Source organism: Apteryx mantelli, chromosome 4 (genome assembly GCF_036417845.1).
Source record: "Apteryx mantelli isolate bAptMan1 chromosome 4, bAptMan1.hap1, whole genome shotgun sequence".
Lineage (NCBI taxonomy): Eukaryota > Metazoa > Chordata > Aves > Apterygiformes > Apterygidae > Apteryx > Apteryx mantelli.
The window spans coordinates 43,939,856-44,228,213 of NC_089981.1; the positions used below are offsets into that span (position 1 = coordinate 43,939,856).

Consider the following 288,358-nt stretch of genomic DNA (forward strand, 5'->3'; position numbering starts at 1 on the left):
CTTTGAGGAAGTTGCTTTGATACAAAAGGGGCTTGAATTCCTGTGATCTTTGTGCATGAGGATTTCTTTCTTGGAACCAGTTCCTCAGGCCCATGTGGCAGACTGCCCTGTCATCACAGTGCACTAGCACTCCTTTCCAAAATGCTCCAAGGGGAGTTGTTTTGGTTTAAGGGAAAAAGGAGGAGGGAGTTTCCCTTGTGCTTGCCAAGGTAAGAGGCAATCCTTTTCTGAAGCTACTGCCAACCTCCATTACCCTCGATTGCTTCTCGTCGTCACCTGCTATTACCAGAGACTTTATGAACTTCCTTAATGGCTCATTTCAAACTAAAGTATCTGTGTTCACTCCAGAGCTTGCTCCTCACCAGCGCCATTACAAATACAAAAGCATGGGAGAGATTCCCAGAGCTTCAAACTTTAACCTAGTCATAAGCCTTCAGCATACTACATCAAATGCTGTCCACCAGCTTCAATCAAAGAATGCAGGGTGACTCTCAGCAAGAGGAGATGAGAAGCCAGTTTGGTTTGGACATCCAAAAATGTGGAATTAATAAGGCCATCCCATTTATCTCAGCCAGGGATGGGAGGAATCGTTGCAAATAGCCAATGGAAGGTTTTATGAGAACAGTTAAATATCTGCTGCCACCTCTTGTGCTTTCCCACGCAGGTTGGATCTCTTCAGATTACCTTCAACTGATGCCAGGCCTTTTTTCAATTTACAAGTACTGTTTCCATTGTCCCCTTCAGCAGCCTTGTGCCACATACTGTGCTACTATGCTGTTTCCCCATGGGGAGTGTGCTTTTCCTGCATGTGATCCATAGTGGACAGCAGCTAGTGGGTGCTTGGGTTAGATACCTCATCTAAAGGTGAGGTGATCCCCAAAGGCTTCTCTCTCTGGAAAAAGTCAAAGGCTTTACCACCTTCCAAAGAGATAGATGGCATACTTTCTTTTGTCATTTCTTCTATTTTTGTCAATATTATGCAATCACTTTTTCATTTAAAAGAAACAATATTTTTGACTGTAAAAAGATTTTGTGAAAATTAATAAAATCTGGAAAGAAAGGAATGAAGGGGACATACACTTCAGATTTTTTTCTATTTTTCAATAGTTGAAAAGCTTTGGAAGAAGTCTATCACCCACTTGTCCTTTGTCTCTAAAAATGATTTTTTGCCTAGCTAGTGTGTATGTAAAACACCTTACCCTTTCCCTCTCTAATGTTAAGATTTATAGGTTTCCTTCCTGACTGCTAGCCTTTCCTCCACTGAAGAAAAATAAAAACAGTAATAAATAGATTCACAGTACTAAGCCTATAAATCTATAAATTCAGTTGCCAAAACAAATTCATAATTTGAACATGGGCGCAAACTGAGATAAGATGTGGATGTGCAGAATTCAGCTCATTCCACAATTTTTTTGTTTAGTTACTTCACTAACACCACTGGAGAAAAAAATATAGTTAAGCCAAAAATTGGAGGGTCAGTTCCCAACTAACATTCCCATAGGGATATCAGAGGTGTTACCTACTAGTCCCGTGTGTGATAAGGCACTGAGGCTGTTTAGGAGAGCTGTTCTGTTTGTTTTTGTTCAAGTCTCAAAACTGGTGATATAAATTTGAAGGGATGTTTCTCCTATGTTTCTGCACCCTCTTCATTTATAATTCCATAAAAATTGCCAGCCTATATCCCAGGTGTGGTAAATATTTAGCTTTCTTTTAAATCTATTATGTAAACATTTGTGATAAATAAAACAGCATATTTATGTGAACTATCTCATTCTCTTAATGGATGCTCCCTAATTCAAATTGTATTACCCGAATAATGTCTCAGTAGGTATATTCTTACCATTTTTAATTTGTATTCCTTATTTTCTGTAATATTATTTCAGCAACTTTTAGGAAATGATAAACCTTCAGGTTTATCAAACTTATGAAGTTATTTTTTCAAAATCTGTCCATTAAGCATATTCATATAACTTCCATTTTCATAAGAACTGTATGAAAAACAGAATGAATACTGTGTGGACCACAGTCAGCTGCCTGCTGTATTTAATTTCTTTGTTGCTAATCAGCATTTAGCTTCCTTACTTCTGGCCTGATCTGGTGTGGTATTCACTCCTCAGCAACCATTCACCCTGGCATGCTTTCAGTTTAGTTGAATGAAGAGACACTTTCTTTTATGTTCAGGGAGTTTCTGTGAAACTCAAGTAACTAAAAAGGTTCCCTTAGAGCTGGCTTGACTTCAGCTGTAGTGGGGAGAGAGGAGGAGATAGTGGCAGAAAAAGGAGCAATGAAATTCAAAGAACCGTTTAAGAACCTTCTTTCAGAAGTTTGAGAGTTCTCCATAGGTTAGCGTCATCTTTCTAGCTTTGGGAACATAACTGAGGTGCCTAAATTGATAGCCTAGTCCAAGTTGAAAGCCTAAGCTAAACTGGGAGCTGAGTCCTTCAGTAGCTGATTGAGAGAGATCCAGACTATAGATGGGAGGCACTACTACAGGGCAGTCCTTGTCTCCGTGTCCATTGCCTGTGGGCTCTGGACATAGGCAGTTTTGTTACACTTAGTACACACAGTTACCGTGCTCTTTGGTTAATCTCAAATTTAGCTGATTCTTTCAAGTTTCAACCATTGTGTAAGATCTGGAATTTCCCTTGTGTTACACTCATTGCAAACATATGTTGGGGTATAGACTACATCTGTGCTGGTAATGGGACAGAAAAAATGGTATGTGGAAACCTCTCTCTGCTCCGTCCTCTTTGTCACCAATCCATCTCTATGGTTTAACGTTTGTGATTTGAAGACTCGCTATTCCCCAGGCCCCACTTCTGGCTCACTCTGCAAGTTATTCCATTTAACAGGCCTTGCCAAAAGCGGCTGATGCTAACATGAGGGAAAAGTATAACAGCTTTCAGCTACAATGTTCACAATAACTCTCTGCTATAGAGCTGCTATTAAGTGAAACTGCTGCTGAAATGGCATTTTCCTTCTCTTCTCAGTCAGTGGAACCTGCTCTTACTGAGGTGTCACCTTCTTTCCATAGTGGCAACACATGCCATGAAACTGTGCAAGATCTGCAGTTCTTCCCTATTCACAGGATTATATGGGAATTATTTTTGCTTTGCTGATTATACTAGGGATGTATTTGTTCCACTTCATTGGATTTAGCAGATCCCAGACTATTAGATTTTGGTTTCATTTTACTCTGTAGTAGGCTTGGATCTAGAGACTTCAGATAAAATACCAGTCACGTTGTCTGTGATGCTTGGCACCAAGCAGAAGGAAAGGCTATTTGAAGCACTATCAAGTAATGATGGTGAGGAGACTCCAGAATTCCTTGCTGAAAGAAGACTGTTAGCCATGCTGGTTAAAACTGAAGAAAGCTTTTAGAAAGCTGTGAGAATTAGTTGCTGAGAAGCAGAAGGACAGGGGTAAGGGCAAGGACATGGAAGCACTGCTAATGTCTCTGTTCCCCAATTGGTAAATTCTTAGACGTTCAAAGTGAAAGTCCCAGGGCAGTTTCTGTGATAAAAACATGAGGAGAGAGTGGCAGGCTGCTGTGCCATGTCGCTGTTCTCCTGTCACTGCCTGAGATGAGCACAGAATCAGGATGTGCCAGTGCAGTGAAAGGGGGGTGGTTGTTACAACCTCTCAAGGTCCTATAAATTTAACTAGTTATTGAACACTTCAAAAACACTGGTTATTTCCTACATAAATGAACAACTGTTCACATTTTTTCAGCTCCTTCACCACCCTACATCCCAGTAGCTTTCAAACCCTCTGATTTCTAGAAACAGACCTCTTCTCCTGGCGTCTTTGTGACCAAGGAGAGCATTCCCTCTGCTCTGGCAGGGTCTAGATCTGCTCTCTCCTAGCTGCTGATCCATGAAAAGGCAGAAAAGCTGTGCTTTCCCTCTGAGCTCCTTAGCAGATCTACACCACCAATTAGTTGTGGCTGGACAAGAATGCCAGGCTTCATTAGAAATTTCATCCTTTCAAAATTCCCTAGAAGCCTGGCAAGGGTAAAAAGAGTATCTACCAAACAGGGACAATAATCAACATGTAGGCTGCTGGCAACAGCATGCAGAATGAGGTACATCCTGGTGCTGCTCCCTCATATTCTCCATTAAGAGCCCACAGGCATCCTGGGGAAGGAAACACAGTAGACCAAAGGCCAGGGAACAGACAAAACAGGAAAGGGACACACGCTCAAGACCCCTTACAAATAAATCTGATTTATTGAAATGCATCCCACCTTCAGTCAGAAGTTCTATCAAGTGCCCTCCTGACCCTCTGCCTCTGCTTTGAGTCTGTGTACCCTCTATACTGCCTAGCTGTGAGTACCAGGTGTCCTCAAGCATTCATACCTATGCCATCTTATCAAAATAGCTTGTTCCTTGACCAAATATTTTTCTCACACCCCTTCAGTCCACTGAATTCCCTCTCTGCTTTTTCTTGGTCCCTTGTAACTATTCCTTTTCTCTGTTCTCAATAACTTAGGGAATAAAGGAGTTTGCCTTCTTTCTGTCATCTCTCTAACTCTTTCCAAGCAGCTGGAATTTATTTTAATAAAGTTCATTTCAATAGAGCCTGGAGCCTTAGTACATGAGGCTGTGATCTCAAAAGAGCTCATAAATTAAGTAGGGTCAGCTCTGGTCAATACATGCATAGGAGACCTCCAAGGACACCCACCCTGTGTGGTGATGAGCTGTGCCAAGGATACAGGAACTACCAGACTGTCTGCCCAGTAGGCTATCCTTTTTAGTATGCTATCTCTAGCCGCTGCCAAATGCTTCAGAGGAAGATATGTGATCCCTATTGTGGGCAAGTAATTCGTAATTGATCATAAGACCCTTCTAGACCTTTTGGGCCTGAAGCTGCTGGTCTGCTTTCTCGAATGGGCAAGGGTAGTTGGGAAGTGCAGGGCCCTGGTTTCTTGCACAGTCTGGACCACTCTCTGACATTAGTACCAGAGGTGCTCTTTTGTGCTGCTCTGGGCTCAGCCCCATTTTAGACCTCACATCTGTGCTGACACATCACAGAAGTATCTTGACTTCATGAGGGAAACATCCAGCTTGCACATACCCTTTGCAAGCCCAATAATTTTTCTTCTGAAGCTAATTTCTAAGTATGTTTTTAAAAGATATACAGACTTGTCATAAAGACTCCAAGAGATGGTGACCTCTCCAGCTAAGCTGTTGTAGTTCCAGCTGCCAGGAAATTACATCTTATTTAAATAAAACAGAATTTTTGTTCAACTTACAACTATTGGATCACATTATGCCTTTGTCAGAAAGCCTGAAAAGCCTGCCTGCTTGCCTTCTCCTCCCATTAAATGCTTTCCTATGTGTAAATCCCTATATTAAGCAATTATGTCACCTCTAAACATTCTCTTCTGTAAGCTGAATAAATTGAATAAAACAAGCCTCACATTCTAACTCCTGTTTTCCAGCTCCTGTGGTCCCTACTACAGATAGCCCCACTCAGTGATATAACCTGTGTGCTTTGAAATCCATTAGCATGTTTTTAATTCAGATTAGAATTAGATCTACAGATTAATGGTAAAATATTCCTTAAGGCTATGTTTGCCGTAAATTTTCCTTCATCAGTGAACCTACTAATTTAACCTTTTTCCTTTCCAAGTAAGGAAGCTTCTGGAAGTACTAAGCATTTTTTCTAGGCAAACATTAAATACTTTGACCTTGGCTTGTTGGTTGAAATCAACTGTGAAGCATGGTCTTTGTTTTCTGGAGTAATACAATGCAGTAAGAGTAGCCCTCAAAGTGCAGGAAGGCCTCTGGGTCAGTAACTCTCAAAAGCTGTCCTGTGACCTTCCCACTGCAGAGGGATGAACCAAGCTCAGGAGAACCCTCTTCCCCTCTTTTATAGTCCGTGGCAGTGTTGAGTGAGATAGTACTATTTGTTTTCCTCCTCTTGTTATTCTAGGCCTTTTTCCTCTCACCATCATGTGTTACTTCACCAGCCCTGGAATCAGAGTTTGCACAGAGATATTTTTCAGTAAAAGATTAAATTCTCAGCACTAATCTGCTTCCCAGTTCTCCCTCTTGCTCCTGCATAGTTTCAGGATTATCTCAACACTTCTAAAAGTAAGCAGCCAGCTAGAGCCAGTCATTGTTAGAGCAGGCATTAGGTGAGCTCCTTCCACCAACAAATCTGCTAATATTTCTCATTTCTGACCAGGAGTTGTTCTTGCTGCTCCTGTATGTTTTGTCAGTCTAGGACCAAACACTCGCCATCCTGCTGGACTACAAAGTGTTTCAGTTTGTATTATTTTGAATATGAAACACATATGAGCAACAGTGTCTAGATAGCAGATAGGCAGACACTAGTCTCCAAGCCTCACTTGATTTTGAGCTTGTTAGATATCTGAATCCAACCCTCTAAAGGGTCTGTGACAAAACACAGTCAGTGTTAATTGGTGTTATCAGTTAACATCATCATCTTCTGAGTGTCAGGCTGTCTGTCCCATCGCCTGATTCATGATGCTTGCATGGTGTAATAGGAGTAGTAGATATTCTGAGTCTGGGTACCAATGCTGATGTATGCTCCAGAAGTTTGGGTTGAACAAAAACAAGGATTCAGGCAGATGCCTTTGCCTGTAGCTGACTAGCTCCATAAGAGATGCATTTTATTTTCTTTCTGCAGCAAAGATGATGCTCTTCAGTGTACAGCCTGTATTTCAGTTATAACTTTTCCTATTTTCTCTTTCTAGGCCCTACTGAGCTCCCCTGTATATCTGCTGTGCCTTGTGTTTTGTGACATCTGTATGAGGAGCCTCTGCCTCAGGATTCCAAGGCAGCATTATCCCACTTCAGGTTTGTTACAGGAGCCTTCTCGGTAGCTATGATAAAATTAGGTGCCGTGGATGAATGCGTTGAAGTGACAGAGACAAATACAAATTTAGATGGTTGATGTAGGAGGAAGGTATACTTAGTATACTTAGGTATAAATATACTAAGTATACTTAGTCCAGTTAAATCGGATGGAGAGTAGGAGGAAACTGGATCAGAAGTGCTAAACATACAGTGAGAAGGAGACTTCAAAATGTTTTTTCTTTCTTTTTTGCAGAAAAAAATATAATTCTGTAATAACCTCTGACTTGTTTTCTGAATGGGTGTGAATGTGGATGTTTCTGTGTTTCAGAGTGTTTGCCTCCATAATGCACTGAAGATTTTTTGTTTGTTTGTTTGCTCTTGACATTTCATTCAGCTTTTCTATCCAGCCAGTGAATAGAGATCTGTATATCAGTTTGCAGATCATGATAAAATAGCTCATCCTAGATCACTGGGCATGGCTTTATGGAGGTGGAGCATTCATTGATTTGAGATTTAGAGCCTCTTGAGATTAGGAATATCTGGAAAAGGAAGAAAGAATGTGGTGTTAGTACTGAAACATACATAAAGGTTTGGGGTGAGTCATTGGCCTGAACTGGGTCTAAGTGCCTCCCTTATGGCAGGGCATGAGTGCACCAACAGGCTCTGCAGCCTCTTTTCCCCTTACTAGGGGTTTGGCTGCCTGTGCCCATGGCCAACTCTGATAAGCGCAGCTATGAGCTGGGATCAGGCTGCTGTGGAAAGAGCTGTGTGAGAGAGAGCTGTGAGGAGCCTCATCAGGCCTTCCCCTAACCTTTGCCACTTTAAGCTCAAGCCCTTGCCCTTGGTCCTTGACTGAGCTTTGTTGCAGCTATGCCTGTGCCTGATTGTGTATATTCCATTGAATTGGGCCCTAACTCCAACTGACTTGACTTCATGTCTTGACCTTGAACCTGCCTTGTCCTTGTGGACTTCTCTGGCAGCCACTGGACTGAGCCTGACCCTGGTTAGAGTCACTGGACTTGCTCTTCTTACTGCACTCTTATTGGTGAGCACACTGCCCTGCCTGCCCTGCTGTCACCCTCTGCTCCCAACTTGCCTTCCCTTGCAGGGCAGCTTTCTCTTGCTGCTCCCTGGCATCTTACAACTGGCCAAACTGTGAGAGAGGTATGCAGGTTATCCCTAGCTTGTACTAATAAAACCTTTACAATATCACATACCACAATGTATTCTTGAAATGTATTGGAGAAGTTAAATGATTTATTTGAAATATTAATCATCCTTTTTTCCCTATAAAGCCAAGATCTCTTGGTACTATCAATTTAGCTGTTCAGGGTTCAAGGGTAAGGAAAAGCCTGCATAATAGATTCAGGAAGTCTTTAAAAAAAAACAGGGTAGGCTTTTCATAGATAATACCACAATTTCAAAGTCCACTAACTAAGAATAGTAGCACATGAATTATTCTAAAATAGTTCCATGTGCTAATGTATTTTGAGAGATGATCTGTGCCTTTGTGCATTCTAAATATATTAGGATTATGAAAACTTAGTTAATAGCAGTTCCAGCATCAACAGATTCATGAATTTTAGAGTGCATTTGTAGAGATCCAAGCCATCCAATGGGTGTAGTGTCTCACATGGCTCTAGACATGTATCACAGGGTTCTGCACCACATAGATTGTTTTCAAACAGGAGGTCTTAGAATTTTTATTTTCAGTCTAATAGATGGCACTTACTGTGCTTGAGAGGTCTTGCAGTTCATCTGAGAGAACCCTTTACCGCACTTCCAGCAGACAATAGGGATTACTCTGGTCATTTCCCATGTGTGCTGGGCTGAGCTTATTTTACCACAGTCTTTAGGAAAGTGTTTTCCAGCTGCTCCTTTATTATCTGACCAGAGAGACTGAGAACAGAGCCTGGAATAAAGAGCCCTTACAGGCCACTGGAGGGAGATATGAGGAGGCTGTGTGAGGAGGGAGTTTTCAGCTGTGATTCCCTTTCGAGCTTCCAAACCCCTTGCCACATTCTGCATTCTCCTTAATCCCCCAGATTCATATGCTGGCACCATTGAGGCAATCTGTGGGTCCTCTTCTAGTCAGCAAATGGAGCAGGCTGCTGGCTGGGGATGACTGACTCCTCATTGTCCAGAGATTCTCTGACTATGGAGAGTTCCCAGCATGCTGACAGAATGCGCTTTGCTTACAGTATCAAATCCTAACTTCTGAGATGAAGCCAGTAAGTCAGGAACAGTACACCATTCAAACTGTCCCTAGACTTCCCAACAACATACAAGCATCCTAAATTGTGGGAAAAACTCATCCATGCTTCTTCAAGTTTCCACAATCCCTTCTTTGTGTCCTCTTGCAAGGCAGAGCAGACAGGAACTAAATGAGACAGCAATCAGCCTGTATACTTAATTAGTGTAATTTCCTTGAGTGGCCTGTGCTTTTAGGCACAGATGTAATCTACTGTGTGTGACATGCATATCATAGGCACTAGAAATAAAAGAAAAAAAACCCCTCCTGTTACTGTACACTATCTCATCCATGCCTCTTTGGTATGTGAGGGATTGTCCTCAACAGTCAAAACAGGACTAGGAAAAAATACTGATGGGGTCTCAAAGGCACAGACTAAGAAATCTTGCTTAGATCAACTTCTTGTCATAAGAACTGGGGATCTTCTTTGTAGCCTCTTCACGCAGTAGAAGCCAGGCAAGTCGTTTCTTCAGTGCAATTAGAAGGTCCACACTTGTCTCTGCAAGGAGGGTCTAAGTACTTACAATGTGAGCTTTGGAAAAAGTCTTCAACTCCATACAAAAGCTGTAGGACTAGCAACTCAAAAAGAAGTTGGAAGCGCATCAAAGAAAATATGTTATGTAGTGAATATTGCATTTGTGTAATACTGCAAGCAGAACCATAGTAAGGGGGTATCTGAGATACCTCCCAGTTCTCCAAACCCACTTGCCTTTCTTACTGTATCACCACTGCTGCAGACCCTCAGCAAATTCCCCTGGGCAGCAGGAGCAGTCAGCAGAGCATAAGTGTTTATGTTCCCTATTTGGTGCGTCCTTGCCCTGGCCTTGCTATAGGCCTGTGTGTCAAAGGCCCTTGGGATTGCTTTGCTTTTCCACTGTCCCTCTTGAAAAGATTGCACAGGATGAATTTTGCCCAATGTCTGCAATAGCTCTGTCTTAGGTGTACAGCTATGTTCTAACTTGTTGATTTCCTGATAACCTCCCTCTTAACCATTGAGACCACCTAAGAGTGGGGGCATCTATCTATGATCGACATTTCCACTCATCTTAAGAGGTAACTTGTATCATTAAAAGAACTTTATCATGCCATGTTCTGGTCCCCATCCACAGGACAATCACACCTTATTCAAGTTTATTGACTTGGGATCAAAGCAGCTCAGATTCTTCCTGCTCATATAAATTAGACATGAGGTAGCACTCGGCCAATTCTCAACAAAGACTAATTCAGTCAGTTAAAGTGCATTTAGACGTGGGGAGTAGCACAGTAGCTCTGACTCAGAGGTAACTGTACTTCAGTATGATCTATCTATCCTATTGCTATCAGCAATGCCTAATCTAATTATAGGGTATATGAATTGCTCCACTACTTTTTATATCTATCTTTGTTCCCAGTCACATTTCAAGAAGATGATTTCTTAAACTCTGATCCCACTCCTCAATTACTGCTGTTTCTGTTTCAGGGGGTAACCTGCCTTGTCTTAAAGAGCCACTCAAGCGGAAGCTCAATCAAACTTTCATTTAGGAGCCAGTAAAGTATGAGTCACAGAGTTTTGTTTCCCCTGGGGATGAGGAAGAGTTAACACTTTCAAGACAGAAGAACACATTGATTCTAAACACTGGGCTGCAGTCCTTTTAGATTGCACTTTCTTACTTGATTGGTGTTTGGGTTGGAGGACTTAAAGAGGTTTCTAAGTAGCAATAGGTTAAGTATTTACTAGTGGTTAATACTTTATTACAGTGCTAGAGGGCACTGTACTGTTGAAGGCACTGTTTATGGATCAAATATAATAGCTAAAAGCTAGACTGGATACAGCTTGAGATTCCTCTGCACTTTTTGTTAGTGAGACATGTTAATCCTGACAGCATTATAACTCATAATAATTGCACTCTTCCTGTCTCAGACGTACTGTGTTTAATTCTTTGTTGTCCTGACCCTTGTGGACTCCTTTCTTCTGAGGAAGTGCAAGAAAAATGTAAACTGCTGCCATTCTGGATTGAAAAAACATCTTGCACTCAGTTTGCACTAGTGAAAATGCCTACATGTTGTTCAGGCAACATAAGGTCAGCAGTGTCTGAAAGGCCCCATAGTGTTAGCTTATGTAAGTACCACTATGGGCAGCAGCGCTCCATAAAAATGATCCTCTGATCCAGTTAGATCAGCATTACAGCTGATAGATAAGGATGAAATGCTCTTGTAACTGCTGTCAGTTCAGATAAACAGAACTTAAAACCCTTTTTACAGAATGCCACCAGTTGTCTTGTAACGCTATCATAAAGCTGGTGTCCGTCTCTGTGACTTTAAACAATTCTCACCTTGTGCACTTCGAAGTGTTACATGTTTCTCTGAGAAAAATTGCTTTCTCCATGTTTCATCTCCTCTACTGGATTGTTAAATTAAAAATAAGAAAAAATATGTGTTGCTATCTGCAAAATTCATACCTTATCTACAAAAAGTTCTTACTTTTTGCATCCTTTGTTCATGCTGTTTTTTTCATAAAAATATTTTCAAAAACAAAACATTCATACTTTTTCTTAAAATATCATGTTATTTTTATTTTTGTTTCAGAATTCAATTTCACAGTTAAATGTAAATTTTCACGTTTGAAAATTTGTTTTTATTTTTTCTCATTTCTAATTTTTTCTTAAGAGAAAAAAGGGAATAATTAAAGGGGGAAAGGAAGCTGGGAATTTAGAAAATTTAATTTTTTTTTTAAATTATTAGATCTCCCACAAGTATTACTTTTCTTCTTAAAGTTTTGAAAACTATGTTTTCACTGATAAAATGTCTCTTAAAGTAAATTGACTAGCTCTCTTTTTGAACTTCAGTCAGTGTTTATAATGTAAATTTGTTCCTGTATATACAAAACAGGAGAAAAACTAACTTACTGCTATTGCTGACTGACTCCATTACCAGAAATACCAACCCCAGTCTGTGATATCATGACAGCAGCAAGCCTTGCATGAACAGTCTCTTTCTGTGTCTTTACATGGCCCTTACTTAGAAATCCACAGGGTTAACAGATCCGTGGAATCCAGTGTCCAGAAGGTCCTTCCGCACTCTTTTATCTGCAATGGGGAACAGCGCCCTGGGAAAGTGCTTTCTGGCAGCAAGTAGGTCTGTGGGCTTGGACTTGGGTCACTACCCAAGAACAGTGAAGGGACAGCATGCAACTAATGGTCAGGGAGACTCACAGCTGTGAGGTTAGGCTCCAAGACAGTAGTCACTGCTGTAAAAATAACAGTAAATTTTATTGCAATATTCTTTTTTCTTCTCCAAATTGTGGGAATTAACTCTAAAGGAAGCAGATCTCTCTGGAGACCTGAGGTCTCTTCAGTGGCCTTTCCTACCCTACAGAACATGGATTCTCTGTCCATCTTACAGAGCTGTCTGTGCCTGCAAATCCCATCTTACACATTCCCAGGCGCCTGTTTCCAGTGCAATTTCTGCTTGGCAGCCAACTGCTATTTTTCCTGCTTCCCTTCCCATCCCTCAGCTCATGTTCTGAGCAGCTGTGAGGCAGGCTGATCCTTCTCAGAAAAAAGCTAGCTGTTGTCCTGTCCTAGGAAGAAAATTAGCTGTCCATACTGCTCTACAGCCTTTGCTTCTTTCTTCTTCCTTCTCCTCTCAGCTTTCCTGTTTACTCCCATGCTGCTGCCTTATAAACTACAGTTCTCTCTCATTTTAATATCTCTTCCCCACCACCAGCTTAGTGGGATGAAGATGTCAGAATCATGTAGTCAATTATTCCAAGTCTCAAGAATTCTTTCTAGAGGTGACTGGGAAATTTTGGCATATTGGGGTTTTCTGGGGAGATATTTTATGAGTGTGCTGGGTTTGATTAAAGTCTAAAATTTCAGCTCATGTCAGGAAAGTGAGAGAGACTCCAGCACTGCCTGACACTCACTTGGAAGGTAGACAAGGAACTTGAAACTGGATTTCCAACATTTCAGGAAGTCTCTTCCGGGTTGTGTGTATCTTCCCCTCCAAACTATGAGGAATTTCAAGGTGTCCACTGACTAGACAATCTTTTCCTTACTAGCTGTTGCATATACGTGATCAGTTTATGAAGGTTTAATTTTGAGCTTAGACCCTTATCCTATAGCTTGCTGAGGTATCTGGATTTTTTTTGTTATACAGCCAGTGGCTAGAATCTGTATGCATCCCATCTTTCTTGCAGACGATGTCATCTTTCTGTATTGCAGTGGATGGCATAGACTCGGTTACTACAAGATCTTGTAAAGTTGCAAAACTACTGGACTAAAAAACCAAGACTGAATCAATGAAGTTTGCTGCTCAGAAGAAAGTCTCAGGCAATAGCTGCTGCAAACACTGCTCATTATAGGTATGTGCTCCTGCTTGTTGTTGGATATGTGCCCCTGCTTTCGTGGCTTATTCATTCCCCTCACAGAACAGTTGCATGCTCTTGGGTGCCATTTCTGATCTAGGCTTTACCCTTTATTCAAAATGTGATTAGGCATGGGATGGTGGCCAGCACACAGGGAGGCAATGTAATGGCTGAGAGTGGGAAATAGCCAATTAGAAGATCAAAGTCAGGGAAATTAAGCTTTGAGAGAAAAAGACACAAATAGGGTGGGGCTGGGAAGAGCAGGATAACAGCAACCCTCAGGGGAAACAACAGACTGGGAAATGGTACTGGAATCAAAGACGCAGAGGCCAAAATGCAACTGCTATCTCTTGCAAGGTTTGCCTAAGAAGAGAGAGAAGCAGCACAGAAAGAGAAGCTGGAATACCTGTATATATGCACACTGATTTTTAAAGTTACTTAGGTACGGCACTCGCAGTGGAGCCTTCCTGTAAGCAGAACTGTGTGAGCAGAGGTTCCCATGCAGTTCAGTAGCTGAATTAGCTGCTAGCAATGGCTCCCACTTGGCTTCTCAGCACCCTCCTGGCACCACTGTGGCTGCTGGTGTCCTTTCTTGCTGCCAGTGCTTGGGTTACTCCTTTCCCTAATTCCTAAAAAGCTCCTATCTTCTGACCTCTACTTTTGAAATAGTACTTACTGATTTCCCACTACACTTCTGCTTTTGATAAGCTGAATCCTGGTTCTAAGGCCTTGATTGTGTGTAGCTTGAGATGCTCTTTAATTAAACCACATATTATTGGTGTGGTATAGCATGGCAGTGGAAATATTCATGCTTTGGAGTAGGGGGAGCCTACACCTATCCTGCTTAAGTCAGCACAAGGTGACTAGAACACCACTGACACAGGACGCTGAAAGAAAAAATAACAGTCTCCCTATTGACTGGGATTTACTGTTTTTTTTTTGTTTTTTTTTTAGGAATGAACTCGTATTGTGTGTAGACTAGAGCTGCCCAAGAGACACTTCTGTTGTAAAAGCTTTTTCATGGAAAATTAGATGTTTACAAAACAGGGAAAATATTGTTTGTTTGGGTTGATTTTTCCCATGAATCATTTTAAATTGCAATATGCAAAGCAAAATAATTTTTCTTGTATGTCACACTGTTTCATTAAGGCACTAACAGAAGACACTTGATCTAGAAATTAAGATAAGTTGCTTCAATCAGTACTAAGTAGCAGGTGCCCTTAGTGATTAAATGTAATAGAGTATTTCCATTATTCTATTAAGCTTTATGTCAGCAGTTGTCACAGTTCCTCTCATATCCTGAAATACTGTGAAAACATGTTCAGAACAACATTTCAGGTCCTGGGATGAATGCTTTCTGAGAGTGAAAAATGTAAGAATTTTCAGTTCATAGAAAATGTATAAAATTTGGTTTTGGTCTATATCAGCATAAAACCAGGCACTGAATTTATTTTTTGATGATACGATTTATTATTGATACAGAGTCTACACATTATTCTGCTTCTTTGTTTATAACACTATTGGCTTTAAGAGCAGACAAACTTACTGTGTTAGAAGCTTCAATTCAGACCCCATGTAATCCATCTGAAGAATGCAAAAGCACCTTTCTGCTGTGTAGTGTGTTCTTTTCCTGCCCTTTGGTGCTTCTATTGTGTATCGTGTGTGTGTGTGTGTGTGTGTGTGTGTGTGTGTAAAGAAAACTCTAAACACATTACACAGCAGGCTATAATTTATTATAGCAACAGATAGAGAAAGAGAAAAGCAAAAGAAATACTTGAATGAGGATTAGCTCAGTACCCTGGGTTTTTAGCTGCCATTTAAATTTAAACATGCACTGCAATAGGAAGTAAATAGGCCAAATGAATCTACAGCCACCCTTCCTAACATGCAGTCTGAGGCACTCACAGCTACATACCTTACAAAAGACTATGGCCTAGGTTGTTGTCTTCTGCCATGTTGTCTTCTCCACTACGGAGAGTGACTAGCCTGTATCACACACTCCCACATCAGGAGTTTGTGAAACAAAATAGAACTGTAAAAGCTGATAACACTGTAAACATAACCTGGAGATGGGTTATTGGGGCAGGGGCAAAGGGGTTCATACTTGGTGCAGTAAGCTCTCTCAGTCTTCTCATTCACACCATGTCTGTATTTAGGTTTGACAATATTTTCTGTGGGTGTATACTACATTATAGAACTTGACAACAGTAGAATTCCAAGTGTGACAATCATTGTAAGTTAATAATGGACTTTATTCTCAAAGTAACCAGGAGAGAGGCACAGACAATTACTTATCTACTTAACTGAAATCTAAGAAGTTGAAATCTGTTTTCATTTCTGTCTGCACAGTTCCAGGGAAGTCAATCATATGGAACCAAATGTGCAATTTAATCCTAAACTGTTTGCTGTATTCAAGAAGCCTGTTTCTGCACTGGGTGGGATCCTACCAATACAAACTCATAATTTAATTTCTTTCTCAGTCAGACTTTCACTATTTTTTTTTAATTATTATTATTTTATTGATATTTTTCCCCTCTTTACTGGCAACTGGCACAAGATGGGTGAGGTAGTGACTGTGTAAGAAACAATAGTGGGGCATTTGCCCTCTTCCACAGCTTAGCCTTTTGCATGGTGGGAGAGAAGTGGGGAAAGCTTGCAATAAGACATGGAACTTCCTTCTAGTTTTGCTCCACCAAAATAGCAATGTAATTCCTTTAACTTAAATATATAAGGACCTGGCTCTACTTTGGCTAACATCAGCTGCTCGTTATGCTAACACGTAATATAAATTTTGTCAGTTCTGGGATAACAGCTCTATTTCAGTGTCCATTTTGCCTGCATTACTGCCCCAGGAGATGTGCTATTTGCCCAGAAATGTTAGTGAAAGAAACACACAGGCTGTGGTCAGGACAAATGGCATTTTTTGAAATAGTTCCTCAGATCTCTAGGTAGGCCCCTGCTAACTGAGATCAAATAAATATGCTGGTGGGATCCTGGCTGCTGTTCCACTTATTCAGAACTAAGAGGAAAATTCAGCAGTCATTTGATAGCAGGAATGAGCCCAGCTCCTCCCACATTGCATGGCTCAGTCTGGGGGTGCTAGCCAACAAGCTGTCAGGCAAGGCCCAACTTACTTGCAGTACCGAGGGGTCCTTAGGATGCATTATCAGAGACAAACCTGTAAAGCCTGGTCTTTCTGAGTCTGCCTCATGAGTGTGTGAGCCCCTCAGGCCACAAGACAAGGAAAGAAACTCAAGCCAGGTTTCCCGTGTTCTCAGGAAGTGGTCTTCCTGGTGGACTGTTAGGAGGAAGACGGTATACAGAAAGTCTAATCTCAAAACACAGGTATGCTTCCTGTTGAAAACATTCAGGTGAATCTAGCCTGAATGTGGGATGATGAAAAATGTAGTTTTTTTGGCAAGAGTCATAGACCGATTGAGGACTGAAGGGACCTCTGGAGGTCATCTGATCCACCTCCTCACTCAGAGCTGGGCTAATTTTGATCAGGTTACTCAGGATTCAAGTTTTGAATATGTCTGAGAATGGAATTTCCCCTCTCTCTCAGGGCACCTATTCCAGTGTTTGACTCCTAAATTGTGATTTTTTTCCCCCTAATATTTAACTGGAATTTCTCTAGTTGCAGCTTATGTCCATTGCCTCTCAGACTGTCACTGTTTACCTCTGAGGGAAGTCTGGCTCTATCTTCTCTATACCTTTCCATTTTGTAATTGAAGACAGCAGTATTATCCCCACTTAACTTTCTTCTCTTACGGCGAAGAAACCCAGTTCTCTCAGCCTCTCCTTGGACATCAGGTGCTCTGGGCCCCCTATTAGTCATCATGGTGGGCCTCTGCTGGACTTGCTCCAATATGTCAATGTCTCTCTTGTGCTGGGGTGCCCAAAACTGACACAGTACTCCAGGTGTAGTCTCAAAAGTGTCAAATAGAGTGGAATAATCATCCCTGAGCAGCTGGCTCCACTCTCGCTAATACAGCCCAGTATGTGGTTGGCTGCCTTCTCTGCAAAGGTACATTGCTGACTCATGTTCAACTGTTGTCCAGAAGAATCCCCAGGCCCTTTTCTGCAAAGCTGCTTTCTATGCAGCCGGTGCCCAGTGAAAGAAATTCTCAGGCTGTGGTCAGGACAAATGGCAATGCTTGAAGAAAAGATCCTCAGACCTTTGCATGAGATTATTCTGTCCCATTTGCAGGACTTTGAATTTGTCTTTGTTGAAACTCCATCAGGTTCCTGTCAACACATTTTTCCAACCTGTCAAGTTCCCTTTGAAAACAGCCCTACCCTCTGGCATACTGACCACTTTTCCCAATTTTGGTATCGAAATTTGCTGAGGTGCTTTCTGTCCCAAAGTCCAGGTCATTAACATGGACATTAAAAAATATTGGCCCCAGTACTGATCCCTAAGGACCAGTAATCATCAGGTGCCAGCTAGACTTGGTAGCACTGATCACAACCCTTTCAGCCTGGAGTTCCGTCCCATTCTCCTCCCACCTTATAGTCCACCTATTCAAATCAATCTTACCCGTTTGGCTATAAGGATACTATGGAAGACTATTGCAAAGACTTTTCTATAGTCAAGGTAAACAACATCCGCTGCTCTCCTGTCATCTACAAGGCAAATTTATAATTTGCCAAAAAATGGTTACAAAGTGACCAAATTAGGCATCAGGGAAAGGCATGTTCTCAGCGTTCCCTGGCTCCTGCCTTCCCTCCTAGAGGTCTTCAATGTAAATGATCAGTTCCAGCACATAACTTCATTTTTCCAGGCTCCCAAGCTATACGCTAGTTTCCCATGCAGAGCTCAACTTCCACATGCTTTCCTTCTCACGTCAATAAGAAAGGAAAGATGCCAAGTACTTGGGAAAGTGTCTCCCAAACCACAGTCACACGTAGGAAGTCTCATTCCATCAGGATTGCTTTTGGCCTCACTTGATAGTACTCTTCCCCCATCTAGGCCTTGCATGTGATCTGAAGATGATAATGCTCTTCAGTGGGGGAAGCACAAATGCTCTGTGTCAACCCAACAATCCTAGCTAATCTTGCACACACTGTGAGAGCTGTTTATTCCTCTGTGTACACCCCAGTGTCCTCATAAGTCTCTCTCCCATATGTGTCTCTCCCATTTGTCTCCAATGTACTAATCATTGTGATATTTAGAAAACCCATTCAGTTGTTATTATTACCAAGGTGTCTGGAGATGCTGGTGAGGTTCATGATCCTGCTATGCTAGGCGATGTCCAAACGTGCTACACTCCAGAATTTTTTAGACAAATAAGACAAAAGAAAGGCAAGAGGGAGAGAGGTGAAATGACTTGCACAAGGTTGTTCAAATCAGAGGCAGAACCAGAACTGGGATCCAGGGATTTAAAATCTATTTGGTCTAGACCAAATGGCTGTAGACCACAGTGTCTTTGAAAATGCTATGGTTTGTCATCCACATGTCTGAATTGCTATTCCAGGCTGCAGAATGCCTTTTACTTTCCTTTAATCTTTTGTTCTTTGTCAGTGCTCAAAGTTACCCAGCTCTTTCTAACAGCTACCAAACCTGAGGTCAGATAACTCATCACTTCAGAGGAACACAGGAGCTGTGTAAATCTTATTCCCTGCTTTTGCAGGCAACCGTTTCTATAACCCAGGTCCTCTGAATACCAAGCTCCATCTCTGAGTCCTGTTGTTTACGTCCCTAGACCTCTGGATTAGGGCTCAATGCTGTGCTTGTCCATGCTCTACCTACCATAATTATCTGCTAGTCTCAGGAAAAGCTGATTCTGAAAATGTGAATAGTCTCTGGCCTTTGGCAGGCCAAATCTTCTTCCATTACCTACAGAAAAATGACTTCTGCTGGTCCTAATAGTATATTTTTTCTTCCCTTCCAAGGATTAAAAGACTATGTTCTGCCAATCTTTTCCTCAAGAAAAGACAATAATGATCCTGGCACATTATCATTAATCCCAGGAGCTTTTGCTAAGGTGTGCCGTCCCGATATCTTCCAGTCTTTCTCTGCAAAAATAACCCAGATATTGGTATAAACTTGGCTTGCATTCAACCTCTGGGTTAGTGCCTATGAAACCCTGGGTAAGGAGAGCAGTAATGCCAATGCTGTATACAGATACTAAATTCCGGGTTTGGATTGTACAGGATGTGGGGTGGGAACCCAGACTGGAGAAGACACTACCCAAGAACATGCTGCTGCTGCCACCACAGCCTTAAGGGGCACGAAAACAAAAGCAAGCAGAAGCTCAGACTGGCCTTGAAATGCTGAGTGGGACTTTTGGAAGGAAAGGAGAGGATGAGGTGATTGGATTGTTTAAACAGTTGCAATGAATCAGCAGCTCTCTTCCCCTGCCCTCTCCCTGCTGCACAGCAGCCCCCTCTGTGCCAAGTAAAACACAGTAATCCCCAAAAGTGCAACCAACCACAGTGCAACCATATCACACTGCAGGACAGAACCAGCCCACAAAGCTAGAGAGAAAGTAAAGAGATGTTTTCAGATGAGATATAAAGCTGATGTGACAGGGAGATTTCTTGACAGGAACTACAGAGAAGATCCTTGTCCCAGCAGCAAAGAAATGGAGAAAAAATAGAGAGGGAAACACAAAAAGGGGAAGGGCCAAACTCAGCTTGGCTGCAAGTGGGGCCAGCTGAGCTGACCACAGTAAAAGTTCCTTTAGTTACAGCAGGATGAGATGTGCTATTGCTGCCATCTGTAACTTGCAGTTCCTAGTTTAGCTGGCTAGTCTGACTTAGGCTAACAAACTGCTGCTAGCTAATGTGGCAGTTTCTTTGTCTTGAGTGAGTAAAGGTCTCTGGGAGCTTACAGTTTCTGGGACAAAACTTAAACCATAGCTGGGAAGTTTGGAAGCTTTTAAGAATCACATGGGTAGGTTAAAGAGGAAACTTGGGGGCTGGCATCTGTTGTTCTGTAGATCAAAGTAAATTGAGGAGAAACCCAAATATGAGGAACTATAGGAAATCAGCACAAAAGACAGGTGAGTGAACACTGCTGATGTTCAATATACAATAGCACAAAACATCAGCATATAGCTACAAGCCCTCCCTGTTTCATCCTGCCCCCTTTCCCTTCCCAGCTCTTCAACTCAGCTTTTCCTCTGGCTGCTGCATGATCTGTTAGGCCAGTGCCCACTTAAGGATAGTTATTGCAGGGAGTGCTGTTAGAGTCTTTGTAATTGCTCAGCTGACGATGTAATGGTCTCTCTGAGGATTCAGCCCAGCAACAGTAATGATACAGCTGGCCTGTCTTGCCTGATGGGATCATTTCCACTTTATTATAACTGGGATTTTCAGCTCAATAATTCCAGAGTATTTTTAGACCCTTTCAGAAGAAAAATGTGCTGAATTCACTGTGTTGGCTTTTTGTTTTGTTTGTGTTCCCTTTTAACTGGTGACCAGAAGAAAAATAAATTTCCAAGCAAAACCAGGCAGGGATCCCCCAGTTTAGCTTTCTTCCTGCACTCTTCCCAGAAGAGAAGGGAACTCTCAGCAAGCTGCTGAAAGAGGTCAGCAAAAGAGGTTAGTATGTTTCTGGGGAAGAACTGAGAGACCAGACATAAAACAAAGTGAAGAGGACTTTCAACTGAGACCACTTTTGCCCTGTCATCTTATGGAAAAATCTCCCACAGAGAGGTTAGGAGTGAACTTCACTTGTTCATTTAAAACAACACCAGAAAAATCTCTGACAGGAAAACTGTAGGCAACAACAATATCCTAACCATCACCAACAGCAGTTATCCTTTTCAACCTCCAATTGCTAGAATCAGCTTGATGCCTTTGTCCTTCCTCCAGGTTATTTGTCTCTCATCATCCCCAAAAAGAAAGAGCAAATGGCTGTCCCTCTGCAGCTCCCAAGGGACACTTCCTCCTTCTTCTGCACATGACTGAGCGCAACAGCTCTGAGTTGTCCTTTCTCTGGTACCTGTCTGATGGGAGATAAAACATGCCATGCCCTGCTACAGCAAGAGGAGGAGGATACAGCTGTAAAAGCTACTCTACTTCCCCTTTGCCACGTGTAGATTGACTAGGAAGGCCCTGTCAATTGTCATTTCTAGGTATGTCTGGTTCATGTTCTGGTATTAAAACCCAGGGCCTCAGGCGTCTATTGGATTTCGTTTAAATGCTTATTGAATTTTATGAACCTCATATACACCAGACAGACCATGGGAGACATGTCCTGGTGATATCCACAATAACCAGTTAAAATCCCAGCCATGTTTTAACTCCATTTTCAATGAGCTATGGAGACACAGCCCTCATCTCTATAGGGTGAACAGAGATCTCATTAACTACATTTAATTGAGTGAGGCAGCTAGTGGATTTTATACGTTAGGGAGCACTTCTATAGACATCACATCTTTCAAATGTGTACACTGAAAAATTATAATGAATCCCATGATCGATACAGAATTGTCTTTCTTGTTTCCAGTGTTGCTTCAGTTCCAAGGTTACTTGAATGGATGAGATTCAGTTAATAAAATCCACATTTTATTCACCCTACAATATTTTTTTACAAGCTGATCCTTATTTTATTTTTTCTCTTTATTTTTGGCATCATCTTTATCAACTGAGCCTTCAAAATAACCAAAAAAAGCTCATGTTTTTATCCCCGCTTTCTTCTGAGGATTTCAAAGCTCTCAGGAGCAGCAGGCAATACTCCTTTTAAGCATATGGTATTATTTCCATTTTAGAGAAGGAAATGAAGGCAAAGGGAGGTTAGGTGTTTCTCTCACCATGTGAGAAAAAGAAGGCAGTGGCTAAGCTGTGAACAGAGCTCTGAAGTCCCAGAACTCAGAGCAGAGCACTAATTCTAAAACACCTTTCCTCCATAATTTACTAGAGCTTCCAGGGAAGGTGGGTGAGCTCCCTGACGTTATCAAGTGAGAGAGCCCACCAAGAATGCCACCTGAGGTCAATAACACACTGAATGCAATGAAAAGATAGTGGGAAGAGCAGCCATGTTGCATGCATACTTATATGCATACACATGCACACATCCATGTACACACAAAGATATGCTTCACCAAATCTTCCTGTGATTGAGACACAGTAATACCTCATGCCACCTTTTCTTGAAAACTCTGTGAATGGAAAAGTATATGAGAAGGCAATATATTACAGAGACCATTTAAGATGGTGATAGCTTTTCTTCAATGAACTGTACTAACCCTGTTCATTTTAAGAGAGTCAATCATTGGTTTGATCATTTGGTAAATTGTCCTATAGTCTTTAGAGAATCATATTCAGCATTGTAGGTCAGCCTTACTCTGTGGATCATCTCTTTTTAAGGATGCTAATTCTCTTTCAAGAATGATAGCTTTGTAAATGTAGTTATATAGTTCCTTCAGGACTTTCATTTTAAGCCTCATTTTGCTGTATTCAGAGCTTTGGAAAACATCTGCTTTATGACTGAAACGCTTCAGGCTTGGTCTCTGTTTGAAGTTTAATTGTTTTTGGAAAGTCTGAATCCTTTCTTCTATTGGTGTTCTTGAGTCAGGAGAAAATGAATGGCTGCTTGAGGGTGTAGCAATAATAATAACAGCATCCCACTAGGGATGTGCAGGTAGCAGATTCCCCCCTAGCAGTGGAAGGACAGGAAGCAGGAAGGCCAGAGTTGCCCTCCTCTGCCCCTCTTTCTCAGCCAGCAAGGGCTCAGTGGGGCTGGCCTCTTGCAAGAGGGCAGAGATGGCAAGAAAATTAGGCCAATGCACAGGCAGCTATGGGATGGATGCCTTCCTCCTTGGAGCAGCAAAAATGAGTTTCACCCATGCTGCTGTCAGTTTTGCCTTGAGCTGCCAAGCAGAAATTTCAGTTCAGTTTTTATAGTCTGTTCAGGCCTCAGCCTCTCTGCTGCATTTGTTGATACCTGGGCCCCTGTGTCCTCTTATCTTACCGCCTCGCAGCAGTGACAGGAGGTACAGCTTGTGTTTACAAAGAGCTGGAAGCAGGGTTGCTTCCTGGCAGGAGAGAGGTGTGAGGCAGCTGCAAGGGTCTCATGCCACTGGCAGCTAATTGTTTGCATAGCTTTGCCTTTCCCAGTGGTCTTCCCCTATGTCCTGTATTCCTCATGTGGTTTCCATTAAGGTCGGGGGGGGGGGGGAAGGGAAGCATGTTAATTATTGTTGTATTTCCTCTCACTTATCATGCCAAAGCTTGTAGTGCTCTGAGGTACAGCAGCTGCAAGGAGTTGCAGGCAGTACAGAACGACAGAGTGGGAGTGTTGTTAACTGCACTAATAGAAAGGCAGAATTGTCCTTCTCCCATCCCCTCACAAGACCATGGCAAGATTAGAAAGGGTGCTGGGTGTAGGTCAGAGACCCAGAGCAGCTTAATATTGATGGATGTTGTCAAGAGTGGAAAAGCTTGAAAGGGAGGTGCTTACTGCCTGACAGCTCACAGCGGGGTAGCCCTGGACAAACTCCTCATCCTCATAATGCTTGGTCTTTCCTCTGATGGATGAAAGGGCAGCATTACATGCCATGAGTAATTTTCTTTCTGTTACATGGAGGGGTTTCTGTTGGGGATGGAAGGACTTGCATGAAAGAAAAAGCTGCCCAAAGTAAAGATGGTAACAAGAATAAAAAAACAGGTAAAATGAAAGCTCTCCCCTTTGACAGACACACCTGAAGAAGTGGTCGTAAACAGTGTTTATGTACATTACAATCCTCTGTAACACAGGGATTGTTCCTAAAGAGAAGGCTTTGTGTCTCCCTCCAGCTTTCCCAGGAGATGTTTTACTGGTGGGCAGAACATAAATCAGTCAGTCTCCTGCACAGGTCAAGAAGAGCAGAGAAGGAGGATCAAGCAGTTAAAGGCAGAGAAATTCAACTCCTAGCATCTGCACTGACTAGAAATGAATTATGAAACAGGCATAGCTCCAGCACTAGCCTACACATTGTCAATTTTGTACCATGATTTACACTTTGTGATGGCAAGAATGTCCTGACATTTCCTTTGAAGGCTAGACTGTTAGACAAGTCTTCACACTCTAAGGTTAGAGCAGTGTAGTGCTTTTTATACAGAGATGAACCTTGAAGCTAGTCACAAAAATGGCAGCAAGCCTGGACCGTTTTGGTTCTATGGGACTGAAGTGCAGCTGGGACTGGGCACATCAGTGCTTGTGAGCATAAAACTGTGTGTACCAGGGTATAAGCACAGGTGGAGTTACAAGCACCTGCATCAGTGGGGCTAAGTTGTGCCTGTAGGTGTCAAAGGCAGTTGGAAGCTGAAACTATGTATCAGCATTTTCAAATGGTTTCATTGCTTTCCTTTCCAAATGGACTGATTTAATATTCTCCACTTCCTCTGCAGACCTATCATCCTCACTACAATAGCACCCGCAGGCCCTGTTATACTCAGTGAAAAACAGTACTTGTGTGAAAAAGGACCTGCTGTAAACAGCTTTAGCTCCAAAATAATGAGAAAGTAGAACTCCAGCAGGCCAAAAAAATAGTGCAAAGAGACAGTGTGGAGTACTGGAGGGCAGAAGTCAGGATGCCTGGGGACCAGTTCTGACTTTGTGAAATTCCTTGTTCGTTTGTTTGTTTGTTTAAACAGAGATGGTTACATGTTGCCCTAATAACCTAAGAGGATCACTTATACAGCATCAAAAAATAGCTAAAAATATCTAATTCTGTGAAAATCTGTTTTAGTTAACATTACATTTATGGAAAACAATCTAATGAAACAAACTAATAGTCCCTCGGACTAGTGAAGCATGGCTTTTTATAATTTTCTCAAGATTGACAGGATTCTCTGATGTGTGATAAGATGTGACTAGCTTTTAAAGATTTTCCTACAGTGGGAACATTTATAATATTCCCCCTTTTAGAGTCTCTGGTCCCAGGATGAGTACACTAACAGGGTTTCTCTCCTCTATCCAGCCACTGATTTTTTTCCAAACTTGTAAAACCTGCATCGTTTGAGGCCAAAATTCCCACTTCACTTTGGTTTGGCCAGCAAAATCAGAAGTTTTGCTGGGATGGCAGAGGAACACAAGGAAAACTGGGTTTCTTGTGGCTTGTTTCCTTAGTAACCCAGGCTAAAACCAACTTTGAATGAAAAATTCCAACCAGCTCCAGTCACTAGTTGGCTAACCATCAAAAACTTGCTTTCTGGCCATAGAGCAATAAGGCTTCATGACTGTGTGAAGCTTAGTAAAGAACTAACTGTAGCATATACCTTTATATAGACAACTTATATTGCTTCAGATTTTGATTTGCCACAGCCATCAAGAATAGGACAAAAAAGTAGTAGCAGGTAACAGGAATTTCTAGAAATACATCTGAGTCTGTATTAGTGTGCTGGGGTGAAAACTGTAGGGGAAAAGGGGGGCAATTTTATGATTTAACCTTACTGGATACATAGAAAAATATCTCAAATTTTTCAGAAAGTCAGTAAAGGTAGACTGGCAGTTCTGACATTTTCAGGTTAGTTAAGAAAGAAATCCTAGCTAGATGCAGTTTGTGGGGGGGACGTGGTGACTGTTATGGCCTGTGCCTGTGTGTCTGAGCATGAGATTCTGCAGCAACCCCAAATTCCAGCAGCAAGACCTTGCATCTGTCTTACAGATGAGGCATTTTCCTCCCACAGCTCATGATCCAGATTTGTCTAGTAAAGAAGATTCCCAGAGACAAGACGTTTGCTTGCAGGTCCCAACTTTTGTAGGAAAGAACACTCTGCACATCATTAGCTTGCGGTGAGCTGAGTGAGGTAACTCTAATGATATACCCGTCCTATTCCAGTAACCACTGGATACATAGATGGGATCATCTTGCCATTCACCAAAGTTTTATGTACCTCTGGTTGTTGCAAGTGGAACCAAACTCAGTGGCTTTAGGGGACGCTAGCATTATCCTAGCATGAGGCTCACTGACTAAATAGTGACCCTACCAGGAGGGACCTTGGTGCAGGGGCCACTGTTCTGGAGAGCATGTCACAGCCTGTGCCTAGCACTATCATATTCCACCAGACAGGCAGGCTGCAGGCTGTTGAGGATCTGCAGTAGGGATGGAAGTTCACTGACTTGTGGAGAATCAGCTTACACGCAGACATACCTACTGTTTCTAGGTGCTAGAGGTGCTTGAAGAGATTCTATAACCTACCCCTACTTAAGAAAAAAGGAAAAGTTTTATACTTAGGAGAAAAGTTTCTGATTCAGTGATAGACCATTGATTTCTGAGGGAAACACTCCATTTGTTCCTCAACAATTCTTTTGTCTTTCATGGATGCTGGAACCGTTCAATGAATTTAGTGATAATCATTTTAACACACCGATCCTTAAAGCAGATTTTGCTCAAGCAGAAGTAAGGCAAGTTTCTCACATCCCATCCTTCATCACTTCCTGTTACACAGGAGTTTGTCACTAGCGGTGACTAGCTAGATACTGAAAGTTGGATTAGCTTCTCTAGATCATTTGTGAGACGGTTAATATGTCAATAAGTTTTAATGGTAGTTTTTTGAGCTGTTCTTCCTTCTGTTTTCTGGGATTAAGGAATCTATCCACACTTTTTTCTGTCCTTTTAGCCAGTAGGACTCAGACTCCACTCTCTGCAAGAAAGGGTCACTGTTCTATTCCTTCCTTTTGGAGTAACACACTCTCTCCGGAATTGAGTCTATTTGCAATTCCTCTGAATAGTAATTTGGAATTTTTCTTGTGCAAGATTCCTCTGCTATAAACTTGCTTCCAAAAGAAACATGTTGTGGGTTAAGGGAAAAATGACATAAGCATCTAGACACAGTGAGAATTACAAGAGTTTGGATGGAGCAAAATATTATTTTTTTGTGAATCCGTAAAGCTTTCCTGAAAGCGTTTGGATCCATTCAAATGCCACTTTAATCTGTCAGAAATACAATAGTCTGATGCAACAAGCTGCCTCATAAATTGTTCAAAGCAAGGGAAACTGGATCTTTCCTTACTTCAGAGACTTTCGTGTCCGCTTTCTCCCCTCTTCTTGTTTCAGACGCATATGGGCTGAAGCACAGTCTGCATTCACCAGCCATCAGAAACAGAAGGTACAAGCCTCCTGTTGCCAAACCCAAAACGTCTTGAAACATTCAGCAGGCAGGGAGGCAGTGGATGTGTGAAATAGCATTTCACCTCTGGAGCTCTGGGATTAGGTTTTGACGAGGTCATGTCAACAGAGTTTATCTGATCCTCTCAAACTGTCCTTGCTGGTGCAGACTCCTCCACAGACTTGTTCACACAATTTTGCTACAGTCAGTAGCTTTTACTCCACTGAGGTTTTGAACTAGAACAGAAACAAGAGAGTTCAGGACTGAATCTCAGACAAGCCAAGACAGGAATACCGGGAGGGTCAGTCCTGGAACAGGGTTAGTCTGAGTGCATCAGCAGAGCTGAGGCACTGGTCACAGGCAGGTGTAGAACTCTGAACTGGGATAGTAAAAGCTATAGAGACCTGAAATATCTTAGCCGAGCTGCAGTGCAGAACCAGGCATGATCAATCTCTGATTTGCCTGGGCACCACTTTGAAACCATCTTTCCCTTTCATTCTTGGGTTGTACAGCACCAAGCACAATGTCTCTGAGAACAACTGCAATATGAAGAAATAATGGAAAGTTTTAAATGAGAGCCCAGGGAGCCCTAGTTCCTAGGAGGCTTGTGGTAGATACTGGCTCAACTCTGCATGCAACTTATAGTCTTCTGGACCAACAAATGAAGCCCTTTAATTTTTGAATGCTAATGTGATGTCTTGGCCATCATGGGCAGCCTCCTGCAAAGCTCACAGCGTTCCATCTGTGAGCACAGCCTGTGTCGCTGCTGCCATCTTCCCTTGGTTCAGATCCCTGCAACATCCTCTGAGCCTTCCCATCATCTCTCCTAGTGTGGAGCACAACAGGCAGTCTCATCCCTCCCAACCTGTTTTGCTTCCCAACAAACATTCTTTTAAAGATGCTTCCTTCAGACGACCCTTCTCCTTCTCAGTTGCCCTCAGAACCTGCAAAGTCTCCCCTCCACATGCACTCACAGGACTTTCTTTTCATTCTTTTTCTTTATTTGGGGGAACAGCTGGACAATTCCAGCTGTTTCCCTCCACGAGCAGTTTTGGAAATGAGGTGATAACCTCAGCCCTTCTTGAGCCTTGAGGTTAGCTGGGGGAGGGTTGCAGATTAAATTAACAGTCTGAAAACTATTTGAGGTTAAGTACAGAGAGGCTGAGAACCAGTGGAATTTTCCATCTTGCCTGGGCTATATCCCTTTCATTTACCCTGTGCTGCTTGTCAAGCCTCAAGGGTGCACAGCTTGCCTGCTTTTTCCAATTATTTTAGTCCTTTGGTAGTGTTAAAATGGGAAGCCTTCTAATTAAATTTAGAGCCTTGCATATGAATTATCCTTTAAGGGCCAGCAGATTGCACTGTCAGAAGTACAGCACATTCTGTATGTGAGGTTACTAAGAGATGATTTTACTCTAGTGCACCCCCTTTGGACTCCTCTTGGAGCACTGGTGCTGACAGCAGGATCTGTGGGACTACCTACAGTGCAGAATACACAGATTAAAAGAGGCACCTCCCCCTGTGTACATCCAAAGAGGAAATACCAGCACAGCTGTGGAAATGGCCAGTGTACATCTGATCTATGTGTAGAAAAGGCACAAAGCAGTCAACAGTCCATATTAAAGTGTGGGGCCTTTGGCTGTGACTCTTCTTTTGTGGGCTAAGAGGCAGTGATTAGCTAAATTCAAAGAAAACCATGATAAGGATGAAATATGTAGTTTTGGAAGACAGCTTATGTATATCTAAGATGTCACCAACAATAGAGGAAGAAGGTGGTTTACTATGTGTTTTGTGGTTTCTGAGTGCTGTCACAAACATATCTCATCTTCCAGAGGTGTGAGAGATGGCACCATCTGTCATTTGATATCCTGCAGCTCTTCAATATACGTGTAGTTTCTGGAGCAGTGTGAGGTCTGGAAGTTCTATCATTCTGCCCTCTCAAGAGGGCATGAACACTACAGTTGCTCAACATGATGGTCAAGAGTCAGATACTGATGTAGCATTTGATTATCCTTGACACCTTGAGCAGTAGCTACCCCGTCTCTCTGGGCTGTTCTGCTTTTGGGAGCCAGGCTCCAGATGACTAGCGGTGACAAGAATCTGGATGGAGCAACTTCAGGCAGGCTGGAAGTAGTTTGCTCCTTTGCCATGACTGTGGAGGAGATAAGCAAAAGAGATCTACTCAGGTTACTTACTTGTTAAAAAAGGGAGTAACAGTGGCAGCAGCACTGTCCATCAGGAGGGCAGTATCTAGACAGTGGTTTTCTTGTCCCTTTTCTTGTCCCTGCATCCTTGCATTATTACTTTTAAGTGACTGATGAAAGGTAACTAAGAAAGCAAGCCACTTGACTTAAATTTGCTATGTAGGGAAAATAGGCAGGGGGCTGCCAATTAAAATATCCCTTTCCTTGACTTTCTGGAATGTTCTTCAATAAACATACAGTGGGAAACAGGACTGTCTGCCATATTATCCCTCTTATCTGAGTTTTTGAGAATCTGGGATAAATGCCATGCTGGCCAGGATGCTCTTTTGTTTTCAGAGTCTATGCTTATTTTTTCAGCAGTATAAAGGGATGGTAGTGAGAAATTTGGGGGCTTTGTTTCTGTCTAGTCAGCTTGTCATTTTTGATCTGTGAATTATGGAGGTGATGTGAGGTGTCGGGACTGCCTGTTAGTTTCAATTGACAGTATTTTACCAGGTCAGTAGTTCCAAGTCTGTGAAGGATGCACAGGCTCTGAGACCTGAATGATTACAGTAAATCTCATCCCACTGCTTTATGTGGAAGGAATTTAGTGACTTAGTACTTCTGGTGGGTCTTGGCTGTTCTTTTTCCTCAGACTTCTTTCTCTGGCTGCTGGTAAGGAGTCTGAACCTTGTAGTAGCTACAGAGTGCGTTGGTGAGATAAGAACTTGAACAAAGCAGGCAAAAAGGAAACTAAGAGGGCAAAATCCATCTTATTTTGGGACATCCCATATGTGCAGGCTGGCATCATTGCCACAAGCTACAGGTGTATTCAGCAGTGCTAGAAAATCACACCACCATTTTGTTTTGTTTGTGCTCATACAGCAGAAAAGTGCAGGGTTTGAGAGTGGTGCCAACCATGATCATGTGGAACTGCTCACATGTTTGTCCATATGTGCTCAACTCCCCAGGAAAGGATCTGAGCTAGTTTGTAGAGAATATGAACTGTTAGTGGCCCTAGGACTAGGATCCTGACTTTGAGCTCAATTTCTAAATTGTTTATTTGTGACTGGAAGTTCCCAACGCAGTGACTGCCATAGACATGCAGGAGAAGAAAGAACCAGGCTCATGGATCCAGGCCCATAAAGAAAGAGTGCAGAGGGGTTTCTTGCTATATCATCAAGAAAATGCATGCATGCTTTGATGGCAGTGCTTCTTGCAGGCCAGTATTATCATTATATGAGTTCAGTCTGATTTGTATCTTCACCAGTAATATTGTAAGAATTTATTAATGAAGGTGATCAGCAGGAGGCAGGACAGCAGAGGAGATTGGGAGCCTTTTATCTGTAACTTGCCATTTCAAATCCAGTTCAGCTCAGCAGTGATGGGTAGTTATTAGTGTCTGATATTTCTTAGTAGGGCCTGCATGAAATAAATTATCAGATCTTTCATTCAGTTCCCCCCTCAGAAAAACATCAACCGCAACCGACATTAATTAGATGCCTCATTGGCAGTCTCGCAGAGAGCACAAAAACTGATAGAGGCTGTGCACTTGTCTTTCCCCTGAGTTATCAACACCTTCAGAGAGGGGGTCCTTGCAGGTCAGGCTGGGTGTATAATGGCATCCTGTGCAGTAGACTGAAAAAGCTTATCCTGATGTAGATTTAAATGAGATTTTAATACCCTGTGCAGCAGGGAGACTCGCATTGCCTCAGAAACTCCAAAGGTTTTATTTGACTAGAGAGCGGGCACGGTAGCCCCCTTCAGCCACCCACTAATGGTACCAGATCTCTGAGAGATGAGACTGCTGTTCCAAGAGTAACTATGTAGATGGTGAGCATCTCTTTCTTCTGCAGGAACTCAGCTGGTTCATAGCCTCAGCCAGGCCAAGGGACCACTGAATATTTGTACCATGGATGAAAGTCAGACAGATTCTGAAGGAGAAAAGGATTGCCTATCCAGGGACTGTAAGTCACTGATAGGAAATCAGCCCTGGAGGCTGATAAGAACTACTTTTTCCATATCAGTAAAGTTCTTGAAGTGAATCTTGGATGAAGCATGGGAGGGTTCTTCACATCATGGGTAGAAAACGTGGAAGTTTGGAATTAGCTATGAGCAAATGAAGACCACTTTTTTCATTACTGACACATTCCTCCTTCCAGTCTAGCAAGGTAGTTTGCTTATTTCTTTGGCAGCTTTTTGCTGCAATTGAAGGACCCCTTGGAAAGTTTCCCACTTATACACCTTCTCCTCAGGATATGCCTCCCTGGGGGAGGCTTCCTGTACACTGTTTGCTTAGGTACCTGTGTGCTATAATGTATGTCTAATTGAAATTGCATTAATGGTATGATTCCATTACAGCTGAGCAAGATGCTCGCTGCAAGAACACTCCCAGCGGGCCCTGAATCAGCTGCAATAGATAATTTATAAAGTGTTGTGGATCTGCTCAGAGCTCCAGTGTTAAGTACAGGAGACACAGGGCTATTCATTATTAACAAGACATTATGCTTTTTGCTCAGCAAAAAGTGTGGATCTGGCATGAGCTAAGGTCTGTTACTGGTGTAGATTTGAGACTGACAGCTTCACTGTACTATTCCTCAGATACTGCCTCTAAGTTTGTGCTGGCTTTTGAACTTTCTTTCACAGATAAAGTTCACCTCTGTTTTCTGACCTGCTGTTCCAAGTGTTTTCTAAGTTCTCTTTGGCTTTGCTTGCTTTGCATTTTAAGTTTTATGAGAAGACTGAGTGTGAAAAGAACTAACAGCCATTTTGAGGTAGGCCTATTGTAAAGGAGCAAGTCAAGCTTCTCTGAGCCTTTTCTTCTGTTGTTCCAAACTTGGATTCCTCTCCCCACTTCCCCACTTTTGCATATATTTCCTAGTCTGAGTCTTCAGCAACCTTTTGCTACTCCAGGCTATGACTGTTCTGACACAGCAGGAAGGGTGTGGAGAGAGGAATGGTTTTCTGGTGTGATGGTAGGGTAGTGAAAGGGGTATTCCTCTTAGGAGTGGATGTCCATCCTTAACTATGGTTCTGCACAGTAGAAGTACTCAAGTGGGAGGAGGGGGGAAAGAAGATGGGAAAGAGGGTGCTATCTGCTTCTGAATGTTCAGATCCCTGTTCCTCTTGCCCAGAGCTCTCGTTCTCCCATCCCAGAGCCTGCTGCCCAGCCCTTTTTACCATACCTGCAATGCTGCTCTCCTTGGCCAGTTTTCCTCTCTGAAGCAAAGTGTCAGCTTCTGCCTTTTGGGGAAGTTCAAAAACACAGATGTGAGCATCACTTACTGAAAAATCCATGTCAGCAGAAGGCAAAAAAGGAAGACATATGAAGGGAAAAACTAGATGCAGATTTCCCCTCTCAAAATCATGCCTCCTCTTTCTCTAGAGCTCTGCCAGGGCATCTCAGTCTTGTTTCACTGCATTTTCTGTTATTACATGAGCTAGTCATCCTGTCCTCCTGCAACAAAGCTCCAGCGGGGTGACTGTCCTTTCACTCTCAGCTCTACCTCATATGGGTGTGTTTTACTGAAGTGTATAAAAGTCTGTTAGCAACCAGAACTGCTTCAATTTGGAAATAAAAGCAAAAATCAGTGAAAGCTGGAGATTTCTCAGGAAAGCTCTGCATGGTTCTGTGAGAACACTCCACGTTATTTACCCTCTGTTTTTCAATAGACTGTAGAAAACGTTAAATATTTTAATCTTCTAAAAAGAGAATATTTTTTGCAAAATTCTCACCCTCCTGGCCTCTTTGTAATTAGTTCTACTAGCAAGTCATTAGCAATAGTTATTGCAACAGGATTTGAAATCAGAGGTGGAAAATTATTATGACATTCTTATTTTTCACTCTTCTCTGTCCCCTCCACTACATGTGTGGTCACAGCTACCACCAATGTTATTAGTAATACTTTATTTTTAACTGCATTTTGAGAGGGGAAGAAAGGGAGGTTTTCTTGGCACTGAAGCTTCCAAGTCTACGCAGAGCTTTGGGTCTCTTGGCAGGAAGATGTGCATTTTTAAGGGGTCACACATTGAAATTGTCAGTAGAAAGTCTGCCCTCTAGAAGAAGAAATGTAGAAAGAGGATTTTTTCAAATTCTTTTTTCTCTAAAAATAGAAGGAAAGCCCAGGCTCCAGAGCTTGAGAACCAAGATCAGATACACACCAGGAAATGTGGCCTTTTCAGTTATTTATTGGGCTGCATTTTTCATTTGTAGAGCTAGATGGTTGATCTTTATGGATACCTTCCTGCACAGCTTCCTCTCCTCCCACTGTCCTCTCTTCATTTGTCCTTTACACAGCTCGAATGCTTGTGGGAGCACCTGGATTAACAACCCTGGGGACTTGCAGCCTTTCTTTAACAGTGGGACTGGGTTGCTGCCCTGCCTCCCTTTTCCTCTGTCTTTCTCCTCTCCCCCATCACTGCCTGCCTTGAAGGAGATGATTTTTAAACAATAGGATTGCTCAGGCTTTGTAGTCCATGCAGATCTCGACTTATCTGCAGTGGAGTTGGTAGTGAAGTGGTTGGTGACACTGACAGTATCCTGTGATACACCTGCCAGAAAGTTTCCTGGGTGGAAAATGGATGTGTGATGGTTCTGCTCTATAAAGATGATCTAAATGACCTCCCTGGATCACATCTGGCAAAAATGGGCACATGCGTTTGAAGGGTTTAGCAGTTGATACTCTGATGCAGACTCTATCAAGAGACATGGAGGGGGAAAAAGAATCAAAGTGGGAACATAGGACTGTAACTCTGTGTGATGCCTATCAGATTTATCCAGCAGCCTCGGGGACATACATCTGCACCCACAGAAACCCATTTGCTGGCCTCCTTTCTCCCTAGGGAGATCACTAGGGAGCATGGCGCTGTTATATTGGCTGTCTAGCACAGACCTATTGATGTTGCATGCTGCTTAGCTTGCTAGTTTGCTGCTTATCACTTTGGTATTTCTTTAAACTAATTGGTGGCCTTTGACCCTCTGCTTTGGTCCTTCACATAATCTATCAGTGCTGGTGGACTGAGAGATCAAAAAACCTGTGATAGGGTCAACAGGGTCCTCCCTTACCATCTGTCCTCAAAACAAGCCCAGATGGGCTGCTATCAGCACAGCCATCTTCAAAGGTGCTTTCTCTTCTCATGCTGAACTGTGCTTGTTTCGTCCCTCACCTCCACATGAGATCATGAACTGACAGGTAAATCAAGACAGGAGATTTGTCAGTAGTTCTGCTTGCAACCCAGAACCCCCACTCTGGGGAAAACTGTAACATTGAAACTTCGTCTTCCATGAGACTGAAAGCTGTAAATTCTAGTGTTTCAATTTGGAAAATAAAATCAAAATGCCTTTCTTTGATTTTTTTTTTTTTTAAATGAAGCAAACTTGCCTAAATGGCTTAAAGTTGCAGTCACTTTCCTTTTAGGCTTGCTGGCACACAGCTGGGAGCTTAGCAGTCCTGGTAGCCCTGGCTCAAACAGGGCTCCTTGGCTTCCAGGCTTCCTGCCAGTAAAATCTTTAGCAACCCAGCTGAAGCTAGGTTTGCCAGGCTCTCAATTCTGCACACCAATCAGGTACACAGGAGAACTTGTGAGAAAATGGGCAGATTTCTGCCAGAAAATTCAATTAAGCAAGTACATTCCCATGAAATAGTTTGATTCTGTTAAACTGGCATTTTTCAAATGGAAAATTGTTCTGCTGGAAAGCTTACATCCACCTCTGCTCATTAGTGCATCCATCCATGAACAGAAGGTAGGGTGTGCTGGAGACTATGCTCCAGACCTATAATTGAAATGCCCAAATCCCCTCCATCAAGAGCAGAGCACCGAGTAACACTTTGGTGTCTGACTCCATTTTAGCACTTCAGTGGTTTCTGCGGATACTAAGTCTTACAAGACCCCTGTTAGCTAGTGATTATTGTCCCAATTAACAGATAGATATGGGGCTGAGACATAGGGCTGGGAATAACTTGGTCTTGTAGTGAATTATTGGGAAACTCTACAAGAGAGCTTCCAGTCCTGATGGAGGCTTCTGCCTTCGCTATGCCAGGTAATAGCTCTTGTAAAAGCCATGTGGTCTCAGCGTTGTACAGGGCTCATGTTACAGAATACAGATCAGGTTCAATTATAACACTGTTAAAACAAATTCACATCTAATTTTTAGCTCAAAGTAGCAGCAGAACATCACAGGGTAGCAGACAGTGTATGCAATGGTGCATGATGAAGCCGTTTACTTTGCTGCTACAGTATTATAAGTATCACTGCAGCATCACTTTTAAAGGGGCCGTATTCAGAATGAGTTCAGGAGCTAATTTTTGTAAAGGTGATCCCACTGAGGTCCAAATTCAGCAGAGGCTGGGACCCGCAGCCTTTCATGGGAACCAGAACCTTATGAGTTGCAGTCACTCCTGAGTCCTGCTGCTCACTCAACTCAGCAGGAACTGGACGAAAGGCTGACTCCCTTTAGAAAGGCAAGATCCTTACTGTGGCAGATGTGAGAAGCTCCTAAGGCCTTGGAGAGTTTATATGCCACAACTGCACCTTGAAGAGAGGAAATGGCAGTTGAAATTCTGTTGTATGTCACTGCTGAGCAGTGGTGTCAAGTCGGTCTGCAAAGGGAAGATTGAATTGAATTTAAACGCCAGCCCAACAAAACGGTATGGACACCATCAGCTTGGGTCATATGACATTTCAAACTGCAGTTCAGCTAGCAGAATCTATTTGGAAGTAGCCTGCAAGGATGTTGGTGTCATATGTGTTGGATGGAGGCACCTATAATGCTGTGCTGAATGGACACTGCATGACACACGCTAACTCTTTAACCACTGCTTTACACTTTCTGCCTGCTTTCCTGTGGAAACAAAGTTTATGTAATCACTTGCTCTGATAATATTTGAACCAATTTCAGCAAAATTTGTCAGAAGCAGAGGTCTCAGAGATTGTTAAGCCATTACATGCTTTTTGGAAATAGGTAGGAGTAAGAGACTTTAAAGTGCCCTTTCAAGGAAAATAGCAATATTAGGTCCCCTGTTAATAGACATCAGACTACGATATGATGTGAGCATTTGAGGGAGAGTGGCAGAGGAATAAAAGCCCTTAATAAAAGCTCTAACCTTGAGACTAACTTCAGCTGCATCTTACACCTTAGACATGAAAACCAGTCAACCTCAATCACTATAGGTAGCCAAGCTTCTTCAGTTCTGGTACCTGTGGGCAGTCCTTCACTAAGGTGAAAGTCTTGGCATGAAATAGTGGATGTGAATCTTCCGGAATTCACAGGAACTTTTATTAATGACAGACATCTCTGAAGCAATAGTCCCTTTTCTTCAAAGGTCCTTCAGGAAGACTTCTCATGGCACTAACTGGGATGTTGTTTTACCAGTGGTATTCAGAAACAGTGTTGTCTCATCCCCTTTACTGAAGGCTGAAATCACTTGTTTCACACTTTCCTTCCCAATTACCTTTAGGTATTGACTCTCCTGCCTAATTTTCTCACCTGCTTCCATCACTGTTTGCTGCCTTTAGACCCTCCAAAGGAACTGGATCACGCACTCTCTCATGATGGATCTGGGGTGAGAATTTGAATTGAAAGCATGAAAGACTGAGCACATAACCCCTGCTGACACGCCGCTCAGCCCTTCCTCTATCACTGCTTGATTTAAGTGCCTCTTGCTGGTAACTATGACCTTCCAGATTACAACTTTGTCTGAGATTTTTCTTAACCCATTCTCCCATTTCATCCTGATTGCTAGAGCCTTGCAGCTGAAGTGGATGCAAGCCATGGGAGGAGGGATTTATAAAAAGGTCCTCAAACTAAATTGTATGTATGTAATGAAACTGCTTTTACTCTTCTACTCAGATTTTATGCTGCATCAGTTAACACTGGTATATGAATGCCTCACTGGTGCATAGAACTGAGAGACTTTTAGTGCTAAAAACATCAACACCCAACAAACTCAAGTCAAACATATAATTTAATAGGCTATAAGATAAAAGGCAAATTCTTAGCTGGGATTGTGAGCAGAGACAATGAGTGGGCAAATTCCATTATTTAATACCTTGTGATTTTTACATAAGTGCAAAGTGCTACCATTCTTATTCAGTAGAATCTTACAGTCATTTTGCAACTGATGTAGATCACTGATGAAGGTGCTGGCAACTAATAATTAGACCAGTCATCCAAGTATGAGGTTAGGGAGATTGTGTGGCCAAGCAACAAAAGATTCCTTTGGTTTCCTGCTGTCTGGAGGAGACGAGAATAAGGACAGAGAGCCTCGAGCTGAGAAAAACATCAGTCCCACTGTATGTTAGGTATCTGTTGCTATTTGTGGACAAAAAGTGGAAATGGGTTCTGGCCCTTGGAGACCTAGGTTAAAGATTGACAATTTCTAGCTAAGATTCACTGTCTGGTTACTGATCCTCTGCTAGAAAACAAGAAAATAGTTTGGTACAATTGCATTTTAATTGAGCCTTATTGTATTACTAAGTAGGTTTTAAGTGGTATATAAGCCTTGAGTTAGGCTAAATTTCCTAAATAGGATACGTCAGTGCAATGCTTTTTTAGCAAAAAAACAAAGTTTCTGTTCAGGGAACGGAGTCCTGCCACATATACATAAAGCTTTGTTATCCCTTCTATAGAGAAAGTTTAACAATCCATCTTCTTCCCCACTTCCTGGTGTTCTTGTCCCAAAAGCTGGACAGAAATGTTTTCCCATTTTCTTCTGCTTTTCTCTCGTCTTACTTTCTAGGGAACTTGATCTATAAACAATAATACAACAACAAAAAAAAATACAAGGCTGTGAGGCCTTCTTCACACAGAGAAGAGAAGGGCCCAGTGCAGACAGTCTCCTCCGTATGGCGGCACATGTTTCTGTGCATTTCCTGATAGAGCAGCGATCTCCCTGTGGCATTTGGGCATGGTATAATTAGCTGTGTACAGAAGTAGAGTCTTGATAACATTTTGCTGGAAGGGTGCCATCAGCAAGACTGTTCTTGCTGTTGGTTGCCATACGAACATTGTCTTTAGAGAACAGTCATTGGAAATTTGTGGGTTGCTCTGCTCACCCTGAGCTCCTTTGTGATTTTATCATTAGTGGTGCCTGGGGAGGAGTCCTCTGATTTGGGAATGTTTAACATCAGGGAGGTTCTGGTGTGTTTGTTTAGCTATGTATCATCTTGATTGCACTTTGACAGGATTAAACTCAACTGCAGATTGGCATCCCTACTAGATACACAGATTACCCCCTGTTCTGACCTACTTGCCCCCTTTTTTCCCCCAGCTTCTGTTGTCAGCACAGAACATGACAAAAAAAAAAAAAAAGGAAAAAAAAATTCCAAGGTTATTTCTCTTTAAAAAAATCTCAGGCCCTTGCAGGGTATCCTCCCTGCCCTCCCTACATTCAAATCTTCCTGTCATTTTGCCATGCCATGCAGACAGAGTCCAGTGGTTACAGAGGATCATACTAACCAGAGATATATGAAAATATGACTGTCTCAGAGAATACTCAATAACAGAAATTCAGACAAGAGTGCAGGAAATATAGGGTCACCACTGATGAGTAGAAGGGGACAGGTTCTATTTTCTGATAGGCAATTAGAGGTTGGTTTATGGGATTATCTCTCCTTTATCCATTTTACACTGTTTACAGTAACCTTGCATGTCCCAATATCCATTGCAACCATCCTGTTAATCATCTGAGTATTTTTAATCTGTTGACTTCTGTGATAACTGTAGAAGTGAGTCCCAACGGTTAATTATATGAGGGTCAAAAATATATTTTTTTTCACAAATATATTGCTGTTGGCTTCCTCTTCTCCACTTGTAAAATCTCCTTCTGTGCTTGCACAATGCTCAGTTTTCAGCTAAGCTGCTGAGGCATGTCTATAATATCAGTGGAGAGAGGGGAAGAGCTAGTCCTGAGTCCTGAACCCATAAACCTATGCAATGTAGCACAGTTCTGTGATAACTTCCCTGTTTATTTGTTCTCCAATAGCAGTGAGTGAATGTGGCTATGCTCCTCCTGAATCCAAGTTAATTCACAGCTTTGGTGCTGCAGCATGGTGCACTCTAGTGCTTCCAGCTCTAAGATGTCAGCTTGGGGTCACTGTGCCCATGGTGCATGTATATCCTCCCTGGGGCTACTCTGTGGTCATGACTGATGGTCACAATAGAGCACCAGCTCCTCTAGCTGTTAGATACACTTTAGCAGCAGAAGTAGTATCAGTTTACTTTGCAGCTAGTAGGGCTGCATGATCTCACACGCAGTCAGAGCAGGCACCTTGTTCAACATTCCTGTATACTAAGCTGTCATTGAATAATGCAAGTGGATTTTGAAAGGAGCAAAGGCAGACAAGAATTTAGATTGGAAAAGGAGTTCTCCATATTTGCTTGCCTTTTCTTGAGATATGTCAGGGTGCCCAGAAGAAATCTCAAGCCTCAAAGTAGCTATTTAGACTCAGAAGGACTGACTGAGGTTGGAGAAAGGAAGGCTAAGTCCTTGAGATATGATGAAGTGATACAACCAAGGAGATTTTACAACACAGACTGCTGAGGTACTACAGGCAAAGAAGACAGCAGCACTTGCTTCTATACATGTACTGGGAGAGGCTTTTTATGCTCAGGAGGCATTCCTACACCACTTTAAACAACTTATGTATCACACCAGAGTTTGAAGACCCAGACCCTCTAGACTGTGAACAGAAAGGGGGAGTGGCAGGAAGCATATACCTATTTTTCTGTAGTTTTCTCTTTTACCTGATTTGTGTCAGAAGTCTAGTCTTCAGGGGAGCATTTGGTTTGATATCTTGTTAAGTTTTGGAATTGGAGAAGCTGTCAGGTCAAAGTAGTGGGTGAATTTGCTAAGTTTGCTCTTCCCATGCTGTATTGCTAAATTCCTTCTGACTGGGTCCCCACTCTGGAAGAGCAAACCATACCAAATATTTTGTTCAAAGGCAGCTGCAGGTAGAGGCACAGATACTTGTCCTGACCTTTTGTATCTCTGTAATGTTAGTAATGGTTTCTTCTTTGCTGTGTGTGCAAGTCTGTATTTGGCTGTCTATGTTCTGTGTGGTAGGTACATTTGCTGATGGTATGTGATAATCCTAGAGTGTGTGTAAATTTTTCACTTTATTCCCCAGCCTTCCTGTAATTCTAGAAGCTGAGCAAATGAACTTTTGGAAAAGAGAATGATGGCTGCAATCTCAATAACAACAGAGCAGAAAAAAGCAGAAAAGTATAAAATACTTCATTTTCCCAGAGGTTGTCAGTTCCTCCAAAATACCCAGGGGCAGACAAAATTCTGTCTTTTCCTAGAAAAATCCCTAATGAGATGCCTGGGATTTGCAAAGCCAGAATAGAAAGAAAATAATGTTTTGGGTTGTCTGATGGGATATCACTGGAAAGCTCAGGAAGAGCAAGGTCAGATCCTCCATAGGTTCTGTGACTGTGAAGCAGGAATGTTGGCTTGTTTAAAGTAATTGGAAAAGCAGAATCCCAGCTCCCACCTTCACCTGTATTAGTCCGGACTACTAGTGAAAAATAGTCATGCAAGTGTAGTCACACATAAAATATGTTCTCTTTCCCATATGATCCCACACTGAAGTGCAGGGACTGTTGGGCTCTATCTGAGGTATATTTCTTGGTCAGAATTTGGCAGTCACAAAGGTACAAAGAAATTTCCGGCTTCTCTGACCTTGCTATCTTGACAGGAAATACAGGGGAGGGAAAGATAAAAACAAAAAGGGAGCAAATGAGGCTTTCTCAAGCCAGGACTGCTCTGCCTTAAATTGGTACAGATAGAAGAATGGGAGGAAGAAGCGTTTGAGGGCTGCTTGAGAGGCACGCTTCTATTAATAACCTTGTTTATATGATCCCAAGGCATTGTTAGGAGCAATTTCTGAAGCTTGCAAGATTCTTCTCTTGTTGCTTGGGATTTACCCACCTCAACTTTTTATTTTGCTCTAAGCAGAAAATTTTTAGACATCTCCTTCTTTGGGGAAACTTCCTTTTTGCTCCCTTTTCCCCCAGTTTTTGGTCCCCCCAGGATAGGCATGAAAATCCTCACCTGGCCTCACATACACACTTACGACAGCCTCTCTTTTTAGCCACAGTCCCATTTGAGGAGAAGATTCCCTCCTTTCCGCTGCAGAGCAAAGAATGTTGGCTTGTAATTGCAAAAGCCTTTCCGTGCCAGTTCTCCTCTCACCTGCTCTATTCTCGACTAGTATTTCCTTTAAGGTCTCCCTATTTGTTTCCACCATAGCAAACATTCAGAAAGGAATCATGGTTGTTTGTTCCACATCCTCATGAACTGCCATTGTTTGAACCAGCAGTGGACAAAGGCTTGGAGAGTTAAAAAAAGAATACAACATTCAACGGTATTCTTTGGCAGTATGATATCGTTGAAAGTATGCTTTTAGTCATGATGCATACTATGTATTAGGACGTATGATAAAGTAACATGTTAGGGCCCTCTTTAGCCCTTTCAAAACACAGTGTCTGAGATAAATTGTCCTGCTTCCCCTTTATTCTCACTTTTTTTGTACTTTCCCATGCCCTGGGCAGTGTTAGTTTCAGACAAGCACACAATACAAAGTATGTCTGCATGGTCTGCTGACTGGATTTGTTGTCGATGGTTTGGTGTATATGAAAGGTGAAGTCCATGTTCCGATGTGAACTGAAGGGAGAACTAAAACCATATTCAAAATCATCTGCTAAAGTGGATTTTTTACCTCCAGCCACAGCCAAGACAAAAGATATTTAAAGGAGGAGAAGCCACATATGCCTACACGCTGCCCTTGATTCAGTGTGGCAGGTGGGTGGTAGGTAGCTCGGGAATTCTGCCATGGTGATTATTTAAGATAATTTTAGAGTGCACCTGTAAAGGTCTGGGATAGAAGAAGTCTGAGGTGTGTCCTTGCCAGGAAACCCCCACATCCTAGAGGAACTGGCTGGCTGAAAGATTTATAAAAGACCCTGTTCTGTAATGCCTCTGCTGTTCTCAGCCAGAGCAACTGTGCTGCTGATATTCTCTGTGCCTTGGCCCACTGGGAATCTACAGGAAAATCCTACCTTCCCCCAGCTAGTAATGAGTAAGTGCTGGAGGCACTTTCCTGTGTGTATCGAAGCTATGTCTTTTGAAGCTGAAGCTCCCACAGTGTATAAAGGCTGTATCCCTCCCTTTGATGCCAAATGAAGGCCAGGGTCACTGTATTTGACCTTAGTAACTCAAGGTTTGAAATAGAACAAAAAAGCATCAGTAGCCACTAGAAGTAGCTCATGAGGTCTGGTCTTCTATATTACAGTACTCCATGACAAGAGCTTCCAGTGTTTCCAGAGCAAGAAGAGTACATCACAGAGCGAGAGTAATCTCAACTCTTCACAGCAGAGGACTGGGACACACATACTGTAGAGCAGCTCAGGCATAATGATCTCCACTCACCACATTTCTAAATCCCTCTAGTGTGATGAAATTGCAGCTACTGCTCTAGTAATAGAAAGTCTAGAGCCATCTAGCAAAATTAAGATTAGTGGGATTGCAACTTTTCACAAAGGGAATGTCCATCAGCCAAACTCCAGGGCATTTCTAAATTATTTTACATGTGAGAGACCTGTAAAGGCCTTCCTTCTCCATCTTCTAGTATAGTAACCTAGCAGTACTGACTTTCACTTCTTCAATCAAATCATTCTTATCTGGGTGATGATGCTTCCCTGGGCTGTGGCATTATGCCATCCCATTTTCCATAAGCCAGCCTGCAGACACAAAGTGTCTGGATTACTGGCCAAGTGTTGAACAGGGAGAAAATCAGCAGGTCTAATGTTGAAATTATTGATAGTGTTTTAAGGTGGTCTAGTAAATACAGTGGAATCAACCCTGTCATCTTAGTCAGAACAATCAAAACAGTCATTAGGGCTTAATAAAGTTGAGTGATTCATCTTTTGCTGTAATATTTTCAGATAATTATTCTTTTTGCAATTTCAGCTCCTTGAGCGTGTAAAATCTAGGCAGAAGTGAGAAGTGTTGAGTTTGAATCCAGTGCTGCCTCCCAACTCCACTGTCTCCTAGACTTTACAGCTATGTGCCTTTTATTCCTGCTCAGACTGTCTTGCAGTCCTGAAGGTTTCAAGCTCATTCTTGACAAATACAGTAGATGCTCAGGCAGTTGCAAAATCCAGATGGACACTTGGCCTAGATAGTCCAGCATCTCAACTCCTACCAACCTCTATCAAACCATGTATCCTTGTACTCTGCCAATGGCAGCTGTCCAATACCCAGTGCTTCTGGGGAATGTGAGAGTCCCATAATGCATGCAGTGATGCAAGGTGCAAAGCTGCACAGAGGCACGTGGATGTGGAAGCTAGCCAAGTACCACCTAGAGTGTAGACTAATGCAGATCTTCTCGTTTATTCTGTCTGGCAGGTGTTCACTTCCAAGTGTCGATAAAACTTGGAACAGCTTCCTGCCCAGAAGAGTATAGAGCTGTGCACCTTGATTCTTGGGTATGGCAGATGGTAACAGTGACTGTTGTGATGTATTCAATGGTTAGATGTTTCCAGAGGCTCAGGTTGCTGCTTTGCTTGGCTGATTCCCTCTTCATGAATACTCACATTTAAAAGAGATTTATTTAGAGGAGGGAAAATATGGCACAGATATCCATGGCCATGAGAAGAAAGGAGCTTAAAGGCAGGTCCTTATTTCTATACTCAAGGGCACCAATGAAAAGACTCATCAGGTTAGCCATTATATCTGTATACTAAATAAAAGGCATTTACTGTGAGCTGAGAGCACGCAGAGTTACTTCAGTTCATCTGATATACATTAACTCATTAAACTGTAGTAACTAATTTGCTTGCATTTGTTTCTAGAAGCCCTAAATTAGAGCCTTTCAAACTGTGTTAATGCCATCCCTTCTTTTCTCTTGCACAGAAGGAAGGGCTAAGACACTGATTTATCAGAGACAGGAAAAACATTCTTGGTTAAAAGCTGAACAGTTAAAAAGTACATATTAGATCCCTGCTAGGCATTTCAACTTTTTTTCAGCCCAAAGAGGAACTGAGTTAGTGAGAAATTTTGGTCATGGGGACAAAATACACCTTTCAAGTGCTTCTAGCTGTGTTTCATATTATTCTTGGTGATGGATCATTGGACACTGTCCCTATGTCTGTTCTGCTCTCATGGAGATTTACACCAGAAGAAATGTCATGTGTTTTCTTTGTGCCCAGGCTGAAACTGTATTTCATGTAAGGACTCTGTCAGTTAGGTAAGCTTTTTAACAATGAAAGGCTGCACTGTGTTTACCAGGTCATGAATATGAGGCATGTTGATAAAAAACAGCCAACTTATTACTCCCCAGCACCCCAGAGTAAGCAAGAGTCAGGCATAGGTCTGGACCTTGGGGTAAGAATCAGTATTAAAATAATGAATCCAGCTTCTTTGATAATAGTTGTAACATGCTGAGGCTAAGAAGTGACTGAAGAGCAGGTGAAGTGGCCCATTCAGACCCCTCTCAGACATTCTGCTGCGTGCTGTCACAGAGGCATCAGCCTGACTGGGTATTATTAACCACTTAAAGCTCTTTTCTGGCACTGATGGGAAGTGATTCAGAACTAAGTTGCTCTCTTCTGAGTGAAGTGGAGAAAGCATATCTAGGCACAGCCTACTGTCAGCTCTTATTGTTTTATTTTCTGATGGCTCCACAGAAATTGAGCTGCCTCTGAAGAATGCTTTACTAAGAATGAGAGAGGACTTGGCTTTAAATCGTCTTGTAAAGATGTTCTAAATCCCTAAATTGGACAGTTAGATGTATCTTTTTTACCCAGGTCAATCAGAGACTCAAATATGAGGTATCTTTCTTTGGGAGCTGTGTATTCATTCTGCTATTCCAAGATTGTTTCATGTTCGTGGTATTGCACTGGTAATGCAGAAATACACTATTCTTTCACAGGGAGTGTGTGCTCCTTGACCCTTAGCCAGTGTACCTTACTGTCCAGAAGGAAGGGGGCATCTTTACAGGTGGGATGGAAAATCCCTTTTGGGGGGAAATTGGTGCTTTAAATTTCAGACCTTTATGTTGATACAGAACTAAAATCCATCCATTTAGTTCATACAGGGAATTAAGCGGCACTTAAATGATTCATAGTATTCATAGTTATCTAGCTTTCAGACTACTGATGAGTTAGGTTCATTTGCAGAAAGCATTGGGTTCAGACTGAAAGTCTCTTCAGCCAGTCTCTGAATGCATGCAGTTCTGCAGTTTCAATATCTAAATATGTGCCATTTCCCACTCATGGATGCTGATGTGACATTAACTTTGTGCAAACATTTAGTGAAATGGCAGTTTGGGGACATCCCTTTGCTGGCTTGTTCTCACTTATAGAACTGAGCATCCCTGTGCTCTGATGCTTGAATCAGCGTAACAAAGTTTTAGGTGCATTGTCCCTGCGCAATTTTTTTTTTCACTTTGAACTGTGTGTGACTCTGCTAACTAGCTGAAGAGTAAAATCTGCTCCCAAGCAGAATATTAGGTGTTGCTCTTCATTTTCAAATTCTCTCGGAACTGCACCCTGTGAGATCTCCTGTCTTTTCAAGAAGCAGAGACAGCTCTGTGTGATGCCAGAGAATTTACCCAAGCATTTCTGTAAGAACAGAGACAATTGGACTAGGAATTGCATGCCTAAGATTTATATTCTAGGAAGAGATGAGAAGAGAGCAAGCTTAGGAGTGCTCCCAGTCCCTGCCTCTTCCTGTATCCTGAGCCTCCATATAGTAGTGTCTATTTGACACAGTCCAGAATATGTAAACAGTTAGTTTAAAATTAGATAGAAAACCTCTAGGGGAATGGCGAAATAGAAACATCGTAGACCTTTGGGCTTTATGATATATGTTCACTTAGCAAAGGAGGCACTAAGATGAATGAGATGGCTTGTTTTTCACTAAACATATGTGAATAACATGATGAAGTGATATGAGCATAATGTGCCACTTGCCAGCATTTTGCAGAGACTACATGCTCCAGTATGGCATGCAGCTGATTATTTTCATCTAAGAGGCATGTTGCACACTGACTCATATGGTCTACTAAAGCCACATTTTTGTATGATGGATGTTTTAGATCTCTAGCTGCTAGAAATACTTTGATGGTTGTAAAAGCCCCTGGAAAGGTGAGCTGCTTTTGCCCTGACCCTTTCCTGTTTGCTGGGGAAAAAATCTTTCCTATCTCTAGGTCCTGTTGCAAGGTAGTGCTTGTGAAGCAAGGACTCTGAAGCTGAGAAGCTGGCCCTGAAACTGAGGTGAAGTCTTGGTCACACAGCTTTTCTTCCATACATTAGTATTACCAGGGCCATCCTCACTGGTTGCTAGGTGATATTTTCATTAGGTGAAGTCATAATTTTCTGTGAGAAGTGGCCTGAGCAGTGAACCTTTGAGAGAAAAAGCAAGAGTCAAGGAAACTGTGCTCAAGAAATGATGAAGCCAGTGGAGTGAAGCAGGCTGGAGACAAGAGGAATATGCCAGTATCATGAAAGGGATGATGGCTGGCAAACTTTTTCAAGTTGCCTGGTATCAGATGTGGCAGCGTGACCACAGGTATTTGGATCTCTCAGAAGAGATGCCTGAAAATTGACTGAAGTTTGAAACTTGGACTTCTGGTGGTTACATTCTTCCTCATAACCTTCCACTTCAAACCTACTTCCTTCTAGCCAATTTTGTTTCCATCCCTCAGAAGTCATCACACCCATCTAAGCACCATGGCAGGGTGATTTCTCTGTCACTCTGTATCGTGCTCATCTCTTGGCTGGTGCTTCAACTGTAAGATCTTTGGGCTAGGGGGCAAATGTTCTGATCAGTGTTATACAGAAAAGGGGATCCCCATCCTCAGCTTTAAGACCTCTAATGGATACAGCAGTATAAGGAACAGACTAATCCAAACTCCCTGTCACTCTGCATCTCCTTATCTAACCACTGGGATCTACCACATTGACCCCAAAGACCTTGTCACCTTTAACTGGGAATTCATAAGAAGAGCAACCCAAGTGTAATTCCTAAACTGAATGCACATGGAAGAGCAACACTGGCAAGATCGAACAGCCTGTCAGGCTGTGGCCATGCAGATAATGAGAAGGGAAGCAAACCTGGCCCCTTTGAAATTCCCTTATGATCTTCTCCCTGCTCCAAGCCCCACAAAGGCAATGGCATGTTAGGCAAGGAAACAGTAAATCACTGATTTGCTACTTCCATTCCACCCTCAGCTACAGGCTGCAGCAATCAGACCCCTGGGAATTCAGGCTTCTTCTTCAGCTCAGCTGGAAGGATTAATGCAGCAGGCTTGAGGGGGTTCCGCTTCAAATCCCAGCTCCCTTGCCTCCCTAATTACTTCCATGTGTATTTGTGCAAGGCTGCATGTTGTCTGGGGTCTGCAGGTGGCATGGTGACCTTTGGGCTATAGGTGGGATTTCCATGCTTTACCATATGTTATAAGAATGAGCTAAGCAGTTATAAGGCAATTGTAAGTATCCACAGCTAAGCAACCTCTTTCTCTGTACAGTAAGTGATGGATTCTGTTTCTCTACCCTCACTTCTCCCTTTATGCTTTCTCCAGCTGTGACAGAAGAAGTAATTTCTGGCCTTAGTTTATAATGTTTAATTAAAAAGAAAAACCTTCATGCAAAGATAGCTTGTTTCCACAGCTTTGATGCTGGTGCCTGTAGGAAATAGATGAGTTGGAAGTGCATTCTGGGTAACAAAACGTAAATGAGCAACTTTAAGCATTCTTCTGAGTTTCTCAAATCTCAAAATCGGTAGAGCTAGATCAATAAATTTTCCCAATGAATTCCATTGCATTTGGTGCACTTGCACTGCTGATTGTACTGCTTTTTCCAGATCCCTCAGAAAGCCTTTCCAGAAGTCTTCTCAGATACACTTTAGTCTCTTTTCAGTAAGGCAGTTGCATTGCTGTGCGAATACTCTGCAGGGAGTGTTTGCAGGGAAAAAGAAGCAGCAGTGGGTGCAAAGATCTGCCCATCAGTGTTCCTAGGGAGCACCCTGCCACTGAGGTGGAGTCTAGCTTTGCAACTTGCAAGTTGACAGTGGTTCTTTGCTTTGAATGTAATCCCCCTTTGGTTCTTGTCCTTTACTTCCATATTCTTTTGACTGAAAAGAAAATGAAATAATGTCTGGTATGTTAGAGTATACGGAAAACTTGTCCAGGGCTTCTGGGGCAAAGGAAGTGGCTGAAAAGAATGGCTAGTTTCAGAAGTTTGGACTGCTTGGTACTGGTTCCAGTGGGATGGCTCACATCCACTGGTCAGGGGTATGTACATCCTGCCTTATATTTCAGGCTGCCTGGAACAGAAAACATGGAAATCTCTCATCTATCTTTTTCAGCAGTTTCTTCAAATATGTTCTGCTCAGATCTCTGGTCTAGCTTTGGAGAGTTTCTTTTTTCACAGTTTTACTAAACCCACCTAAAAAGTATGAGTTATGCACTGAAAACAGCTGTATAAAGGCTATACAAAGACAAGAGATTCACTGGCTTTGAATCTTCTTGGAATGAATTCTTGCCCCTGGCTCATGTTTGCTTCCTGCTGTAAGTATCCACCAAGAAGGACAGAACTGACCGAGAAGCCATTGCCCACTGTGGCAGGAGAGACTAGCCTCAGTGGGTATTGCTACAGGAGGGGCTTGGCTCTAATGCCCTGCTGTCTGAAGGATCACGGGGGGAAGCCTTTTGGGACGGGCTGTGCAAGGGAAGATTAATTTTGTTTTTTTGCTGTCTGTTCAGCCCTGACTCTTGTAGCCAGTTGTGGCCCTGGCTTGAAACCCCTATATGTGTCACTGCTGATGGCCCTTTAATATGTCTGTGTAACATGTCCTCACTGTGCTACACAAGGGCTGTCTTCAGGTAAGGCACTATCCCTCCAGGCCTTGTGGCAGTATTGCTCAAGTGCTTCTCACACTTGCCCTGTCTCTAATTCCATTATGCCAGGCTTTTCTTGTCAACCACCAGAAACTACCTAAGGGGTGCTGTCTGACTTACGCTATTCTCCATCTGTGCCCCAAAGTAAAAGGGAACCTGGATCTCTGAATCACTGGCCTTTTCCACTGCTCTCTCAGCATATCTCTGCTGCTGCCTGTTGGGTAGGACCAGTCTTGTTTGTTTTTTTTCTGTCTCTGTGCCAATGTTCTGGCATGGGTCATCCCATGTCTCTGCTGGCTGACAGAAGATGGAGCGTGGGAACCACACCTGAATAGCTATCAGGAGTGTCCAGCAGCTTCTGGCAACCTAGACTTGCTGCTTGGCCAGCAGTGCCGAAGAAGGGCTCCCAAACAAGGGTCTGTGCTGTCTATGAGGACAAGCATGGGTGCAGCAACTGTGGCCATGCTGATCTGCCACCTGGATGGCTTTCTTCTCCTCATCGTAGCTGCATTCTTCCTTTGGGCAAGTCAGGTGGGAAATCCCCCTGCACTGTGGGATTTCTTCTTGCTGGCAGGTATCCAATGACTGATGTGGCTGATCAGTGGGCCCCATAAATGGGAGTGTTGACCACCTTATCTCATGCAGGAAGGAAAATTGTTTCCTGCATCTTCATGTATGGAGTGGCTGAAGTGATTCAGAGCCCTCCAGGCAAGGTGATGTGGTCTTTGCCATACTGGCCTACAGTAGTGCTTTAACTAGTGCAGGTTGTCCAGACTGCATGTGATGGTACTGTGTGCGTCTTGTGTGGGGAGAAATGGTACAGGTCAAGGTCACATAAACTTTCTTCCCTAGGAATCCAACTGAGGCACTCTCCCAATTTCCCTGAGGGTTAAGCAGTGGGGACAGTCAGAAAAAGTGGCCCAGAGAGCACTGTCAGGGGCACTGTTACAGGCCATTCGATACAGTTGAGATCACTAGTACTCTGTTCTGCAGAGAGTCAGACTCTTCTCTTGTAGGCCAGATGGGATCCTGATGATTCCCTGATTGTATTTGTGGGTAGGCTGAGTTGGAGGGAACATAGGCAGAGGACAGTGTCTGAGTGAATTAGGGCCGTTTCAATCCATTTGTTTTCAAATACACCATATTTAGTTTGGGCCATGTGGGGTTTGTTTGATAAAGGAAGAACCATTCTAATTGAATTCGCTGGGTCAACTGCAGTTCACCCAGGGGGAAGGGCAAGGACTTTGCCAGAGGGATCTGCTATCAGGCAGGAAACTGTAAGAGCTTGGCCTTTTATCCTGGCAAAACTCATGAGGCCTGATCCCACAGTCAGCCTCACATGACAGTGGGAAGCCCACTACCTAAAAAACTCTCTGCATCCTAAAGGCTTCTGCCTGATGCAGGAAGGAAAAAATGAACTCAGGCTGTCTCTCTGAGCTGTTAGTTCAGTTCACTGCTGGTGAGCAAAGGACTTAAGCTGGCTGAAGAAAAGCACTTAACTATTTCAGAGCCAGTCTCTCCTAACTGCAAACTTTATCAAAAGAGGTCTGGTGAGCACCAGCAGCTCCACATCCAGACTCCATTAGCACAAAAGCTCTGTATCCCTGGTCTAGCTGTGGAGATTGTGAGCCACTGAATGTAAAAATTTAGGCAAACAGGGACGGGAGAAGGCGATTGTGTCTTTACCACACAGTAAAGATGGGATCTTTAGTACTAGTACTAGAGGCAAGAGGTGATACAAATTATTACCAAAAAATAAAAAATAAAAAAAAAATCAATGAGAAGAGAAGCTTTCATTTTCTATTGGAAATTGCCATGGGCTACATTCAAGGGCAAAATCTATAGCTGTGTGTGCGCGTTCTAGTGGGGAATATTCCATCTGTCCCAGTAACCTCTTTCAGTAATCTCCACTGGCTTCAGAGGAGGCTGGTAATGTGGACTGAGCATGGCTCTAATCTGATGTGATTGCCCTACAAAGGGGAGGCAAACGGAGGAGCAACAGGGAGTCCCTAATTACTTCCCCAGAATATAAATCTGTGATTGCTTTGACAGCTCCTGGAGCTGAGAGCAGTATCCCACTGCCTGACGCACCTCATGTCAAAGAACAGCTGGCTATAATCCCACCTACATCAACAACACCAGCAGTGCTCAGGGAGGAAGAGGAGAAGCAGGAACACATGATCAGTGCGACACTTAATGGAGAGGTTGCTTCTTAGAACCAGAGGCTCTGAGACTACCTGGATTTCAGCAAATAGGTGTGCCTTTCCTCCCTGGCCTGTGATTTGTGCTCTGTAGCTAAGGCCTGATGTGTGTAGAGAAGATGTCTTGTTCTTGTAATGTCACACTAGGATGTGAGGATGTTGGTCACCCATTGATTAAATGGTGACTCAGCCTCATTAAAGTGGTGGATTCATCTTCAGGACAAATCCTGGAAGGTGGCAAATCTTAAGTCCATACTCCTTTTCCTCCTCTGTAATTGCCCTTTATAGTGATCCTGCTAAAGGAAGTATGCTTTAATGAACATGCCTGATGAGGAGGAAACCCACTGTGAACAGAAAAACAATTGCTTCTGCCACTTTGGGAGCTGTTCTGTCTACTTCATGTACACTGTTATATTCAAGTGCAAATTTACAGGTAGGGATAAATTGCTTTATCTTGGGTTCAAGCAATATGTTATGACAAAGCATTTATATTGCCTGACCCTGTCTGCAAGGCATTGTTGAGGCAGAACTGCTATATGTGCAGCAAAATGCTGGTATAGATATAGCCCAGTAGCGATCATGACGAGAGAAAGTAGAAACTGGCTGGTACCTGCTGTTTGGGGAGCACTTCAGCACATTCTTAAGAGCAGCAGCTGTTCCCAGGTGATAGGATTAATGGTTGCTGGATTCTGAGATGATGATGCTATAGGAAAAGGGTCTTACTACTGTTCTGAAGAAACAATTTTAGAAATGGTTGCTCTTTGGATATAAACAGGAATGTTCATATTAGCGACTCATACATGTATTTAGCTGGTTGGTTGGTGTTTCCCACAGTGGAAGAATATTGCTAAATTCACTGACCAAAAGTAAACTAAACCTCTGAATTCTTGCAGCCTCTTGAATTTGTATCTGAATCTCATTCTGAACTTCACAGTCTGGATGCATCTCTAATATACTGGAGTTACTTCAGTCTTTACTGAAATACAGTTTTCTCTGAGTGAATCACAGTAGGCCGGCAAAGCCATGTTAAATGACACTCTGGCAGGAAGTAAAGAGGATAATATTTCACCAAAGGAAAATTGCAGGAAGTCAGTAGAATGTCTGTTATCTTAGCTGTAGCTGGCATTTGGCCTGGCTACTAAAGATAACACCCTTTTTTTCCTCCAAGACTTGTTACTAGCTGCTTTATGACCATGTATCTTGATTTACATCTCAATCAGAACACCTCCAGCTGCAGAGCATCACCAGTGTCCAGGGCTGACTCAGGGCTCCTCAACAGTATAGACAAAGTTGAACTTTTCAGCCCCAAAGATGAGGGACTGGGGCCACACTGCTTTTTCCACGGACAGAGAAAGAGTAAGGGGAAGGAGTGGAACTGTAATTGCAGGCTGAAGGGGAGAGTCCTGAGGAACTGGACTTGCTGCAACTACTGCTGCCACACAACAGAGAGATCAGGTAAGGGACTGCGGCATCTCTTCCAAATAACCCTGACTTCTGTAGCAGCAGCAGCCACCAGCCTGCCTATCCAGAGCTCTGGCAGAGACTAAGTAGGCAGCAGGCTCTCCCTGAGCAGGCTGCTGAGCCAGGCAACTCTCTGTTTTGCTTATGTCTATGACAGGCATCACACTGAAGTTGTGAATTCTCATCTGGCTTAAAAGAAGAAAAACACCTCCGAGTGCAATTGTTTAGCTCTATATTTACCCTCCAAGTCCTACTCAGTGCAAGAAGCTGCTTAGTTTCTAGGACCTAATGGGACTGCTGCCCCAAAGAGATATGTGCACAATGTGCACAATGATCTTATTTTTATCAGGAATAGGAAAATGTTGATTTTAGAAATTGCTGATTATGAAGATATATTTTATGAGTTGTGCTTTGACTGTCAGGCTGGGTACTAAGGAAATACCACTCCTGCTTTAGAAATGGCTGATGGGATTACCAGGGAAAGTTACTTGTCAGGGACATGTGTTTACTCTACAGCTTGAAAGGCAAAAAGGTTACATCTCCAGCTGATATTCTTGTAAATCAATTTATGACCGAGTCCCTGCTGACTTTGACATGCTGTGGCATAAGCTTACAACTTCTCTTGGCGACTGAGGGGAGCAGCCTCATTTCTACCACAAAGATCCAAAGATTTTTGGATAGATCTTGATAGCAGCCCATCTTGGACTACCGATTTCAAAGAATTCAGAAATAGATGCTTTGCTGCTTTGGCATTTTCTTTCACCATCCTCTTCTGAACTCCTTCCCTAGTTTCCTTGTACTTTTCTCTCTTTGTTGCCAAAACATCATGTGTGAATCTGGGAGGCATTCCAAGTTCCAGCTGCAGAAATGGGTCACTCCTCATGCAGACACATTTGCAGGCTTTTCAAATGCCCAGGCTCTTAGCATAGTACTGGGAGAGCCTAAGAGGTGCAGTCCTAGCCTGTTGCATTCAAAGATTCACAGTATAGCCAGCCTGCATTAACTCTCATATTTGTTCTCTCTGACTGTCTGTCTGTCTACAAAAAGAGATCTTGTAATGATCGCCAGCTGAAGATGAATTATTAATTTGCGATGCTGAAGGAGACTTGTGTCAGAGCCCAGCTTTGGATGGGTGACTTGCACAGAGCTTAAAAGCATCTCTAGCTCATCTCCCTGCCTCATTCTGCATTCCTTGCCATTTCTCTCACTGCCTGAGGGCAGAATGTTTCAGAAAGTTGGAGTGGGAATATTTTTATTCATCCTGTTACATGAAGTTAATCTCATGTAGCAAAGCAGCTGTGTAATGTTTTGTATTAAATCTCACGTCTTCCCTTGGGTGTGATTAAAATTCAGGTGAAGGGTTTCTTTAATTTTATTTTAGTTCCCCACCCCCGTGCTCTCAAGGGGCCATTAGGCTTCATTCTTAATAGCTTGCCTTCCCCTTGCCTCTTCAGGTCCTGCTGCACACGCAACTGCACTTCTCTGACTGATGAAGGATGAAGGCTCTTTAGTGACTTGTGCACAAGCTGCACATTAGTGAAGCCATTTCTGGCTCAGGTGAAGGGACGGCTGCTCCCTGGCCCATTGAATAAAGACTTGGTTGGCAAATTCCGTATTTGCATGATTATAGCCTTGGAACACAGCGAATCCCAGTTGGAAGGAGACCAGCTGCTCTATCAATACCCTGGGCTTCCCAAAACTATTGCTTCATTTCAGTGGCTGTTTCCAACAATGCCAGAGTTTCCCTTCTCATCCTTTCTAATGTGCCATTGCTTCTGCTTGCAACAGAGGTATTTGCCCCCATTCTGTCAGGTTAAAGAGAAAAGCCTCTTCTGTCAGCCTCTGACCCTCCTTGCCCTACTTACTCTCTACTTAGTGTCCATATCTGTGGAAGTGAAACTAGATCACCTGGAAGACCACATACAGGGACCTGACAGAGAATGAGTGAGAGGGTATCACAGAGGTACAAGGAGGAAAAGAAAGGATTTGAGTGAAAGTCCTACAGAGAGCACAACAGGGCTGGAGACAGTGAGAGAAAGAGAGACAGAGAAAGGAAGAGGAGATGAAAGCAAGAGAGAGACAATGAGAAAAATACTGGGAAGGAGAAAGGCGGAAACGTACAGACTGGATTACAGACTGCACAGAAGGAGCTAACCTGAGGGCTTGCAGCACTCCTTCCCCTCTGCACCTCTTCTACAGCAGTTGAAACTGTCCTAAAAGTGCAGAAGTGTTTTGGACAACCTCCTATTCCCCTCTAAATCCCTTAGTTTTGACTCAGCTATACTTTCCATGATTTCAGAAAAGTCCGGTTACCATTTTCTTCTCTGTTTTTAACTTTCACAGCGATTTTTGCAATTTGTTATCACAGCCGGGATCAGAAGTGCCAAAATATGGTATGAAAGGCTGCTCAAAGGGGCTGATTCCAACATGAGGAGGAGCAGGAGGCCCTGGAGCCTTTGCCAGGTTTTCCATGCTCCCCATATTTCAAGGGCTTGCTGGATTCAACCTTCTGGTAGTCTGAAAAAGCATCTTGGGGATCTTTGAGAACAGAATCTGAATTCTGGATCCTTCTCTGTGAGGGTAGCTCAGAATAACAGGAAGCAAGGAGTCGCTTCTTTTCTCTTGCTTTGTAAGCTTTTGTGATAGATGTACAATAATTTAATCTCAGTAAGTATCTAAGGGCTATTTAGCTGAGAGAATGTGCCCTTGGAATTATTTCACTGAAATCGGTTTAGTTAAAACAGGGGTGAAGTTGGCTCCAGCCTTCAATAAATCCACAGTTATCTCTTCCTGATAGGAAACAGCAGCTAGTAACTCACAATGTTGTTTAAAACATTCACAGAAGGAATCAATCAGATAAGGGGCTCACACAGTTCCAACCTGTGTGCCACACTGGCCTACAAGAATCCATATTTTTTTAATTGCAAAATAACAATATTTGTCTAACAGTCTTTCCAACTCATGAGTGTCCAGCCAGCAAAAGGGGGGTCATTTTCAGGTAAAGAAACCTCAGGTCTGAAGTAGCTGAGTGAAGGGTGATCCTGTAGTTCGATCACAGGTTAGGAACCCTAAATTCTAATGGCTTCTACCCTTGGGGAAATCACTGCATATCCCTGAGGTTCATTTGCCCTCACTTGGAAGAACGGGAGGCTGATTAATTAATGTCTGGTGAAGGATTCATAAGGACTGCTCATTTTATTCTTACACTTTTAAAAATAACTGAGCTGAACCTAGCATAAAATCTGCCTTAGTCCCACTGCACAGCGTTCAGCAATCTCACAGCTTCCATACCCAGCATAGGCGCCCTATTCACTTACAAGTTCCTTTTTGTTGGCAGAAGAGCAGGGCTGCCTTATTCACATATACACAGAGGGACTCTTGAGACTGAAGAAAAAGAAGTGAAACTTGTGCGGTTTTGTTTCTGCCCTGGCTGTATGTATGCTTGGAAGGGGCATGAATGACATGTGAAGAAAGGAAAGTCTGCAGAGAGAGGGAATAGATTTTACTAGAGAAAGTAGTACAATTGAGAAAAAACAGAGAAGCTTTGGGGAAAAAAAAGTCCATTTTTCTACAGCTATCACAGTTAAGTTATGGCAGCATCACAACAAGGGCACTGAATTGGATCATGAAGAATTCTGGAATAATGCTTGATGTCCAGCGACCATTTGCACTGTGCATATTCACTGTGCCAGTCATAATGCTCTAAGTCACTGACACTGTGGTTGCATTTTACAGACTTCTTGTGATCATTTTTACACAGCCATCAGTGATTGCCCCAGGGTTCAGACAGTGGACAGTCAGCACTCTCTGGATTTAATAAAATTGTATTTTATGTGACACCAGGAAAGACTTTAGGTCCTTCCCTAAAAGCCAAAAGTCACATGTTCAGCAATCTCTCAGTTAACCTGGTAGTGCCCACGTAAACTGGGGAATAGTTTTGTTGGATGACAGCTTGCTACCTCCTTTCACTTAAGAGCCCAGCAGGATGACTGATTTGGAATTCTAATGACTTGCTGTTTTGTGTATCTCCTTAACCATGTTACATGTGCTTCAGAAGAATATGCCTTTTTCCAAGTAGGGATACCAGGATAGGACCTTTTCCCAGGTTCAGGGGGAGCTATCACCACTTTTCTGGTTAGGGATCCCTCTGTTCATAAAGACATCAGGATCCCTTGCTTCAGTTGGCTCTTCGGAGGGAGTCGGGGAGAAGGGAAGCTGTGAAATAGTTTGATGAATGGTATCAATTTACATCCCCCAGGAGGATTCCATATGTTTTTAGCAGATGTTTAACAAGTTATGGCAACACAACTGGCTGTGTTGAAACAAACTGCAGTGTGACCATCTAACTGTTGTTGTCAGAAGTCAAGTTTTCAACACTTTCAGCTGCCCCTTGGCAGTTCCTGCTTTTCTCTGTAGGTAACTGTGAACTATGTACCTTTTCTTTGTCAGAAAAAGCATGAAGAAATCTTAACTGTCCAGTAAAGTGTTACTTAATTGGAACATCTCAAGGAGCAATAAACCCTGAAGTTATGTTTATTAGCTTTCTTTTTTTTCAGGGGGGAAAGGTGTTTCATAAAATCATATGAGAATAAAAATAGCTTCAGGATTTTAGTGTCAGCTTGAGTTTTAAAAGTGCATTTGAGCCTCCTCCCTTAGTGTTAGAAGAGAAATGCAAATGCCAAGAAGCATCAAAACATTTGAGGATAGATGTTGAGATGAGTAAGGCACTTGTCTGGGATCCAGGATCTCCTAGCTCATGTCCTGGATCTGCCACAGACCTCTAGCATTTCTTCATCCTTCATTCTTTGTGCCTCAATTTCCTGTTTGCAAATGGGGATAACTCTCCATATTTGTCTCTCCTGTCATATCTATATTTGTAGGGAAATGGGACTATCTATTTTTCAACTTTGCGGAGAGTCTGGTACAATGGGGCCCTCCATTTGGCTTGTCCTTAATGCATGAAAATGATTAAAGAGGGTGTGGGGGAACAGACTAAGCTTGTTTCTCTGCAAAGTTTGTGAAGTACAGAAAGACCTCAGTTGCAAATTTCAGAGGAAATATGAATGTAGAGAAGAATTTTGTGAAAAGAGGCATAGTTGGAAATTGTGGGGTTTGGCATAAGTTCCATTTTAGGAAAATAAATAAAAGATGAGCAACAAAGAGTGAAAAGGATATTTTCCTTTTTTTTTTTCCAGTTAAATGACATACAGCTTTAGGTTTTGTTAATGACAGAGACATGCTTATCATTCTAAATATGTTCATTTTGCTTTAAAAGTATCCCTTCAATGCTGAATATTAAAATTATTATAAGGAAGTCTCTTAACTGAGGCTTTTCTGGCTAGAGTCCAAGGGTACATTCAATCATTGCTTCTGGAGTTTTGGTTTTAGGCACCACTGCCAGTTCTTTTGTTTAATCTTGCAATTTCAAAGCAACAAGGGGGATGGAGGGGCGGAGGCAGAAAAGCATTTAGCAAAATTATGTCTACCTATTTGAGTATCTTACTGAGCTTGAAGTATTGTTCATGGACTGGTTAATCCTAAGAAGAACGTGCCTTTATCCCTAGAAGACTGCTTTCCACTCTGTGGTCTGTGAGCCAATGGTTTGAGAGACATAAGAAGGTCATATGGGAAGTGACTACTAAACATGTTTTTTTGCCCAAGAAAAACATACATGTATGTTAACGTGTGAGCAAGTAAGTATGAAAACAAAATGGAGAAAAATAAATCTGTAAATGGATACTCAAAATGCATCTTAATTCTTGATCAAAAAAAATTAACATGACAAAGCTGCACAGGAGGGTCTGCGATATGTTTTTCTCCAAAGGGTTAGTTGTTGCTTGGATAAAAGGATTAGGAAATACTGATATTGAGAAAGAAATCAAGCCATAAACATTCTAGCTTCAGTTTTCCCAGCTGAGCCTGGGAAAGCAAAACTGGGTTGAAAAACACACTGGCAAGGTTTTAATTATGATTTTAATGATGAAGCTTGAACAAACCTCTCACTACCAGTACATCAACTGCCCTCTCATGTTGTTTTCCCAGGCCTGATGGAGGGGCCCTGGGAAAGCAGTGTGATAGCAGATGACACAGCATACTAATCAGTGTGACTTCAGTCAGCACTGCAGGTGCCTGACACCTCGGAAAAACAAGATCACTTACTTCGGTGCCTCTGTCTGGGAGGAGGTGATCAGGTTCAGACAATCAGTTTGTGTCTTAAGCTCTTTGTGACTGAGATCTTGTTTGTTTTGCTTTCTCAATAGTGCCATTCAGTCTCATGGCACAGTTAATGAGAGTGTGTGATTTCCACTGAGCACAGATTGCTGCTGGAATGTGCCATGCTTATCTGGAAAAAGACTAATATTCAGGTTCCAGTGTGCAGATGCCAGAGAGTTTCCTTCTGCCCATCTGCCTAGGCAATGAGCTAGGCTGTGGGTCAGTCCAGCTCTAGGAACCACAGCCAACCTGGATTGTGGTTGGATTACTTCTTTGTATGCCCTTACTGTAAACTGGGAAAGACGTTAGTAGAAGTCCAGATAGAAAATAGCAGGAAAAGAGAGGGAGAAGTTTGAAGGCAAAGGAAATGGGAGGAAAGGTGGGGAGGACAGGGAAGGAAGCAGAAGGGAAACTGTGAAGTTGAGAACTAAGACATGAAGTACAGACAGGAAAGGGTTTATGAGTACTGGGTTAGCTGTAGGGAGATGAATTCAGGCCTGATGTAATTCTCTTGAAATCCATACAGTTACACAAGTGAGGAACCTTTCCCATTTTATTTATATATTTCAAACATTGCAGTTTCTGCTTTGAAAACTCCAACATATCAGAAGTGTAATGGGAGAGGCTATTCATATAATGTAGTACTCAAGGGACAGGCCCTTCAGACAACAGGGAGAGCTGCAGCTCTAAGCACTTCTGGAATAGCCAGGAGAAAGTAGCTTTAGTGTTTTGGGCTGGGATGAAACTATTTCCTTGTTCCGGTTTCATTTCAGCAATTTATCATTTCTATCAAAAAACAGATAAAACACTCCCCTTGCAAGCTTATCTATAGTAAAATTGTTTTTTTATCTAAGGTTGATGTTATGTTTTAAGTTCACAGAGGATATACTGTATCTTTTATGTATACCGAAGAGGGTAAATCCCTGCTTTAAATGCAAAACTCAACTCAGTGCTAGTAGGGACGCACAAAGCAGTTCCTTCATGATAGTGGAAGCACTATAAGCGCGGGAAGCTCATTTTCAACGGTGGCCCTTAAAAACTGCACAGCTGAGCATGTAAGAGGACCATTGTATCTATGTGAGCATGTGGAAGATTTGAAAGCTGGGGTCACATATAGTTGACTTTTGTTCATTTACAAAACACAGTTTTATAGAATCAGGATGGAAAACAGAAAAACACATATAAGTCTTTGGGTGCATTGCCCTGTGCATTTTTCCAAAATAGTTTCAGAATAATGATGTTACTGAAGGGGGGAGGGGGAGGGTATTTGCTGGAAAAATGTCAAGGATGTTCCTGATGAAGAACGGATCTTATCTACATAATCTGGAGATGTTTAAAACTGTGATGTTTTAGTTAAGGCTAAGCCCACTCAGGTTCCTAGAAACCCCCTGCATAAGATTTACACATTAGGCCACAATGCAGGGACTGGAGTCTGGTATCTGTACAGATAACACACATTTGCATGGCTTATTCACCAGGTGTCCAGCAAAATTGCCTGGCATGTGGGGTCCTGGAATGGGCCGAGTGCCCGTGATAGTGCAGGGGAAAAGTGTGAGGTGCAGACATTGCTATGGGGCAGTGCAGAGCGAGGGCTAAGAGAGCACATTTTGACAGGTCCGCAGAGCACAAATGTAATCTCCGTCTAAGAGAGCCATGATCTGCTGTTCGAGGGGTATGACAAGCCAGCCTCCTGGAAAATAGCACTCTGAGTCCTTTGCAAAGGAATCAAATGGGGAACAAGGCTATCACCTTGTGTCAAACTGTGTCTAATAAAGAAATGGAAATCCTGTACTCTGTGCCACAAAGACCAAGGAGAGGCAGGATCATGCTGTGACAAAAGTAAATGAACAGTGAAACAGAAATGGAAAAACACAGGCCCAAATGTCACAAGAAAATATCAGATCCTTAAAATGATCACCTTTCTTAAGCACTAGACAATAAGGAAACATACAGTCTGGCTTTGTAGTCTAGTTTTTCTATTACACAGAAATGGATTTGGGACCATAAATGTTAAATTCTATGTATATCTCCCTATTTCTATACCTCATTAGGAAAAGAAGAAAGCCAGTGCCAATAAATACCTGCACCTGGGGAGCCTTGTAACTGTTCATTACCAGATATATGAGGCGTTAGTAGAGATCTTGCTACTGGCACATCTTTCTCTCTGTTGCATTGTGCTGTTAGACATTCCTGTTGTCTCTTGTTCTTCTAATGAACTTTGAGTGTCTGGATTCCCCCCCCCCCCCCACACACACACACCCTTTTATAGGATTATTCATAAACAGGACTTCGTATCAGTACAAGAACGTGTCTGTATGGAACACCTTGCAGGATCTGGCCATTGCAGGACTGCATATCCTTTAGCGCTAGCTTTGTTATTATTTGGGAGTGCAATGTCCAGCTTACTAACTCCCTTGCTCCTGAGGCATTAATGGTTACTGGAATACAGAATATTTCCAAGTCATTTTTCCTCCCTAAATTTCTTTCCCTCCTCCCCAACAAGTACTTTTGTGAGCAGCAGAACCAGTGAAGTGTGATTTCCTGGGAGATATATGACTTGAGTTGAACTCCCATGTAGATTCCCTGATGCCTAATAAAGGTTGAACTCATGATACGGTTTTTCTATATGCAAGAGCAGCAAAAGAGACTTCTTCTCCACAGTCTTCTCTTTTCCTGAAATTTGTAGTTCTACCTATGTCAAACTTAGTTGAAATTGTTTAACAGGCTCCCAAGTTACTGGCACACGCACAGAGCACAATTGCACAAGCCTTATTTCCTTAGGAAACCAGGCATAGAAGGGTTGGCTTTCCCCGTGTCACAAACACGGGCTCTTCCATGTGGTTCGATCTGTATTTCTGAAAGGCTTACCAATCCCACAGCATCATTCTTTGGCTGACATTTCTTTAACAGATCTTTGCACACGCTTAGAGGTCCCTCACTGCGATACCCATCAACAAGTGACCTTCCTGGATTCCCCCCCCCCCCATCCCAGAGATCACCCCCCGGTGCACCGGCGGACGAGCAGGTATTACTGAGCACGTCCCAGCACAGGCAGTGGCCAGCGCGGCTTCCCCCGGGCGCAGCTCCCGCACCGCCGAGGGCCGCCCGCCCCGGCGGCGCCCCGTGCGCGGCCCAAGGCTGGCCCCCAAAGCTGCCCTTCGCGGCGGGGGCGGCGGCTCGCGCAGGCCCGGGGAGGCGATGCGGCCCCGCTCGCCCTCCCCGGCCCGCTGCAGCGGGGCCGCTGCCCGCCCGGGGCGAGGGCGCCGGGAGGCTTCCTGCGGCGGCCGGGGGGAAGCCGGCGGCGGGCAGCGGCGCGCCGGGCCGCGCCGGGCCGGGCCGGGCCGGGCCGGGCGGGCGGGGCCGGGCCGGGGGCGGAGGAGGGGGCACGGCCGGGAGGTGGAGCCGGCTGCGCTGGCGGCTCCGGCGCTGCGCGGCTGCCGGGCACGGGGCGCGCACGCCAGTGGGAGCCCAGCGGCGCCGGGAGCCGCCCGAGCCCGAGCCCGGCCAGCCCAGCCGCCGCCGCCGAGGACGCCTTGCCGCCGGGAGGTAGGGACCGGGACCGGGACCGGCGCTCGCCCCTCGGCGTTGCTTGCCCGCCGCGGCCAGGCGCCCCGGCCGTGCGCGCCCAGGCGCGCCGCGCCGCCGAGGGTCCTGCCCGCCGCTGCCCCGCTGCCCGGGGGCGCCGGGGACCCGCGGGCTGCGCTCGCCCCTGCCCCTCCGCTCTGCTCGGCGCTGCGCGGGGCGGCGGAGCGGCAAGTTTTCCGGCCGCAGCGCCGGCCGTGCCCGCCCGCCTGCCTCTCTCCCCCCTGCCTCTCTCCCCGGCGCCGCCGCGCCGCTGCGAGCGCCTCTGCCCGGAGCCTCTCGCCGCGGGAGCCCCGGCCCTGCGCGCTTCTGTTCGTGCTATTGCCCCCTCCCGTTACTGTTAAGACACCAGGAGGAACCGCTGAACGCCCGGGGGGTTGCCCGGCGCCGTCTGTTTGTAGTGCTTTGGGCTGCCACCCCTCGAGTTTGGATGAGGCAGGTGCGAGAGTTATCTGTGTTTCTGACTCGAGCCCGGTGCAGTGGGAATTCTCTTATTCGCACTTTGCTAATCTGCGAACTGTAACCCCCCTCTTGCCCCGTGTCGGTCCCTCCTTTCCAATAGAGACTAATAGCCGAAATAACATATTAGTGAGGTACCATCCCACTGATTTTTTTTTTTTAATAAACTTTGCAGCTGGGCACTTAAAGCTTTATTATAACTTTTAAATTTAAATGCTGTAATCAAATGCATTGTCCTTGGGTTTTTTTAATGAAGTCTCTTTGGTAATCTTTTTTTTCCCCTCTAGTGCTTCTCTCAGCAATTAGCAAGTTCTGGCTGACTGCTGCCTGTATTTCTAGAATAACAGAAAACTTGAACACAATGAATAGACTCTAGGCACATATTTCACTGGATAGCCAGTGGCTATCACAGCTTGTTGGCTGGGAGTGTGTGACTGGCTGGGTAATTGCTCAAATTCTGAGCTCAGACTCATCCTGTATTTTTACTAGTGAGTAAAAAGTGGGTGGAATTACTATAGAGGTCTCCTAATTCAACAGAATATATTGAAGTGCTTCTGCCAATAAAGTGATTATTTTGATATTTAGTGTTTTCTTGAGCAGCATTTGTTTTAACTCAGAGTGTACAATCTGAGAGCAAATAATAGGAATATTATTGGAACAAATAGGCATGTTCTGTTTTTTCATAATTTTTTTGATTCTTTCAAAGCCTAACTGACTGTGCAGCATAATGTCCAGACGTACTTCCTTATCATCCGCTTTCTCTGGAATATTTGTGTACATACTTGATAAAATGATTCAAATGTTTGGCCTTCCCTGTAAGCCAGTTAATATTTTTGTATTTACTGTGGCTGAGGTACTGCTTTTGTTGGCTTTAGCTAAAATACTGTACAATACAGTTACCATGAATTCAGTTGTAAGGGGGTGAGAAGAGGGAAGGAAGAAAGAACTTCATCTTCTCTAAGAAATTCCAGACTACCAGCAAAATCAAGTTAAAATTTCTGTTGACTGTTTCACACTTTCTGCAAAGCAGACCTTCACCAGCAAATTGCCTAGCTCCAGAAGTTGTGCATTAAGCCGTTAAGAGATGCAGGTGAATTGGTAGTTGACTGTTCCCTGAGAAAGGGATAGGTAGAGATCAATCATCAGTTTGCAAATCACATCTGTAATGGGGGCCAGGTGGAAGCAGGAGGGAGCCCTGAGTGGCCGGCGTGAGCAGAGCTGGAAGCACAGGGGGTGCTCCGAAGCGCTGCCCGTTCACCTCGCTGGGCTCCGGCTGTGGACTAAAACATCATTCCAGAGCGAGAGCGGCTGTGTGGCCTGTGCCCCTGCCTCATCAAGGCTGCAGTTTCTACAGCTTCTCATCCTGGGAGTGGGGTATGTTTTTCCTGAAAGCTGCTTAGCTCTTCCAGCCGGAGGACTTGGGTGGGTGATGCTGGCAGTTTCCACGAGAGGGCTTTCTTGGTGTGCTGTCGGTCTGGCTGTTGCAGCGCAGCCTTTGTAGTGTAGGCTGTCCCTCTGCTTTCCTTGTAGGTACGGGCAAGCAAAGCGAACCGGGAGGAGGCTTTTGTTCATATGGCAAGTATTTGCTATTTCCTTTGTAAATTGTGGGGAAATCCCTTTATTCTCTCTAGGGTGTAAAGATAAGACATCCTGGGAAAAACACTAGTCTCTCACTTCTAGTTTTGCTTAAAAACTTAGGACATTAAGTTGCTGAGATTTGTTATACAGTGGAAACCAAGAGCAGACAGAGTGCTTTTTCACAAAAGAGGAGTGGGATCTGAGTGCTTGCATCCTCTCCTCTGCTGATGGCAACGAATGGCTTTATCCTGGTGTGATCTCACTTTTGGCTGCTTAATGTGTATTATACTCCTCAGGGTGGGGCTGGGCAAAAGGGAAACAAGAATCACTGTGCAATTATGAAAAAGCTGAGCTATCCTCAATTCCTTTGCCAAGTTGTCTGTGTGCTGTTTAATTCAAATCATTTCATACACACAGCATTGCAGGTCTGCTTAAAAGGCAGAAATAGTATCTGTAACCAGGAATAACACTGCAGTTCATAAAACATGAGTAACATCTGTAACTGTGACTTCAATTTGTTTCTCTGTTCTTGGAATAACCAAGTTGACAGCTCAGTCAGGTTTATCGTCCTGTGTTAAACTTGCGGACCCACATCCCATGGTTAATTGTGACTCAGAGAATCAATAAACGCAGCTCCTGCGCCGCTGCAGCAGCTCAACGGGGGAGCGGGAAGGGCTTCAAGCTGCCTCCTTCGGTGGAGCTCGTCCCCATAGCAGGCGATGGTGGCTGAGTTTGTTTCTATAACCCAGTTCTACTGTTTGCGCTTGCCAACTTGCCACTGTCAGTGCGGCGGGACGGGCTGGATCTTGGCATTCGTTCAGCATTAGGGCTGAGCAAGCTACAGGGTCTGCACTGCTGTAGGGGTAGTATTTTCCCTCCTAGCACCTTTTATTTTCCCTTAATCTATCCCAGGTTGAATACTCAGTGCAATTGAAGCAGAGCCATCTCATACTTTGATGTGTGTTTATTGGCTGTAGCTTCTCATTCTCTTGCCTTTTTTAAGTTACCTTCCTTCCCTCCCCGCTCCAACAACAACAACAAAAAAAAAGAGCTAGAGCAGAGGAGGCAAAAAGTGAATCAAATGACTGTATATTTTTGTGAATGGGTTTGCTTTCCTTTCCCTTGTCTTCCTCTCCTTACAGTCTTCTGTAAGAGCCCTCCATAATTAAAATATTATGACTTTCCTTATGGTAGCCCTTCACTTGTGGCAAGGATCCTAATTTGACGTCAGTGCAAAAATACTAGTTTCTGGCATAAGGGCAGATGACATTTCATCAGTTAGTGCATGCCCATTTTTTTCCTTTTTTTTTCTTTCTTTTTTTTTTTTTAATACCACAGTACTAAGACCATATGGGCAGATAATGAGTTTAAGCTGATAAACAGCTTACAGATTTGCCCAAATAAAGAACTTTCTTCCTAGAAGACACGTTTTCCTTTAAAATAAATAATGCAGTTCCTGTGTTTTTATTTAATTATCTCTAGTCCTGTCTGCTCTCAGCAGGCTGCAGGAAAACAGGCACAACTGCTCTGGGAACATGAGCTACTGGATTTATGGGGCCATGGGTCTTAGCTGAAGAAGGAATTGAAACTAGAAGTTTGGATGCTACAAAATCGAGGCTTGAAATATCTAAATAAGCAGATGGTGGCCCAAGTTGTGTTTAGGGAGTTTTGTGAGGTAGTGCATAGTTCTTGACATCTTGAGGATGAGTTGTTGCATGGGGTGCTACTGGGTCCAAGGTCTGTTTGGGAGCTATAATTAAAAAAGGCTGAATCTTCGTTTCAGATAGTATCTATATTACTTGCTAATTCTGGGGATTGCTGAAGCAGCCCTTACTTGGGGGCTTTATTGTAAGCTAAACCTTACCTTAGCCAGAAAAAGCTGTTGAAAAAGCAAATGTCCCCCCCCCCAGCTGTGTGTGTGTGTTTTTAATTTCTCTGGTCTCTTCTTTCTTCAAGTATTTACTCAGATGTTGGTTCAGATGTGGAAGGGGCAAGGGTTGAATTACTGATAAAATGTGATGGAAAGATTTTTGGATCCATTTTCCTTGTTGTTTTCCCAGAAAATTCACAAGTAAGGCAGCAACATAAGGTAGTACAATGAGAGTCTGGAAGCTGGGGTCTTTAGCTGTCGGTTTAAAAGAGTAAATCCAAACCATTGGCATGTATTTGTATGAGAAAGCACAGCCTGTGTACTTGCACCCCAAGATGCAAAGGAATGAACTGTTTTGGCTTGGAAATTGCTGATACCCTTTTAAGCTATTTTTACCGCCCCTTTCTTAGGAGTTCTTTATTTTGTCCTTTTTTTTTTTTTTTAACTTTTTCTTGGAAATGATTACTAATCTTAATTCTAAACAGCAAATGAAGGAATAAAAAGGTTTTGCAGAATAGTCAGTCCATACTACTACATTCTTTCTCATGATACTTATTTCTTATAAAACTTCTTTGAGTATTTTGTCGTCTGTTCCTTCCCCTCCCACTGCCTCTCAGCACTGAGAAAATTGCTGGACTTTAATTGCACTTCATGTAAGGATATGTTGTGGATGTCTAGACCTTTGCTTTCTGATGGTTGCTGCTATCTCATTTGTAACTGATATGACAGCAGCAAATATGTTCAGTCCTACCACTGCTGGTGACTGCACAGTTCAGAATTCGTTTTCATTCTTCCCCACACGCCAATGTGTCTTATTTTCTTTTCACCGCACTTGTGAAGTTTTGAGTTTCCAATAATGTGATCAGCGGCACAGAGTCTAGTTGGAGGCCTGTAGCTAGCGGTGTCCCCCAGGGGTCAGTACTGGGTCCAGTCTTGTTCAACTTCTTCATCAATGACCTGGATGAAGGCACAGAGTGCACCCTCAGCAAGTCTGCTGATGATACAAAACTGGGAGGAGTGGCTGATACCCCAGAGGGCTGTGCTGCCATTCAGAGAGACCTGGAGAGGCTGGAGAGGTGGGCAGAGAGGAACCTCGTGAAGTTCAACAAAGGCAAGTGCAGAGTCCTGCACCTGGGGAGGAATAACCCCATGCACCAGTACAGGTTGGGGGTTGACCTGCTGGAAAGCAGCTCTGCGGAGAAGGACCTGGGAGTGCTGGTGGACGCCAAGTTAAGCATGAGGCAGCAATGTGCCCTTGTGGCCAAGAAGGCCAATGGTATCCTGGGGTGCATGAAGAAGAGTGTTGCCAGCAGGTCGAGGGAGGTGATTCTACCCCTCTCCTCAGCCCTGGTGAGGCCCCATCTGGAGTACTGCGTCCAGTTCTGGGCTCCCCAGTACAAGAGGGATGTGGCACTACTGGAGCAAGTCCAGCGAAGGGCTACAAAGATGATTAGGGGACTGGAGCATCTCTCTTATGAGGAAAGGCTGAGAGAGCTGGGCCTGTTTAGCCTGGAGAAGAGAAGGCTGAGAGGAGATCTTATCAACGTGCACAAGTATCTGAAGGGAGGGTGTCGAGAGGATGGAGCCAGACTCTTTTCAGTGGTGCCGAGCGACAGGACGCGAGGCAACGGGCACAAACTGAAACACAGATGCTTCCATCTGAACATGAGGAAAAACTTTTTCACTGTGAGGGTGACAGAGCACTGGCACAGGTTGCCCAGAGAGGTGGTGGAGTCTCCTTCTCTGGAGATATTCAAAATCATCCTGGATGCAATCCTGTGCAATGTGCTCTAGGTGACCCTGCTTGAGCAGGGGGGTTGGACTAGATGATCTCCAGAGGTCCCTTCCAACCTCAGCGATTCTGTGTGATTCTGTGTGACTTATCCTATCCCTTAGTTTCAGAGGTTTTAAATAAATTCGATGCCCACCAAATAGTTGATGGGACTAAGTTTGTGGTGGTGGTTTTTTTTTTTTCCCCAACCCCTTGCCTTGGAGCATTTAGCTTCCGCTTACCTGTGCGTCATTATTGCGTAGGTAAAGAGCTGTCATGGGCTAATTTAGTATAAATTGTGTGAGACTAAAAGAAGTGGCTGTAAAAAGTAGTTGCATTGATCTTATTTTGTTAACCACTGCAGCTGCTAAACCAGTTTGTCAGCATGCTTTTTTCTTTGCACAGATAAGATCTAAAGAAACAAATGATTAAAGATGATTTACCCTCACAAATTGACCCTAACTGGGATTTGCTTCTGCACCTCTGCCACCTTCTGTTCTCCAAGAATGTGCTTGAAGGATTTGCATTTTCCTATAGTTTGGAAGAAGCAGCATGTGTTCTTCCAGGGCAGTGGATTGGTAGGAGCTGTCCTTCATTAGTTTTCCTCAGAGCTAGAGGCAAAGAGGGTGAGAGTCCTGCTAAGTCATGTACCTGTGAGAAGAGCTTCTTGTTCAATTTCTCAAGCATATTCATGAGACAAGCTTGGCAATGTATGCAAAAGTACCTTACTGCCACAGCAGGGAGTACTTAGGATCTGAATTGCCTCTGCAGGTGTCTTAATACAGTGCACACTGGATGACCACACACTTAACATAGATGCTTAATGTTTGGTGGACTGAGACTGGATTTAGAATATACAGTAGATAATGATGTGAGTATTCCTGTGGTGTAATCTTGCCCTCACCAAATTCAGTTTAAAAAAAAAAGGGGGGGGGAGGGAGGGAGGGAAGGGGGGTAACAATATATTGTTATTGTCTTCAGAGGTGGTGGAAGTGGGTTTTTAACTGTCATTACAGCATAGCTTTTTGGTAAGGGATGTGTTTATGTATAGGTTCCCTGGTTCTGTATAGTCCCTCCAACAAGTGTTCTCAGGATTGGTAAGTCTCTGGGGGGTTTGCACCCTCTGTTTTGGCTATCAGGATGTTCCCTTGCTAGATATTTACTAGATTCACCTGGTCTAAGATGCAAGTTTCTGGCTACTTGATAGGTAAATTGAAAGGTCACTGTGGAAGAATTCATTATTAAACCCAGATGAAATTCATTTTTCTTAGAACAATATCTCCCTTCAGGGACAGACAGAGGCTGCTTTTAATGACATGTTGGGTGCTGAAAGTGCATCCTCTGCATGGTATCACTTGGTTCTGTGATTATTAAAGAGGCTGCATGTGAATTAGGGCTCAGGCCTGAGTTCTCCCAGCTCAGCCATTGACTGACCTACTGGGTTTAGTTAGTTCATCTCTCTATTTCTGCCCTTCCTTCTCTCTTGCTTAGTTGGAGTACAGCCATGTTACAGTGGGGTTTTCTTAGGGTGTATGTGTGGTGCCTAATGTGATCTGGAGTGTTTTTTAGTTAGTCTTCAGGAAGCAGCATAATGGGCATCCTATTTACCATCAATTTCTGTAACTTTAGTGTCAGGACAAAATCTTACAGTGGTTCCCCTTCCCTGGGGAACTGGAACTGGACCAACCTGTTAAAGTGAAAAGCTGTGTAGTATGGCAGGGATAATAATAGCTCTTATATTCTGTCAGCTTCTCACTCAAGTCATAAATGGCTTTAAATAAACCTCATGCTGTTCCAGATATCCAGAAGGCCAACAGGACAGGTGGATGGCATGCGATATGGGGCCGTAAGGTGACTTCTTGGCTGTGGTTCACTGGCATAGGCTCAGGAGCTATTTTGCTCAGAGCCCCTGACTGAAGATAGGGTTGTATATATTGCATATTGTTACAACACTGACTTTCTCCAGCTCTGTGCTTCTCGTAAGGCTCAGAACAGAAATTGTAATGCTAGAGCTTTTTTTTTTTTTTTTTTTTTAATGGCGCAATGCCCAGTTTGAAGAAGGGTGATTTTGGTCATGTTGTTAGACATACGTATTTATGGCCCTGTTTCATCTCTTGAATTTAATCTGTTGGGGTATTTTTAACATTATTATGGAAACAGTTACTATATTTACTTCTTGTGAAAAGCTCAACGTCTGATAGTATGTGAGGAAGGAGTTTTAAAATAATAGTTTGTGTAGACACCATAATTTAGTGTAATCTCTTCTTCAAGAAAAATGGGCTAATGAGCAGATTGGCAGTTTGCCTGCTCTTGAGACATGGACCTCACAGGGCACCTACACTGAACTGGAACACATGTATTCTGGGAAAGCAGCAAGGTAGGATTTGTTCTTTGCTCACTTGGTGGCACATTTCAATTTCTTGAGAAGCAAAGAGACCTAGATCTTTTTGTACAGTGAGAGCTTATGCCTATACTGGGCTGGTTTCTCAGACTTGCTGAGAACCTGCATTTCTTATGGACATCTCTGGGAGCTGTGGTTGCCTTTCAGGTGAACTTCTCAAAACCTGCTGCCAGGGTAAATGAGATAGCAATGTGGAAACTCAGTAGATTTTGGAATGGGAATCACTCGTTTTGTTACTGATATATTTATTTCTGTAATCATTTGAAAACTGAATGCTGTTTTGATATCAGTCTTGGCTGATAATAATTGGTGGATCTGTAGGATCCCCAGTGGAGCTGAATGAGGAGTAATTGAGGCGTTCAAGCCTGCATTCTCAAAATGTTTTAAGAGGGTTGGACTTTGGATCTGAAATATTTTTGGACTGCTGACTGCTCTTTGTTCCTGTTATGGTCAGAGAGGGTTCTCAAAGCTGCTTAAAATGACACTTATTTTGTGTTGCTCAGCAAAGTTTTTGCTTCCTGTGGCTGAAGCACCAACATGTAATGGGGGTCTTCTAGAGTTACACCAAGCTGTTTCTCAAAACAAGATGCAGGAAAAGCTGGGGGCTAGTTCTGGAAATGCTCAAGGCAGAGAGCTGGAAGCACTGATAGATCTCATTGACCAATATCTTGCTTCAGCAGCCTTGAACATTGGTAATGTAATACCTCTCTGATGCAGTGCATCACTCTGGGTCCACAATCAGGAGAAAAGACCTTCCACACTGATAAGGGTTTGAGCTCACAGTGATGCTTTGCCAATTAAAAATGATTCTCATCCTTTTAAGTTTTTGAAGGGATGTGTCAGTCATACAGTCATGAGCAACAGTGTCTGGTGAGATTAAGAAGTAATAGGGCTTTCCAGAGTCTGGAAGGATTAAGAGGTCTCCCCGCCCTCAGTGCTGAAAGGAGCAGAAGGTTTTGTGTTTTGCATTCTGTGCATTTGTATTTTGATACTGCAGTGAAAAAGCTGGGCAGGAAAATAAGAGTTTAGTTTAAAAAATAATAATTTTCTTTGTTAATGCTGCTGTAGATATTGTTAGTTTTCAGTCTGTAGGAAATTTGTCATAGCATCTCTGTAATGTGATGTTCTTTGGGAGCAGCTCTGAAACATTGCACTAGCTCTGGGGAGCAGAGGGCATTGGGAAGGGGTGAGACTCTCAGTCCTGAGTCCTATCAATGCTTTTGACACTCAGAACTGAGAAGCAGAAATAGTGACATCACTAGTGTAGGGCTGCTGTAGATCCCCTTTGGCTCTGGGCAAGTTGCATTGCTTTTCCAGGCATCTATTTCACCAGCTGTGAAAACTGAAGACAGTACCCTCAGCAGGTGGGTATTGTGACCATTCTTTTAGCTAATCTTGGTAAAGTGGATTGGAACTGAAAAGCGTCATGGGTTGCTGTTTGAAAGTGCAAAGTTTATACCGTGTAAGCCACAAGCTTGCATCGCTATTCAGGAAGAGAAGTGCCAGCCGGGAGCCCTTCTGGGGCATCAGGGGCAAAGGGTTTCTGGGGAAAAAAGAAGCATTTGCCTGGTATGGAGGACTTGAGTGAGAAGTATGCCTTAGTCTAACCTTTTACATAAGGTCTAAATGGATATACCTGGAGCTTTGTAAAGCATCTGTCCAGGGCTGGATTTCACCCTTATAGCACAGGGTGATGCAGTTGTATTTGCTTTTGCTGTTTTTCCAATTCTGCCCCCCCCACCCCCACTTTCTTTTTATGATCCAAGCTCTATTCTTTAAAGGTATGCCAATTCCTTGTAATAATGCTCAGAAAATCCCCTATGGGGATCAGTTCTGATTAGACACTGATGCATTCTTTAATTCTCTTCATACTTCTTGCTGTTGGAAACCTCTTGTTGATAAAAAGTATGGCTTTTTTTTTCCTTGCTGTTACTATCTCTTCTTCAGCTCTCCAAACAGTCTGCTCATTCTTTGTGCTCCCCATTGTCTTGTCTATTTAAATGTGGTTCCATGGTTTCTGCATTCAGTTCATTCTTTATCTTCTATAGCACTCAATGAATGCTTAAAAATAATAAATATTAATAATAGGGTTCTTTGAACCAGCAGGTTCTTTGTTGCTTAAACTCATCTTTTCCTGCTGCTTATCCCCTATTAAAAATTGCTATAATCTGCAGATTGCAACTGTAATAACTTCAGCAGCAGTGGCCGGGTTTCTGACAAGTGTAGGATTATAGCTCCAGGTGGAGAAGTGGCAGTGGAAGCAGACTTCCTCAAAGGCACAGAGATGTTGTTTCAATTGAAATATTCTTAGTAATAAAGGAAGACAAGCCAAAAAATGTAGTGTAGGAATAGAGCTGTTCATCTAAATAACCCTTCTTACACAGGTTTCCATGGAGTGTCAGTGACCTATATAGGATAATCCTGTATTGAATGTGAAATCCTATGTTTAGAAATGGGAAAAGCATTCTTTCTGGGGAACATAGTTGTTTAAGAAGGCTGTACTTCTGGAGATGCTTTTAAGCCAACTCGTGAGAAGTGTGTCTCAAAGCAGTAAGACACAATGAGATACCTCTATGACATTCCTGTGTGTTTTCTTTTAGTTCACTCTGCAGAGAGGTTTAGATCTTCTCAGTGAAACAGAAGGGAAAGTTTCCACTGTATAAAATTGTCCACAAAGCGTATGGGCCAGGCTCTAAACCTTTCACCACACACGCACTCTCTCTCCTGGACATCAGCAACACTTTTCCTATTTCAGATCACCCAGACTAAGGAACAGGTAATGTAAACAGGAATGGAGTGTGTGAGATTGTCTTACCACACATCCTTTTCTCTGTTTAACAAGATAAATTTCATGGTTTAGGAGAAGAAGAGAGAATCCAATATGTTCTCTGAGGTGTCTCTGTGAATTTCAGGAAACCTTACTTGTTTCTTCTACACGGTGCTGGTTTGCCCTTACTTTGGGAGGTGAGCTGTTCCTAACTGGAACTTCTGCTGGGTAGGTTGCTTTCAGGGCTATGCTTTCAGCAGAAACCACACTAGTTACTGCTTGAGGCTAGGTCTGGCTGGGAGTTTTTCAAGGAAACAATTTGCCTGCAGCACATGCTGATTTATTGAAACCAGTGCTGCTTTGTGGGAAAGGATTGGTCTCCACTCAGTTCTCCTTGGGTGAATTTCTTGGACTTGAAATAGAATTTCTTAGTCAAAACAGAGATGCTGTCTAGGAGCCAAGTGTTTTGGGCTTTTCACCTATGCTGTCACAGATCCAGAACAGAGTCCTGAAAGCAGATTTCCTACATGCCAGATACGCATCCTAACCACAAGGCTGGAGTCTGTTCTAGAGGATGTTCCCCCCCACACCCCTGTGTGAAGGATTCCAAAGGGTATATCTTCATCCCTATGTGAAATGAAAAACTATCTGATGTCTCCAAAAATGTGGTGGGGTGAGAAAATCAGTTTCTGTCCAGGTGTCGTTGTGTTTCTCTCAATGGCCATGCTGTCTTTCCTCATTGGTTCTGCAGGTTTGTGGCTCCTCTAGATGTGCTCTTTGCAGGGTATAGGGGTAAATCTCTGGAGACCTTAGCAAAATAATCGTCATGTCAATCACAGAAGGAAGAGAGCAAATGTCCCTGAAGCTCTTGTGGTGTGTTTTGGCAGGGTCAGAGCTATACAAGTGAGGGACTGGTTGTAGGATCCAAAGGCTCCTAAACCCCCACTCTCTCTAAGGAATTTTGTTAGAAAAGCAACTTAAGCAGCCAAGGAAAATATAGCTGAACACTGCCGATATGTTTGTGCCTGGGCCATTATTGTTGAGCAGGGTATGAAAAATAATGCTTAGGTCAGGAGAGGAGTTTGAAACAGGATAAAACACTCCTGCTGATTTGATTGCCAGGAGCTCAGCAAAGACTGGAGGTAACACATGGTTTCAGTAATTGGACTCTTTCTTCCAATTTCTTCCCTCCCCCCATTTTGTGGAGAGGAGAGGAAAGTGGTCCTTTCTTCATAGGCTTTTAACTCTCTTTAGAGAGCAAGGAGATAAAACAAGAAGAAGGTCAGGAGGGGGTCTCGGGGAAGCTAGGCGTGTGTTGGCCAGGGCATTTGTTCTCTGTGGGTGCTCTCTACATCACTGAAGATTCGGGATCTGGTTATTCCAGGGCAGTTCAGCCACCTGAATCCCATTGTGCTCTGTGCTGCTTGGCTTCAGAAAGGAGCTTTCAGGGGCTTCCTCTGTGATAAAAGGGGGAATTGCAAAACTGGGATGCACTCTCCTGTTCTGATTTTATGAGAATCCCATTCTGCCTTTTTCTTTGTATTTAGTTCCTTATCATTATTATTTATTATTAAAAAAAAAAAGGGAGGGGGGAGGGGAGCCGGGGAAGACTGGTGGTTTAAGCTTCATCATTACATAGACAAAGACAAAATACTTTTTTTAAAGGAAATAACACTCCAGGCTGTTGCTATGTAATTGAGATTTAAATAATAGGATGTTCCTGTGTCCAAGAAGCTAAGTGCATCCTCAGATGGTCTCTGCTAACCTGTTTTAAGATGACTATTTTGTTTGTCTTGTGGTAGATGAGGAGTCTGAGCTTGTCTTTGTCCCCCTCCTTCCCCTTATCCATCAAGTTCAAGTAGGAGGCATAAGGCACGTCTATACCACAAAGAGAAACATGAGGCAGGAAGGCCTGAGCTAGGGGAAACCTGAACCAGGCTGCCTGTACAGCTCAGCTGGGGACAGCGTGTGGGTCTGGAACCCACAAAACCCTCTGGGCTCTGGAACCCATGTAATGCCAAAGTGCTCCTGGGTTCAAGATGAGCGCCAGCGTCTATGTGCCCAGGTAAAGATGCAGACCTCAGATGTGGTGTGTTTAAAAGAACAAACAAAACCACCTTAAGCCTTGCTTTTATGTTATTTGGTGATAAATAGACAATACTTTTTTCAAATACTAGATGAGAATCGTTTCTTAATGCCTTTTCAAATAAGTTGATATAGGAAAAGAAAATAATTCTCTTAAATTAATCAAGTTTGAGTCTTTTATCTTTGAAGAGATACCAGATTTCTGCCTCTTGCTCCTTCTGGTTACACTGTTGTTGAAGGAACCTCCAAAGGTCAAAGACTGATTGCCAAGGTTCCCTAGCTTCCCAGGAGGATGAAGGTATGCTGCTGCTTTTCTTCAGAGGCATAGACTGTGCTATTAACTGTGGCTGATAATTGGGGATTCTACAAGACCTGTTGAGGACTAGAGTGTTTTTTCCATAAAAGGCAGTTTGCATCTTCTAATCAATGAATGACCAGGCTTTCCATCCTTTGCATGTTGGCTATTCTGCACATTTATTTAATATATTTAAATTATTGAGAAGAGCAAGCTATTGATTTAAGTCTTGACATTTTTTTTCTTCTTAGTTGGGGATGGAGAACTGAAAACCTTCAGGTTAATGAGAAAATAGTTCCAGTGAGTAGAGAAATTAGATTCATGTTTCAAAGGAATAGACCTAAGTTGCAAATTTGTCCAGCTGAAATATGGACAGACTGTATCAGGACAGCATTGTGGAGGATTTGGCAGAACCCGCATCAGTGCTGCATGCCCCAGCTGTTTGCTGAGATCGACCTGCAAAATCCTTTCTGTGGTTGGAGCTGTACTTCTGTGGGCTTCATTATTGCAGTCTGGTCGTTTGAAGCAGAAGTGGCCCAAGCGAAACCATGTAGTGGATCTGTTTCTCTTTGCATCCTACAAGATCACACCTGTAGGCTATGTCTTTTAACATGAAGTTGCAATCATCAGCTGTGATCTTTAATAGCCATTCTTTATGAAGTGCCACAGTATGGAGTGGGACTAAACATCGATATTAAAGGGAATGTTATTAAATGAGAGTGCCTGAATGTATCCATCTTGCAGCTTCCTAAATGCCTTTGCATGGACAAGACTTGACACTTCCTCCCTCCTCCACTATTCTGCCATCTCTGGCCTTTTATTCTGTGACGAATGCTGCCTTGTAAAGCATGGATCTGTCCAGACACTCTGTTACCCAGCAAGGAGGAGGTGAAAGGGATGCAATCATTCTAAATTGATGATAAAGTAATTTTCTCACCCCTCCAATAACTCTAAATGCATTCTAAAGAGGTTTTACTTTATTAGTAGCATTTGTTACTGTGTATAAACTCCTGGGCATAAATCAGAGATTGAATGGTAGATAATAAAATAGTATAGCATGCCTGAGTGAACAGATTAGGTGGGCATCTGAACTATCCATGTACTAGCCCACCAGAATGAGACTGTTGCTCAGAATTTTTCTGGAAGATGTACCCTCTCCATTTTGTGTTACAGTGACTATTTGCTGCTTATTTATCATGAGTTTCTGTATGGCCCGCATTGTCTGAACATTTCAGTTATAAATGGATTGTATGCTTGTAGCACCTTTTTCAGGCAGAGAATCTTATCTACCAGTTCCCATTTTACTGATGAAAGTCAAATCTAAATGACTGGCCAAGGGTGCCTCAGGAAACTTGTGGCAGACTAGAAAATAAGAAATCTTATTTTTAAAAAGGAGCCAGTCACTCTTTCTTCCTTAGCAGCACCTGTCCAAATTTTGCTCCTAGAAAAGATATATTTTCTCCCCACATTTTAAACCTGAAATATCTCCTGTCGTGTAGGAAGGTTCTTCCAGGGAAATGAATAGCTTGCTTCAACTTCTCTCTTAAAGCCAAATGTCATTTACTCAGTAATATGTATTAACTCAGTATTATTTTAACTCAGTAATATGTTGTTGAGGCCTGTGCATCTTTTGGCTCAGTGTTAACTGTGCAGTCACTAGAGTTGTCTTTTTCTCCCTCCCTTTCTCCCTCCTAGAGTTGGTTAGAACACTCATTTCTCTGTAAATAAATTTCCCCCCACCCCTCCCAATAAAGAAGCAAAGGACTTAAAATTTTGGGAGAACTGAGGAGATTCCTACCTCAGCCAAAGTAGCCAGCATCTCATAGTTCAGGATATGTATTACGATGTGGGAGACTATAGGTCATGGCCCTGAGATATGAACCTCATTTTTCCATATCCCACTGCAGTGCACTTGCTGCCACTCTTGCTTTCTTTAGACTGCAAATTCCTATCTTGGACCTAGGAAATGTTTCCTTGTTAAACTTCCTTAGAAATGTGTCCAGGTTTGTAGTAAGCTTTTTCCTTTGAAGAAATTGGCATTTTCAGACAATTTACCCCCAAAAAGTGTCTGCAGGGAGGATCTCCTAATCAGGCCTAGTAGTTCTTAATGAGTTAGTGACTTCTTGAGTCCTACCATTTAGTGATATCTGAAGAGTGGAGAGATGCAGTGGTCCTGACTCATTTATCCGTTTTCACTGCAGAAATCCCAGTCAAAGCCATGATGCAAGATGGTATCCTTCTGCTTTCTTCAACCTGAGGCAATCCTGGGTGCTTCCTTGAGAAAGTTATGTGCTTTGGAGTTGTTAAAAAGGCACATGTTGTAGAACCTTCCCAGGCGCAGGCATGGAGCTGCTGAGTGTTAATACCAATTGTGCAGTTCAAAAATACAGCTTTTTTCTTGAAATTATAATCGTGTTTAAAAAATTCAGCCTTGATCCTGATGAGGAGCTGAAGTCCCCAGCTCGTATTGAATCAAGGTCAATGTTTTTAATTTGTTCATTCTTCGGAGATGCTCTGAGTACCCTCTGTGGCAATTGAAATTAATGGGGGCTGTGTGTGCTCAGCACTTTGAAAGGAAAGCAATGTGAGCGTGTTATGAGCTGTGATGTACAGAAGCCAGAATCTCTGGGGGATCTGCAATATTTAAGATGATGCCCCTGTAGTTGTTTCTTAATTAAACCCAAGATACTGTACATCGCTTCTCTTGAACTTCAGGACTCTGCTTTTCCTTGAGCATATTTGAGACTTCCAGCCTGACAACTCCTTGGAGCTTTTTATCAAGGTATTAAGGGGCGAAAAACTTGTTGGTTGCCTCAAGCTGAGGAGGAAATGCTATACTTGAAGGATTATCTCAGCGCAATGTATAGCAAAAAGTCTTTTAAAATTCATGTGTGGAAAGCTATCAAAATGCTAATGGTTCTGCTGTCTTACCTTCAGAAGGCTTCTTTTAACCCTTTGAGCATATGGAGTAGTTTCTAAAGGAAGAGAGGAGGTAACTTTATTCCTCTGCAAAGGGGCATTCCAGCCAGAAATGACATTTTAAGGAACTTCTAATCTGTTAGCCATGTAACTTCTCCCAGTGATAAGGAAGAATGATGCATCCATCATTTGGATGGACCAATTCTGTATACTCAGTTGAGCCAATCCACAGGTGTGCTGCAGGTCAGGTACTCCCTGCATCCAGCATCCTACAGGAGAGTGTGGCCCAGGGCCTAGGATAGGAGCTCCCAAGCAAAGGGGAAGCTGAGACCGGGTTGCTGTGGCTGGGATGATTTCTGCAGCCCCTTTCCAGGGTGATTTGGGGAACAGACTGGAGGCTTGGTGGATTGGTAATGCCAATAGACTGTGCTTTCCCACCCACTTTTGGGAATGTGCCTCCTATCCCCATGACATCGTGGATGTGTCTGGTGTGCCAGAGATGCGCGTGGCTCCCAGGGCAAGGGGACCTCTGCTGCAGTCAGAACAGTTAATCCAGTCAGGGATGCACTGAAGGGGCCCTGGCACTGGACAAGTTATCCTACCTGGCTTGTAGGTTGTAGTGAGGGAAGATTCAGGATCTAGCTTTACAACTTGGAGAGTTGTGTATGTTTGCTACCTGACAGTTGCAACCTTAGCAGCAAGGCTTGTCCGAGATGCCGAGTAGATACTGTATTTGCACCATCTTTGTGCTACTGTGGCTGCACTGCGGTTTATGCCAAAAGCAGCTGGGTGAGGCAGGGTTGGCATGTCTATCTTGCAATATTATCTGTATCTGTTAAGAACTTCTATTTATTTAGGGTTTTGGCTGAGTTTCTGATGTGTCAGGAATATCTCATTCAGCTCTACAGAGATTCTGTTAATGTTATGTTTTGGAGCCAGGTAAATACTTGGATAACCGGAAATATGAATAACTGAGACTGAGTATTATTAAACCCATGAGATTCTGTCTTTAAATATCTTAGAGCAATGGGTCTGTCCATGCTTATCTCTAATCATACCAGTTTCAGGCCCCAGGAAAGTCTGAATCACTGAAATTTGGGTTTATCTTTTCCATTAGGATTATAGCTTTTAGATTTCACTGAACTTTCACTGAGTTTTTTTTCTTTATGGCAAACTCACTGTTAAATATTAGCTGTCTGTCAGTTTATTTCAGATCTTAAAAGCAGTGATGTTTTCCATCTTGTTGCTGTTATCCAGAAGACTATGATTGCCACCTCATACTACCTGGGGGCAGGAGCGAGAGTAGGCAGGATTACTGCAAGGGGGCAAGGAAGGATTACTGCAGGGATCTGTCTTGAGGTTGCTACAAGGGAGGACACCAGACAAAGCAAGGCAAAGACAAATGGACTGGAGAGCAGTGAAAGATTGTGGAATAGGCATTTCCTTTCCCATTCAGCATAAATGTGGTGAGGTATCGCTTTGCTTGGGGCATCCTAAACTAGACTGAATAGGACACTGGGGAAATCAGCTCCAGGGAAAACTGCTTTGGCTTGGGTTGTTCTAAATGATATAAAGATGTGGCCGCTCTACAGTGAACTAAGAACAGGGCACTCATGACATCTAGTCCTTCTGTTGACAATGATTTCCTGTGTGGCTTTGAGCAAATCGATTATTTTGAGTGTGTTTGTGTGTGTGTGTGTGTGTGTGTCTATATATATATCTATAGACAGGCACACACGCGTTTTGGGAGAGGAAATAGATTTTCTAATGCTTTGTATTTTTCCCAGCATGGTTAGTTATGTTGTGCTTGTCAATCTCATATATGCTTCGAGGCCATGCTCAGTGGACCCTTCTTTCTTTTATTTCTCAGTGGGTGCTTTAGGTATTGCAAGAGAGAACTTTTAACAAGAAATAATTCCCTCTGCAATGTTTGTGATCACTGGTAAAATCTCATCTTCTTTTTAAGTCCAACATTTTTTTAACATAAAATGTTTGACTGATGTTGAAAATGCAAGATTGCATGCATGTGGTTAGATGTTTTTATTGTGTCCATAGCTGTCTTTAGACAAAAATCTTAAACTGTGCAACTTCTTGCTTTTCTACTGCTGAATTCCTACAAGTACCTTCCAGTTTTCATTTGGCTCTGTGTGTGTGTAAAGGAAAGGATCCTGAGCAGCATGAGAGCAGGGGTTGTGGTGGAGGAATGCACCAAAAAAAAAAAAAAGCTATGAGCAGTGGGGTAAGCAGGATTTACAGAGGAATGTAGGTACATGACATATCAGCCTTGCTTCTGTGATTAACTACACAGTTAATCTCTGCAGATTTGCTAAACACCAATGCAAAACAAAAATCCTCTACCATTTCTGAAGAAACTTGCCTTTAGCACTGGGCTCTCAGGTGAGCATGAAAGGCAGAAGTTCCTGGGCTGGTCAAAGAAGGGGGATATGCAGACATGCTCTGTGAAGTGAATGGGTCACTCTCTTTGACAGAAAGCAGTACGGGTGTGTGTTTATTTGGGAGAGTAGTCCTTGTGCAGAACAGAATGGTAAAGTGTCTGGCTGCCTTTTTTTTTTTTTTTAATTGCCTGCATAATTTAAAGTCCCAGTTCTCCTTTCTTTTGAATGGATGGGGGAAGAAGGGGTGCTGCACTGCTGCTTGTCAGTAACCACAATCCAAATCCTGCAAGTTAGCTGTGCCATCTTGCATCTATAGGCCTTGTGTTTGCATGTACTAGTCTGCTTCTGAGGTGGGAAGGTTGGCAGGAGATTCAGCCTAGGACAGGGAGTAGGGAAAACTTCTCCTTTTGCTCATACTGGGTAGGTCTGTGCTCTTCCCTTACAGAAATAGGAGTTTGGTATATTAGAGCTATTCTGCTCTGAGAGATTTCAATATTTATTATAGTAGGAGTTGGAGCCTGATTTTTTTCTTTCCACCAAGAAGCTTCATATTTCTAGGCTTTAAGACCGAAGATATCTAGCCCCAGAATACACCCCAGCATGATGGATAGGATACCTTCTGGGAAAGGAAAAGTCCTTCATTCAAATCTTGGCTGGGAGTTGAGCAAAAAGAGGATCTGAACCAGTTTGCAGTATTGCAGAAGTCAGGCACTCAGTCAAATTACCGGCTGTTGGATGAGCTGTGGTTGTTGTCCATGTGTGTGGTCTTAGCCTGTGGCAAATGCAAGGTAATGCAATTTAGCTGAACTCTTTCAAATTGCCTCACATCTGCTGCAGGGGAAGAGCATGCATACAGAGAGTGACCACAGGTTGGCTGGTGTGCAACCAACTGTCATTCCAGTGTACCACAACTTTGTCTGGGCCTCCAGCTGAGTGTCCTGGTGACTGAGCTGGTAGGTAGTAGCTGATTGGAAGGAAAAGGAAGTGCAAATTGTGCCTGCAATTAGTGAATATTGTCCCTAAATCTCATTTTATTTTGGGGAGTTCAGTTTGCTAAGATTGGGGTTGATGGAAATAGCAGTTTTCAGCAAATACTTTACCTGCGTAAAAAATGCTTACCTGCCCTGCTAGAGATTGAATCCATTGCCAGTAGGGAGGGCCTGTTGCCTGTAACATGTACTGTTGCCAAGAGCATCTTTGATCTCCTGGGAATGTGTTTTCCTGAAGGTTCCTTTCATCTGCAGTGAATTCTTGTGCTTTAAACAAAGGAAACATTACTTTGTTGCTGGGTTCCTCCCTCACACCCCCCCCCCCCCCCCCAATATCTGTGTGAGCTTATTTTTTAACTGGGTCAAATTTTTCCCATTTGACTGCAGACCAAGCAGCAGTCTGTCCTCGAGTTCTTTCGAGTCTTTTTCTGGACTGTGACTTTTCCTAAGCGTGCCAGAAGGTATTGGGTGACCTGATCTCACCTGTAGACAATTCAAGAAGTCTTGGCAGCCTGGAGCCATGTAAAATTTTGCTATTATGGGTTTATGAAAGGAAATTGGTGTAAAAATGTTGTTGGAAGGGGCATGGGATGGCACTCTGACTCTCCTGCGTTACAATAGGAAGAGCTAGCTGGCTGCTGAAAGTGTCTGTAGAAAGCCTGTGGCTGCAGGAGGTGCCTTTCCTCCTCTGGGCAGCACCTCACCTGAGTCCAAGATGACCCCAGGACTTGGAGCCAGTAGGAGGAGTGAGGAAACAAGGGCTCACTCAGAGGAAATGTTGAATCCTTTGCCCTCCAAAGCTCATCTTGGCAGTGTGAAAATAACAGTAGTGATGGGCAGTGCTTCCTGCAGTCCTGATGGTTAAGACCTGAGCTGTTCGGTATTGATGATTTGATGCTGACAGGATCACTGCAGCCTTATGGGGCTGGAGTCACAGATGCTTGTACGTCCTTGTTGTTTGGCCTATGCATGCTGCTTTCTTCCAGGCCAGAGCTGAAATCTCCGGTTGTTGGCTGCTAAAATCTTTTAAATTGGAACTTGTCACATTCCCATCATCTCCCCCAAATCCAGCTTGGCCTATTATTTTCCCTACCTCCAATTTTTCTCCTTTACTGGGGCTTTCAGGAAACTTGGTCAGGATATATTTTTCACACACGTGTGTGTCTGGTGTTTGTGACGCAGATCATTGCACATGGCAGAATGCATGTGCAGACAAATTCATGCGCAGCCAGCTTTCCCTGCACAATGAAGACTTGGTTAAATGGGAATTAAGATTAATACTGGATTTAAATTTCTCATAGTTGGCTGGTAATAACCTAATCCCTTCAAAGGCTGCAGGCTGACTGGCAGCATTCAGCTCAAGGCTGTTGTTTGTAAAACCTGAAAGAAACTGAATTTTGATACTGAGAACGCTTTAACCAGAGCCTTTCAAAATAGTATATGCTCTTCCCATTGCTATCTCAAATGCAGCATTATAATTTCTTTAATGTATGATGTTCACCTAGGCCTCTAGGTCTGATGGGTGTTTGACGGTAATATTTTTCATTTCCTTTTGTAAGAGTTTAGAGCTTCTGATCGGTTTTACAAATGTGTAAATTACGTTCTGAAAACTGATAAACCAAAATCCGTGCAGGCAGAGAGAGAGAGATGAGCAGCAAATGCTCCTCAGTTTTAAGTGTTCAGTGTGTTAAATGTCCTTCAGGTAAGGAGGCTCAAGAGGCTACAGAAGTGTGGAGCACTTCAGTGTGATGTGATCAGTTCAGTCCAGTCTGATTTGATTGTTGGCGTGCTAGATATGACCCATGAGAAGTGAGTTGGTGAGTGTTCGTGCAGGTTGTAAAATGAATCTGCCTTTGACAGTAAGGCCTACATTTTGAAAATGCCATGTTTTAAGGTGAATTGTTTTTGCACCTCCCGATTAATTTGGCTGCAAGCTAATTTTTTGTGGACCTGGTCTGGACTGAAAGTCAGACATTTAGCCATCTAAATAATTTATACCTACAATTAAATGTTGAGTAAGGTGGAGTTCTGGCAGGCTTAGCCCTGCCTTTGCAAACAGGAAGGAGGTGTAAAGTTTACTTTTACATTTGCTTGTGATCCCCTGCTTCCAGCCTCCTCTTGGATAGCAGTTTTGACTGGTCCTACCTGAACTTTGAGAGCTGCCCTTTACCAAACGTTCTTCCATCTCCATCACTGTTAATGGTAGCCTGCTGAAGTGATGTGCTTGCTTTCTCTGCTTTTCCTTTGTTTTAAATCAACAGCCCAGCCTGTGAATGGATCTGCTTTGCAGAGGACATCAAAGGTCTCTATAGTATGACGATGAATGCCCCTGTCAGTCGAGGACTCTATCTGAGCTGTTGAGGCTGGAAGGGGCAGAGGCATATTGACTGGATTTTATGTGTGGAAAGCTTGTCCTGACTTTGCTGAAGGAAGTCAGCATCCGTGTTGTCAATATGCAGAAGACTTGTCTGCAGAGGTGATGATGAGACACCTTTATCCAGATGTAAATCCACTTTATCAATTTGTTCTTAAACCTACTCATTCAACCTCCATCTTTATGAATTTCTCTTTGATTGTTTTTCTGCTGCTGTTTTTTGTGTGGTCCTCTTTGTTAAGGTTGCTTTTCCTCTCTTGGCAACCTTACACAGAACCTGTTATCAAATAATCACAGTAATCCTCTTACGACAGATATTCGTCAAAGCATTTACAGTGACTGTCTGCTAGGCCCTTATTACCATAAAGCAGGAGGTGAGGTGTGAACTTTCTTTGCATAGCTTAAGTTTGCTACATCAACTTGCTCTCAGGATATGAAGTAGAAAAACAGACAAGTTTTGCCTTCCCCAAGGCTCAGAGCCCATGTGATGATTTGATTAGGATTTGAAAGACAGTGCTTTATTTCATTTATTACTGCTAATATCTCTGTCCCCTTTGTTCCTAGTGAATGGGAAAGTGTCAAAAGCATTCAGTGATTTGAAATTCAGATCTCTGTATGTCCCCTAGAGTACTAGTTTGCTGAAGGCTAATGGGAAAGTTCCTGTTTTAGTTTGTGTAATGTTTTTAGAGACCTTAAAACAGCCTAATCTTTTGTCTTTCCGCTCTATTTCTTTTTCTTCACTTCCACAGAGATTAATAGTAAGGAAAAGTGGATAGAGTGGGAACCCATCAGAGTCCGGCACCCAGCAGTGAAGGTTAGTAGAGAGCTGTGTGAACTGTACCAGCACAAGGAGGTTTGTTTTGGCTAATTAAGAGCATCCAGCTTTCACTGTCTCTAAGAGACCTTAGCCCTCTGCAGGAGCCAAACAACTTGGTTTAAGGCATGCAACGTTTCATTGAAGAGCCTTGTGAGCATCTTAATGATGTTGCTCTGTTCAGTATTGTGATTGGTTGGAGGGTTTGGTCTGTGGCTTTCCTGGTGTGTGATGGGAGGCGGTAAAGACTGCTTGGAACAACACTGTGTAATGAGACAGTGTCACTCGGGGAAGGGCCTGTGGTGAGTGAAGCTCAGTGATTTCTACACCTGTAAAAATCCAGGGGAGCATGCCTTAATGATGCTGTTCCCTGTTCTAGCCACTGACAAGCAGCTAGGGAGCTATTAAACCCCTCTGACCAGAATTGGGGTAAGGGGAATGTTTGTGAACTTTCAATTTGCATCAGTTTAACAAATAACTTGGAGAAAAATAATGATGGTGATGCTGTAAAAAATCCTGTGTGTCACATCAGCAGGATGTTTCTGCCCCAAATGTGAGACTTCAGCCAGCATCAGACCTTGAGTTTTCTTGTCCTGAATCATGAAACCATTAGGGGAAGAAGTGTCAAGTTGACATGGGCATTAGCTGATGGGTGCATCCTGCCACTTAAGCCAAGCATTCCTTGAAGTCAAGGAATATATGATGGCTGGTTTGGCTGAAGCTCTTGGTATTACAAAAAAGAAATTGTGCTGTGTCTGTTTTGTCATAGCTAGTAGAAATGTATGGGTGTGAGTAAGCTGCTATCTTGCTGATAGTACCTTTGAGAGCCCAGAGTGATGGGCAGTATGTCTTATGAACACTCAGAGGCCATTTCTTACTTTTGTCCCAAATGAGTCAGCTCTCTGCTCAGCAGTAAGACTGAAAGGTCTGATGGAGACACTTCACCCACCACTTGAAGCTGCACTTTGGAGCTGCCTCTGCTCAAAGCAGGTCCAGCTGATGGTGTGTGTTTTTAAAGTGTTGGCGATCCTGTATGCATTAGGCCAGCCAGTGTCACCACAGCTAACGCAGCTCCACCAATGGTTTTTCCTTCAAGATTTCCCAACTGCTGCCAGGACTGTGCATCCCTCCGCTCTGATGTGCCCCGGCCAGCTCTGTCTTCTGATACAGATGAATGTGGTGGGATGATCAGAACACACAGTGAATGTATGCAAGTTGTTTGCACAGCATTACCCGTTTATTTCCCCACATACACCCCCTGCAAGCTCAACTGCTGCTTTATCACTCCTGATAAGCGTGTGTGTGATCTGAAGCAGAGCCATCAGCCAGAACTGAAGGCAGGCAGGAGTCCCACGTGCATAGTTTGGGGGCAGCTTGGTTTCTTTCTTGATAAGTCTGTGCCTCTTGTGGCAGTATAGCGCACGCTCCTCTTAAACTGTAATCATAATCCTCTTTGCAGCAGGCACTGCTATCCCCACAGGAAGTATTAGCAATATCACAAAGTGCGGAGACTTCATTGTTTTCCCCTAATCTGCAAAGGGAGCTGAGAAAAGACAGAAGAAACTTTAACCTGTTCCATGCCTCAGTGGTAAATGATTAGTTTTTCACTGGCTGGGAAAGTGGGGGAAACCTCTTGGTTGAGATAAAGTAAGCACGAGGCTCGCAGGCTTATCTTGCTCTGTGGAATTCAGGAAAGGACATGTCCTTGAATTAGTCCGTCTGGCATGCCCTGTTTTTGTGCTTGGAGAAATGAGCCTCTTACCCTGCAATCATTTAGGGCAGCTTTATAAGGCACCTCTTGCCAGGAAATGCAGCAGCTATGATTTTGTTTAAGGACCTTGAACAAAAGGCTTTGGATGCTTAATAATGTGCAAATTTGGATGGGTGGGATATGGAGAAGGTTAACAGGGCAGCCTAACTGAGGAGGAGCTGAGCTTGGGAGAGGAGGAGAGGAACGTTGAGGAAGTGGCAGCAGACAGAGGGAGGTCAAACAGGAAAAGCAGACCCTCCTTTTTATCATGTTAAAGTTAACTTAGTCATCACCAACAATTTCAGGATAAGCATAAGGTGGGTCTGCTGAAATATAACAGTATTTCCAACCATGGCAGAGGCCACAATGTGACTCCAAACTGGCTGTTGAAACAAAGGCTGTTGGTGCATAAGTCTGTTTGCCATTTAGGTGCTGTTTAGGACTAAAGCCTGTCCCAAGGGGGACTTGTGGTAGCAGTGCTTGTGGATGGAATTCACTTTGGATTGCATTATGTTTCCAAAACTTCTTTTTGCAAGCTGTCTTCCGTAAAATCTTTGCCACACTTGGTTCTGCAGTTGTGGTTGAGCTGTGATTTCCCTGGACACCTCCATGACTGAATCGTGCACGTCTGCCATGGGAAGATTGCCCCTGCCTAGTGCTGAGGGTCAGAAATCTGGCAGGGTGAATGATCTGCTTGCATGCGTGCACTCTCTGTGAAGGTTCTTTAATCCAAAAGATGACAAGAGCAAAGAAACAAAACAAAAGCCTCAAAAATAGCATGAGATAAGGATCTGGAGAATTTGCTTTTTATTTTTCTCAAGAGTCACTGGAGACTTTTTAAGGTAAAAAATGTAGCTTTCAAGGGTTTTTTTGTTTTTTGTTTATTTCCCCCAAGGCTTTTTTTTTTTCTTTTTCTACAGACTTCAAAGGCAATCAGCTGAGAGCTTCTTAGGAATGTTACATCTGCTCAGAGTAAATGCGGTTTGGGAGGAGGCACTTTTTCCTCTTCCAAAGTGTTCAAAATTTCTCCATGAGTTTCCTTGAGAGTGCAGTAGACAAGACACACAAAACTCAATGGGGATGGACAGCACACAGTAGCAGAGGGTGGAAAGGCAGAGTGGGAATGGTTTCCTGCAGAGGCATTCAGTTGAGACACAAGTCTTATTTTCCTGGTACATTGATAGCAAACTTTGTAATGTCTGTGTTTTTAAATTGATTCAGAAGTTGAAACTGAACAAATGAACTGAAATATAAACTCTCAGTGCCTTCCTGTTCTTCCCTGAATTCTTAGCTTGTGCTGATTTTGTAACTGCTGGTACACAAGCAGTCTCTTCTTATTATTAAACTGCTTATTTTGCTTTTACTCTTAATCTACATGTATCTAACAGTGAAATCAAACAGTTGAGCTTCCTGTCTATAATGCTTAACTACTGTTCCTTTAGAGTCTGATCCAAAGCTTATTGGCAGTGAAGGGGCTTTGGATCAGGCACTTGGCATGCTGTAGAAAAGCAGCACTGTAAGCTTGGAGGATATACCAGGTGGGATCAGGAATTGGAACCAGTCTCACAATGCTCTGCCTGTAATGGGTGGGAATTTATTGTTGATTTTGATGGAAACAGAGCTGTAGACAATCTAGTCTCAAACAGGCTTGTGCATAACTGCCTCTTTACATCTTAAAAGTATTACTGAACTGCAAATGGTTTTCACACCAATTATTTCCATCTTGCTTTTGAATAGAAACTGGAGGGGGGTGAGGGGAGAGAGATTTTGTTTATACCATTTCCTGGTGCAGCTGAAACTCAGAGCAGCAAGCTTGCATGAAAGCTGTTTCCCACAATAAGGAGTGTGAGATTTGTGATTCAGTGTGTGGCTTTCACATGTGTACCTGGGCTGAAGATGACAGAAGTCTTGCTGCTGTCTCACTTCAGTTTGGGTAAGTATGTTTGGTTTGTTGTTGTGTGTGTTTTTTTCTTTTAAGCTAGGTTTCTTAAATGATGAAGAGCAATATTAAAGCTTCTGCATAAATAAGCAGAGCACCCTGGCTTCATCTTGGCTAATCTGTTTAACCTTCCTCAGCACAAACATTTACCCTAGGCTTTGAATATCCAGGCAGTGTAATTCTGATGCTAAAATTCATGCGCTGAGAATGCTGTAGATTGATTAATCCTGCAGAAATCCGCTGTCTGCATAAATAAACTTCCTATATGAAGGATTATAACTAAACAAATGCTGTGAGTTGAGATGAGCAAAGCAGAAGTATGGCAGTTGGCCCTCTTGTTGTGCCTGCTTACTTATGTGTTTTTATAAGGATATTCTTCTTAGTCTAAATAGATGTGTAAAGAAAACTGCAAATATTGAAGAACAGTGCTGTCACATTACTGCATGGAGAAAGTTTAACACTGCCTTTTTGCTAGCAACTCTTCTTTTATCAGTTTTTAAACTGCCATCAGTTTGGTTTACTTTATTCTTTTTGGATGTGGCATTTCTGGTGATTTTTGTGTTCTGTAGGTCTTTGTTCCCTTCCTGTAGCTGGGCAATGTAAAGGGTTTATGAAACTGCTGGTTTCCAGTAGTAGCTCTGTAGCTCAGTTGCTGAAGCCCCTTCTCCCCCTGCCCCCTGTTGTTGCAGAGCCTACAACATCCAGAATTATCAGCAATAAAGCTGGCATTTCTGGAAGCCTGGTCTATTGTGTTTATCACAAGAATATTTATAAGCCTCAAGTGTAAACTTGTTGGTATAGGTATGGTATACGCAAACTCCTGAGCAGTTTGGCTTCTCTCCTACTACTATATTAATTATCCTTTCTTTTGGGGATTTGTTTTAAGTACAGACTTATCTGGGATCCTTATCTCAGATGTTCTGTTAATATCCCTTGATGTTGCCCTATCTGTTACTTGAGATCATTCCAGAGATATGAAGGCTGTAAACACCCAGAGGAGAGGAATTAGTTTGGGTGTTGTAAAGGGAGTAATTAAGAAGAATGGGATAAAGTTATAGAAATAAAATCAAAACTGTTTCAGGGGAACTTCCTGGCAGTATTGTTCATTAGGTGCGTGGAAAGCTAACGCATGCTCTGTCATTTGGGAATTTTGAGAGTAGACTACAAAAATAAAACAAACAGTAGAAGTCATAGCTGGAGGGGGTTGTTCTCCATTGGCAGGGAAGGTACCAGCCAATCTTATTCACTGCTTTCGACTTCTGAGATTCTATATAAAAGTAGAAAACTAGGAAGAACAAATTTCCCCACTGAATTTTCAGGGAGGCATCTAGTCAGGAGCCAGTGTTGTTTGTGGCCACTTCATCCAAACAGATAATGGTCCCTTGCAAGCAGGAAGAATTAGGAGAAGAATTTCACCTTACTTTACTTGCCAACATGCTCTGTGGGGAAATTCCTTCTCTATTCCATGCTGCGTTAGTCCTTTTAACACTGTATATCTGAGGGAGAATCACTGCACATAGGCAGCTAATCTCATTTCTTTCCTCAGATAAGATTGTTATTAGAGTAACTATTTATCTGTTCCCTCTCCTGAGTCTAATCAGAGTGGATTGCCCCAGTATGTCCTGGGGCAGAGGAACCCAGACGTTGATTACCCTCAGAAGAAAGAAGAGAAAATCCTCAGTGTATATTTAATGTAAACTTCAGTTTTGTTAGATGTTCCCAGGCAAATCATCTGGAAATAACTTGCTCAGACATGTCTTATGCGTTTCACAGTAATATAGTTTTTTCTGGTCTAAAATCTAAGTTCAGGCAGGCAGGTTCATGTAATACAGGCCTTAGTGAGACTTTCAAAAGACAGTGCTGTGCTACTGTGGAACTGGTACTTTCCCAAACCTGGGGATAGAGCAAGTTCATGTCTGCAGAGAATAAATACTCTTAGATGTGGATGGTCCAGGCAGCATCAGGTTATTCTGAACAATTAGTGCTTTTTGCCTGATTTCAAAGCAAATTACAGGTGTGGGTGGATTTTGCTCATGGGGATAAAGGAAGCTCAAAGATATTAACTTTTCTTATATCTTTCAAGTTAGGACTAGAGCTTGTGTCCCTTGATGTCTCTACCCAAGGAAGCGTACTATTTGGTCTCTTTCTAGTGGTGTGAAACCGCAGGTAATACAGCCCTTCAGTGAGGTACAGAAATGCTTTGTGTTCACCCTGTTATGTGGATGAGAAAGCTGAGACACAGAGGCACCATGGGCTGCTATGGGAGTTGCCAAGGCACAGAGTTGCATGCAGCTGGATAAGGAAGTCTGTGCCAGAGCCAGCAATACGAGTGGCAGCTCCTGAATTCCTAGTCTGGGTTGCCCTCTCCCAGCTCCAACAGCCTGTTCAGTAGGAAAGGCAAAACACGATCATGCTCTTAGTGGTGCTGCAGTTCTAGAGATGATGTCTGGCTCAGTCAACCCTGTATTCCTGGATAGCTTTCTGAAGCTCTGTGACTTTTGAGTGTGATGTCTAAAGCAAGCTGAAAGGGCATGAATATCTCCCTGAAGGGAGCTCTCGTAGTTTCTGAACTTGCATGCCTAGTATGTGAGAGCTGCTGAGGCAGTCTGATTCAATCAAACTCAAGAGGTGTTAAATGAAGGGGCTGTTGCATCAGGTTCCTTCAGACACATGTAAAAGTCATCTTGAGGACCTTGAAATTGGTATGGCTGTAGCTGCTTCTAGCCTAATGTGCACTTGGCATGCTTGGTGTGGGTATTCTGTAAAACTTCTGTTGCACAGTTTGCAGCTTCCTGCTCCAGTAGACTTGAAATCACTAACTATGGTGGTAGCTTCATGGCTGTAGTGCCCCTTTTAGAAGGAACCATAACCACTTTACATTTGCTGGGTGACCTGACTCATGTTGCCCCTCATTTTACAAGGAGGGAAACAGAAGTACAGAGAAGGTAAGAGAAATATAAAGAGATGTAAAAGCTAGTTTTACCCCTGTTTATACCACACTGAGGTGATGCCAGAGATGGTGTTTAGCAAGCTGCTTCTGGAACTGGAAGCAGTATAGCTGCATCAATATGACTGAGTAAACAAAGCCTTAAATAGGTAGGATGCAGCATTCACATTGCTGCTGGGGCCTCAGCTTGTGTCTCCGCACAGCACTACCGTGTCATATAAGCATATTGTCTCGTTCAGTTAGTTGTGGTGAGTTTGATTTGGTACTGCTGCACGTTCCACAGATGTGTCCAGCAGTAGAGCCTGGGGTCCTGAAGGCCCCTTGTATGGTTTGTGGCCTCTTGTGCAGAATGGTGTTTGGTGGTTGTTGTTGTTTTTCCCTCCACTGTGTGTGGCTTCATGTAGCTTTTTGTTGCCATTGTGTTTTGTTTTGTTTTTCACTTGAAGGATATTTTTGGCAGCCTTTGGCCCTTTAATGGGCTCTCATGCTATCAGACACTACAGCAATATGTATGTTAAATGTGCTTTGTTATCTCGATTAAAGTATGGTGCTTGCTCTTTCTGTGTGAGCATTTCATGTATCAAAATCTTGTCTCCAGCTGTTGTTTTTCTGTAATGGCGCTAAGGACAATCTTGTAATTTACTTTGCTACTCCCGCTGGTGTAGCACTTCGGAGCCCTCCCTGACTGGACGCATTGCTCCCCGTGTTGCAGCATTGATGGTGAGGTTGCACATTAAGGAGCTGCTGGCTGATTTATGAAAAGCGTGTTATTGGGGGTTGGGAGCCGATTTACTGGAGGGGATAACAAGCTGCTGTCCCTGCCTGCTCTCCCTCCCCCATGTTAGCCCAGCACGGTGCAGTGCCTGCGGCACACGATACAGCCGTGCGTCTGTTCCCTTCCTTGTTTAGCTCATGGCTGCATCTGTCCCTGTCTAATGTTACCTTCAGGCTGTCACCCATGGAACTGCTTATCTTAAAGGCTAGTTAGTGCACAATAACTTTTCAGAAGCTATACCCTAAAAATTCTTACCATGGACTGACCCACCAGTTTGCGGAGTGGGCTAAGTCACAGTTACTCCTTAGCAAAACTACTGAGTAGGTCTTTTGAGGTCCTTAAAGGTAGCTGTCCTGGCCTAATCTCCCTTCTGTGCTTTCCTCTAACTGAATAGATGCAGGGCTTTGCAGGGGATCTCTGTGGGAAAGGAGCTCGTACTTCAGAAGAGTGGGATGAGAGCAAGATCCTGTAGCTTGAGCGTTCCCTGGTGGAGGGGCCTACTTTGAAAATTTATGAAGTAAGCCATTAATCCAAACTCTAGCAAAGTGAGTGTAGCATGAGCATATCTCAAGTTACTGTTATTGCTTCTGCCAGCTACCATAAAAAGCTTTTTCTAGACTCGATTAGCGAGTGAACAGAAAGGATGTCACAGAGCTGTCAGGCCCAAACTGTCAGCCTGGTCTCACTACGCTCAGGAGTATATGACATGACTGAGGCATTTCTGTATCAGAGTTGATCTGAGAATAAGTGTCTTGCTTGCCTCCTGACTGCAGTGCCTTCTTTCAGTAACAGCTGGGGGTGTTGGGATAATCAGGTATTTTCTGTAAACTAGTTCCACTCGGCAATAAGAGTGGCCATGTACACTGGGAACAGAGGTATCCAGTGTTGCTAAGTAATAGTTTTAAAAGAGACTATGTAGAGATGTTTATAGTTGAGGCTAACACTTAAGCCATGTGGAAGCACACTGGTAAAAAGCAGAAAATAAAAACAGGAAGGTATATTTTAGTTTTAACCTCTTAGGCACATGGCAGGAAGATTTGCCTCTCTATGGGCCTTCAGTTATCGGTGACAATGATCTTTGTTGAATTAACCCACAGAGGCTCTGTGCAAACTATGGATAAACTTATATACATGCATATACCATTTTAATTAAAATTGCTCCAGCTTGGAACTTGGTAGAGGAAATCCAGTTGATTTCAGTGAGAGCTCAGCAAGGCGTTAGCCTACTTGTGAAAGAAAACCTCCTAAATAGAAACAAATCTGTGTAGCTGGAAGTGTCATGCAGGACTCAAATGCCAATCACAAAGGATGCCCCTTACCTACAAGGTGTAAGAAAGGAAAACTTCTTAACTGACTTCAGGGAGGCATTAGCAGTACATGAGAGAGGGCAGTAGATAGGGAACTGCTCAAGAGATCTGGGGAGCCAGGACCTCTTTGAAGTGAAGCCAAATGGGATCACTGTGAACTTTCTAGTTACAATGACTATGATCTGTCACAGGCTTTCTAGGGTAGAGGGCTTGTTTCTAGGTTTGTTTTCTGTTAAGCATATCACAGTGTGTATTTTTAATGCTGGATTGCATCTTTGGATGTTTCTCAGGTGAGAGATCACAAAGAACCCTTCTTGCCTGTGTTGAAAGGGAAGGGCCCAGTTTCTCTTGTTTTCCCAGGTTTTTCTTTTCTCTTGCTTCCAGTGGTTCAGGTCTGGCACTAGTATCACGCTCATAGTGAAGCACAGTGATGCCAATAGCACCATAGTAAATGCATACGTACATGCTCACAGTGAAAATCTTATCTGCTTCTGCTCTATACCAAGAGATTTGTAGCAGAGAAAGTCTAGACTCAGGCCTGTCCTCCTACCTGTCTCCTTTTGCAAATGAAAGCATGATGGCTACTGTTACAATTAGTACTGGGGGCCTCCATGGAGTAAAACACAAATTTAAGTATCTCAGGCTAAGCTCTGGCTAGGGCTGGGACAGTCCCCACAGGCAATCCCAAATTGCAGCAAGGGCTCCCACATCGCTGAGGATGTTACAGGGGAACAGGAGTATCCCTGTCTCATGGGTTAGGGAGTCCTGCTTGTCCTGCGGCTGAGTACCTCCCTGGAGATTGTAGTGCCAAATGAATGTGGCTGCAGCTCCCAGGACGGTTCAGCCTTGCCTCGGGCACAGCATGGAGAGCCCTTTGGTAGGCTGGAGAGGAGAAGCCTGATGCTTGTCCAGCCCTGTGAATTAGGCACTCTGTCTGGACTAAAAGTTTCCCGAGAGCTTTCAGTAAGGACCCTAGTCAATAGATCATTCCTCCAGTTTTGTTGCGGTCTGTCTTCAGATCTCATTGCCTTTGAGGTTTGTACCCAAACAGGGACTTTGCTCACCCCTTCCAAAAATAGAATTTGAAAGCCTGATGGCTTTTTGCTTCATATTTGCTGCTGCTTCCCATCGTTAACAGCAGTAAAGTGGCATGGGGTGAAAATCAGCACTCAATTGGGAGCTTGACTGCCTGTGTAATATGCTTCTCTGTTACTCTTTGGCAGGAACAGCAGCTAATACAAATTTTTTGCTGTCGCTTCTGGATGGGCCTTGTGTCAGCATCAAAGTTAATCCCTCAAAATTATGTTCCATTATAAATCTCACTTCACAGATGAAGTGGGTGCAATTAGACAGAGAGGTCCATAACTGATCCAAAAAAAGCTCTGAAAGGACAAAAGCAGTCTGCCTGTGCATCACAAAGTAGCATAGCTTCCTGCCAGTTGCATCCAAACAGCAGAATCTTCTTAAGCACAATGTTCTTGGGACTTGTTTGGCAGTAACAATATGTTCTCAATTGGCTGAGATGAAGTTCCACCTTTTTGTAAGTACACTGTAGGATCTTAGGAATTATTTGAAGTTACTTCTGTCAGTCCTCCCTCATTTCTCTTCTTCTGAGTACACATGGAATATTTAATGCTGTTATTTCTGCCTGAGCCCTGGGAAACCAGAAAGAAATCAGCAATAGCCTAGTAATAGGCTGACAAAATCCCCAGCATATTTAATTAGGGATTATTTGTTTGATGTTTTAGTTGATTTTGATGCTTGTTTGCATCAGGTTACTCTTGGGTAACCTTCTGTATACTGAACAACTTCCCTGCTTTCATGAATGTGAAGGACCCTCAAGGTTTAAATGTACTGATGTTGTTAAATTACTTTCATTTTTTTTAAGTTGTCTTTAGTATTTTCTTTTCTATTATGGAAAATAGAAATACTACCTCTGTTGCAACATTGTGACTACTCTAGGCAGGGCCATAGGATGACTGACCTACACAGCAACTTTCTAGCCCAGCTTAAAACTGGCAGTCTGCTGAAAGTATTTTCAAGCCCTACCTGGGAAGAAATGACAGCAAATGACTTAGTTTCTGTTTTATTCTGGAAAGAACCTTAAAAATATATGAAACTAAGGTGCATTTCTATTCTTATTGAAGATAAGCTTTCTCTTCCTCCCTGCACACCGCCTTTCTTTGAGCTGCAGAACAAATGTCAAGTCTGTGTTGAGAATGGCAAAGGCTATGCAGAGAGGTAAAAAGTTTGCTCCAGCCTAATGAAGGATAGGAGAATTCTATTAAGTCCCATTAAATATGATGTGTGCAGCTGCATGTATTTAATCCACCTGCTTCTGAGAACAAAGCTTTTAATTTATTGGAAATACATTCTAAAGTTCTTGCTATTCAGTATTTCAGTCTGAATTTGGTAGAATTCAAAGACCTGTGCAAAAATTTCACATTTAAATGTCTGTTGTTTCTTTTTGCTTACATGGCATTCAGAGGGTCAAACCTGAGCTACCATCACAGGGACAGGGGTGGGTTGAACATGGCAAACTATATCCAGTTTTTGATCATAAAAAAGCTTAGCATAGCAATATGGTTTGCCATAAAAGGTTACTTTGTTTAGATTTGGCCATTTGAGCAGAAAGGGAAGATATTTCTAAAGGAAAGAATAGTGCCAGCACACAAAGTAGTACTATCTTGCACATGAATCATTTGTTGCCCTGTTAAATTCAACTGTCCTAGAGGTGAATGGCCACCTGGCATGCTATCTGCTCTGTTCTATTCTCTTGCTTATCAAGAGGATAAGTACATTCTCCTCTCCAAATTTAATGACCTTCAGTGGGCTTGGTCCTCCTTTAGACTGTCGTGCTCTCTGAACTGCGCAAGCAATCATCACTTACTGCTGGGAGACCGAACATACCTGATTCCTTAAGAAGTACCAGTGGGAGCTTACAGCAGTTGAATACAGAATGCACGTGTTGTACTTCTCTGCTCATCCTATGTGCTTGCTCAAAGTGTGTTCTTCAGGCATGCTAAAATGCGTGAGGAAGGAGTCAAAGTGCTTTATGCATTAGTGTAAAACCAAACTAAGGTCACCACCCAGTTCTTACTGTTGTCAGTAATGAGTTGTTGCAGCATTTGTCAGCTACGCATGAGAAAAGTGCAGGGAAATAAACTGAGTTTTTTGTAGGTTATAGAATCTCCAACTGTGGTACTGAGGCACAGCTAGAGTAAATGCAGAGTAGTAACACAGTGACCTCAGGTTATCTTGATGTTACTGAGGAGAGTTTTGGTGTCTGAATACAAGTACTGGTATAAATCACTAATCAGGTTTTAACAGACATGGTGATTTTTGACCTGGATTCTGATCTTGGTGATAGACAAAGCATGCTATCACAGCATCTTGTTTTCAAATATATGACCAACCAGCAACAGGGTCCTATATGTGTTGGAGTCTACAGAGCTAGAAGTCTTGTCAAAGCTCTAGCACAGTGAGTCCAAGTCAGTAGCTGATGATAGAATACGGGCAGTGTTAACCAGAGGAGTGGTTTCTTCTGGTGTGCCAGAACAACTCCAGGCTGCTCTTTGGGGTGGTAGAGAGAATTCAACTGTTTTGCACACCGAATGACTTGAGCATTGAGTAGCTGTCGTACACAGAATTCATCGTCTCTCATGGGGGATGTGACTGTGAAGTAGCTGACTTCTGAAAACAAGCTTTCTGCAGATACTTTTTCCCACCCAACAACAAAGGTCTTGTTTGGGAATGCTTTTTGGCTGCAGTCCTTGTGACCCCCCTGGGAAATGTGCTGTGCATTTGACTTACACTCACCAAAGGAAAAAGTGAAAGTAACATAGCTGTAGTGATTTACTACAAAGTTTTGAGGCTGATTGCCTCATATGTTTAATTAATAACTGACACATTCTGTCCCTCAGAGAGCTTGGAGAACTTCCATCTGGACCCCTAGTGATTACAGCCTGGAAGCCATCCCTGTAATTAAGGAGCAGTCTGTAGGAGGCCTGTTCCTATTATGGGTAATTATTGTGCTTGCTACTTCTGCCTCTGCTTTCTTGCAAAAGGACTGAGAAAATAGGACTCAAAGACTAAACTGACATAAAACCCTGAGTAAAGAGGTGCTTTGTGCTTAACCCATGTTAGAGTGATAAGGTTATGTCTTGGTGCCAGCATTCTTTCTTTCAACAGGCGGTTCAGAGGCAGGTTCTCCAAAAAGCAAAATGCATCTTACACCAAATCAAAGTATTTGTTGATCAATATTCACCACCAATGTAAGAAGCAGACTTTTGCAAATAACCAGGCAGCTGAATCTTTCTGCTATTTTTTCTGTTTCCCCCAATTTCAAACTTTCACCAGGTTTGACAGCTGCTCATCTGCGAAGACTCTGGCTGATTCAGAAGCCCTCAGAGCAGAGGATGCTGTGTCTTTAAGCCCCCTATACAGTGCTGAAATGTTATGACAGAGCATCTCACAGGGGGATGCGGTTTCCACGGCAACTCCACACTGTAAGATAAGCAAACTGGATTTTTTTTTTTCCTGAAAGGTTCAAGAGCAAGGAAGGAATGAGGTGATCTGTCAGCAGGCGAGACTTGAAAAGAGGAAGCCGTGTCCATTAATCCTGCAGCCCTAGCTGCTTTGTGTTTTAATTAGCGAACATTATTATGGCAGAGAGCATGGGTGCCTCACCCTGTTGTGGGTTTTTGAGGGTTTTTTGTTTGTTTCCCTTTTTACATCCGTGATTTAATTACAAAAAAAAAAAGGCATTGAATGAAGGTCTGAAATAACCTCACAAACTCTGTTTCAGAGCTTGTATCCCAAGTCAGGAATAGGAACTGTAGCTTATCTGTTTGGAATGAACCTGGCATTCTCAAATTGAGAGTGCATCTTAAATTTATTTTGTCCATCTTGCTGTTGATGTATAGCAAAAATGGAAATCCCCCGTACCCCTGCTTTCTACACATCCATGGCAATGAGATGTAAAGCAAGGGCATTGCATCTCATTTTGTCCTCCCCAGCCTAATCAGAGAGGCATTATATGTTATACAGCTATAATGCTTTCCCCTGCCATTGCTCTGGAGTAGTTGAGACTTTTGGGGTCAGTAATTGCCCCTTATGCGAGAGCCACTCCACTAACCAAATGCATCCACTTCTGAGAATGTAGGACAGTGTGCCAGCTAACAAACAGTTGACTACGTAACAATAAAGGGACAGAATATTTTGGCCTGGAGTAAGAAGGCAAATTCACACTGAAGCTGGGATGGCATCTTAGCAATCGGAGGATCTTTTGGTAGCAGCTAGTGCACCAGCTGGATAGGAAACTGTGCCGGTCTTGTAAATGCTCTGTGTGTAGGAGTCTATTATGAAAAATATTTTGACAACCTTTATTATTTTCAAACACTTCTATGTGTCACCAGAAAATTAGAGTTAAAGTAAATGTTATCCCAATAGCAGTCTTGTCTGCATAGCTTCCATGTCCATCCTTTACAGAGTACAGCCTTCCCCTTTTCAGGGAATTAAAGCGCACTGTAAATCTCCTTTTGGAATGAAAAGAAAATGATTCTGATCCTTAGAGAAAGGAATATACTGAAGGCACTCTGGACTATTTTCCTATGGGCAGCAATATCCTAGCCTAATTTTTAGGGTCAAGAGCTAACAGGGAATTATGATACATGTATTTCCTCTTACTTTCCTGTCAATGTAATCTTCAATACCCTTCCACCTAGGTGTGTCTATACAATTTTCCCCCAAATTGGCGTGCAAAGTCCGAATGCAGTAGCGGGTGTTTGCTCCTTGCCCAGCTTGAATTTTTTCCCCAGCATATGACTTGAGGAGAATGACTTTGTTACTATGACTGGGTGTGATTTATTTATTTTTTAAATGGGGAGGGGGAAGGGGATATCTGTGTCCATTTCACCCTCTAGCCCCTCACCCCTCAAATTCATTTGTTTGTTCTTATCTCTTTTCTCATACTCCACTCAATCATTAACTTTTCCATGGATTTCACAATTTATGAGCCCAGCAGATAGCACAGACTTGCTATTTTTTATCTGGTACATGGAGGTGCTGGGGTTTCCTCTTCCCTGCAGTTTTCTCCATTGTTGCACTCTCCTCCTTCGTTCATGACAAAGCAGGTGTCAGTATATTGGCTAAGCCAGGAGATAAGTTTCTTAGCTAAATACTGATATTTCATGAAGAACGTTTTTAATCATCTCAAGTGTTTTACAAGTGGAAGAGCATCAGTAGGAGGGTTTGAAAGTCAACAGTATCAGCTGGAGTAAGACAGCACTTGTGCTAGTATATCCTACAGCCTGGAAGTCTGGGGCTTGTACTTTCTCTGTAGGAGTTAGGCATTCACTTGCCTTTAGTACCTGTGATTCTGTTATTCTGGAAGAAATCAGATCAACCATGGAGTAAATAAATCCCCCCACCCACTGTAACATGTGTTGCTGGATGTGGGGACTCTTACATCTGGTTCTATTTGAAGAGCCTCCATCCTGTTCCAGCCTCTTTCGTCCACCCCAATTTTCAGTTTAGCCATGCAACTGTCTGTGTGACTTGCAAGCCTACTTGCAGCATCCCTGTGCAGTAGGGCAAGGAGAAGCCCAGAAAGAACTCGAGAAATCTGTGGTAAAGCTGGGCTTGAGCCAGGGTCTCTCACAAGATCTGATCTTCCCCACAAACCATTGGCCTCTTCCCCTGCACTAACATAAATATCATGTACTAATGCAACATCAGTGCGAACTATTATTGCAGGAAAAGGAAACCCTCTGGTACTGAAGTATTGCATGGTGCTGCAAGTAGACTCTTGCGGAGCTATCTCCCCTATTGTTTGAGGTTATTATATTTACCAATTCTTTTAATGAGTCCAAGTTCTTGAAGAAAAGTTCAGCAAAAGAAACCAGAGATTGGAGAGGGCCAAACAGCTTCAGAAGCACTGTTCATGTTTTGAGTACTTCCTCCTGAAAATCGTTTTCTTCTGCAGATACAATTTATGTAGCAGTCATGTGCCGTTAGCAAAGTTTAAAAGTCAGAGGCCAAACAAATCTTGCACCTTATGTGGGAATTCAGGGGTGGAGCAATGTGGTACTTTACAGCATTTGTTGGTTTGCTCAACAAGCGGTTATTGACTAAAAATAAAGTTAGAGAGGCAGGTTAATTTCTTTGGAGACTGTTCTCTTCTTTCCAGGATGTATAGGTGAATTCACCACTTTGGTGGGGATAATCTCTAAAGTTTTGAGTTAAACTGCTGCTGTGCCCAAAGAGGGATTTTGCCTGTGTTAATAAAGAAGCTACTTCTGACAGCAGAGATGAGCTGCACTTTACTGCCAGCCAGCGCTGGCTGGAGAAGTGGCAGATTGTGGTTCTGCTGTCTTGGGCAGAGTTGGCCAGGACAGCTTTTGCTGCTTCTCCTCACCCTGCGAGCAGGGAGCTGCTGCTGCCTCAGTTTGTCCTAGCAGGCTCGCTAGAGAGTCTTTCACGCATCTACTTCCTAACATGGATTTCTCAATTCATGCCATTCTGGGGTCTTAGTAATTTGCCACAGACTGAGTCTCATTACAATTCTGCATGTTGCTGGGCTTTTTTGTGCCTCAAGGTGCTGCCAGTTCTGAGTACTGGTACTCAGGCCTCAAGGTACTGCCAAGCAAAATTATTCCACCTGCTTCTTGGCTATAAGCACCTAGTCACCAAAGTCCAGCAAAACTTTGTTTAAGGAATAAAAAATAATTGTGGTGCCGCACTGATTCCCAGCAAGTGATGTTCGTGTCACAGGATGAATTGGTGAATGAAAAAAAGCCCAGGAGTAGCTGCATGCCTCAATTGGCCTTTTTATATAGGAGGTACTGTTTTGCTTGCTCACTGGAAGATGAGGGAAGCTCTCCTGTGTCGGTCCTGGCCTGTTTGGTTTAAGTCAGTGCCCCTGAGCTTAGGGTGGGAAGGAGCAGCTGGAGAGTGTTAGGCTCTGCTCCAATTATTATTTTCAGAGAGCCAGTGCTAAAGCTGGATGTTTTATTGGCTTACTTGATAAGTTGTCATTTTACAGGGTTTCTTTCCCAACCCCCATCCTGGAGGTAATGAATTACCCGTGCATTTGAGTAGTTTATCCCTAGATAATTCTAACTTTTAGTCATTGTTTCACACTTACTTCTTTTTTCCAGTTTATCAGTCATGCCCAACCCCAGCTTTTAGATGAATTTCTAATCATGCAGCTATCAAGATACAAAGTCTTCTAAATCAATGGTGACAAATTTAATCCATCCAAACCTCTGCTTCCAGTGGCCAGCCAATCTTCCTTAAACAAACTTACTGGGGAAGAAATGCGGATCGTTAGGTTCTTAAGCTCTCCTTCCTTGGGCGTCAGTGAATTCTGAAATACGTCTGTACATCTGCACATTAGGCAATATAGTGCTTACTTGGGGTCTGTCACAACTAATTTGGAGGAATTTTGCTTGCTACTACAGTTGTATGGCAGCCTGGAAGTTATTTAGTCTTACAGACTTGGAACCGCACTGTTACTAATAGAGTTGCCCCTGAGCGGCTTGTTAGCAGGGCTGTAGGCATGCACTACCCTGGTTACACAGGGCATGAGTGCTCCAAGCTTGGTTACACCCAGCGGTGTCCAGCAGGAGTGGAAGTGGTGGTCTGGACAGCGAGATGCTTCTGAGAGCTCCAGCTCGCTCTCTGTAGCACCTAGAATTTCCCTGGCTCATAGAAGCTTTGCAGGGAGAAAACATGCTTAAGACATCATGCCCCTTTTATAAGGGGGTACATATCTTAAAGCAAAATTCTTTTGTTTATCTTCGTATTTAATTTGCTGGTTCAGCACAGACCGTGCTGGTGCATCCTGTTTATATTCAGCTCTGTTTTAAATATCCAGCTTAATTCAAAGAACATTGTAACTGTGGATGCTTGTAATAAAAATTATTTTCATACTCTTTTCCACAAAATAATCCTTGGGTTTGGAGGTTGCCAGCTTGCAGTAACTTGGAGGCTTTTTCTAACATGCAGAAATTTTTGGGAAAAAAAAAATCTCAGAGTTTTATTTATGTTCTACAAGTCTTAATAATAAGAGCATTAATTTTTTAAAATCTCTCCAAGCAATTTCCCCAGAAACTTCCCTGTCCAAAATTTTTTTGTTAAAGCACGTGTGCATGTGCTCTCTACCAAAATCCTAAAGGAATCTTTTGATGTTACCATGAGCTAGGACCATAAATTAGATTAGATGAAAAAAGCTAGGTTGACATATTTCATTACAAAAATGAAAGATGCTTTGGAAAAAAACAGAAAAAGGAGCCAATATTTCTTCTGGATAAGGCCTCAGCATGCGGATGAGAACAGCAAATGAGTTTAGTATTGAAGCCACGTACATCAAAGCCAAGTTGACTGAGAAACTCTCTGGCCTAACCTACAGTTGTTGTCTTTGCTGTTATTAAATGTTACGTGGTGTTGTGTAGCTAAGACACCAGGTTATTTTTCCAATGTAGAGTTTTATAAATCTGATGAAAATGGTCTTGGCTTCGCAAACCCCTTGATCTTTGCGTTAAGCCTGCATGACTTAAGTGGTCTGCGGACCTCTGGCTGGTGTGAATTTCACTCTTACAGAGCAAAGGTGCAGAGCCATAGAAAGTGGAGGCACCAGCTCGAGTAGAAAATGACCTCAGGGTCCTGGGCTTGTAAGTTAAAGAATATGGAATGGAGCATTTCTCTAAGACAAATATTTTCTTTTGACTATTCTAGTTGATGCTATTTGTAGGGGGAGAAGGCTCTCTTCAGAAAGAGCTGAGACCAAGCAGATATCTCCATTGTCTTCTAACTTATGTAAGACCATAAAAGTTTTGAGGAAAGCTATTTTTTTGAAATGGAAAAAAAAAAATAGTTTCAGGATTGTATTTTGAGTTCTCTGCCACTAGGACCTAACATAGAGCTAGGACAAAGGTTTGAAATTTGGAAAAATGATCTGCCCTCTCCTTTCTGCATCAGGGTCCAGGATTAAAAGACCTTTGTTTTCCAAGATCCATTCAACTTGAATTTCTGGTTCTTTTGGAGGTGGGGTGAGGAACAGAGCCTGAGTTTCAAGAACATTCATTGGTTGCAATACTGTAGTGCTCGGCTCTTCCCAGACCGCTAAAATCATTGTAAGTAATTGGGTTAAAGTCAACATTTATCATACTTAGCCTAGATCTAATCGTTCTTTCCAGAATTGTTTGCTGAATTGCTTGACATGTCTAACCTTATCAGCCCCGTTAACTTCTTATCCCCATTTGACAAATTTGATCTCTGTCTTTCCTGCAAGGAGAGAGAGAGGCATCATTAGACGCTTCTGTTACTTGGTGTGCATATAGCTGACAGACCTCCCGGAAACTTTCATAAGGGTGCTTGCAGCTGCTGGAGAAGATTTAAAGGGCTTCAGATTTAATGGGGATGAAAACTAGGTTTTCTTGTCAGGAGAATTTGCTCATTTACTCAGTTTTATCCGGTACCAGTGTTTGAATTTTGCTGTTTTGAAAGCAGAATTAGAAGGTCTACTAAAGCTCACAGTGAGATATTAGCAGTCAGAGATTGCTAAAATAAGCAAAGGCAAAGGGTATCTATTATATTGTGCCTGGCACAATTCATATCATGGTATCTTGCTTGACATCATTTCCTCTAAGCTTATAAAATCACTCTTGGCTCTAGTTATTTTCTGAGTGTGACTGAACCACTTCAAAGGAAAACACAATTTGGTGCCTGGGTTGCACCCTGGCGACCTGACTTTTCTCTCCCTTACACCATTGTATACTGAGAGTGACAGCACCAAATCAAATGGAGTCACAGGGCCATGAAACTAAAGTCAACAAGAAGAAAATTCAGTCTGTACTCTATATCATATGCTGAATTAAGGCTATCTTTGCTATGAGAAGTTTTCTTGAAAAGGAGAGTGTGGAGAGAAAATCTCTCCTAGTGAACTACATCTATTTTATAGTTGGATTTTTTTCCCTTCGCCCTGGCCTTCTGTATCCCTTCCTGTTGGTATTTCAGAGAGTTTGCAGGCACATGCTGAAGAGCTAATGTCATCTGCAATTGGGAGAAGTTGAATCTCCCCCTGCTGTGTGTCTGCATGCATAATTTTACATCCTTTTTGCATAATTTATGTTCTGATGCATCATACCCTCTTTTGCCACCCTGACTTGCAGTGTGCTCAGCACGGCTCAGTGAGTTAGAGGTTTTTCTGTTGCCCTCAGACAGAAAGGAGGCTAAGGCACGCACTCTTGTGTCAGAGACCTTTCAAGAATGTCTTCCCTTGTGTTGGGTACAATGGTCAATAAGTGATTTATCTGCTATGCTGGCAGTTGCAACTTTAACTTTTTATGTGCTTCAGTCTGCTTAAAGAGACAAGGGTTTGTATATTTATTTGATTTTCAAAAGGGACGTTTGCCAAGATGTGACTATTTCTCCTCATATCACTTGTTCACAATGCGACTCTGCCTCAGAGGTGGAGCTCAAGGCCCTGGGGACCTACGCTAATGGCACTCATCACTTCCATCCCTCAGTGAAGTACTTAGGCATCCGCTTTCCAAGACATACTTGAGCAGCCTAGTGAATGTGCATGTATGTAGTCCAGAATATATATACTCAAATTTAAACTTTAAATCACAAATTTAAAATTAAATCTCACATTTTAAACCTTAACTTTAGGACTTTAGGGCTTTAAATTACAACACTGTGCTGGGCCTTACTAGTTTGCTGATGACAACCTTCTTACTCATGCTGTGGCAGGGCTCAGGCAGAGCCAAAGGTGTTTCCTCTGTGGAGGTATGTGAAGGGGAGAGAGGCTCAAGAGTCTCTTCTCTTGCTGCCTCAAGGAGGCCAGAATAGTGAATCCAGTATGTGCCTGTCTGGCTGCCATCCAGCTGCTCTTCGGAAGCTGACTGTCCCTGTGGAGCATGCCCAGGACTGCGCTATGTCTCCTTTTACGTTTTTAAATTGACAAGTCTTGCTGGCGGTGGCCAGACTAGAACTACCTAATTCTGATGCAGCTGCCAACTATAGCGAGCTGCCCAGAGACTCCAAAGGGCAGAATCCGCTTTGGTAATGCAGCTGTTCTCCCCAGCCTTCTGGACCTGCCCAACAGCACTTATGACACTTGTGTTTGGAAGGGACGCAGCAAGCACTGTCTCATGCTGGTTTTTGGAGATCTTGCAGCCTTAAGGTGAGTAACAAGTTGTTCCACTGAAGTCAGCTAGAGCGAAGTGGCATAAAACTACAGCAGGGATCAGGCAGTCTTTCTAACCTGGTGGCAATTCATAGGATGAAAGGAATGAGAGCAAGGAGGAACTACCCATTGAGTAAACGCAGCATTTTTGCAGGAGAGTAAAAACTCAGGATTTTCCAGTGCACTGCATTCAGACCTACATCTCTCTCTTTCCTTTGGTCTGGACCCTTCTTCATTTTAGTATCTGAACTGCTGCTTTTAGGAGCTGGGTAAAGTCCGTTTTGCAAAAATGCTCTTCCAGATTGGCTAGCAAGGAGCTAAGGATGCAATGTAAGGGGAGGAAGAGAGAGCTATTGAATCTGATTGCTAGTGTCCCTCTCTGTAGGAATATGCTGGTATCCTATGAGACATGTGGTGCCAAAGGAAGGAGGAGGATTAGGAGGACCAAGCAGTGATAGAGATCTCCATGCATCTCGGGATGCTCTCCTTCTGTTATGCCCTTCTATCTCTTTCTGCTCTCTTCTTAATGACATGAAGGCATTAGATGTTTTGTCTTATAAGCAGAAGAATTAAAACATTCAGCGGTATAGAGCCATGTTAACTTGTTTGTTAGCTACCTATCTGGATGATCCCCAGAGGACTGGGAGACAGAGCTGAAGAAAGAGACTTTGTGTTCAGGACACACAGGAGGTTGTCTCCATTTTGCCTTCTCTAATATTGATGGATGTTTGTAGCTGTGGCCTGGTCATCCAAAAGTTACATTTACAAAGGGCAGATCTGACTCTTAGACCCAGGAAGGCTTTGGAAAAAACTGCATCAACATACTTAGCTGCTGTGGCTGTACAGATGTATGGATCTCCACAGCTGGAACTGAGCTAGAATTCTCCTAGAAATGCTTAGAGCGCTTCCCTGGGGGCAGATATCCCCTCTGCTTTCATTGTGGTGTGCAGGGGGAGAGGCATGTGATTACAGGTCTAACAGCTTTAATTAAATACAGGGTCCATTCATTCATGTGTACTGCTATTAGACAAAGACTTTAGCTCATTCTCGTCTGTCACTAAGTGTGAAGTTTGCTTTTGCAGGGTCTTGGCTCCTGGGTAGCTGGACACCACTGTGGCCAGCAATTTGGAGCAAGTTGCTGCAATCATTATATATCATACAGGATTAATCTAGCAGGTGGTTATCAATCAGATACAGGGCTGCTATATTGCATGACACAGGGTGGGCACACAAACGTCACAACACTGTCCGTGTCAGTGCAGAGTTTCTTTCCATTTACCTGATCCTCTCCTGGCAAATCAGGATAAATTTTCAACGAGAATAACCCAGGTGTGGAGTGCCTGCTGGCAGCACTGCAGTTGGGTTCCTATCTCTACTTTTGAGGCAATCTCATTAAAAATAGAGCCTCCTTACCAAAGAGTCATCAGAATGCTTCAAGCTCTTCTGGGTCCTCGTGAGCTGTGCTCTGTTAGCTCCAAATATTTTTTTTGAACGGTATTTTCTTTCAAGCTGCTTTTCAGCTGGAGTGACTTGAAAAACAGGAAAAATTACCATGGAACCTTCTCTCTCTCTGGTTGAAAAAGTTTGCAATTCAAAATGTTTTGACCAGCTTTGCTTTCAGAAAAAAGTCACCAAATATAGATGTGCTCTCTTCAGTATAAGAAAAGTAAAAGGATGCAGTGCTTTGACAGCGATCAGTCTGCTGATTGCTGCGTGTACCAAGTGTCAGGATGAGATTGATGGCCTTAGAATGTAGATCCAGTGAGGCAGGAAGAGTGCCTTCCTTTGCTTTTTTACAGAGAAATGTGCATATTGTCTGTGCTGAGCAAATGCTGAATAATAATGAGTGACTGTAGCTAGCGCCAATGCTGAGGGAAGCAAGACCTTGCCAGTCAGCCTTGGGTTAGGAGCAGTCATGATTACCCAGCTCGGCTTGAGCCAGTGACCCAAACATTTTGCCTAAACTCCGTAGTCTTTTGTTCCCAATTATTTTGAGGCCCAGGAAGATACACTGTTTTCTGTGGAACTTCTGTGAAATGGATATTTTTACATCCAAAATCTGTACAATGTTAAGATGTGGGTGCTTTTTTTTCCCCCTTTTTCCCTGAGAACAAATTTTGGCCAAAAAATTTCAGCTAGGCTTGTGTTGAGGGGGGCACTTTTTCCACTAAAACCAGCAAATAAGCTCTCCTCCTTATTCCAAATCTTCTTTGTTTTGAAGAGGAGGAAGTGTGACATGATTTTGACTGTTCAACTTCTGAGAATCAGAAAAGGAAGGGTCCTTGTGAAGCCGCCTTCCCTGCCTTAAGTATGCTTGGATTTTTCCCAGCCTGTTTGAATCCTGCTGTTTTGTCTATATAAGACAGCAGTGCCAGTGTGGCTCATCTCAGAGGAAGTGACCAGGGTAAGGAAGTTCTAATTTCTGCCTCTCGGATCAATCTCGTTTTAGACTTCTTTGAGAAGTGTATCTGCTACAGTTTATATTCCCAGAACCAGGCAGGAGCAGGTAGAGGAAGAGGATTGGGGATTCTGCCTAAAGTGGCTGGAAACTCTTGATTGTACCCAACAGAAATGATTCCCTGACTACTTCTGCAGTCCTGCTCCCTACTTAAAGCAAGGGTTTGTCCTTGGTGACTACCACCAAGTAGAGACCTGGAAGTCTGACCTTAGATAATTGAACAGCTCTGAGTGTTTCATGGTAATTTGGAGTTTTCTTTATCAGCTCTTTCATTTTGGAAACATGACAGAATCCCAGAAATATAAGGCTGCTGTGCCCAGTGGGGAGGAGAGGTTTGTAACTACAATGTGGTGGCAGGTGGTTTCTGGCAGCAGGGGTTTTTTTCATGTTTGTGATTTTGGACAGGTTCATGGCTGCTATTTGTAAAATCCTCTTCTCATTAAGTTAAAGCACTTCAGAATTTCAAGGCCTGCCTCCTTTTTCTGGTTTCCCTTATTTCTTTTTCTCCCCTGCCACCTCCTGTTTAATCATCTCTGCTCTGTGCTGAATGAGCCCTGTTGCTGTTGCCTGCACCTGGTTGTTGCAACTGTTACCAGCTTCTCTGTACAGCAGCCTCGAGGAGAACAAGCTGTAGGAACCAGCTGAAGTGATGTTTTGCTCACTGTCCAACCTGGCTCACGTAGCTCTGCTTTGGGGAGTTGCTGGTGATGCTTTCTACACCCTGCTTAGCTGGTACATCAGGGCTTTTTTGCTGCTTTGACTCCTGGGGTAGGCTGCTCTGAGAGTCTCCCAACTTGGGCAGAACAGGCTGTGCTTGCAGATCTGTTGGGCGCTGTGTTTTCAGAAAGGAAAAACAGCAGAGAGAAGACACCTCTCTGACAAATACAAAGTCACACTTAGAGCTTGCTTTCCCATCTTGTGTTTTAGGAGTTTGGGTCCCTGTTGAAGTCTGAAAATATGAGAGAACTCAGGGTTATTTTGTCCTAAAGAAAATGTGCATAAAAAGCAGTACTTGGAAATAAATTTGTAAGAACAAAATTTCTTAAGGGAAGGTGAATTATACTCTCCCTCCCTTGTTTGCTACTGTTTCTGCTGGACTAGAAAGACAAATTAAACTGAGATTTGACTGCTAGAACTGTGATGGGAGGAAATGAGAAGACCCTCTGATCCCAAATGCTTAATAGAGAAACATTTGCCAGAAATGCCAAATGGGATTTATTTGTCAAGTCCTAGATAGAGGCCAGCAGGGTCTGCAAGCAAACAAAGGAAAGATGTACAGTACTATAAACTTGGATTCAACATATTCACTGTTAATCCTTCTTTTACCTACCTAATATAAATGTTATTAACCTGAATGCAAAAGAACCTACTGGGAAGTTAAGTATCATGTGATGGGGATTATTACATTTTGAAAAGAATTTGTGCTGGTGATTGCAACATAATATAATGTATTAGGTGCCTCTTCAGATCTTCTCTAGAGCGGTAAAGGAGCATTGATGACCCTGTGTGATGGGGGTTGGGGAACTTGTTTTTGATGTTTTAATACAAAGCTGGAAATGAGAGTTCAGAGTTATTAATGACACATACTTTTTTTATTATTCATTTTTCTGTCTTAAAGAGACCAAGAGGGAGTTGGTGGGTAGAGAGGTGAGAAACAAATTATTAGCTTCTTCTAATTTGCACTGCAGATTAATCTGGGGGAATGAGGCTGGTAGTTTCTAAGCCTCTTGTATATTGCTTAGGTGAACTTTTTAACTTGATCTCTCCTTTTGCTTATTTCCAACCAAAAAGCTTACCACTTACGGATTTAAAAGGTCTTAAGGTCAAGCAGAAAGCAGAAGCTGATTTATTGTGCAAGTATCCTTAGCAGGCATTTTGGCCAATACTGTATGAAAGTTATTTTAAAGTTATTCTATTTTTTTCTTCCATTGAGCATCTGAAGAGATTAGGTTTTTTATATGCCTGCTCCACATGCCTCTTGCTCTTTTTGTAGTACTTGAGAAGGTTCTCAGTACAAGAATGATGTTTCTGATTGTTTCCGAGTAAATGTCCAGCTTGGGTGGGAGGGGGGGCAATTCCAGTACTATTTTGTGCTGACCTCAGTGTTCACGTTTTTCTTTTCTTGCCTATCAAACAGGAGAGTCTTGTGGCTATCAGGAGTGGAGGGGCAGATCTGAGCAAGGTTGTGCCATGTGAGGGAATGGAAAATGATAGCTGTTACAATACAGCACCAAGTGAGGGCTCTGGCTGGGGGAACTGTGTTAGATATTTAGAGATGCATCTTTAATGGAGACACAAAACAGAGATTCTGACCACTTTTGAACACTAGAGATCCCCTAACACATGTTGCAACAGCTAGGACCTTAGCCAGGGTATCCAAGGTATTAGTCTGCCTGCATTCCTCCTGCAGCCTCAATTAATTATGAGGTTCTCTTTAACTTCTGGTCGGAAGCGTTCTGCAGTAGTGTTACATGATGTTAACCAGCTGCCACCTACTGCTTCCATCGATACTTTATAAATACTGTGCAAAGGACTTGAAAGCAAGTCCTCTTGCTTGTAAGTGCAAGCTCTGCTCCTGCTGATCACTTACTCCCTGAGCACTCGCTCTATGAAAAGGATGACAAGATCCTGTATGTACTGGTAGCAAATACAAATGCTGCAGCAAGCAAAAGCTTTAGTATGCTTCAAGGGGAAAACTGTTGCTTATAGTGTTTCATCCTTTACCAACTAAAATACGAACACAGGTCAGCAATGAGAAATATAAGCAGTTTCAGTGAGAACAGCTGTACTGAAATGCATCCGATGGCATTTTCTTTGGCAAGGTTTACAGGGAAAGTAAATTTTATCTTTTATTAGGCCTGTCGATGTTGTTGGGGGAGGCAACCTTTTAAACATACAAATGTGATTTCTCATGTCTGAAATAGAAACATCAGCCTTCAAAACTAAATAAATACATGTTGAGAACACTTTCCCTGATTTTAGCTGAGTTATGTTAATCACTTAGACCATTTGCTGGAGAAAATGTAGTTGTGCAGCAGGTTAGGGGTACGTTAGTGGGAAGGAGAGATAATAAAGTTGTTAGTCTATTTAGGACAGAGTCAAGTGAAGATTTTAAAACTCTTAGGGAGCTGAGTTTCTTCACTGCTTGTTTTTCATAGTGGTGTTACAGTTCCTTTTTAAAAGTATGAAAGATTTTTTAAGATACATGTGTCCCGCAAGGCCCCCAAAACCTGACATAGCGGCTCAGTATCCTCAAGACAACAAGTTACTCAGAATGTCAGAAGGATGAGGCTGGGAGCTTTCTCTTCTGCTCCTGCTTTCTGAGCTGGGAGAGTTAGAGGTATTGAGGGCAGATTCTCCCAGGCCTCTGCAGGTGGGGGATGTGTGACAGTTATGCTGCAACTTTTTGTGGGGAAGCAGGGAAAGAAATAAGAATAGAGTTAATGCAAGTCATCTGAGAAGTGTGGCTAGTTCCTCATGGCAAGCTGGCTAAGCATTCAAGCCTGGCTGCATCTTTCCTTTTTAAACATGCTGTGAAACATTGGAAAATCATTTGAATGTCATTGTGATACGCCAGCATTTCCTCAGAAGGAGCTGTCTGTTTGTTTAAAAAAAACCCAAAGGAGGTACTTGTTGTTCTGGGATCACCTTTGATTGGTGACCCAAACAGGGGAAGATAGTGTCCAGGGAAAGTGTGTCACACGAGTGTGGCTGAGTACAAGCAGAAATGTGATTAATCTTTACTAGGCAACCATGGAGAGCCATTTCCAAATTGTTGGACTCTACACTTAATGTGTAGTATATTTGTGACCCCTCTCCTGTCCTTTTCAGTACCTTCTCTCTCTCTCTCTCAATTCCAAAGACATTAGTCTTGTTTGAATGCTTCATTATGCTACACAGATGTGCTAATGCAGGGTGTAATCTACCCTTGTTGCAGCATTTACTGCCAGTGAATCTCATGCAGGCCAGGAGAGGTACAATTAAAAGGAAAAGCAGTATTTAGCAAAGACAGTCTGCTTAGGCTGTCCTGCTGTTTTTCTGGAGTTATCAAGTTACACCTGAGAGCAAGTTCTTAATCTGGTCTTGTGCCAGATCTGAAACAAACAGTAGAAGTTTTTGTAAAGTATACAGGCAGTATGCTAAGTCTCATGGCTGCTACATTTCCCCAAAAGTGTAATTTATGGAAGGTTATAGAGATGAGATGTTGCATTGCTGAGGTGCAGCAAGGAGGGAGTTGTAAACCTTTTAGGAGGGGGCAGCTGATGGAATCATGAAAGAATGAAGATACATGACTCTGAAGAATAACAAACACCTCAAACAGTTGTTCCTCCCTTCTGCTGTTCTGGTTTCCAAAATATAGCCAGGTTGGTCGTTCAGTCAATTTGATTAGTGCTTCCCCAACCATGCACCCCAGGGCTCTAATTCTAGGTCAAGAGAAAGGGAATAAAGGTTTCTGCATGAAACAAAGCATGTGACTTACCTCTCTCCAGTGTTATGCCAGTGGAAGAAATGGTAAAGCAAATGAAACTCAAAGCAATGAGAGTAAGAGAGCCCTAAAATTGTTCTCAGATGTTGCAAAACAGTAACATTGGCTCCTTGCATTTTATTACTGAGGTCAAGAAAACCTGATGCTTTTACAAGATGTGTGGGTCCAGCAATTCTCTTCTCCAGAATAAGACCTTCTAAAAATGGGTTTCCTGTTGCTCCCGGATTAGATCTTGTCGCATTTGCACAGGGCCAGCTGTACTCATGTCCCATAACCTGCTGTTTTCCTCATGAACTGGGAGGCTCGGGGAGTGCAGTTTCCATCAGTAATTGCTTCTGTGGACCTGGGGGACTGAGGGTTCCTGGCAGCTGCTTGCTGCCTCTACATGCAGTACTGTGGGAAATGCAGCAAATAATTGACCTAACTTCGCTGTGTGGAAGGGGAGTAGGGTCACTTACCTTCTTCTCCTGATCATCATGTCCAGGTTGGGATCCCAGTCCTGCAACTCTTAGAGGCTTCTTGGAGAATCCAGTCCTATGAAGGTTTCTTTTCAGTCTGGAAATAGTTGCAAATCAGGCAGCTTTGAATTTTTAAAGCATAAAAGAGAGTTCTGGTGTGTAGAATTGAAGGTGTCATTGCTCTTCTACAAAACAAACGAATGAAATTATGACTTGGTGTGACCATCCATGTGAATGAGATTGAGTAATGGCATTACTACATTAAAGTACAGATTCACTGATGTCCAGTTTTGCTCAAACTTGGTGAGAGCAAATCAGACTACTTGGCCATTAAGTTTCATCATTTTGCCTCCATCACTTAATAATGGCTGATGCCTTTGGGATCAGCAGAAATGTAACTAAAAATATTAGCCTAATACACCTGATCAGTTACAGAATATAATACATGAAAGAAAATGTCTCTTCAACTCCTGATATAATTATTTTTGTCTCAACATGATGAATCATAAATGTTCTTGTGATAGCCACATGAATAATTTGTAACAATTTTAAAATATAATTTTCTATGTAAGTTCTTCTGTTGACAAATTGTCTCTAAATAGCTTATCGACTTCTCAATTGCATGAGTTATTTGAAATTATACATAGATTGTTTCTTGGTTTGATGATTGTTTACAAGCAATTCCTTGTTAGTATTCAATAGCTGGTATTCAAGTGTTCAGCTTCCAGCTGCACAATTCAGTTTAGATTTTGACATACAGGTCACACAACAGTATTTCTGCTCCTTGACTAAATGTGTATAGTTCATAGGATCTAGCTTCTTGCACGAATATTTGCATTGAATTACAAAATTCTTATTCTGTAGCCTCTCCTCCGTATTTGTTTAAAAAAAAATTGTTTCAGTTCCTGCTGGTAATCTCATTTACAAGAATATTTATGGAAATATTAATACACAGTGGACATTACCATAAATTTGCTCTAAAGCTTCAGTTATTCACTCAGGTGCTTTTTTTAATTTAACTGTATTTGCCCTTCTTCTTACTATGTTATTAAAATATTAATCTTTATCATACTTATTTTTCCCCTGTTATTTTCCCAGTGCTTATTTTCACAGTGAAAATAAGCAATTATATGAAAAAGATCTACATGTGTATTGTCAGTAGATATAAGCATTTCCTGTGAAAGCTGCATTTAGTGACCTCCGTTGTCAGTTCTGGCTGCCCTCTGCCTTACTTGTGTTCTTCTATCTGATTTTAAGAGATTTCTCGTGTGATGTGTTCTTAGAACCCCACTGTTCTCTTCAAAATTGCAATCCTGTGAATAGAAGATCAATAGATAAATAAAATCCAGCACACTTTTAACTGGACAAGCCAGAGCCACCAAATGAACAGTAGCTAGTCCCTCTCCTACATACTAATCTTTGGTATGTTGTTTTACATTTCCCTTTCTCCCTTGCCCTCCCCCAGTGTCCCTACCCCTACTCCAGAAAGGGTAAGATGCTAGTGTGTTTGGAGACATTTCAGTCCAAGGATTGCATTGGAAAGCTGAGGATCTCTTGCAGAGGACATCTTGGAAATTCTCTTATACATTTCTAAAACAACAGTGAGAAAAATGTTCTCTTGCTGTTTAGAGATAAAGGAAAAATGCCCTTGAAGAACTGAAGTGTCCAAAACACAAAATTTCCTTTCTGTTTCTTGGCACGTGGATCCTTTTGAAAACGCTGCTCTGTTTTCTTTGCATATTCAAATAATCATACTGCAAGGCATTGTGAATCTAGCCTCTCTGGATTATGTTTGTTGTGTTGCCCTACAGCTTTCATTGGTCCCTGGGGCCCAGTATTGTGTGTGTTACAGATGAATGTTTAATATCTGCCTTGAAGAACTACTTGTCTGGCTTGAATCTTCTGGTTGCAGTACTTTGGAAATAGCCATATGTGGAGAAGGGCCCTACTGAGTATTATCTGAGTACTCAGAGGAGCTCTTGCATCTTGTGGCTGTTTTTAGCGAGGGCTTTCTTGTTGTATTGGTTGACAGTTCATTTGGAAAACAAAAGCCAGGTGAGGAGATAACACCAATTGTTTTGTTAGACTTTCTTCTTTTTCAGTTAACTCCTGGTACAGAACCTCTGCTGACTGACCATGAGCTGCGGGGGCAGAAAGGCTGAAGGAGATCTGACTCACCTGTCCCTAGATAATAGCAGGACACTATGCCAGCCATTCAAAGGAGGTATTGAGGAAGAAAAGCTAATGATGGACCAAAATATTTCTCCACCAGTCTTGGTCTTGAGGCTAGACAGTGGATGAGTGCGAATGTGGGAAGGAGGCCACTGGGTCTAGACCCTTGTCCCATAACATTGCTCTTCTCGTTTTTTTCTGCTATGATAGCTGGTTCCTGGATCTTGTCTGTCCTTTTCACCCGCCTTTCATTTAAATGCAACTGTTTGACGTTGTAGCCAGAATGTAGGATTGGGCTGAATGCTTTAGCAACATGTATTGTATCCCTGAAGCTCTGGCAAATTCACTGTGAGGCATGCTTAGGTGGGGGATATGCACACTACACCTCTCAGTCTTGAGACTGAGTTGTTGTGCTTTAGAAGGAGCATTTGACACTTTGCCTGGGTGGACTGAAGCTGAATTAGTGCTAAGAAACCTCTCAAAGGGTTAAACCATTCAGTACCACTTGGGCTACATGTGTGCAAAAGAGCAAGGTTTGCGAAGGCTTCAGCCTTTCTCTCAGTTGCTGGGCTGACTTCCTATGTGCCAGAAAATATTTTTCAGCTGGTGGAAATTACTTCTTTATGATCCCAGCTTGAACTGTCCGCAGACTGCCACATCTTGCCAACTGGTAGCCAGACATTAGAGCCAACTTAAGTAATCATGGGTTATAAGCAGCAGCTTTCACCAGGTGAGCCAGAGGGGACAACGGTTGCCCCCCTAGAGGAGCTCTCTTTGGCTTACTGCATCGAGGAGACACTTTCTGAAGGCCTTTCCAACACCTAGCTCCATCCAGGATGGGATATAGCCGTATAAAGTAGGTAATTCTCTCTTAGTGGCTATGCCATAACTGTGCTGATACTGCTGGGAGCATTTTTATGTGTTTGTGTGCCTGAGAGTCCAAAGCAAATAATTCAACAGAGTTTTTGTGCAGCTGATAGTTCTCTCGTCTGGTTTGCTGAGTGCAATCCCTGCCTAATTAGCCTGGATTCTGCCTCCTCTAGGCCCTTGTGGAATGGTTCAGTCTAAAGCTAAGTGCTCATAAAAGCTCCTGTGGTTGATCTTAAGGCTAACAGGCTCATTTTAGTTCACGCCCTTTCTTAGTCAAAGTCTTTTATAGCTAATGTTGGTCTCCTCTTTTTTTTTTTTCCAGTCTCACTTTTTCTAGCCTGATGCAAAATGCTCAAGTGCAGGTGTGCCATTTATTGAAATGCTGAAAAAAAGTTGAAGTTGAAATAAAAAATAAAAGAGGGAAAGGTCAGGCAAAGGTAAGGCCATGCTCATTTTCCAGAAATATCCTTGCCGGCTGCTCTGTAATAGCAAAACAGAATGCACAGCCTTGACTGTCAGGAGTAGCCCCTACAATAGCAAAGAGCATGTGCAGTCCCGTTGTCGGGAGCAAACCTGAGAATTAGAAACTCTCGCTATTGCACAGCCTTATGTAAAGTTGCATTTTGGCTTCCACAGCCTATTACATGCCCAGACACTGAGAGCGATGTAGACAGTAAAATCAGGCATGTGTTTTATTTTGGAAACCTTTTAAAAATTGTCAGGTAAATTAGGAAGACAAAAGTGCCACTTTTTCAGGATATCTGAAGTTTGGGGGATTGCTTGAGGTTTTTGCACTTCACTTGAAATACTTCACGGGGCCAGGTTTTCAGAAAGTGCTAAAGCATAGTTTTGGATGCCTGGCCTGAGATATTTTTATAGATGGATCCTCAGAACACTGACTGCTTCTGAAAACACTGTCCTTCACAGTGAAGCTTTTCAACATGCATCCGTTTTGGACTTCTGTTGCAGCCCAAGGGAGTTTTGTTCTCAATTTCAAAGGAATAGTCATTTCCCTTGATTGTCCATCCTCCTGTTGTGTTCAGCAGACTCAGAAGTGCTCCTTCCCTAACTGGCTAACAGAATCCTCCAAAAATATTCTCTGACAGTTTAGTGCTTTTACCATTGAAAACATCTTTTCACATTTTAATAACTGTATGAAAAAGAGAGGAAGCAATGCTCCTTTGCTGATGTGCTGTGACAGTGAGACAGAGAACTTGCTTTCTGAAGCCTCCAGTGGGGCAGCGTCCTATTTCTCAGGTTTTGGGAAGTCCTTTGGGAACTGGCTTTGTCCAGCATTGGTGCAGAACCTCTGGAGTGTTTTGTTCTGCCTACACCCTGTAATAACAACAGTTCTTAAACTAAACTGCCCAACTAGTTCCATGCTTGGGACTTCCATTACACTGTCCTGCTTTCGATTACTAGTTGTTTAAAGCTGTTGAATGAGAGGGACAGAACAGAAAACTAGTGGGATGAATTGGGGAAAAAAGGGGCTGACAAAAAACGATTGCAAATAGGGAATGTGCTCTAATAATGAAAGCTGGCACGAGTCCTCAAGAGCACCATCATGAGAAAATATCCAGCAAGAAATAAATAGCCTTCTTCTCCCCGGTCAATCCTTTCTGATGTACTGTAATTTTACTGAATGCCACGCAGCCCAAAACTGCTTTAAGGTGCTTGTACAACTGAGCCTTAGCTCAGGAAAAAGTTACTTTGCTAATACATTTACTAGTAGTTGTGTCTCGTCTGGACCAATGAAAAGTCTCAATGTTTTTTAGATTTGCTCTTTCCTGAAGGATTGATGATCAGAAGTTATTTCATTTTTTTTAAGCAAACAAGGGAGTAAAAAGGGGAGAAAAAAAACCCATAGCCCTTAAAGTATCATAAATTTCTATTTTTATTTAATGGGAGAAGAAAAAAGAATGGATGTACCGCTGTGCCTCTTGTTAACATAGGGGGCTTCCTTATCTTCTGCTACTGTTTGTTTGGCTAACTCTGTACATTCTTCATCCCTTCTGCTTATTGACTTTCTCAAATGGCTGTCTGTGATGAATAGGTGCGTATCTGTTGGGCAGACAGAGCAAACCCTTTTAAGGCCTTTCAGATTTATGTTGGTAGGAATATTTACATTCTTGCTTCTGATTCTTGGTACTTGAAAATGCAGTAGCTATTTCTGTAGGACTCAACTCTTCATCTATTACAGTTTACTCCCATGAGCAGGCCTTCTGCACAGTGATAGTGTTAACTCCTGATCAAGTCAGTTAAATTAGACTTCCACGTGCTAAGTGTCTTCCCTGGCTCCTGTGTTCCTTATACCTTCATGTGCCCCTGTGCCTTGAAAAATCATCTTTCTTTTCCCTTTGTGCTTTACAATCTCATTTCATGTGCTGGTACCAAGATTTGTTAGTCTGAAGGGGTAAAAAAATTGTGGTGAAACCTTTGAGGCATGTGCAAGATGTTTGGAACATAATAAAAAGGCCAAGACACTCAGTATGTAATAGCTTTGTTACTGTGGTCAGAAGGATTTAGACTGAGTTGCAGGCACTGGAATGGAATTTCACAAGCTTTTACTCTTCATTTCAAGAGGATAATGGAGCAGCATTGCATATCCTTTTCCATTAATGGCTAGCTATGGCTTTCTCCCTGGCCTTTACCATTTGATTATTGGTTTTTGTGTGCTTTTCCCACTTGAAATATTATTGCTATGTCCTTTAAAATTATTATGTCTTTAAAGAAAAACAATCAGGTTTTAAGAGGTGTGGTTTGTTTTGGGAGGAAAAAAATCTGGAGTTTGTTTAAAGAAAAGGGATCTGAAGAAGATACAAACCAGAGATATCAGCTATGCAGAGCTAATGATGCATTCCAAAAGAGAGTTGAAGAGCTATACAAGTCTGTAGAATGCTCCATTTTATATTAGCTTTTTTCACTTAGAAATCTTTTGAAGCACCGAAATCTCATGCATATATATTATATATAAACATGTAATATCTAAGAGGATATTTAGATCAAAACTACACGAAGAAGCCTATGGACCTCTCATGGAGCAAGCAAATGGCACTAGTTCTGTAGGTAGGAATCAAAACCTTTCTAAAATAACCTCTCTACCAATAGATACTTGAGTTGCTAGCAATATACCCCCATCTTTGCTGCGTATACGGTGCATGCTGCCTTGAACATCTGTTTTCTTTCCACCATTGGATGTTTTTGAATTCTGGGAACATCCTGCCCAAAGGTGTCAGTGTGCTATTAATAATGTAAATGCTTTTGTTAGGCAACCTGCTCCCTCAGAGTAGGTAATTTAATCCTATGGCTCAGGAAGTGCCATCAGTTTCTTTTTCCGATATATTTAGGGCATGGAGGGCATTTGGATTAATGAAAGGCAGAGATGGTGGGAAAATATTCTGTTATCCTTACCCTTTGGTAAGCCTGGGTAATTAGTGAAACCTTTGCAAGAAGTATCTTTCATTTCAGTGTAATTGCGAAATAATTATCTCATCTGGTAGGGATATTAACTGTGTTGATTGATAACGCACAGGTAATATATGAAACCTGTACTTTAAAAGTGCATGTACTAGCATGGGTCTAATTGAGCTGGTCAGTGGAATGCCCCCCAATTAGTTATATTAAAACCCCACATGAAGCAGAGCAAATATCAGCATTTGCTGTTCATTTTGAAGAGGAGAAATTGGCCTCTTTGGGGCAGTTTTTAGTTGGCAGCTGAGAATTCTTTGTACTCAGATGTGACTGAATCCCTAAGCCTCCCACTGGAAATGAGAAGCACATCTTAGCCTACTGTCAGGTTTAAGTGCCCTGTTGTTCCAGCTAAAGGCTGGAGTTAAAAAAAAAAAAAAAAAAAAAAAAATTAAATGAAAAAGCAAAAAAGGCATGCCACCTTCTGGTCCCAAATGGTGTAGTCAAGTATGCAGGCGACGATTGTGATTTTGGATCCCTGGTGAAGGTTTGTGTGCTGGCCATTGGCTGTGTGTGGAGCCATCCCAGGTCAGCTCCTGGTGATTTCTCGTAAAGTTAGTTATATCTTACAGGAGAAGGAAATTCAGAGCTGTCTTAGTGAGAAGTGATCTTCTGACCATTGCTTTATTTGACGAGGGAAACCAGAATAGGTTGTGGACTTGACTTTTGAGGATGAACTTTACAAGCTGTAAAGGAAATAGCTTTCAGGGAAAGACATGAGAATGAAAACGGAAGAAGGAATGATCTCAAAACTAGTGGAATAGGTTTCAGCCTGAAGACATTCTCTTCCCAGTTATGTCGCTGGTTTCCTGTCTGATTTTTCCTATATCTCTTTGGATTTCTGTTTCCCATCTGTAACAAGGGAAATATTAGTATTTCCTTTTTCCTGCTTTTTGTCAGCTTGGGCAGCAAGCTCTGTGGGCAGGGAGCTCTTTCATACTGTGCACAGTAAAAAGCTTTATTCTGTGGGCCTCGTGAGACAGTTGTGGTACAGATAGTAACAAGAAGAGAGGAAGATGTCTGTGGGCACCTTTTTGGAAGGTTGCCAGCAGTTTACTTTTTTTTTTTTTTTTTTTTTAGGAACTCCTTTACTTTAGTAGCCAGGGGAAGCTAATGTATTTCTGAAATGTAGCTTTTAGTAGCTTGACACAGCTCAGAAGATGACTCTCATTTGTAGCAATTCCCTATTGCAGTGGCTACCACTAATGTGTCACTGCTTGCCATTCTTGTCATTGAACCAAAATCATGTTGTTTTTCCATTGCATGGGATAGGAAGTAATCTGCATTATTTTGGTAGAACTGAATAATAATTGTAAGCATTAATGGTAAACAGCCAGTAGTGTTGGTGGAGAGGTAGTAGGGTAAAGGAAGGGAATTTGGTCAGTATCTGACCATGTCATTTGATGTGCACCTGGACACGAGCTGGCTGTTGAATGTTGAATAAAGATTTCCCCACAGACACTTCCTAACACAGGTTTCAGAGATGCGCCAAATCAACCTGGGGCGTTGGACGTTATGACCTACAGTCTCCCTGGGCATAATTTCTGTGGGAAAGAGTTATTCTGCTAGATAGGTATGTACCTTTCATTTTCAGGCATCTTGTCAATATTGTTTTCAGCAGGGCAAGCTGCGGTTTGCGCAGGGTCTGGCCTGTAACTGGAGCTGCATCTGGTGCTCCTGGGAATGCCAAGCCTTGCATCTGATGTGGAATGACAATGAGCCCATATAAAGCTGTTAAAGTCTGCGTGAAGTTTTTTTATTCCTTGTTACCAACCTGATAGAAAGATAATTCCTCAGCTGCTGTTCCAACCTGTGGGATTTTTATCCACTTAATTAATTTTCTTTCTTGTTAAAGAAGACCTCTTTTTATGCACAAGGAGCTGTGCTTGACTTGCTTTTGAGGGACTCTTCTCATGTCTATATCAAAGGCATCGAGGCCCCAGAAGCTGGAGTGTGAGCCCTAGGGGCAGCGTGACTGTGGAGGCTAAACTTGGAAGCTTTGCTTTGTGTGCTGATGGTGAACTCCTGGCAGGGAGCCAAGTCTACGCATCTGAGGGCACCCTTCTTCCCTTCCTGGCTCCCCCCTTTTGCCATCCCTCAGCAATAAAACAAAAACTGGTGACATGACCAAAGGGTGCCAAGCTGCATGCCAAATGCCTGCTGAGGGTTAAGGATGCCAGCCTACACCACCCTCTCCAACCTTTCAGCATGTCAGTGAGCTGTCTGTGTAGATAAATACACATATCAAACAATAAGCAGATGCCTTAACATGCACCGTTTCAGCTACGATGTTCCTTTCTGGTGCAACTCATCTCAGCATCTGTCAAGTTAATGCCAACTCCACAGCTCCCTTTCAGTTGTGTTTAATGTACAAAGATTTGTGTTGTGGTAAGTGTAAAATATAATGAGGAATTGGCTTGTTTTACATCTATTTTGGTGTTACTTGTGATTTATAAAATGTTAAATGTGAACACTTCTGTGTTCCTCCCCATCTCTGTGTCAGTATATAGTGCAGTATATAGTGTTCCTTATGCTTGATTAAGTGGCTTTATACAAGCATGTGTATGATTGTAGAAGTATACAGGGATGGAAAAAAAATAAGTCCTTTGCAAAAAATACCACCATTGGTGCCCCGCAGTGAACAGATACTGAAGCGGGGAGGAAGCTTTGGTCAGAGTTGTATTAAAAGAAAATAAAACCCTTATTTCAGATGAGTGTTGTATTTGCTAAATCAAACCCAAATCAGGAGCCACAGAAGCTAAAGCCTCAGGAGTGTATTTTAGAGCAGTGTTGTAGACACCCAAGAACTGCTGTGCTGGGTCAGATCTTCTCTAAACCAGGGTCTTATCTCCAACAGTAGCCAGTAGCAATTAGAGAAAATATAAAACCAGGGCAACTAATCGGGAGAATTTCTGCTTTAAGCTTTTGTTTGTTTTTGTTTTCATATTAAAAATGTATTGAGCTCAGATGACCCACAGTCCACTTGGTCTCCTATTCTCTTGAAAATTTACCTGTGGGGGTTAAAGGAGTGGGAGTATGAAGAGAAGAGAAAGCTGCTCCTTTCTCCCCTCTTTGGTTGGGTCTCATGACCCTACCACCCCATCTGTCCTTCTGCATTAGTCTTGGAGAAGCTCCCTGTTTGTTACTTTCCTTATTTGCTTTTCACACATGCTGCTGCTTTTCTTCCAGTCAGACATAAAGGAATCAGGTTAATTAAAAAAAAAATCAGGTTGTTTACACAGGTGACAAGTCTTGAAGACAGCTCTGTGTCAGGCTTTTCTGAGGTCTGCTGAGAGAAAGAAGGATATTCCTGGTGCTTGAGACTGTCTGAATTGGATTAGACATAACTAAGGGGGGGGGGGGGGGGAAGGAAAGGCATGATCCTCCACTGGAGAGGAGGATTTAGATGACCTAAGATATCTTCTGTTTCTTAATGTTCCTTGAATACACATGATTGAAATCTCTTATCTGAGCACATATACACACAAGACAAAATATAATATTAGCGACCCTAAATATATTAGAGCTCTCCGCTTCTGATTAGAGTGGTACATCAGCTGAAATAGTAACAGGGAATGGATGCATTTTGCTTACAAGGGCAGCACTCTTCTGTAATGGAAAAGGAAAATTGGTACTAAAAATGCCATTGAATCAAAATTTTGATGACTCATGGCAATTTGTGCACCTGCCTGTGTTACCTTCCATCTCATGGTTTCAGAGCACTTTACAAATCTGAATAAATTAATCTCCTGCCCACCCCTCATCCCCCACCCAAAGACTGGGAATTTCTGTCCAGTACTGCACCTCTGAAGGGCTATGACTGAGTTCAATGGGTTAGATTTCTATTAGGCAGCAGACACTTCTATCTGTGCAAAAGTATGGACATGTGTGTTTTCTACATGCAAGCCTTTGCACCTCCCAAATGCTTGCCCTTCCCCTTTAAAGAAACCAGAATGTGTCCGGTATGCATGTGTTTGAAACATGCTGTATTGGGTAGAGCAGAGAAGAAGCTTGCAAACAAACACAGGCAGCAGGAGAAGCTCAGCTGAAAATGTGTGAATCCACTGGGGACACAGGCAAGGAGAACCTCTGCTTGAGTACGTGTTTGGAGGGCTCCTGTTCTGCTCACTAGACGACACTGCTCCTCCAGTGCATGTAAAGTGAATGTTGCAGGGTGCTACTAGGCTGTGTGTGTGTCAGACTGGATTCAGTATACAGTGCCCCTGTGTCAGACTGAGCCCCTTTCTTTCCCTGGGGATGTGTGAAATAGCACTTCTCTGGACGAGAGCAGGGAGCTGCTGGCAGGGGGCTAACGCCAGCATACGTGCCAGCGATTTCCTCTCATGTGGCCTTCTGTGACACTAGCACTGCCCAGCCTGTTAGCGGTGGTGTATTCTGCTGGATAGCCAAGTAAACACTAGACCAGCTTCGTATGACTGGCTCCTCCAGAAAGCAGGGAAGGGAAGGGAGGCTTGAGGTGTTTGGTTGCTGCCCTGCCTTGGTGTCTTACAGGACTGCTGGATGGAGTTGCTGAAAGACCCTTGTCCCCCAGCTTTTCTTTTTGACCCTGGAGGAGTTAATTCAGCTCTGTGATGCAGAGAAGGGAGTGATACTCCAGATATGCATGTGGACAGTTGGCTTTGGATTCAGGATGCTGGAGGGGCTGGGCATGGGGGAGGTTTTCAGTTATTTATTTTTAAAAAGAGAGAAAAGAAGCAAGGTAAACTGGGAAGGATAGGAGAGAAGCAATGCTATGAAATAATTTGTGTGGCGCCAGCTTCATATCTGAATTGGAGCTGTCAGAGGGAATGAGATCCAGACTCGGTGCTGCTCTCTGGAGAGGAGCAGTTACGGAGATATTGTTCTGTTAAGTGCTGGCTCCTCCTCTCTCTGCCCAGGGTCTGGCTGACTTCTGCAAGGGAGGAACTGACCAGATCTGCCATGATCCATCTTCCCTTCCCACTGGCCTTTCCTGCCTTTCTCCAGGCTCTGATTTATGTTCTTTTGCTTGCTCACTGCTTTCACCACGTGAGCTTCTCCCTTCTGCTCCCTGCCTATTTCAGTATCTTTATCCCACCTTTACCTGCCCCTCAGCTCCATCACCTTGCCCTGTTTTCCATCCTCAGCCTTTTTGGCTCCCTTCACTCAGCATACAGACGTGCTGCAACATCTACACAGTAACGAACACGTGTGCATATTTGCTGCATACAATACAGGATATGTGTACATATATGTTTTAAATATTTAACTACCTCTGTTTTTTTATCCACTTCTCCATCCTTTTCTGGTCTAGAACTTACCTTTGAGGGACTCAGAATCTCCTTCTAGTGTTCCTTTCCTCTCCTGTTTTTCCTCAGGACTCTTTTCTTAAAGTCTTTTTCTTTCTGTTCTGTAGCTAGTGCCTAAGTGACTCATTTACTTAGGGGGTTCACCTTTCTTTTCCTGTACGGTCTCCCTCCCTCCTTCTGGACTGTTCGACGCCTGACACTGACAATTCAAGTTGTACTGTGGCTAGAAAGGAACTCTTTATCAGTCCTCCAAAGCTCCCACTATGTTTTTGGTCTTCTCCCACCCCATTTTCCCAGAGGACAGCAGGCCTCGGCAATCCCAGTTTTGCAGTCTGACGTATTTTGCACCAAATTGTGCCTCTTCCTTACTATGTATTGAAAATCCGGTCCTTTCTGTTTCAGTGCCTCTACCCGGGATTGAAACCTTTTCCTTTCTGGGTACCCCAACCTGCTGGGGAGTCAGGGAACCCTTGTCCACAGATTTACTAGCCTAATAATGCTCTGCCACGTGCATGGAGGTTGCTATACAGCTAGAGCGGTAGGAGAAGATGCAGAGCAACTCTGTTGCTCCTCTGTTGTTCTTCTAGAAATCTTCCTGTTCCTCCTTCTGCCTTCTGGTCAAGTTGCTTTTCTGGCCAGTCTAAATAGACTGGAAAGTGAAGAGGAAGATTTTGCCTTCAGTCCAGGCCTGGCTAGAGTCTTCAGGGCTTCTGCCAGCTACTTCCCCAACCTCATTCAGGTGTGCAAGAAACAGCTGGTCTTCACCTGTGCAAGCAGAAGTGACTAAAGCCAGGTCACAAGCTTCTCAGGCCCAGTGTTCAGGTATGCATATTTGCATGTTTTGTCTTATGTATTTGTCTTTGTCGTTTCTGACAGGTTGACCAGACAGGACCACTGTGTCAGGGACCAGAACCAAGGATCCTGACTGATGCACATTTAGTACATCCTGACTTCTAGAGAAGAGCAAGTATTTCTCTGAAGACCTGTCCCCTCAAAGTGGCACAGAGGTAAGGCAGACAGCACAGCTAATGCTCCAGACTGCTGATGCTGGGCTATGGCCTTGCTATGTCTTGCTGCAGACTGCTCACATGGTTGAGTCAAATATAGGCAAATAGTGTGGGAGGGTATGATGAAAAAGGAAAATGTTACATATAAGATATTAGTAAAGAAATACTTAGACATTCTGAAATAATTTCATTTTGAAAATTATCTTAATTTTGAGAGAAAGCTTATTAAGAAAAGGAAGAAAGAAGTATATATGGGGGAAAGGAGTGAAAGAAAACATTCAGGTTTTGATTGGACAAGATCTTTCAGGTCAACCAAAAGTGAACAAAAACAAACAGAAAAGCCTTGTAGCTCTAATTGCAATGACTCATGGAAACCAGATCTAGAAAAGATGAGGCCCTTAGTCCAAACCCTTAATCCCCTACTAGTATGTGACATTGTTCCCTGCAGTGTGTACCAGTCCTGTTTTAAATGATGGGATTTTCCGTCATCCCCTTGGGATACTGTTCCACAGCCTAATAGAATTAATCTGCTTGCTTCTCTTTCAACCCCTGACCACTGCAGATGCAATTAGTAGTAGGCGACGGGCGGATTCTGTTTCCTATGCTGTATTATGAAAGCTTAGGGCTGTGTTGTGTTAAACCAGACATCAGTTGCAAGCTTGTATGCATGAGTGTAACTTATCTGTCAGTGCTCATTACAGCCCCATAAATGTCTCTGAACTACAGGTTCTCAGACTCGCAGGAGCTTTTTTGCAATCTTAATTCAGGATCTGATAAGGCACAGAATAATGTATTTGAATGCCTGTGAGAAAGATAGTATGATTGAAAACTAAAGCAGAATGCAAAGTCATATGCTGCTTTTGCCAGAGACTCTCTTGAGGCAATTTGGTTCTCTGTTTCAGGAATATTCCCTGGCCTCATTTTTGGCTTCTCTCATCGACAAGCTAGTGGGAACTGTATGAAATAATAGTTTTTCGCTCATACATATCGTGTGGCTGGAGGTACCACTGCATCTCTCCATCTGTGGATTTCAGGACTTTTAGATGAATGGTTTGGGCTTCTGCTGATATTTACTGAGAGGCTCTAGTCAAATAAGTAGATGAATGTAAAGTCAAACAGGAGCTGGAAAATCATAGCTGGTCTTATTTGGTCTGTGTCTCCACATCTGTCCTGACCTCTGTCCTCTGTCCTTGCTGACCAGTGAAACAGTCTTCCCTGGTGCTGGGTCCAGTCTAGTTCTTGCTCATCCAGCAGAGAAAGGGGCTCTGAGTATTGCCTTCTGGAAATTTTTCATTGCCTCATTATGTCGGTCCTAGCAGACTGATGGTTAGTATTTATTTTCAGTTTCCTATTCCTAGTTCTTGCACCTTCTCCTCTTCTCCAGCTGTGCAGGAAAAGTAAATGACAGAGCTGAATTTCCTTCTGAGACATTTCACCCATATTGCTTCATAAATCTGGGGAAGTTTTAGTAGTGAGAGCTGTCATTCAGTTTCTAAAGCACATGGATGGAGTTAGGACCTGTTTAAACGTGGAAGCTATTGTAACAGCTGATTTTACAAACTCTGATTCTACTAACTAACACTTGAATTGATCCATTTCCAAAAACGAGTTAAAAAACCCCATCCTAATACAAGAAGCTATTGCAAAACAATTGCTGTTGGGTGTCTGGATGAAGCTGCAGAATGAGGCAGGGGCAGGCTGGGCCTGAACAACTCCTCAAGTGCCACCTTCCACATAGGCTGTGAAGTTTGCAAATAAATCCCTGACTCTAATGTGCCATAGCTCTTCTGGAGTATTTCCTCAAATAGAAAGCCTAAATATGAACTTAGCCACTAGTTCTGTGATTCATTATCAAGGTAAGTTAATTAAGCCCATTAAAATTTGTCTAGATTGCCTGTTTTATCAGATGAGTATTTCCTAACCCCTGAAGATCAAGTTGCAAAGCTTTGATGTGTTAGATGAATCCAGTGCTAATTTACCCATTATTTTTAATCAGCTGAAATTCTTTTCCAGCTTGCTGCTTTGCTGGTTCACATGGGTTTTTAGCATACTTTAAAGGATGCGGAAGTGGTGACTGAAGCAAGGGGTAATGATCTGTAGAGCTTAGATCATCTGCAGCTTGTGTTCCCCTTCCTTGCTTTGCCTGGCAGGCTTTATTCCAGTGTCAGTGTCAGTAAACCCAAGGCAGAAAGGTATGGTTTCTCCTGCACTCTTCCCTTTTTCTTTCCCCTGAAAGTTCATCTTGCTGCTGACTACTTAAAAGCAGTGCACTGGCTGGGGTGCTGTGAAATAAAAGGCATGCTTTAAATACAGATGCTGGTGATAGTCCTTTCAAAAGCTGCATTTCTCAAGCTGGGAGCTATTGACCCCTTTCAGTGCAGTCACAAAGAAAACCAAGAGGAAATGGAGGGTGAGGGCCAGCAGGGAATATATATACATAATTTTTTTTCCCCCAAGTCGTGGTCTTACTCCACCCCCTGCCAGGCTGGCTATTGTTTGAGACTCCACACGGGATACCAGTTGCCATATAAGGAAAATGGCATTGTGCTACATTCTTTCTAAAAATTGATTTTCTACAGTTGCCTTTTTTCTTGCTGAAAGTTGTTCTGGTTTTGTGTGAGATCTGGACATGAGGAAAGCAGCAGCCTCCAAAATGCGTGTGTACAGTCTTGGTCTGCTCAAAAGATTTCACTTTGGCTATTTATCATAGTTCAGGTGATTAGGCTAAGCAGCGGCAGCAGCAAGTGAGGTTCGGCTATTATGCTAGGAGCAAAGGATGTTGCTGTGAATTTTCCTGCATCTTGTGCTCAGTAATAATCCTCCTTACCTTTTGATTTTTCTTGCTTAAGAATATGATCAGGCAATGGGACAGAGGTGTGTAGTGCCCCTCTGCACCCCTCTTCATTCACAATCTACATTTATTATTAAGTTGGTGTTTCCAGTCCTGATGCAAGTGTACCTGGACTCTTAAAGCTCCATCCTGCCTTTTGCTCCTAGCATGTTCCCCCCAGAACTGGCCCTATTTCGGAACTTCAAATTGAGAGGTCTCTTTCCACCAGTATTTCTATGATTTGTGGTCCAGAGCTGGGACAAAAAAAAAGTGCAGCTGAACTGCTGCTTCCTTGCCTCCCCTTTGCTTGAAAACACAGTTTATGAAATGCGCAAATTCTTGTTGCAGGTTATTAGCTGGGGACGTGGGGCTGCGGAGACGGGCACCTCTGACTCCCAAGCTGTGCTTTGCTCATTTCCACGGATGTGCTGCGGCACTGGCCTGCACCAGTTTGGGCCACCCAAACTGGACTTCCTCTGCTCTGCCTAATGACAGAGTCCACTGCCGGGGACTACCATAGTCCAGTTCTCCCCAAAGGCAGCTAAAGCATTTGAGCACACAGGTAGAATCATTATGTGCAGCACTATTTTAGAGGCTAAGGCTTGTCTTGTCTACGAAGAACAAATCTGAAAGGGGTTTTGGGTGTTTCCGCAGTTAGCAGGGGTGGATCAGAACATGCCTGGTCTTGGAAAGACGACCTGAAAACATCTCTGAGGTTTGGTTTTTGTTTCCTGGGGGCAGGACTCACTTGTTAATGAACAAAAACTCCCCACTCTGAGGAAACAAGTCCTAACTCCAAACAAAGCCACTTAGTGGCTTGTGCAAAATGACCATCAGAGCAACATCAGCATAAATAAGGCTGAACCCCCTGACTCTGGGAAGCAGAAGCTGAGCTTGAAGTGGGAAAAGTACTGTATAGGTCTAGGAGCTGGGAACACAGCCAGTTCTTGGAGAGGAGTGTGCATGTATGCATGTGTGTGCAGAAAAGTTGGGGATGCTTCCCCTTTTAATTGGGATGCAGACTTTAACACTGCTCCCTATGCTTGCCACCACTTCTGACTTCCTGTGATGCCCTCCCAATTGGTTCTCCCTATAAAAATCTGTTCAGGTACTGATATGTTGCAGACTTCTTAAAAAAAACAGACAAAAAATGCTGCCCTCTTAGAAATAGCAGCAGCAAAGTTTGGGGGTTCATACATGGCAATCATGTTGCGATACTCAGTCTGTGTTATGCTGAGGTATGATTACAGCAGTGGAAAAGGAGGAAAATACTTTCTATTAACACTTTTTTGCAGAAAATGAATTGTTTGATATTATTAAGAACTGTGTATATTTTTGGAAATGATTTTTTTTCCTTTTTTAAATGTGGAATAACTGAGCAGCCTTTAAAGAAACTGCAATTTTGTGAAAATGGAGTAAGGACTTTTTAAAAGATTCGGTGTTTTTTATAAAAGCCTGGAAATTGAGGCTGCATTGGCCAGAGGAAGCAGATGATGATTACACTGAGGGAGTTCTAATTTTCTTTAATTTCTCTTTAGACTATGAATTGAATTGTTTGGGGAAGCAGCACTACTCTCATATCTCTGCAAAATAAGTCGTCAAAAGAATCTTCCCTTATGATAAATTGTGCTTTTACTAAGGCTACAATTGTGGAAACTTCTGAGCTTTACTAAGATGCTTGATATGGATATGGCAGTGGCATGTCCTCATCTAGTTTTTTCTATACAAAGGATAAGTTTGATGCCTCCCAAATACTGTCTACTGTGGTTTCAAAATGAGACATCCCTCATAGCGAATGGTGTGGAACCATGCTCCTTGTGCTCCCTTCTCACATTGAGAATGAAATGGCTAATGATTTTTGGCACTTAAATGATTGTCATTGGACGTTTGCGTTAGCATCCATTGAGATAAATGGGGCACTTCTCACTCGAGAGCTGTTGTTTCAAGCTCTCTGCAGACTCTCAGGCCTCCTGTTTTGGTTACAGTCCACTTGCATTTATAAGGCTCTCTTTATGCGTTTATAAGGCTCTTTCAGCCAAAGATGGTACGTTTATTGTGTGCACTTTTATAAGTGAAAGATGAGCCTGAAGGGTGGGAGTTGGGTCAGCAACATGCCCGCATGGCGCACAGTGTGTGTTACCACAGGTTCAAATCCTGCTCCGAGTGTTCCCTATGATGGGCAGCAGGAATATGTGGGCTCCTGCCACTGGGGGGTCCAAATCAGGAGCTCTGCTGGGCTAGCAGGGAGGCTGAAGCTACTAATTTCTTCCAACTGTCTGCCCTTGCCATGCTACTGTTGAAGGTGGTATGAGCTAATTCATCTGGCCCTAAGTGGCTACTGAAGAGGTGAGGCCGGTTTGTTTCTGCTGTCTCTTCCAGATCCAGAGGTGACACAAACAGCTGGAAAACTCAAAACATCTCCAGCTGCCTGCTGCAGCTTGATCTGCCAGAGACAGACGTAACTTCTGAGAGATGTTGCCCTAGAGACTTGGAGTCAGGGCTTCTGGCGTTACCAGCAGTGCATGCATGGATTGTTTTGGCTGTGCATGTTTGCTTGTGGAGCTGGGGGCTGTGTGACATGTCACTGACAATGAAGAAGGAGGAAATAAATTGTCACTAGAAATATATCTCCATCAGTTACTATCACTTAGTTTCAGAGTTAGAGTGGCAATTTAAGGGAAGATGGGGTTTACCCAATGTGACAGTGCAAGAAAAGCAAAGCTGCCTTTCATCACTGTGCTGAATCCTGGGGGAGAACTGCTGAGACAGTGTCACTCAGAACAGTAATAAACGCTTTGCATTTCTTATTTTGAGATCTACAGAAGTGAATTTGTGAATTTTGAAAAACATTGAGTAAAGTTGGGCACTTAGTTTAATAGCTGTTAGAAATTATTCCCTTACTGCAGAGATTTCTCAGGAAGCAGATATGTAAGAAGGGTATATGCGTGTGTATTTGAAGCTTTTTTTCTTGGACTTATAAATAAGAGCTGAGATCAGTAAAAAGTGATAGCTATTAAAATCAGTAATGAGGATAATATTATGCTATAAGTAGCGAAGTGGAACTTGGGAGTTTTGCATTCAGTTGCTAGCTCTGTTTCCAGCTTGCATTCTGACAGTGGGAAGTAGCTTAATTTCTCTCTGCCTTTATTTCCCATCTGTAAAAGAGCAGTAATAGAGCTGTTAAGTTTTCTGTTGCAGAGAACAGCCATAGAAGCATTATATTTGGTGCAAAAACTGGCTTTGTGAAACTTTGCATTTGTTCTCTCCTGAAGATGAAAACGTTTTGATTCTTGAGAGTTTATCTTCTTCATTTCTTTTTCTGTTTTTTCTTCTTTTTGTGAGAAAGTAGGAATTGGAAAGGGAAATAAAAACAGAGAGAGAGGTAATCCAGAAATTGCCTCTCCCCACAAGAAAAACTCCTCATCAAAACATGTCTTTACATCTTACATTAAAAAATTGAAAAACAGTTGATTTTTCAACTTGCAGAATATGAAGAGCTTATTATTACTCCAGAATGCCCTGACCTGTTGTAAAGCAGAGGTTTCTTGCTTGCATTGCTGTGTCTATTTAGTGCAAACTCTTGAGAGCTCTTCTGCAAGAGGAGCCTAAAGATAGGTCAGCCACTGGACAGAACTGTGCATAGTAAAGATAATGATAATCTAATGGCTGTTTCGTCCTTTGTAAAATGACTCATTCTCCAGCTAGCTTCTAATGGATGTGAGCTGCATCCTTGGCACACATTACGTTTGTTGACAGTACTGGCAGATAAGAAACCAGGACCTGAACAGCCCTGGACACATGCTGGACGTTCAGGGTTGTTCTCCTTGCTAGCATGTGGCAGCAGCTGTAAGGTGGAGATGACATGCAGGCACTTTGTGGCTGGGTGACATGGGATATAATGGTAGTGCTCTGCCTGTGTTTTAGCTTCGGTGCCCAGCATATGGAGGTGTTCAGCTGAACAGAGAAGTGTCTGCAGCTGTCACTTTTCTAAAAAAGCAGAACACAGCACATTTATAAGTGGACCAACCCCCCAGTAGCATGCACAAAAATAAATTAATTCTGAAGAAGTATGTTTATGCATGCTCCTTTTTTAATTATTTACAGGGGGATATTTTCAAATCCCCCAACCCAAGCTCTCACCAGGTGCTAATCTTCAGACTGGCTGTAGCACTGGTTTGAAAGTCTGAAGTAAATAAAAGCTTTAACAGGCCCTCTCCTTCCCTGCTGTTTGGCATGAGCCAACCACCGAGCATGGAAGGGTAGAAGGAAGCCTTTTCTTGGGAACTGGCTGTTTGATAATTGCCATCTTGAACTGTTTCAGGCACCTTTCCCTGGCCACTGTTGATGACAGGATATTAGAGTTTATAGCTACCTGACCCCACTCATTTTCCCATGTTCTGCTGCAGTGGTGATTGTGAGGCTAGGTAATGTGCATTCCTGCTTACCGTCAAGGTGAGTCTGGCTGATGCTAGGGACAGACAGACACACACACGTTGCTATACAGTTGACATGTTTGTCAGGGCAGAATCTGTCACTAACTCCTCAGATTGACCTATACCACCTATAACCTTTGTGGCTGGAAAGTACATCCAAGAATACATTTCTAAGAGGCTAAAAATAATATCCTCAGTTTTAAAACTGTTCACAAAAACATGAAATCTCCCATAAATGTATACCCAACAAGAAGAAAAGGAATCAGTTTATTCTTTTTCCCATGCTTAAGTGTTCAGCTTTCAGAACAGAGCTGTAGTTTATCACAAGTTATTGGCCTGTTTAGTTGAGTTGGCTTAGTGTATGGATTATGTTACTGGAAAGTGGGATCACTTGCCAGAACTGCCTTTGCTTTTCCATTTCCCTTTCCATCTCCCAATTTTGTGTGTTATCTGGTAGCTGCAGTGAAGGCCAAACTATAACTGAATTGATTAGAACCAGGAGTTGGCATTCTACTATTCTGTCTCCTTTTGCCAAAAGTATACAAAATAAAGACTATACATTCACACTATTTACATGAGTAAAATCTGTGGTGAGTTAAAATACCTGGAGATGAGTAAATCAAAGCTCTGATTCCCGTAGTGATTTGGTATGTCCATATTATCTCTGGATAACATGCAGTATATTCAATATGTCTCCATCCCAGGAAGGGGAATAAGTGATGACGACTTTTAAAAAGGAGTAATGAAATGCTCCATAATTTCTTTCTTTTCTCTTCTTTTCGTCTTTTTTTTTTTTTTTTGCTGTAGTCAGAAATGACTCATTTGGAAAACTTCAAACTAGACAGATATAAGTATAAACTAGAATTCAGATGTTTAGAACTAGCAATATAAATCCCTATTGTACCTAACAGTCCTGAGCATTAGGTGTACAAACTTGAAAGCACTGCCTTAGTCTTCTGCTTGAAATCTTAGTCTTTTACTATGTGTTTTTTCTGTTGGTCAGGAATAGTGGTAATTAATTGAAATTGCAGCAACCTGATGTTTCTTCTCCTCTGAAGAGAAGATCAGCTGTGTGTATCAAATCTGGGAATCACTCCTCTGTACTACATCATTTTTACAAAAGAGATAAATTACACAACTTTTTTTCCAAAAGCTTTATGGAGACCATAAATCTTTATGAAAACAAGTTGAAATGAAGCAAATAGTTTCAGTCAAAAAAGGGTTGTATGTATATTTTTAAACATCAAAACATTTAATTCTAGATTTTTCTAAGCAGCATATTTTTGTTTTAGAAATGCTGAAGGAGCTCCTTTAAACATTTAAAAAATAAAATCACATTCTCCTTTTAAAATATGAGCCAACATTTTTATAAAAGAGGGTTTTTTATTTTAAAAACTCTGCAAATATAGTAGATGTTTTATTTCAGGTTGAAAAAGCCTTTTGGGAGTTGATGTGAAGAAATATCTTTCATATTGTTTTGTTTCAGCAAAAAAAAAACCTTCCAATTCAACCGAAGCAATTCTTCCCCTCTGTTTTTTGGTTTAGTCATCCAAACTACAAAATCTGTTAATCATCTTGGTATGCTCTTCTGGATGATACAGAGAGAGAGTAATTTTACTTGTTTTTTTGCTAGTAAAACATTTGTTGTGACTCCTTGCTGGAAGAGTTTGGCACTTGTGTGGCAGGAGAATGACCCTAGCGTTTTAGTTGTCTTACTGATATGAGGTGCTTTTATTACTCCTGGTTGCCAGTAAATCCATTTCCTGTAGCCTTTCTTGTTTCTGCTTTTCCAGTCAGTTTTATTGAGTTACAGAGTACTCTCAGTTTCAAGTCAAGGAATAAAGCATGAGTACTCATGGTTATGATTAAATGTCATCTTTGCAAATTTTTCATTTCTTTTAACGTGTCCCAGTGAATGCAGCTGAGGATTAAAATGACTGCCCTCAACACCAGCAGCAGGCTGTGTTTGAGACATCTGAAGGATATTGTTTATATTTTGCCTCTCTTGCCTGTATCCCTCGTATGGTGCCTTCCCCAGTGAACAAATCTCTCCTCCCCATCCCAAGTTGATGCTATTACTGAGGAATGTTGGACAGATACCATTGTACACATACTGGAGGTGCCCCCGGTTTGGGTTTTGAGCTTGATTTAAAAGGGAGGAGATGCAGGAAGGGAATGTTGTTTTTAGTGGGGATCCAGGCCTTAGTGCTTTACAGGACTGTTTCAAATATGCTCATCAGGCAGGGAGGTCTGTGGGTGCAAGGGGGGGCCGGGTGAGCTTTTCAAATGTTTCCATGCGCTGCTGAAGGCTGCTGTGCCAGGCACGTTCTTCATTAATGCTTCTGGGAAAGGCATTCTGGGAATAATCAATCAGTCTCTCTGGGTTTCTTCTCTGAGCTGCTCTGTCTTGTTCTTTTCAGTGCTGCTCATTTTGTTTTTAATTTGTGATCAAGGGATCGATTTGCACTGACTAGCACCAGGCAGAAGAGTTTGATCTTGCAAAGGGCTAAGCCGTCTGATCCTGCTTCTCTAAAGCATTTAAACAGGTATTTAAAGCTGTAGATCCTGAAGAAGCCAGTGGCATTTGGGCTTTGTTGAAGTGTGCTCAGAATGTCCTGATGGTTTCCTCGATCTAGATAAAGTTGTCCCCTGGTATCTCTGCAGCCAGCTCTGCTCTGGAGCCCTCCTTGCCTCAGACAGGACCTCCCCACCTTAGCTGTGAGGGGTGCTGTGTCACTGAGCGGCCGCCTTCCCCACCTTTGTTCTGTCCTCTCTCTTTCCTCTGCCTCCAGGGTCTTTGATGCAGCTCAGCTCTGCTCACCTTCGCTGAGGTGATGGTGCAAAGGGCCCTTTGCAAAAAAGGCAGGGGAGGGAAAAGCTGTAAAGAAGACTTATGAAGAAGTGACTCAAGACAGTCTATGTATGTGTAGGAATTTGGAGGGGGAAAGCTCATTTGGTGTAAAAGCTAGAGAGATTTGCCTTCCCTCCCAGTGAGTCAGTGGGCCAACTTAAGCAAACTGTTGTAAAGCTGCTGCAGGTGAATGGGGAGGGGACACCGTATTGCAAAGGATCTGGCCTCCTGGCACTAGAGCCTCTGCTTCAGAGCAGTAATGGGAATTGTATACTATGAATCAATCATCTTGAGGACACATGCATAGCATGCACTTTGGCCAGTCCCTTCTGATATTCTGTATTATTGCTCACAAAGGAGCAAAGGAGGACTGTACTTACTTTTCCCCAGAGTTCAACTCGAGGTGACGCTGTATTCCAGGGATGTAGTTCCTTACCTCTCTTAATGAGTAACTTTATACTGTGCTGTCTCCTACAATAACAGCTGCTGCTACTAGAAGGAAAAGAAGCTTTTTGACAAGTCAGTGAGGCTGTATAAATTGTTAAGAGAGGAGGCAAGGCTCGGACAGAGAACTAAGATTAGTGCAAGAGCCATGAGAATTCCCAGGCTCCAAAGAGTGCTCCTGATTTTGGCATTTCATGTACCCCTGTGTAGTATTTGTTTAACATTTTCAGTCATGATGAATGAAAGCAAAAATCCCAAGTGGATTGTATATCAGTACTGGGATGACTAGAGAGGTTTTTAGACTGTATGTTATGTTTGCTGGATGGGGTTATATCGTGAATGATGTCTATGGCTAAGATTCTCAAATGCTGGTGTAGCATTGAGTAAGTCAGGAAAGGACTGTTGTGCCGTCTTTTATCATACTGGACATAGAGTTTCTTTGAATTATGTCTGGTTTGAATCGGAGCATCTTAATGGAGCAGTTTGTCATAGATTTCTTTCCTCTGTTCATGATCATTCTTCCCTGTATATTTGCAATTATATAATGTCCATATGGCAGCTTTAACAATTATTTGGGAAACAGATGAATGCTACAAAAGCTATATGAATATACTTCCAGTTTTCTTTCAAATAACTCCATCCTCTGCAGTTTGGTGATTTGAATGCCAGTGGCCTGTAGATCATCTGTTAAGGGAACTGAAGATGTTCAGGGACAAGGTTTGTGTGTGTTTTAGCTCTTGTCTGTGACTTCCTTACTGCCTGGTGTTCTTTGGTCTTTCCTCAAATACTGTACCTCTGTCACAGGAAGACCATCCAAATCTCTGTCAGCATCAGCAGTATAGGGAAAGAAAGTGGGATGGGGAGAGCAGCATCCAGAGGAAACCTGCCCAAAACACCATGGTTGAAATCTTGTTGTCACGGAAGTTAATGGAAATACTCCCATTGACCTCACTGGCATTAGAATTTTAACCCACATACTCATGAAGACGTTTTTCCCTTTGTAAATATGAGGATTGATAGATTGTTTGTTCTCAACTGACTTTTTCTCCCCTAGACTGTCTTTGAAAGCTGGCGATGTGTGTGCACGTTCATTGTCTCATCTGTTAATCGTGACATTGGTAGGCTTTGCCTGGCCAAAACCCAGGGCCGGGAACTGAAACTGTTTCCAAGGTGGCAAGTAAACTTAGAAAATTCCTGAAGTAGAAGGAGGTGAACCTAAATGAGAACTTAAGCATCACTGAGAAATAAAAAAGCCAGACACATTATGTTTTGATGACTGTCCTTAACATCTCCCCAGTGAGCAGTGCTGGGAAAGCAGGTAGCCCCAGGAAGACCTGAGAAGGTGCTTTCTTTTTCAGAAGACAGTTAGAGACCTTGCTTTATTCTCTGCCTTTATTCTTTAAAATTGAAAATGATGCTTCTCTCCTGTGCTCTGTAAAATCTGTGGGGTTACCTGCCCCAGCTAGTCCTGATGTGAATTGAAGCGGTTTGCAGAGCCTTCAGCACTGCCCGTTGCCTGGATACAGGGCAGCCTTGCTTCTCCAGCCACTCATATATGTATGCGAAAGCTGGGAGGCTGCAGGGGAGTGAGAGGTGGTGGAATTAAGCCCCATGCACCTGCAGGCAGGAGCATTAAGTCCACCTGATGCAGCTTGTAGGCTAAGGGTTTCCTTTTACTTTGCTATCATTATTATTATTTATCATTATTATTGATAGGAGAAAAGTGCAACCCAGCTGCTCAGTGCAGAGATCTGAGGGTTCCCGCAGGGTGAAGCGCTTCATGCCACTTAGAAAACCAGCCTTTGTGCTATCTCTTGAATAAGCATTTTATTTCAGAGCTTGTTCTGAGCCTCCTGCTGTTGCCTGCCACTACAACTGCTGACAAGCAGCCTTCCTGGCAATATGGCACCAGAGCCTGTGAGCTTGCTTTGTGCTAGCTGAGTTTGTGGGAGAACAATATGAAGAAGACAGTGGCTGTTGAATATTTAAAATAGTGTTTCCTCTTAAACATGAAAGTGCTCTTTGCACTCCATAGACATTACTGCTCAGTGACAGCAATTGGCCAATTCATGCATTATTCCTGTGTTCAGACAGGACTATGCCAACTGCATTGCAAGAAGGATTCCTCTCTCTTTGGCTGAGTACATGCAAAGCTGATGATTAACAGGATCCCCTGCCATATAGCATGTATGTAAATGTCTATGAACTTTAATAATTGGGATCGGATCAGTGAAAAATTATTTTAAGCTTAGTTACCTTAAATGGGGCTAGTTCATATTGTAACGTAAGTGTTTTTACTGCGTATGTCTGTAGAACGCTGTGCTTCAAACAGCACTTGGGAACTGTGACAATGAGCATTATTAAAGTAATGAAAATTAATCTTTATATTGTGATGGCATGCGAGATCTCTAATAGTGAATTGGTGTTCCTTTATGCTAAGCACTGTAAATTTGTGTGACAGAAGTACTATATGATCTAAGAGCATGCCTGTAGGCGAAGTTAGATACAAAAATGCTTTGGACTGGTGCGGGTTTTTTGTCATTGAGGTTGTTTCTTCCTCTTCTTTTCCTTTCTTCATAAATAAATTTGTTAGGTATTTCATCAGTTCATCTGTTCAGGTAAAACAAATGCACCCTAATTAAGGGCATCAGTAAAATGTTAAGATTTTAATCAGATTTTAGTATTAATATCCCTCTGACCCATAAGAATAAGCAGCTTACACTGTAGAAGTTGTCCTGTTTACAAGCACACCTTTTTCTTGTCCTTGAATTTTTTTTGCTGATATAGAAACTTGGCAAAAGACTGCATAATTTCTCAAATGAATAAATGGATGAGAAGTGTTAGTCTTCATTCTGGTTTCTGCTGAAATGAAGAGTGGAGTAGCATTTTTGGGAACTGTGTTAGAAGGAACTCTTAAAATCCATTGACCAGAATGAGGATGAAATTCTTATCTCCAGTGTGAGGGCAAGGCTGGACTGAACAGCTGCTTTATTGAGAAAACAAGGAATTATCACTACTAAACTACTACTTTACTGGAAAAAAAAAAAGCTCACAATACAGAAGTGGATAAATAGTGATGAAACTGCAACAAATTCTGTTTGAAAAACTGCCTGAAAGAGTTTAAAACCAGCATTAGCTAGTCCACACAAGCATGATTCCTCTTCTAGCCAACTTACGGTAATAAGTGGTACGATAGTACATCTGTAATATCATGTAATAGCACATGTGTAATATTGAAACACCAAGTTAAAAAAAAATGACCCTGATTTCAAGTTTTGTTTCAAAGAAATGGGTTAGTTTGGGGGGGGGGGGTGTTTGTTTGTTTGTTTTACCGCACTTAAAAAAGGTAGATACAAAGTTGCAAGAAGCTTGAAGTCTTGTCTTGGATTTGTATTTAGTGAGTCCACGGGTACAGTATTCACTTGAATTTATCAGTGTGTATTGAGCTCAAATCTTTTGGGGACTGAATAGGAAACATAAGCAAAAAGGGAGCCCCCAAAGAGGCATGATTATTTTTGTAAGGTTAAATAATTAATGTCCTTTTCTTTATTCAGCACTACCCAAAATCAAAACTGAAAGTAATGAAAGGGAAATGATACAAGATTAGTAGTCTTTTAACTGCTGTCTTTCCCTCCAACTGTGGGGCATCAAAGTTGTATAAGCCTTCATCCCCTATGACTGTGCTGAAAATGCTCTCTTATCCTTCGGAGTGATGTGGAAGGAATGGGATGTTACAGCTGTGCTTGGGCATGGCCTCAGAGCATTTTGCTGGTCTTTCATGACATTGCAGGATCTTCTTTTACCCATGACTGATTTTTTTTGTTGTTCTGTTGAGAAAATTTACCTGAAAAACAGAAGGTCTTGGCTTCCATCAGAGTGATTTCTGTAGTGATGATGAATTAATGTAGTGTAGACATCATATACATGTAATTGGAGTTGGCTACTTCTTCATTAAAAGACAGTGCATCAGCCTATCTGACTGAAAACACCCTCTAATCTCCAATTAGAGGAAAGCAATTAGGAACTGAGTGCTAAGTTTAGATTTAACTGTACTTTACAGGAATGCTTGTTTTAAAGAAGAGACTAAACAAGGACTCTTGGCTTTGAGAATCACCAGGAAAAAGCCTCTTTATATATTTTGGTCATGCAGCAACCAACTCCAGAGATGAGTTGCTGCAAGTGACGCAGCTGGCTTATTCCCCACTGCAGCTTTGAGAATGTTTGCAAGTTGAAGTATCTGTTATAGTTAGAATAATTATAACTGGATTTTATTTTATTTTAGAGGGAGAAAGAAAATAAATACTTTTTTGTGGCTTCTGAATGTAGATAACTTCTGTGGTTGCTTTGGTTTTCACCAGTGACAGCCTGGGCTGCTCCATGTCATTTACACTTGCCCTGAAAACTGGGCTAAGGCGGGTCAGTGGAAGGAGTAACCCTTTGCGGCACTCCAGCATTTATTCCAGGCAATGGGCAGTGCTGGAGGCTCTGCAGGGAAACAGCAGGAGAACAGCATCACAACAGTGCTTTGCCAGGAGCAGCCGAGTAGGCCTGATGAGGCAAAAAGTTATATTGTTGTCGTGGTGTGAATTTCTGAGAGGGTAGGGTTAAGAGCCATGCTCCTTATAGAAGTTTTCTGCTGTTTCTGGTATATCAGTCAGTCTGCAGCTGTTTCTGGTTCTGCCTCTTAAAAATACAGATGTCTCAGTGCATTTTAACTGGAGGGTATCTCCCAACATCCAGTTGGCATGCTCTGTGGAAGCTGCTAAGATATGTTGGGTTTTGAAATTTTGCGGAGGTTCTCATCTTTGCTGGTATAGCTCAAAAATCTAGACCCTTCAATAGTTTAATGTAAAAAGTAATAATAAAAGAAAAAAGACATAGGTCTATATCACTACAAGATCCCTTCTCCTAGGACCACCTTAGTTTGGCCTCGTGAAGTTCTTGACTCAATAGCCTAGTGATTAGGGTACTTGTCTGGATCCAGGGAAATGTAAATGCAATTCCTTGGCGAGAACTGGGTAGATCAGGAACATCAGCCTGAATCTTTTGTATCCCAGGATAATTCCCCATCTGCTACACCTTTGTCTAGTTAAAACATTTTCTCTTGCTTTGATCAGAAATTCCACACTGGACTGACAAAAATGTCAAAATTCTGTTTTCAAGCCTTAAAAAGGTGGGGGAGAAAAAGCAACAACAACTCTCTGCTGAAAGAAATTCTCAGCTGGCAGATTCAGGCTTCATCTGGAAGATGCAAGAAACTCTCTGGAAGCCTGTGATATTCCATCGTGCAAAATTATAGGAAATAGATAAGAAATCTTCCCAAGCTCACTACCACTAGAAATGCTGTCCAGATAGTTGCGTTTGTAAAAGGTCAGAGTTTTATTTTCAAAGCATGGTATCAGAACCCAGTCATCTATTTGTATTTCAGTAGTTCTCTAGCTAAGCATAGGATATCGCTGTGCAAAATCACACTTGCAAGATCTTTGTACTGGAAGGCAGTCTGTTGTGAGTTAGACTGAAAAGAAAGGCTGTACAGGTGAATTGAGCAGCAGAACTACAATAAGAGGAAGAAATTTGAAAGAGTTACAAAATAGCCCTTGGAACCCACGTTCTCAGCTTCCAGCTGAGCTACCTTATCATAGTGTGCGGTTACAGCCTTTTTCTAATGTTCCTGTCTGTGCTGAGGAAAAAGAAAAAAAGCTGGTGAAAGCAGTTTCCTTTGGCTAAGATCCATCTCTTTATGCCATCCATGTTGCCAATATATGTTTGTGTTTTGCACAGTCTGGGAGAAAATTAACTGGATATCCAGCATAAACATAGAACATGCTTGCTGGGTTGACTGAAAATGAAGAGAAGGTGAACTATCTTCTTACAAATGACTGCTCACTTTACTTGGCTGATCCCCTCCTGCTCCCTGTTTTAATATCCTTGTCAGCCTGTTGGCAAGAGGCTGAAGCAGCACAAGCCATCCAGTTAAAATACAGAGTAGCCAGAAGTTTCAATCAACTCCGATTTCCTTGGACACTTACTGGACATTCGTTCCAATTCCTATAAAAATGTCTGGGCAACTCGTTGCTTAGCATTTCACCTCATTCTGTAGCTGCCACTTTACAATGTTGTTATTTTAAAATGTAATTTTACAAGTGTGACTTTTACTGACTTTATTTTATTTTTCACTGCACATTTTTAAGTGCCAGGAGTATGAGCAGGGTACGGAGGGGACCAATTTTCTAACAGGTAATAGAAAGTTCTAGTCATTTTTGGTTCTGCTGCTGTTTAATAATATTTCCATTGCTACAAGTACTTGTAAAAATAGTGTATGATGAATATGCAAAATGTATTTTAAAATGCTATCCTTTATTTGCAAAGAAATTTTCTCTGTTCAGCCAGATTGACTGTAGCTAAAATATGTGCTGATCTTATATCTCCAGGAAACAATATTCAATTTTCCTCTTCCAAGAAAAGCTTCTTGGATATAGAATCATACCTCTGGCAAACCAAACCTGACCAAGTAAAGGGAAGGGATATTTTCCTATAGACACTTGTCTTTCACAAAGTTGTGAGGTTCCAGAATTCAGCAATGGGGTGGGTGCATCAAAGCAAGATGTGGCTGTATCTTCAGTGGAGCCTGGATGGAGTGTGGAACCAGAAGAGGAGAGGACATAGTGTGGGGACTAAGTGCCTCAAAAAAGGCAATGCTTGGGTACCCAGAGCAGGGCACATCCAGGGAGCTGAATGTGATCCTTGCCTTTGAGAAAGGAGGCTGTGAAGGAATGGCAAAGGGGTTTGTGCTTTAGAAGCAGGGCTGTGTCTGTCACCATTACAGACAGCCACTGCACCTCAGATCGGTGCCCTCTGTGCTTTCAAACCCTTGCTTTCCTGAACAGTAAAAAACAAAAACCAAAAAAACATAAAATTATGAGGAAACAATGGGGAGGCAAGAATTATTTATTGAAAACTTTGCTCTGAATGGATGTTTAAAGTGCATTAATAAGCCAGCATGCCTAATAAAAAAAACTTCAGGATGATGGAAAATAAATCCCACTGAGTCTTCAGCATCCTGTTTGAGTCACTAATTCCCTAAAGCAGAAAACAAAGCAAGAAAAAAAGTTTGTTTTCACATAGCAAAGCCAAAACGCAGCCAGATAAGATTTAAGATGAGTCCTGGGAGACAAGTGCCTTTAATGTAACTTATGGCCAGTAAAGGTGAGTTGACAAATATACAAATATATTTTTTTCTTCCTTTAGACAAGGCACCTGTTAATTTCAGTGGGACTCATGCCCGCATGCATTTTGTGATTGGAGCTACCCCCAAGCATACGAAGATCAGTGACTGTTAGCATTAGGGCGCAGGGAGGGCTTAGCTGTGTGAGTCACATTTTCCACAAGCACAGCTCCTCTTCTGGCTCTACTAGAGTACACCCACAGGGACTTTGTCCAACTTTTTGCTTTCTGTCTGGGTTACCGCACTGCCTCTCCCCATCGCTCCTGTTCTTCTGCGTTATGCCCCTTCATGAAGTCCCTGGCATAGGCTTCAGCATCATAAGGTTCCTTCAAATAATATCTACAACTCGTGAGGGAAACAGCAGAGTATTTGTCAGGTTCCCCAAGGCTTTATAAATACTTTCTCAACTGAAGGCAGTTTATAAATCTACTTGACTCCAGAATCGCACAAGTTTGATGGAAATTCTCTGCTTGTGATGGGATGAGAGAGCAGAGAGCAAGACTTTGTGCTAGTAAATGACCCCTGGCTGGAAGCACTCTCTTAATGCTTTTAAATGAACTACTGCTGTGGAGCTCAGGGTGGGAGCCAGAATCAAAATAGAAGGTGCATTATTATTACTGTTCTGATTATGCCAGATAATTTTGCTGTTCTCATTTACAGATTTAATGGTTTGTTAATAATGCCTGATTTGGGAATATAGTATAGAGCCTATCAGCTAGGGGTGGCATAATGGCATGAATAAGGCTAATTGAGGTTGTTGCTATAATCCTGTTTGCACTTTGGTTTGTTAATTGAAAATGACTTATCTTAATATATAGATAGAGAAAAAATATTGTTCATCTGTCTTGAAGGAAAAAGGAATGTGTCTTTCTGTGTTGTTTTTATGTCGTTGTGGTAGCTGTATAACAGTAAGTGTAGAGCAGTGAATCAGTGTATCCTGTATCAGGTATTGTGTGTCTGTGTTTATATTACTATAAATAGTAGCATGTGCTGTTACTTATGACTGTATGTGTCTCTAGTTTTAAGACTTAGCACTTAAGTCTGTCTGTGATATGTGCAATTGATTAGAGAGCTTTTAAGGTAGGAAATGGAAATGAGAGACATGCAGGCTGTTGAATGTTTAACCCTGGAGAAGAAACTTGGCATTTCATCTTCCATGAACATTTGCCCGTAACTACTATTAACATTAATTATGGAGATACTTATGTGAACTCCCTGTTAGCCCTAATTAGAGTTAATGGTAGATATGTGTGGATGTTAACAGGATGAGACAACCAAGCTTCCATTTCCAAGGTTAAATATTCAGTAACTCCCTCTTAGACATCTTCAACATCATAATCATGCACTCAGATTCACACAACAGAAGAACAGTTTCTCCTTCCTTTTTTTTTCAGTTACAGCCCAACTTGCACTATTTGGGGTTAAATTAAAGAGCGAACAAGGATATGGCAGTGACTTCAGTTACCCTTACTAATGTAATTATCATAGCTCTCATCCACTCATATTATACCTCAGAATTAGACTTTATCAGCAAACCACTTGCTGTCCTTTTAATGAATAGTAGTAGGGTCACTTAGGGGAGCTGGAAGGGCTTCTGCTTTGTTCTGAACATTATGATAAACAGCTCAGGACCTGAGCTCATGAGTAGGTCATGTAATATCCAAGGTTTATACAGTTACTAGCACAGTGGTATTATTTGACATTGTAAGAACAGAAAGACCTTCCTCCTGTCTGCACTCATTAGCCAATCTTTGGTATTTTGAAAACCACTGTGAATGAAAATCTGAGGCTGCAGTTTTGCAGGTTGTCTCATTATCTTGCTGTTGTGTATGATGGCCTGAACCTGCCGTTAACCTCTGCTCAGCAGGTCAGTGTCCTAGTGGAAAGTGTTGTTTCAGAACTAACTTGGAGTCTTGCAGCTGTCCCTAGGAGCCCTGAGCCTGCCTCCAGTGGTTTTACACCCTCCTCAGAGAGCTGGATGCATTTACTTGTGATCCATTTCCTTTATCAAGGACACGCACTGTGACCTCAGGTGGTGAATTGGACAAAAAGTGCCCTTCCCCCCCCCCTCAGGTGATCTATCAGATAGCTATGGGGCAGCCTGTGGTTCTCTTTGATTGTCTGTTTGTATTATGGCACATATAGCTAGATAAATTGCTGCAGAGCCCCTCTGAGTACTGCTTAGTGACAACAATACTATTATGCAACCTGTAGCTCCTCCATGCTTGTTGGGCATCGCCACAGGAACCATGTCACCCCAGTTTTCCAAATGGGCTGGTTTTCTCTTCTTTCCATGAAGCAATTCCAAGTATAAGAACTGATCTGTGCTTGGCTCATCTCCCAGACATGCCTCTTTCCAGAAACCTCGCAACAGCCCATTGCTGTCTGAGGTGTGCAGCTAATATTGAAAAGTGTGTAGCAGAAGGATGCCAGGCGAAGGGAGTTCTGGGACCTGACAGAGCACTGGACCTTTGGGGCTTGGTGTGAAAGCCAGTCTGCTCACATTTTAACTGGAGAATGAGTTGAGGAAAGGTTGGTAGAGTTTGCTTTAGCCAGTTGCAGTTTATTCTGTTGATGTTTTATTTATTTTTCCAATTGTGTTATTACAAGTGCATATTATGTTTTCTGGTGTTGTTCACAGAATCTGTTGAGCTTTGTAATTAATAGTACTTCCTTTATTTAAAATGTAAAGTAATGCTTTCAGATGCCAGATCTGCTTGGACATTTTTTCCTTTTTCCTTTTTTTTTTTTTTTTTTGCTCATGACTATGTATTTTTTAATGACTGTAAAGCTTACAGTGGCTGTATTTAAACTGTTGGGGGAAAAAAGGCTTTTGATGGTATTTTGCTCTGGGGTATGGAATAAGCTGTGATGACTTGAGAGCTCTTGTTGGACATTTTTTAAAGCAGACAAATGCTAAGAAACCTTCTTCTGCACTATGCAGAATTGCTAATTTAGCTCTACTTGCATAGTTAAAGTGGAAGAATTCCCCACCATGGTATGCCTTACTATAGTTTATGGATCAGCATATATTATTCTGGTGTAAATGCATTCAGATCCAATTATAAAAATGCTACATCATCTTCAGAAAGGAAAAAGCCCCAGAATTTTAAAGTTCCTATACGTTTCACTTAAAATGCTCGCTAAACCTTCTGATACAGTAGGAAAGAAACTGATTCTATAAAGGGAGCATAGTCATGGCATATCTTTTTATTTCATCTAGTAAAATGTGGCCTCACTTGGAACAGAAGCTGACTCTGATGAGGCCATGCTCAGATTGTGAGGTTGGGAAAGTGAAACAGTCTGAGGGAAGATATTGTCAGACCCACTGTTGTTAAGCACCCCTTGTCCCAGGTAATTCCCTTGTTTTTATAAGTCACTACAAAACGGAGATCCCCAAGCAAAGCTAATAACCACAGGTGGTAACTTAAAAATGCCTTCATTTATTAAATCCTGCCTTTTCTGTCTTTAATAGAAATAGGGAATGTATGAAGCAAGTGCCTCCCCATCTCACCTATGACTCATATAAAAGTATAATGCTTCTTGAAGCAGATATTCTAAATCTTCAGCCATTCTTCAGCCCTTGCACATTGACGCTCTTGTTAAAATCGGGTTGCTTTGTAGGTTACCTGCTGATCTGATATCCACCACTGTAGTCACTTTTTTCCTGCTAAATGGCTGAATAAAAGCCGACATTAAAAAAAATATCCTGCCCCCAGATGGAAATTATATTTTTTAATCTTTAGGCCAAATAATAGTCCAGTTGAAGGGACCGATTTCAGAATCACTGAACCAATAGTAAAGATTTAAGTAGGGGAAAGTCCATTATTCTGGGTGCTTGGTATAGGCTTAGCAGTATTACACTGATTCTACAGAAATGAATCCCCCAGTCTATACTGATAGATTCGGTTATTATTTGGTCACCTCTGACTTGCCTTCTTTACCACAAGGATATCTTGGCTACTACCCCAAAATGCTTTGGAGTCACTGAACCCATTTGTAATCCTCCAGGAATGGCAAGGGAAGCAGCAGATAAATGTTAGCTGAGAAACCTGAATGGTTTTGCCCTGGGATAATGCAAAGATAATGTATTGCATGAGGAGATGCAATCTCACCAAAAAAATGACTTTGAGGAGCAGATATTTCCAAACAGGATATGTAAAGGGCTTAAATGGGAGCTTTAGCTGAGAGCTTGCTTGGCTTTCACTTTTATTCTTTCATTCATTCTTTTTGACTAAGAGATTTTTTGGATACTTCTGAGCAAAATCAGGTTTGTTAAGTGAGAAATCATATGTAAAAATCGGTTAAAAAAAATACGGTGCGGAGTATGTGGTGCAGATAACAATGTCAAGACAGTGCAAAATGCAAAAGAGGTGGGAAGTTAAGAAATAAAAGATGAAATAAAGCCTCTCAATCAAAATTTGAAGCAGTGGAATTGATGAGGAAGAGAGATACCAGCAGGTCCAGCTTGGGAATTGTGGTGGTTTGGTCAGTCAGGGCACAGTGAGCCTATGCTCGTTTCACCAGCTGTAAAACTCTTGGGAAGCCCTGCACATCTCAGCTCTCTTGCCCTTATGGGGCTCAAAAGGCTGAAAGAGGGAAAATTGGCTCTGTTGATTATGTGTGCTCAGCTCCATTGAGTAGAAGCATTCAGGCAGCAAGACTGGCAAAGGACAACCTAGGAGTCAAACGTAAGCAGAGTTTTACAGGGCGGGCCAGGGTCATCACGTGCTTTCTGCTTGACCCATAAGGAGTGTGCAGGCTCAAAAAAGGAGAGTTGCCTATCAAAACAACGGGTCCCTAAGTACATCTGCTCCCCTCATACTTCTCTGTGCGTCTCCTGTACGTAGTCTCCTCTCTCATCAGAGAGGAGCTGCACCCATCTCCAGGGCACCTGGGTGCACAGCTTGAAAGGACAGAGGTCAAATAGGGATCCTGAGCGCAAGGAGGCTGATGTCAGAAAACAGGAGCAGAGCAGAAGTATTGGAGGGCTAATTTACGCAAGTGCGACTGATGGCCGGGTTAAAATGCTTCATCCAAAAGATGCAGAAGCAAAGCTGTTTTCCAAGGGCTTGAAATAGACAGTCCCTGACTGTGTGGACTTTTGCTCTGACACTTCTCAGTTTTGCATGTCAGTTAATTGGGGTGCCTGCCTAGGATTCCTAATGCGAGCTGTGCTGATAGGAAAACTTACTCCTTAGCTACTTGGGAGAGAGCAGCTGGACACCCTGTGTTTTCCAAAAGCACTCCCCACATCCACCCCTAGATTTTACCAGCAGCTGGGATGCTGATCCTTGATCCCTGATGCCCTGAAGACTCTCATGCCTTTGCTGACCTCCTCGAGGAGCTAGTTCACACTGCTGTCAGTGGGGAGCAGCAGGAAGTGTTGTGGACTGCTGTGGTGATCCCCTTCGCTGCTGTCATGGGATGATGTGTAACAGGTCTGTTACATCTGGTATACACATGGCCCTCCCACAGGGGTCACATGAAGTCACCAGCAGCTGCCTTCCCCTGATCTCACTGAGAAGCTCATGCCTCCCCTCCAGGAGACGCCAGCTCTAAATGGATACATGAGGAGTCCTGAGCCCATCGTTGGCAATGTGGCAAAGGCAGAGTACAAGCCATCTCATCTTTCTCTGGCCAGTCATCTTGAGTTCAGAGGTGTGCATTTGGTATGAAGGACCCCCAGCAGGGGTTTTGTACCTGAAGAGTTTTAACTAATATTGACAGTCACTCAAAAAGCTTGTTTTGATCTAAAAATGACCATATTTTGAATTCGTCTTTCTGGCTTGTTCTTTTTTCCTCTGCTTTCAATACAGGGAGCCTGGCACTCTTGCAGTACACTGAATTAAATCTCTTGGACTCCATGGGTGGCAGATAAGTGTTACTGCTAACTCTATTAAATACGGGGGGGGGGGGGGGGCAAAAAAAAAAAGAACTTGAAATGACTTGCCAAATCTGTGAGTTGCTGCTAGAGCTGTTAGCAGAACTGGGATTATTAAATTGTCTGAGCGCTAGAGCCAGGAGGCCACAGAAGCTGCCCAGGACATTTGCTGGGACAAGAAAGTCTTGCGTTCTCCTCCCTGCAAAACCACTCTTCTACTGGGTAGCCTGGGGCAAAGCCACATCAGCTTTCTGGGCGTGAATTTGCCTATATGTAAGAGGGAGACAAAAACACTGAGCTTCATAAAGGGCTTTCGGACTGGGTTGTGGAAAGCACTCTAGGAATGAAGCGGCGTTAACATTCTGAAGCAAATGCATGGTGGTTTGGGTATCATCAGACATGCAGAATGGTGACCACAAATCTTGTTTTGAGACTTGTCATATAATTTATCTTCAAATGCATTTGTACAGAAAGACTGCACAATATTTTCAGAAAGATTTTTCTTCCCATGCTGGCAGCAGTGATGGGAGAACAGGCTGTTAAATGCTACATCACTCAAGCCAACTTCTCATGTCCTCAGTGCAGAGCTGAGAGCTGCTCTGCAGTCTAACTGGGAGAATGCCTCAAAAGGGCTGTCCCTCCATGTTAGGAATGGCTTGAACATCCTGCTGCTCCCCTTGTGTCTCAGCCTAAACCTGGGCTGCTTTGGCCATTTACCCTACAAATCTGGTCTTTATACTTTCAAAGAATACATGTTTTTTAGCTGAAAGGCAGAGCTGCTTTCAAAAAAAGAGACGTAGCTGAACTGGAGGTGTAGTAAACTTCAGCCATTGATAACTGGTGTGATTTTGCAATGAGGGCTCAGACCGGGCCTGATTTACACACCCGTGGAATCCTGCCTCTTGCAGGAGATCCAGTTTTATCAACAATTCTGTTTGTTGTGCTCTTCCATAAAAAGATTACCCAGTGTTTGTAGAAGACACAAAAAATAGGAATTGGCAGAGCAGATCAGACCAGACTGTGTTCTTGCTTTTGTTGGGTGCAAAAAGCAAGGTGCTCTGCCACCCTGCCACAAGGTGTTTTTTGTACCGCTTTAAAGCTGTGTGAGTTGCCTCATGGCTAGTGTTTCAGATCATGCCTTCACCATTCACTTGTGCATTGAAATTATTCCACCTGCTCTGCTACCCCCGGCCCATTTAATTTAGAGAATGTTTTACATCATCAGTTTCTAATGCCTGACTCCTAGCAGGTAAACTATCAGTGAAGCCTAAGAAAAAGAGAATTCATCAGCATCCAGAGTATTTCCATGGTTAAATTTGCTGTTTTGTTTTTGAAAGAGTCTCTGTGACACCCTGTCAGTGCATGCCAATTCTTATGTATTTGTATGATTGATGGAGGTTCAGGTTTCGCCCCAGGCTATTCCCAGTCTGCTTGCAAGTGATTCTGGTAGTGAAGTTTCTACTGCTGCCCTTATGTGTTATTTAGATTACAACAGAGGTAAAAATGTGCTGGCCCTGAACCACTTTGCAACAAGAGATACAATCCTTTTCCCCAAAAGCTCACAAACCTTAAAACAAAGCCTGCCTGGGGAGATTCCTTGGCGCTGTATTAAATATCCTTGCTGAGAAATGGTTTCTTACAATTACTGTCTTCCTAATAGGCACCATGGGTAGTATCAGCACAAAGCTATCTGTATTACGTGGTTTGACCTGCTTTAACCCCATCCAGTCTCCTGGAAATGTAGGAAATATCTCTATTCAACACAAAGGTCTCGTCTTTTCTTTTAAGCAAAGCAAAATGGTGTATTTAGAGTACTAGCTTTCAAAGAGGAGATGTTACGCTTTTTGTGGGTGAAATTCACCCCCATGTGGAAGGCTATTAGAAAGCCTTTGCATCCTCCTCATCAGCACTTAAGTGGCCGTCTTTGTGTACTGAAATAAATAGCTCCCCAAGTCTCTCCTCTTAAGTTCCCTGCAGGTACACTATGCTTAGGTAATAAGGATATTTGGGTAAAATGTATACATCATATATGATGTTTTCTTCACTAAGGAGAAAAAAGATATGCTCTTTTAAATTGTTAGCTAACATGAAACATTTGACCCCCCAAAAAACCTTAACAAAGACTAGATCCATGATTTTTTTTTTTCTTCCCTTAAGAAGTTTTAAATCTGTCAGCAATGTAAGTGGGACTTGGATCAACCTCTGAGCACTTAAATGGTAAGATTTCCATAAGGTTACTCAGCTTCCCTTATCCCAGGCAGAGATAATGCTATTGTAGAGAAAGTGTTTGAGGTGCCAAAGGAATTATTCTCGCCTCAAGTAAATCTATGGCCTTCTCAAGAATCTCCAAAGTACCCCTTCTTGCCTAGTTTTCCTGCAGTGTGAAACAGATGCCCCCACCCAGAGAGCCACCCAAGCAGCTCTTTCTCAGGGGAGTGCGTGTGCCCCTGCGAAGAGGTGCCGTGCTGCTGCAGGGCGCTGGGCCCCGCTCTGCAGCTAGCGCGGAGGCCTCTGAACCCCGCGGATGCAGCGCGGCGGCAGCACGGCAAAGGCAGCTCTCTTCCCTCTGACGCCGGCAGCCTGATTTACGAGAGCTGCAGCATGTGGTTTGCCATGTCACTTCATAAACACGGTCGAGGCATCAGCAGAGGAAGTTTAATTAGGCCCCTTTTATTTCTTAATTCCTCGAAGTGCTGAAGTGTGCTTGCCTGGCCTTGATGGCAGCTAGCATCCCCGTGATTTACGCTTGGAGAAGTGCAGGTGACTGTGTTGCCATGGCACTCTGAGGTGTCTCCAAACCACACAGCTCCTGTCAGCTGAATGGGCTCCCAGCAGCATGCCCTAATTGCGGTTGTGCAGCAACAAAACAAATACTCAGAGATTTCCATAAAAGCTATAATCAAAGGAGCATCCCTTGCTTTTTAATATGTGCTGAATGGGTTCATTTGTAAGCTTATTACGACTTCAGAGAGAGAAGCTATTAGGGTGATCATTAGCTGCCTGTGCAAAAAGCAAGAAAAACCATGACACATTCCAGAATAACCTCTCTTTTTAATGTCTGCACTTTCAGATGCATTAACAATAACCAGCCGTGCTTACTTTCATGTTTCCCTTGCCATGAATAAGGACAAAGGAGGAAGGAGGAGAGGGGACAGTGAACTGGGTGCTTTCAGAATAAGTTCAGATGGAGAGAAAAATGAGGCATTCAGAGAGCAGCAAACTCACTAGCATGACATTGTATGTCTTGGTGCAGTATCTGTTATCCACTGGGAAAGCAAAAGCAGCTGGGAGCCAGCCTGCGAGTCTTGATTCATATCTCACTTAGTCCCTTAACTCTTGTCATCTATGTATGAATTGTGCTGAGGGGCCTTTGTGCGCCTGAAACCTGATCATTTCAGGAGTGGTTATAGTCTTTTAAAGCAGGAGAGAGCATTTAGAAACACCTATTCCAAGATAATGGAATTTATTAACTCTTGTTTATTTTCCTAGAGAGCATTTGAAACTTTGTTGTAGGCTTTGGTCATGGTTCTCTCTTCTTCTCCTCTTTCATAATCAGAATCAAAAATATCCATAGCAAAAGACATTGGATGGCTGGGTGTTTATACCTTATTCAGGACAGGTATGGTTAAGGTCAGCCACATTTACCTTTAAAACTACATCAGCTGCACTGTTATCCTGGATTAACTTAGAGGTGCTGGTTACAGAGAAACTAAGTTTATATTTGTGTATGGAATTTACAGCACATTTATTAGTTTGGCTATAGGCAGGGTAACTTAGACTCCATGCCTGCCTCTTTTCCCTATGTTGTTTTTCAAGCTTATTTACTAGTTACATTCAAGTCTTCCCTAAAATATCACACCTATAGCTGGTGACATGTATTTATTTCCTAGATGAGTAAATCACTGAAAAATCTGTTTCTTGACCTACATTGCTGTAAAATTCTGTAATTGCTTATCCTACATATGTATACTTTCCTTCTCTTTGTTTGCCCACAAAGGTACTTTAGATGCTTTCTGTTACCTGCTGTGTTTGTTTGCTTCACATTTATCATGTCTTGCCTTACCTCTGAATTGTGAGCTCTGTGAGCTAAGGAATTTCCTATTGCAAATGGCATCCAGGGCACTTTGGGTTGTATTATTCTTCTTGTTAATAAGATATAAAAGATAACTAGAATCAGATAAACAATGCCACTTCTCAGATTTCCAGCAATGTACTTTTATGTTTAGATTTACTGAGATCCTCAATTTAAGATGTGCTGTTCTTACAGGATTTTTCCTAACCTTTGCTTTTCTGAACTGACTGTTCTGATTTTGCTTCTGTGCAGGCAGCCATCTAGAACAGACAGAGTTTATTTTTCTTTTTTTTGTAAAATAGTTAATGTATCTAGAGTTCTGTTTGGGATTTCTTTATTAAAAACTATTAAGATTATTAGTCCACCAATTAAATGGTGTTAAGAGATGTTGGGGGAGGGGAGGTTTCTACCTCCTCCTTATGAAGAACACTAAAAACAACAAGAAAAGGAAGTTAACCCCCTGATCTGGATCTCTGTCCTGCATTAAAGCAGGTGATAAAAGCAGGGGATTCCAGATTCCCTACCCTTGCCCTTGCCCCTGCCCCTGCCCAGCTGCTTTGGGGCTGCTGAGGAGGGATAATCATCATCTCTGTGGCATATCCATTCCCCCTTTAGCCTTACTTTTCTATCTGTTAAAGATTATATGCACTGAAAATATAATAAATAAAATTAACTCTGTTTATGTTATCTATTTAAAAAGAAAGATAATCAGTACCATATAGTTCCACTGTACTGTCATTAGTACAAGAGAAAATTTACCTGTGAGTTATCTGAGGACTTATTTTAAGGAACAGAATTTAAGAGTTACATGCTATCAGATGTGTTGGTATCTTTTGTTTTCTGAGGTGGCTGATATCTGTATGTGAAAAGCTGTGTGAAAGAGCCAGATATGATTATCTGTTAAACTTTGCTTGTGATGGAGCCAAAGTGAGCAGTTCATGTTTCATATAGTGCTGTATTCACATTCACGCTGGTTGAAAAGGAGTGATTTGTGTCCTCATGCTATACCAGCACTTCAAACATGTACACTAGCATTTTTGGAAATGTTACAACATTTGGGAGAGTAGCTTCTGCCTTGGAACTTTTACATTTCCATTTTGAATGTTTGTGTATGTGTGCGAGATTTTACTTCCATATGATTTCATGTAGTCTGTGCATGCACATGCAAAACTGCAAATATGAAACATAAATGTTAAATGTTGTATTATTGTTCTTTGTTACAAAGCTGGTGTTATTTATATGAAGCTTTAAGAAGTTCAGTACAGTCCTGTTTTTCCTACTGTGTGCAATTGATGTGCTCTTATGACAGGAGTTTGCAAGGCAAGGCATTGCACAGCCTCTGTGTGGCAAAAATGTGACTTCATTAAAAGTAGGAAGACCAAAGTCTCAAAGCTGAGTCAGAAGGGGACATCCTGGTTGTCCAGAGTGCCCTGCTTGGATAGGAAACTTGGGATAGTTTTAGCAGCAGCTCAGATTCATTTAAACACCATCCCCAAACCTTGTATGATTTTAGTATTATAAAAGCCAATCAAGTTACTGCTTTAAGGTGTTAGATGCCCCTAAGGGCTTTGCTGGTTCAACTGTGCTGAGGAATTAAATGCTCTCAAGCAGTGCAACAAGCTCGTTCACTCCAGTGTTGCAAGGCAAGGCAGTCATCGCTGGTAAATGGGCCTATATTACAGTGACATTAGCATTTTAATGCAACTAAAGAGGAGGTAGATTGACTGTAATTTAGTATCTAGTTCCATGGCCTTGTGCAGGTTCCCTCATTGCTGCTCCACAGGGGCCGATTATAGTTGCACAGTGCATTTTGGAATCTAATTGGATTTACATGCAGTAATGTAGTCATGTCACAGTAATGACTCTGCAATGTAAGCACTGTGAAATTCCAGTGCAATTAGTTATTTATATAGAAGGTATAGTTACAGGATAATGCATGGGACTAAGAAATGATGCTGAGCTCCTGTTCAGGAATAGCAAATAGTTTACCTTTTTCTGAAACCTTTGCAAGGGAATGAGATTAAACTTGACCTGCTTCCACAGAGACATTTCTCCTCACCCTTCACCACCAAAACACAGGCCTCTTGCAGAGATCCAGCAGGCACGTGACCCCTGTCTTCAGCTTCTCCCTTGGCTGACCATCTGGGCTTGGCATGTGTTTCCGTTTCTCTAGAACCTGCAAAGGCAGCAGATGTGGTGAGCAAAGGGGACTGGCAGCAGCTAGTGGCGCTTCTGAAGCAGGAGGCCCATAAGCCATTCAGCTGGTGGTCTTCCTGCTCTAGTTAATGCGCCTCCCAAAGGCAGGCCTGTTTTCTCCATCTTTCTCCTTCCATTCACTTCTTGTTTCACTTGCTACCTGTCGAATAGATCAGCCTCTCTTCTCCCTCCCCCCCCTCTTTGCCTTAACTCTCCAAGAGTCTTCCTTGCTGCGCGAGACTAGCAGAAGTCACAAGTTTAACTGCTTTTGCTCCATCAAAGTCCACTCCCTGCAAAGGGCTGATTGAAAAGCAGTGAATGTGAAGAGAAGCTGGTGCTCAATGCAGATCTAATGCAGTGATGTGAGAAGAGAGAGGAGGCAGGCCAGCATGCCAAGTGCAGCTGCTCAGCCAGCTGAGGCAGCAGGACTTGCACACGCTCAGCCCTGAGGAAGGAGCCTTGGCCTCAGCCGTAACTCCAGCTTCCCCTGTGTTTCCCCAGCGACTGTAATTAAAGGCATCAGCTTGCTCAAGTCACAATTAGGCATGGTGGTTTTGCACTTTCTGCAATTCTCCCTAATGACAAAATCGTAGCTATTAACCAAAGAGAGTCTGTTTGGCAGGGACTTCCTCCCCTTCAGGGCCATAGAGTAAGATGGAGTATTGCTATTGTTTGGCACTGAACACGCTCTTTCATCCCTTCTGATACAGCACCTGCTGGTACCTACTGAAGCATTTAAGTTTTTCCTCTCTTTGGCGCTGTAATTTCTTTAAAATATTGTGACTTTAGAGGAATAAAAAAATAAAATTCCTCTCCCACACAGACCTTTGAGGGCTTGTCGTGATGTAATTATATGCACACACAATAGGAGCAGGAATCCTGTCATTCTGGTTATTTTCCTAATGATAGGTTTATACAGCAAAGTGTCATCTCCGCTCTAAAAGTTAGAGCCATCTTCTTCTCCAGGCAGCCGCTATCCCAGGATAAAGGTGTCACAGGATAAGACAAGTGACGAAATAATTCAGCTCTCAGTTGCATGAGCAAAACACAGGATGAAGTGTTCCTTCTCCCACTTCCACCCCCACAAAAAAAGAAAAAGAAAAAAGCATAAGGATGGGCACCAGATTCTGCCTGGCTGGAAGGGGCTCTTTGCTGTGGGGTTGTCACACTGATTCTTGTCCCAGCTGGGGCCGCTCCAAGCCACTCTCCTGGAGGGGCCTCCGCCTGCTGCAGCAGTGTCTTGGCTGTTCATGTAGCAGCTTCTGAACTTTGGTGCTTACCGCCCTGAATGTGATGATAAAGCTGTGCTGATTTGGGACTGCCTTCATACAGGGCTGTAAAATGGAGCAGTTCAGCAGCTGCTCTGCAGGTACCTTTGCAGCAGAGATGGGACAACCTGTAGAAGTTTGCACTCTCCAAACTGCAAAAGTGAAGCCTCCCTGCTCGTCATTCAGAGATCTAGGTGCAAAAGGTACCCAGTGACAGAGGAAGGACATTATATTTGAAGGATTAATGCAAAACAAAAAGTCTATGAATATTCATTAAATATTTTATATTGTACTATTTTCAGCCACCTTGAAACTCTTTGTTCGCTTCCTGCCAACAACAAACGATAGACTTATTCACAGAAGTCTTAATGGGAGGCAATTTTCAAAGGCACGTTCACAAATGTTTGTGGGAAACAGATGTTAAATACACCCGCTCCAGAAATCATGCTGAAATTTTGGCACACTCATTCAGTGAGGGAGCAGGAATAGACCCAGGTGACTTATCTGATCACTCACAGCTAAGCAATGGGTTCAGAATAGCTTTGAGTATTCCAAAATAATTTGGGAAGGATGAATTATTTACTTATGGTGCCTAGCAACCCTGTTTGAATATTGGACCCTTATGGCGTGAGGTGCTGTTTGAATAGTTAAAGGCTACCCCTTCCCCACAGGCCTCAAAATGTAGGCTTTTGACTGTATCAGACAGGTGAAAAAAAAACAACCAAGAAGGTGCCAGGACAAAGCAACAGCCAAACAAGCATGCTTTCCATGTTAATCTGTAGTTTCACCTTACTTTTGCCTAGCAGAAGATGGTCATTCATTGTGCAAGCAGAAATTAAAAGGATATATTTACTGAGAAAATCATTGTAGTGTCAGTCTGTGCCCTCATCTTCACTGGTGTATCTAATGCCTTTTGTTTGCGAATCTGAGAGCAGGCAGTACTGTAGCTTTGCTGTTCCTCTGTGCCCCTGTTTCACAGACGGTGAAAATGAGGTACAGGGAGAGGAAATAGTTTGCTCAGCTTTGCATGAGAAGTGGCTGGAAGGATGAGGAATAGAGACCGGTGTTCTCAGGCTGTCGCTCTTATTGACTGGGCTCTGCTTCCCAAACACACATTCCATCTCTGTTCCTCTGCCTTTTTCATTTTCCCAGTAAATGGGCTGTAAAGTCACAGCAGATTAAAGCTTGTCTAAACCTCCTATAAAATATTGAAGGTGCAGCTGTTATTAATCTAGTACTGTTGTGGTATGACGTGCATATGTAATGGAACTTTAGATTTACATGTGGTCTGTGGGCATTTGAAACACCCCAAAGGTTGCTGAAGAGATTCTGAGGAACTGGATCCATCACTGGGTATTAAAAGCTCTTCATTAGTGCTAATGTACACTAAATTAAGGTGGCAATTAGATGGAGCATATTCACCAGGATCGTGTTTTTTAATAAACTGTGTATTTAACATGATTGTATTTTATTGACTTCTGCAGTAATTGCTTATTTTTCTCTTACAGGACAAGCTTGGCTACAAAGAGATTCATGGGAGACACAGACCATTAAAGACTAGAAAAGATACTGCACTTCGAGTCCTGGACTTGCAAAGGTGAATCTTGCTTACAGGTCTTTCTTTCTGCATCTCAAAGGCTTTCTCTGTATCTCTGTGAGGGCTGGTTGGATGTAGCTATGGTGTGCAGGAGCTCAGCTGCTGTTGTGTGACCTGGAAGGTGTGCTGCAGCAAGTCATGCGAATGAAGGGAGGCCTTTCCCCTTCAGTCTCCTAATTACATCTGCCCCTGCTTTTGTGCTACCTAGAGGAGCAGGCTGTGTGGAAGTAGTCCTCTGAGAGGATTTTCTGGAAGGTACCATCTGTTAGAATACGTTCTCTTACCAGATTCTGCCACTTTGGTTTAAAAGAGTTGGATACTGCTTGCAGACACTGAGCAGAGAAATTCCCCTGGGAGAAGGGGTACTCCCTGAAGGAAGGCAAGCATGCTGAATCAAGTCTCCATTACCTTGAAGCCAAAGAGTGTGCCACCGTGGTGTTGGGGAGAGGACACAATGGCTTGATTCTAGGTTGTGACAGTCCTCCACCAGTGGTGTGGCTTAGAGCTGCATGGATGTGTTGCTAGTGATATCTCAGCTGGGACAGCCCATGAGAATTGAAGGAGTGGCTCTGAAGAGAACCCAATCCATATTTTTTAATTTCCTTTAACATCTGGCTGGTAGTGGTTCTGGAGAGCTTAGAACATGGTTCCTGCTGTTACCTGGCTGCATTGTATGTGATCTGAAAGCAAGTGTGAGTTAGTCTGATTTGCTCCTCAAGCCATTGGCTAATATTTGTGGGAGATGCAGCAGAACTGGCTCTCAGGTTTTAAAGAAAGCAGTGGGTCAGTTAGGTGGACAAGGTCTTCACAGATGATGAAGGCAAAGAATTTTTATGTAAGAAGAGATTAATGTGGACGATGTGATAGAAGATAAGTGACAGAAGAAGTGGTTTGAGTGAGGATTGGACCAGATAACCTCTAGAGGTCTTTTCCAGTTTTAGTTATACTGTCATTTTTATGAAGTATCAGAGATGGGAGACTCTGAGCCATACACTGAGAACACAGTGTCTGAATTTTGTGCAGTGGAATAGGAATAGTTGACAGAGGTGTGTTAAAGGTGAGGATTGTGTGGCTGGAATGATAGGCAAGGAGAATGGTTCACACAGTCATTTTCAGTGGAGGGTAGGAATGGTATGATATGGAAGATGAAAGGTTTGAGATTGGTGATGATAAAGTGCTCCCTGAGAGTTCTGATAGACTGGCAGATCTGAGGGGTGCTGTTGCTCCTTTTGCGAGAAGCTAATTTGGACACACCAAATCAAATGTTGGAGTCAAATGTTGGAACAGGTGCCCAGAGAGACTGTGGAACCTCAGTCCTTGGAGATGCTCAAAACTTGACTAGATATGAGCCAGAGCAACCTGATCAAACTTTAAAATTGGCTCTGCTTGGAGTGGGGCATTTGGACTAGATGACATGCAGAAGTCCCATCTAAACTGAATTTTCTGTGATTCCATCTCCACAGCAAAGATGAAGGCGCAATCCAAGTGAAACCCTAGGTTTTAGTCCGCTGTGAAAGGGGGATGTAGGCAGAGGGAAATGTCAGTGATAGCAGAGAGAAATGTGGAAGCAGTTTTCAGGGGAGCGGTTAAGCAGTTTCCTTTAGATATGTGAAGTTCAAGGTAGTTTCAGGACATGCAAAAACAAATGTGAGAAGGAAGGAAATAAATGGTATTTGGAGAAGAAAAGAATGTTTTGCCTTGAAAAGCTAGACTTTATTCCTAACTGATTACAGCAGCTGGGGTATGTTTTTTGGCTATGCTGCTGGGGTTTTTTGGACTCCCCATTACTCTGCAAGATAATATTCATATTAGGGGGAAAATGTAGAATAAGCTGCCTAAGAAAAAGTGGAACAGTTATAGCCACATTTCAGACAAAAACAAATGCATTTCGTATATCTCACAGATCTGAGATGGGACAAGCCAGGGAAAGCATCTGTCAGCTGCTGTCTTGTGCAGTTCTGACTGTTAATGTTTGCTTAGCATTAAATGTCTTCTGCAGAGAACTTAATCTGTCACAAATTTGGGGCCTAGAGAAGGGCAGAAAAGATATTTTTAAAGAGTAGGGTAAGATATATGAGTCCAGATTGTATCTCACTTGCATCAGTGTGTAGCAGGAGTGACTTATAAAGCTTTACGTTTTGTGTGTATGACTTAAAAGTAACGTGGAAGGAAAAAGCAGCACTGTGGGTCAGAATTGTCCTTTCATGTCAGTTATTTCCTTCTTGCAGCTTGTGATCAGTGAGTTTGGATACCCTCAGCTAATTAATAAGGCAATAGTTGCCACAGATGGTATAATAATTACATTATTTGTAAGTAACATTATTTGTATTTTGCTTATGTCATTTGTAAATAGCATTACTTATATACTCTTCAAAGTCTAGACTGAAACTGCATAAATGAACTAGATGGTAATGTATTTCCGATATGCTAGAGTGCTTGGGCTCTGACATGAAATAGTTATAAGTGCTGTGCAGTGGGTCAGATCATGCTTTTGGTTGATTTGCCCTGTTTTAATCAGTGCAATCAGAGATCCAAATGGTGAGCTTCCATGTACTGTTTTGAGATCTATGTATCTAACAGAAATTGGAAAGGGTGAGTTATGCTGGCATGTGAGAGTGTCTCCAAGTTGCAGGTTTCAGTACTGAGCAGCTAACTGCTCAGCACTAACATTTCTTGCATCAGACCAATGGGTTGGCATTTTTTGAAACTTTGCATTGAGCTCTTATGACATGAAAGCTTTGATGCTGCACTCTTGGGTTTGCCAGCCAAGACCTTTCACTGTCACTGGTGGTTCACTTCCATCCTGCGATGAAGAACTTCCAGGATTTGTAAATTCCACTAGCTGTGTTCCTTTCTTGCTGCATTGCATTTATTTGTTGCTTTGCTCTGTGTGAGGTGTGGTGTTTTTAGAAATTACAGATACAAGCCCAGCACCACCACTGGGGATGATTTCTGGTCCAGGCAAACCAAGGGAGTTTTCTCTTGTCAAAGCTCACTTAATAAGTGTTTTTGTTGCTCCCAGGTTACCCTATTTTGACTGCATGGCCTGGCCAGCCCTGTCAGTGATGTTTGCAAGACCTGAGCACTCAACGGTTTGAGGGACTGCCTTCCCTGCTCACACCTAGGAAACATTTAACATACTGAGTGGATGCATGGGAGGGAGTAATGCAAGGAATCTTAGCTTAGGTTTGTGTGTATAAAGAAAAGGAAGCCATAGATTCAGCTCATGGAAATCCAAGCAGTTCCAAAGAAACCAGCTCTTCCTGCTCAGGAAGTAGACCCAGATATGGAAAGTAAGGTAAAGAGGGAATGTGGTTTATCAGCTCTACAAAGTAATGTGGCATCATGACAGGGTTAGGTTCAGGAGTTGCTGCTTCTTAGACCACAGACAATGTTTTTAATGTGGATGCCTCTGCAGTGAGATGGGTGTGAATGATGTGAAGTGGCAGAATGCAGTTAAACTGTTTTCCTTTTTTGTGCCTTTTTCACCTAAGACTACAATGTAGATCATTTGGGAGGTCACTTAAGGCAGCAGGACTTAAAGGTCACTCTAATAACTTTCAGGCTTTGACTAATATACTGAGATTTATTTTTTTGTGGGTTGCGATGGGAACATCTTGGTGCTGCTGATTCTGGGGCTTTTGAAGTACCAATATCCTATTGATTTGTTTGTATTTCCGTATTCCTCTCTACCACAGTGTCTAAACTCATGGGTTAGTAGAACTGGAGGTTCATCTTCCCTCCAGATAATCCAAAAAATTTCCTTCCCAGCTCTCTACCTTTCTGTACTTCAAGAACTCCTTTCTCTGTGAGATTTGCAATCATGGTTTAAACCCCCTCAGGGAACTGTCAGCCTCCTCTTTGCCGCTTGAGCTGTGTGCATCTCCTCCAGGCCCGCATCAGAGCTTGGTGTCCCACTCCATCTCCTACACTCACAGTCTTGGCTTTGAATCTCCTTAGGTGGAACATTTGTGCATCAGAGGTATAAGAAAATAAACTTTGTAAAGAAAAATACTGCCCTCATTCTCAGGTTTGGGTCCAGGTTTGTGTTTCTCTAGAAGTGTAGGTGGACTGTTAAACTGGGTTTTTGGATATGCTCAGGATTCTTCCAGCAAAGGGGATTCCCTAGGTGGTACCCAGCCAGCAGAGGCACACTGCCATCCTGCCCCAGGCAAGCAGCAATCCAAAAGGAAAGCAGCTGCATTTGTGTACCGTAGTTCTCATGAGCGTTTATGTTGTGCCATTCATGTGTCTATGCCTGTTTTGCCACTAGGAAGGGACTGATTTGATTTTTAAACCATGTTGAAGAAGTACGGCAAACAAACACACCGTATGAATCTGGTTGTTTACCTCAGGCAGCCCCTTGCTGGGAGAGCTGCCTGCCATGTGTTTTCTCAGCCGTTTTGCTAAAGCAGAGCAGTTACCATGGTCACAGAGGGAAGGACCGTGGTGAGACTGTACAGCTCTCCCAAGTTTTGTGGATTAATAAAAACAATGAGGGAGTGAAAGACAGGGTTTTATTTCTGGCCTGGTAAAAACCTTGGGTAATTTCTGGTTTTTTTTTTTTCTTTCAAATGGATCAAATGTACTTTGCCAACATAGCATATAATTGGATGCAATTCTGTTTTGAGGATGGCAATCACAGTGGAGAAGGGGGAAGAGATGGGTTAAGAAGCATGTGGGCTTCAGGAGTGATTCTCTAGAGAGCAAAGCAAAGATATGTGCCTCTTTGGTTGCATCTGTATGTATCCACCTATGCGAGGTGCAGCGACTGTAATGTCTCTTCTTTTGGTGAAACTTTTACTGTTTTATGTATTTGTTCGTCTGTCCCTCCAAGGTGCTTGGTGATATAATTACATATTGGGAAGCACAGTCACTTCATTAAGCAGTAAGCTTTTGAGGGCAGAAACTTTCTTCCCTTATAGCCTCATCTGGTCAGGATTTCTAGCTGCTCTTCCAATGTAAATATTGTCCTAAGAAATTTGCAGTCTAATTCAGACCTATGGGGTTCAAAACCAGTTCAGATTCCTGAGCTTTTTTTCCTGGGATGGAAGACTTACCAACTTTGATTGCCCTGCCTGCAAAAGGCCTGTAACATTTCATATTATGTGACAAGCAGGTCTTCTGCCGCAGTCTGAGTAACCTGGCTGTGGGAGGGATGTCAGTAGACACAGGGACACTGCTCAGCTGCTTCTGCAGAGCTATCACCTTCCTCAGGCCCTTCCCCATTCACACACTGCAGTCATTCCCAGTCCAACTCCTCTAAATGTCTAAAAGTCTCCCTGAAAATATGGTCCTTGTTTGTGTGGCCTTTGTTCTGTAGAAAAGGCTTGTATGAAGGTAGCTGTCCAGGGAGAACACAAAGGGAATTAGCAGTGATCATTACCTCTCATCAGCCTGTGCTATGTTACCTTGTTCAGGTAAGAATTGAGCCTTCTGTATAATGAACTCCACAGGGCCTGGGGGAAATAAAATGGAAATAGGCCTGTGTCACTCAGATAAAAAGCAAGTGTGCTAAGGTAGTGCTGATGTTTTGCAGGAATAATTGGATCAAGCAGCCTGGAGACCATGGAGGGAGACTGTCTGAGCTGCATGAAGTACCTGATGTTTCTTTTCAATTTCTTTATATTTGTAAGTATTTGGAATCCACTTCCTCTCCTGAATCCTCCTTCTATTTCCAGCAGCATCCTGCGCCCCAACAGGATATGCTGTAGTTGGGTAAAGTTGCTACGATGCAGAAATACCCTCAGCTTTGTACTAGCAATCACTAAGGTGTTTATGGCATCCAGAGATGCTCAAACATTCAGCAAGCCAGCATCAGTGGTTGCTGTTGTCTGCGTGATTCCTCTCCTTGGCGAGGGAAGACTGGAGAGAAAGCTTTAATTAGCGGTGAAGGAGGTCTATCCTTGATGACATAAGAAATTGGTTTTTAGTCCTGGCTACCCTGCTGAAGTTTTCACTAGAAAGCACAGCCGTTTCCCTACCGCTCATAGAGTCCTTTTTCAGTGACCCTTGTTGCTCTTGTCTTTGACAGGAGGAGCAGGAGCGCCCAGCCACCCTCCCCAGAGTGGGCAGCATGGCCACTGTGGAGGGGAGGGTTTCCTTAGGCCCCTTACTGGGCTCTCCTGGGCAGATGTGGCAGCAGCTCGAGACTCGATCTTTCAGCATTAGTCAGGGAATAACCGGTGTTAGAAGTGTCAAAAAAAGGTGCTTTTGCTGCAAACGTTTCACTTAGTATGCGAGAGACTCTGAAACTGTGTAGCCTGTCAGCAGTCACCTGCTGTGCAGGGAATATATGCCATGGAGAAACAAATTCTCTGAGACAACACCTTCAATCAAAAGGTACTGATGAACCCAGTTGTCCCGCAGTGGTTGTTTTATGTTGACATGTCTCCCTCTCTCTCCTCTCATCACTGTGACAGCTGGGAGGAGCATGCCTGCTGGGAGTTGGGATCTGGGTCATTGTGGATCCGACAGGCTTCCGAGAGATAGTGGCTGCCAACCCTCTCCTTTTCACGGGAGCATACATCATGCTGGCTATGGGAGCAATGCTCTTTCTGCTGGGTTTCCTCGGCTGCTGCGGGGCCATTCGTGAGAACAAATGCCTCCTGCTTTTTGTAAGTGTCCTTGCGTCTTCTGTTGGCCTTTTGGTGTATCCTGAGAATGGGGGCAACTGTTTCACTGAATAGAGTGATATGTGATAAGTGCAGGAATGGATGTGTGTTATTGCAGCCATTATTCTCTTAAGCTTTAAAAGGGTTTAGGGCACTTTTATACACAGCTAGAGATACAGAGAATTTGGTTCTTCACTGTACCAGGCTTGAGCCCAGAGGGGATGGAGTCAGGGAGAGTACTTTGACTTTGCTAAGTTTTGTTTCAAAATGGTCCTATTTTTTGTTTTTTTCTTTTATAAAGTGCCCAAAAGTGGTCCGCTGTTTTCCAGCCAAAACTCTCAGCTCCACTGGTGGATTTATTTCTCACTAGCTCACAACAAAGCAGAATGAACATGTGGAGCAGCGCATCGATGTAATGGAGCCCCCCTGCGTCAGCATAAATGCCCAGCTCAGAACTGTGTGGTGACTTTGCATTGCAGCTCCCGATAGGTGGTCATTCTTTTATGCAGCCTTCCCTTCTCCTAAAATGAACCAAATTTATTTTCGTAGACAATTTTCTCCCTGAATGATAGGGTCAAATTTCAACCCATGTGGTCATCAGGTGCTATTTACAAAGAACTAGCCTCTAAAATAAGTCATTTTTGACCTCTGCTATAATATCTGATACTGCAGGATTTCCAGCCATTATCTCCTACTGGAAAACATTACCAGTTACGTGTCAAAACACAAAGCTCACTCATTTTATTTCTTGTTTTTGTCAAATGTGACTTTTTGTTTCTCCCTCCGAGTCTGTTGGTTTGGTTTGGGCTTTTTATTTTTTTAATCTTAATCTCACAGTGTTTTGTTGTGATTGTATCTTGCACACAGAGCTCTGCAGAAGCAGTAGCAGCAGCTGCTTCACAGTGCGAAAGAGGCTTGTCTCTAACAGAACAGGAAAGTATACTTTGTCGAAGAAGAAACCATTTTTTCTTAGAGGTCAACCTGGCTCTACTGAGATAAATTCTCTCTGCACTTGGCTGACCCACCCCTTGAATTCATAAGCTGCAAAAGACAGCCCTTTTCTGGTGGGTTTGGTCTCAATGATTTATCTCAGAAGTAAATTGTAAAACTGGAAGTATCACCTGTGAAGTCATGGAGCTCTGCCCAGAAGAACCTAATAAAATGCAAAGAATCATGCCCCATTAGACTGAGGTTATTCCAAAGCCAGTCTTTATGAGATTAAGAAACTAAAAGTTTTATGTGAAGAGAAACACTGATTTAAGTGAATTGGAGATAAGTATTTTCAATCTGGGACCACATAAGCTGCAAGCAGATTGGGGACCTGGCTGGAGGAAGGGAGTTCTGGGCCATACGCTTTCCTGATCTGACATTACTGAAGTCAGTAGAGTTACATCACAGTTGAATATTGCTCCTGGTGTTTTAGTTATGCTCTGGTGCACTCAGTTTTGTGGTTATTACTTTTCTGACTCTCAAAGCTAGTACTGAGCCCTGCTGCTTTATTTATTTACTTTTACTATTATTTTATTTTGTACTGAGAATGTGAGAAATATATGGGCTGGAAGTAATTCATGGGACTAAAAGAAACTCCTAAGAGTCATCGCTGGATGAGGAATTAGCATTCCACCTTGATTGAGGTCTTCCAGGGCTTCTGGCATCAAAGTAACTCCCTGTTAAACAGCCTGCCATCCCATGTCCCAGAGCAGTGAAGCATCTTGAAGATTCAGTGTTGATATCAAGTGAGAACAGATATTTTACTAATTTGTGCTCTTTTTGGAGACCACACCAGCTGACCTTAAAATACATAATGCGTGACCTGTGAAGTCAGAAGTCTGATGGGAGTAAGGTTTAAGTGTTGGAAAGGCAAGTCAGTCATGAGCATATGCCAGCAAGGCTGCGAACACCCTTGCAGAACTCAGGAGTGTTAGGGTTCAGAGGGGTGGGACTTGGGCAAAGTTGCTTGGTCAAATCAAATCCACTTACAAAGTCATTAAAGAATTGATGAGCCAGAGCTGCGTGAGTGAGATTTCACAGTGATGCATAATGTATATCCAGAGCTTTTAGTCCAATGTAAATGGAAGCTAGAAGCGACAAGACAGATGAACGCATGCATGTTCTCTAGGTTCTGGCTTCTCTACATGCAAGGACTTTCATTTTACCTTATGCTGTTTGTCTTTTTGGAAAAAGCATCACTGTGGAACCTAGCATGTTGCATTAGGCACAAGGCTGTGAAGTGTCTTTAGCTTCCCCAGAAATCGGACAGGGCTCGCCAAAAGTAGCAAGCGTTGGCCTGGAAAATAGACGTACACCAGCTTCTGGATTGTCCTAAAGATCTTTTGACTGCAAAATAACAGCATCAAAACCAGAATCTGCAATGCTTTTGAGTGTACAAAAAAAATGCTTGTGTAAATATTTTGTTTGTTTCCCTATGAGGCTGTATTCAGCTTTGCAACAAGAAAAGTTTGTGCTAGCTTGATTTGGCTTAGTTGTGAGCACACACATCCTGTTCTGCACTCTTGTAAAACTGATGCACTGACCCTCCTGCTTCCCCTGAAACCATCACCATGAAAGTGTATGTCCTTTGGGTTAAAGGTGGTTGCTGCTCTTTTCAGAACAGTGTTGCTGAAGCTAAAACAATAGATTTGCTGTGAAAAAGAAACATGAAATGTTAATTTGTGGAAACTTCTGACAAAACCTATAACCATCACCAGAAGCTGAAGTAGAATTTTTGACCAGAATTGGTCGACCCCACTCCTCAGGATGTTCAGACTCTCAGCTTGGATGAGGGAGGTACCCATGTTCAAGTACCTCATCTCAAGCATGAATTTGAATGCAAGGCTGCTACATCCTGTACAAGTGCATTGACCACTTGGCTGTTCACTGCTCAGATATCAGTAATTACTTAACTTAGTTTTGGGAGGCACAACATAATAAGCAGATTTTTGCCCTAAGATGTAGGATGAGAACAAATTCGGAAACACTGATGCACCATCTCTTTTTTCCATCAGCCCTAGTGGCTGCTCATGTTTTCCCTACAGTAACAACTACGAATCTGTAATGCAGACTGCACAATGCAAGTGTAAATCAGTTTGGGAATGATAATGAAGCTTGTCAAAGAGAGAACTTGGAAATGGCTGCTTCCACTTCTGCGCAGGCCCTGTGCTGAAGCTTGGTTGAACGTGTTTCCCAGTAATCAGTAAATGAATTGCAATTAGCAGGGTGATGGGATTAATCACTTGATCACCACCTTAGACCTCTTAGTGACTATGCTGAGATCCCTTAATGGATGATGATGTGGATTTGCAGAGTATCATTCATTCTCATCACTTGTTCTTTGCCCTCCTGTGGTGAAATTAAAAACAAAACAGTCTCTGAGCAAGAAAAAAAAAGCCACACAAAAAACTCTAGCAATAAGAATAAATCACAGAGTTAACTAGTTCAGATCAAGCAACAGCATTCTGTTGGCAGTCTGAAGTCCCTGCTCATCTGACCCTTCTTGTTTTGTCCTTTGAACCAGGATTTCTTTCTTTTGTTTCCATTGCAAAAGCAGGAAGACAAATGGGACAGGGTATGAGTGCACTTTTCCAGTGGGCAAAAATCACTTACAGCTCTAACAGTTGACACTAAAAGAGCATTTTGCCCATTCCAAGCAGGCAGTTTGAATTCTCTCTCTGTTGCTGAAATACACGGTACAACACATTACAGACATTGTTTATAAATGATTGCCTGGGGATCATATAATAGTACTTCTGGGCCCATCTGCCTTCCTTCTGTTTCAGAAAGACCTCCAATAACCTTCTCGCACAGAAACAAATACAGACTTCTCTTGTGTTTATTTCTGCTTGTTGCTTCAACCACCTTCACTGGTAATGTGGTCCACACATTTATTACCCTCCATGTGCTGCAGTCTTACTGGGTTCTCTGTTCACTCCTATTTTTCTCACATGGGACCAAAACCTGAGGTCACTTCTAACCATTCTAAACGTTCGCTCAGTCTGGTCCTTAAATTTTAAAATGGCTGACTCTCAAAGGTGATTTCTTTTTATGACTATAAGACTAATGGTTCCTAAAGCCTGAGAGATCTAAGTAGACAAGGTTCTGGGTACAGATCCCTAACAGCCCAACATCACCGTCTTTGTGGAAATGAGAGACCTCTTGTCTGGTTTACTTCTGTGGGGAAAGTGGAGAAGGCAAGGCGAATCAGTCAGGCTTGGTAACAACACAAAAACAAGAGCTATTTAGTAAGACTGAAGACCAGGCTTTTAGATAGAAGCAACAGAAGATTACAAAGATAACAAATGGGAACACAGTTCCATCTTAAATTTAACAACCACATGCCTCTCTGTTTACTTTCATTTCTCTTACCTCGACTTATGATGACATGGGTGTAATGGCTTTACTTCAAACTGGTCTTCTGAGAACTGAATGACTGTTTCTCTTTTGCTACCACTCAGCCGCCTGGCTGATTGCTTTCTGTCAAATCTGCAATGTGCCCTTTATTTAAGGCTATGAATATGCACACTTTCAATACTATACAAGCCATGGATGATACTTGCACAATCATGTTAAGTTTTTGATGGTGCATTACCAACTTTCTGTAGAGATTTTATGTGGTACATTATTAATGTAGATGAGAGACCTGGTACTGATTGCAGTGTCTGGCTAACTCTGTGAAAGCAAGTCTTCAGCTCTCCTTTTTCCTTGCAAAGTTTACCACAGTTTCCCAGTGTAGGAATGCCACAGAGTATGTAGTGACTGTACTATTTCATACCAGCTGAATTAACGTACCTAACCTGGTACAACCCCATTGTGTGGAGAGGGGGATTTTTAACTGGGGCTAATTTTGGCCTGAAATAGAGAATTCTCTAAAAAGAGTCAATTTTTATCCAGAGGTATTAATATTTCAGTATATGTCCCACTACTTCCTTCCACACAAAATGAGCCATGATTATATTATAGCAAAGCTATTTATGTTGTGATGATGGGTGTTTGTGTGTGTAGGTGTATGCAAGTGATACGTTATATACGTTAATTCCCCTTACTATGTCAGGACAATGTAACCCTGTGCAAGCATCTTCATGATGCTACTTTTTTTCCGTCAAAGTAGGCTTTACTGTTTTAACCTGGTGCAGATTCATCAGGGGATACTAAGGGTCCTGTAGCCATTATACCCTCTTACCAGGCAAGATGCTCCCATGTTCAGTGCAAGCTCCTGCTTCCTGTGACACGATCAGAGAGGGGCTGTCTGCCCCAGATTACTGTATTGATTTTCAGTACATTTTGAGTAGTATAAATGCTTCATGTTGAACAACAGAAAGATTAAGAACTTTATAGGTTTCTTTAATTATCAGGAGGGGAAAAAAGTTTCCTCGGCTATTTTTTCCATCTCTTCTGCGACTTGGAAAACCCTGTGTTCCTACTCCCTGTAGCATGCTCCTAATGATATGTCTGTGTTTTTTCTGCATCTTCTCTCTTCTAGTTCTTCATGTTTATTTTGTTAATCTTCCTGGCGGAGCTTTCAGCTGCGATCCTGGCTTTTATCTTCAGAGAAAATGTAAGTATTCTGTGGTGGGCAAGCTCTGACCTTGGTGGGATTGTACGCAGCTGGAGCGTGGGGTTAGGTGGTGCCTGATAAGTTTGTGGAGCGACTGTGTTTCAACTACCAACGAACCTGCTTCATTACTGCCCTCAGTCTGCAGAACATCCAGCAAGCCAGTGAATGTTACCAAGCTGGTATGTGTGAGGTGGATGGGTTATGTACACAGAAGATATTTGCTGAGGGACTACTTAAATCCTGAAGTTTTTAGTCTAGATTCTTTTGCAGCCAAACCACCTGCATATTCTGTTACAGAGAGGAGTTTTCTAATAAAGTCACACTACGGTTTAAAGCATCTATTTTATTTTTTCAATATCATGTGTTTGATATTAATAGTGAAATCTTCTGTTTGCCTAGCAGAGTTAATGCTTGCTTTGTCTGCAGTGCAAAAAGTCTCTTGTGCACCTTCTAATCATATTGAATTTTCACTGTTCTGACACTCATCAGATTCCTCTCAATGCTGCTTATAAGAGATCATCTTCCCTGACTTGTTCTGACCGAGGCTCTCCATATCCCATTTTGGGTCCCATCAGTGGTTCTTGTGCGTATTGCCCTGCTTGCAGGTTCCCGGTCCTTCTCTCTACAGCTTCATATGATGTAACCCCTCTCCCCGTGGCTATGTATATTGTTATATGGCTGTCCTCCCTTCCCTATGCTAGTAGTAAGCACAGTCTCATTTGTTTCTCTAACCTGCAGGGGTTTGTGCATTTTCTTTCATGTCCTCACTTGTGCAAAGAAGAGCCTGACTGAACTAGACCCATGCCTCTCAAGGCAGCTCGTCCTTGAAATATGGCTGAGTGATGGCTGTGAGAAAATGTCAGCTAGTAAAGATGGTCAATAGTGACTGTTAGTATTTGTTTTGTTTATTTGGCCTCTCAGTAGTAGGAGAACATACAGCATATCCCTTCAACTGAACATGACAAAAATGTAGCATGAGTAAAGGGCCTTGTAATTTGCTATAATTTTGATTTTGCGAGCCAGGCTATATTTTTATTCATATAAAAAGAATTTGATAAGCCAAGAATCAAGAGTCCCGAAGCTGATAGCAAAAAAGTGTGGTGTTTGTACAGTAGGATGGTCTGCAGGGAGGTAGTGGGAGGATTTTTTTTTTCCTTTGTAAGCTGGTGGTCTTTGTGTCTTTGCCTCAGTAAGCAGTGTGGAAAGAACAGCACTTTGTATGCAGTGTGGGTGCTCCATTCCAGATTAGGATTTGAGACTGTGTCTTAGTGGGAATAGCTGCAGCTCTGTAAATGGGTTGCAGCATGGGGGGTCTGGTGTGTTCTGGTCAGTACAGCTCTTCTGTTAAGAGTTTTTAGGGAATTCCTTTGGTACAGCACAAGAAGCAGACCGCACATGTAGAAACACTTCACACACACTGCTCTGCAGGCCCAGGTACTGCTGCCCCACCACAGTCTTCACAAGGGAGAGAGAATGCAGTTGCTGCTGAGAAGGTGCTGGGGGCAGCAGCAGATGACTGGGGACGGACTAACTGTTCCCACCTCCAGAGCAGAGTGAGGGGAACTAGTAAAAAGCATGAGAAACTAGACAGGCTTAACATGAGTCCCCCATGTGGAGTGACTACTGGACCGGCTGTGTCCTCTTCCCGCAGTCAAAGGATCCTACTCATGTCTTGGTTCTGGGCAAAGCATCAGTACCTTCAGTTCTCATGCAAGCAGTGGGATACATGAGGATACATGCATATCTCCCCCTTGCAAGATAAGTTTGTAGCGATTATTCTGGACTTCTGTGACATCTGGGGGTGTTTTGTAAGTTAAAAAATGAAGAGGAACAAACTACTTGGCTATCTTTCCTGAACTCCTCTCTTTTTTTGCATCACCAGCTTCCCACCCTGTCAGAGTGATGGACAGCAAAGGCATAAACGGGGAGATATAATGAACCTTAAAAACCCAACTCAGTTCAAAATGGCTCTATACACAAGTTAAACTCGGTTTAAAAATTCTTGTGGTTTGTTCTCTCCTTAGGTTTCTTCTGAAAAAACACTTATTTTACTGTTGTATTTTTTCATCATGTACTGTGATGTGGTAACCATTTGTAGCTAATTTTGTTGTCTTCTGTGGGTTAGCCTGAGGCTAGATGGCTGGTCAGAATGTCTGGGAGGACAGGGGTGATCTTTCGATGACCCCATCTCAGGAAGAAGTCTTCAAACTGGCTATTTAAGGTCACGTTCAGATGTGTTTTCTCTTCTCTGAGAAACAACAAGGTTACTTTCACACTTGTAGTAAATGGTCATTGTGCCAGTATGATTGTAGCCTCATTAGGTGTTTAAAATGAGACAGAAGAGAAGGATACACTCCAGCTGCTTGCTTTCCACATAATGTTCAGGGCAGCTTTCTCGTGTGTGGTGTTTTATATGCAAACTAACTCCCCAAACACTCAACAGACTTAAGTTATTAATAGCTGAGGGAGAAAAAGAAATCAAGAGACACAAATAAGGGAGAAAAGAGATGTTTTCTGCTGAGATTTGACATGAGAGGGAGAATCAGTGAAAGCAGAGTGCGTGGGGGGGTGGTGGTGAGTGAAAGCGGCAGCGTCTCACATTAGCAGTGGTGAGCAGGGACTGCAAGTCCAGCTGGACTCCTGAGGAGTTGTTTTAAAGTGGACTTGGAAGAGGAAGTCTGTTCTTAATCAAATTTGGGAGTACCAGAGTTTTTCGTCTTTTATAAAGGAAGCTTTTGGAAGCAGAGAACTCTTTTCTTCTAGACACTGGTTATGTCACTCCCCGTAACATAATGTCTTCCATGAGCAACAGAGAGAGGTGTCATCAGAGCCCATGGAAGAGCAATTTGACTTACATGCAGGAATTGTTCTTTCTAATGCCTTCCAGGTCTGGATGGGAGAAACCCTGCAGGGATAGGAGGAGGAGGCAGGAGACCTGCATGGATGAGCAAGGAGCTCCTGGCAAAACTCAACTAGAAGAAGGAAGTATACAGAAAGTGGAAAGGGGATCAGGCCACTTGGGAGGAATATAGGAACGTTGTCAGAGTATGCAGGGATGTGACGGGGAAGGCTAAGGCCTGTTTGGAATTAAATCTGGCAAGAGATGTCAAGGACAGCAAGAAGGGCTTCTTCAAAGACATCAGTAGCAAGAGGAAGACTAGGGAAAATGTGGGCCCTTTGCTGAATGGGGTGGGTGCCCTGGTGACGAAGGATGCAGAGAAGGCAGAGTTACTGAATGCCACCTTTGCTTCAGTCTTTACTGCTCAGGCCAGCCCCCAGGAACCCCAGACCCTGGAGGCAAGAGAGAAAGTCTGGAGAAAGGAAGACTTTCCCTTGGTGGAGGAGGATCGGGTTAGAGATCACTTAAGCAAACCTGACACCCACAAATCCGTGGGCCCCGATGGGATGCACCCACGAGTGCTGAGGAAGCTGGCGGACATTATTGCTAAGCCACTCTCCATCATCTTTGAAAGGTCATGGAGAAGAGGAGAGGTGCCTGAAGACTGGAAGAAAACCAATGTCACCCCAGTCTTCAAAAAGGGCAAGAAGGAGGACCCAGGGAACTACAGGCCAGTCAGCCTCACCTGCATCTCTGGAAAGGTGATGGAGCAGCTCATCCTGGAGGCCATCTCCAAGCATGTGGAGGCCAAGAAGGTGATCAGGAGTAGTCAGCATGGCTTCACCAAGGGGAAATCCTGCTTAACCAATCTGATAGCCTTCTGTGATGGAATGACTGGCTGGGTAGATGAGGGGAGAGCAGTGGATGTTGTCTACCTTGACTTCAGCAAGGCTTTTGACACTGTCTCCCATAGCATCCTCATGGACAAGCTCAGGAAGTGTGGGTTAGATGAGTGGACAGTGAGGTGGATTGAGAACTGGCTGAATGGCAGAGCTCAGGGAGTTGTGATCAGCGGCACAGAGTCTAGTTGGAGGCCTGTAGCTAGCGGTGTCCCCCAGGGGTCAGTACTGGGTCCAGTCTTGTTCAACTTCTTCATCAATGTCCTGGATGAAGGGATAGAGTGCACCCTCAGCAAGTTTGCCGACAACGATACAAAACCGGGAGGAGTGGCTGATACACCAGAGGGCTGTGCTGCCATTCAGAGAGACCTGGACAGGCCGGAGAGGTGGGCAGAGAGGAACCTCCTGAAGTTCAACAAAGGCAAGTGCAGAGTCCTGCACCTGGGGAGGAATAACCCCATGCACCAGTACAGGTTGGGGGTTGACCTGCTGGAAAGCAGCTCTGCTGAGAAGGCCCTGGGAGTGCTGGTGGACACCAAGTTAAGCATGAGGCAGCAATGTGCCCTTGTGGCCAAGAAGGCCAATGGTATCCTGGGGTGCATCAGGAAGAGTGTTGCCAGCAGGTCGAGGGAGGTGATCCTCCCCCTCTCCTCAGCCCTGGTGAGGCCCCATCTGGAGTACTGCGTCCAGTTCTGGGCTCCCCAGTACAAGAGGGATGTGGCACTACTGGAGCAAGTCCAGCGAAGGGCTACCAAGATGATTAGGGGACTGGAGCATTTCTCTTATGAGGAAAGGCTGAGAGAGCTGGGCCTGCTTAGCCTGGAGAAGAGAAGGCTGAGAGGATATCTTATCAACGTGTACAAGTATCTGAAGGGAGGGTGTCGAGAGGATGGGACCAGACTCTTTTCAGTGGTGCCGAGCGACAGGACGCGAGGCAACGGGCACAAACTGAAACACAGACAGTTCCATCTGAACATGAGGAAAATCTTCTTCACTGTGAGGGTGACAGAGCACTGGAACAGGTTGCCCAGAGAGGTGGTGGAGTCTCCTTCTCTGGAGATATTCAAAACCTGCCTGGACGCAATCCTGTGCAATGTGCTCTAGGTGACCCTGCTTGAGCAGGGGGATTGGACTAGATGATCTCCAGAGGTCCCTTCCAACCTCAGCGATTCTGTGATTCTGTGATTCTGTGATAGTTGGCTTTTTTTCAAGGCTTTCGTGTGATGAAATTAATGATCCTACATAGACTCTGTGTTGGCGAGGGAGCTTCTCTTCAAAATGTATTAGTGCTTGAATGACAATATGTGTGTATCCATCTGAGAGACATGGTGAATTGCCTTAGCAAGCAAGAAAGCAGGAGGGTAGGGATGGATCAGTGCAGTACTGGACTGAGTCAGGATGTTTGGGTTTTTATTCCCAGTTCTGACACTTAAAAGGCAAGTTACTTGGGTTCTTGATACCTCTGTTTCCTCAGACAGAAGGCAAAAACTAAACAATATGCACATTGCATTCCTAGGCTGAGCAGTGGGAGTCTTGGCTGGAAAACACTATGGAAGAGAGAAGCACAAGATTGGTGCTGTATCTACCGTACAAATATTGTACTGTGTCAGAAATGTTAACGTGCTACAGGCAGGTGCAGAAGGACAGGAGTGTGCCCAGTTTTCCAAGGAGGTGCTATGAAAGCCCACTTCTTGCACAGCATTTTGTTCAGACACAGCGCTGTGTTGAGAAGGCTGTGAGCTTCCTCACCGGTGCTGGCTCACACATGTCATACAGAAATACCCTGTTTCATAAGCCCCTTCATCTGGCTGCAGTAATGCCACCCGAGCTGTTTTTTAAACCAGTGTAACAAATCAGCCCCACCTCATCTACTGATGTGTATGTTTGCACATACCTCTTTTGTACTGGAGATTCCCTCCCAAAACAGCTAGGAAAAGAATACAACGAAAAGGCTACCTATTCTTCATGACTGTGACTGATATGACTGCATTGTCAGAAGTGTGTATGAAAGATTTGCTCCCTTCTGAATAGTTCTTGCCATAATACTCTAATGTGCAAAGACACATCCGTGCTGTTATTAGCTTCAACCAGAAGGGGCCATGGACCTGTGACTGGTCTTATTGAGTTTATCCTCCTTTGCCAGTATGTTTTTTTGTTTTTTTTTGTTTTGTTTTTTTAAAGAAGAAAGAAGGTTCTGCTGATCAGTTTTTAAAATTCTTCTGAACTTCAGATGCTCAGGACAAACTCCAGTTTAACAGCAGCAAAGTGGAATCAGTTATTTTCCTGGCAAACTTACCCTTCCAGCACTAGGATTTCTTTTAGGCCAAGTCTCATAAAAATCACACACAAACCCTGAACAATTTCCTCTGGGATTGCTGCTGTCAAAATAAAGGTTTCACTTTATATTCAAATGACTCTTTTGTTTCAGACCTGGCTAAAGGCAGCCGGTTGGGATTATTACCAAACTGTAATATCAGTTTCAAAGTCTGCGCTTCAGAAATAGGCAAGCATCAAAAAAAAAAAAGACTGTGCTGCTGTCTCTGTAGGGTAGGATTGCTTGGTGGGTAAAGTATGCAAAGAAAGGGGAGGAAAGGAGAACACTGAGGATATGTTTCAGCGTCTTCCAACCTAGCCTTCCCTCAGTGCACCAGATTCCCAGAGGAAAATGCCTGTCCTCTCTGATCCTCTGGTATTTTAATATTCAAAAGCAAAAAATTAGTTAGTCTGTGTCTTGTAAAAGTGATTTAGGAACTTAGCAGCCTATCTCGTTAAAAGGTAGTGAGATTTAACTACCGAAGTCATACAAGTCTTTGTGAAAAAGTTTTACCTGCTGTTGTTTTAGTCATTAAATTTTGTCTTAGTTTGTATTTATAAAAGAAAAGTCAAAGGTAAGTGGTAATCTGGTTCTTTTAAGGAATTGCCACAGCCTTCTCAGTTTTTCTTAAATTTTGTGATAAAGTTACAATGGAAACAGTTGATTTCATGCTTTTGTGCCTACCCATGCATCTCATACATATGAACATGTATGTGTCCCTGCTTTGTGCAGTATTTCTCATTGCATATCAAGAATCTGAAGCCAGCTCTTCACAGTATATGTTAGTAGTTTACGGATCAGCAATGCTGTATCAACAACAAAAAAGGAAGGGGCCTTTCTCAGACAGCTCAAGTCCTGATCCTTGCAAATATGCAATACTAGAGCAATACTGTATCCAGCTGAGTACTAATACCTTCACTGAGGCTTTGTGCTGGCATAGAAATTCTGCCTGTGTGAATCGCAAATCATAACAAAGATATTTTAGGGAAGGGACCACAGAAGTCAAGACCAGTGGGAACCTGGAAAGGGGATCTCTTGAAGTTTTCATTTTGAAGTGATAGGCCACAAGATTGAGTCAGGCTATTCAGTTTAAGACTATTAAGTTTCTATATTGTTCCTCCAGAGAGTGATCCTAAGTAAATGTAATTTCAAGGTGTCTGACTTTTTGAGGAGAGACTGAGCAGAGCTGTTGGTACAATTTTTCTATTTTACTGTAAACAGGAGTAAATGAAGTTTCATTAGTTTTTATTGTTGAGTCTGGGAAAAAATGTTGAAGTTATCTAAACATTGGAGATAAAAAGAGGATTTTTTTTCTTCTTGGGTGTGGTTTGTTTAGATGATCTAAAGCACTGTCAGGGAAACAATTTTCTTTTTTAATGATTTGTAAGTTGGCTTGAACATTTCACATTTGTTACTTTTTTTTAATTCCTTTCATCCCTAGAAAGTTCAATATTAGGGCCTGATTCTGCTTTCTCGCACATGGAAATAAATCCAGAGCAGCACCCCTGATGTTAGTAGGAAGTTAACTGGTTTAAAATGAAAAGTAAGGGGAAAATCATGCGTTCACTGTGGACCTTGTGAAGCTTAGTAAGTTAAGCTACTATATAGGTGTAGATTTGATACTCTTTCTAAAATCCCTTTTAGTCCTTTTTCAATTTATGAAGCACTTTCAAATAGCCCTGAATAAAAATAATAATAAAAAAAAACCTTTAAATGTAAATATTAACTTACAAATATAGATATAATTCAACCCCTTATTTTTAATGATAACAATTGGTTTTACTGAACAAGTACCATTCACCCTGGATATAGTTATGCTTCATCCAGTGGCTTTTCCCATGTTTCTCCTTTTAGGTTTGAAAAAAGACCAAAAACAAAACAAACAAACAAAACCCCCAACATTCACAAAGAGAGATCTGAGAGGTGCTTGGAAAAGAGGCCTTGGCAATAACACTTTCCATTTCCACTTGTCTCTGTGCATTTCAGTTGACCAGGGAGTTCTTCACCAAGGAGCTGAAGAAACATTATCTGAGGAACAATGACACGGATGTCTTCTCTTCCACCTGGAACTCTGTTATGATCACAGTAAGTGGAGCTGTGCCAGTCCCATGCTTCTCTTGAGTGAGCTGGGATTGTCACCGTTCTCAGTCCCACACCCTCAACCCACTCTGCTTATCCATCCCACTGGGTCAAGCACAGTGTCAGGGTTTGTGGTGGTGATAGGAATGAAATGAGAATTTGCCTGGCAGACAGCCTTTCTCAAAGTGAGCTGCCATTGGTACTGAGAGAGACACCCAAAGACCCAAGCCTGAGGCATTTGACCTGACTGGCTGTCTGCCCCCAACTTTAACCACCGGCACTGAAAGCTATGGAGCTGTCTGTAACTGAAGAGCCAGAATCTTACTGGTTTTACCAAAAAAATTTAAGCACCATCTTCTGAAGCAACTTTTATGGATTGGTAGAGCTAGCTTGATGGGCCCTGGGTCAACCATTGCTTTAGACCTTTTACCTTGGAGTCTATTTCCAAACTATATACAGTGACCAATGGCCAAAACTGGTGGTAGCTAGTGGCTTTTTAGCAGGCCTTGTGAAGTGAGTTGTTAGACAACAGATTAGTCAAGAGTATGCTTAAGGGGATGTTTTTAATACAGAAATATTTGCCATTAAAATTGATTTTGTTATTTCAATCCTAATCAGGTGGGTTAAAGATTGACTGTGTCACTGCAGTTTAAATTCTTGTATACTAGAAGCTGCTACTTCCTACCTACTGCAAGAAATTGTGTGTGCATGTGTGTGTATATCTGTACACATGTGAACTTTGTGGTCTGTACAGCCCATGTTGTATTTTTTTGGTGGTGAAGAGTAGGATGTCAGTCTCTGCAAATGAAAAATCATTTTTAATCTTAAAAGAAAAAGATGATTGCTGCCCTTCATGCTGATTCAGGATTTTAATAAAGACATTTCCTTTTGCTGACTGAAAGGAGACAGAGTCAGAGTATGACTTGAATCCTTAAAAGGCACTTTTCTTGAATCACCTAGCAGTGCCTTTGAGCAGCAACAATCCTGGCCATCAGCTATGGGGAGAATGGGTGGTGGGGAGCCTGGGTAATATTGCTGGTCTTTTACGGACTTGGTGAGTGATCTCAATTAGGTTGTTCTGATGTGCTCCAGAGCCCTGCATAGATTCCCAGTGGCACCTTAGAGTTTTCACTATGACATGGGAACAGTGGGACCTTTTATAAAAAATTTTTTGTGAAATAAAAGCTCCAAGGTACAAGCACAGTCCACTTCTTTGGAGCCAACAGTTGTTTTATCTCTGCTTCGACCAAAGCTTTGATCCCTGAAAAATAGGGCTTTGGGAGACTTCTGGTATTTCCTTTCAGATCAAAGTGTAAACTCTCTCTGCCTTTTTTTGTGCCTCTCCCTAGTTCGCCTGCTGTGGAGTGAATGGACCAGAAGATTTTGAAACTGTCTCTCATGTCCCACGCGAAGAAGAAGCGACACCAGAGGCTTGTTGCCAGCGACAGCTCCAGACGCGGGAAGGAGTGTTTGTCAACAAGGAAGACTGCCTCAGAGGGGTGGAGAGATTTCAGAATCGGCAGGTAAGAGAAGCCGAAAACCGGAAAGGATTTTCATGGCAGGCACAAAGATGGCTGTGACAACTGTGGGGAGCTAGTGAGGCTGGCAGGTCATGCCATTCTGGCTATATCTCAGATCCTGATTATGCTTATGTTGACAACTTTTAAAATCATGGCATAGGTCTGATTTTGAAAATACTCTTTCACTGTGTGGACTGCTAGGTCTATGTTGTATTGTATCAGCAGAAATATGAAGATTTCCTTAAGGGATTGACAGGTGAAGTAGGAGATTATGTCAAGTTTTACTGTATTTCTGAAGGTTAGCGCTGCCCCGAGAAGTTAGTTACCAAGCCAGCACAGGTCAGTGGGGGTGGGATGGAGCTGGCACTTACGGACAGCATGAGGGGTTCCAGTCTAGTTCCCCAAAACTTTTTGTCAACAACATATGCAACCAAGAGATGAAGGATTAAACAGCCACAGAAAACTAGGTCTGTTTTCCAAGGAAGAAAAGTGTTGGAAAGTTGCACTTCTCTGCCCTTACGCTGGTTGCAATAGAAAAAGGGCATTTCCTTTGCCAGGTTTCTTGACTTAGCAGTTCTTCCCAATACTAGACTTAAATAAGGAAATTCAGTATATCATTGACACTGATGTTACCAGTAGTGTTCTTTTACATTTTCCCCAAGACCTGAAGTTTCAGAAACTTCCTAGCAAAGTTCTGTGTTCATCTTAACAAGCCAGTCAAACTGCGTATTGACTGTATATACAAGCCTTCTTATCTCTCCAAACTAAGCAGTGATCCTCTTTTCAACACTTGTCAGCAGACTGTGAAAGACAGTAGAAGAGTTTAGAAGCAGTGTGTGAGCTGTTTCCTAGTCTGGCAGCTGGAAGATGTTGGCAAAGGCATGCTGGATGAGAGATCATAGCAGACAGCACAGTACTGCTTCTGCCACATCTGATTGCCATGAGTAGATGGGGAGGAGAGAGAGAAGGAGAGAGATGACAAACAGCAGGGAGGGAAGGAGACGTACGTTCTGAGAAACAGGGTTAAAGCAGGTACCAAATCAGTGCTTTTCTGAAGTGGTGATGCCACAACCTACTGGTTCTACAGAAAGGGCAGGTTTTCTTTGACCCCTTGGCACTCCAGCATGAGAGAAACAACATACACAGCAAGTGTCATCAAGCACAGAACGAGGCATTTTTGTAAAACCGGACACTCCCAGAGAGCTGTTGACTGAATTCAGGGTTTCCTGGAGCAGTCAGGCTCCTGGGAAGCCCTGCTGGTAGAACAGCGCTGGCCACATTTGTGCAGACTCCTGTTCTTAACCAGCTGAGCAGGGCTTACTCTAAGTTGGGTTAAGACTGGAGTTCTAGCAAACACCCAAACATTTTGTTGCTGGACTGGACACTTTGTCCTCAAAATTGGGCTGGAAACATAACAAGAACAGAGCTACTGGTGAGCTGCCTTATCTTAACAAGAGAGTGGCTGTAACAGTTCAGTAACTGCCCCAACAGGCTTCACTGCAGTGCTACAGCTACTGCGTATATTCTAGGCCGAACATACCTAGTAGTGTGGTAAAACTGCCCAGGTCCTGTCTGCCTGACAGGATTTAGGACAGCAGAGCTCATTCGTGCTTCTTGGGATGGAGATTGCCTTTGAGGCCTCTGAACAGCTGATGCCTTGGGATGGTATTTTGTGCTCCTGCAGAAGGAAGTGTCTCTGGAGGGAGACTGTCAAGTGCCTGCAGAGCCCTCCAAGCTACCACAGCACCCAAAGGAGCGTCTTGTGTAATGCCTGTGCGCTGTGTCCTCACAGGCATGCTTGCCTGACGCTGGCTCCTTGCAGAGTTTCTGGTGACAGGGGTTGGCAGGTTTGCTTGGGATATGCTCCCCACATACATGACAGACTGCTTTCAGATCCCCGCACATCCATGGCATCACCCAGAGGGGTGTTGGACTCTTGCTTTTGTTTTGGATCAGCTAGTCCATTTGCCAGTATGATCCTGGGGGGTAGTGAGGCCCCTCAGCACCTGGGGCAGGGCCGTGTTGGGCTGCTTTCCCTGTGTCTGTGTCATGAGTGGGCATAAGGGTTTTTTCCAGTGCCCAAGCTCTGGTCCCCTCTGTACTCTCCCTTGCTCTCCTCAGGTTGTGTTTCACCCCCAGTGGGCAGGGTCTCACATGGACACCAGCAACCTAACAGTTGTGCTATCTTTGGTACAGCTCTGTGCATTCAGGACATTTTCTTTTTGAGAGGAAAGATCAGGTGATTGAAACATCCCAGCTGCATGGGTGGCATTAGATATGTATGTGTGAAGGATATGCTCAGCGGGAAGGAGAGGTACATTTTGCATTGAACAGACTCCAAACTACTTGTTTCTTTTAATATGACCTGTTAGGAGAAATTTGCTGGTGGGTTGGAATTTTAGGTTGGAACAGTCCAGACCAGGATATGCTGGCGATTTCCAGACACAACCTGAAACCTTTTGCAGAGGATCTGCTTGCTGTTAATTGTATGAACAATGATAAATAATGTTAAAGATTATGGTAGCTGTCCTGCAAAAAATGGAGAGAATGCTATAGTGCATGGTTCTGGGTTTTTCATGAAATTAATTCTCCTGTACCCAGAAGGTCAGCAGGTGTTGATCCATGCTCCTATGGAGGAGGGAAGAGAGAAAGGGTCCTGGGGTGGGAAATAGCTGCTGGTATGATTGAGATAGACTTCAGAAGTCTCCTGCCTTGGGTTTCAATAAATAGGCCTCCTCCCTAGCCAGCCTTGGTTGCCTGTCACCTGCCTTTGAGGGGCCTTTCCTCTGTGTTTATTCTCTCCCCATTGCAGAGTGAGTGTCTCTCCTGTGCTGCTCCTCTCTGCCCTGCAAATTCCTTGTGGTTAGTGAGGAGCTGTGTGTGCCAGCTGTTCCCATCCCTCTGCAGCCAAACACCCCTCACCAGCACTGTCAGATGGCTCTCTGCCTCCCTTGCTGAGTGGTTGGGGGAGTGGGAGCCGTGCTTTTGAGGACTGGATCTCAGTGCACCTCATGTACAAAGGAGGGCTCTGCTGAGAGGACATCATGAAGTGCTGCTCAGCTGTGTCTCACCACATTTCATCCTTCCTAGGGCTGTTACACTGTGATCCTGAACTCCTTTGAGACCTACGTGTACCTTGCAGGAGCCCTTGCCATCGGCATTTTGGCCATTGAGGTACTGCTGTGTGATTTAAAAAAAAAAAAAAAAAAAAAAAAAAAAAGGCAGTGTCAGTAGATGGCTAGCAGCAAGGCAAACAGGCACGCACTCTCCATTTGCAGGGAAAGCCATTCCTGCCAAAGTGTGAGCGGGTTATTAACTTGCGGTTTTGCCTTGACACAAAAGGCAGCGAAGTAACCTGTGCTGCAAGCCTGCAGTGCCGCCTCGTGTCAAGCCTGGCACAGAGCTCATGGCTGCACCATGCTGGCCACGGAGGCTCCCACGACCCCACTGCCTGCCCCAGGGCTCGACAGGATTACTGCCCTCACCCTGGGAGCATTCCGACAAGCTGACTGATGTGTCACTTGGTTAATGTGTTCAAACTGTGCCTTTGCTTTAAAAGCCTCTGTTTAAGAGCCTGAAACAGCAGTGGTCCAAGAGCATGTCTGTATGTCTTTCATGCAGCATTACCTGGCTCTTTGGTGATGTACGCTGAGGAGCAGGCAGTTTGGCAATGAAGCCAGGTGGCTGCTGTAGCCACAGACAGCTGGAGGGGAAAGAGGGAAGGGCAGAGCCTTCAAAAAGGGAAACTTTCCATAGCCTCCTCTTAGTGGTGGGAAGAGCCTCCCTCCCCCTTATGGTGTCAGACTGCCATCAGGAGGGAGGGCCATGGCATCCCAAAGGCTGCAGGGAGTTTTGCCCTTCTTCCAGAAGATGCGACTGATTATTGTTGTTCTCTGTTTTGTTTTTTTCCCCCCTTCCCAGCTTTTCGCCATGATCTTCGCCATGTGTCTCTTTCGAGGGATCCAGTAGGCAGCAGCCTGTGAACCACCACATTGACCCCACGTGCTCAGAAGAAGGAAGGAAAATCAAAAGAAACAAAACCCGAAAACACCCAAAAACTTTATTTTTTTTTAACAAAATGGGGTAGGGGGAAAAAAGGAAAAAAAAGAGGGTTGTAATATATGAATGACCAAAAGGATTGTACTTCAGGGGCTGGAACTTTGAGGTGATGTGCACTACACTGTACACCGGACCCTTGCCCAGAGCCACCTGCAACAGCCGTGGAGAAGGAGCCAAGCACAGTCGATTGCACTAGAGACAGAAGGAGGCTTCAGGGGGGGAGCAGGAGGAAGAGCACAGCTTCCTCTTCCGCATATCAGAGCAAGGCCGTGCCTACCATTCACAACTTTATACTGTTTTAGACAGCAAAGGACTGAAGAACAGCAATGCTGGGGCTGGATAAGGCATATTTGTTGGCCAAAGCATATGACTGTCCAGGTGGGTTTGAAACAAGTGGTGGTGGTGGATCATCTAAGAAACAGGCAGGTTTTTGTGATTCTGACTTTAGATATTAATTCCCAGCCACAAAATAGAAGCACATTCATCAGTGGAAGCTGACTTCCCAGAGAGGTCAAATACTTCAGCAAGGCTGGCTTTTCTCTGGAGCCCCAAGAAGGGGCAGAGAGGTCCCACTTAGAAATAGGACTCATCTAAGACAGGCTGGCTGATGGTCAAGAGTTTGGTGCATACCCTTCTGTTTGTTTTTGCTTAGATGTACTGTTCACTGTTGTGAAAAAGGAGGAGAACAAGTGGTTCCCTGCTGTGTTCCCATCCCCTGGGGAAAATAATGGGTCTGGTGAAGAATAATTGATGCTGCTGCCCTCCCGAGAAGTGGAGGAAATAGCGTTTAAATCTTGTCAGCTTTTGCCTTTCACTTCATACTTGCAAAAAAGAGTTTGTGGTGCTCTGTTAAAGATTTGCAGTGGATTCCTACATGTTTTCCTGCCCCAAGGGGAGTTTCACACATGATGCTGGGATGGAAGAGGCTGAGATTTGTTACCAGCCCCCATGTTGTTTGCCTTAAACTGTCCTGTGGTGTCATTTCTGATCAGAGAGTTTCCCCTCGGGCCCCTGACAAAAGCATCAAGTCAGAATTGTTCTAATCTGCCTGTTAGCTGAGACTGCTTCCTCCCTTGAGATAGTTTGACATTTAACTAACATATCATCCACTTAATCATTTAGAAATGAACTTGGGAAACATGCCTGGGACTGGACTTTGGTCAAAGATTAAGATGGAACTGAGGCCCCCAAATAGGCTCTAAGAGCACTTAGTGTGCAGCCAAACCGCTCAAGCTGCTTCTCTGGTGGTGGCGATCAACCCTAACAGGGCATTGGTTTCTCTCATCTGGAAGCCTCAACTGCCTTTGCATTAATTGTTCATCTGCTCACTCCCTGACCCCAAACTCATTTTGCTTGGGGGAGGGCAGAAGGGGCTGTGGGTTCCTTGTTTAGCTTAGGTCTTTTTACAGCCTCCGATTAAGGAGCACTTTTATATAGGGTTAAACTAGCCCCTCTGGGAGCTGTAACCACTGGCAAGGAAGGAGAGGGTGGAGGAGGCAGTGGCGCAGAGTTGGGAGCAGTAACCTCCAGCCCTGGCTTGGCAGCAGCAGGTACTTTGGCTGTTCCCTTACAGCAGTTCCCCCGCCCCCAAACTGCAGACAATGTATTCCAGCGCTGGAATATGAGGCCAGGACTGCTGAGTGGCCTCAGATGTTGCATTAAACCTTATGGAAAGCTTTTCTGAACAATTTTCCTCTGGACCTGTTTTTAATGATGCATTTTAGCATTAAATTCTGCTCTGTTGTTTAATGAAGGAAAACAGTTTTGCTAGCCAAAACCAGAAGTATTTGTGCCTGACAGCAGGTACTGCTCTTAAGAGAGGAAAAATCTGTTGCATCTACTAGTGTTACAGGAACAGGCCACTGCACTGGAGCCGGACTCTAGCTGAAGGACATCTCATCGGTTCTGGGTCTGCCTCAGGAGCTGATGTCAGTGACTGCTCTGGGAGAGCAACTCCCAGGGGAGGAAGAAAACCTTGACCAGAGATGTTAATTTGGATGGAGGTGAGCAAGACAAGCAGAACTGCCATCCTTTCCCACTCCCCTTGTCTCCATTTTTTTCCCTTACCCTCCATTTCTTGTGAAAAGTTCTGACTGCCTCTGGCCAAGGCTTGGAGGGAGAAAGCCCCATTCTCTGCAGGGCCAGCTACGTTGAAGAAAAAAAGCCCTTTTCCCCACCCAGTGACACTGGGGAAATAATCCAGGGCAGACAGAACACTAAGTGATAGACTAGACTAGACTGAAATAGGATTGCTGCAGGCTTATTTTTCTTTGGCTTTCCCAATTCTGTACTCAGTATTTTCTCTGTTTTTAGCTCCTTTACTTTTCCTCTCTCCCTAATGGCTTCATTTCACCGTGTATCTTCAACAGCTCCCTTATTCTTCTGGCCTTTGTGCATTTTTTTTTTTCTCTCTCTTACTTTGTATGATCCCTCAATGCTCTTTTTCTGGATGAAGACTTCAAATCCTGTCTGCAGTGGCTAGTGTACCGCTGGGAACCCAGCCTGAAACCAAAGCAAAGGTCAGAGAGCACATTTTAAACAAGAAATGGAGAGAGCTGTAAAGATGTGTGGAAGTTGGAGAGGACTTAGGTAGGAGAGGAAGTAGGTAACAGGCAGAAGGAATTTCCCCTAAGGGATTTTAATGAATAAGCAAGCCTGGAAGGCAGACTCCTGGGGTATGGCAAGGCATGTAAATTTAGGGGGTTTTGTCCATTAGTTATGTGGCCACCCCCTCTGTTGTACAGTAGACAATTCTGTGTTTTTCTCTTTCCAGAACAGTAGGCAGGAGAAGCGACTGTATTTTTATATTTGTTTTTAACAGCTCTGGCAAGTTCTTTTGGGTCAGGGGCTCAAGTTAAATTCACTGCTTGCTGGAGAGCTCTGGGCAGGCCCGGGACCAGAGGGAGCTGCTGTGCTGCTGGTTCCTGTGCTGTATGTAGCACTATGACCACAGCCCATGCACCTTGGATGCAATTATTAGAGAGCAGTCTGTGTTTGTAAGCCAAAAGCCCCTTGCTGCACCCCTGCCTCCTAGCTGTTATTTAAGGCTCAAATGACTGTCACAAATGCCTGGGAAAAGGGCTGCGTGTGAAATAATGTTTGAAATCTATTTTAAAAAACTGTAAATGTTCTTTTTATTAGATAGTGGAGCTAATTTATCCTGTATTCCCTACTGTAATGCTTTTTTATATTGAAAGGAATTTTTTTGGTAATATAAACCAGACCACAAGCCTGAAGCACTCTCGGCACGTTTTTTTGTGTGCGTTTCTTAAAAAAATAAAAAATAAAAGAAAGATATTGTGACAGTGAAGTGAAACGGCTTTAATTTTTCACTAATTGTTTGGTGTTTAAGTACAGTCACTTTCTTACCAGAGGAGGAAGAATAAACTCAGGTACAGCAGCTAAAATGAGGTATAAACTGAAGTGTATTGTCATCCTGTCATTCCCCTTCCCCACCAACCACCCCTCAAGTAAAAATCCTAGACCAGAAAGGAGAGGCTAGCTTAGGACCGATAGAGCCTCTCTCCTGTCATCAGCTCCAGTTTGCCAGATACTGGTATATGGGCCTAAATAAGGCTATGTAGAGGGTTATGTGAATGATCAGCTTGCTTCACCCTCAAAGGCAAGGGCTCTACAAATGCAAGGGCTCGGGTCTGCCTAGTGCAGAGAAAGGGCTCAGCCTCAGTCCTGGCCTGTGCCTGCTCAGAGCACAGCCTTTTGGCAAAACACAGCTTCCCCCCCTGCACAACACTATACAAATGCAAGTAGGTAATTCTTTGCAAAATTGCCTCCAAGATCTTCCCCACAGTTTAACAGATGAGGAAACTGAGACCTGTGGAGATGAAGGGATTTTTCCTCACAGCAGATCAGTACCAGAGCCTGAAGAGATGCCTTCAGGCTTTTGATCCCAAATTATATGCTCAGCTACCACCTGCAGCTGTGATCCCAACGCCTTCCATCCTTAGGAATGTTCCCCATCCACAGTGGAGTGCAGACAGACCCACAGCTGGTTTCTGGCAGTGCTGCAGGTATTCTGCCTCAGCTCCAGCCTCAAGTGGCCTTGAAAACCTCCCTCCCAGCCCTCACCTGCTACAAATCCACCTCCTCCAGCTGCTTGGGCTCTGTTTCATCAGTGAGGTACTGCTGGAGGAAAGGGACCACAGCAGTTGCCAGACAGAGGCATCCATTTGCCCCATCTCACTTCTTTGGGAGAGATGATCCTGGACATACAGCCCCAGTCCATTTCCATACAGTTTATAAAAACAGTCCTATTATGGCAAGTTGCAGCAACAAGCAGGAAAAATAAGAGAACTTCATCTCTCCCCTTTTGGGGCTAAGTACTGATTAACATCAAATCCCTTAAATGCCGCCCCCAGGCTCTGTTCTATGTTGGAGCAGAAGACATCAAATAACAAAACTTGCAGTAGCATCAGGTAGAGGTGGCTGACTGTTTAAAATTTTGCAGAGACAGCTGCTAAGCAGGGGGACCAAAGAGGAATCTGACCTCACTTGATTTAAAACTCCTTTAGAAAGACTTAAATGCCCCCCCACCTTAAACACACACACCTGATTTTACCATCAATGAGTCTTCAGAGAACTGCTCTCCCACAGTGTGACAACATGTCTCTCACCTCCTGGACAGCACTTTAATGGTATCTAATCAGTCAGCCATCTACAGATTCAAAGTCATGCTGTAAGTAAGTCCTAGGGTGAAAAAGGGCATCATTAAGATGATCCTCTATTTCCTTTCTCTATAAGCCTGCCTTTGCAATGGTCAGTTTTGCTCAGCTTTCCCAGAAACAGTCTCCTCTCTGTTGCCCCACCCCACCACCACTTACCAGTCTGTGAACACATTTGCCTGACCCCCCCAAAACACAAAGACTCAAGCATCACTTACCTATACCAATAACTACAGCTGGAGCACTGCATTGAAGCTGTGCATAACTGTGCCATTGCAGCTGCCCATGCAGCTGGTATGTGCACTTAGAGCACCTGCCACCTTCCAGCTCCCCACGCAGCACAGGTCGCTTTGGTTTGTGCTGGTCTCTGAGCTGCACTTGACCATTTCTTGACTCACAAGGAATGTTTCCCTCCTCGAGCCTGACTCTTCCACCTAAACGGGTAGGCCCATCTTAAAGATTAATTTTAGTTGTTCTCTATCATATTTTGGATGCACTGAAAGCAGCTTGGGAGGCATGTGTGGGGAGGCTCTAGAATTTAGCCTGCTGTTGAATGTTGTCTCTGCATCAAATTCACTTCTTAAAAAAAAAATTACAGTTGCAATATTTCTTGGTTCAAGTATTTTCAATGTTCCTACCTGACATATATTTTGCATGGCTAATAGGTGCAGTGCACACAGTGTCTTAAATTTATGCAGCTGCTTCTAAATGCCAAGAGCACTAACAAACAACATACAGTAACTACCCACTAACTATACAAAGATATTTAACAGCAATAGCCCTAGAGCCCAACATCATCAGTTGCTTGAGGTCTGTTGTTCACCCAAGCAGTTCTGTCTGAGTAGGCATCTGTCTACTGGGATTTTGGGAAACCAGGCTCCTCCAGGGCACGCTTTGATCTAGCCAATGATAGTGCATGAATAAAAAGGTCCAACTCCTATACACAGGCCTTCAGCATTTAGTCCCATAAAGAACAAGAATGCAGCCTGCAGATATGGACAGTAATACTCCGCAAGGAAATAGCTAGGAAGTAGGGGAAACCATGCTGGTAACCCCAATAGGTGTTGGGGGAACTGGCTAACAAGTACTAACGTACTTTTAGTCATTCCTTGATTGACCTGGAGAAGGCAGTCATGCCTTTGCACATTCTCCTCCTTGCCCTTCTTCATCCTCGATAAGTAGTATCTTAAGTATCTAGCACTTCAAACTTTGGTCCTTTCTCCCCAAAGTCAAAGGAAGTGTAATGCCTGTATGTTAGCTGAGCTAGAACACATCTCCAACATCTGGGACTCATCTCACCAGAGGCTTCACACTACCCCTGCACTGGCACTCATGCCTCACTCCCTCTTGCTACCCACAGCAAGTTAGACACACGACACCCAAGTTAGCTAACACATCTGATGCTCTACATCACAGCTACCACTACTGCTACCACCACAGAAGCTGCACCTGTAGGAAACATGGTGGGGTGAAGGGGACAGGAGCTCAGCTTAGAAACTTCATGAAACATCCCAAACAAGGAGATTTCATCAAGCTCAGCAGGCTGTTTTCCCAATAGTTTCCTTCGCTTCTCTCATATTACAGTCAAAAATGCTCCATTGTTCCCAGTGCTATCCCTGCGAAGGGAACAAGTAAGGAGTCGTCTTCTTCTTTTGCCTTATCTCCTGCCAAGCTCTGCACAGCATCCAGTGCAAAAATAAATATGGGGTGGCACCGCTGGCAGCAAGGAAAGAACAGCGGTTTGTGATTTCAAATGCAGCACTGAACTAAAACTAATCCTGGCCAGCTCCTAGGTACCTGAACTGTACTTGCTAAAAGAGGAACTTGCTGTAAATGTGAGGATACTCTTAACAGGCAGGTGCAAGACTTACCAAGGGGAGTAGCCGAATCCTTCACTGGTTGCCTTAACTCCCTTTCTCTTCAGGGATTTGGTTTTGATGTGCTGTTCTTATTTTTGTGCTTTGTTCAAAGGTTTCAGAGCCTGCGATCCCATCGGGCAGTTTCCCTCAGGAAACCAGCTCTTTCCCCTGAGCCTGCTAGGCCTGTACACCTCCCTGAGTCTTCCTCACGCTGTTTGCTTGCCTCCTCCAGAAGGGTTGTGGGGGGGGGGGGGGGAACCTGCATGACACAGCTCTCCCCGCACTTCACCTGGTAATGCCACCAGCACTGGGTTACACACTGATTCATGCCGGTAAGTGGAAAAGAAGAAAACCACTTTAGAACAAAAAGGAACTAACAAAAAAAAAGCTATAATTATAATGCAACATTACCAACACAACCCCCCCCCCCCCAACCACCACCACCACCCTTCCCATGACAGAAAACCCAGGAATTAGACTTTCTTGGGACGGCGTCCAACTTGGTAGTAATAATAAATGCTGATGAGGATGAAGAGGGCTCGGCTGACCAGGAGGAGCACGGCACCTGTGGCTATCCGGCTACTCTCAACCAGGGAGACAGTGGTAACTGGAGGAGAAGGAGGGAGATAAGGCAGAGGTTGGTGATGAAAAATAAATGAAATCCAAATAGTACATAGCTGTTTTCTACTGCCCTCTACCGTAGCTTATTAGAGAGACCTGCTGAGCCTTGTGAATTCAAGAGCTTTCACTGCAGGCCCACCAGTCCCACACTCAGCAAAACTGCAAGAGGGGCTTTTAAAAAGTTTGATTTCACAACCTTAAAATTAGCCACAGCTAAATGGTCCACAAAGCTCTCATTTATAGAAACACTTCTTTAAAAGCAACTTTATGTTCAGGCAGCCCCCCCTGAAACAATAACTCAAACAGATGCAAGTTTCCATCTTGCCCAGGTGTTAATTTGGAAATCTGCAGTTCATAAATTTGCTTTGGGGTTTAACCACTTCAGTGCTGATATATTTTTCAAATGTAGAAGCATCTTTAAAATGTGCTTATTCTGCACAGGCTGCCCATTTTTCTGAACATCTCACTTTTTTGTTACTAACACATATCCCATACCTAAACCAGCTCCCTTCTAACACAGTTAATGCACTGCCAATAGACACATACATGCACACCCCCCCCCCCCAACGGTTAAAGAGGAGGCTAATAGAAAAACAAGTCCCCTAGAAAGACCCTAAATTATCACTCTCTGTTTCGGTAAGACTAACAGTGCCATCAGTCACAGATAGGCAGCCAGCTACACGAGGTGGCCTGAGCTGGCTCTAAGGCCCAGGATATTTTGGGCAGGAAAATGGATGTATTGGCAGAAGCGTGTTTTAATTCACACCCATGCGGGAGGCAAGCTCTGGGCCTGGCACTCTGCCTGGACTGCCGAGCGGAGGAGTCCTGCCAGGCACTGGCTGGACCAGAGCAGTGGGACCCCAGGTGTGCTGCTGGTGTCCCACCTGGCCACAGGTGGTTTCTGCCCTGCTGAAAAAGCAGGAGGCAGCCAAGCCCACTGTGCTGCCCCAGGGCCTCATTCCCCAAATCCTCGGACCAGTGTAAGCCTCGCGTTTCCTCCACCAAATCCTATGGAGTTGCACCAAAGTTGCAGCAGTAGAAGAGACACCAGCCACTTCCCAGCACTTGCACTAATTTTGCCTCAGTCCTAGTGCTCACATCAGTTGTCCTGCCTGCCTCCACATCCCCCTGCTTCCCCAGCGAGCGCGATGGGGTACAGGACTCAGCCAAATCCTTTGCTCCCTGCTCTGCGGCTACCGCTACTCACCCAGGAACTGCACGGCGAAGTAGCAGGCCTCCGTGAGCAGGGTCCAGCGGATAACGACCTTCTCGGCTGTGTACAGGGCGTTCCACATGATGAGGGAGATACCTGCAGGGGACAGCGCAGAGCTGGGCTGCCTCCGCGGCGGGCCAGGAGGCATCCTGCGCAGCGGCAGCCCGCAGGCCTGCGCCCGAGCGCAGCGCGCCTCGCCAGCCCCCCGCAGGAGGATGCCGAGACAAGCAGTGCCGCGAGCGCCCCGCGCTCTCGCCCAGCCGCCGCATTTCCAGCCATCCCCACGAGATGCTGCTGCAGGCTGCGGGAAGCAGCCAGCCGCCAGCCCACCCGCGCCAGGGCAGCGCACCCAGCGCAGGCGCTGCTGCCCACCCTTCGGTGCCAGGCATCACCATCTCCAGCGCCCCACGCCCAGAGGGATGAGGACGGCAGCCTGGAAAGTGCAGCTGCCCGCAGCCCAGGAGCCCTAGCCGCACGGGTGTCAGGGCAAAACGAGCCCCGGGTGTTGAATTCCCCAGCTCCTCTTCCTTTCCAGGCTGTCCCTCTAGGCTCCCCCCAAACCCCTCACCTGCCCGCTCCTTGGGCCCCGCTTTTCCTGCGGCAGGGCAGGAGGGACCCCGCACACCGGGCATCACGGCGCAAGACGCCATCGCCGGCCCCGTTCTCCCGTTTCCTAGAGAACAGTTCTCCGGGTCAGGCTCCGCGCCCAGGCACAGAGTCAGGGGCCCGCGCCCCAGTGCCAGCCTCATCTCCCATCTCTGCTCCTGTGGGGCTACTCCGAGGTACTCCCCCAGGGATTTAGAGATTTGCTCTCCTTGCCCTACACACAGGGAGGCTGAGCCCCTGCTAGGGAAAAGTAGCAGTCACTGAGCTTTTACCAAGCCCCACAAACACGCGATGTCGTTAACAGCAGCAGCTTTTCTGCTCTCCGATAGCAGTTGTCCTGCGGGCAACCAAATTCGCCCTCCTCCTGCCCGCGCGGGTCCCTGCCCGCTGCCCCGCAGGGCGGCACTCACTGAGCAGGGCTCCCCCGTAGAGCCGGACGGGCGTCTTGCTGCTCACCGGCTCCTCATCAAAGACGGCGTCGTAGAGCTGGTCCGGGAAAGCGAGGGCCTGGGAAGGGAGGGAGGGAGAGACTCGGCAGCCCATGCCGGCCACAGCCGTGGAAACGAGCTGTCTTGGGCGGCCAAAAGCAACGCCCGAGAGGCACAGAGACTGCACGTGACCAGAGCCATCGGCCATGCCCAGCACCAACCCCTCGCTTACCATGATGGCGACCCCCGAAAACATGACGGCGGAAACCAGCTGCCAGACCCTGCACGGGAGGAAAGGGAGAGGACCCAGGATAAGCTTGGGGTGATCCCATCTCCCCCTCTGCTACACCAAACACTCCCAGCAGTCTGCACAGTTACTAGCCTTCATCCACCCTCGTCGCACTGCTGACGTAGCGACCGGTCCCCAGCACGAGAAAGCGGCTTCCCCAGCCCCCACGGTGCCCTAAGATTTGCCAACAGGCTGGCCTCCCACGAGGCTGCACGAGGTCTTACCTGAGTCCCAGTGGTTCCCGGACAGCAAACTTTATTTCATTTCCCAGGACTTGACTAATCTGAAATTCAAATAAAAGACACAAGTTGACTGAACAGGCTGTTTCCCAGCCTTAAGCCTGCATCCACCAGCCCCCGAGGACACGCTCTAACTCCACGTGGGACCTCAGCTCTAAGACAGGTGAGAGGAGGATGAGGACAAGGAATTTCTCCATGATCCCATGGTCCTAAAACTTGCCAAAGACTGTTCTCATTTTCTTCAGGAGCTGCAGCCTCTGCAGCTCCCTTAATGGGATCTGCTATGCATAGCATAGTGCTTGGGCAGGCTCAGCATTAATTCTGTCCCCTCTTACTTATCTAAGTCAGGCACGGCCTCCTCCCCCTCCAGGTACCCCATGACACAGCTTGAGTCACTGACCCCACCACCAAGGCTGGCAGTCATGGAGGGAGAGCTGGTTGGGATCTTCCCACGAACCAGGGATGCACGGTTGTATACAGGAGGAGATCAGTTTTTGATGAGCTTTAATGAACTACAGGAACGGCTCAAAGGCCCACTCTCCGTGCAGTGCTCACACGTGCCCAGCACCTGGCTCTCCTTAGAGCAGGCTCGGTGCTTCCTCGCCTCCTGCAGAGCAGCTGAAGGCTGCAACTCTACTCACAGCTTGGCCAAATTAAACCCTCTCATCATGCTGAAACATTTCCCCCCTTATTTTCTTCTTTAATAAAGTGGATATTTTTTTTTTCCCTCAGCTCCAGAAACAATTTCCCTTCTCCTCCCTGAAGATTTCCAGCAGCAACTGGGTCTCCAAGGATTGTCATCAGCTCTAATTTACCACATCGCTACAGAGTACGGACTCCAGCAGATTTCGCCAAATGCCATAGCGTCAGTCCTACTCTTGCAAGTTCACGGTGGCCAAGAGCAGCGTCAAGCCGTAACTACGTGGAAGGGAAGGCTACACAGACAAGTGGCTGCACGACAGGACAAACTCTACAGGCTGAGCCAAGCAGCGCCTGGAGGGGACAAGTGGAAGGCTGTGATCCAGTTAATCACACCAAAATCCCCTCCCCTGCCCCATATCAAAGCTGTCCCTTCAGCAGGGACAGAGCATTCCCTGCTGTATCCCCCTTATTCCAAACACATGTGTAGGACTCGAAGTGCAGAGGAGGTGCCCCAGGGGCACATGGGCAAACGCGGGCAGGAGACGGGGTTCAAGACAGAGGCCAGGCTGGTCCCAGGCTGCCCAGCACCCTCAGGCCAGGAAGCCCATGGGCTCAGCTCCAGGGACACTCGGACCCTTGCACCTCTGCCTGTCATGGAGGCCTCAGCTTTCCCCTTGCCTCCGACCCTCCCGCACTGGCAGAGTCACTTGTGGGAAAACTGCTGATAGTGGTCTCCAACTAGGCACATCTTGCCTTAGCTGCAACGGGGCTGGGGGCCTGCATCATCAAGGCAGAGCAGAGCAGACACAGGGCGGAGGAGAGGAGGAAAGGGCTGAAGGTGCCTGCTCCAAGGCAAGCAGACAGGGCAAGGCTCAAAAGCCTCCCCTCTTGGGGCAGAAAGGAGCAGCAGTTCAGCAGGGGCTCACTTGAGAGCATTAAGCAGAGATGCAACACTAAAAACCTTCTGCCAAGCAAGCAGCAGCAGGAAGCCCTTGCTAAGCCTCTGAGGATGGCAAAGTTTAGGTAACAGTCTTCAACAGAAACCCAGCAGCCAGCCAGCCAGCCAGGAGAGAAGTGTATTCTGTTCCTGCTCGTTTCCAGCAACAGAAAAAGGTATTGGGGGACCTCATGATTGCAGAGAGCTCCTCGCAGCATTAGCTCCCCCAGACAGGCAGGAGCCAGGCAATGCTTTGCCAGAAAATCCTCTAGAGAGCATTTGACTTGGCGCTCCTGAGGGATGTGCCCTTGTTCTCCAGCTCTAGTATTCTGCTGAAATAGATCGTGCACTTTTGCTTGCAATCCAGAGCAGCACCACAGTGTACTCTTAAATCATTGCTCTAATTTTCTGGGCACCAGTATTGAAGTATGATAAGCAGAATAATTGGTTGTGTTTTGTTCCTAAGGCATCAACTCCAAGCTATCTAATGGGTGTCTTGACAGTAAAATTTCAGCAATGGATTAAAGCAACTTCAAGGCAGAGTTCACTCCATTACTACGAAAGCAGTTTCGGGCAGCTTCTGCACACCTGCCAGAGGAGCACGGCACTGCTCCGCTAAGGGGCTGCATTACTCTTGTCATGCCAGCCTTCCCCCTTTGCTTAGGGAAAGCTGACAATGCTGGGAGCTCTGCTTTTGCCAAAGAGGCTGCAGAAGTTGGATGATGAAAAGCTAAGTTTCGTCCAGGGAACAGGTGTCTCCTTTCCTTCGTTACAGTCAAATGGGCTTTCGGCTCTCAAAGTAACTCCATGACCTTTCAGGCCATGAGCATGGGACACAAGCACTACTAGCCTGTCCCCCTGCACAAGTTTGCAGCACTTTTGGCCCACACACTATTAGAGGCCTCCCTGGGAGGGACATACCCTGGCATCCAGGGACTGCCACTGCTCCTTACTTCCAAGGAAGCTTTTCCAGCACAAGTTCCCAGCTGAGGAGAGGCTGCTGTGGTTTCTTTCAAGCACTGCTGAACACCTGCTTCCTCCCCTCCTGGCAAATGCCCCAGGAAGAGTTTCCCCCAGTTCATGCTGCAAAACCAGCACCTGAACCCAGCCTGGATGGGCTGAGGAGAGAGGGAAGGGGCAGTTCTCACCTAAGCCCCTTTGATGGCCATCACATAAAAGATTTCAGGTTGAGCTAAAATCTGACCATGAGCAAGAGAGGGAACAACACGATGCTGCATTTTCTCCATCACCACGCTTGGCTTAGCCCAAGGGCCCTTTCCAAATTCCAAGAGACAAGCGCTCGGTGGGGGACAGCTGCATTCCCCCAGGTGCTGGGGCCGTTTCTGAGCAGCCCCAGGCCTGGGCAGTGCTGCCTTTGGGGTGTTCCCATGTTTGTTTCAGCGTCTGCCTCAGCTCCCACACAGTGCTGGGATGGGAGGGGGGGGGTATGGCACAGGGACAGGAGGAATATGGTGCCGGGCTGCCTCTCCTCCCTGCCAGCCCCAGCTAGGCCTGAGCGCCGCTGCATGCTCCTTCGAGACACAGCTGATCTCTGTATCTTCTCCAGCGTCTTACGCTGCCTGGCATTTGCAAACCCTGTCAAAAGCCTCAGTGTTACTCCCCTTGCACAGACACTGCTAAGAGCAAAGAGACATTTCTGGATCTCCGTAAGAAGTGTTTTGTGCATGTGTGCACAAAAGAGGCTACTGGGTGACAGACAAAAAGAATAGTGCTTTTGTTCCCCTGCATGGGAGGAAGATACAGTCTGAGTGAGGGATGAGTTCGTGTAGGAAAGAGCACGTCTGCCTGAATTCTCAGAAGGAATATAAGCCACCCACATAGTTATGTATATTCCCAAATTTAAAAAGCAACATCTCTAATAAGGTGAGAACACCAGCTTGCAGCTCCAGGCCTGGCCACCCCCACAGGCCTGGCAATGCCACCCACTGCTGTCACTCTCCTCTATCACACACCAGATGTGACTGCATCTGAGTTTCAAAAAGAAAACAAAAAAACATACAGAAAACCCAACCAAGATGCCCTGAAGAACTAGAAGCATCACGATGGAAACGAAGAGACTCAAGTATCAGAGTCGCACTGCGTACCTGCTTTGGCTACATCTACACAGACAGCTGAACTCAGAAATGCATGTTAGTATAGCTCATTTCCACACACAGAAGTCCTTTCTTCACCCAAGCTGCCTGCACGGGGCATTTATTCCCTGCCCCTCTCTTGCTCTGGCACAGTCACAGGAAGTTGTGCGATCTGAAGAGACACCCTGTCCTCATCTCCACCCTGCCACAGCGCAGCGAAGGAGGAAAGCACTAGCAGAGAAGAGTTTCACAGCAACCAAAGCCATGTTCTGCAAGCTCACTGTCCAGGAGGGCTTTAAAAAAGCCAACAAAGGAAAACCACTTTGCATATGCAATTTCTTCTTTCTCTGCTTTTGAAAGACCATTAGGAAGACCTGTCAGCAATTTGCTGTAGAGAAAAGCCAAAGGGAAACAGTGAGCAGATGATCACCTGGCACATAGCTGGCATTCAGCCACGCATTAGGATGGCTGTGAAGCTGCTTGAACCCAGAGCTGAAGCTCAACAGCCCAGGGGCAACCCCATGCAGATGGGCCTCCTGCTCAGTCTTGGGGTTGCCACTCTTGCCAGCATGATCTCCAGCAACAACACATCAGGGAGTCCTTGGTGATGGGTACACCTCGCAGCTAGGAGGATGCTGGATTTCACAGACCCCAGGCTCATTTCTAGGCAGTCTTTTGCCTCCCCACATCCCTAACTCCAGTGACTAGTCCCTTGTGCACACTCACTGCAGCACCTCCTCTGCCTCCATGCACTTCTGCTCTTTCCTGCCCCTCCCTGGTAACTGTCTTCAGTTTATCATATTATGGATAGCTTCACTACCAGGCACTTGGAGAGGACACACAAGTTGTTGCTTAGTTCATCTGCCCAGGACATGGCCTTGGTCCCACCATTCAAGCCAATCTCCTCCTGCTGCTACAGTCTGGATTCAGATGGAAACCCATGTCACAGAGCACAGAGAGAGGCAGGATTTTGGAGCATGACGCTGGGGAGATGCTACCTCAGCTGCTCTGCCGGGTGGGAGCAGACACTCCCCTGGGCTCAGGGAACAGGAGAGGACTGCAGGCTTTGGCCTCTCCTCCACACCTCACCCTTCTTTTGGGTCTCGGGAAGGGGGAATTGCTAATTGCCATTGTTTGTCCAATATGTGATATTTCACAGGTTTAGTGACTGTTTTGCTGCAGCACTAACCTTTGCATTTAGCTTAAGTCACACCAGAGGATTCCCAGAGGTCAGAAGCAGGGAGACTTCCTGCTACTGCAATGGATTCCTGTAATCTCACCTTCATCTCTATGCTGCTCTCTCCCATGCACGGAGCAGTGGCTCACCAAGCCTCCCTGAGGGTTTCCCATTTGCTCCCCTGCATCCTTTTCTCCCATTTCTCCATCTTCTTATTCCTTTTCCAATTATCCTGGAGCTGTTTGTGCCTTTTAATTTGAATGCCACATGCACACACCTCTGCTTTACCTCCCCAGCCAGGTGTTGGGTGGGTTTTCCTCTCCTTGTGCCAGGAGAACGAGGGACCCCACGGGCACATTCCCCACCAAACGGGTGGCCAACCAAGTCTGCAAACACTCTGGCAGTGCCCTTCTCCCTGATGTGCCGTTGCACAAGGCACAGCCTCATCTCTGCCCTGCCAGCGCCCCAGGGCCAGCCAAGCTCCCACCTGCATTAGTGGGTTTCTTACCTTTGACCTATGAACCTCCCCATCATCATCTTCTCCACCAACCCCCAAGATCTTCCGTGTCTTGAGCCGGCTCACCAGGTCTGTCTGGCTGTGCTTCTTCATCAGCGGTGGGGGCTGTTTGGTTGCCATGGCGACGCACAGGCACTTGCCTGTTTGGCTAGAAACTGAGAATTAGAGAGTTGAGAAAAATCAGGAGTACTGACCCAGAGCATTCCCCTCGAGGGGCCTGAGGCAGCGAGCGGGTCCACGGGCAGATGCGGCAGTGCTGAGCCCCGCAATGGCCAAGCAGGATCTGCAGCGGGGGGGCACATACACAGCTTTCGCCTGCTTCAGTCCACCCCATGGTGCATGTGGTCGGACAGGTTTCACTCCCTCCCAGAGCTTCACAAAACCAGCATGCAGCCAAGCAGGGCTTGGAGCACACAGGGGCAAAGGGGTGGCCCCTTCCTCCATCCAGGGTGGCTCTCTGGAAAAGGGGGTGCAAGGCACACTGTGCCCACAGCCCCCCGGCTGCATTGGTGAGCAGGGAGCCACCAAGCAGCCATCAGAGGGATGTGCCTGGGATGCAGACACCCGTCCCTTCAGGGCCAAGAGGAGGCACCAAGTCACAGGGACCACAGTCACCCCCAAGGCACTGCCCGGGATAGAGCTCCAGCTCATGAGCTGGTAGCGGCTTCGTCCCCAGAGAGCCTGGCTCCCTGCTATATCCAAAGCCTGAGGAAATTCTGTCCAAAGAAAATAAATCAAAACACAGAATTTCTCTCATATAGCAGCCAAAGAAGTGACTGAAAATCCATCAAAGATCTGCAACTTAAAACACACTTTTCACAGCTACTCCAGTTAAACCTCCGATCTGTGTGCTTTTATCTTCCTAATTATAGCAGCAGAGAGAGCTTTGCTATCTGCTTGGCTCCTGTCTTGTTGCAAGGGACAGGAAGAGGGGAGCCTGGCCAACGCAAGGCCCCGGCTGGGTCAGCTACACGGTCCTCATGCAGGAGCATGCCCTGCTCGCATTGCTCCAGCCAGGCTGCAGACAGACACTACGAGGAGGTCTTGCGCACCACCACCTCCTCTGCCATCTCACCTTGAGGACTGATAGCCTTCCACTCTTGGATGCGTGGGGGTTTTTTTGTGAAAAAAAGTAGGCAGGAAATGGTTTTGCCGTCACATGAAACTTCACAAGGTTTAAAAAACAAAAACTTCCTGTTATGCCAGCAGACAGCTCTTCATCTTTCCAAGCACTTCCCTTGCTGGCTGAGCGTTGGGGGGGGCCTTGTGTTCGGTTCAGCACCAGGCTACAACGCAGCACTTGTAGGCCACTGCAAGCAACTCATTTCAACAAGTTGAAAGACCTTCTCAAGTCCAGAGGGAAGAAACTTGTTGTCACCACAATCTGTCAAAGAAAAATCAGAGCAGCATCCTTTTAGCATGGCAACCAGGAGCCCTGTAAGAGATACCCGCTCCTCATCGGCTCCCTGTCTTTCCTTTGTTTCACTTCTGTCTCTGTGGCCAAAGGGAGGGCATCAACGGTGCTGGTGAGGGCAGGGAGCTTCAGGGAAGGTATTTGACTTTGCTCAGTCAAAGCTGGTTTTGCAAGCAGCGCCTGCCTAGTGATGCAGGCAGAGAACTGCTCATCAGGGCAAAAACGCTGGTGACTTGAAACTGGTAACACCAAGAGACAAAAGGAATGGACAAACGACTTAACAGTCACATTTAGCCTTAATGACAATAGCCCAGAAAGATACAGTCTCTGGATTTCCATCTGTCCCACCACCTGTCCCTATGCAATTGCTTCCCTTCTTTTATGAGGTAGGACAACTTTCAGGCTTCATTTTTCACAAAGATGCATGAAGTGCCTGTTAAGAAAAAAAAGTAGCAACACTACACGCTACCCGTTTCAATCAGCATATTTTGACATGCACACATACTCATTAAACACAAGGACAGCCACGAGCTTCACTGGTACATGATATAGATGTTTTTGATCTATAAGCCACAGTCCGGACACTCCCAGCATAAGGCAAAGTCCAAGGCTCTTCAGGAGCATGGTATCCCTTGACTATTTTCCAGACTAGGAGTCATTAAATGATGCTTTGCATCTTGTCTTCTCCTAGTTGTACACCACAGCCTTCAGTTGCCATTTTGAGCCTAGGAGTCATTAAATGATGCTTTGCATCTTGTCTTTCTCCTAGTTGTACACCACAGTCTTCAGTTGCCATTTTGAGCCAAATATCATGCAGATCCCAGACATTCATTTGCGCCCCCTTCTTCTCCTCCCCCCTCCACTTTTTTTTTTTTTTTTTAATTTCCCACCCTAAGATCCTGCAGCCCTCATGTTCTGCAGGAACATGCCAGCCCTAGAACTACAAGTAACCAGAGGCAAGTTCCTCCTTGGGAATATGCTGCTTCCTGGGAAACAGAAGACAACAGCAAACAGAAAGAGGAAATAATAGCTAGGATAAGAACAATATTGAAATAACTTTCGGAAGCTAAGGCAGAAAAGATAACTTTCATGTTAGCATGGTGTAAAGGAAAAGGTGTCACGAGTCCCATGAAATCGCTCTGCAGAATCCTCCAATCAAAACAGCTTGGAAACCCTTGGTTCAGAAAGTCTTTCCTCCCAATTTGTCTTCATTTCATTTTGGCTCAGTTGAACACAAAAGCATTTTTCCATTTGCCATTTCATCATCCAAGAATCCCATAAAAGAATCTTCCAAAGGCACTAAACAGCTCATCTAGTCTGAGCAAGCACAGAGCTCAAGCACAGGCAATCGCTCGTCCCAACCAAGTTTTCCCATGGCTGTCCCAGGAGAACAGAATTTATGCTTGTGTCAAAAGAGTTTATGGGTCTTCAGGGAGTACTGAAATGAGAGGTGTTGGTTATTTTGGCATCATGCATGGAAGTGTACTCCTGCTGCCCTGCTAGGGATTTCCTTCTCCCTGGAAAATCGTTCTCTATCAGATGGTTGTCCATGCAAGAGCAGATACTCGCTTTCTGAAAACATCCAAAGAGCACCAACATAGTTCTTTCTGTAATACAAGCCTATGAGGTTTTGTTGAGACAATGCAAAGACGGAATCCTGTCCTCAAAGGTTTAATAAAATGCTCTGAGGAGACTGCAGGCATAATGCTTCTCAGCAAGCAGTTCAGCTGCTTAGGGCTTTGCAGGTTCTTCTTTTGGATTGTACAGTTTTTGTTTTGTCTTTTTATACTGAGGAACTAAGCCCAGCCTCTGTCAGGCACCTGAAAGTCACCACAGCGCACAGCCAGCTGCAGCAGCCAGGGGCTAGAAACACTTCAGAAGTGAGACAGAGAATGACAACTGAAGAGGGAAACTGCAAGCTGCATACTCATTCCTACACCAGGATGCACAGCAAGAAGCTCTAAAGGTAGCTGCTCGTAAAAAAGTTTGGAAGAATCAATTTGTTTGGATTTTGTTGACCCAGATTGTCACAATAACTGGTGTGCGCTCAAATCTAATAAATCTGCACAGAAAACACACAATGCTGCATTTAAAAAAAAAAAACAAAACTCTTTTTTAATTCTTCTACTGCAATTTCTGCAGTCCTTTCTGTTCCTGGGAGGCCCCAGGTTCACAAGCTTGGATATTTGGTGGTTTTCCACCAGAACTCCTCTGTTGCCAAACCCAGAGAAAGGCCTGCGATATTTGTAGCCCAGCTTTTCTGATCAAAAGTAACCAGTTCAACTGAGAAAGACCATGTCACTTTTGGACACTTTCCTTACTCACCCTGAGCCACAAGACCACTCTAAGGCCACCCCACATTGACCAAAGGAAGCCAGGACACCATCAGGACAGGGTCACTGCTAACGACGAGCAAGCAAGGAGGGCTGCCTCCACCAACACCCCCCTCAGCGCCACGGAGAGCCCAGTCTCCCCCCTTGCTGCCCCACAGTCTTCTACTACAGAGACCATCTCCCTGACCAAAGGGCAAGGTGCAAGTTTACTGTGCACCAACTCATTTCCGGTCAGTGACATTGATTCCTAAATGACAGCTACTAAGTGAGTGTTAAGTGCTCGATCTTCATTGTGCCTGCTCCCGGGACACAGGCAAGAGCGGCCAAGAGTGAAGGACTGACACCGGGTGCACCAGATACAAGCTGTCGGACAGTCAGGAGGGCCCTCACCCCACTGTAAATACCCTCGTACCTATTTAGCTGCAGGGCTGGAGCCACTTTCCCCTCCACTGCAAGCTCTGGTGGGGAGCAAAGAGAAGGGAGATTTGCTAGAAGAGGCAAAAATCTGGCAGTAGGAGGGCAACAGGGCCTGAGCAGCAGCATCCTACTGGCCCCACAGTCACCAAAGTCCCCCACAGGGACCAGAGCCCTCAGGCTTGCTGGTCTTCAGAGGACCTGGGATGCCAAGTTTGCTGTCCACACAACACCAGCCTGACACCTCCAGGCACCTCCCAGCTCCTTCCCAGGAAGGCCTGCTGTCCACACCTCCTGCTCCGTCCTCTTCATGGTCAGAGACTCTGGGGGAGCAGGGAGGGGAGACATCTCAAGACCTAGAGAATCTCTTTTAAGGGCAAGAAGTAAAGAAAGGGGGTTGGGGTTAAAGGAGGACTCGATGATTCACAGACTAAGACAGAGAAAAATGGCTCTATGATTACGAAGGCAGTTTTTCTACTCTGACCACAGGTCAAAAAGATCAAAAGTTTGCTTTATCAGCTGTCTCACCAGTTGCCTTCAAGACACGAGTTAGAAATTTATCCGCATCATCATTAGTGCTGCTCCCCCATTAAGAATTTCCACTCATTTGTGGTAAACCATTGGCTAAAAGCCAGGACCATGTAGGCCAGATAAAATGCCAATAAAATAATCAGTGACGGCCATTCTGATATTTAAAACCACACTCTCACTGTGCTAAGCACAGCTATGGCATGGCCCAGCATCAAATCCAGTGTCTCATTATCTCCATTTTCCAGAGAAAGAGCTGGTCTAATGAATACTGAATATTAATAATGAGCTAATAAATGCATTAGCATTAATTCAATGACATTCAGATAGAAGATGCGAAGAATTTGAAAACTTCATACTTACATTAATGTATCCTGACACACTGAGAAATTAGAGGATGTTTTCTATTAGCCTGCACATTTTCGAAAGAAAACTTCCACTTCCTCCTTCTCTAGTGATTCTTTTCTCCTTAATCCTTTTTCTGAGCATCCCAATGGCTGCACAGATCAATCACCACATACAGGTGATTCCTATCCCCCCACTGCTCTCAGTGATGGGCAGCACCTAAATGCAACTAAAAGAGCCTTTTTCTCTGAAATCCGTTTTCTTCTTTTCAGTATCTCTTTCCTTGCTCAGCTCTGTTCAGCATATTGTATTCAGTTTTGATAGCTACTGCTTACTGGTGCAAAGAAACCTCACTGGTGCCACGCTAAAGATAGCTCAATCTCTCCCCACCTCCACAGCTCTTCCTCCGGCATCACTGCCTCCCTCCCAGCCTAATGGCAAAGAGCGTTGCGAAAGAAGAGGCCCTCCAGAGCACAGGGGAGCAAAGCGTGAACCTCGCCGGTGCCTATCGGCCAGCCGCCAAAGCCCTGCACATGCCAGGGAGGCCCAACGATGCACGCAGCATTGGCTGGCGCCACAGGAGTGGGACCAGACACTGTTCCCGCAGGCACCCCGAAGTCGATGGTTTGCACCTTCGGCGAGCTACCGCAAAGCAGTGGGCAGGCAGTATCCTGTCCTCTTGCAGGGCTGACTCCAGCGCTGGCTTGATCCCCAGCACCACAGGAGTGCCCCAGGACAGGGCTGCTGCCCAGCTGTACCCTGCTTTTGTGGCCGCCCAAGCACTGCCAGCCAGGACACAGACTTTCGCCTGACAAAGCAGCGCTCAAATTAAAGAGGTGGTACTGCATTAAGTCTCGCTGCAAGGGTTTTGCACTTCCAGTCTGAAAGCAGAGTAAGAGAGAATGAACTGGAGTTGGGCCAGGATAATGAGACACAGGTTAACAAACAGAAGCTGGCCACAATTTGTTCAGCTCTGCCACATCCAGGCTGGAGAGAGGACTCCTGCGAGCAGGCTCTGGTTTTAGGTCTTCCAAGTCAATATGCTGAAGACAACTCAGGGTCTTCAACCCAGTTTGATCTGTTGATGCCAAAGAATTAACCGGGAAGATACGAACTCCCACAGTGTGTTTATGTTCTCTAACAGTGTAACAGAGGACTTGCCACTCCTAAGTATCTTCTGTGGACCACAGGTAGACAAGCACACTGGCAAACATGAAGATACAGCACTGTCCCTTTATAATACTGAACATTGTCTTGGCACTTTATAAACACTGGGTGTTCCTCGCAGTACTCTGGAGGGGCAAACACTGCAATATGAGTTTTGCAGGTGGGGAAACAAGAGCTACAGAAAGAAAACCATGCTTTCTATGCCAGAAATTAAGCAGGAGGAGCACTACGTGGTCTCCTCATCAGCAATTCCCTTGGAAAGACCTGCAAGCTGACCAGGACATAGATCCTGCCCCACTTTCTCTCGCCATTAAAAGATGGCCCTTCAGCCACTCCCCTTTGCCTGCTCCTTGGGGGCAGTTCAAGACAGCCATGCCACAAAGTGCACCTTCGCATCCCTGATGCCACAGCAGCAGATATGGTGGCCAGGGAGCTAGACAAGAGATGGCAGGCGTTACATCCTCATTATTGTAATTTTGAACATACGTCTCCAAATGGGAGGTCATGTGGCCATTCGTGCATGCAAGAGACCTCTCCCAAGGACACAAGCCAGCTCCTTCCCAGTGCTGAGCCACAACGTATCCCACATGAGCCACCACCACTCTGGTATAAAGCAAGCTCCTGGGGGCAGGAGTCCCCCCAAGAGACAGCCCCGGGACGGGCCAAGGGAGGGGTTTTCAGCACCGTGGTGGCATGAGGGTGCGAAGGGGCACTGGTTGCACCCCACATGGCAGCTGCACTGCGGCTGGCCCTCACAGCCGGGCTGATGCCCACAGCTTTTCTCTCACAAGGCCTCAGCAGCAGTAACACACTTGCACAGCTCCCTTGCTGTCTCTCCCAGGCTCTGACTGTCCCTTCTCTAATGCTTGCAAGCGAGGGGAGTGCCAGGTTCATAGCACATTGCACTATACTCCAAGAGCAGCATGTCCACAGAGATAAAAGAAAGTCTGGGCTCAAGCATGCAGGCAGGGCAAAGGCAGAAGTCGGAGCAGTTACACAAGAACAAGACTAATCAGAAAGGGACAGATAACTTCCTATGTATTATTTTCTGCCAGACAGACACCTGTCATCTTCTTTTCCAAGAGGCTCATTACTGGAATATCTCAGTGCCTCATAATCTTTCCACACAACAGCCCCGTGCCTTAGGGACAGACAACATCCCTGCTCTGGAAACCCCAAGAGATTAAGGACAGAATCCACAGAGGTGCTAAGTTCCTCAGCTCTTACAAACACCAGGCTGTTACCTAAAGGGAGTGGGGTCTGCAAGGCTCCTTTTTTCCCCACAGGCTCAGTCTGCTCACTTTTATGTGCAGAAAATCTCTTGGTTAACAACTTCAGACACTTAAGCACTCTGAAATGCCTGATGGTTAAAGCAAATCCTATCTGCATAACCCAATAGTGTACACACAGGAGAGCTGCAAAGCATCTCTGTGGAACTTATCCAAATAGCTTACTAAAATTTTGCCCAGGATGCCTGTGGCACAGTAGGCCAGGATTCCCCAAGTCCCAGGTAACTACCAAGGGCTACCAATACATCTTAAAACAGAATCATTTGCATTTATTGCTGGGAAGAACAGGCTCCAACCCATGCCCTGGTGAGGGGCATTAATTCCCCACCCTAGAGAAGAGGAATGCTCTTCCAAAGCAGTCAGGATGCCTCAAAGACCTAGAGGGAATGTAACCTGATCTAGCTGAAAACGATCGGATGTTCAGGCAGTAAAAACAATTAGTATGCAGCCACCACAGCAGCATACAGCATAACGTGACTGCCACTCAAGTTCAGTCTGGCACAGTCTATGTGCCTAACAGGGATACTTCAGACTTCTCATCAGTAACAAGTCAGGAACATGGGACTCCTTTCCCACATAGATAACTGCCCTTTAAGTCTCTTGGCAACACCGGCAGGGAACATCTCTGGCCGGAGGTTCATTCCCCAACTGGGCCGCAGTCCTGCTGCTACCCAAACCAGCGCAGGAACACTGTGTCCCGCCTGGGGCATCTTAGCAAAAAGCTACAGACCTACATGCTAGATCTCCAACACTTCCACTCTGTGGACCACTATGCATCATGAAAACACAAAGCAAAAAAGACCTTCATTGAAAGGTCTGTTTACGGAGTGCCTCTAGATCACCTCCTACAGACAAGCCAAAGGAAACCTCAAAACCCAAACCATCTACTGTACAGGCTACAAACCAGTAAGAGTTGCCTTAGACGTGGCCAAAGCTCACCCTGCCAGTTAGATACACCCCACAGTCAGCACAGTCGGACACCCTCAAATACTGTCTGGAAGCAGTGCAGAGCCCCCAGGTGCAAGACAGCGGCACGCTGTGCCTGCAGTGGCTCCAAGGACCATGGACATAGCCAGTACAGCCGCCGCCACCACCACGACACAGAGCAGGGACCAACAAGGCCTCTGCAGCCTGCCAAGTGAGTAAGAGTAGATCTGTGTTACTTACTCTCTGTACCACTGCAGATAGCTCTGGAAAATAAGACATCCAAAGCCTGCTTGGTTCTTCCCATGCCTCCTCTGCTCTCCCCTGCCTATCCACACTGCCCATGGTAGCAATGCATCCAGCACCTGTATAATCTGGGCACATTCAGCTCCTGCACCATCCCAATCCTCCTGCTACACCCTCCTCTCCTCCTGGAGCCTTTGCTCTGACAACTCCCCTACGCGCTGCTCACGCTGCTGCTCCTGCCTTCAGGCTCCACAGCAAGAGGTGCAAGGCCATTTGCACATGCCGTTGCTTTGCAGTTTTCTGCAGTTCTCCCCTAAAGCAGGAGAGCAGCAGTGAAAATGAATGTAACATTATTATTAGGAAACCGACATACTCTCCACACATCTCCCTCTAAAGAGCAGCAAGGGAAATTGTGCATAGAGACAGTGCTACAACAAGGCTGCCTGAATCCATACCTGTGTTGTGCCCTGTCTGCATATGGAAGACTAGGGTAGAAGGAGAAAAGTGGGATCACTGATGGGGCCAAAGCTCAGACACGCACCTTGATGACACGAAGCCCTTACACACACCCTTCTGCAAACAGAGGGGACAGAGCAGCAGGGAGAGCAGGAAAAGGCTGATGCAATAAAAATAGCTCTGTGGTGGGGAATTGCAAGATAAAAACAACCTCTCAACACCTAGCTCATTCACAACAGCATCAGTGCAGGTGACAAGACTGTAAGTGACACTTTCTGAATCCTGATGGGGCAGGAAAGCATTTTTCTACCCAAAACAGCCCACGTAGTCATTATGAGGGCTTACCAGAAAATAATTGCCACGGCTGCAAGTTTCTCCTCTGTTTTCTGACCAGAGGGAGCCTGGTCTCTATACAGCTTACATTCATAAGCTTTTTTTTCCCCCCTTACCCTGCAAGAAGCACCATGCTCTGAGGACACACTGTAGTGGCTGGGAGGTGTCCCAGCTCAAAGATTTTATAACCCCTAAGTTTCCAATTTCTTTCTGCAGACTGAACAGGAAAACTTCTTCCCATGTTGCAGGAAGTGTTACGTAACAATCAAAAACTACTAAGTGTTCAATTTGCCCAGAACTAGATAAAAAAGCTCCATCACTCCACTAGTTTCTCAAACTAGAGCTATAATTAAAACACAGCAACCACATTTCTACCAGCCTGCTAACCACCACCTGCAGCAACATGCCAAACCTCCACAGCAAGCAAGAGCAGCCACACTTCAGCTCAGACAAGACACGCTTGCTGGCACCTTGCAGCAGCTGTGCAGGGCAGCCGGCGACACGCTTAACGTGCTCAGTCAGGCACCCTGCCTGGGTGGCTACCGCGACTGTCACACGCAACACACCATGCGTGTGCTTGCTCGGACACCTGGCCTCACTCTAGTCCCACTGCATACATATGCTATATCTCAGCAGGCTCACAACACAGAACATGAGCTGACTTCACATGCAGACACACACATGCACACATGTACACACACACTGTACATGCTTGGCCACACTAACTCGCTTTTTCAAGAAGTTGCCTGCCTGTCCCTTGCTGCTGAGGAGTGTTTTGGCTGCACAGATAAAGGATGCAAGATGCAATCTGCTGCTTCAATGGCTCCAATCCCCCAGTATTATTTCCGTAAGAAAGTCAGTTCCCTTCCATTCTTCTCCCTGATGGCAAGGCACTCGGCCCTGAGCCGGCTGCTGCCATCCATCAGCGCAGCACTACTGTAGCTCTTCCCGATGACTCAAGCAGCCGCATTTCCAGTCTCAAAGCAGAACCAGCATCCAGCTCATGGCCTTAATAATTGATTGGACCTCCACGCCAGACGACACAGGGATAACAGCCTCGCCTGCTCATCCGCCTCAGCCTGGCGGCTCGCAGGCAGCCTGTGAGCACCAGCCCCCCAGGCAGAGGACAGGGAGAAAAGACGGTGGGAACGAGCTTCCTTCGTACGGCAGGGCGCTCCGACTTACTCCTCTAGATAATCCTATGACTCAGGTATCATTAGCAGAACACCCTACGCACTGAAGTTCCCCAGGGCACGCGGGAGCTGGGAGGGTGGAAAGAGGAGGAAATCCAATGGGAAAGTATTGAGAATGTGCTCTGTTTTCCTTTAAGGACATTAAAGGAGAAGGATTCTTTAATTTCCCAGCTGCCTCAGACAGGTGTTGGTGGAAAACAGTCCCAGAAGCGGCGTGGGCCATCTGTCCTGAAGACGATTTCTGCAGGGAAACATGGGGGGCGGGGAGGGGGAAGCGCAGAAAAACAAGCCGCCTGCACTACTGCAAGAGAACAGCTTTAAAAGCCCAGAAGCGTCCTTCAAACAAACACGATAATAAAGGGCAGTTTTGCAGAAAATCTGATGCAAGTCTGCTTCATCTCCTCTGTCTCACGCCTGAGAATTGCATAGGCGCAAAGAAGCTCTAGGGAAAATAATCCTGGGAATGCAAGGAAAGCCCAGGCACACACTACCTTACCCATGACAGTGCCGTAACTATTACTGAATTGCAGAATACTGGATCATGACAGTAACACGGGTCTTCGGGGCACTTCTTCCACTGATAACATCAAACCTACTTGGGTTTCCTTTCCACAACACCCCCAAACACTTGACTATTTCCTTTCATAAGTTCTCCAAGAAGCTTGCACTCTTTATTCCCCAAAACCCTCCACATCTGTCTCTCTTCAGAGCTCAGAAGGAAACTGTAAGAAATTATTATGGAAGATCCAGTGCCCTTAGCCACACGACTACACTGTCCTTCTGTATACCTTCACAGAGATTGTATTTTCAAAACCATTCTTGATGTATCCTCATCTGAAAGCATATGAACTACATCAACAACAGTATTCCTACATCTGCAGTCCAGTAACTTACCTAGTACAACACAACTGCTGCAATTTATTAACTACCTAAATGGCCACAAACATATGAAATGGAAAATGAAATGAATAAGGCTTTGCCATTCCTGCATCCTAGAAACAGATTCTTTACCTTTATCATGCTTGGATTTGCAGTCCCCGTCCTACGAATAGCCGTTTTAGAATTCCCCTAAGCCATTAGATTTTTTTCTTCCATTTTTTTCTTTTTGTAAATAAAGCATTCCTATTCTCTTATTATATGGCCAGATATGCAGTCTAGGCACACACATGGCAGGGGAAGGGGGGAAGGGCAGAGGAATAAATTTGCATTAAACAGGAAAATTGCCTTTTGGTCAAATCAGGACATTTTCTGAGCCCCAGACCCTCAGAGGCCCTCATAGGACTCAAGTCGCTGGATGTGCCAGTGGTAAAGTTTGGTTCTACATCACCTAAGTCAGACTCAACAAGAAAGGGTCCCTGTGACCATTAGCAATAGCTGAATTGTCACTCATCCTTGCGATGGAGGGCATTTCTCATATTACACTGTCAAACCCCACATCCTGTAAAAGCATACAAGATACAGCTTGTCACAACTGATCTGTGCGCAACCAACATCCCCATCTAAGACATTACTGGGCCAAATCCATAATGTACCCAGGGCCTCCAAATTGTTCTGACAGCCTTGCCACAGTAACCCTGCTTTAGCATCTGGACACCCTAACAGGAGCCCAGAAAATACTGCTAGGCCTATGAAGCACCATGCAGAGAACCTCAGTCCCCATTTAGTTATGTGGCGCTTTGCAGAGACACCGTAAGGGCCTTAGCCTGTCCACAAGCTAAGGTTTTCCTATCCTCTCCACTACTGGCACAAGACTGTTGATTTTGTTGATTTTTTTTTTTTTAACTACAAAGGTGACATTACTAACTCAATTTTTTCACTGCTCATAAGCAACAGATCCATTATAAACTCCTTTAGCACCACTCTTTCTCCTGGCTTCCCATTTGTCAAGAGCTGAGCCACAAGTTTGGAGCCTGGATCCAAACTTTAGGAGAGTTTGGATTGTGCCTGGAAAGAGAAGGGAGGTAGAGTTACTTTGGGTCCTGCTGCATGATAACGACCTTTTAAGAACATTTAGTAAGGACAATTCAGGCTGCCAGATCAGACAAGTATTTTGACATTTGCCTATATTTTAGTCTCATGGGAGAGGCAAGGACCATAGGGAGCAGCCTGTCACGGACTCCCTGTTTTGAGAGGTTAGAGGGCTTTGATTCCTGCTTCTAGGTTTACCATCTACTATGTGAGAGACATACAGATACCAGCTTTCGCCTCAGCCCTCCTTATGGCCATACGTAGCACTTCTTGGCATGTCATCTGCAGCTTGGAAACACATTCTTGCTTCCTCCCCAAACAATTTGCCAATATTAAGCATTGGTCCTTTGTGCTCAATTACAACTCCAAGTTTAATCTCTCCCTTGAGGCTCCTTAGACTCAAAATAAGCACAGACTTGCAGAAAGGCTCAGGGAGCTGCTTAGTGAAAATGCAATGGGAAAGGCCTCCCAACAAAACACATGCTTCAACTAGTTTGTAGCCTGTCCTCAGGTGGCAGAAGTCTTCTCTGACACCTTAGTGGTTTCTATAGCAACAGGTTAATGCTAAAAATGTCAGAAGCAAAGTTTCCCAGGTCGGGCAAACAGAAGACAAGAGGGCAGACTGAGAAAAGGGAAACTTCCACATAGCTGATGACATGGGAAAAGAACAAGCACAGGCTTCATGAATTTGCAAGTCAGTGGAACAAAGTGACTTAGCAGAAACCGCCAGCACCCCACGAATGGGGCAGTGGCCGGTGCTCAGCACAAGGGAGGGACTGCTGTGGAGCACAGGCCAGCAGCATCCCGCAGAGCAGCAAAGAGCAACGAGCAGTTCTTCCTTCTGCAGTTAAGCACCTGGGAATGAAACCAGCTGTTTCCAGGAGCAGGACTGTTTAGCTTACAGAATAGGAAGCGCAGAGGCCAAAACCTGGATTCCACCTTTGGCACTGCTGCTGTCCTTCCCCACAAGCAGAGCCAGGCCATTTAACCTCTCACACTCCAGTTTCCCAGTTTTTACATTAAGAATATGTCTACTGCCCAAGTTCATATCGTTCCTGCTCAGTGCCTGTAATATTTCAAAGCTGATTCCCCCTGCGCTGTACCCAATGGGACTGCTGTGCTCTCTAGCTGACTGCCCACTTACAAGACATCTGTGCTGCTGAGGAAGGCTATGAACTCCCCCGCGGTACTCAGTTCATTGCACGCTACTTGTCAGTGCCAGGAATGCCTTTCCTGGCCTGAGTAACAACCAGCTTAGCAGGACATCAATTTTTTCTTTCTGTCTTCATTCACTGCTGGCAGGAAAAAGCATTATAGAAACCTTGGGGTGAACCTCATATCAATACAGCCTTTGCACATGCCAGTAACTCTTGGAAGATCCCCATGGTCAGGTTAACACCCACACATAAAAACCAAAATAGCCACAGCTCAGTCCAGTACCACAAGAGGGAAGAAGGTGTAGGAGAACCCACTGGCACTACCAAGAAGTGATCTCTTCTGCCTCTGTGGTTCTTAGGACAAACAGCCCTGAAGAACCACAGTCTTTTCTCGCAAATGCTACATCCCCCTGGCAGCTCATACAAACCTGACTTTGCTGTTATTTGCTGCTTAGTCAGGGGAAAAAACCCTGTGCATGCACATATGTATGTGTATGTGCACGTTTGTTTATGCATGAGCTGTCAACCCTTGAATTATACACAGATCAGCAAGGAGCTCTGAATTCTCCCAGTGTGAAGTGTGTGACATTTAATCTCAGCCTTCCTTTTGGATTTCATAATGTGCACTATCAGCAACAGGTATTCAGTACACAAGTACCCTTTAGAAAGCTTTGATCAGAAAAAAGGACATAATACAGAGAACCTGCAGACTGAAAAAGACAATGCCTCTGATACTGGAGTGCTTCTCCAGCGTGCACAAAGGCCAGCGTACTGCAAGGATCACACAAAGAGATAGTTTGTCCCTAAAGCAAATAGAAGCATTTCAGAGGTGGAGAGCATGGGGCTTGAACACCTCAAATATAACATGAGCCTATGGTTCTCTTCACTTCACTGTTTTTGGCTATCTGGGGAGGGGGCAGGGTGAGCTATCCCCCAGGGGTGCCTATTTTAGGATAGGATGCATCACCTTCTATAATGGCTTACCTCTTTCCATACACTGCAGGGGGAGCCCAGAAGATGAGTTAGACTAGGTTTTTGATTGCCTTTACATGGACGGGCAAGATTAATTCCCTCCGGATGACCCAATGCATGATCCTTGCATTCACCTTTTCACTACCCGATCCTTGCAAGCACTGTATCACTTCTGCCCAGCTCACATTATGGAATCACACTGAGATTACAACCCCTCCCCACAAAGCCAACCCCCTTTCCCTCCCCCCCCCCCCCCCACTAAAAGACAACCCAACCACAAACACACACACACACAAAAGACAACAACCTGCAAGGAAAAGAGTTTCTTCTCTGTTGGGCACGAAGAAGCAGTGTCCTAAGCAAACCTGCTCTTTTTAGTTATAGCCATAGAAGATGCCGGAGGAGCCAAGGCAAGATTTCTCTTTTTACAGCAGGGAGGACACAAAGGGGTGGATGCCTCAACCCTAGATCCAGTTCTCCTGAACCCAGAGTCTGGCATCAATAACCTTGGTGACAGGGCATACGCGAGAGAGGCCTTAGGAAAGAAAGGACAGAGGTACTACTGATTAGTCCTTTTCCCTGCCAAATTACAATTCCAGTCCCTACCTTTGCTCAACTCCACCATCCAGGGACAAGGAGACAACAGGAAACCCAACTACTAGTTGCACCAGCAGCAACACATCAGGCTCTCAAGTAACCACAAAAATTGCAGAGTTGCCAGATGTCTTTTCTCTGTTATCAAGGGTTATTTAAAGTACCCTCCCTTGTTTCCTTAAGTCTCAGACACTCTGCTACAACAAGTTCCAATAATACCAGCACAAATAAGATCAGCAGTGTGTGTATATATGTATATGTAAGAAAGCAATCATATAGCACAGCCTCCTGCTTAGAATTGCTCAGGACACAGCAGTGGAAGCTTTTAGTCAAGACTTTTCTCATTATCGTCCCTGTAATTTCATTTAAATGCAGCAGCAGCTCTGGGAATAACAGGCTAGTCTCTTTTCCCCTTAGTTCTTTGCACGTGTCAATGAAAGGCACTTTGTTTGCACAATAATGTGGATCAGGGAATAAACTGCCTGCAGCAGATGAGCTCAACTGCTTTATCATTTCTTCATACATCAACCCTCAAAACATCCCACTTGTCCAGGGATTTAAACAGGGGATGTCGACAGGACTCACGGAAGGGACTTGTTGAACATGTGCTGCACAGCATCCGTTTTCTACCAGCAGATGATGTAAGAACACATTCACACGCTGCGCTGAGCAAATGGTTGCACTGGCAGGGTGAAGGGGGGGGGGGAGGGTGGGCAATGCATTACAGGTGTCTGCTATTCAGAAGCAAACCAGACCTGACTCCACATTCAGCTCTGGTATTAAAGGCAGATGAATTTCATCTCCACTTAACATGAAAATGACCTGGGATTGCACACACAGATGGCCTAGATTTTTCAATCCTGTTAGATGGAGCTTGACTTCTGGCAGATTTCCACTACTGCTTTCTACCAAAGAAAGTCTGGGTGCTCTGTATTGCTATTAAGCTGCTTCTACAGTAACTTTTTTTCCCCCAGGTCACAAAATACTAGCTCTGCTTTCAGATGGCAAATGACCGGTTGTGAAAAACCAACATCATCTTGCTTCTCTGGACTCAGTATTCTGGCTTTCCAGTTTCATTCTCCTCTTTGCAGGAGGCAACTTATGTTTTTATCTCCCTGGTATACACTGTTTACCCTGAATGAAGTGTCATACAGCCAGCATTATATGTCCAATAAAAAGGATTCGGGGGACTTAAAATCATGGACTTTTAAAATAACTTGTTTCCCATGAGAATACTCTGCTTCCTTTATTGCTAGTGGTACAGACTGACATTTCCATGTCACAATCTCTCCTTAAGACTTCATATAGCAAGACAGAGTGCCTGAATTCAGACTCTGCCCAAGCTTGTCTGATAAAACTGCCTCCCCTACATACCCCACAGCTTTGCAGTGATATACAGAACAGTTAGGCTATTTCCCAGATGGACCTTATGTCATGCATGGCAAGGCAGTGAGAGATGGCCAGGAATGTTGAATTAAAGACATCTTCTTGGCCATAACAAACATAGGCTAGAAAGCACAGTGTGCTCTAGCCTGTGCTCTCTGGCCAACGTGAACTCTGACCTTGGGAAAGCTGCCTGCTGTCTCTGTCACAGCAGTTTAACATCTACAGCAGAATCAGGTGCAAGCCCAGGAAGAGACTGCAATGTCTAAGCAGGGCTGCATGGACATGGGGGCTCAGTCGTGCAATTCCTGAATTAACACTCATCACCTGGAAAAGCCTCTCAAGTCTTTCCATGGCCACAAATAACTGAAGACCAGCAGTTTGTATTTCACTCATAAAATGGCACAACTACAAAAGAGCACTTCTGCTGCCATCATGGGTTACTGAATGAATTTGTACTCAGACAAAAACATTAGCTGAGTCACCCATAGAGTTTCCTGAAGATTTGTGGGTTTTCTCTGTAGGTCTCTTGTTCGGCTGCTGACACAGCCTCAGACTGTTTACTTTCTCAGCCCAGGCAGGATACAGCTAAAATCGACAGGGCTGCAAGCCTTTGTGTATTGCTCCCACTGCACCTGCTTTCCTCCAGCAGCTCTGGGCCAGCAGTTTAAGTGCTGCCTGATTTTAATAAGAAAAGGAAGTCTTTCTCTCCTGTGGCAGCAGCAGGCAGCTGCAAGGGAGACTAGCGCTAATCTCCCTAGGAGGCACAGAATCCCTTCAAACAAATAATTAGGTTCCCGATGGCCAGCGTAATCTGACACTCCTGCGTGCGCATCTCCAGCTACACAAACTCATATTGCTAATATCGGTCCCCAGGAGACCGCACTACTGAATCACTGCTTGATTCATTTCTAACCACTTTTCTCACCATGCTTTCCTCTGCACCTTTGACTTAAAGGAGCTTAAATCAAATCCCTGACAATAACTTCTAGGAAGCCCAGGAGGAGTATAGCTAGCTACCAGACTTTCTGCTCAACCTTCTGATTTTGGCCCATGAAGTTCAGAAAACGAACATATGGATTGCCACAGTCAGTGTCAGAAAGTGCCTCTCACCTTCTAGCAATAAACCCTGCTAGAATCATTCCGATCATTTTCCAGTTTTGGCAACAGATCTCTCCTCCCCTGCAACCCCAGCGACTGTCAGTACAAGTACAGTCTTCTTACAGGCTCAGCTTGTGGCTTTGGACAAATCACCTTCCCTTTAAGTCCCTGGTTCCCCCCTGTAAAATGAGCTGGCTAAAGCACAGTAAGCAGGTCCCACTGGGGTCTGGTACGGATGAGTTAGGTATAGCCTATGCAAAGATTTCCCCATCAGAAACAATGCACAAGTGTGCTAAATGTATTCTTATTTTGCATATAGAGGGATAAAAAGACATTTATGGATTTCTCCAACTGGAACACACATTTCACAGGATGAGGGTAAGATGTGTATTCACACTGTGAAACCAGAAAGGAAAGTTCGCCACAAGGGTTTAATCAGAAACCTGGGAACCAGGGCTTTCTGACTAGCACCGATTCTTGCCAGTTGTTGGCAGATCTTCCAGCAAGACCCTGCATATCTCTAAGCCTCATTTTCTCATCTATGATCTGAGGATAGCCACACTCACTATCACCGCAGATGGCCAGTGGAAGACACTGAAATGCAATGCGAAGTGAAACCCCTGCAGATGACAAAGAGCTTCACAAACAAAAGAAACTGAAGAAGGCCAAAGAATCATTTATCATTTCCCTTCATGTCTGAACTATAAAATCAATCTCTAGTTATAGTTGGATTTGTCTTTGTGAACATCTGTTAGCATCTTGAGCAAGAACTCTTCAAATGCTGAGAGAACTCTCCCTGGCCTGCAATCTATAGAACAGAATCAGAAATATATTTTCCAAGAGAAGCCAGGAAGTCACATGAACTGGGAACACCTGGTCATCTCCTAAGTGCTGTTTTCATTGCTCTGGAGCAAGTCCCAATGTGTTTGGAGGCCTGCATTGGGTCTTTTCCTCCCAATAATTGTTTTTACATTTCTATGTTGAAAAAAAAACCACCCAACAACAAAAAAAAACAAACACAGAAGGTCTTCTTTCTATAAATAATGCCCCAATAGTGCCAAAGTCACCAAGCCCTTCCTCTTGGCACAAGGCCAAAATTGAAACATAAGCAATCTCAACATCTTTCTGGTGCACATGTGCATTTTTCTGTGTCAGGGGAACACTTGAAACCAAAAATTTAACAGTAGGAAGATATACACCCCCACTTCATAGTCTCATTGGTCTCTTCTCTCTTTTGCCATCTCAGAACAGACTCTGTTCCCCCTCATTCAATTTGCAGCCTTCTGTAGAGCCCCGTGCTCACAGCCCCATCCCACCTGCAGCAGAGGGAAATATTTCTTGTATTGTGCTAGTGTTTAGCAGTTCTAATCAGATTTGGGTACTACTTGGAAGAAGGACATCAAACGGTCATATAGCAAGGAACAGATCACTATCCAAACAAAGTAATGTGTGCAACAACCACCACATGGACCAATCTTTCCCAAACCCATCCCCTACTGTTAATAGTTTGACCTTCAGAGAGCTGCAGGACAAGCAAACACAGGCTGAAGCGGTACTCTGGCACATTTTAGCACTCGATGCTCATTGAAAACAACAGAAAGCCATTTTCCTTTGGATCTGATCCTATCCTCCAGGAGCTCCCAGTGGCAAGAAAATCTCAGGGCAAGGCATTTCTATGGTGTATTCTCCCATGGATCAATGTCCACCCCAAGCCCCTCTGGGTGGAATCCTCTAGAGATGGGTCAAACATACTCTTCTGACCACTTCTCTCAACACTAAGTCCTCTCTACTGGCCAGCAAGCAGAAGGGATAAATTCCCCTTTAGACTATAAGGCAGAAGTCATCTCTTCAGCCTCCTGGTTGGGACAAACAGCTTATCTGGAGAAGAGCTCCCTTTACCTTGCCCCAAACAGCCACAGAAAGAATCGAAACACAAGGACACATTCGAAAGCGAGCAAACCCCTTCTTCCCGATTGTGATCAGTACCCCGTCTCTCTGCGCCAAGAACGGCAGGATAAAGCGGGTTCACAGTGTCCTTCACAAACTGCTGTGCTCGCACAAGGTGTATGTATGCATCCGAGCTGAGAAATGGTTATGGCTGGTAGAGGTGCCTTCATGCTGAGTCTTAGGATTTTGTTTACTTTTGTTTTTTTTACCAAGACCTTTCTAAGAAAGCTTCCTCCCAGGGAAGAGAAACTTCCCTGCATAAAGGATAACTACTATTTATGTATTTAAAAAACACTTTCCTTTCCCATGTGTCCTGAACATCATTACACAGCAGTCTCTGCTTTAGTGCGGTTAGAGTTACTGAGCAAGTTATTTATGACAAAGTCCAGAATAGCTAGTGCTCTTGTATACTCTGTAGTTTCTCATGGCTTAACTGTAGGGTGGTAGCCCTAAAGTCAACAAGGCTTTGGTCACTTTGGGCATTTTTACCTAACAGCCTCTGCAGACAGAGCATATGGATTAAATGGCAACCACTCGCAGCTCTGGCTTTGCTGGCCCTGTCTCTCGGGCAGCTCCACGAGGAGCAGAGACATTTGCCAGGTAAAAGGAAGAGCCTGGGTGGACTCAAACTCCAGGCAGCTCTAGGGCAGGGCAGTGAAGGAGCAGGTAAAAAATAAAGGTGCTGTTTCTTTCTCAGCCTAGTTTGCTCAAAGTCGTACTGATCTGGAAAGCTTAACAGCTGCTGGTCAGCAGTGTTTCTGCTCCGGCTTAGCAGGGCCAGTCAGTTCCTGCAAGTGACACGTCAGACATTTGGGTGTTTGGGGCCACATGAATGCCCAGAGCGGGCTGTAAACCATCTGAGTGCTTATGCCTCTGACCTCATCTTCCTTCTCGTATCACAGCAGGAACTCTGTCCCATCTCCTTTCCACGGCGCACTCTGTAACCCAGTCCCGTCCCCTCCGTTCCTATGCCAAGCCCTGCTCCAAGCCCTCACCAGGGGCTGATCTCCCAGGCGCTGCCGCACCCTCCTTTGCAGTGACTCCCCGTCACCCACTGGGCTCCCCTCCACCACAACAGGAACGCCAACATCCAAACGGGGCGCACCCGCTCGCCACTCCACCCGCCAGCCGTTCCCCCGCATCCCAACTCCACGCGTCCAGCTCAGCCATCTAACCCCAACCTCCCAGGGCCGCGCAGGGCTCAGCACACATCCCCTCCCCATTTGGGCACCTGAAGCACCCACTGTGGTCCTCCTGTGAATCTCCTTCAGCAAATGGAAAAGGACGGATACTTTCAAGGAACAAGTTAAACGGGATCCAAGCTTCTAAGCAGAGCAAGAGCCAAAAAAAAAAAAAAAAATCTGTTGCCAGAAAGCTTCCCACCAAGGGATCCACAAGCACTTGAGCCCACACCTAGCCTTGCTGAGTAGCTGCAGCCACTGTGCCCCTAGTAAAGCTCTGCCTGTACCTTCACGGTAACCCACTGCTCTTATTGGGATCTGGTGCTTCACCAGCTCTTTCTCCATCCCTCACACCTAGATGCTGCTGAAGACGCTCCCAGTGCTTCAGTTCAGGGACCAGCAGGACACAGAGGGTCCCACCCTACCTGCACTCTCACAACACAAAAGTCACTCCTTCCTCCTGCTATATCCCCTGCCTGCTTGCTACCCCATCCTCCCAACACTTGCCTGGGGACGGTCTCAGCCTGCAGGGCAGGGACTTACCTGAGCTTTCGCAGCACCACGGCCGCCAGCGATGCCTCCGCCAGGTGCCAAATCCCCCCAGCCGGGGGCAGGAAGGATCCTGCAGAGGACACACTGCCCCTGACGACGCCTGACCCCGCCGGGCCCCTTTGAGCCCCGAGGGCTCGGCGAGGCACAGATCCTAAACTTGCCCCCACCCGAAGGGAGGCCAGCAGACCCCGAGCAGCGGCGCTCGGCGGCAGAGCACCGTCGCGGGGCCGCCCCTTGCCCAGCTCCCCCTTCCGAGGCGCTGCCTCCCGCCGTGCCCGGGCTGCGGCGCTCCCGGCCCCGCTCCCGGCCCCGTTCCGCCGAGGGGGCGGCGGCGGCTGCGCGGGGGCGGCCGCCCGCGCCCCCGGGCCCGGGGCTGGGGGCGGGCAGCGGCTCGGCCCCCAGCGAGGGGAAGGGCAGCGCCTCCGCGTCCCGCAGCGCGGCCCCACCGCCCCAGCACCGGGCGGCCCCCGCGGGGCGAGCCCGCGGCGCGCACAGCACTCACCGCCCTAGCGCGCGTCCCCGCGGCGCCGGCAGGGCCTCAGGGCGCGGGGCGGCTGCCCCATCGGCGGGACCGTCCCCGGGGAGCCGCGCAGGGCATCGAGGCGGCGGGCCGGCGCCGCCCCGCGCAGCCCAGCCCCGCGCAGCGCAGCGCAGCCAGCGGGCGGCCAGACTGAGCCCGGCCCCCGCGCGGCGCGGCTTTACCCCGCGCCGCCGCCGCCGCCGCCGCCCCGCCCGCCGGGCCGGACCGGGCCGGGCCGGGCCGGGCCAGCCCAGCCCACCGCGGAGCTCCGCCGCCGCCGCCGCCGCCGCCGCGCCCCGACGGGGCGGACCCCGCCGCCGCCGCCGCCGCCGCGCGCCCCCCGCCGCCCCTCGCCCCGGCCGCCCCGTCGGAACGCGCCGCCCTGGCGCGGCTCTCTCCGAGGCGCTGTGTGGGGTTCACGGGGGGGTCACCCGCCGCTTGCATGTGGGTTATGTAGGTCCGGGCCACGAGGGGCCCCAGCTAAGCGCCTGGGAAGAGGGAGCAGCCCCCCCCCCGCCCCGAGGGCCTGATTCCCGGGCGGGAGGGGAGGAAGGGCAGGGGGTGCCTCCCGGAAAATAAATCCGTGACTGGGAGCAACAAAAGGCTCCCTCGCCCCACCCAGCCTGGGGCCCTGTTTAAGCAGCGAGCCGGAGATGTTGTTTCATCCGTGCATTTTTAAAGCATTCGGTGCAGGGACTAGTGGCAAGATTGTCCCGATATTTCTCTGTTGTCAAATACCAAAGGGAAAGCAGGCCCTTGGTGGCTCTGTTCGTTGGTGCGTGCTTTCAAGGCCTGTTATACAATGCCCTGTAAAAGGCAAAATAAAAGAAACCTGGGGGCAGGGGAAATCTCACGGTTTTTCCCAGTGGAATTGCTGCAGGGGAAGAGCCTGGATGAATGGGCTCAGTCCTTTGTGCGTCTGCACAGAGAGTGGCAGGGCAGCTGCCCCCGCCGCCCTCTGCCGCAGCTCATCCTGGAGAGACGCTCACGTTGCCAGGTCCCTCAAGAACGATATTCAGAGAGCAAAATGGGCATGCTGACATTTTAATATTGCAATATCTCAGACTAGAGGAGATTTTAATGAAAGAGAATGGCAAGATGATAAACAGCAAACATCAGTGACAATTAGCAAAAAGAGCAGCGGATAGAGGAGCAGCAGGTAGCTCTGTCTTTGTCCTTATTCCACTCCCTGTTTTTCTAAGTGATTTTTGTTTGTTTGTTTGACCCAGCTCATTTCACTGATCCAGTTTAGAGCAGGACCACACAAAATTGGGAAAAGCTGGACAACAAAGCAAGGGGTCATCTGTCCGGCCGAGTGACTGGGAGAGGGAGGCGAAGAGAGGCAGGATGCAGCGAGAAGCTCTTAACTCGCTTTGACTCGCTGGACAAACCATAACGGGGAACCGCATCCTGAAGTGCTTAGCACGATGAGGTCATTCCAAACACAAGGGCGTCTTTTTGAAAACTGGATGCTTGTCCACTGGGGACTGGGCTGAAATCTCTCATTTCACAGACGCCAAGTAATAAATCTGTAGAAAACAGAACATTTCTTCAGTGAGAATATTGGACATTTCAGTAGTTGTTTTTGCTGCATATCAGGGAAAAAAGCTGAAGATCTGAGATTTAAAAAAAATCGAAATTCAAAAAAAAATCCAGTCCTGACTTGGAGGTAGTGAAACATTTTACTGTGATAAAGTTCAAAGCTTTCCTTGTGATTATGCTAAAACATATGAAAGAGATTAAGTATTATATGTACTCTATCTATGCTCTACAATTTTAAAATATTATAATGTAATACAAAAGCCACACAGAACAAAATGAGAAGGCAAAGCTGAAGAAATCATGTTTTACCCTATTGAAAATGAAATACTTTGATATTGTCAAACAAGGAAAGTCAAAATATGTCATGTTGACTTTTTTAAACAGAGAATTGTATTCAGGGAAAATGTCTCAAAATTGTGTCAAAGAAATGATGAACAAATAGTTTTCAGATAATAGTTCAGGCTACTGAAGACTTTCAGAAGTAGTAAGTGTCATTTTAAAAAAGTGATTCAAACATTTATGTCGTCCTATGTCACAAGGAGTTCCAGTGTTCTTTCTGAAAACAGTATATACCTGCTTTTGAAAATGTTACTCTCAGACAAGATTTAAATTCATAACTTAGATCCAAAGACCTTCTGCAGCACTTTTTTTATTCAAAACCATCCAATTCTCCCACCTACCTTTTCCTGGTTTGAAGCACTGGAAAAAGTAAGCACAGCTTTTGTCCACGCTGCTGACTATTTAAATGATATGACAACTTTTACAAAATCCAGTCTGAGTTCTGCCATTCTCATGTCTTTCTTTGATGCTATATTATAAGCATGTATAATCAAACACTATCATTAGTCTGTGCAACTAAGGTTTGAGAAGTAACCTCAGTCTTTCATTTGCATTTGTTTCCAAGTCCCCAAGCAGCAGACTGATGCACATGAAATCTGTGCCGAAAATCTCTCCTGCCTATCTGTACACAAGTGGTAGGTGATACCACCTGCAGGAATGACCAGAAAAGGTCTGTGGCACAAAGCAGTTGTGAGAAGACTTACAATAACGTAGCGATCAGTCTGCAAAAGCTTTCACCTGCCCAGCACCATAATGTTACATGATTTGCATGGTCCAAACAGCATTGTGCTTTGTTCACAGCAGGGTTAGTATATACACAATCAAACCTTCATTGCAGCATCTCTAGCGCACGCCTGCGACTTGGGGCTAATGATGTGATGCAGTGTTGTACTGTAGGACTGAGGAAATCAAGCACAGTGCTGAGTCCCTCTGGGAGCTTCATCTGATGCACTTAATCAGGCAATGGAGAAGGAAGAATAAAAAATACACTCCAAACTGCAGGCCTGAGGGAAGGTGGAGGTGTTGCAGGCAGTGACAAGGAAGGAGGAAAGCGCAGGGTACATGGCACTGGCAGTTTGCACTCAAGAGGCTGTTGGAGACACAGACCAGTGTATAGGATGAGTTGGAGAGGACTGAGACTGAAAAGCAGAAACTGTTAACTCTCCCTAAGAAGTGTCCTGCACTTGGGGAAGAGTCTACACAATTCCTGGGACAGAGGTGCACCAGCCTGCTTTCCACATCTCCAAACAGGCCAACCTGCTACACATGATGCCTCTGAAATGGGTTCAAGGCAACTATATCGGCAGGATATGTTATATGCAGTGTTGAACACATTAAAAATACATCCTGGGAGGAAGTAGTTCAGGAATCTAGATAATCAGATACTTAATTTTTTTAGATTATGTTTGGAATAAACACCCATGATGCTGAAAGGGAGGATTTGACTGCTGTAGGAAATGCTGAATCGTCAGTTCTCTGCAAGGCCAGTGAGCAACATGGTGGTAATGAGATGGCCCGGTCATGTCACCTCCTCACTGAGGCCAGGTCAGGTGCCATCTGTGTGGGGGATGTGAGTGGGCTCACCCTGCCTCTGAGCAGCCAGGGGCAGCGTGCAGAGAGGCAACACATGCAGCACAGGGCGCTCTGGGGCCCTGGCCAACAGCAGGGGCAGTGAGCTGTGCTGCTTTCCAGGATAGCATGGCTGCTGGGGGCTGCCAGCATTGCCATGCATCCTCGTAAAGAGGCTGCATGCACCACAGGGTGTGCAGCCAAGGACGGGAGGAAGGAAAAGTGTGCTGAAGAAAGGCTGTGTCCCAGGCGCCTTCCCCCCTAAGGGCCAGGGACAGCTCTCTGGCTAGCTTACACGCACCAGGCAGCTGCTTACAGCAGCAAAGAAGGGAAAATAATCAATAGTGCATGGATGAGTCTGTTTTTTCTATTAGCACTTCTCACAGCTCTAATCGTCTATCTTCTCAAGTCCCCAAGATGTGACCCCTGCCACCATGGGCTTGGCTAGACAACACGTACTGTTTGTACTGAGATTGCTCCTTATGTTTGGACCTAATTCTGCCACCGAGGTGCAGCTGGAAAGTGAAGACGATGACAGGGAGACTGTCTTAACCAATAACAAGACCCAAGCTATTTTAACAGCAAGCTAAGCGTTTTAAATAGGAAGGGGAGCACAGAGATCTAGTGCAGGGTCTGCATCCCCAGGCTGCGCTGCTTTGAGGATTCTGGCTAGTCAGACGGGCAGAAGTTGCAAAAAAAAATGTTGAGAAAATTGCATTTTCTGATCCATGAAAAACGGTGAGGCCTAGAAAGAGGAAAAAGTAGATTCCAGATGGGCAAGACCTTTCTTTTATTTTTTTAAGGAAAGCTCAGAAACTGTTGTTTCAGGTCAAAGCATTTTGATACGGGGCATCCAAAGTGTTCCGTTTGAATCTCTGTCTTTCACAGAATTTTGGGTATATTCAATTAAGCAGAAAAATTAAGTGCTGTTGGGATAAAGACTTTAAAAAGGATCTCTTCAAATTTTATGCGAAGTGGCATAAGACAGTTTCAATGTTTTTTGCTAAAATGTCATTTTCACAGGAAAAAAAGCTACAGAAAGTCTACCAGCTATTACAAAAGTTTTATCCGAGGGACTCAGAAAGTGTTTTTGTGCACCCTGGATGTCATAGAGACAGGCTCCACTACCGATGCTGGGCTCCCTGCAGGAAGCTTTGTTGTCTCGGCAGGATGGGCAGAAATTCCACTGAGTGTAAAAGATGGTCACGTCAAGGCAGAGCAAATATTTTTTGCATCTCTTTCCTGCCCCTTCACCAGCCCCTCTGAATTGCCGCCCTTGTCTTCAAAATTCTGTGATGCTTTCTCTCATTTTATAGCTGCTTTTCCCTCTGCTTACACCCCTCCTCACCTCTGAGCATCTAGGAGAGTCTTCTTTTCAATCTCTTTATGCTCCATTTCTGAGAGTGTCTTGTTGTCCCTGTAGCATGCTGAGATACTTGCTGACTTCAATTTTCACCCTTTAGATTGTCATTTCCTCACAGTAGAAAGCATTTCCTAGCGTTTCCTTAGAAAGATGCAATGGAAAATTAGCCAAGTAGTACATTTGTGAGGTGCAAGATCAGAGGAGATGATTAGACTGTCTAGTCCAAACTCCTGTATTCATCACAGCTGCTTGAATTTCATCTGCTTAGAGCTGTATCGAGTGTGACAGCTTGTGCTTGTCTTTGGCTAGAGCATACTTTCCAGAAAGGAAAGCAGGTCCAGTCTTTACTATAAATCTTGCTTTGCAGAAGCTATGTTCCTGAATGCTACAGGCCTCTGGTCACCATACAGTGGCAAACCAAAATGAACTCCCTTATTAAAATAAGGTTGGCCCGTGTCTCAACTCACCGTTCACTTAGTCTTCTGCCCAGCCAGCTTCTACAACAGGAGCAGAGGGCACAGGCAAAAGCTGTCCTGTGTGCACATCCTACAGTCAGCAGCTGGAAGCAACAGCAAGTCTGTGATGTGGGCATAGCCTCTGTCTGAATATGAAGACCTGATGGTATGAGGAATTAAGTGCCCCTGCCATTCCAGAAATATGTTGCAATGGTTAATCAATCTTGTCGTGGAAAAATGTGTCTGTTTTCTCATTTAAATTTACTTGGCTTCCATCTCAAGCCATTAGTGGTTGCTATGTCCTATTCTGCTGCCTGGAGAGCATGGCACATCTGGAAGCGTGGGATGACATGCGCTTCTCAGAACAACTGGTCTTGCAGTGATGGAGCAGATGTGCAGAACAATTGTGTTGGATGAGATCTAATTTGAAATCGGGGCACATCACAGTTTCTACATATGTGGTTTCCTCCCTCTAGATATCTTGTTTTTGGCACCAGGGAAGCCTGGTCCTTAACTCAAGCAGTAGCAGCTTGTGGTCTCTGGATCTAAAGGTCCTACATTCAGTCTTCACAGGGGGCTCCTCTGGAAGCCCCATATAACAACATCACATCTCCTGTTAATAAATGAGACACCACAGGGTCACCTCCTGAAATAACAGTTTGTTTTTCTCTTGAGCCTTCCAGCTAGGTTAAGTCAGCTCTCAAGCCCTTGTTGGTGCTCAACAAACACTGCACAGCCGTATTCCCCGCAAGGAAAACAAATGATCCTTGGATAGTTGGAGATCAGAGAGGTGTAATCCTGAGAGATGGGTATCTTCTGAGAGTAGGCTAGCAAAGTGTGGCAATGTTAAGAGACAGGAGATATTTTCCTAGAGGGTTTTGCAGCCTGCCTGCATTCCCAAGTGCTGTGCCTGTGACAGCAGCACGATGATTATACCTGGAATTAGTTTGATGTGAGATTGTCACTTACAAATGTTCTGTGATTATGCCTTGCCCTGCATTTCTCTTTCCCTGCGATGAGAGGCAGGGCAGGCAGCCTTTCCCGGGAGCGGGGAGAGAGGCAGACCCAGAGGCTGCCAGTGCTTCCAGGAGGCTGCAGCTCCGACCTCCTTTGTTTCCGAGCAGCTCCGGGACTGCGAGCAGCTGGGGCCGTTCCCCCTCCCAGCCTCGCTCCTGGTGCAGCTCATCATGCATGACCAAAAATCACAATAGCTTTAACCCTGGGATTACCGTAGCAGCAAAATGCAAGGGAAGGCAATGGTCATCATCTCTCCCCCAGCAAAAAGAATCAGCCGAGAGGGAGGGGAGCAGTGCCCGGGGACAGGCACCACACAGTTCCTCTGACAGCTCTCCCTTGGGATCTGTGGTGGCACCTGGTGGCTTTTCCTTGGGAAAGCAAAGCTGAAGGAGAAGGAAAGCTGCAGGAAATGAGCTGCCTGTTTGTTTTGATTTTCATGTACAGATAGAGGCCGGAGACACAGGCAGACTCCCTTTTCTGATTGCTCCTTGGGATCCGGCTCAGCTCCCTGGTGTATTCGGCCTCTAGCAGAGGCGAGCTTGCTGCACGGGGAGGGCAGGGACCTCTGAGACATGCGCCACATTTCTCTGGTACCTGAGAGGAGGACATCTTACACCCTGCTGTGGGGGTCTCGCAGAAAACAAGAGGAGAGATGGGGCCCAAGGAAAGGGAAACGGGGCCATCTCTTCCCAGAGCTGTGGAGGGGGGCAGCAGTGAAGTGCCAGAGCTAATGGGGCAAGGTAGGACGTCCCCCTAACCAAAGGCATCATGCTAGGAGCTCTGGTAATCCCCTCGCCCAGCTGGAAGGCTGTGAATAACACTGAGGAGCCCTAACAATAGGAGCTACAGACGCCAATGAATAACAGTGAAACAGGCAGACCTTCCTCCCAGCCCCGTGCCCTTTGGTTTGAGCTGGAAAATAATTTAATAAGCCTCGTCATGATCCCCCAGTCCCAAGGACAGCCATGCTGGGCACTCCAGCTGGCGGCTGCCCTCCTCCCCAGCTGCAGAGCAAATCCATGCGGAGGCAGTCCGCACGGCCGCCCAAGCCCTGCGGAGGGGCCCTTCGAGCTGCCAACAAATGCCACCTCCCAGCCTTTTGCTGTTGGTACGGGGCTTTGGGAGGGGAAGGAAAATCACTGTGTGGGCCTCAGGCGTGAGCTCAGTGAAGCTGGTTTTGGATCGCAGTGAGAGGAGGCTTATGCTGGGCTGCCGGGGTCCAGGTACCCGCCTGGTGCTGCCACCACCGGACCCCACAGCCTGGCTGCCCCAGCTCCCTGCTCCCCAGCAGGCACCTGTGCACCCCAACAGCTTTGGCTCTCCATGCTCCAGCTCCTTCCCTTGTCTCTGTTAAAACAAGCCTGTTTCGCTAACGATTATGAAGTGCATTGAGAAGGAAGAGTACTTGAGCAATGTCGAATGCTGGGGCAGGAGCTCTTGCACAGACAAACATGAGGTCACATGGGAATTTCCATCCTAAACTCTTGCCTTCAGTTGTTCATTGCTCTTCTTTTCTTACCTCGTAGGCTGACATTTCCTTGACTTAATCTCTGGCTGAAAATGAGGTGATTTTCCTTTGTAGTGGTTGATTTACTTTGGAGAAGTTTCAGGTCAAAAGGACTGAAGTAAAGGGGGGGGGGGGGGAAGAAGGTGACTTTTCCCTTCTGCAAAGGATTCTGGCTATCAACTTCTGCAGAGCTTCAATTCCAAATTGGCTGGGGAGACAGGACAGAAATTTGGCAGGGAAATAGCCTTCAGTGAGAAAAAGTGCTGTCAGGGCCTCCTCATGAATCAGGTTTGCGAGCTGACTGACATGCACACCTGGTGCATATGCACAGTACATCTTGAATGTGTTACCTTGCCAAATTTGCAAGGTTTGTTGCCAAGGAAAGCCATTTTGGGCGTACATGTGTTTGACACCTCAGGGATTACCCAGAGCTGTGGGCAGCGTTGCCATCTGCTCCCTGTGGGAGAGAGCTTGTTCATACTCACAGGATCTGCTGCCGAATGCTTCCAGCCTGCACGCTATGCTTTTTCTGACTTGTTACCTCTGGGGACACGTACCTTGTAAATTGCTAGGATTTACCACAATTTGCTATGTTCCCCAGTTCCTGACAGCTGTTAATCAGAGCAGAGGTTTATTTATTGCATTGCAAGATAAAGATTTTAGAGCTTGTAGGTACAAGACTGAGAACAAAAGGTCACAAGAAAAACAAACAAAGTGAAGTTCCAGACTACAGGCATCTTAACAAGATGCCTCTTTTTGTCTCGGGGTACTTTGCCTAGAAAACTTGTGGCGTACGGCAGTCTTGAGTCCCGATGACCCTGTGGACATAGTGTAACCCCATTATAACCACTCTGTAATTCTGGCTGGCCTCTTTCTGGTTCAGCTGCTGAATATACTATTTTTCTTTTCTTACTTTTGTTAAAATGTAAGTTCATCCTTGGTGGCCCTCTACCCAGACTTTGGTTGTATGTGTTTCAGAAACCTTAGGATCAAGCCTAATTCCAGTGCAGGATCACGATGTCCCTCTAGGCCATCAACCCCACATGCCAGCGAGGCCAGGGATGAGACTGGGTGCAGGGCAGAGGTGGGGCCATCTCCCCTCTCGGAGTCAGCTCCACGCTGCAGATGTGGTCCTACATGGTGACCCAGGGCAGGTGCTGTCTCACATTGCGTGAGCCACAAGGCAGGAGTGAAGCAGAGGGAAAGTTTCAGGCCCTCCTGCACATCTGGGTTGTGCTCAGCCCTGGACGACAGGCCCAAAAACAAGAACTTTGCCTGCACATAGTTTTGGAGGAAGTGTCAGTCCTCCCACGTATTAACTATTAATGTCGGTGTGCCTGGTTCACAGAAGTCTGCTCTGCTCTCTGTAGAGCCTTATGCTGCACACAACCCCATAAAACAGAGTGCCTTCCAGTAGTGCATTAAGCACAGTAACTACTATCTGTCTTGTGTGGTTTGTGCTCTCTCTCATCTTCTCCCCAGATGGGTGCATGCTTAACAACTTCATGCCAAAAACTTAAAGCAGATGCATGAGGAGCAAAGCAAACCAGATCCGCCTCTCACTTCCTATGTGTCCCGTGGGGGGCTGGCAACTGAGGAAGGGGCCCTGTGCCCCTTGCCTGGGCTGACAAGGAAGGAGGGACAAATCTTGTGAATTTGGTAAGGTGCATGGGAGTTGGACCTGCTCTAGCCACAGTACATCAGGTTCACCAAAGCCGAGATCCCCACAGTAGCGCTCCTAAGAGGAGGGGGACAAGCCACCACAGCAGAGCCTCTCACAGGAGCATTTCCCTCGGCAACCTTAAAAGACTGTGTAGCGTGTGTAGTGCTGTGCACTGCTCTCTGCATGCATGACAAGGTCTTTGTAATTAATTCATATGAGAAGTACAGCCAACCATACTTACATAGCATACTACAGATTAAACGTAACATCAAAGAGCAATCGCTAACATTTCTTGGCATATATAGGCCACCTAATTTAACATCTCAGCTATCTCTGTAGTTAACTGCTTCAACCCCTGGACTGAACCCAAGTGGCTGCCGATAGCTCGGGCTCAGAGCTGCCAAGGGGGCTTCCAGCGATGCGGTAAGACCAGCTACCACAGACCTCTTTGCCTGGATAGCATCTACAGGCTAACTCACTACAATGTTCATAGCAAGACCACGAAGGGAGAATTTACTAGCACTAAGGGCTGGCAGTTTGTTGCAGGTGTAACTCCCTTGATCAAAACATGGCCTTTTTTTAGAGGCTTTTGCTTCACAGGCTGTGATCGTTGACACAGCTGGCCTGCCGCTGAGCAGAGCTTCTGGGGCGCTCTCAGCCCCGACCTCGCTCAGCCAGCTGCAGATTCACACCAGGGCTGAGGTGCTTTGCAGCCCTGAAGCCCAGCCACCTGGCCCCCCTCATGGCACTGCACCTCTCTAGCACTGCAGCACCGTGTCCCTGCTCTCCCACAGGGTGACCCACCTCTCTCCTTTTCCTCTCCTGCCCTTCCTTCCTCCCTTTCCCTTTCCTCCCTGCCTGGGTTTCTGTGCAAAGGGCATTTGAGCTGCTCAGAGCCATGCACATTCCAGCCAGTAATGTATATATTCAGCGCTGTGGGCTATGGGAGAGCAGCATGTACATTTTTAATGATTTCAATCTGAACGCAGCTTCTACAGGCTGAGGAGAAACCCTGGGGAAGAACCTACTAATTTCAGCAAGACTTTACTCAATAAGATTGTGCTCCAGTGAGTTTTTAATTATTCACACAAAGTGGAACATCTCCATCCATCTTTCATGGCTCCTTGGCCTGCATGGAAACGCAGCAAGAGGGAGGTTTCCCAAACACGCATTCAGAGCACGTCCACACCCCAGGTCTTGTCAGCTTGCAAACATGAATCCGGGATTTTTCATGGAGGACACTGAGGGTTTCAGATATGCCCTCATCCAGGCCCACCACTGCTGTTGCTGCCACATCAGCATCTCACCTGCATTCCCTTCCAGTCAGTGCAGCAGGAGAGTCCCAGGTGCAGCAGGGACACCCTTCTCCAGCTGCACAGTGCCTGCCACGTGCCTGTTTGCCCACAGGGAGAGACGGCAGCTCATGAGTGAGCTCAGGGTCCCCAGCCCACGGCCATTGGCTCCAGGCTGCCTTGCTCATGCTCTCCCAGTTCTCCATCCCCACAAGCAAATACTTGCACTCCCAGATGAAATCAGAATACGCGCATACACAAACTACAGACTTCCTCACGATGATAACCTTTTATTTGACAGAAACACAGAAATAATTTACAAACAGTGAGCCAAAACTGGGGTTTCTTCAGCAATTGTGAAGTGGGAAAGGGACCAATTTCACTCCTCAGGATCCAAGATTTTACACCTGAATAAAACAAGTTACCATGAGTGTCCCTCAGCAGGCTGGGGTGCAACTGGAGCACCTCCTTGCAAGTAAAAGAGTGACCCTCAGGGACAGGCTGCAAAAGGTTGTCCTGCAGCTGCTCGCAGTATTGCCAGCGCACAGTAAAGACACCATCAGGGAAAACATGACAGATCACTAAGAAATACCATGGTCCTCTGCTCCTGTGCCCCTGCTGTGCCCTACCAGGTGAATATGAGCAGTGGTTGTCTAGGTGAGGAGATGCAGGCACTGTAGTGACCCAGTCCAGGAGGAAACTCAGGATGACAGAAGCCTTATACTGACTTGCTGGAGGACCTGAAAAGAGGGGAAAACTACTTCATAAAGAGATGAGAATTTACAGATTGGATTCTCGGGGTCAGTGGCAGCCTTTCCACAATGCGAGGGTGGCTGACATGGACACCTGATCTCAGAGAGCTGATCCCACCTTCCTCCAAAAGATTTGGAGGTTTCCATGCTGCACAGCTGGGACAGGCCTGGTTTCCACCATGTGCAGCGTATACAACAGAGAGAAAAACGCAACAGTGCTCAACTGGTCCCTTGTGGGAAAGAACTTTAACCTGCTGTCCGCAGCCAGATGCCATGATTTACAGCAGTTCCATGCCTTTAATTTATGTCAGGCTGAGGTCAGTGCAGCTTGAGGGAAAGGGAGTGCTAGCTGATGCTTGCCAGCTCCTTTCTCTGCTGACTGGGAGAGTCTGACATTACAGCATTTCGTAAGGTAGCCGTAGTATTTACATAGCACGTCACAGTCACCAAAATATGAGTGGTTAAGTGGCAGGATCTCATCATTGTAGATAAGGGAAAAAGAAAAAGAAAGACAAAATATTTATGCATGTTGGTCCCGGTGGCAGAGCAGGGAAGAAGCCAATTCTCCTAATTCCCAGATCCTCCATCTTGGCCCTGTGACAATTCTAGCAAATTACCAGAAAATCTGCCTCAGACCATCAGCCTTCCCACGAGCGGGGCTCAGATGTCCCGACAGCATCTGCATCTGCTGTGCGGTGGCACCTTGCGGAGAGGGAAGATGGGCCAAGGTGCGCCCTGCCAGGGAGCAGGTGGGAATCCAGGCACCTCGCACTATTTCTGTAGTTGTCCACCCAGCTCAGCAGTCACAGACAAGCTAATCAACAAGAAACGTTTGTCTGACATGTCATGCTGGCAGTGAGTCAGCTCTTGGAGACAAAAATCTGATATCCCCAGAAGACTACCTAGAACACTGCACCTGGTGGCACTGCAGGAATGTGTACAAGATGTTATGCACAGCCATTTAAGCCACTTTGCCTTTATAACCTGCTCAGTGCAAATACATTTATTTCCAATGCATCTGTGCTGTTTCATAACTTGGATTCATAGAGCTGGCACTGGATGGGAGATCAGATCGGATTTTTAAACCAAAGTGGTGGGCAGTCACACACTTGTTTTCCAGTCACTTTTGCTTCTTTCACTGCCAACCTGGAGACCATCTTGTTTTCTCTGTCAGCAGGAACTAGCTGTTGGCCTGCAATCGGCCCTAGCCACAGAGCATCCTGCCGTGGGAAGCGCACTCCTCCTTCCCCACCACAGGCGCAGAGGACTTCCAGAAGGGGAAGGAGCCTCGCTCGGAAGAAGAGGCATTGACACAGTCTGACAGATGTTTGCATGCTTTGAAATGAGTCTGCAAACAGCCCAGCAGCAGAGTGATATGAAAGCTTTATTGCAATTTAGAGCTGTGTATTTATTTAGACCTAAGTTCATTACTGTCATATGGAAGCCGAGTGTTAAACAAATTCAAGGGGCAGGGGAAATAACAGGATTTCTTCCCCACATTTATGAAAATAAACAGGAGATCAGCTTGTTCCCTCCTTGGTAAAACAGTGCTTTATTGTGAGGCAGACGAGGAACAGAACTGCCAGGGTGGGTATTACCTAGTAAACTGTTCCTCTAGTGATAACTGCAGCCATTCTGCCAACGCCAACCCAAGCAGAAGGAGCTCAGAGGAGCAGAGACATCCCTTCCCATTACATGTTGAACCCTCTGTCACTTCTCCAGAGGATTCACTGGGTAAAGCTGGGCTGAATCATCCTGCTTCCTTCCCTTGGTGTCCTAGTCCCAGCCGATAGGACTTCCAGCTCAAATACACAACAGGGTCATTTCTCAATGAAAGGCATGGGAGACCTGTCCTTCAAGTCTTTAAAAAATAAACAAAAACAGTGATGCTGGGTGAAGTGGGAGGTTCTGGATTAAACCCAGTTGATGACCTATTTGGACAAAAATGCGTTTAGCCAAGAGCACTTGGCATCTGATGGCTGGATCCTGAGGACATCTTTCCCTTGGACAACAGTGACTTGGTGACAATCTAGCAGGATGGAAATGTTCTACTGCCTCTTAGCTATATAAATATAATGCTTGGCACCTTTATATATATATTTTTTTTAATGCCATGAATGCCTTTGCCAACTCCCATATTTTCCAGCATGTTGAGTTCTGTTCTCAGTATATTTTGCCAATCTACTAAACATGTTTTCAGTCCCATTAGGGTAAATAGAAGGCTTCCTGCATCTGGCATCTCCATGTCTCTGGGTAGTCAGACAGCCACCCTCGTGCAGAAGGCAGAGCCTATCCCAAGGAAACCCTGCCACCACTCTAGCCTCCCTCCTGGAAAGCACGGAAAAACAGTAGTGCTTCTGAGAAGTGCAGGTGTCTGCTGCAGGGAAGTGGATCCCTTAAAAGTAGGATTCAAAGTTAGGGCTACATTTAGGAAAAACATTTTTAAGTAATACAGACTTTGTTTTTTTCCTGCCCATCACTTAATCCCCAGCTGCATTCATGTGCAGACACCTCAGAACTTGCAAATGAAACAGAAGGTGTAAATAGCAAGTGAAACTGTCCATTTTAGCTCTGGACCAAAACTGCAGTTCCCCTTTGTGGCAAGAGCCAGATGAAAGTCTATGAACCACTTGCATTTTAACTACGCTGATAGGGCCACAGTAGGATGTTTTGTGTAGCTCTTGCTCTCACCCTCTGCATAATGTGTTTTAAGCCTAAGTGATATAAAAAGTAAATAAGCAGCATAAAGAGCGACAAATTGCTTTTCTTTCTAATCATCAAATTAATTTTTAAATATAAATTAATAATAACAACAAAAGGCAGACCTGAAATAAAGCTTTACTCAAGCCATGTTTCCCATCACCTTCTTCCTGAAATTTCTATCTATAGCCAGAAAGGGCCTATTTTATGATTGTGGGAATCTCACCACAAGAGGCTGAATGTCTGGAGATTTCTGTCATTCAGGATGAGCTCTAGCCCTCGCTTCTAGCTTTTACGTAATGAGGACCTAGCGTTAGTTTTAAATGCCATATCTCTATTCTGCCTGTACAGAGCCAGGAGAAATTAGCTCCCACATTGTGGAAGAAGGGACCTCCGGCTCATCCCGGAGCCCATTGCGGCTCGGCCCCAGCCTCCGGCACACCCCCCCCCGGCTCAGCCCCTTCCTGGGCAGCCAGCCTCGTGCTCCCTGATAAGGGCTTTTGTGGGTAGCATAAAATCGATGGCTCCATTTTCCAAAAGCATGTGTTTTTGCTTTCAGCACGGTCTTGCTCTTTTCTAGGCAGCTCAGTGGTCAGGCAGGGCACCCTGAAGCTTTCCTGAAGTGTCCCTGTGGGCAGAGGCGCCTTCGACCCTTCCGCTCCCGTGTCTGCCTTGCTGAGAGGCAAACTGATCACTGCCCACGCTTTCTAGTAAAATCACAATTGTATTTTTCAGAAGAAAGTTAAAATATAATTTTGCTAGGGCACTGAGAGGTGAGTAGGGTGAGGTAGCCAAGGAGACAAATGGCATAAAATTAAAACAAGCACTATTGGGGAGATAAGAGCCTACTTTATGGGAAATACTGGGAACTACTTAGAGGAAATGCAATTAGCAATCTACAGCTATATCTTTGTGGAAAGGACATGTGAGAAAGAACAAAATGTCCATCATTTCAGCCCAAACTTGCTTACCACAAATGCTGATTCCAGCTTGTATTTGGAAGTGAAACTACAAAGGCTACGCACTCTCAAATCATATTGAAATTAAATAGAAACCAGCTAACACTTATGATCTTTTCTAGGTTCACATCTGACAAATTTCACTCCGATTATTAGGAAAAATCCTTATGGAGAAGTAAAAGAACCACACTGTTTATACTCTTTATTACCAAAGCCTGGAAGTTTTTTGCCCCAGCACAGGTTAGTGGAAGCATGCTAGCTTAGCCAGGAATTTAAGCCTTCTGGAAGGTTCATCCACATCTTTTCAGCCCTCATTTTGTCTAAGCTGATTTTCTGAGGATTTCTCTACTCACTTTGATTAGTGCCTTAGTGTAGACCTCTTTCTGATTACCCAAATCCATTTCTTCAAATGTACATTATTATGGCAATACTATTACTGCAATTCAATCTTTCACTCCTTATTCAGCAAAAACAGCTCTAGCAAGCAACCCAAACATTTTCACTTAGCAAAACACCATGTCTCTGTCTTTCTAATCAATGCAGATTTCTACTGCCCATTTTGCATAACAGCATAAGTTCTATATGTCAACATATCCAATTATATCAAATCTAGGCCTGAGCTGTGGTAGGCACAGGCTCTGCAACAGAGTCGTTCAGGTCTCTGTTACACTAGATCATTTTGCCTGTAGGGGGTGAAGACGTGTTTGAGAAGTGGGCTGACAGAGGTGATGGAAGTCTCTCGGAAGTCTCTCGTGGGAGTAAGGCAGCAGTGCGAAGTGGGGATGACCCAAAGGTAGCTGGTTTACTCCTCCCTAGGGATATGTAATCTTGGGGGCTGCAAAATAACCCATCCTCTCCCTCTCTGCACAGAAATGGTGTAAAAAGTGTACTCGGTGCCAGTAAGGTAGTTTTAAAAAGGTCCGAACAAAAGCCCTTGTCTCAAGGCCTCAGCAATTTCCAGCCAGTCCTGAGTAGAACAGGATTAGGGATAATTGTACAAACCATTAATCCACTTAGTGAATTAACTTGAGACTGTATAGATTCAGTAGTAGGAACCCAGCAACAGCGTTAACCTAGAGGCCACTGTTAAGGGCAACTCCTACAAAGCATTTGTCAGAAGGATCATTTGATAAAGAGCAGTCGAAGTGCATCCGAACCATATCGCAGGCCATGTTTGACTCTCAGAACTCTACATTCAATTTTGCAATTTTGTTTTTGCCTTCTATTGTGTTGGGTTTTAATGCTACCTGCAAATGTGTAGTTAGGTGAACTTGCACCAGTAAAACAACCCCTCCTATTGTAAAAGATCTTAGTTTAAATGGCCAAAAAAGCTTCTAGGCTCTCAAGAGCTCTTTTGCCTGGGTTATAACAAACAGCAGTCATCATGCTATTTTAAAGCTATCTAAGGCATTGTGTACATTAAGGTAAAAGATATGCGTTTTGAAATAGCTTAGTGAACATTTGTTAAGTCTCACATACTAATACACAATGTGTCTAGAATAAACAGTGGATTTTTATTTTAAAGACACAGTAGCTGGTCAAGGTTGACCCAAACCTCCTGCTATAAATAACTGCCAAGTTCCCAAAGGGGACAATCAGGAAAATAAAAGTGAATTGGTTAAAAGCTACCTGCTTTTATCTTGTAAAAGGAGTTTAGAGTGTCTAACGGATTTTAAGTTCACATTTGTCACTTTTCCACAGCACCTTGCTTTTGGGGGTGTGTACCCCAGCCTTTCTTGCCCCGGCTGCCCATCACACCTGCGCACCGCAGGCCCCCAGCTCACCACCATGCCACTAGGACAGGCTGCAGGACTATGCTCTTAACCACACCACTGAAACAAGCCTTCCGGCTTTGCCTGGTTATTTTTAGCCCAGATTGGGCTGGTTTAGGGTGAGGCCAAACAACTTTACTGGTATACGCAGGAAGATGGTAATTTGTGACCCGGGGCTGGGAATGGACATTTCTTTGCTGCCAAGGACCTGCTTAGCAGGGACCTGCACTGGGGGCAGATGGCTGGAGGGAGAGAGGAGCATTTCTTTCCTCATCCCGTGCATCTTCCCCTGCTCAGGGACTGAGAGAGCCTGGATAGGCGTCTGGGGTAAACTCTCCTGAGGGTAAAACGCCGTTAGATGGGCTGAACCACTCCAGCAGAGCCACGTCACTGCGAGGCAGTCCCTCACTCTGGTTAGCTGAGCTCATCTGCTCAGAGGCCAAGCCCTATGGCAGCAAGGGGAGAGCAGGGCCATGCATCTGGGAGCGGAGGCAGAAGGGATGGGAGCAGGGACATGGCAGGGGAGCGTGGGGGGAGCTCCTTTGCAGGGGCACCGAGCAGCTAGATTTGCTCAGTAACTGTCTGCTGAAGAAATCAGTGCTGGGGCCTTGAGACAAAACTCATTAACCTGTAGTGTAGTTTGGCTCAGTCATGCTCCAGGAGGATGGTTGCTCTGGGGAAAAAAAGGAAAAAAGACTGTTTTTCCCAACGAAAAGGAGAGGAGTGGGAGATAAGAAGAAAAATAAAGACCAGCTGGAATTCTAAGGGGTCCTTGACTTTTAGAAATAATGTAGGCTGCATCTGTTTTTCCCCTGTACTACAAGAGAAAAGCCAATTTAATTCCACTTGTAGTGAAGCATAAGATTAGATGAGACTAAATACGTGTGTAGGCTGTTTATTAGCAAATGGAAGAGAGCAATGAACAAAAACAAACAAGCTTGTTTTAGGGAGACTTTGTCACTATATCACTGGTCACAGGCTCCCCGAGGGAAAGCATGTAAGTTTGTAATTGGACTTACGCAGCAATGAGCAGCTGGCAAAGATCCCTGCTCAACAGTAAGAGAATTGTGAAATCTGCTTCATTGAAAAACCTTGCCATTTCTCCCAGTGATGGCAGCACCTAAGCAGTTTACAAGTGTTAGTCATTTTGAGAATTGGTTACCCAATGGTCAGTGGGACTTTTGCTCCCAGTGCACTCAGGATTCAATTTTGTGACTGCTTATATTGACATAAACTGCAGCTGCTGCAGTTTTCACCACCCCTTTTCCCTTGTGCTAGCATGGTTGGGTGCGTGGCTGGGTAATGAGAGAGATCGGAGAGCTGAGCTGGGCAGAATACTACCCCTATAAAGTAAAAAAAGAGATGGGTTCATTCCCAGCTAGTTCAGTTGCTGGAGTGAGAGAACTGGCTGCAATGAAACACTTATTGTTGTAGGGCTGGTGCTTTGGCTGCTTTGGCTGCATGGTCACCTAAGCAAGTGGCACAAGGGGGGACTGCTCTGCTGGGATGAAGGTGTGAAGGACAGAGAAAGGCAACCCTGCTTTAGCTCAGTTTAAGCTGCTGTGGAAGTGCACCTTGGGATGTTTTCAGGCATTTAGCAGTAGGATAAAGTGCTTGACTGGAACAATTATCATCCACAGCTGTACCCCCACCCTTCTGCTGGAGACCACCACTCTGGTGACAGGGACATCTGAGAGGCTCACTAACCATGTCTGAGCAGCGGTACTTTGCTCCAGCATTTGGCAAGAACAGAAATTGATGTTCATTGACCTCAGCATCTTTGTACACAGGTGTATTTGTAGGGGTGGTTTGTTTTTCTTAAAGTACTTAAATTTGCAAACCTCATGCATCCTGAGTTGATTAAACAGGACAGCTGTCCATGCTACAGGCAACCTTTGCGAGAGGATGTTGTCAGCCCCTATACATAGGGATGTTTTCAGCCACCGCAGCTGGGCCTTTTGCTGCACTGAGAGGCACTCCTGAAAATCCCATGCTGGCAGCTTGCTACTTAGACAGGAATGGATCAGTGGATTAACTGGAAGGGCAGCAGTTTGTAGGTAACAATCTGAGACTTGCCACTCTCAGTACTACAGAGCAATCAATAAATATTCCTTATCCTGGCTGACCATCCGCATTGGACTTACCATGTGGTTGTTTGCATCCCATATAAAAATATCTGCTTTTTTATCTCGGAGGGAGACAATTTTCCTTATGAAGCTGGTGCTAGGAGAGCTTCTTCTTTCATCATGTATGCAGAACTAAGGCTTTGTATGTTGCTAACCCTCCATCTCCAATATTATCTGAATGTGCTACAGATGAGGTGATATCACAGATGACACCTTCTTACACAGAAAAAACTGCACTGCAACGCTATGCAGATTACAGGGAAACAGTCCTGACCCTGCTACAACTTTGGAAAGCAGAGTCCAAGATAAAGGATCATTTTACCTTGCTCATTAAAGTTTTTTTCAAGAAAGATAGAAGAATGGGCCTTCAGAAACTACTTAGTCTGTCATCTGCCCTGGGACAGAATCAACTATACCGATAAAATTTCTGACAGTTGTCTAATCTATCTCTAAAAAAACCCAAATGATGGAAACTCCACAGTCTCCCAGGGAATTTATTACAGTACTGAATGCTCGCTGCTATTGGAATGGTTTTTGAATTGTCTAATCTGAATCTCTCTTGCTGCAGTTGAAAACTATTATGCCTTATACTAGCCACAGTAGACACAGAGAAAGGTTTATTGCTTTTCCTGCTTTCTATATGCTCAAGGCTGTTAGCATGTTTCCTCTCTATCTTCTCTCTTCTGGAGTAAACAAACCCAATTCTTTCCTCGTGGCTTGTGTTTTCCAGACCTTTTAGGACTCCTCTGGACTCTGCCCAATTGGTCCTCACTTTCTTGAAGAGCTGTACCTGAAGCTGGAACCTGCACTGATGGGAAGGTTTTCCCTGTGTGGAGTAGAACAAAAGGACTAACTTCATTTGTCTCACATATTATATTCACTCATCCCAATACGATTTTGATTTTTTTCCATCAAAACGCACCTCTGGACTAAAGTCTGTATTTGTGATGTGTTATAAGCCCTTTTTCTTTCAACAAACCTGCTACCCATCCTGCCATCTCCATACTATGTTTGAACATTTGATTATCCCTTCCTAAATGTAGTACTTTGCATTTGTCTCTATTGAAGTGCTTTCTGTTATATTCAGACTATTTATCTAACTTATCAAGACCATTTTGAATTCTAATATTCTCCTCCAATGTGCCTGCACTCCCTCACAGATTAATGCTCCCTGCAAATTTAATAAGTATGCTCTCATTCTATCATCTAAGTCATTAATGAAAATATTGAATAGCACCAGCTACAGGAATGATCACTGCAAAATCTCAGTTCATGAATCATTCCAGCTTGACAATCAAATGTGAGCAGTTTTACAGCAATCTTTATATCCAGTCTATAGAAGTTCCCTTTGGGCCATGCTTCCCTAACTTGCTTATGAGTATGTCATATAAGACCACTGTCAAAAACCTTACTGAAGTCAAGAGACCTGACATTGACTGCTCCTGTCTTGTCCACAAAGCTGTTACTCTGTCAAGATATAAATTGGGTTGTGTTGATATGGTTTGTTCTTGACGTATTCCTCTTAACTTCAACTTTTCTCAGAGTTATAGTCTCGCTGCTTGAAAAAGATTGGTTTGAATTTGGTTTGTTTCTGTATTTTTTCCAGATATCAAAGTTAAGCTGATGGCTCCATAATTCTCTAACTCCCACCACTCCCTCCCTTTATTTGCGTAAAATGCTTTTCTTTGCCTGGAGGCAGAATTTTCAAAAGCTCTCTGTGGTGGCCATTGTCTTTGGAGAGTAGCGTCAGGTCAATCCTTTCTTTGAACTTTTGAAAATCTCTTCACCATCTGCACAAAAGACTATGGAAACCAGAGAAGATGCTATTCCTGCACTATCTTCCTTTAATGTTACATATCTTTGTGGTATGCAAAACAGAAGGATTTTTCCCCTCCACTTTGAGCGCCGGGTAATGCCTATTGCTGTAATAGGAATACGGACACTCTGCTGCAGATCTGCCAAACTCAGTCATTCACCCACTACTGTGCTACGGATGCGTGTGCTGCGCATCAGTGGGCTCACCAGCTGTGCTTGGGTTCAGCAAAAGTCCATTAGGCTGATTTTAAGAATAACTTGCTCATTGGTTAGCTCCTTAAAAGGAGAACTTTATTGTTGAGAATTGCCATTTGCATCGTTCAGGACAATGAGAAGCACTGTGACACTGCCAAGTACTATGATGTCGTCTAATTTTTGATATAAAAGGTCAGAGGACCTCAGGAGGCTGTGAAAGGGAGTCTCTCTGTTCTCTCTCACTATCACCTTCCCTCTCCCCATTGCAGTTTAATCAGTGGTGGAAACACAGTGCAAGTCGGTGCTGGGAACACTGGGAAGCCCCAGCTCCTTCGCGCTCCCTCTCCTCCCTCCTACCTGTTGCAGTATGAGACTCCCCATCCTGGCACAGTCCCCAGGCAGGGCACTTCCCCTGTCCAACTCCCAGGTGACATCTGCCTCCTCCTCATCTCCTTGGCTAGAGACAGAGAAGCACTGGCGGGGAAGGAGGCATGCAGCCCACCCCTGCTCCAGTTGCGGGGGCAGGCAGCGGGGCTCCAGCTGCGGCTCTGCAGACAGACAGAGTGCAGAGACAGGTGCAAGATTTATAATGTGGCCACCAAGCTATATGGACACCTATTCCTTTCGGTAGTCTTGGTACCAGCTACAATTAGAGCCACAGTATCGTGGCAGTATTGGCTCAGTGCCGCTCACACCTGAGGAAGTAGGTGTCCAACCATGTTTGTGCTCAATCTGGGTGCCTAGAAGAAACCTCATAAGAACAAACCACTGAGCATGGGCCAGCTCCTCCCTGTAATAGCTGTGACAGCCACTGCGACCTTCAAGAGCAAGCTATTTTCAACTCTTTAGCCTTGGTGCCAAAGAGTAAGCCTACAAAAAGGGTTTAATCTTCTATAATAGCTACTAATAACCAATAGCCTTAAAACCATCTGACATAAGCAAGCCGGCATGGCAGTGGGGCAAAAAGTAACCACATCATAACAAATCTATCCATAAAACATAACATGTATCAAGACTCTAAAATAAATGCAGTTTGAGAACAGAAGAGCAGCAGGGAAGGAAGGGAGATGTGCACATTGGAGAGGTTTAAGTATCTGCCAGGGAGTCAGACTCAAATATGCATGTATCCATCTGAAACCTATTCAAGCTAGACGTGCCTAGAGGAAAACTGATTTATGTGAGGAATTTCAGGCACAGTCGATGGAACATGTGAACAATGGGCCAGATGCTGTGGTTAAAATGAAAGACTTTATCAGTCAGCCCCATTAAGACACATGCAGCTGAGCAGCTCTGGGGTTAGACACTAAAAAAGCCACTGACATATGGGGAGACCAGCCCCTTTTTTTAAAAAAACCCTCCCCCGCCTGACAGATTGGGGCATGAAGGGGAATCACTGCTGTGAACTGAATTGTTAGAGCAGGCAGTAAACTGCAGGCAGCCACAGGGAGGACGAATCCCCGAGGAACTGCTTGAAGCAAAATCTCCTTATTCCTCTCTGTTAATGACATGGCTGATGGTGTAGGCAGGATCAGGGTGTCCATGCGAGGTTCCTGGTGAGCACCCCATCAGCATGTCTGGGGCTGCTGTGTGGGAGCTCAGCTCAGGAATTCAGCTCCCTACAGTGATGGGAAAGGAGGCCGCCACCAAACCAGCACAGCATGCAAGTGGGACCAGGTGATCCTGGGCACAGGGACAATCGAATCTCCTCTTCTCCAGACAGGCCTCTTTGCCTGGGCATAAATGATTTGCAGGTGGACGAGAGAAGAAATCATCTGGTTCAAAAGCACCTTGTAGCACTGTTCTCCCTGCTTCCTTCTTAGTCCTGGGAGGCAGCAAGGAAAGCAGTGAGCAAAGGGATTTTCAGTTCCTACTGAAAATAGCTCATGGGGGTGATTTATTTTGCTTATTGGGCTAGGTATCTTCTTTTCACAGGATGGCAATAGTAGCTTCCTCCTCATTGCTGGGATACGTGGAACTGATGCTTGTTCAGGAGGCTTGGATGCAGAATGGGAAAGTGACATGCAGAGAATGACACTGGAAAGGAAGACTAGCTATGGGGTGGCAGGCTGGTCAGGCACAGAATCACAGAATCACAGAATCACAGAATGGTTGAGGTTGGAAGGGACCTCTGGAGATCATCTAGTCCAACCCCCCTGCTCAAGCAGGGTCACCTAGAGCACATTGCACAGGATTGCATCCAGGAGGGTTTTGAATATCTCCAGAGAAGGAGACTCCACCACCTCTCGGGGCAACCTGTGCCAGTGCTCTGTCACCCTCACAGTGAAGAAGTTTTTCCTCATGTTCAGATGGAATTGTCTGTGTTTCAGTTTGTGCCCGTTGCCTTGCGTCCTGTCACTGGGCACCACTGAAAAGAGTCTGGTCCCATCCTCTTGACACCCTCCCTTCAGATACTTGTACACGTTGATAAGATCTCCTCTCAGCCTTCTCTTCTCCAAGCTAAACAGGCCCAGCTCTCTCAGCCTTTCCTCATAAGAGAGATGCTCCAGTCCCCTAATCATCTTTGTGGCCCTTCACTGGACTTGCTCCAGTAGTGCCACATCCCTCTTGTACTGGGGAGCCCAGAACTGGACGCGGTACTCCAGATGTGGCCTCACCAGGGCTGAGGAGAGGGGGAGGATCACCTCCCTCGACCTGCTGGCAACACTCTTCCTGATGCACCCCAGGATACCATTGGCCTTCTTGGCCACAAGGGCACATTGCTGCCTCATGGTTAACTTGGCGTCCACCAGCACTCCCAGGGCCTTCTCAGCAGAGCTGCTTTCCAGCAGGTCAACCCCCAACCTGTACCGGTGCATGGGGTTATTCCTCCCCAGGTGCAGGACCCTGAATTGCCCTTGTTGAACTTCATGAGGTTCCTCTCTGCCCACCTCTCCAGCCTGTCCAGGTCTCTCTGAATGGCAGCACAGCTCTCTGGGGTATCAGCCACTCCTCCCGGTTTTGTATCGTTGTCGGCAAACTTGCTGAGGGTGCACTCTGTCCCTTCATCCAGGTCACTGATGAAGAAGTTGAACAAGACTGGACCCAGTACTGACCCCTGGGGGACACCGCTAGCTACAGGCCTCCAACTAGACTCTGTGCCGCTGATCACAACTCTCTGAGCTCTGCCATTCAGCCAGTTCTCAGTCCACCTCACTGTCCACCCATCTAGCCCACACTTCCTGAGCTTACCTATGAGGATGTTATGGGAGACAGTGTCAAAAGCCTTGCTGAAGTCAAGGTAGACAACATCCACTGCTCTCCCCTCATCTACCCAGCCAGTCATTCCATCATAGAAGGCTATCAGATTGGTTAAGCAGGATTTCCCCTTGGTGAAGCCATGCTGACTACTCCTGATCACCTTCTTGGCCTCCACATGCTTGGAGATGGCCTCCAGGATGAGCTGCTCCATCACCTTTCCAGGGATGCAGGTGAGGCTGACTGGCCTGTAGTTCCCTGGGTCCTCCTTCTTGCCCTTTTTGAAGACTGGGGTGATATTGGCTTTCTTCCAGTCTTCAGGCACCTCTCCTCTTCTCCATGACCTTTCAAAGATGATGGAGAGTGGCTTAGCAATAATGTCCGCCAGCTCCCTCAGCACTCGTGGGTGCATCCCATCGGGGCCCACGGATTTGTGGGTGTCAGGTTTGCTTAAATGATTTCTAACCCAATCCTCCTCGACCAAGGGCAAGTCTTCCTTTCCCCAGACTTTCTCTCTTGCCTCCAGGGTCTGGGGTTCCTGGGGGCTGGCCTGAGCAGTAAAGACTGAAGCAAAGGCGGCATTCAGTAACTCTGCCTTCTCCACATCCTTTGTCACCAGGGCACCCACCCCATTCAGCAAAGGGCCCAGCACACTGTATGCATGAAAAGGTCTTAGACTGGGCAGTGCTGTGGGGGGTCTGTCCTGTTGCTGAGAAGAGCAAGCTAGAGGAGAAACTGTGGGTGACAGAGACCAGAATGAGCAAGGGAGCAGGCAGAGGTGTACAGGTGATGGACATTGTGTCAGTTGGAATTAAGCCTTTGGAATACCTTAGGGTTGTCCCATTCATCTTTCAGTGAAGCCTGTGAAAACCTTACCCCTCCAGGGTCAGCGTTACTGAGCCCTCTTGGCGTTTGCTGCAGAATGAACAGGAAGGGGTTATCCTCTAATCACATTTGCAATTACTGCTGGTGAGAAATGGATTTTCTGAACTTAACTGAAATCCTATTAAGTTGATATGAATCAGATCCAATAAATGATGCTAAATTAATTTGGGCAACAGTCCCTATATGAAAAGTCCAGTTAATGAGAGTTAGCGTTGTATCCAGAGGGTAATGGGGTGGGTGGAGGAGAGGGCTGTGCCATGTACAATGGCCTCTTGGTGTCATGCTCTGCACAGAGGGGATTTTTATTTATTTTCTTCTTTTTCATTCTGGGATGACACAAAGGAGGAGAAAATAACTCCTTTTCTACCCTCGAACTGGAAATGAATGTTGCAGCTGTGCAAGCAGCACCCGCCCTGATTAGTCTGAGAGAAAGGCCCCAGTTAAACGAAGGGAGGCTCCCAGCAGCCAACAAATTATATTATAGGGGAAGAAAGATTCAAGCCTCTGTTGTCTGATGCCGGTTCATTTATTGAGCAGTATTAACCCTTCCATCACCTGCTTTGTTGGCTAGCTTGAAGATAACCCCAAAGGGGCTCCCTGAATGAGTTCGTAGTGACCTCATCCCTGGTGCTGCTTCTCTGCATGGGGCAGAGGGTAACCTATAACCTCTGAATAACCCTGTCATCTGCTGTACTGCCTTGTTAGGGGACTGAGTGTTAACGCTGTACAGCCACCTCCTGCGTGTCCTACATTTGTAATTAGCTTTCCAAGGGGAGGACTGGGACCAGCTGAAAGAGAGAGAAGATTCGTTACCAGTAGCAGGGAGGAAAGGTTTTTTTTTCCATTGCTAAGCATGCTGGCTTCCTATAGGTGCTGTTGTTAAGATCTTCATTTTGATCTTCTTTTGCTAAGCAGTAAGCTGAGCTATGGAGACGATTTGTCTCCTGGCATTTTCAGCTCTGTCTTTGCTGTACAATGGGTTATGAGATACAATGCTCAAAGGTTCATTAGATGACTCAGTGGACACTGGTATTTTCTGCAGAGGAGAGTGTAAATGGGGTGAATGTTTCTGATGGGTAGATAGCAGCTCCAAGCCAAGGATACAGAGAGATGTTGGATATTGTTATCTTCCCAACCAAAGAACTTCCCAACCTCCCATACCGCAGAAAAAGCAAGAACCGGGCAATAAGAAATGGAGAAGAGTTAAAGCCAAGCTGAAAATAGAAGCTACATAAGTGTTTACAAATGAAAATAAATGGGGATATGCTGTGGTTTAAAAAAATGAGTATGGGTATTGAGAAAAAATTGTAGAGAGGCATGCATTATGAAAATAAATAGAATGAGTCAGGGTTAAAAATAGCTAAATATTAAGAGCATTCAAAGTTAACATTTGCAAATTTTAAGAACAGTAAGGGACTCAGAACTAAGCAACAATGAAATAAGAGCATTTCAGGGAACAGCAGTCCTCCCTCCCCCCCCGATAAACAGCTTTTAGCTAGGGTGTACAGGATGGGACAGCCAACAACTGGGAAACACGCAAGAAAGAAGAGGGAACTGACCAAATGAGATGAAGGATCAGAAATATTTGGAATTGGACTTAATTGTTATTTGAATTAATAAGATTCATCAACCTTTTGGTGGATTCTAATGCCTTTCTTCTCCATTTTATTCTCCATGGAGAGGTGTTACACAAGTCAGTACAAGGGTAATGGTTTGCAAGTCTGAAGTAAGAATTCACAATCCGTTGACTGCTTAGATGCTATGTCCCTCCTGCCTTTTCCCCTCCAACCTACATCTGTTCTGTTTGTTGCTTAAGAGGCTCTTTCAGCCTGTGAGTTCCTTAGACCTCTTCCTATTTGTCTGTGCGGCCTCCAAACTGCCACTGTAACAGCAACTCATAAGAATTACTGATTTGAGACACCAAACTTGTCCTCTGTGAGAGTTAACATATTCTCTTAGAGACAGGTAATGCATTTATGTACCTGCGTACAATGAAGGCAGTTGATGCTTGTATTGGAGATGATGAAAACCACAGTAACAGGATTGAATTCTGGAAAATTGCTCTGATTTTTGATTAGTGAAAGTGAGATTAGAATTCTTAGTCTATAACTCTTCTCAGGGATCCTGAGGCTTTTACTATCTTCTGTAGTGTGTGTGATGGATTAAAGAGGTTTTCTAACACATTAAAGATTGTTCTCCTTCTTTAAATAGTATTGAGAGAGAAATAAAATACAACTGCACCAGTCTCTTAAAACAAATAAGTGGGACATGTTGAGACAATCTCTGCTGTGATTTATCCACACCAATCATATCTGAAGGGGAGTATGAACAACACTTGATAAGAAGAGACTGTGACACATTTGCCTGTCTCCTAGTTATTGATCCTACAGACAGGGAGAGAGGGAATGATTTTATCATTAGCCTTTTCAGCTTCATAGCCTCCACCTCAAGGACTGCCTTCACACAGGGATAGTGTGGGACAGAGGACGCGATGCCCTGGGGAGGAACCACCAGTGTCACTGATGATAGTCCACGCTCCAGGCACTTCTTCAGCTGGGCTCAGAAGAAAACCCCTCAGTGCACCGCAAGCCCCAAAACACCCTATGACAAAATGAAGAGCTTCATTGCATAAGACCAGCCTTCCTGGCTCCTCAGATTTCTGTGCAACAGAATAGAATATTTTATTGATAGAAAGCATCTAGGGAACTCTGAAAAAGGAGCCCCTTATCACCGGTATGCCATCATAGCACACAAGAGGAGATTGCTTATCTTACTACCACAAATCTAAGCAGTTTCTTAAACAGTAAATTAAAGAAAAGCTTAATGACTGTGACTTAAGCTTTCTAAAGAACTGAAACAATAGCTCAGAAGAAAATCAGAGTTTGTTCCTAGCTGTCATGATTAGGGATCCAACAACTCAGCAAACATTCAGTGAGCACCCCTCCACCGGCTCCTTTAGAAGTCCGTGGTACACAGCACCTTACAGAGATTATCCAGCATGCTGCCGAATCTGGTCCAGGCCACCAAAATAATGCCAACATCATAAGCAGATGCACTAAATGCTCTAAAAACACTGACTAGAAGTGTATCTAGAGCACTGGTGCCTATTATTTCTAACTTTCCAGTTCCTTATATCAATGCTTTCCCCACAAAATTAATGTGATGTTAAACAGTGGAATTATATGTTGAGGCAAGGCTCCTATTAGATTTTTTTCCCCTCTCTTTCTACTCAAGTAGGATACATTTAATTTTAAGGGCTTTGGATTATTCCGGTCATGGTGGGACAGCCTTAGAGGGGCATTTTATCACCTGCCTGGGGAAGGTCACTCTTTTGGGTTCTGTACTGTAAGAATCACCATGGAGGGACCCAGTAGTTCTCCAGCACAAAAAGATGCGATTATCGAACAAGAATGATATGGGAGTTTTCTTACAGCAGCAGAAGAATATCTATTTTGAACTCACATTGTTACAAGCTATCAAAATATTTTCACAGGAGTCCTGCCCATGATGCCAGGCCAGGTGGAAAGAAAACATCCTGGGCTCACAACTGTCCTTGCTGCATCTGCCAAGAAGGTGATTACAAAGCAATGCTCTGAGCTGCCTAGTCCTACTCATAGTAACAAATCCCCAGGTTGTACTGAATGCCCTGATAGGTACAACACTTCAAGGCCAACTGGCGCTTCTAAAGTATCTGTTAAAAAGATGAAATTTCTGCAGATCCCATGGTGCTCTTCCCTTCCCAAGAAACTTTTGATGGTGCTAAGACATCATTCTTTGTTGCAAGTCATGTCATTATTCTTTTTTTTAATACTAAGGAAATTTACATGGCAACCTGGGATCTGCAGTGCTGAGGTATTCATCTTCTCCTTGTGTTTATTCCACCCACCCGTAGTCATAATCCTGTGTTTGTAGCATCACAACTGGTAGCCATGGGAATGATTGTTTCATCACAATGCAGAGAAGTATAATATTAAGATGGAGACTAAGCAGTAAAAGAAGTTGAATGCTGTGGAAATGTTTATCTGTTTTGAGATAAATGTCGTTGTGTATAAAAACCATATATCCTGAGCTGTACTGGAGTGGAATGTTTTCCACAAATTGCCATATTGCTCTGACTTATGGCTTCAGGGTCATCCAGAAAACCTGCTGCAGCCAACAAACCAAAGGGCCCAAAAGAGAAAAAAAAAAATTTAGGCAAGACTCTGTGTTACCATATTAAGACACATGGTTCCCCTCTTCCAGAACTCTAGGCTCTTGATCTTACTAGCTAAGCTTTCACACAGTGCGAGAAAGTAACTTGTCCCCTGTCTCAGACGAACATGTGGTTGGAAGAAAAACAACGTGTAAAAGTGTCACTGCCTGGGCTGGTTAGGATTTGAAAGCTGAACTCAATATTTGTCTTGATTTCAGTTCCATCTCTGAAAGGATGTTGGTAGCGAGTTATCCTGCATACTTTGTGCTTTGGCAGTTAGACAGGAGAGTGTTTAGAGGAAAGGATATAGTATTATTGCTTTTGCAGAGATATGATACAGGCCACCCGGCTCAGCCGCACTGCTGCTCTTTTGCACCCGGTATTAAACACGCGCAGACAATCTCAAGCCAAGCACGCAGCTCCGCAATCCAGCTTTGACATTACTGATGAAAACCCAGCAAGATACCTACAAGCACAAGGAAAGGATCCATATCTGAAGAAAGCAAGCATTTAAGTCCTTCCTGTGGCTGCTATTACTCCATTCAGCAGGCAGTGCCACTCTAGCAGGAAATCAGTGCTTCTGGCAGGAGAAGGCATACAGAAAAGATGGCAAGATGTATGGATAAGGCACAGGATATGGATTCAGTAGATTTGGGTTCCCATATAACCTCAGACAAATTGAATTTGTATAATTTAGAGGCAGGAGATTCAAACAGAGTCTCTCCTATTTCCTTTCTTAGTGAAAGGTCCTCAGGCTAATGAAGGAGTCGGGTGGCTGAGCCCTGTTTATAGAAATTGTGCCATGACCCAGGCAGTAGAGTCAGGGACAAGAAATAGCCAAAATTACTGGCTGTTATTTGAATATGTGAATCTGTTGGTGGGTCATTCCATCTCCCTGTGCCTCAGTGTACGTGGGTGCACAGCTTTTATAGTAGCTCCTTGGGAAGCCACGAGGCTTGTACAGGACTGGTGGCATGTGAGTGATGGCCACAGAGTATTTTTACTATTACAAATACAGCCTGAGCTGCCACTTACTGTAGCTAAAAGATAGGCAAAACATCTCAGCTGAGGACTGGAGGAATACACTATGTATGCAGACAGTGACTCTATTTTGTGACTGCTTTCTGCTTGGCAGACCAGCACCTGAGTGGTGGATGTGCAGTCTGAGAGGAGCCCGGACAAGGAGAGATGCCACATCTCAGCACGGAGGCAGTGCCATTCCTGTATCGCATGGGTCACAGAGGCCAAGAGGGGCCTTCGGTCCCACCAGCATCATCCTCTGAATCTGATCTTCTCCCTGCATGCTGGCACTTCCCTGCTGTCCCTGCGTGATGTGGTCTCAGAGCCCAGGTGGGTGGGAAGGGATCCTTGCCCCTCCTGAGCTGGGGAGTGCCTCTACATCATTTCTTGAGTCAATTCGATAGTTCAGCTACATAATATTCTGTTTTTCCTGTGCCTTTATATTTGTGCTTATTTCCCTGGAGTCACTGTGCCTGTTTCTGTTGGCTACTGAAGTCCGCTCTGTTGGCTGTCTGATCCCCTTTTCCCTGGGGCCCCACACAAGGCCTAGGAATCAACTCTCTGCAAGTGCTGTCCACATGGGTTCATTTGCCACTGCCTGAGATACACCCACTCATTGCAATGAATACAGCCACCTACCACTGCCAGAGCATCGTATCTGACACTCACATTTCCCTCTGCTGGGAAACCCCACTCCTAATCACTTTATACATCAACACCTGCCCAAGAATTTATTACAAAATAGCCAGAGTCAGAGCCAGAGATAAATATGATTCAGCATTTGAAGACATATAAAATCTGAAATCAGAATGATCTTATATCATACATGAAGTTAGGAGCAAGACAGTCTGTGGAGAAAGAAGAAGTACCTTTAATGAGATTAACTCCTACAGCTGGGAAAAACTGGCAAGCCTTTTTAGAGAGTGTTAAAGTCTGACCCCAGATCTGAAAGGCATGTTTATGTGTATCTTTTTCTATTTTTGGTGAAGATACCAGAGGATGCAAAATAATTTCAGTGGGTGGGCTTTTTTCTGGGAGGAGGTAATAACTGGGAAGTTATTATAAGCTGCCCTTTCTGGTGTCATTCCACCTTCTGGAGCACATTATGTCTGGACAGCTCAACATAAACACCGCTGAGTCAAACCAGAGATTATATTTGGTCTCTGATAAGTCTGTCTCATTTTCTAATTTTGTGACATGAGCTAAGCTGATGCAAGGTGGGAAGCAAACACGATGAATATATAAAAAAAATAAGGAATATGAGTCAGATCCAGCACTCAAGTCACTGGAAACAAGCCACGTACTCTCAGGATCATGGCTGTGGGGATCAACACATTTTGGTGGGCTCCATGCTGGTGATATGGCTGGTGGAGAAGGAGACCTTCTCCTGGGGTCTCTGCAGGAATTTTGCACATTCTTAAAGTGAGCAGAAGTCTCAGACCAGTTGGATGACTGTCAGAAAATTGCCCTGCAGCAGTTAATATCTAGGGTATGAAAAGAAGGAGAAGTAGTACGTCACCTTTTCAGAAGCTAATAATGTTGTTGGTTTTTTTTCCCCTCCTACAAAATGCCCTTTGTGGAACAAGCAGTCATAAGCATCACTAGTTGACTCTGTCTCAAGAATAAAGATTTCCTTTCTGGAATCATTTGGCAAATACGCTCCATGGATTTGCCTCTGAGTAATTTGGACAAGAGACCCTTCCTTTCTCTCATGTTATTGAGGATGTAAGTTCTCCTTTTCAGCCTTGAGGTTTTTAAGAGCTTTTAGAGGCTATTTCTTCCTAAGGAGAAGTAACATTATGGGGCATTTTAATTAAGAGGAGATAGTAACACAGTAATAACTAAAGCAAGATACCACTCATCTTCAGTCAAGCTAATGACCAACCATCACCCTTTTTTATGTCTGCAGGAAGGAAGTCCCAAAGTCTGGAAACTGGCAGACCATAGGCCCTGAGTTCATAGTGATGAGAGTATCTTTGGCAAATTAATCTCATTTTCTTTGCTTCTTATTGAAACTTGCTACTGAACTTTTCCTAATGAAAATTCCTAAAGATCACCAATGCAATTGAACATTGTTAAAGGTTGGCCATTTCCTCTCCTTGCCATTTCTTTTTTCTTTTTTTTTTAACAAACTTTTTTTTTTCCAGGGGGAAAAAACCTTTCTTGACATCTGTTACTATTGCAAGAATTACTGAGTAAGAACTTTTTATCTAGAGAACTGGTCGGGGCTGGTTAATTGGTGCTATTTCTGTAGGCCTGTACACAAAATGTTTGCCATGTTTTCACTCTTTTGAATGAATACAGCTAGAGATGCGTAGGAGTTGTGTTAGCAACTGCACATGGATTCAAATCTCATTTAAATCAAGCTGATTTCAGGCTTTTTTCCCTTGTTCAGCCATTGGTGCCAGTCCTGATCATCCAGCTGTAGCTTGTTCAGCAGGGGCATTATTTCAGGCATCTCTTCAATAAATGCAATAATTTTCTATTAATCTATTCTTAATGATAAAAAGCCAAACCCCGTTGTCAAACACAGACCATCAAGCTGAGTGGGTCAAAAGCATAAGCTTGTAGATTGCACAGGAAAATAGCATATTTAAAGGGTTGTAAAGCAGTAACTAGAATGTCCAAACTCCAAAGTAACTGTCAAACATGACCCTTGCAATACAGAAGCGTTTTGTCCTTTTGGCTTGAGGAACATGACACAAGGTAAAAAGGCATCTGAACCAAAGATTCCAGCCAATCCATAGCCAAGAGGTACCTATGACCTCCAGGGTTCAGGAAAGCAAATCTCATGCAGTGCCAGGAGTGGAGAAAGCAAAACTGTATATTGCTTGTCATTTTGTTTGCTGTTGTGCCTTGTGATGTAAATCTCATGAGGGCCATTTCAAGGAGCACATTGAGGTCTCTTGCCCATTAATATCTACCTTTGAGTCTGAGCAGGCATTGAGTCCATGAGCTGTTTCACCATAGCTAAGTGTACTATCCTTTTAAATATCCTTTAATTAGTTTATGGCCCTTCCTATGTCTCTAGGAACAGTGCTTCTTTCCTATGAACTGACTGTGGTGACAGTTATGATTTCTGTCCTCACTTCTTTTGATTATTTCGTATTGCTCCAGTATATATTCACCTGTCATGGCTTACTGATATAGTATTCACCTCTGTTTTGGGTCAGCTTTGCCTGTCTTCAGTTCTTCTCCACAATCATCACAATCTGTCTTAGATTAAACTTGAAATGTATAATAAAAGTTGAAATGTGATTTTTGAATACTTCTTTGAAGTCACTGCTGCTGTATTGGTCTTATTCCACAGAATAAATTAGGAAAAAAAAAAAAGCAGACTTAATTCTACTCCTCTGGTACTTAGAGTTTGAAAGCTAAGGAATTAGAATAACTAACACAGACACCTCAGACACCTTGCTTTGTCTAGCTTACTCCTACCATGCAAACACTGAAAAACAGATGTTCTTCTCTAGGTAAGTGCAAGATGTTCTAGTTAGAGGGACTAGCTGATCCTTTACATACCCTGTAGAGTACGTGCCAATATGTTACAACAGGAGTACGGAGACTATATCAAAGGTGCTCAGGGATGAAGGTAATGAACAGCAGAGTGGGACCATTACAGACAATGATGCTCCATGATCATGTTTTTTCTGGTCTTCTGCCTTTCAAAACAGCTATTCTGCACTGCACACACTGCTGAACATGTATGTATCTATGGAATGTGACAAGCTTACCACAGTTTCAGGTCATTCTGTAATTTGGGAAGTTCATCTTTAGCAAAATATGCAAAAAAATAAACAAAAAATGCTAGGAAGGGAAAAGAGAAAAGATTCCTAGGCAACAAGGAGTGAGGGGAGACATGAGAAGGAGTAGAGGAAGCTTAAAAAAATCTGAACTGTGCATGTTAGAGAGAAAGGTTGCAAAGGGTGAGGAGAGAGACCTGATGAGAGATTCTGGGTGCTTCACAAGGGAAGCAGTTAAGGAATGGGAATTCGTCACATCCATAGAAGACAATAAAGCTGAGTGCCTGGGATTCAGGAATACCACAAACTGTTAGTAGGGACAGCGTTGGGGGGTAAGACAGAGCCCATTTCTGACTCTGTTCTGGGAGGAGAGCAAATTACAGGGCAACTTCTTAAGTAACCTTTTGGGGAAGACAAATAAGCTTTCTTCAGCAAAGCAAAGAAACCAACTCCCGGGAGGAAATCAGTTTTGTGGCTCTCCCTGTCGCTGGAAGTGGACTCCTCAGGAGCAGGGTCGCAATGGCTTGGCTCCTGGTAGGGTTTCTCCTTGCTGGGGTCCCTCAATGCCCAGGTGCTCAGCAGCATGGGGCAACGAGCCCTTGGCCAACTTCTTTCCCCTGCTTTCTTTCCAGCTGCACTTCTGCCAAGCCCCATAGCCCCTTTCTGTGCATGTTGCTTGTTATTTCTTTGACAGCATGATGGAGTCTCCTTGCCAGCTTGTCAGAAATGCTAAGTGCAAATCCCCAGCATAGCCCCAGCAATGCTCCAGGCATCCCTCTTCTTTTTAGTGGTTCTGGCAACTTGTGTTGCTCAGTTACTCATGCAGAGTCATCAGAGGCACAAGAAAAATCACACTGTAATTGCATTCTGCATCAGAGGGAAAACTGGTTTCCTCACAATAAACCCATGTGCAGCTGAGAGTAAACACAGATAAAGGAGCTTATCTGTTTCCAATTTAGGGAATATAGAGCTTACACACTTCTCACATATAGTCAGCAGGTGACTTTATCCACTTTTTATTTATTATTACACCATTTAAAACAGCACGGTGGTGCTCCCCAGGACATGCACTAGCATTCTGCCCAGGGAAGACCCATCTGCCCATCATTTATCTGCAACACCACATGGAAATTTTTCCTTGGCCTGACTAGGCTTATCAGATGTAAATAAATCCAGTGGTAGCCTGAGCATTCTTCTTTTCTCTCTCTCTTTGTCAAATGAATATGCCACAACATCTAGGATGCAAATAAACTCAGTGCCACCTTCCTCTAATTAACACTTTATGGAAGATCCCAGAGTATTTTCAAGCTGTAAAACAAATACCCAAAGCTGATTTCCTCTAGTACCATGGAGACAAGATTCTTTCCAGAACATCAACCTAAGCCAAATTACAAGTTCCCTCATCATAAGATATATTTATTGTAATACCTCTGTTCCCCTTGCTTGTGCAAACCCCTTTGGTGGAGTTGATCCTGTCAAGTATAACCAATAAGCACTGGCATAAACTTCCAGTCACACAGAACTGGAAGCTAAATACCCTCTCAGCTGGAATGGGATCGGTCTCCCACGGATACCTGCATGCTCCTTGTATCTGTGTCAGCAAGTTGTCATTGTGCTATGACTGAAGTGGCTACTTGAAAGAACAGAACAAGCAGCTGATACCAAAACGGGGCAAGCCCTGTGCTTGGCCCCCTGCCTCCCTCCTTCCCTCCTGCGCACGAGTCAAAAAGCAGTAAAAGTCAGCAGAGAGGTTCCTGCTGAGGGAACGGCCCCTTGTGCAGAAGCTGTCTTTACCCATTTGCCATTTGTCATCCAGAGATTGTATCAGCACCACCTTCTGTACTAGACAGCAGCCTCATTTGTAAATCAGTCTGGCTATGTATTAAAAGCCACTTTTGCAGCCAAAGATGTTTCCTAGAAAAGCCTGGCAGCACGTGAAACAGAGCGTTTGTTTGTGCCCTGCTCACACACTGCACTGACTTGCAGTGTGTGGCCCTGATCTGAGCATAGATGAACCTCAAATTCAATAAAATCAGACCACAGAGCAACAGTTAACACTCAGTATGACAAACAGAGGGAAGTCAAGGGACAGAAAACACCCACTGAGCCTCGCATGCTCTTTCAATGGAGAGCTCCCCAGCAAAGCCTGTGAAACAAGGGTGCCATGGTAGTGGTGCCTGTGAGTCATGGTGTGGCTGCTTCTGCCCTACTTCTGCCTGCACAGATCAATGGCAAAATGCTCCAATAACATCTTATGATAGCCTGCAAATAAGTAAATTTCAATACTAAGTAAGGCAGTATCAGTCCCTCACAGCATGGCTTCATTAACATTTACTGCATACATACAAAAAATACAGATTAATTAATCTGAGAAAAAATGATTAAGTTGTTGTGATGTGTTTTTGACTGGAATTAGGCAACAATGCTTTCATTTATTTTTAGGTGAATAATTTAGTTTTTAAGCATGAGTATTAAGCATTAATATTTTCAATTTGATTTAGTTCGGAGGGCAGGAAAAAATCACTCTGTTTTCTGGTGAGTGCCAAAATCATTAATTCCTTCTGAAAATGGATCCTCTCTCTTACATCTTTGGCATTTAGATAATACATATGAAACTCTGTATGTCAATTTGCCCTTATTTGTATCCACTGAACTGGGTACTCTTGCCACTGAAAAATGCAGAAGCCTTCCCCTTCAACTAAGTGGGACGTGACTCAGCCCCAAAGCCGATAGCACAAGACCAAAGACAGATCTGCAAGCAAGATTTTGGCCCCTAATTTTTCAGCATGTCTATTAATGACAGTGCTGAGCTGCTCTTTCTAGTAACAAAACAGCTTCAAAGCAAAGGTTTATATCATACTATAAGTCCCAAGTGCTCTTAAGTGGCAGTTTTGAGACATTGATACATCAAACATCCTATTACTGCACAACCACACAGATAAGGAAAAGGCATTTTTCATACGTTTCCTTGCTCTTCCTTCATCATTTCTAAGTGGTAAATTTGCACTCAAACTATATTTAATGAGAATGATCTTTAAGTCATCTTCCTTCACTCAAAGCGCCCTTCCCAAACCCCCAGCTCTAGGTGAGAGAGATAATGAACCATTTACCAATCTGCTATTAAAAGATGCATTGATTTCCACTAGACAGTCCTGTTCGTGCTCCTGATTGTATGTATTTTTTCTGCTCTGAGTTAGAGTCTGGCCTGAAGCCATATGACAATAAGCAATGGAAAATGTTCCAAAAATAGATAGCTTACTGTTTCCCCTTTGTCAAACATTGCCACATGGGGAATAGACAAGTTGAAAGTAGCAGCAAATTATGCAAAACGCTTGAGCAAGAGTTACAAGATGTGCCCAGATAATGATACATTTTTGTTTGCAGGGTATCAAAATGAACCTTCTCCAGTGCCTTCTGTGTTAGGATGGAGACTCCTTCTGAATGCTGATGAGTTAAACCCTGCCCTTCACCACTGTGAGAGCCATGGTTATCTTCTCCCTTATTCAACCATCTCAGCTCTGGTGAAGGCCACAGAGCATATTGAAAGAGGCTGTGGAGTGGAGTATTTTGCTTGAACTAAATACAATATGTAATATATTGTCTCATTATTACCATTTTCAATCATGTGTTAGAGGTCTGACAGCCAGATCTGATCGTATCTAGTCCAAACTGCTTATACAGAGCATAGATTTTTCTCTTAGCCCAGTCTGAATGAATTTTACTCCTGAAAGAATTTTGGAACTGGCTCTACTGATATAAAAAATAGGAACATTCGTGGGACATGTGCCATTAAAATTAGGTAGAGAAATCTTCAGAGGGATAAGAGAAGCATTAGCCACTCCTGTAGATGGAGTAGGAGAAAGTCAGACTTTCCTAAATATTTGTGGCAAATAAGGAAAGTAAACAATTTCTGATCCCATGCTATTGTTTTAAATACAGATTCAGCTTGTTTCTTTTCCATAAATGTACAGTATAACATGCAATTCATGCCAAAATAAGTGCGCGCGTGTGTGTGTGTGTGTGTATGTGTGCACACGCACACAGTCTTGGAAGAGTTTCAGCTCCAGATCAGCCCCTTGAGGCCTAAACTATATAGTTTAAGAGCATCTTGAAAGGCCTGTGATAAATCATGAAGAGCCATGCAAGTGCTTAGGAATCGTTTTTCTAATGCTGAAGGAGTCATCTCTCAATGAATCAGTTTGCAATTACTGCTCCTCTGCTGCTCTACAATGCAGCAGGGCGCCAACATACTTGAGTAGAGTGCACTAGTACTCGAAAAAAAAAAAAAGATATCCTCCCATCAGCTAATATGAACATCTGTTACTGGGACAAAGCTAGAGCCCTGCTCCTGAGGGAAATTCAGAAGTTTCCTGGGACATGAGAGGTGCAGTGACTTTGGACTGGCCCTTAGCACCAGGAACTATTTCACTCTGAGGAAAAGGCTGTACTTGTTTCCGTCTTGCACGACACTTTTCCATGGCCTTTCTCAGCAGAAACAGTACTTCTGATCCCTCAAAAGACACTAAGTGCTGGTCCTCATTAGTAACTGGGATTTCATTGTTCATTTTCTTCTCTTTCTTTTCCTTTCTCCTAACAACCTAAAAGAGCTGCTGGCTTTTCCCTCCCTTTATGTTGCACCTGTGAGAACCAGACTCTCTGAATTACTGATCTCTCTCCAGAAAGCGATATCTCCCTCACCCTGCATCCTGTCTGTGCTTGCGCTGATATTGCTTTCTGTCTGGGTGTTGGTCAGGAAGCAAAGTAGCTATTTCCTGTGCTGGGATTCATGAAGGCAAGAAGCCCTAGTGGCAGCTCAGTAGCTCTGTATACCTCTGTTTTTTATTATCTCTAAATTTATGAGTTGTATTTTCTGAGGATCTGTTTTCAATATAAATATAACTAGCAGAACCCACTGTCACAGTTAGACTAACTGTATCAATTAATCTAATAAAAGGCATCACCCTTTCTTACAGTCCTTGTTTTGTTCTATCTATGACCCTCACCTTTGTGGGTGATGAGGAAAAATGAGTGTAGAAATGATGCCGGAGCAGAGCAACCATTTTGCACTTCACATGTATTACACAGCTTTATTTTTCTCTCACTTTTCAGCTGTTATCACAGCATTTGTGGAGAAAAGGAAATGTGTGGATGATTTGTGGAGGAACAGAATGCTCCCTGAATAGATAAGTAGGTTTCCAATGACTTGGGAGCTGCAAAGCTAAGTATTAAATGCCACACCTAAAGTTGCATAGGGCAGTCAGGTTTAACCGTAGTCGCTCATGTGGGGCCTAAGAATGCTTTATATACTGCTAGGGCTTTTTGAGCTTTGTCATTTAACAGGAGATAAATGGGAGCTTATGACTAATTTATTTGGACTGAAGCACTCTGACACCATGGGCAGTAGAGTGTAAGGAAGGAAAAATGTCGAGTCTGAGCATCTAGAATACAAGGTTTCCAATGCCATTCGGTTAATTTGACATGTCTCAGTTCTGGGAAGATATCCCTCCGCATGAGACCACATTTTTGACCCTGCAGTCAAGCCAGCTCATAGACTTTCTGCAGAGATATACAAGAACAAGGTGAAGAAGTGGATGTATGAACTTGAGACGTGCATGGGACCACGTTTTGGCTACTTATATAGCCTCTTGCCTGCCAAAACATCTGATGAGTTATTAAATAGATACAATTCAACCCGATGGGAAGAAATAAGCAAATGATTTGCAATGAATGAGGACTTACTTGAGTTGTTTTGTCTCTTCTCCCTTGATTGTATATTTTCACATATTCTTTCATTTTACCTGTTTTTAAGAAACAAACATTCACAACTTTCTTCTTTAAATCCCTGTTGGGCCATTAACAACTTCCTACAAGTCAAGTTCTGTTACTAGGACTATTCAAAAAAGCTTCATTGCACCAGTTTCCTGTTCGGTGCTTCTGGCATGAACACTTACATGAAAAAAAAAACAAAGTTTCTTGTTCACAAGTACTTGGGCCCACAGCTCCAACAGTCCCATTCACAGCCCTCAATGCCAGAATAGCTTAACTGCATGAGCGTTCAGAGGAAACACAGTCAAAAGAGACAAAACCAGGTCAAGGCAAATTAATTTAAAACTTTAAATGAATATTCAGGAAGCATTTTTTGGCAGTAACAATCCATCCACTGCTTCAGATTGGTCTTAGTGCTACCTTGTTGAAAGCAGGGCCAGCTCGGACTAGGGTGCTCAGGATCCAACAGATCCATGAGGAGTGACTTCCCTCTACAAAAACTACCATAATTCCTCCCCACTGCACCATTTATATCTACAGGCTTTTTATTCCTGATCTTTCTCACATTTCTTTCCACTCTGCCTGGCATGGGCAACAGAAGTGCTGGTTTATGCTTTCTCAGATCGTCTCTTGCTTCTTGTTTTAAAAAATGGTGTCATAGTTCCCACTTTTTTTCTTCTGGCGTCAAGGCCAATTTAAGCAACAGGTTATATCCCAACATCAGTAGTTCAGCAGTGTCATATTTACATTCCTTTTCAGGTCTGGGAGAAGAACCTCTGGTCCTGGTGATTTGTTACTGTCCATTGCATTAATTTGTTCTAAAACTTATTCTCCTGCATTTGAATCTGAGACAGTTTGACTCAGCCCCTGCACAAAGTAAATGCTGTGGAAACCTCTCCAAGCTCCTCTATAGTAAAGACTGGTGCAAATCATTTCTTTTGTTTTTCTGCAACTGTTTCTCCCTTTAAGTGTTCCTTTGATACCTTAGTCATCTGTCAGACCAGGCGACTCTCTAGCAGGCTGGTAGGTTCTGGCAGACAAAGTTCATGAGTACTTTGGAGACAGAACTGTTTTTCACCGTGGATCTGATCAGTATCTAGCATAAGGGATCTAATCTCTGATCTCGGCTCCTGATGATTACTGCATCAGTTGCTATTATTTCCCTCTAGGTTTTGGAGTTGTTTCTGAAAAAAAGACAGCCTAATGTTCCAGGTCTGATCTCCTGCAGATGGCAGATTTCATACACAGCCTGCTTTTTGGGGCTGAGCATCTATCTGAAACGTATTTCTCAGTGGTAACTGCAACAGGAAAATGGCAGTGGGCTGTCCCACACAGGTATCATTTTCATTTGTGTGAAAGCAATAGATCTGTAAATATGGAGAGCTTTTTGTGTACCTGTCTGAATGAGCACAAGCACTAGGGGAATGTGATGACAATAAACTTACTATTTGTCCACGCAGTCCCAGCCCTGCCCTATATGGAGAGGAGTTCAAATCCAAGTCCCTTTGGCAGAAATGACAGCCAAGCCGCAGACATGGTGCCAAATGCAGTGACAGCACGGGGCTTTTCAGGCAAGCTGAGTGAATTTGCTCATTGTAGCAAGTGAGCAGTTTGGTGCTGGATGTGTTTTGAAGACCTCCTCGTCTTGATAACATTGCAGAAAGGATTTAGAGGTCACTGGGTCTGCCGTACCTGTCAAAACATCTCCAGGGACTGCACTTAAAGAGACAACACCATATTCTCAACTTTAAAGCAACCTGGGTACAGCCCAGCAAGTGCCGGGTGTTACTACACAGACTTTCAATGAGGAATCTTCAGTAAATACATCAGTGACCAAACTGGACAAACAAAACTGTCCATCAAGAAGAGAAATTGCTGCTCTCCTTCACTGAGTAAACAACAAACGAGTTCAGATTCATGATGAATCCATTTTTAACTTATTTCAAGAAATGAAAGCTGTATTTGACAACTTAAGAGCTGGTCTGACCTTGTACATGACCATCTAGCAACAAAGGTTAAAAAAAGACAGGAAGGATGGGGTAACACAAGCAAGGGAATTCTGAAATCTTGTAGATTTGTCAAGAGCACGGAGGAAAGAGAACAATAATTCTTCAGTAATCTGACATGAAAATAAACAGCTATTTTTTCACGTCTTGACAAGAAGGTAAATAGATAATTTATAAAATAGTGTTTGGAAAAGCAGATCTAGAGCTCTGTCACTGCATAAACATGGTGATTACCATGATACTAAAGCATGCCTAAGCAGTAAACTACTTACCGTTAATTTACACTGTGCAAGGTAATGCATACACCCATAACATAATGAAAGGGAAATGCAGGTGTAGATGCACTGACAGGTTTCTGAGCAGTGTGGTACCACCAGAAGAGCTCCATCAATTTCAGATGTATTATAGGGATTCACATGAGGACCAGAGAATTGGGAAGGAATAACAGAATTGCTGATAGTTGCTGGCTTTTATGAGAAGGATTGCATTTCAGAAAGAGTACAGAGAAAGAATACAGAAAAGAATTCAGAAAGAATACAGAGAAAAAGGAGACCTATTTAGATAAGACTAATCATCCTTTTCCTGGATTTTGGGCAGGCATGCAAGTAGGCACCACACCCCTTACATCATAACTTTTTTTTTTTATTAATAATGCATTCCATGTTTGTTTATAAGGACTTTACTGAGCTTGTGTATATATAAAAGGCAAGCTATATACCAGGAATAGATTGTCCTAGAGATGACATGTCCAACTGTGCAAAAATAATTAGTCTAGCACATGAGCCCTGGTTTCTGCCAGCTCAATGGATGTTACATGACCAGGGTATTGGAGCTGTTCCACACTGTTAATCAGTGCTGGGCAGTGTTGCACATTTTTACATTTTAGCTTTCAGATTATTTCCTCATGTGCAGTGACACAAGCGGAGTACAGAAAGACCTCTTTGGATTATCATACATACATAACAGATCTGAACACCAGAAGAAATGAAATGTGCTGTACTAGAACAGTGTCATCAAAGTGCATCGGTTGACTGGATGAACTACCTTCAAAAGACAGTCATTCCCTGAGGGGCTTTATTTTTTGATAAGGACACAGATTTAAGTAGAGGTCTTGGCTGATTATCCCTGAGTCCTGAAGGGAAACCCATCTTCCATTCTCATTCATGAAATTTACTTTGGCAGTGCAGACAAAATCAGCAGAAATACTAATTTCCCTGCCTCCAAAGGTACAGTGGCTAAGCTGGATGGAAAGCTGAGATCATCACTATAGCTAACAACTGGTAAAGCCACCTGTCACAGCTGATGACTATCTGCAGCCCTCTCCCTCCAACTTGTACCATGAACGCCCTTCTTTCCCCAACTTTCACATCATCAGCATTTTGGAAATCACAGTCCAGCAGTGATGGGCTAGTAACACGGCAGCAGGTGTGGATTCTTTGAAAGCTGTAGCTGCAAAACTGCACTGAGATGGCTCAATGCCTGTTTTCTTCTGAACTGAAGGGCAGAGAAGTTTGATAGCCCTCCAAGTGACTGAGAATTTCAGTATGAGAAAGGGTTTGAAAAAGCTGCCTGAAAAAAATGCCCACTTCATCTTTCCCAGAGCTGACAGAAATCTCACATAAACAAGATGAGTCAAACTTTAAATTATAGCAACCTATAGTGTAAGAACCCCTACAGACTCTGGCTTATTCAGTATGAGCATGATGAGTTAGGAGGAATTAAAGTGAGTGTAGCACCAGCATAGCTGGTCTCTCCAAAGTTGTGTGATGCATGCATAGATGGTGGAGTAGACAATGGGCTATACAAAGCCACCAGTGGTCCTGGAAGGCTTTGGCTAAGACTGTGGGGAAAATAGAGGCATTGAACTTGCAACAAAACTCTTGGCAGCTTAGGAGGTCTCGGCTGTATCACCTCTACCTTACACATACGATCACTAGATCACTGACAGCTCCCACATCAAGAAATTCAGTCTTTTCCTTGTAAATGTTTCAGAGAAACTAAAGAAAAGATATCAGGCAAAGAGGTCTGAAATAGAGCATGATACCAGGTAGGGCAAAGATACAGCTCATGTAGGCCATCTGGCCTGTACATTTAACATTAGATTGTCAGTATTAAGTAGTGACACTTCTTGTAGAGATCTGACTAAAAAGGTATAAAGTTCAACCTAAGAAATGCCAAATTTCTTCTGGCTTATTGGGACATGTTGCAAAACTGATGAAAGATGATTTATGATGATCTGATTACATTCGAAATAATTCCTGTGTAGCCCAAGAGAAACATAGGAAAAAACCCCCACAAAGTCAGCCTGGCTCCCCTGGTTCTATGCATGTGAAAACATTCATCATTAAGATTGGACTTTATATTAGAAATTATCATTAAAATTAATGCGAAGATGGAATTTCTGGTTGTCATCATTGACAAAGACAGACAACCACTAAAGCTATTATTTGTATCAAATAGCATCAGTGGTTAATAATGTTTTTTTTTCCCTGTCTGAAATGATGAGTAGCAGGATTGTAATATTTAACTAACATCTAATTGAACAGCATGCTTTGTGCATAGCCTATTTGAACTTCTAAAGCCCTTAGGCACAGAAAGGAAAATAACCTGCAGCAGGTTATTATAAAATTACTGGCTTCAGGCAAATATTTTTCCCTTACTCACCATTAGTTTGTAGCTCATGTCATGAAGTGTGATAGTTTATGCCCTTCCCAAATTCTTGGAGCTTTCAGACTGCAATTTTAATCTTTACAGTAGCACTTCAGAATATTCTTCTCTAAACAAGTATGCACTCCCTGCTTGGATCCTGTGGAGCTCTTGACTTGACAATACCAGTGAGCCTCACAAGCTGACTGTGCGTTGTGTGAAACTAATTATTTTTGCCTAGGTTTTACATTTACTGCCTTTCAGTTTCACTGAATATCTTTTTATTTTTCTATTAGGAGAAAGCATTAACGATCTACTGTTTCTAGACTGTTCATATTTCATACAGCTGTAACATTCCTTCCTACTCATTTTCTTTGTAAACTAGACAATTTCTATCCTTTCAGTCTGTCTTCATAGGAAAGTTTCCCATGTCTCTAAACATTTTTTCATTCCTCTCTATACCCATTGTATTACTCTGCATTACAGTAGAAAGCAGCTTTACCCTAGTTAAGACTAAAAGTACTTTTCTATTTCATAGTTGAACTTTTCAAGGGCTCAAAGGTACACAAACACTTACTTATGTAACTCTCAAATTTACTGGAAATCACAGAGATATACGATATTGCTAGAGTTCCAAATGTATGGTCATTAGAGACAGGGGTCATAAGATCTAGCCTCTCCCTGAAAAAATTGTTTCTGCTTTTCTAGTTAAAGAGTCTTATGTCTTGTCCTCCAAAAATGCCAGGAATTCAGCATATACTCTAACCAATCTTTCTCTGGGAACATGGCTCCAGAAGGATATACCCTGTGTTTTAGATGCTGACAAAGGATCAAAATGTTCCTGTTTGGGAGGAAAAAGGGCACTGATGAGACATAAGGGTGATGCTGCAGAAGGAAGGATTGCGTTTTCACGGCACTGACTTTACAGTCCTCCTGCACTTTACAGAGAAGGAAAAATACTGAGGGGGCACAAGCAGATTTATAGTGCATCCACAGCACAGAGAAATGAGGCCATAGGCAAAACCTGCATGGACCTCGCTGTGACAAGAGCAGGGAACATCACACCCCAGCTGCTTGTCACAGCCTCTGCTGGGGTGACCCACACCCACCCACCAACCAACCATAGGGCAGCCTGTAGTTGGGCTCCCTCATTTCCTCCTGGCACGTCAAGCCAGCATTCTGGAAGAGGAAGTCTACTCATACCCTAAATTTTCCCAGCACTGGAGACTGTAGACAGGGCTGTGCTGAGGGAGAGAGGTCTTGCCCTGCATCTGTTGCAGCCCCTCCGGCCAGGTGGAGGGCTGCAGTATGATGCTCTCTTTTGTACCGTGAAGTCAGTCACACCTGCACAGACTTGATATCAAACACTAGCAAAGACAGTGGTATCAGGTTGGCTGGCGGGGGTTATATTCACCTGCCATTAACATCACAAAGACCAGGGGAGGACAGACAAGGTCCCAGGTGTTTCAGAATAGTCATGAACTCTGATAGCCACCAAGATACCAATCTGTCTTACTGTATTAGTAGACTTTGTGAGGCTTTCTATCCCTCTGCTAACCAAACCTTTATGAAAATCTTTTCTTGCTAGCTTTGTTGGCAGTGCAGAAATAAAAATCAGAGCTGCCTTCATGTGTATAAAGTGTATCTCAAAGATTAATGTTAGAAAATATTTTATTCACACAAATATATTCTTTACTTTAAGACTAAAAAGAGATGGTTGCAGATGCTTGTGTGAAAATGCAGAGTTTAAGAGATGTCAGAGTAGCAGTGAGAGGATGCTGGGAATATCTGTGGTTTATACTAATCTACATGAAAATGAAGTCAGTCTGATAAGTCAGAAAATAAGATGTTTAAGACTTTTTTGCTTTGTTAGAACAGAAAATTTCTCCTGCACTCCAGTTTGAAAAAAATTTTTTTTTCTGGGATGTGAGATTTCTGCCCAGGTTTTAACAAAGGAGATTCCTTAATAGTTGTCCTTTCTGGCTTACGTAAAATACAGCTCACAGAGGAAAGATTTATTGATTTTTCTGCCCCCTTCTGAACAGTGGGAAGAAGAATGGTAAATTCTCCCTCTCTGTTTCTCTCTCCCTGCTTTCAGCCACTGTAATGACTTGAGGAAGTAGGGAGACTCATCAAGCCCAAATCTGCTAACATTTGTGTTTGTTTTCCCACTTAGAGCAAAAGGCTTTCATTTAGAAATAATTTCATATGATGGCACTGAGTAAAGAGAACTTTGCACAGTTGCCCTTTGCTGGAATGGTTTCTTTGTGCTCGGATACTTCAGAGAACGTACTTACTTGGAAAACTTTTTTTTCCAGGAACAAAAGTTTAGTTTGGATCATTTGGTGCGATGAGAGAGTATCTGAGGGACAATCATATGCAGTGGCAGCTCTGGTGCTTTTAACTGATGGGAATCTCAACAGAATAATTTACAGTAGGGGTGTGGGGGGGGGGGTGTGGGGGTGTGTGGGGGTGTGTTTGCACGCATATAATGCAGTAGAAGTCTAAGAGAATAACTGTGCAAAACATGGCCACTGTAAGTTATTCATTAACAAGATAATACTAACAAGATGAGAATACTTTCTCCTACATGTCTCTTTTCACATTTGGCCCAAGTTGCCACATGCAAGCTTGGAGACTGCCAGCAAAATCCCCAGAGGGCTACTGTGTAGGTGCACCTGTGCATGAGAACTCAGTAATATGAACTTGTTATAACAAGCCTGAAGGAGGTTTTGTAGTTACTTTACTTGTACAACAGAAGTAAACCTCCACTGAGTTGTGCCACCTCTGTTTGTCACTGTTAAGACAGAATGACAAAGAAACATTTTGGTAAGTTTTTTGTATTTCTGTTGGGTTTCTGCCCCACTATCTTCGGCCCTATGTAGGAGCCTACTAATTGTAGATATTTTTCCAATGAAGTGGGGTTTTCTTGTTGTTGTTGTTTTTAATGACTTGATATAATTTGGTCACTCTCTGGGGACAAGAACATGTTCTCCACCATGGTTCTACTGTTTCCTTCCTGGGAGCTGTGCTTTAGGTAGCCTAAAATAGGGCCACATATTTTGGGGTATATGGCTTTGCACTGGGACTCCGGAGACCTGGTTTCTGTGACTAGCTGCAGTACTGGCTGGCTCTGTGATGTTCACAAAATTATTTCATCTCCTACCCTCCATTTGATGTAGTTAGACTGCAAGTCTTTTTGGTCAAGACCCACCATTTTCCTGCCTTTTGCACACAATATCTAGATCTTGACTGCCTGTAGGAATAATAATACTCAAGAAGAAGACATGCAAAGATAGAGAGAGAATTCCTCTCCAGCCACACAGAAGTTGGGTGGTATAATCATAACAAGGGGTCCTGGATATAACCAGTTTTCTTATAGGGCTTCACTTTAGTATTGATCCTTTTCATCCCTGGTGCTTAGAAATTATTTTTCCCTTTCTGTGAGCACTACTTACAACCTGTCCCCCTCCATATAAAAAGATAATGTGGCTCCCCGTGCGGACATAGAAAGTCTGTGGACATGTGGCCCTTGTCAGCTGTGCACACGCATGACAGGCTAGTCTCTCCCCTTTGCTCCAGATGACAGCCTTTCCCATTCTTCTCCTCCAGCATCTGCTGCCTATTTTGATCAAGTGAAGCATACCTCTTCCTTTTCCTTTAATTGTGTTGAAGAAACCAGAAGCATTTGGCTGGAAAATGTTTCCTCAAAAAGGCAAAAATATGTCCAATAAGCAACACTTCAGCTTTCTGCTTCCTGCACAAAGCAGGACAAGATCCTTTCCTCTTCTCCCATCTGTTCCTTTGGAGGTAATCTGAGGGTGAGGCACTGCAAGTGATTAATCAGAAAGGGAATTCCTGAACTATTCTCTCCCTTAAGGACTGATTAACATCAAGAATTTGAGAAAGGATCATTTTATATAGCACATATGTCTAGTGCCATGAGTCATCACCAGATTTGACAAATTCTCCTCTTCTCCATGCTTCATGTCCTCAAATAAATGTTATTTAAAGGTTTTCTACAGACAACAGACTTACACCTGGGAGGTTAATTAAAGTTCTCCCTTTTGAACATTGCCAGATTTCTTCATTCTCACTGGAATCATGGCTGCATGAAGGTCAAGGATGAAGCATTAGTGTCCCCTGAGGGCTTTTCTTTTCCTTTGTTTGCTTTTGAAAGTGTTTTTCTGGTGAACTTAGGTCATAGCATTGCTTTTGTAGACCTGGATGGCTAACTGGCCTAGAAATAAAAGATGGAGATCTTGACATCAAGGTCATTGGCCTCAGTCCAGTCTAGACTCTAGGTTGTTTTTCTTTGCCCCAACAGATTTCACAGAATGATTTAAGCTGGAAGGGACCTCTGAAGGTCATATACGTTCACCTGCCTCTGAAGGCACCACCATCTTCATGGTTAGATCAGGCTGTCAGGGCCGTGTCCAGCTGAGCTTTGAATATCTCCAAGGATGGAGACAGCACAGCCTCCCTGGGCAGTTCTTCCAGTGCATGACCATGCTCATCGGGAAGAATTTTTTCCTTACATCTGACCAAAATTTCCCTTATTGCTACTTGTCTCCATTGCCTCTTGTCCTCTCACTATCCTTTGGAGGAGAGTCTGGCTCTGTCTTCCCCATTAGATAGCTGAAGACAGCAGTTAGAAACCCCCTAGCCTTCTCATCTTGAGGCAGAACAAAAGTGGCTCCCTCAGTCTTTTCTTGTATATCACATGTACTAGCCCTCCAGTGTTTTTGGTGGCCTTCATCCAGACTCACTTAAATTTGTTAATATCTGTCTTGTACTGGGGAGTCCAAAACCGCACATGTTACTCCAGACACAGCATCACACAGAGGGGAATAATCACTTCCCCCAATCTCTTGTTTACGCTTTTGCCAGTACAACCTAGTATTTCATGCAGGCCAGCAATCTCCTTCCTTCCCTTCTTGATCCTAAAAATCTGCCAGCCACATCAGAGCTCTTTGGCTGAAATGTGGGCAACCTCCACAGAGAGACTGAGGACTGAATGGCGGAGGCCTGCCTATGCTATACTTCTCTCAGAGAAGAGGCGAGCTATGTGAACAGTGTGCATCAGCTTGTAGCTAGACAGAGGGCTAGAGCCTACAGCTCTACCACAATAACAAGACCTGCCTCAAACACTGGCCTAGGAGCCTGGCTCCAGACCATGTTCTCACTTCAACTACACAGTCTTGTGTGATTTGGGAAAAGCTGTTCACCTTCATCAGATGTAGAAGTTTAACTGGTGAAACAAGGCAGAAAAATGATGCATGATATGAATCTGCCTATCTCTGTGTGTGTCTTTCTAATTTGTGATATGAGAATACCTGATATCCATGAATACCTGTGCCATTATTTGAGAACTGTTGCCCTGAGCATCCGAGATTTGATCAAAGACCTGTAAGTGATTACCTGTAAGTGATTATCCATTACTATTTACCTGGAAGCTAGATATTATCTCCCCCTAGAAGTGCAGTGCTAGAACAATAACAAGTCTGTCCTGTTCCTGTGATGACACTAGCCTGCAGTACTTTTGACAAAGATAGAAAGTAGAGAACAGTGGATGTGTATAAAAACTGCTGAGAAAGTGTGTGAGAAGAAAGTTGCAATACTTTTCCCTGAAATTTCGTGCTCTTGATTATCTTTCTCTGAGTTGATTCCTCACTGCTTTGGCTACAGCCCAGAGAATGCCTCTGCTATGTGCCACCTGTGTAGCTGCCCAGAAAACAGCAGCAATACTTGTCCCAGGGTGGGATCTGGGGGGAAATCGGTGTTGTGCATGTAAAAGGAAACAAACGGTAGAATTAGATGATAAGACTCACTGAAATGGAAACTATCTGAGCAAAATAAACAGGAGGAAAGGTTAACCTGCATATGAACCCAAAAATAAAGGTAAAGCACCAGAACAGGATTACTCAGTAAGAGAAATAGCATGCCACCTGCACAGCCAGAACCAGGTGATGACCTTTCTTTCCCTGCTGCCATCAGGAGGTTTAAGAAATTCCAGACTATTGGTGTTGGGTACTTCAGGTGCTCAGGCCATAATATTCTTAATCAATGAAATGGTAGCTTAAAACAGCAGTAGGGCTGTTACAATGGAAGAAAGGGCAAGTTCTGCCTGCCTTGGGTGAAGTGAAACTCCTAAAAGGAAGGCAGTGAACCTCCCATAAAGGGCATATCCAAGGAGAGGTAAAGTCCCAAGAGCTTTTCAGACACACTAGTGGACCACTGCACTTGCTAAGCATACTGTATAAGATGTACCCTTCCCAAAACTGCAGTGTGGAGAAGGAGAAGGAAAATCAAAGGCTTTTTCAGGTTTATGAAACCAACAAGGTGGAAATAGAGCACAGAGTTCAATCTGTGCTTTCCCACGTGTTTACTCCCTCATCCAGGAATGCTTATCAAAAGGATGTCATTTGCCTTTTCCTGTGTATGTAATCTTTGAATTGTATTTTGCCTCTGAATTCAATTATATAATGTATGAAACTTCTTGCTAGCATGGCCAAGTTCCCTTGATGCATTTGAGGATTTCCTGCTGGCTGGGATTCCATTTCCCTTTTTTGTTTGTTCTGTATTTTTTTTTCTTTTACAGTATTGGGTTATTTAAGGCAGAACAAGACATCTCCTTTGTAGGACAGCATTCACAGTTGTCATTTGAAAAGACCATTGTGACTATTCATTGGGGTTCGTAAAGTGCTCTAAAGTTATCCTGCACTAAATACAGCATATCAGATAGTATTATTCCTGGATCTTCCTCTCCCTTTTTCAGTCTGGTCTCTGCCTTGTGCTCACACAAAATTTTATATAAACTGCATTTCCCTCTCTTTGGCTTTGTGAACATATATGAGATTCCCTTTCCTGTGGGGAGTTAGAGCAGTGCTCCACTTACATCCACCTTCTATCACTTCCTTCTCCATGAGCTGGCCAAATAACAGAGGTTTTCGATTCATTGTCACTACCATAAACATTTTAAAATTTTGTGTGGAAACAAACCACTGCAACTTCCAAACTTTTTCAGCAAATCAGAAAAGTCCATCCCCAAATATTGCTTCTTATATATAGAAATGTTATGGCAACATCAGATAAGAATATATCTGATATTTCCCAGATGAGGAAATTGAATGATGGCCAGTTTGACATCTCTCTTCTGCAATTTGCAGGCAAAGGAAACTGAGGGGAGTGAGGGCCTGGCGATGCTGTTTGCTCATTGAGAGACATTTGTTCACTGTTACTTGTTAACTGATTAAGTTAGTTCTATTCCTCAGCTTCTTCCCTGGGAAGTACACTGTGACGTGCTGAGAAAGCTTATAGCTTCCAATGATCCGGACAGCCCTGCTAGCAAGAAATTTATCTCCCAGCAAGACTACTCAAGTCAGACAAAAATTGCCACGCAAATCAGATAACTTCCAGATTTGCACTGAGTGACAGATCACTATCACCCACCCACTTTAGAAACAGGACATTGTGCTTTGGGAAAGCAATATCAAACCCAGCACCACAGACAGAAAAGAAAGGCAGCACTCTGTCTGTGCCATAGGTAAATAAACACTTCTGTTAGAAATCATTCACGTACAATAAACTCTTGCCTTATTTCAACTTGTTTCCCCAAACCTCAAGGAAATGTTATCCATCACTTCCATCACTGGGTTGTGGACTGGGCAACAGTTTTAATACAAGTCTTTTAAAACTTGCCTCCCCACAGGGCAATCCTTGAAAAGCACTGCATACCTCTACAAACCTGCCCTGGGCTCTGACACAGAAAACAGAGGTAGGCCAGATGACAGAAAGTGTGAGAAATCTCAGTGCACAGTGATTTGGTGAACACAAAACCCACAGAAACAGGAACCAAATGCTGTGCATAACCACTGTTATGCCAGAGGAGGAGAGTGGAAGACAAACTGTTGTGCGTCTTCCTTGGACAATTCATCCAGGATTATATCTCCTCCCAAATCTGAGCCAAAGAAAGCACATTGCTGATGGCAGGATATTAGTTCTGTGAATACGAACACTCTGAGATGACCATATGTAGCGTGAAACCACCTGCCATTTCTTGCTCTGGGAATGAAATCATTAAAATAAGGAGTCAAGGGAGAGAAAAAGTGTATTTTGTCCAAAGATAACCTCCCTTTCTGCAAATATCAGGAGCATATGTTCTGCAAAGAGCCTACAAGAGTATACAGCATTATTCTTTCCCCATTTTTGGACTTGAAGAGGCAGGGAGGAAGACTGATTTCATCACTTGCTTCCTTCCAGATAGACTCATGTCCTGATGTCACTTTGAGAGAGAACAGCAATAGAGTCCTTTGACTGAAGAAGCACGCTGAGGGATAGAGAGAGATGTTGTCGTCACTGATATTGTCAGCTAACATGGTCACTGTAGCCTCTTCCGCTTCTCTTACCTATCTCAACCTTTCTCTCTGTGCACCAGGTTGCATGAACACTGAGGAATACATGTTAATAGCACAGGTCTTCGAGAATAAAACCAGTAGCTCTTTCTATATTATTTAGCATTAAACAGTGGGCACCAGCAGTGTGGCTGGAAGTTGTGGCTCCTGCGCTCTGCCCGTGCAGCAGCTCCTCTGAAGAGAGGGAAGTGCCGTCCTGTAGAGGAGGGCTCACCCACCCCGAGTGGCAGACAGCTTTACCTGTTTCCCTCTGCGGTGGTTAAGAGGTTTGTCCTGTTTCAGTTTGGCTTCCTGTCACTGCAGTTGCTCTGAATAAATCTGGGCACTGGACAGTCACCCAGAGTGTCCATGTCTCTTCCAACTGGTTTATTCTTGTGTTATTGTTGCCTGCTGAGAGGAAAGAGCTCAGACGGCTTTTGTGCTGGTGACCTAGTAAGCTGCTAAACAGCAGGCATCTGCTCTCTGTGGCCTTGGAGAAGGCATTTCCCAGGTGTGCAGGCAGCATGGCTCACCAAGGGGCTCCCTGGCCACCGCGCCCTGCTCCTGGGACTGCGGCCCCATGTGTCCCCAGCAAACACCGCAAGGGAATTACCCAGGCTTAGCTGGGTTCTCCATCATCCTGACTGCTCCACTTTTTTCACCCCCCCACAAAGGACTACAGAATGGCATTTAGGTGTTTTCTTCATGGTTCCCAAACATGTGTGATCTGGAGGCTGGCATCTAACTATGTTTGGCCGGCCTAAGAGAAATGGGACGATGTTCCCTGCTCGTACAGCTTCAAAGGCATCAAGCTGAGCTGAGATGGTGCCCAGCGAAGATGCCCCCCTCACAGCAGCCCAGCAGCTGCATTCCAACTCATCTCCTCCAGCAGAAGAGGGGGTTTTGCAGGACTTTCCCCAGCCAGACGCCTGCAGTGAAGTGAGCCAGCTCCAACCTCCCAACTTGGACAAGTTTTGCCAGCATTTGAAGCCTGGAGGCTGCTGGCAGTTCAGAGCGGCAAGCCCGGCACTGCTTTGCAGGTTGGGGAGTTGTGAGCCCAGGCACTGCTTGTTGGCCTCGCAGCCCCTCTGATACTCTGATTTCAGCCCCCAGCTCCTCTGCAGCTCCTGCCCCTCAGTGCAAGCAGAAAGGCCTGTAAGACATTGTTTTCCCTGAGTACTGACCTGCCCCAGCTGTGCATTCTTGCTTGCTACCCTTTGGAGAGGCCACCTCAAAAGCAACTTCTCCAGAGAGTACAAGTTTCCCTCAGCCCTGCTTGTCATGGATATATTCAACTTCATTTACAAGCAAGGTGATATCATCAGAAAATCACTGGGGTACGGTTTGACATGAAAACAAAACAGAAGCAGCCCTGAAGCTGCCGGGGCTGGACTCATCACCTCCCTGTGAGCTGAGCTGCTCTTCCCTGGCCCTAAGGAGGGCTCACCCCAGGGGTTTACCCATCAACGCTCCCCTGCGTTGGGCATCATCTCTCCAAACTGCGCTGCAGTTCTCTGGGGCTGTGCATTTCGCTGCATGTGCCCAGCCACTGCCTGACAGCTTTAGCTGAAGAACGAGCAATGCTGGGAGCTCTGAGGGGTGCTAATTGCACACTTATTTGTTTAGATAAATGTAAAGTAATCTTGCAGCTGGTGACTGGCTTTTACTCTCTCCAGGGCAGAGCAAGCTGCTGCCTGCTGCACAACCAGTACCTCTTGCCTCTGGTTTAAGGGAAACCCTGAAGGACGGAAGAGGTAAATAGATTTCCTTAACCTAATTCTTCTGCTAAGAAAATTGTGACAAGGGGACTGTGGTTTCGCCATCGCTTATCCTGGGACATTTGTGTGCAGGACCTGGATACATCTACCAACAAACAGAGCTCACTGATCACTCATTTTGGCCTTAGTTATTTTGCTTACTGTATCCCTCATGAGTGGAAATTTTGAACCGGTAGAAATCACTGTGTAGACAGAAAGTAGTGTTTTAACAAATGTCTGGTCTAATAAGACCCAAATGATATATATACAATAGCAGCAGCAACCCTGAACATGGTTTCAGACCTAAAATGTAAAAGCCTTTTAACGCTCATGGTTCAGCAGTCAGCACGGAAAATAGAAGTTTGTTTCCAGAGCAATGGAAAGGACAGAGTCTGTGATTCATCATTTCAGCACAGAAGTCCCTGTGAACCACCATTTAGCCTCATCTAAACCCCCCTGCATCTTTCTGGCCTACGCACAGATGCTGTCACCTTGGTTTAAATTCAAAGTACCTCTCTCCTTCCTTCCATTAAGGGCCACATGAGTTACAGACTGTAAAACAGAAAATAGCTGTACAAGCTTTTAAAGCAGCTTGGGCAACAAAGGGTGGGAGGGAAGGAAAGCAGAAGTCTTTTGACATTAGGGAGAGTTCCTGAGCACCTCTATCTCCAGGAGCGATGTCTTGAAATGCAGGAGAGCCTGAAAGGAGGTGGACCTCCAATTTTAGAAGCCCATAGCACACAGTGGGTCTTTGTTTTCAGTTGAGTCTCAGTGCCTGCTTCAGTTTTGAGGAAGAAAACAAACAAGAAAGTCAGTAGGCACATGGACCCTTGAACATGAAGATGGTGAAAGCACAGTGTACACTAATGATGTCCTACTCATCTTGCTCTTTTTGTGTCTAGAGGGCAGTATTTTTCTTTTTCTGTTTCACATTTGTTAAAGAGAGACTGTGCTCTGCTTGATCCATATGTCCTCTGTGTTCCTGGAAGAGGCCTGTTGGTCACAGGAGCAGAAAGGCAGTTATTTAGAGTAGGATGCACTCAAAGAAATTGCAGTATGGACATGCTATTTGCCCAGGAATCCCTCGGGAGCAGATGGGGAAAGGAGCACATAAAAATGTGACTTAGCATGAGAACTCAAGGATCTGACATGCAGTTTGTGCACAATATGATCATGTCCTAGGGCAGTGGTCTTACTATATTATGACACAATGTGTTTTCATCGGCCATTTTGTAGGTTATTTTTGAGATATCACCCATCTGTTACTAAAACAGGGTGTTTCCTTCAGATCATGGTTTCCCATCATTTGATATTGGGGAAAAAAAGGTACTCTGCTCCTCTCAAAGCAATTGTAAATCAGACAGCTAGCCCCATCCTTCTCCTTCTTTCTGTTTTCACTTCTGGTTTCTCAGATCTAGTAAGTGGTTTTTAGCCAAGTCTCCTCTGTGGACCCAGTGTGTCAGAAAAGCAAAGCATCAACTTCCTCATCTTTCTCCAGAGACTGTCAGCACTCCTTGTGCGTCAGCTGGGAAGGTGGAGATATATGGAATAAAATAGCTCTTGTTTCCCCTCAAGGGGACATGTATCGAGTCATGAACTCAAATCTGAGAGTTTATCTCATATAAAAAATTCCCTCAGAAAGGGAAAAGATGATAAATGTGCCTGTTCCCAACCTGGCAAGGTGGACACATCCAGACTCAGAGCCTTGGGGTCAGATGTGGGAATGAATGAATGCAAGCCAAAGCAGGATGTGCAATGCCCCAGGCTGACAGGGCACAAATTCTGGCTGCAGGGTTCCTTCAGGCTAATTTTCCCAGGTGAAGCTATGAATATGAATGAGGCAATCCCTAAAGTCCTTCATGGAAAAAGATTGAGGTGACCTTGCTGGCAGGAATGATAAATCACACTGATTGCCATTCTGGCATCTGCTCTTTTGGTATTCCTAGCTCAATTTAAAGCACAGTCTACTGGAAAGCTGGCAAGAACATTCTTGCTCAGTATCTCCCAGAGAGTCTTTCAGACTCAAGAAACATGAAATAAAGATGACAAAATCTACTGTCTGCACTGTCAAGTATCAAAGTCTAATCAGGTTCCAATGAACTTCTCTAATTTTCATAATTCTGTGGTATCAAAGATGCTTTACTGAAACAAACTTCTAAACTGAGTGCAGTGTTACCCATCATCTGATGGACAAAAGGGAAGAAATAAATGCATGTTGCATTTAATTCTGTTTGTAATTGACATGACATTTTATGACTGAGTGAAACTCATTTTCTCCAAAGATATTGGATATAGGAAACAGAGCTGACAATTTCATGTAGCAGAAAAATAAAATTGATTCATTGGAGTTAAACTAGAGATTTTGATGAACTAACGTCTTTATCCAATATGGCAAACAGCTAGGACATGTAACTGTATAAACTGGTAGCCTGATCTTGTAGACAGATGTTCCCTTTTCAGATGGTTTAGAGATATAATTTACCACTGTTTCAAGACAATGTTTTGCAACACAGACAGAGAAGGTACATGTCATGGATTCATAGCAAAAATAGGCTACTGAGAGCTAAGTGCATGTGTTTTTGTCCTTTTCCATCTGTTTCACAAATAGCTTACAAATGTAGTCATTCATTAAATAAATAACTTTCCCTCTGCACCACTGCAGCTTGCTCAGTACCTGCTGTAATGTAGCATTTACTATGGCGGTGAATTTACTGGAATGATGAATCTTTGTGCCCCACATATGATTCCTTTCCACTACAGCAAACGACAGTGACAAGTTGTTTAAGATCCATCAGCCGCACTATATTTAGCAGGTTTTTGATTAAGATTTGTCACAGAAGAACAAATTGTGTCGTTCACAAGAATAATTTCTCCCACAAGGAGATACTTTGAACAATGGAGATACAATGAGTGGTGTAATTGTATAAACTGCAAACAATCAAATCACATCACATCATTAGCTAAAACAATTATGCTAAAGGACAAAAGAGTTAGGTACAGGTCCATACACCTCAGCACCTACTGAGCATACCCTTTCCAGAGCTGTTCAAGGTCTTCTCTTCCTGCCAGACATGCCTTGCAACCCCACAGCTAGCCTTAAATTAACTTGAGATTGTCCAGAATAAAGACAGGCACAATCTAATCACAAAGATATTTAACCATACTGTGGTTGCCTACTTAGAGATACTGAATTTGGTACTATCCATTTGCTTGGAAGAGGCAGGTTTCACAGTCTATTTACAGTCAACTAGGAGATAAGCTTTGCTGAAGTCTACCCAGCTGGGATGGGCATTATTTTTACCTGATAATGGTAAAGCTGTGTCAGGCAGAGTACCATTAGCAGAGCAGAAGGACTAAGTGGTTCAGTTATCGGAACCAGGGGTTGCAGGAAGTCCCAAAGGGAAGAGTATACTCAGCAGAAAGCCTGCTGGAAAATGCAAGCTTAGGGGGATATTTCATGTTGCATGATCAGCCCTTCGGGGGAGGGCAAGTAAGTGGAAAAAGCTTGGCACAGGAGCAGGATTCAGCTTTGGGGAGCTATTGGAATAGAAGCTTTTATTCTGAAGCTTTTTGAGTCAGAGTAACTAACTAACCAAGAAGCAGTGAGATCAGTCATAGATGTCTATGAGACTTTCTGTGTTTAATTTCCCTCTGTCTGTCTCTAAATACAGTAACTGTTTTATTAGGCCTTGCATTGCAGTAAAGTCAATGTGACTTTTTACTTAATGCTTGTCTATTGCTAAGAGTGATTTGGGGGACTGGCAGACTCTAAGCTTTCCTCTCTGCCAGGAGCAATAGGCTGAGATGAGGCTAATGCTTCACTCCCTGTGCTTAGCACTCTGATGCAAGACTGGAGATACCCCAGACCGTGCAGGCTGCTCTCCCACTAAACAGCATGATCACTTTGGGAGGGGATAACAGAAAATGTGGACTTGGTAGAAACCCCTCTGAGTGGGGAGTAAGCACCTTTCATACAACTAGGACAGGGAAAGGCTGCCTGGATTTTGGGGTCACTCTCTGCAGTTTTAAGAGTAAATATATTCCAAGAGCTGTTTTAATAAACTGCAATGTTTAGAAAATGCTTTTGAGTGAAACTTTCCACTTTTTTCTAAGTCCTTTGCTAACTGTTCATTTTGAAGACAAATCCTTTGCTACAGGTGACTATTTTTAACTACAAATGAGAAAATTTTTAAACTGGCCCAAACTAGGTTCTCAGAACTGCTAATGTGTAAGCCAGCTCTATCAGACTCATACCATGTGAAACAGCTCAGGTTTCTCGCCTAGTGTGATGGGCTCCTCTAGCTTGAAAAGAAGAGTTCATAGGAGCCCTACCCCAACAGCTGCAATCAACACACAGGCAGGTTGTATTGTATTACTGCTTCCTCAAAAGAGCTAGAGGTTAGGTACTAACCAAGGATTGGGAGGTATGGATCTAATTTCCTGGTCTACCACAGATTTCCTAGGACATGCTGGGTAAATCCTGTGCTCTCTCTGCCACAGCTACTTTTGTACCTTTCAAAGTGACATGAGGGTAACTTTGTGAAAAGAGGTCAAAAGCATGGCCAAATACTATTGGAATGAGGGTCATAACAATACCTAAGCTAAGGCATTCATTTATCATTATTGCTTCATGCTGTAATGGGCACAAAATACACTTGAGGAAACATAAAAAAGCTCTAGGGACAAGTAACCCAGATACACATAAGCAATGGATGGAGGAGAGAGAGAGAAGTGGAGATTTACAATGGAGGAAGATGTGGAAGAGAAAAATAGTATAAATAAAGGTTGGGGTGAAAGGGCTGTCTCTGTTGACATGACTTCATCTTGCAGCCTGGTGCTTCCAAAACACACAAACTCCCCAGCAAAGGCCATCTTAAAGCATCTTTAGATTGTAAAGTAACCAGTTTCCAATACATAAGATGATTTTGTGTTTTTGTACTTATGATCTACCTCACAGGACCCCAGGATCTAGTGCTTTCTGGGCCGGCTGCCACTTTAAAATATCTCTGAGATCTGAATGTATACGTCATTCTTATGTGCAAAGATAACAGCTGTTTTTCCCAGACTTTCTTCTTTTCTTTTGTCCATGTAAAATTATCTTTCTCCCTGAAGAACTGCAATGAAGAATAAAATGGCAAATTTAGGATCCTTTCATTTTTTTTAACCCCTACATAAAAATAGCTTCCACCACCTCCTGCCACCCAGTCATGTTTCTGCCTAATTTGCATCCTCTGAAATGTCTTGGTTTTGGGGGGAGGGAGGCAAGAGACAAAGGAATACATAAATTATACCAATGTGGCCAGGAAAGAGGAAAACAGTCAAGTTTATCTCTGGTTCCATCTTTTTCTCTTTGCCCTTCACATCAGCGAACATTGCCATTTACACCACAAGCTGAGGCCCGGGTGGTGGTGGTGACATTCAGAGACAGATGACAGAGAAGGGTCAGATGACAGACAGGGACAAAGGCCCATAACAGCAAAGGTAAACCAACCTAGCAGTGGTCTGTACATAAATAAAGACCCAACGGGAATGCTTGGTATTTCAGAGGATGAGTGTGCTTTTGCCATGTGCTGCAGATTGGATTTGAGTGACATGCAAAGTATCTCAACATACCTTTGAGTCACAAAGTACCACCCTATGGTGCCACAGTGTGATGCTATATTTCTGCAATCAGGAGGTAGAGATGTTACAACAGTGAGACAAGGCGATGGAATGAAAGTATGTTAGGAAACATAAAAGCTCCTTCAGACAGAGTAGATTTATCTGCAGTATAGGCATAACACCAGTGATAAACATGACTTTCTCTGCAGTTCTTAAAACCACTCACCTCCCGCCCTGAAGAAAACACTTCAAAGCATAAAAGTATGTCCTGCCTTCTCTCCCATGGCTACCCAGAAATGCCTGTGTTAGTCTGACTAAGCAGCATGCATTTTTGTAATACAAGCAGATCCTTTAAGGATGGAACTGTTGGCCACCAAATTGTTCTTATGTGGGCTACCACACAGGTCTCTGATGCAGTAATATTTTATTATTATTTATTCTGGGCTGATTTTGAATGAATAGTCTCTAGATAAAAAAAAAAGCTTTGTACTTTGGGCTGTACACTGCCACTGTTTAATAGCAAGCCAGGAAATACATTGAACTGAGCAGAGCTCAAGCATATTTTAGTTTTGCATAAAGTAACAAATGCACAAGGGCCAGGGCTGACAGCAAACCCAAGGTTTCCCAAAATGTAAGTTTGCCTTGCCATCTTCTGCCATCTGGAAGACATTTTAGCTTTTTCCCCTGTCATGAACATCCCACAGATTTGGAATCTAATTACAAGCAAACTGCTCCCTTATCTCAGCTTCTGTTGTAAGTGAAAGTTTCCTCATCAGCAGCCAGCGCAAGAGCCAGCTTTGTACTCTGATATTAACTCCAGTGGTCACTGTGTGGTGCAAGAAGGCAAGCAGCTTTGAACAGCTCATGTCTCTTAAGCTAACTTTCCTTCTTGCTTTACTCCTTCTTTTCCTGTTCTCTGTGCTTTGTGCCCTTTTTACATTCCTGTCCCCAATCCAAGATACTTGTGCTTGTCAATCTGTACGCTTTATTTTTTATTCAATGTTGTGTATGTTACACTTGTTACAGATGAAGTCTTTGCAGGATGGGTTACTTCATTAGAAGGGAGAGGCAGAGATGGGATTTATTTTGTGCAGTATCCCAACGAGTGCCACCAGTACAATACGGACAGAGAGCAGCTGAAATGCTGCTGACTGGGCAGGCTCGCAGTGCAAGTAAAGCAGGTGCCTCAGCTACGGCCCCTCTTACCTTCCTCAGCACCAGCTCAGAGCACAGTTATGAGCTATATTGATTCATACAGACTAAAATGTGACAGGGGGATCCCCAAGCAAAAGAACATGGATATCTAGAGACTGCTAGTGTTCAGCACATTAAAACACCATATTTGAGGAAGCAGATGAGTTTGTTTGGTTTTTTTTCTGTTTCATCACCAAGCCTATTTAAGGATTCATTCCAATTTTTTTATCTTTCCCTATCAAAAAGCCTTTGACATTGGACAAAAAGCCACACACAACTCCTTTAATAACTCCTTTCTCCTCTCTTCTTTCCTTTGCAAAGTCCTCATCAGACTACTGTACACCCCCAACCGTGTGAGGAAGATGCAGGCCACGGGGTGCTGCAGAAGGCTTTCAGCTGGAGCCTGCTGAAGACCCGTGTTCATCCCTATCCAAATTCATGTCTTCAGACTTTTTTCTTTTTCCCTCCCTATCTTCAGTGGCACAAGAAAGAGCGTGATGGTATAAACAATGAATGAGGAAAAATAGGTCTCCCCAAAATATCCCAAATCATTCCTTACAGAACATGTCAGAATTGGATGGGTACTGTTAAAAATTAGGGAAGGAAATAAATATTTTTCTCCTTCAAGCACCACCTTTGCTTTCAGCAAAGGGCCACTTTTCGCCAGTGAGAGTCTGGATGAAAATCCCACGGCAGGTCAGAGCTGCTTCCCTCCCCTGTGCAACCTGTGGAGCAGCCCAGAGGCTGGCTCCCGGCCTGCGGCTCTGGCTGCCATCGTTGGCCAAGGCCTGGTGCCGTTGCCAGCTTTGACCCTGAAGCTGGGGCTGCTGGAAAGACCCCCCTGGGTAAGGATCAGAGTATCCTTGGGGTGACGGCAAAGGGCCCCTTGCTAACCAGGTGCTAGGCTGAGGCCAGCAGAGCTGGGAGCGGGGAGCTGTCGGCCTGACCAGCAATGACAACCTGTCTGGTGGTCACCTCCCTTGTCTGATACATTTGCATTTTCCTGAGCATCTGGCTATAGCTTTGTAGCTGAGTTTTGCCTCCTGAATGAGCTTTTTGCCCTAACCTCCAGTCCCTGTCCATTCCTCGGGTTGAAGCAATCCAGCAGTCAGCCGTGCTGGTCAGGATTGCATTGCCCTGCTGGGTTGGGGGGCAGCCGTGTGGGCACAGTGCCAGCACTGAGGGAGCAAATACCCCGGGGCGGCGGAGGCCAGGTGCGGAGCCAAGCAGCAAGACATGCTAACCTCTTCCTGCAGAGGCTCCTTACAGCACCCTGCCCAGAGGGTTGTAGCACTTTACCCAGAAGGACAGGATTCGGGCAGCGCAGCAGTGTGTGCCATAACCCATTGAAGGGGAAAAAGTATTAGGTAATATACATTTGTTTGTCAACATAATACTTTGAAAATACAGAATTTACTGAACTTAGTGAGCGAGCATCACCTATGTTATTTTTAATGAAAAGGGATTTGGAGAAAAGCTTGTTTTAAAAATGCCCTATACATTGCAAGTGCCTGCTAAGCATAGTTAGCTGTTTGCCCAGTATCCTAGCAGTTTGGGCTATTTATGCAACAATGCACATAAGCTGACTGACAACACTTGATGCATTGTGCAGGCAAATTAGACCAGAGGATGCTGAAACCACCATATTGCCTGATGACACTGTGTGGTGTTGCCACTGCAGGAAATTATAGACCCTGTCACTTATTCAGATTTTTTGAAAGGATTAAATTTTTTTTGTGGATGGGATTTGTGTGTGAAATGATACTCATCAGGAAACAATTATGAGATAGCTCCATCGTTGCACCTCAAGGCAAGGCCAGTTCCCATCAGCATCAGGAAGAAATCAATGTTTTCCCGCTTCTGAAAATAGTCTTTGATGGTAAGGTCATGCATCTGTCACTGGTCATTGAGTCAGGGATGGGATCCCCTGAACCATCCCTGAGGCCCTTGACCCCATCATCCAAGAGCCCTTGACCTGTCCTTAAATAAAAATAAGGCATATATGAGATGGACCAGTGCCTTCATCCAGCTTGGAAGCAAGTTAAATATGGGCAGTGTGGAGAGTTGCACTGTCTCAAGGCTCTGGTGCCTGTAGCTCTGCAGCAGCATGCAGTTCTGCAGGATTGGCTGGGACGTGGTGAGCCGTGGGTGCCTTTTCCACAGCTTTCATCTCCTCAGGAGACCTGGGCACTGCTTGGGTGCCACGAAGGGTTCAGGGATCTCTCATGACTCGCTTTTGTTTCCAAGTCCTTTGCAGACGGGGTTATGTATCAGCTCTTGTTTTGCAGGGGTATGAGGATGCAGCGAGCCCATGCAGTGCTCCTAGGCATGCAGGGAGTCCGTTCTGGAGGCAGAAATAAGCCCCAGCTCCCCTGGCCCATGCCAGTAATGCCCAGCCTACTGGAGCCTGAAGCCTCCTGAGGATGAAATTGTTTTACTCTGTGCCATCATGAAAGCCTGTCAGGAAGGCTTGTACAGCATGATCTCATTAAGTAATTCTTTCATTATGGAACACCCAAAAAGCTCTAAATTTTTCCAGCAAGTAGAGCAAGAAGGAAAGGGAGAGAAAAACATTACTTTTTCTGTGAGTACTTTTAGAAGTGGCAAGGAGCTTCTCTGTGAGAAATGGACATTGAGACATTATGAAACCTACTGTTGAGAGCACTTGAGTAATACTGTCTTGTTTGCATGCTGAGCTCCTGCAGGGTTTTTAGGAGAGGACTCTAAAGGAAACAAGCAGACCTTATATCTTCTCAGCCTAAGTGTTAGGAGAGCCTTAATAAACCAGAGGAAATTGTTCTAATCTAGCTTGTTTCCTGCAAAACCAGAAGATTTGGAGATTTTTCTAAAAATATTTTTTTTTGAAGCAGGTGAGTGTCTGCCCCATATTCACAGAGTTGCAGGTAAGGCACAGACTGGCACATCCCATGCCTGTGCCTCGCAGGCCCACATCCTGCCAAGGAGGGAGTGTGCTCGCAGCCTGCCCTGGCTGGTGACGGTGCTCATAAGGATGTTTCCATGCTGGGGTTGTTTGCAAATCTCCTAGAAAGTGTCTGTGGAAATAATGCAGTTGGAAATTTAGGAAGGAGAGATGCTTACAAGTTTCTGCAGCTGAAATGGCATAAAATACATGTGATGGGGAATACAGCAGTGGTTGATAAATGGTATAGTGAACTGTTGACAATTGAACTATTACATTGGCTGGATTAGGAATCACTTTGTTTCCTACTGCAGGCAAAGATGTATTAATAGAGAAACACACAAGCAATGTTATTATGCAACAAAGTAATTAAAAACAACCCTCAAAAGGAAAGTGTGCTTAGTGACTTCTGGCACTCAGGCTCCTGCTCTCCAGCCATCCACGTCCTCTGCACAGCAGGTAGCTTGATTACTTTCATTCCCATCAGTGAAAACCCAAGCACTCTGGGGTCCTCTTGTGCCTTTGTGCCACCCAGAGTAGCCAGAGCAGCTGAGCTCCCCTAATCCCCCAGCCCAGCTGCACCGCTCCAGGGGGCAGAAACATTTAAACTGAACATGCCGGCCTCTCCAGGCCCTGCATGGCAAACTGGCTCATGCTCCTGGCACCCAAGCTGCCCACACAGTGCCATCATGGGTTGGCTTTGCAGCCCCCCACCCATGGGGTGAGAGCCAGCAACACGGAATGACTCATCTCCTGCCTGATGCCTCCTGCCTCATCTCTTCCTTGCTAATGAAAGAAATGTTAGCTGGCTTGAATATTGAATCAATTAACATTTCCATTTATTTCTATCTCCATTAGAATCAGAGTCCTGGATATGTCAGACAGACATGGCCTTTACCTGCATCTGTCCCTCTCTCTTTAGCATCATGCAAGAAGGACATAAGACTCAAGATTCACTGGCAGACTGCTATTGTCTACCTTTTGCTTGATTCACAATATGACAGCTGCTAACAGTTCCTTCAAACAATGATCTCCACATGTTCCTGCAACAAGTTTTCAAAATGAAACAGATGAAGGAAACATTGGATGGTGGAAACAAAACCTGTTTAGCTCTCCCTGTGTGTTTGCAAAAGATCGA

The 288,358-nt window shown here is 44.1% G+C and overlaps 2 protein-coding genes across 4 annotated transcripts; one reads left to right on the forward strand and one right to left on the reverse strand.

The window, feature by feature from the left end:
- Positions 1 to 62,874: 62,874 nt before the first annotated feature.
- TSPAN18 (tetraspanin 18) lies at positions 62,875 to 188,822 on the forward strand. The gene is made up of 10 exons (XM_067296324.1): positions 62,875 to 62,972; positions 126,714 to 126,844; positions 159,556 to 159,644; positions 165,184 to 165,275; positions 166,067 to 166,261; positions 171,735 to 171,809; positions 179,848 to 179,946; positions 181,290 to 181,463; positions 184,551 to 184,634; positions 185,382 to 188,822. The coding sequence occupies exons 4-10, from the start codon at positions 165,213 to 165,215 to the stop codon at positions 185,427 to 185,429; spliced, it is 738 nt and encodes a 245-aa protein (XP_067152425.1). The 5' UTR covers positions 62,875 to 62,972; positions 126,714 to 126,844; positions 159,556 to 159,644; positions 165,184 to 165,212; the 3' UTR covers positions 185,430 to 188,822.
- Positions 188,817 to 222,976, reverse strand: TP53I11 (tumor protein p53 inducible protein 11). Of its 3 annotated transcripts, none has more exons than XM_067296327.1 (9): positions 222,819 to 222,976; positions 222,308 to 222,386; positions 201,895 to 202,203; positions 200,811 to 200,967; positions 195,439 to 195,497; positions 195,158 to 195,206; positions 194,908 to 195,004; positions 193,886 to 193,987; positions 188,817 to 192,664 (listed from the first exon to the last, which is right to left on the reverse strand). In XM_067296327.1, the coding sequence occupies exons 4-9, from the start codon at positions 200,937 to 200,939 to the stop codon at positions 192,531 to 192,533; spliced, it is 570 nt and encodes a 189-aa protein (XP_067152428.1). In that variant the 5' UTR covers positions 200,940 to 200,967; positions 201,895 to 202,203; positions 222,308 to 222,386; positions 222,819 to 222,976; the 3' UTR covers positions 188,817 to 192,530. The 3 variants fall into 3 exon arrangements, with proteins under 3 accessions (XP_067152428.1, XP_067152426.1, XP_067152427.1); XM_067296325.1 differs by having other exon boundaries at positions 200,811 to 200,974; positions 222,819 to 222,975; XM_067296326.1 differs by lacking the exon at positions 222,308 to 222,386 and having other exon boundaries at positions 200,811 to 200,974; positions 222,819 to 222,975.
- Between the last annotated feature and the right edge of the window lie 65,382 nt (positions 222,977 to 288,358).

What these genes read in the sequence shown, in the direction of transcription:
- TP53I11 (XM_067296327.1), bottom strand. Translation starts at nt 200,939, where the DNA reads ATGGCAACCAAACAGCCCCCACCGCTGATGAAGAAGCACAGCCAGACA. An exon ending in TTTCGGGGGTCGCCATCATG is followed by an intron (nt 195,005 to 195,157) that starts GTAAGCGAGGGG and finishes CTCCCTTCCCAG; the next exon opens with GCCCTCGCTTTCCCGGACCA. An exon ending in CTACGGGGGAGCCCTGCTCA is followed by an intron (nt 193,988 to 194,907) that starts GTGAGTGCCGCC and finishes TGTCCCCTGCAG; the next exon opens with GTATCTCCCTCATCATGTGG.
- TSPAN18 (XM_067296324.1), top strand. Translation starts at nt 165,213, where the DNA reads ATGGAGGGAGACTGTCTGAGCTGCATGAAGTACCTGATGTTTCTTTTC. An exon ending in GGAACTCTGTTATGATCACA is followed by an intron (nt 179,947 to 181,289) that starts GTAAGTGGAGCT and finishes GCCTCTCCCTAG; the next exon opens with TTCGCCTGCTGTGGAGTGAA. An exon ending in AGAGATTTCAGAATCGGCAG is followed by an intron (nt 181,464 to 184,550) that starts GTAAGAGAAGCC and finishes CATCCTTCCTAG; the next exon opens with GGCTGTTACACTGTGATCCT.